Consider the following 224,002-nt stretch of genomic DNA (forward strand, 5'->3'; position numbering starts at 1 on the left):
TTAACACTATGAGCAATTATACATGGTAAACATCCATAGAACACCCCCATGCAAGAAAAGCAGAATACACAGTCAGAGCGGAATACACATTCTTCTCAAGCACACGTGGACTATTTCCTAGGAGAGACTTATGTTAGGCCATAAAACAATCCTTAATAAATTCAAAAAAATTAAAGTCATACAAAGTATGTTCTCCCCACTGGCTTTATACCGTGTTTCCCCAAAAATAAGGAAACTGAATCCAACAATATATAAAAGAAGGATTATTCACCATGACCAAATGGGTTTAATCCAAGGAACACAAGATTATTTAACACCCCCCGAAATCAATCAATATACCACATTAATAAAAGAAAAAAACTACATGATATCTCAAGAAATGAAAAAAGTATTTAACAAAATCCAACATGGTAAAACATTTAAACTAGGAATAGAAGGGAACTTTCTCAACCTGATAAGAGACGTGTTAAAAACAAACAAACAAACCAACAAAAACAAAACAAAAAACAATTAACATTGGACTTTACAGAGAAAGACTGAAAGCTTTCCCCCTAAAGAAAGAAACAAGACAAGGATGCCCCTTCTTACCACCTCTATTCAATATTATACTGGAAGTTTGTGCTAGGGAGATTACGCAAGAAAGTGAAATAAAGGGTATCGTTCGTTTTATAAACTCTCAAATACTTAACAAGGAGGTTGGCATAGCATTGTCTTACTTCATCAGGTAGCTTGGAAGAGGAGTCTGGTGTTATCAAAGCCCGCTTCTGATAAGCCAGCTTGTCTCTCAGCATCTTGTTAAATGCAGAATTGTTGACTAGAGAAAAGGAGAACACATGCTCTGTTTTAGGAACAGATTCCTACTATATGTATGAAAGAAGTAAAATCATCTTAGGTAAGTTCTAAATCAAATGAAAAAATAATTTCAAGTTTTAAATTCATTAAAAGTGGAATAGAAAATGTGTGTTCCTTTTTAAAGACACTTTTTACAAGATATAAAATCACCTATACTCACTAAAGGGAGAGGTGAGACTGCCGAGTCAGTGCTGCTACCTGTATGTGCATCATTATAGCTGGTTTGATTATTAACCTAATCCCTCTACTGTTTCCACATCCAGAATCTTGGAGTTGTGATTTGGTCCTCTGATCAGCACATAGAAAAGTTTGTAGTTTATCATTCTTAAAACAACTATATGTCCCAATGTTTTTCAGTTACCATCTCACTAAGAAAAATGTTTGGACTAATGTAAAATTGGCAAAGGATTTGTGCATACTCAGTATTAAAATGATCCCAGCTATAAACAATTTTAGCATTCCTTTTCAAGGGCTTATAAATTATGACTATGAGAAGTCAGGAATGAGTTAATCTGCCTCATTTTTTGAAGGAAAAAAAAAAAGCCAACACTTACCAGTAGTTGTTCCCTTGTAACATAAATTCTAGGGAGGGAGAAAGCCTTAAAAAAAAAAAAAAAAAAAAGGCACTGTCACAAAGAGAAAAATAAAAAGGTAAGGTTGTAGTATCATTATCACTGATGGCATTATTTACTAAAGGTCTGTCCATCTGTCTGCCTCTCTCTTTTTCTCGCATACATACACTTATACACCCCTCACTGGATGTAGTTTGAAAAGTATATTCCAATGTGAAATTTTCCTTTGAAAAAAGTTGAGATGGCTTAAATTAATCACAGCCACAGATGTTTTAGGTCTAAAAAACGCCTAATGTTTTCAAGGATAGGATATCATAAATAACTGAAAGTGGACATACAGGCACAAATCCCATCATAAAATGAAAATAATTAAACATAACAGTAACCATGAAAAAAATATTGAAACTTCTCCCTAACGGATGTGGAATTTATCTGAATTAGGGATCTTCAGAAAGAAGAATATACCCAGTCTCCCAGGGCTGCATATAGATAGGATATGATGGTTATTAGAAATGAAATTCTGGTCTTCAAACTTGGTTTATAATACCTTTGCTGGAAAAGCAGTGCTTTTCATAGAAATATGTGATCTGCTTGGATTTGTAGTCGGGATTTCCCTTGAAAGAACTACATCCACATGAAGTCTGTTTGATGCAAGTGAATTTTCTAGGAAGTTTCAATGAACAAGGGGAAAAAGTGGTAAATTTTAATGACATTTGCCTCAGGTGATTAGTTTATTTTAATCAATTCAAACTTTCACAACACTTCCTTTACAGATGCGCTCTCTCTCTCTCTCTCTCTCTCTCTCTCTCTCTCTCTCTCTCTCTATATATATATATATATATATATATATATATATATATGTTTTTCCTTGACGAAAACAATGCAAACACATACAAAAAAATCGCAATAACCAATCCCAATATAATCTAGAAGAATAAGTTTAGACAATTTGTAAAGCAAATTACTCCATGTAAGAATACTTATAAAATACTACCATCTGTTGCTAAGCATCTAGGGTTACTCAACATAAATGATGTAAATATCTTGCTAATATTATTTCATGTAAAGCTCCATGTGATTGACAACTGTAGTTGGTAACTATGAACTTTATAGGAATTTTTTTTAAATAAAGTAAATCCCATTTCTTAAATAAGTGATTTAAAAAAAAAAAAAGGATTTTCTCATACCTCCTGAGGCTTTCCTTTGGGTCTGAGAGGCTGGACAAGCAAATGTATTTTTCTTCTGTTCTGAAGTGGCAGCAACAAAGGCCTGTCCACTCTCAATGGTGGCCATTATCTGCCTGTTGCTGAGCCCGAGGGATTCCAGTGGGACTAACTGGTGGCGGGACTGGTCCTCTGAAGGGGCTAATCTCTTTATTGGTTGGAACCTATACAGCATCAGCAAAAAAACAAAGAAAAATTACAGATAAGATTGATAATTTCCTTTCCTTTTGCACAGAGGCACTTTGGAACTGACTGCATTTACAATACAACACATGATCCAATACACATAATTGGAGTATTCCCAGACATAAACTGATATAATAAAATGAAAAGACTATTTAAACGTATAATTTAAGAAAAGTTTCTTGAAATAAGAGAAAAAATTAAATTTCATGTGAAAATGACACTTTGTATGCAAGTAAAAATGTTGGTAAGACAGCTAACAAGACACACCCTACCAAAGTTACTGGAATTTGAAGTTCAAGAACGAATCCCTTAGGTAACCAGACAAAATTATTAGGTGACTCTTAAGGGGAGAAATGGCGAACTAACATCATACTTCTCCACAGCCACATTCATGACAAGAAGAGAATGGAACACATGAAAGAATGTTCAGCTTGACTAGCAATCAAAGAAATGTAATATAAACAAGGAAATAAAATTGCCACCAGATTTACAGATTTTTAAAAAATATAATACCCATTTTTGTAAATGTTTGTGGGAAAGGAACCCTGAAACACTATGTAGCAAATTGTCACAACCCTCTGGACAGCAATATGGCAACATAGTCTTAAAATCTTAAAACTCTTAATAGCTTAAAAATCTATCTTCTTTTGTCCAGTCACTTCCATTTGTGAGAATTTAAGGGGAAAAAATTACGGATTAAACCAACAATTATTTAAATATAAGAATTTAAGGGGGTGGGGAGTTATATAGTGAAAATGAAAACTATAAACATCACACATTTGCAATTAAAGGGAAATAATGTTAGCTTCCAGAAAACTTTCTTCATAAGAGAGAAGGGGAAAGGCACTAGTACCGGTAAGTACCTAAAAATGTGACCCTGCTATAGACTAAATATCTCTATTTCACAGATAAAGAAAATGAAGAGAAATTAAAAAAACAAAAAACAAAACAACAACAACAAACAAACAAGAAACCACAAAACTTGTCCAAGAACATCCAAGTATTCTATTCTGTAAAATCTGGAATTTAGGTTCTAATTTGTGACTTGGAAGTATAAACTCTTTTTATGTCATGCAGAAGATTCTGTTGTTGGTATGTACCAAATACAAATAACAGAGACTGGACTGAGAAAGTTTGTGGTAAATAGCACTTTTTAACATAAAAGTCTTAAAGGAATACTACTTGCTGTAGTGCTTCATCAGTTAATTTACGTTATAAAAAACTTCAACATTGACATAAATTATAAGAGGTTCACATTATTTTGAAAAACTATAGTTAATTTTCCTTATTCACGGTAGTTATGCTCTCTAGTACCCCAAACACTGAATGAGTGAATACTGAACTGCTGCTCCTAGAGCAAATACCAGCTCAGGTTCAGGTGAGTCTCTGGCCACTTTTTCATCGATCAATAACATAACCTTGTTTTATGTACGTTTCTGTTGAAAGACACTTCAGTATATATTGCTGATTCATTAATATTGCATTCACAGTCAACAGCACGATAACTTATACCTGAATGAAGCTTATATAACACACATATTTTCTCTGTAAGGTATACCACAGCCTTCTCCTTCTTAGGAACACTGGACAGCACTACACTTCAGAGCCATTTTAAATAGCGAAATCAACAACAAAACTAAAATGCAAAAATAGTGCACTATATAGACTGAGAAAAGGACAGGAGCGCTGAAACGAGGAGATAGTGTTGCCTGGTTCAGCCTTAGCTGGGAATGTGCATGTCAGGGAATTCAATTTTTTTTTTTTTTGCCACTATCCATGTTTACAAAGGACTACGAAAGCACGAGTCTTGATTTTGAGGTTACAAATTAATTTTAGTGAACAGGTAAATTGGCAAATACAGGATCTGCAAATAATGAGGATTGACCTATTAATTTACAGGTAAAAGGCTATGCAATAACAATACACCTGCTTTCAATGAAAATGTTAGATAATGGGGACCAAATGAAGGCTGTGGAAAATGCTTACAAGTAAGAATCAATTTGCTGATTGCCCCTGGTGGATAACAAGACAATAAGTGCTATTAGGTTGGTGCAAAAGTAATTGTGGTTTTTCCAATTATTAAACTTTTAAACTGCAATTATTGTTGCCCCAACCTAATAGAATATACTTAATGCTAGAAATGGTAAGATATGCACTCTATAAAGTAATGTATGGGGAAAGGGAGTGGGAGTGGGAAAGCGGGGAGAGAGAGAGGGGGGGGGGGAAGAGGAAGGGGGGGAGGGAAAGGGAGATAAAATGACTCACATCAAACTTGGCAGTGTGTGCAATTCTTTTTTGGTCCAGAAATGTTTTGGTAATACAACATATCCAATTCCATTTGCGTTCCTGAAGCCTAGTGGGGGAAAAGATAATTATCCAGTTTCAGCATAGTAAAGGCAAATTTAGCACGTTTCATGGAAAGCCACAGCAATCAAGCTACAAAATACGAGGCAATTTATTAAGAAATAATTCACAAAATAAAATTTAATTTGGATAATTTGACATTCATCTATAAAAGATTCCTCTAAGTTGGGAAATCAAAGAGTTACTGTATGTAATACCATGGCCCCTGGAAACTGTCAAGTCTGCACGACCCTGGCTGGCAATTATCAAGGTTTTTACTTTGTCATTCCAATATATTATTGATCACAAGTATTAGAACATACATATGTGTACTATATAGACATGTTACCCTATATGTTCTACAAAGTTTAGAATGTTTAGAGAATATGTATTTAAGGGAAACTCCCTTATATTTAGGACAAAGATTAGAAAACAGAAAAAGCTGACCAACCTGTTTAGCAATCTCTCCCTTACAAGCTTCACTTTTTGTGACCTCATTGAAAATTCAAAGACATTCCTTCATGGTGTCATCAGAATCAGAAAGAATGTCATTTTCAGTAAGCTCCTTAGCAAAATTAAATTTTGATAAAGAGATTTGGGGTTGGCTTGAGTATCATAAATTGTTTTTATGTGTTTTTTGGTCTTTGGATAACTTTCATTATGCCTTTCAGTCTGTATTTCTTTGTCACTGAGAGATGCACAGACATACTTTCTTCTGAAATAGACATAACTTTTTCTCACCACCAAATCATCCTGTCTTACAGATGAGGTTTTAACACACCATATAAGTTTATATGACTTGTAATACCTAGTGAGGTTTTCATGCGTGATTTTAGTGGTTCTAATTTGTTACTGTCATCATCTATTTGTGTGGTTAGTTAGGTTTTATCTATTTTTTACTCTTCCGTGCCACTAATTTGAAGATTTCTCTCCTCTGGAGGCATAATCTGTATCCTCTCATCTTTACTCTGATATCTGAAGTCTCTAAATGGCTTAGATTTCTTTGAAATAGGCATGGACTGGAGGTGCCTCTATCACAAGGTCATCTTCATCAGGATCTTGAAGATTTATTTTAATTCTTCGTGGTGAAACATAAGGTCTTTGGCTCTCCAGGGATTTGTGGCAATTTTCAGTCACAGATCTTTGCAAGTGGCAGAAGTGCTGTGTGTCAGTCTCACCCTACTTAACATTAGATGCCCCAAGCAGCCCCGCAGATTAAGCAAGGGGTCACATTCAAGGTCAGGTACTGGACAGGGGTGGTCCAGCACATACTTGCTAGGCTGACTTTCTTTGTTCTCTGATGGTTTGTTCAGTTTTCTTTTGGAAACTGGCTATTTTCAGGAAAGTCTTGTCTCACATTTGTGTCACTCGAGACCACTAGGCCTCGGGATAGCTCTTCAAGCACTACAGTAAACTCGGAAAGCCTCTTCTGCGTTTCTTTAACCTCAGTCTTGACTGACTTGATTTCTTCGTTGATGCTTCCCAATTCTTCCATAGCTGTGCCTAGTGTTATCAATGGGAGATGAACTTTGTTGTATCTTTAAAAATCATGGAAGATGAAATGCAGACTCCAGGATATCCTGGACCAGTACTTTCCTATCACAAGTACATTAACACTTCCAAATTCAGCCTTAAACACAGGGAGTTGTTTCCTAACTGATCAGTTCTTAGAAGAAGACTGAGAAGTCAGTCACTTTACGTCTTTCAAACGTCAGGCTCATTCCCACCGACTGATGAAAGTACATTCGTGCCTTATTACTAGAGTGACTATATATCAGTGGGACAGGCCAGGTTTATACATAATTGTTAAACTGTGTCAACTGTTAACACAGTTTAGATATACACTATTCATCCCTTTTTGCCAACCAGTGACAATTTGAAAACAGTTCAAATTGCTGAATTCCACTTGCATGGAACTGTTATTTAAAGCAGTGGTCTTTCCTTAATTTAGTGGGTCTCAATATTCTAGGACTCTAATGTACTACAGAATGCCTCAAACGAAAAATAAAACAACAACACAAATGGCCCCACCAATACCAATAGAAAATCTGAAAAATCAGCAAAACTCCAGAGCACCTGGATCCACATTCAGAGGAAAACTAGGACAGCAACGAGAGATAAGGGTTACAGTGCTAGCTGTTCAACACCACCTGGCAGCTCCTTCCTGACTTTTTACTAAGGAAATCACCACCTCTTCCCTCTTTCCAAGATAACACCTTCCTATATCAATTATGAGATAATTTACACACTTCTCCCTTCTCCCAAACAAGAGATTTCGGATGTGAGATGTGGTTCAATTTATGCTTTTTAAAGCTCTGAATTTATTTTAGATAGCTTATGTGTTTTGATAACACACACATGCTTCCCCTTTACACAATGCGCTTTCTCCTGGCTCAACAGCCTTTCAATTTACCATTCATTTTCTATTAAGAAACTAATTCTATTGAAATCTGAAAAAAGTGTGTGACAAAGGTGTATGGAATTTTGATGGGGGAGGGAGAAGGCAATGTACAGGCACAGGAGGAGGATTATCCCAGGGTCCACACGTAAATGTTTGGCCCCAATTTCTCTTTAAATCAACTTGGAAAGGGGAGTAAACTCTGAAGAACCAGCCGAAATTTCACTTTGGCAAAAGCTGACTTTTATCTGGTTGCCACGATTCAGGGAGGGCTGTTTAAGAAGTGCTTTGGAAGTGTGATTGAAAAAAAAAAAAAAAAGTATACTTTTCCTGTTTCTCACAAATTAAAAAAAAATTTTTTTGTTCCATCAGAAGCTGGATTTGGAGGGCTAATTTTGAAGTCTGAAAGCACACTTAACAATGTTCATTCAGGCTAGAGGTGATTGGGAACATCTCCTCTTGATTTGTAAGTACTCCTTGCCCAACCTGGGACCCACCCCACTACCTTTCACCAGAACACAGGAAACTCCTTATAATAATTCCATGCTGGATGACAAGGAGAGAGGGGAAGACCACACGAGGCCACACACATGCATTGCCATGCAGGGTCTCTGGTCCCGCTCCCTGAACAATAACGCAGGATATGGTGAGGCCAAAAAGGAACACCAACGGAGCCATAGATAGAGGAGTCATACCACTATATTCTCGCTGGCGGCTGGATTGGAGACGCAGGAAGCAGGAGCCACACGATCCGCAACCCGTCGTCCACTTCTCTGCCAACCAACCAACCAACCCCACTTGCTAACAGCAATCCGTGCTTGCTAGCTCAGCCACGGCAGTTATATGGGTCACCAATGGTTAACTGGTTACAGCTGATGGCCAACTAGTCACAGCTGATGACCATCTACTACCCGAGCCAACACCTTTCCATGTGAGGTCGAGAGCCTGGCAACTGCTCTCTGGGACTCTGTCCCCACGTGCATCTTACAACCGACAAAACTGTGCACGCCTTCTAGGCTTCTGCGCTCCCAGTACCTGGCATCTGCTGGTCCTTGCAAGGAGACTGCCACCCTACACCCTCACCCCGCCCCACGCCCCACGCCCCACGCCCCATGCTCCCAGGCCACCCACGTAGAGCAAGGTGGCACGCAGAGCTCTGTTACTACTCAGGGTGGCACCCTCTCCTCCCAACTCTAGAAAGAGCTGCTCTTGGGACAGCCAGCGCACACCAACCATCTTCGCCAACATTATTGGGATGCCCCTCTCCCCAGATTTCAGGAACTGTGTGACCACCCAGAAGGTCCGTGAAAAATGCCCCTAAAACACGACCCCCATCGCACCATCACTGTTCTGCATATCCCAGAACACTTCTTCGGGAGGGACAAAGAAAGAGAATAAGGACTAGCCAGTTAACCTGGGTGTGTGAGGCTGGAAAGATTTCCTCTTGGGGACTGTGGAACAACTTGTTTGCTAATTCTAAGGCAAGTGCTTGTTTTTCTCTTGTCCATAGCAGCCACTCTGTAGGAATTGTCCTTAAGTAGTTCCAGTCGAGGAAAACAGAGTAAAATCCCTCTTTCAGGGCAGGGGAAGAGACAGTTTATGGGCATCAGAGAAAGGGAATACAAGGGTGTTTCAGAATGGGGGAGAGACAGGTTTAAAAGGGTTTTATTATGTCCTTTCAAAGGAAGCAGATTAGAGGCCCAGACAACCTGTTCAGGAAATGCAGGCTTAGTGATGGCGTGGAAGATCAGCAGGGGACAAATGATAAGGCTTCCCTTCCCCCCAACACACACCCAGCCTGGGCTGTATTACCCCGCTGTCTTCTAAACTAGGGAAGGAGGGAGAAGAAATGGGACACCAGTGAGGACTATCTGACAATCTTCATGTCCCTCCCCCACCCCAATACTCTGATTACACTTTACAGTGTTATCTACAGTGGTCTCTGCAAGTTATGCTGTGGGGACAGAGCCCCAGAGAGCAGTTTCCAGGCTCTCGGAATGACACCCAGCGTGACCACCCACACTGCTTGCTGCATCATGTGTCGTGCAGGGTGTCAGGTGGGGTCTCAGCTCCTGTTCCCCACATAAGAATGCAGGATATGGTGAGGCCAAAAAGGAACACCCACGGAGCCATAGATAGGGGAGTCACACCACTACAGTCTCACTGGCGGCTGGGTTGGAGACACAGGAAGCAGGAGCCACACTATCCGCTACCTGCTGTCCATTTCTCTCTGCCAACCAACCTCACTTGCTAGCTGCAATCTGCCTCTCTGCAATCCTCAATCCACATTCTGCCATGCTAACTGTGATCCGCTCTTGCTAGCTCAGCCACCATCTTCTTGCTAGCCCCCATTTTCTGCTAGCGTAGCCGCAGCAGTTATATTAGTGGCCAATGGCTCACTGGTTACAGCTGACGGCCAACTAGCCACAGCTGATGGCCATGCAATCACAGTTGGCCATTTACTACCTGAGCCAGCACCTTTCCACGTGAGGCTGAGAGCCTGGAAACCGCTCTCCTGGCTCTGTCCCCACATATGCCCACTGAGGATGAGAAGCCAATTTTATATATATAAAACGTTATATATATATATATATATATATATATATATATAGTTAATATCTCTTTCAGCCATTTTAGCCATAGTAAAGCCATAATGGTTAACGTTTTTACTCTGTAATACTTTAGTACTACAGACAAGCTATATGATTGGAAAGTGAGTCTTACACCTATTTCCAATAAAACAAATTCTTGGCATTTCCCAAGGTTGGGTGGAGAAACAACGTGAAAATGGTTGGTCGTCAACCCCTCCCCAAGCCCACCTGACATTCTTTCCACAAGCCCTTTCTCACCCACTGAGTCAACATGGCTCCTCTCACCTGGAGCACTTCCAAGCAGCTGCAACCACTTGCCTCACTTAGTTCCCACCGCATTTCTCGGTGCCTGAGCTGGCAGTACAAATGCTGGCACCGACCCCTGGGGCTGTCAAAAGGGCATGGAAAACAACAAAAGTAACCTGCAGAAGGTAGCATGGGCTATTGCTCAAGGCCACCCCCACGGGCACAGAAACAACGGCAATTATTGGCAAGATCAGCGAAGGCAAGTACCTGCCCTAACACCTCTTCACCCTTGAGGGTGCCATCCTATATAGTCCATGGCTACGCGAAGGCGGAGCTTCATTGCTTTCCCAGCCAATGGTGAGGCCGGGGGGTGGAGTCAGGGGAGAAAATGGAGGCAAGGGGGCAGGGGTGAGTGAATGATTCTGAGACTGGATGGTAGGTGAAGAGACACCTGAGTGTAAAATGTGTAGCTGTCCTCCATGGGAAAGAAGACTCATAGAGACCTAAGCTAGAGGTAGGGAAAACAGTTCCCCAGGAGCTGAAAGAATCCCTGAGTTAAGGAACCTCCTGCCTTATGGATGTGGGGCCTACCTTGCTCCTGAACAACCTCCTTTGACTTTTGTTAAAATTTTGACTATTAACTTTTATGGATCACGGAGAGAACCTCAGTTTGGAAACTCATCTTAGTTTTGCCTCTCTCTAACGTGTGATCGTAGGCAAGGTATCTGACTTACCTGAGTTTTCATTTCTTGCTCTGTAAAAGAAACTTGCTTTCATAGGGTAGAAGAATTCAATATGATATGATGTACCCAAGTGCCTAGCATAAAGTAGGTGAGAATTTAGGAGGGCAGTGAAACCTGTTCCAAGTTCTCCCCCTCTTCCCATCCACACATATCCACAAAAGACCTTATACGTGTCCCTAAAATCTTTCCAGTTGAAACTAATTCATAAAAGGGAAAAATAAACCCTTTCCATTGGTCTTCTTTGTAAATTGAAATACTCCTGGGAGTGTTGGCCTCATAAGTCACTAATAACTCGAATTGGTCTTTGAGATGCTTTGCTTTTCTTCCAATGGAGCATAATGAGCCTGGATGCTTAGGGGAAGTGAGAAGGAAGGGCCCGTCAGCTCCAACATCCATGAATCACCCTCTAAGAAATTATGTGCTAGGACCCCTTCTTCCTTTCTCTTTTTCTGGAACACCATGTTATTTCAAATGGTTATGGATACTTTGGAAATTGAAAAAGAAAAACACACACACAAAAAACAACACCTTTTTCCCCCTTATTGTTTATCCTGTGAGAGCAGCCCCGATGACTTTTAAACAATTCAAGAATGCTAGGTGTCTCTAATATTAATTTAGTTTCATCTCTTGACATGGCACAACTGTTTTACCAGTAAAACATGAACAGGGATGTTCTTTTTGCTTTGGTGGTGGGGAGGGGCATAGATTGTGATGATTACCCTGGAAGTCCTCAAAATGCCACCAGGTTAGGTAAATAGATATTTATGTCCTCATTTAAAAATGAACCAGCCTAGAGTGAATACTTTTCATATGTCATTTTCCAGTATTATTTTTACTCGATGAATTCTCCACACCTTAAATTATTTCCTTGTATTTTTTGCATTAAATAATTTTTATAGCTGAGAATTTTATTGAATGTGTCCGTCTTCCTTTTAAGATACCAGAAAATTTAAATCTCAGCAGTTTCCAAATCGTGACATTAATGTGAGTCACAAAGAAAGATACTTTTTTCATGACAAAAATTTAAGTCTCTTCATCAACACCAGCTTCCTCATTCTGAAGTAAGTTTTGCTCGTCATTCAAGCCCATGTCATCATCTGAGGCTGTGGAAATCATGTCCGTCATTCTAGATTTTGACCTTATGTCTGATTTTCTCACTTCTGAAGAAGCGGAGGCCCAAAATGTGCTGCTGTCGGCACTCTTAGAAAAAGATGTGTCTGATATGCCTTCTGATGGTTGAAAGTAAGACAGAGTTGCAAGCTCTGGGTTGATGGAGTATTCACTCTCATCTTTCATTTTATAACTGAAAAAAGAAAACATATATCAAGAGTTGTTTTAAATCAACTCTTTTGAAGCTCAACTCAAAAAAGCATCACAAAAATTAAAAGTGTATGAATTCTGTCCAATATATTGATACTTGATATAACACTATATAAATGAATGAAAAATGTAAGAAAAAATACACATATATGGTCACGGGAGGTGGATTATAGCATAAGGAAGATAGTCAATGGTATTGTAACAGCTGTATAAGATGTCAGAGGGGTAGTAGCTTGCAGGAGGGGGGGTTATCATTTTGTAAATGTCTATTATGTTGATTTGTACACCTGAAACTAATAAAAAAAATGTTAGACCCTAAGCAGATATGCTATTTAGAATAGAGTTCATAGCTCTTTTGTTCCAAGGCTATCAAAAAAGGATGCATAGCTAGATTCTGTATAGCCTTTCCAGTTGACTAGGGTGATTTCTATTTCTAGATGACTATTTAAAATATTGGGGGACATAAATGTTCAAGTAGGATATTCCCTGAGAGACAACCCATGCTTCTTTCTGAATAGGGGAAATGGAGCCAACTGAATACCTTCTGGATAAATGAAGGAGTCATGTTTTCCTAACAATCTATTAGAGAGGAGGGTGAGAGATTCGTATATGTTATAGAGACTCCAGAGGTCTGCAGACTTACTTAGTCTTCAGTTTGTACAGCAAGGAGCTAGATACTGCCAAGAAGATGACAAAAAGGAGGAGGGTCAGCAATGAGATGCCCAGCATTAACTTTAACTTGACATCCTGCAGCTCTGCTTGGTTGTTTTCATTTGTAGCATTCAAATCAGAACCTGAGAGGAAAGAAAGAAAATGCAATGGGAAAGAGTAACTGCATTCAGCATGTTTTTTTGGAGGAGTGAGGATTGCAAAGCATCTGCAGAGAAGCCTTTCACCATTGAGAAAATTTAAGGCTCACGCCCCTACCCTCAGGCAATGCAAAGGAGAAGGCTATAGGCTACTCCCTAAGGCCAAGTGCTCTTAACTTTATCCATTTAACCTTCACAGCAATCCTGGAGCAGCTGTCCCTAGCTCCACTTTACAGGATCACAGAAGTTGATGAATCTGCCCATGGCACAGAGCTAGTAAGTTGCAAAATCTGGTTTCAATCCAGGTTACCAGATATTAAAATGTATATGTAGCAGACTTCCTCTCTGACTAATAAAAACCAGTTCAAAACTCTAAAGAGATTACTATTAAAAAATGTGACGAATTTACACACAAGGGATTCATCCTTCAAAACAGAAAGACACACTTCTGTTAGGACATGCATTGATTTTTCTGTTAAAAAAATGGTGTACCAGGCGCTATTTTATTAGTGAGATCAGACCTACCATACTTGATGTTAAAGAAGGAAATGGGAACTTATTTAACTTTATAAAATAAATTATGTAATAAAAATCATGTCTGGATCCAGAGTCAAAAGTCTTTTTACTAAATTTACAAGGTCTGACAATTAAGTTCGCTAACTCATCCTAGAAAAAGTGCTATATATCTCATTGCTGAATATCACTACGGTCACACCTGAAGTACTCCCCTTACGAAGCTACGTACCGATGCCAGCACCTAGTCCACCCATCAAAGCAATTTTGGAACTCTTTTTCTGGAATGGCTATCAGAGTGTCGTCGTATTACATTTGATATCCTGAATGTCATCAAAATGTCTTCATTTTAATATTTCCTTTATCTTCAGGTAAAGAAAGAAGTCACTGGGGCCAGATCAGGTGAGTAGGGAGGGTGTTCCAATACAGTTATTTGTTTACTGGCTAAAAACTCCCTCACAGACAGTGCTGTGTGAGCTGGTGCATTGTCGTGATGCAAGAGCCATGGATTGTTGGCGAAAAGTTCAGGTCGTCTAACTTTTTCATGCAGACTTTTCAACGCTTCCAAATAGTAAACTTGGTGAACTGTTTGTACAAATTCATAATGAATAATCCCTCTGACATCAAAGAAGTTTAGCAACATCATTGCAGCAAAGCTGGCGAACTTAATTGTCAGAACTCATATTAATGAAAATATATCCTCAGTGCCAAATTTCATATTTTTTCTGAATATATGACTGACACAATACACCTGTATTTAATGGTGACTTTAAATGACCATGTTGATATTTCTTCTGGTCCAAACATCCTCTCCAAAGTTCCACTATTTTCTAGGTAATTAGTGACAAGCTCCCATGTCCATATTCTCTGATTTATAAAATTGTAATTGTCTCAAAGTGCAATCTTAAGCCAAGTGGAGTGAAATGTGTACAATTGTCAAAGACTGATATCTTGACTTTGAGGCAGATTATTTTAGGAATAATGAAACAAATTATGTTAAAATGGGCTGTGCTTCTGAATTGCTTTGCTACTCCCTAAAAGGGTTTTTGTAAAGAGGTGTGCTTATAGTACATTTTGTTTATCAAGGTGATGGTCAAAACTAGAGAAGGGTTTGGAATTCCTAACCACTGGAAATTACAGAAAAGCTAAATTACAAGTTTGGGCAGGATTCCTCTCTAAGCCTCAGTTTTCTCATCTGTAAAATGGAGATAATACCAACTTCATTGAGTTGCTGTGAGGACTAACATAATACTGTATGTTTTAAAGCACCTGACATATTTAATACTACGTTCTCCATACATCATAGAAAATTAGTCATGCTCCATTTCATTACTTGAAAAGAGAAAATATTTCTCAAGTGGCCCAGCATTTGTCATTCCTACATATAGCTCTTCTATATGTAGAAGACTCCATTTTCTTGAAGCACTGCAAGGCAAGTGGCTTTACTTGTCAAATAATACAATGCAGAGCTGATGTGACAGGACCTAGATCCATTACGAGAGTTTCTTTCTTTTTCAACGGTTTATTTGTAGGACAGAGGTTTGGGGGACATTAATATATTACCTTGTCACGAATTTTCCATTCAAACCAGGAGTTCTTGTACTCAGATAAACATAATTAATCCATTAATGAAAACTATTGCATTCAGCAACAGGAATTCTCTCATTCACTATTGGTGAGAATGCAAAATGGTGCAGCCACTTTGGTAGACAATTTGGCGGTTTCTTACAAAGCTAACCATAGTCTTACCACACAATCCAGCAATCACGATCTTTGGTATAGACCCAAATAAGTTGAAAACCTATGTCCACACAAAAACCTACACATGGGTGTTTATTAGCAGCAGCTTTATTCATATTGCCAAAAACTTGGAAGCAACCGGGATGTCCTTCAGTAGGTGGATGGATAAACAAACTGGTGCATCCACACAATGGGATATTATTTGGTGATGGGAAAAAATGAACCATCAAGTCATGAAAATATACGGAGGAATCTTAAGTGCCTATTACTAAGCGAAAGAAGACAGTTTGAAAAGGCTAAATACCATATATTTCCAATTATATGATGTTCTGGAAAAGGCAAAACTATAGCAATAGTGAAAAGATCAGTGGTTTCCAGGAGCTGGGGTGAGAGAGGAATGGACAGATGGAGGACAGGGGATGTTTAAGGCCGTGAAACTATTCTGTATGATACTGCATTCTGTATGATACTGCATTGAAACTATTCTGTATGATACTGTATGATACTGCATTGACGTGGTGGACACGTGACGTTATGCATTTGTCAAAACCCATAGACTGTACAACACAAAGAGTGGACCCTAATGTAAACTGTTGACTTTAGTCAATAATAATGTATCAATATTAGCTCACAAATGATGAAAACTGCACCACACCAATGCAGGTTTTAGTTAGAGAGGAAACTGAGCAGAGAGAATATTTGAGAACTCTCTGTACTTCCTACTCAATTCCCCTGTAAGCCCAAAACTGCTCTACAAATAAAGTCTACCAATTAAAAAAGAATACTGCATTCTATATATTATTCACCTGCCTACTACCCTGTTTGGTTTATCTGTTTCGGGAAGAGAAGTTACAAAACAGGCGAATGGAAATAGTCCCCTGCACTGTGGTAATGAGAACAATGCTTAGGAACCAAGGCTTTCCTAAAACAGTGAATGTCCTCTCTGATGGGATGGTAGCCGCCACGTACACTACACCTTTACTAGGGGAAACAGTACCACCATGCAGACACTAAAACATGGGCAAGTATTTATATATTCATTTAATTGAAGTATTTTGTTCTTACTTGGAATTGGGTGAAATAATTGATCTTTTTCTTCTCCAATATCACCAGTTGGTGTTCCATTTATAGCTGTTAAAATAACAAATTGGTGTTATGGTAAACAAAATTCACTTACTGAAATTGTGTGTGTGTGATTTACAGTTTGTTCTCATTGTTCATGGTAGTTATTTTCTATAAAGTCACACAAACCCTGAATTAGTGAATACTGAGCCGCTGCTCCCAGGGCAAACACAGGGTTTTGTTCCTGTGAGCCTCTGGTCACAGCATTTCCATCAACCAATCACTACAAAAGCTTGTTTTATGTGTTTCTGTTTAAAGACACTCTATTTCAGCGCATCTGGCTGATTCATTACATTGAACTCAGAGTCAACAGCGCTGTAACTCCTGACTAAAAGAAGTTTATCTAACACACACGTTTTCTCCATAAGGTACCCCACAGTCTCGGGCTGTGCAACACTAGCCAGCATTTTAATACTACCCTTGGGGGCCACCAACAGAAAGCACAAAATCCACATGGCACTAACTAGACCATGAAAAGGACACTTATTTACAGTATGAGAACTGAAAAAAGAAGGCAGGCTGTTGCCTTGTTCTACCTTAGCTGGAAATGTGAGCAACTGGCAATTAAAATTTTTTGCTGCTCTGAGCATGTCTGCAAAGGACTGCTAAAGTGCTGCAAGTAGTGATTTTGGAGGGGGAGGGTTACAGATAAATTTTAGATGTCGATAAATTATCAAATACAGAATCTGCAAATAATGAAGATGGACTGAATATGATATGTATTTCACATTTATAATGCATGCATATAGGTGTGTGATATCACATTTATACATGTGTGCATCTTTATATGATATACATATTACATTTATACATGCATACACACAGAAAGGGTGCCAAAAAATGTATACACATTTTAAGAAAGCAAAAAACTGTATTAAAATTGTAATACTCAACATACACCGATAACAAAAGATAAATACAAGTCATGTGTATATATTTTTTGTGGCACCCCTGGTATATGATATGCACATTACATTTAAATGCATGCTTATGCATTTATGGTATGTACATTAATTTTATGCATGCTCATATTTTGATATGTATTTTGCATTTATTCAGGCATCTCCATGTGCTAACATGCATATTGTTTCCGACACAAAGAGGGACTGTATTGGGCAAGAGACTTATTTAAAATTTTTAATCAAAAATAAAATTGAATGATTAGATTGCAACATTCGTAGAAGAATAAAACTTTTGGGAGGAGAATCAGAAAATGTGTGACACTTGATTCACTTTCTGGGTTTGCCTTGCATTTGTTATTACATGTGATGGTGGCAGCAAAAGGTTAACATTAATTCTCAGTATTAGAACTATTTACACCGACCTTGGCTTTCTTACATAAGACTTTAGAAAAACAAAACATTTTCCTGGCTACCTACTATGAGTTTACCTTTAGCTAACATTGTCCAAAATGCAGGCTCATTTGGACCCTGAGTTGATTCTGTTTAAAAAACAAAATAGAACAAGATAACAAAATAAGGTAATTTGGCTTTAGTATATTTGTGGTAGAACATTCATTCAATTGTTTATTAGTTTAATCATTTAGCAGTTAGAGCTTGAGCACCTACCATGTGCCAGACGCTGTGGTTGACACTAAAGTTTCAGAAATGAACAAGACACACGTCTTAATGCTCAAGGAACACATACTTGATTTCGAAAGCAGACAATCACTGTTAATTATGTTGTAGGATAAGGAGGGTTTTATAGGAAATGCACAGGCGGTATGAACAGAGGGACCAAATGCAACTTGCAAAAGCTGGAAACCCTTTGAAAGGGAGATGATGCTTCAGTATAGGCTTGGAGGACTAGAAATTGTTTGCCAGGCAAAGAGGCGAGGGAGTGGTGATTCCACTGTGAGCAAACTGAGAATCGTGAGCAGGTTCCTTAAGCTCTTGGAGCTTCACATCGTCTGGAGTGAAAAATGTGGATGGGGCATGTGGCCAGACATGAGGCTGGAAAGTTCTTCAATGGTCAGATCATTTCAGACTTGAATGCCTGGTTAAGAAGTTAGACTACGACCCCACATTTAAGTAGTGAAACTTAAAATTTTATTCATAAAATGATATACTCCAGGTATGACTATAGAGTTGTAACTGTAATACTTTGAATACTTTGGTCAGAGGGTTCTTTAGTATTTTCTTCTTCACTGACTTGTAGTAAACTAAAACTTTAGTGTCAATTACTAAAGACATAGAAGAAGAAAAATACCACGATGATCAGATTTCTATTTTGAAATAGATCAAAAAAGTGAATAAGGATTTTATTTTTAGTAGTGTTGCAGATGCAAATGAATTCAGAGTAATCATATTAGGAACATACTTGGATTGCATGAACTGGAGAAAATAGGGTTTCATGTAATGACAGGTCCACTGTCTTCAATTAAACCACCCATTCAAGACCTTAGAGGAGAGACATCCTGCATTGTTATGGTTTCACAAATATTTTATAAGGAACAATATTCTTGGCAGGAAAATAAAACGATGATTTCGATTTTGCAACCTTTCACTACCAACCCTCCCCACCCCAAATAATCTTAGGAAACACTAATAATTGACTCTGTGCAGAGGAAAAAGTTTATTCTTCAAGCAGGTAGAAATTTTTATGGACTTATTAAAATGTAGTAAATATTTATGTAAATATAAATTTATATTTATATATATTTACGTATTATAATAAATACAAATATACATTTATATATTTATATAAAGGTAATACATTTTATAAAATAAAATTGCATTTTGAAAAGAGCTCATTTCCTACCCCTTGCCAGATACATCTGAAAGTTGACTTAGATTTTCACCGTTAAAAGATTTTACAGTGACTTTAAATTGTAGCAGTACAAATTCTTTAAGCATGCTATTACTTTTTGAAATACTCAGAGTAGTGAAACAAAATTTTACTCATATAATGATATGCTCCAGGTATGACTACAGTGTAGTAACTTTAATACTTTGTAAAGATTTTTCAGAGGGTTCTTTAGGATATTCTTCACTGGGTTTTCCAGGAGGTGATACAGTTGTTTCATTGATGAGTTTATCTAGGAAAAGGGATAATGCATTATCAGCATTTAAAAATATTGACTCAACATCTGTGATTATGTATATTTTTAAGCTAAAAAACATGGAACAAAGAAAGGGAGAGAGGAAAAAACCAAAGAGAAAAATACTGACAATTTTTTTGAGATAATTTAAAGGAAGGGCAAGAAAGAATAAAGTTTTTGTGATAATGGGTTGCCTCGGGTAGGGTTCATACGCCTGTGCTTTGCAAGACAGAAGAAAAGCTGGGAGCATGGGGCCACAAGCTTCCCTCAGGGGTAAGGAAGATCTATTGGATTAGATACATTGTTTCAGATGGTTCCTGCACAGACCTTGAAGGGATACTATCAGGCCAGCACAGCTTGGATGCTGGTCGGTTTAATGACAAGAAAAGGGAGGCAGCATCAGTGGCCTTGTAAATTGGAAACATATGCACGCTTAATACTCAAAACAGAGTTTTGGATATAAAGATGTGGGGCTACAAATCAAGGATTGGAAGGCCTGATTTAGAACATATCTCACTCTATAATGTGTCCTTCTGGATGTATGTTGGGAAGAGTGTATTTGGGGACAATTATGACTGGAGAACTGTATTTCCCACCACGAAGTCGGCCTGGAATTTCACTTATCATTGCCAAATGCAGGAGCCAGTAACGTTCCACATGCAACCCAGGCAATCCCACCGTAGTGGGGGTCCTCCTGAGAGGCAGAATGAATTCAGCCTGGGCCTACAAACAGCACCACTGCAGGTATCTTGTTGGCAAAAAAGGGTGAAAAAGAGAATCTGTTTCCAGAGTTGACACTGATTCCGGCAGGACTGGAACAATTGGTAAGTAATCCTTAAATTCTGCTGTGAAACTCTCTTACTTACTTAGAAAAGTGGATTGCCTCAGCTACCCACCTTGCCCTCAGAACTTTAGGGACTAACAGAATTTAGTCAAAATTATTCCGGAGATTTTAATCTCCTTCAGAGGCTCGCTCCTTCTTATACAATGTCCCATCCATGTCAGCGTGTCACCCTCTCTCAGAGCCCAATTTAAAATAGCAACCATTTATTCCAATCCAACTTTCTTTGACAATCCTTTGGGGACCTGAATTGTGGTAACAGAAGTTAGGGTTTTGATATCCCTTCCATGGGTCCTCAATAATGGGCCCTCAATAATCTATCTCCTAAGGGAATTTGACGTACCTGCTCTGTTTTCTTAAACAGACTCTGTGTCTTGTCCCAAACAACTCAAGATGTTTTTTGCATGTACAAGCAAAATTCCCATGAGTCATTTGTCTAACAATGTATGTCCTTGAAAAGCCCCTATCTCATTTATGTCCCAAGGGTGGAAATTGCTCAAAATATTCCATTATTATCAAGTAACTTTATTAATAATTTGGTATTACTGAGTCTGGCTTTTACCAATATTGAAATTGCCAAAGTCACAAACATTTTTTCCTATTGACTTTCATCTTCTTTTCCTTGTCTTGTTTTATGCTTGTGTGTTTCATATATATGAGCTGTTGACATGTCAAGGTGAAAGGTGTGTTATATGTACTTTGGAGACTTTTAGTGGCCTCCAAAGTCACACGCTGGCAACACTTTTATCTATGAAATAGTTATGCTTGTTGGAAAGATGCAAAAAAGTAAATAAGAAGCATTTGAAGCTGAAGGTGTAAAGCAGAAAGGAATAAAAATGTGGGTCTAAGAAAGACGTAATTTTTTAGAGTCCTAAATTTAGTTATTTAATTTTTATTTCCATGCAAACCAAAAATATGAGGCTAAGAAATGTGAGACCCTCCTTGCCTTCTGAATTTATCAGTGCAATAGACATAGAGTCTCCTTATGTAGGAACCAAGACTTCTGATAGCTCCACTAAGACCTTTTTCTATCCAATACTCTTTAGCACTGTTTTCAAGTCTTGCTTTAAGGGCGCTTCATATTTGCAACAGTGCTTTTCAGTACTTACAGTTTCTTAGAGCAAAATTCAGATCAGTTGTTGCTCTCACGGATATTTCAGACTGGGTGCCATTTGGATTTTGTGCTGTGAACACATCTAAAAACATAAAATCAAAGTTTTCAGCAGCTAGCTAAGTCACTTCTTGTTCCTTTACATTTTTCTGCATCTGATTTTTTTTTCTTAAAACATATGCACTAATTGCAAAAAAAAAGAATAAAACATTTGAGACATTCTTCATCTACAAAATAAGGAAGTGAGGCAAAATAAGGAATAGGTTCAAAATTCATGGGGAAAAAAGGTAAACTAGTTTCTTTTTGCTAAATTACTCTTTCTGAGAAGAAATTACAGAGGAATTTATAGAAAAAAATATTTAAGTGCATAATAGGTGCTGAAGTAGATTTGTATTATAGATGTGTAATATTATCACTGTTTGTATTGACACTACAAAAGTCAAGTAAGAAGCATTCATTTGCCCTTGAATCTTCTGTTAGACTTTAGAACAGTTCAGCTTAAGAAGCATATGCTTCAACAACAATAAAGGTCTTCCATATACATTCACATTTACATATGCACATAAAGAACTCTGATCTTAAGAGTTGTCAGTGCGGTTGGTTGTAATTCAAAATTAATGGACATATCTACCTAATCAGAATCAAAGTAAATTAGATCAAGATGGCAGAACGAACATACACATGTCTCCTCTTTCCAAAATCTCATGAAATGACAGAAAACTTTATATACACATGAATGTATATGTGTTTAATACGTACGTATACACACACACACACACACACACACACACACACACACAAAACAGTGCTGTTAACATATCATAATTTTTGAAAAATTTCTGAGCTAGATCTATGGAGGACAAGAAAGGAAGTCACAGCCCAACATTTATATGTTATGAAAGTATAAAAATTAAAACACTGGTATTTTTGCAGGGAAAGACAGAAACAACAAAAAGACAGCAATGAACTAAATTTTGAATTAGAATTTAGATTATATTAAATCTGAGTTTCACATCAGTAGGGAATTGTTATTAGACACTTGGTGAGCTTCCTTGAAAAACATAACGTTTTAAGCGTATTTTATGACATATACAACAATAATTGAACTTAAGACCTAAGAGTTAAAAACAAAAAACATGAAACTATTTTTAAAAGCTAGGAAAATAATTTAATATCTTGAATTGGATAAGGCCTATCTAAGAAACACACAAAATGCAGAAATCGTAAAGGAATTACTCAAAAATTGATTTTATAAAATTTTTAAATTTCTCTGTGATTAAGATACCTAAATAGGTTTAAAGATAAGCAACAGCCTGGGAGAAAATACTTGTTACTTTTACCACAGAGAAAATATTAACATACTAAATATTAAAAGAAGCCCCTACAAATAAATGAAAATACCGGTCTAATAGGAAAGTAAGCCAAGGATAAGACCATACAAATCACAGAAGTAGAAATTAAATGCCCAATAAATTCAGAGAAAAATACTCAACTTCACAGTAATCAGAATTAAAATTAAAAGAGTAATGAAAATTTCTCACTTAGGCACAAAATATGATGAATACTATTCATTGTAGGTGAGATTGTGGAGCATTTGTGGGGAATGTAAATTGGTAGATACTTTTTGGAGGGCAATTGATGGTTACTATCAATATTTTTAAAGATTCACCCTTTACTCAACAATTCCAGTATTTGGAATCCATCCAAAGAGAGGAAGACCCAAGGGTACACGAGAAGACCGTACAAAGGAAAACTGCCCATCATCTAATTCTTTAAAAGATAGTGAGAAATTATGGAACATCATTCTAAGCAATATTATGTATCCATTAAAAATAATGAGGTAGATGAGAAAAGAACTCCAGAGTTGTTAAATGAGAAAAATAAGTCATAATACAATTCTTTAGTATGATCCCTTTTTTGTTTTTATATAAATGCCTGTGTGTGTGTGTGTGTGTGTGTGTGTGTGAGTGTGTGTATAAGGAAGATTATTTTTCTTTTAATTAAAGTAATCATCAAGCTTTTGATGTATTTACCCTCTGGGTAATTCAAAATAGAAGTACATCCTGAAAAAGAAATTATTGCCTCATTTCACACACAGTAGAGGCAGCCTGGTGGTGGATAGATTAGACATCACTCCAGATTCTGTTTCTTTTTTTTTTTTTTTTAGTGTCAGGTGTACAAAACAATGCAATAGTTAGACATTTCACCCCTCACAACAGATTCTGTTTCTTGATGGCTATGAAATTTGGCAATTGACCTCTCTGAGCATCAGGGATTTTTTTCCCCTATAAAAAATGGATAACATTTCATCAAAAAAAAAAAAAAAAAAAAAAAGAAATACAATTTATATATTACAGTTTTTTAAATACTTGAGTGTATATGTATATAACTTGATTGTATTTCTATTTTTTCTCTGTTTAATGTTAACAAAGACTCCAGAATTAGATTTAATCTTAATTGAAAAGAATTTTTAACAAAAGTTTCTTATGAACTTTTCACATTTTAGAATGATGGATCTTATATGGACATGGAGAGAAAGCCCATGTGAAGAATGGTGAATAAACTAAAGTTTAATGGACATTTCAAACATCTCAAAGTCATCTTGCTATGGGTTGAATTTTGTCCTGCATGCCCCCAAAAAGATATGTTGAAGTCCAAACCTCCAGAACCTCAACATTCAACCTAATTTGGAAATAGATATAATTAGTTAAGATGAAGTCACACTGGAGTAAGGTGGACTCCTAATCCAATCTGAATGGTGTTCTTTATGAGAAGAGGGAAATTAGGGCACAGAGACCCAGGAAGGATGCCATGAGACGAAGGTGGCAGAGACTAGAGTTCTGCTGCTACAAGCCAATGAATGCCTGGGTCTATCAGAAGCTGGAAGAGGCACAGAAAGATCCTCCCCTAAAGGCTTTGGAGAGAGCATGGCATAGTCAAAACTTTAATTTTGGATTGTTGGCTTCCAGAACTGTGAGAGAACAAATTAGTTTTGCTTTGAGCCACCCACTTTGTGGTACTTTGTTCCAGCAGCCCTAAGAAACTCACACACATCTCCAAATAAATTTTGGTTAACTCACCTGAGAATTAAGTTAATTGTTACTCATGTGCACAAATAACCATAATGCTACAATGCACCCTATGTTGATTATAGGCAATTACCAAGAGAACCTTGTTAAACTTCACAACGTCTCATGAAAAAGTTACAGGAAATAAGTATGTCATTTTACACAATGAAATGTCTATAAGGTGAATTAGGATTTAAGAAGTAGGAAATAAAATGATTTTTTGAAAATAAGAATTTTAAAAAGTTAAATCAAACCAATATAATCAGCTTTTGTATATTTATGTATTGCTATTAACTTTAAATACTTAATACTTGCATTGTTTTATATCTTTATAATAATTCCCATTTTTCTCATTAGCAGGTGTATTATCCTTAATTTCTTCCTGTTTATTTTCTTCAATTGTATCAGACTCTGAAAAAAACCAAAAATATGTTGATTCCTTTTACTACTTTCTTTTTCTAATTGTATTCCCCCCCCCACACACAAAGTATTTGAGGCAGAGATTTATATTCTAAATTATACCATACTTCCAATAATAAACTTTGTATCATTCCATAGAAAATTTCCACATTCCAATTTTCTAGGATAATGGGTCATTTTCTTATCTGTTATTTTTGTGAAAGCTTGAAATGCTTACTCACCTTCATTGTTGGGAGCCACGTCACCAATCTCTGAGGAAAAAACCCCATATAAAAAAACACACAACATAAAATTCATTGGGATGATGTGATTTATCCAGTAATTTACTGTGTCTCCTCAGAGTTTCCTTTCTGTTGGCCAGCGGGTCCTATAACTACTTAGGACATTATGACATCAATGCCAGATGGAGCTCAGAATGCTGGGGAGGAGTTTCCAAAAGCTTTGTGACTCAGTTTGGTGTCTATTTTATCTTCGGTGCTTTGACGGTTTTCGGTTTTTAAAAAATAAACCATTATAAGATTTTCTTTGAAAATTAAAAACTATGTTTTCATGAAATAATGTGAATTATTGGTCCCTGGATTTTATCTTACTTTATTTTTAATTTAAAAAATTCAATTGACTTTCAGTATTATATTAGTTTCAGGTGGACAGTATAGTGTTTAGACATTTATATAACTTACGAAGTGATCCCCTGATAATTCTTCTGGACTTTAGAGAACCATTAATATCATTAATAGTAAAATGAGAACACACTTTGGGTTTTCAAAGCATTACAGCATTGTATGTTCTTTTGGATAACTGAAATCAAAATGTCTGTTTAAAAACTAATCAGAGATATCAAAATTCAACCGACAGGCCCTGAAAGTTCTGGTTCATGGGCTATCTTAACTATAATTCCTTAGGAAAAGTTTTATGAAATTCTCCTTTTGGGAGGTTTTAAGACCTACATTCTTTATGAAATATAATATTTGTTTTGCTTAAAACATTTTTACAGCGAAACCCATCTTTTACCTCACATACAGATGGAGAAAATTATCCAATAGTTAGTCAACAGAGGATTGTGGTATAGATATGATTAACTCTATATTTCTCATAAAATGACTCATATGATCAGCAATAAAGGCAAGAAATCAAATGGACACGATCACTGATATTGCTCTCCATGATATTAAAGCAATATCAACTAACGTTCCCTCTTTCAATTGAAATTATTGTTGAGGTGCTCTTTCTGATGGGATGGACACCTGTTCTTGACATTGGAATCAGACAGGTTCTTTTTCTGTGGGATCTGGCCCCTGCTGAACTCTTCTGCTGAATCTGTGCCACATGCCGCCTCCCTTGTGGGGGCCCCACCACACTGGTACTCTTCCAGCCCCTCAAGGGTGCCATCCATTCTTGCCTAAGGATCTTTCCCACATGCTGTCTCTTTGCTTGGCATGCTTTTCCTTCTGTTTGCTTGGCTAACTCCAGATAAACCTGAAGGTATAAGCCTAACTGTTAACTCCCTCAGGGAAGCCTTTTCAGACCCAATACCAGGTCAGAGTCTCCTGTTTTTATAGTGTCTTGAGCTTATCCTTAGGGGACTCATCATGATCGTAAGGCATTGTTTGGCTGTTTATTTGCTTCCTAACAGTTTGCCCTTGCTAGAATATAAGCTCTGTGAGACTCTGCGTATCTTGTTTACTGCTGGATCACCTGGCCCTCCACATAGTAGGTGCTAAAATGAATGTTGGGAAAAAAATGTGAGAGGCTCATTCACGAATTTTGTAGGACTGTTTCTTAAAACAATCCATCTTACAAGCTGAAGGCCTAAGTAATTTGGGGACTAAATTGGGGTGGGGGGGCAAAAGGCCATCCTAATAAAAACTCATGGAGACATGTGCTGCGGACCTGGTAGGATTGTGCTGTCCTGTCCCTCTTCCACCAATGGAACAAAGAGAGACTGGAAATGGACACTTGGACGTGGCTCTTACAGACCTGCCCACTCTGCTTCTCTGGGTTGTCCTTCCACACGGTGAGGGCATCAGGTAGAAGCGGTGAGGCGACATAAAGCCACACATGTATAGTTTATTCTTTACACTGCTATCACCCTACACAACAGGTCAGTAGAACCCAAGAAGTCCTGAGAATGTCACCTCTTTACTACATAACTACAATTCTTTCTCTTGTGATCTGATCCTTTATCTGTTACACAATCCCTTTCCAAACTCCTCCCTGACAGTTTTGCTCTGCATTGACTTACTGTTTACTTGGTATGTACGTGCTTTTCCACGTGATAACGTCATTGTAAATGTGGGAAGAGGTCCTATTGTCACGGCAACCAAGGGGAGTGCTTGCTCAGTTCAGGCTTTACTGAAACCATAGACTCCTGCTTTGCTCTTGGCTCACCTCACTTGTGTGGTTGCAAGTAGGTCCGTATTCTGCAGCTGTCTGTCTTTTTGCTTCGTGCCCTGATGACAAATACTCATGACTTTGAATTAATTCACTTTATAAATTCCTATAACTCAACCCTATGCATTCCCTTCTTCCAACATAAGAAATGCCCCTCCAAGTTAATACTGCAGAATAGTTGTGCCAGCTCCACCCGGGAAAGCCTAGCTAATCCTTACCCTATCCTGGTTCCATTTCAGCAGCTCAGAATGAGCATCTTATTACACACAAGCTGCCACATCCCTTCCCTGGTACCATGACAGGGCCAATACCAGGAGACACAGTAATGCCCCTTTATCCGCGGTTTTCCTTTCTGCAGTTTCAGTTGCCCGTGGTCAACTGTGGTCTGAAAATATTAAATGGAGAATTCCAGAAATAAACAATTCATCAGTTTTAAATTGCACGCCGTTCTGAGTAGTGGATGAAATATCACCTCATTTTACTCCCACCCTCCGGGGACACGAATCATTCCTTTGTCCAGCATCTCCAAGCTGCATATGTTATCCGCCCATTAGTCACTGAGTGGCTGCCTCACTTGTCAGATTGACTACCATGGTATTGCCGTGCTCGTGTTCAGGTCACCCTTACTTTACTTAATGAGGGCCCTCAAGTTATTCACATAACTTTTATTACAGTCTATTGGTTCACTTGTTCTATTTTATTGTTAGTTATTGTTGTTAATCTCTTCCTGTGCCTAATTTTTAAGTTAAACTTTATCAGGTATTACGTATAAGAAAATTGTAGTGTATATATAGGGTTCTCTACTATCCACAGTTTCAGGCATCCACTGGGGTCTTGGAACATATACCCCACAGAGAAGGGAGGACTACTGTACTTGCTCCTGGAAGACTAAGTCTGGTTAGGAATGGAACTGTTTTATTGGATAAGTGGAAGGAGTGAACCCCTCTGGATCAAAGGGGCACGAGCTCTCCTGCTCCTCTGACTGTTCTTACCTTCCACAGTCAGGTGGTGTTCCCCAGGCAGTGGCCTGGTTACCAACATCTGCAGCAGGAGTAGGGAGCTCACGTTTCCTCCCCTTGGACCCATCAATTTGACGATCTGAACTTTCAGAGGCATTTCCATCAGACTCACCCTTTCTATGCTGTGAAGGAAACATTCATTTCAGCTTGTGTAGCATCCTCATCATTGCCTTCCAAGGTTCTTTTGGGTTTTTCAGGGGCAACTAATTTTATGATAGTCATGGAGAAAGAAGCTTTGTCACCAGGCTAGCAGGTGAACATTCTACAAGGAGGAATAATTTTTTAAATAAATAAAGTGTGTGTATTGGATGTGATAGAGCTGGGGCTCTAGAGACAGGTCGCCTGGGTTCAGATCCCAGCTCCACTACTAACCAGCTACGTAACCTTGAGTAAGAAGGACTCTTGTGACTAAAAAATGGGAATAATGACAATGGTATTTACTTCATACGATTGTGGTGAAGATTAATTCTGATAACCCAAGTAGAACACTTGGCAGGAGGCCTAGCACTAAATGAGAGCAGGGACTGTCCCTGGGTGAGTCACCATTGGTCCCCAGCCTGCGACCGGCACTCAGCCTCCACATCTGCAACACATTACAGAACAGTCACCAACACTTTTCTCAATGAACATTTGTGAGAATGGGATGGGGTGTCCATGTCAAGCACCAAGCACAGTACTTGGCACAAAGTAGATTCTCAGTAAATAGATTCCCAGCCCGTCTTTCCCCTGAAATGCCTTCTCAATTGCCCAAAAGCACTTGGCACACCCATCTGCTCTGCTTCTAGACTTTTCTAATACAGTAACTCGAATCTAGGCACAGCAGAGGATATTAATTTAAAAGTTACTTCATTTATCTTCCCTTCCTCATTAATGGATGAGAAACTTGAGTTGTTTTCATCCATGTTTCTCTATCCAAGTCACCCAGAACTTTCTGTAGTCACTTAAGAGAGATAATGAAAATTCCAATTACACAGAAAGAGCCCAAAGGCAGCATAATCTTTCTTCTGAATGAAAATAGACAACATGACAATGACCAGCTTGCAGCTCCTAGGGGCTTTCTGGACTTGCCATTTTTAATTTCTTTTATTTCAAACCAATAAGCTCACAGGGTTTTGCTGAATCCAATGTCCAGTTAATGCCTTGCCAGTGCTTAATACCAAAGCTACAACTTATGTTTATCTGCACAACCTTAGGAAGCTTGTGCTAGGGTTGGAAATATGTTAAAAAATTATTCCTGGGAGTGTGAAATGGGGCTTACCTTTTGAATGAATTTTCTTTGTCTTCCATGGTTCAATAGTTGCTGAATCTAATGGTTCACTATTAAAAAACAAACAAACAAACAAACAAACAAAAACCCTACCTGCACCTCTTTTAATTAATGCTGCCTCCTTCTATGTTCTGTAATTGAATCATTTTGTGGACAACATACACGAAGCCCTAGCAATTGGAAGGTAAATATCATTCATTCCCTCACAGCATACTTATTTCATCCTGCCTTAAAACATAGACTGGCATTACATCCTGACATATTAAAGATCCCCTGATGCAACCAGGAACCCGAGAACATTTATGGTCTACGTAACTCCTGGCGACCTGAAAGGATGCTGTACAAGTCAGGTGGATGGAATGGATGTTGCTTTAAAATGTAAATGTGATTCCAATTCATTTGTAAATTTAGTTTATGGATTATATGCATTAATAAATTTCACAGCTGCACCTCGCTCTAGCTTCTCAGTTGCATATTTCTAATTGTTCATGTTTCTACATATTTTATACTATAGCTGAAGAATTAAAGCCAGTTAATTTCTTTAGTAGACAAGGAAAAAAGGAAAATTAGCAAAAAGTTAACTGGGATAGTTCTACAAATCTCTTATTGTCAAAGCTAAGATCTTCTGCTTTTGGTATTTCTGCTTATTAATTCTTCAAAGTCTGCTTGTTTCCCTATAAGGATGACTGAAATGCATGCTTTTTCCCCATTTCACAACAAGGAGCAAGATGTAGAAATGTCTTAGGTACACTTTCAGTTGCTCACAGTACACCCTGTTCCCTCCTTGGGTGTCCTGGATTTTCAGATTGTCTTCCTGTCTCCTGCCCACGCAGGGACCCTCACACCACTCAACACTAGTCATGCTCATGTTATTGGTGCCCCCGTTAGATCCACTGTCCCACTAATCTCTGGTCCAGGGTCCACTGGGTACTTATGAATGCACATCTTGTGAATAATTTAGGATCTCACGTGGACTAATCAGAGGAGCACTAATGCAACCATGTGAACAAATAACCAGGAAAGAAACTGAAAGCTGGATTGCTATGCCACATGGAGCCCATTGTTCATAGAAAGGGAAACGACTGGAAAGAGAGCCCGATGCCTAGTGGGTGAAGGTGATCCTCACGGTTAAGGGTGTGGGCTCTGAGGCCCACTTGTGTGGCGTTAAATCCCAGGTCCATCACTTCCTTGCTTGTGACTTTGGGCAAACTCTACAATGGGGATAAACATAGATAACCAAGCTCATGGGATTGTCATGAGCAGTAGATGAGATTATCCATGTCAAATGCTTTTTTTTTTTTTTTTTTAGATTTTATTGGGGAAGGGGAACAGGACTTTATTGGGGAACAGTGTGCACTTCCAGGAGTTTTCTCCAAGTCATGTTGTTGTCCTTTCAATCTTAGTTGTGGAGGGCTCTGTTCAGCTTCAAGTTGTTGTTCTTTCAGTTTTAGTTGTGGAGGGCGCAGCTCAGCTCCAGGTCCAGTTGCCATTGCTAGTTGCAGGGGGCACAGCCCACCATCCCTTGCGGGAGTCGAACCGGCAACCTTGTGGTTGAGAGGACACGCTCCAACCAACTGAGCCATCCGGGAGCTCAGCGGCCGCTCAGCTCAAGGTGACGTGTTCAATCTTAGTTGCAGGGGGCACAGCCCACCATCCCTTGCGGGACTCGAGGGATTGAACTGGCAACCTTGTGGTTGAGAGCCCACTGGCCCATGTGGGAATCGAACCGGCAGCCTTCGGAGTTAGGAGCACGGAGCTCTAACCGCCTGAGCCACCGGGACGGCCCTGTCAAATGCTTTAAGTGTACTTAATCTGTATGTAGTAGGTACTCAATAAACGTGTGCTTTCAGTGTATCATCAAATCGATATTATCATTATTATACATTGCTTTTAACCTCTCTGAGAGTAGACCTTAATTAGGCACCTATCAGCCATGTGAATTCATTCATTCATTCATTCATCGAAGGTTTATTGAGCACTCTGCCATGTGCCAGACACTCTCTTCTAAATGCTTGGGATACATCCATAAACAAAATAGAGATCCCCGATGTCATGGAGTTTATATTTTAGAGACAGACAATAAACACTAAGCTTAATAAATAAATAAATTATACAATATAAATGCTAGGGGGAGAAGAACATTTGAGCAGAGGAAGGAGGATCGTGAGTCCTTGTGGGCAGCTGCCATCAGCAGAGATCTCACTGAGAGGTGACATTCGAGCAAAGACTTCAAGGGGGAGGAGTTAGCCGGGAGGCTATGGGGGCGGTGGGGGAAGGTCCTCCAGGCAAGGAAGGGCACAGCCACTGGGAATGCTGGAAACATGACTGTGCTTAGTGTGTGTGAGGTCAGCAAGGGGGCTGGAATGGAGGGATGAAGGTGGAGCTCAGGCTCCGAATCTGCAGGGTTTTGAGCAGAGAAGGGACTGTGTTCTCATCCAAGGATAGGGCAGGCCTGCACAGCCCAGTTCCTCGTTTCCGGCCAATATTAAAAAGCCTCAGCATCTTTCCCGAGGTTTGCCTTAACCACAGACTCAGGTGGGGCACACGTCCCTTTTGTACGTCCGTGTGATTATACGTCTAATTAAGACAAGCCCTAAGTGAAATAATTAGCCTTTAGACAAATATTAAGTCACAATTTATGAGTTTTCTAAAAGCTGCTGCCTCTCGTGGAAATCAGCCTGTAGTTTTTAGCAATCCCATATATGTACACCCTTATAGAGACATATATAGTATGCACAGTCCCAGAGAATAGTTTTCCAAAATACTGTTTCTGAGTTAATAAACAAAAGATTTTTTTGATATCTTTTCCCTCCATATTCTATATATGTTTTGAAAATGCTTATTTTTGCCCATTGCTGATTTGATAATATGTGAGATCATGTGTCAATCGTATGACATAATTCATTCTGGAGCAGATATTGAACTTAACCTAGTATGCAGCAATACAATTATAAACTCAATCAAAGTTTAGCTAGATTAAATAGGATTTCCTCATTTAGTTATTAATTTATTAAGTACTGAGAATTTTTGCTTGGTTTTGTTATCATGAAAACTCAGCTGATGAGTACTGCATTAAAATAACGAGAAATTTCAGTTAAAATAATGTATTCCGCTAAAATCTACTTCATGATGAAGAAGAAAATTCAGATAAAATATATTATTGTTATAGTAAATGACACTACCATTGATTTTCAATGACATGTCTTTATCATTTTGGTCGATGTGGCAATGAAGTTTGCTTGGAAGCAGAGCTGAGATTTTAGGATAACAGAAAGAGTGGCTAGGTTTAACGATCAGCTTAACTTCCATGGGAATGAAGTTTCTCATGGTAGCATCAATTTTGCTGTTCCAGGACTACTGCAAGATGAAGAACATATTTGTTAAAGAAATAAATTGAGCACACACAAAAAAGAGAATAAATGATGGTTATGTGTCCTTTATTTGTGACATTTGAATTCTTAAATTCACATAGAACTGATTTCATAAATATCCTTTAGTTTTATCTTGCTTTTCTAATTGATTTAATTGTGTTAGTCTGTCCTTATAGTCAAATCACAAACAGAACTAAAAATACAGTAATCATGTTTTTCTGATGCAATTAGAAAAGGTACTGGAAAACTTTGAAATTAGAACACTAAAAGCTAATACAACAGCTTCATTGTCAGATTAGAACTGGACTCTTCTCGCTAAAAGTTACAAAAATTCTTATTCATTCATTAAAATCGTCTTACCCAGAATAAGTCCCCAGAGGGAAACAGCCTGTTATAAAAGTTTTTTTGATATGTTTTTTAAAGCAGGAGAAAAAAAAAAACCCCACAAAACTATTATTTCCAAGACACACTTTGTTTGGCCAATTCTAAGAGAGAATCACCTATTTCATTAAGGACCAAAAATGACCCCAAACCAGATGACAACAGTATTATCCAAGTGACACATCTGACTCCTTTTAGAGATTTTTGCCTTTGTACGTATTCCTGTAAGACATAGACACACTTTTCCTACGATATACATATATATGTATTTTTAAATATATATATATATGCATATATATACACATATATGTGTGTGTATATACATATACATATACATATACATATATATTTTATCACAGTGTGATGCCCAAGGAGTATGGATGTGATGTAAGGTTAGAGACCACAGAAAGTCATGTGCTTCTGTCAATGACCAGAATGATGAATTGGCATAAATCACCACAAAAAGATGAGCAGACTCTATCCAAGTGCTTTACCAATTAAAGAGGTGTTTAAAAAACAATAAAACAGTGTAGTCTTATGAGAAATATTAAAGATAGGAAGGAAACTCAACATGATAGATCAAAATGGTTAAATATAATATAGATAAGAATTTAGTGTGAGCAAATAGAAAGTTTATAAATGTATGAACATAAAGTCAGAACTTAGCAAAGACATGGTGTAGTTTGGACAAAACATGCAATAATTTCTTACATGTTCACTGTTGGTTACATCCATAATGCACAGTGACATGGAGAGCTTTGGGAAGATTACAAGTTGGGTTGCACAAGTTAACAATGGGGCAACAGGACTCCCCAGAGAACTTTGCCAATGGGAGAATGCTACAGGAAAAAAGGTTGAGGGACAATTGGTAAGGGCCTTCAAATATTGAATGGGTGTCGAATAAAGCTCTCGTGTTTTTACTTATTCCATAGTCTGTAGATCTTTCTTAATGTGGGACTCTAAGAAAGGTGAGCTGAAAGTCAAAGAGGATACTTTGGCTGCAGTTGAATGGAAGGATTTGAGATGTTGTAAAATGGGTTACACCAAAGGACACTACAGAATTTCTATGCATGAAGATCTTTGAGAGGAGACACAGTTCTTCCCCTGCAATGTTACTGATGTGTTTTGGGAGGGTAGAAGGAATGGATTAAGGAATCTCTCAAAGTTGCTTCCATTCATCCTGGCCCTCAGAAATGAGAAAATACCCTAGGAAGAGAGAATTAACAACCTTGGAAGCAGAAACTGACTCTACATGAGTATTTCTCAACCTATTTTCTTATCATTGTCATCCTCCTAAAGAGACTTTTTAGACATTTTATTCCTAATCATCACCCTATCCTCGTGAAATTTTAATACCACACATATTCTTCACATCTGTGTATGTACTGTGTCCCTTTAGAGGGCCATGACTCCTTGCAATATCTAAGGTCCCCCCCTCTCCTGCAATCAATTTTTGTGCTCTTAGGCAACCAGCTTCAATGAAAATGCATGCTTTCTAAAATAAACCATGGGTCTGAATGGGAGGTAACTAAGGGTGGGAGAGAAAACATAGTTATGTATATTCCAACTTTGGCTACATGGACCATGCAAATTCCCATTAGCCAGCATACTCATGCATTGCCTGCACAGGGAACCTTTTGGCTTCCCCTTCCCTCTGTTCAACTGAAAGAGATGAATTCTTTGTCACTGCTGTATCTTCTAACTGCCATGGTTGTAATCTTTGGAGATCCTGGACCTCTTTGAGAATATTAAGAGAGGAATGCACATATGCACAGCCTCACACTCTATATGGAATGTATGTGTACTGAGTTTCAGAGCTTCAAAATGAAATACGGAACATTACAATGACTAGATCAGGCAGATAACACGTGAACCCACTGATCAAGCTTAATATCATAAAAAGAGACAACTAGACATTATAGGCTTCCTGATGTGATGCAGTAAGAAAGAAACAACATCACTTATGTAGTATTCTTGCTAAAAAAAATGATTAACCTAAATATAATAATGAGGGAAGAATCAGAAAAACATTCCAGATTGTGGGACATTCTACAAACAAAGCAGCCTGAACTTTTTAATGAGTGTCATAAAAGATGCACAACAGAGAGAGAGAGAGAGAGAAAGCGCGCGCGAGAGAGAGAGAGAGAGAGAGAGAGAGAGAGAGAGAAAGCGCGCGCGAGAGAACTCTAATCCATTAACTAAAGGGAATGACAACTAAATGCCATGTGATTCTTAATTGGATCCTGGATTTATAAAAGCTATAAAATGTTTTAAAGTATTTATAGCTTTATGCTATTTTAAAGTTTTTAAGTTTTATGATGTCTGCAACATATTTTGAAATGGTTCAGCAATAAGAATGCATATTTACAGAGAGAAAAAGAAACTATGAAAAGGTTAACAAAAGAATGTTAACAATTGATACAGGTAAGTGAAGGGTGTATAGATGTTCATTGTAACTTTTCCTTTTCGAAGTTTCCATTTTGAAATTTCTCAAAAGGAAATAACAGCAGATATATGTATAACTCAACTAAAAAAAGAAAAGAAAATGGAAAATGAAGGAGAGCTGGCCAAGTTCCGAGGAAGAAGTGTGGTGTCAGTCTCAGACCACAGAGTTGAGATGCCTGCGGGGCCGCCGGAGTCAGATCCTCCATTTACAATGAGATGTACTTATGATGTAGTCAGGCCAAAGAGATAAAAAACTCCTGTCATGCTTTTCTTTAGAATTTGCCAAACAAAGTTCTGTGGGAATAGAAATACACTGCAATTAAAAAATAAGAGTAGTGTGCCAGAATTTATTTTAGAAGAGTTGATTAGTGCAATTAGCAATATAACCAGGAGTAAATTATTCCAAGAAGTTTAAAAATATTTGGATTTTTAAAACTGAGTGGAAATGTCATATGCACAAACAGTTAATACAAAATAACCTTAAAAAGAATCAATAACAAACGTCTTTCAAGTCCAGCATCCTACTTGATTAGGCATTATTTAAATGCAGAAACATAGTCAATTTTTTTATGCAAAACTCCTGTGGTTTTCCATGGTGCAGCGCTTCCAAGCCCGCGCCCCCCCCCCCCCCCCCAGGCTCGGGCTCCATGTGGTCATTCTGTGTCCCACGGCTCAGCATTCCATGTGGTACTTACTGCGTATTGCAGGGGCTCTTATTTCTCTGTTCTCAGGATCCTTAGGACAGTCAGATATTCTTTCAGCCAAAAGAGATGCTGAGAAAAATCTTTGCCTATCTTGTCCTCTCAAAAAAAGGAGGGGGGAGAGGTGTTGGTTGTTGACTAAAGCGCAACAATATGGAGAGAGGTAGCAGCATTTGGATTCCATGAGACAACTTTGACGAGATACGAAGCAAGGGTTGGCGTGCTGGGTTAGGTCAACTGTGCCCAGACAGTCAGCCCTTTCTAAGTTTGGACAAAGAATGATTTCATGCTTTCGAGGCTCTTGTGGCAGCCACACATGGCTTTAATACATTACGTATAATGAAACAAAATCAGAGTTGTGTATTCTTTAATCAGTATTACATTAAAATGAGATAATACATTCTTATCTACTTCCCTCCACCATCTGCTATTTTGTCAAATTCAAATGATCACCTGAAGTAGTATTGCTACCTAGTCACAGGCCTTTGGGGCCACCACAGTTTCAAGAATGAATCAGAGAAGGCAACATTTCATCAACAAAAACTCACTTAGGTTTTAAAAGGCAAGATGTAGCACAGAATCGTTCTTCTGTCTACTGAAATAGAAAGCTCGGGAAGGATGGAAGAAGGACGTTAGCTCCAGCTCCACGGTTACCTTGGCAACTGTGGCACAGTCATTGGGGCAGAAATTAATTTCATGCCACAATATAATCCGGCAGACGAGGGGAGAGTGTGGAGGAAGAGGAAGAAAACATTGACTGCATTTAGAAGCTCAGAGGGCCAGCTGGAGAAGTTACAAGTCAATACGCTGGGAGTCTGAGTTAGATGCACTAATAACCAATTGTAGTGTGTGTTTTTTTCTTTTTTACTGAAATTTTAATATTAATATTATGCAGAGACAGCCATGACTCCCTGCCCCTTAAGAAAGAACAAACACTGCACTAATCTGGCTCAGGGCATCTGCTGGTCATCCTTGGTCATTTACAATTTCATTTTATTTCTCTCTTCTGGGAAAGAGGAAAAAATATCTTGAGTGGAAGAGATAAGGAATGGTGTGGTTATAAAAAACACATTCAGTTCAGGGTGAACTGGCAACAACTAGTCTGTTCCCTGTAGATAAATTGTGCAGACCCAGTTGGGGACAGAGATGAGCCACCCTGTGGAGGGTCCCTGATAAAAATGCCTATTAGGGAAATGGTGTTGATGCTGCAGGGTGGGGACTCAGGTCTCTCCCAGCTCCACAGCCCTGCACAAAGTTAGGCCACAGGATCAGGCTGGAAGCTTTCAGGGACCTGAAAGGAAGGCATGTTGTAGAAAAACTTTCTGCGCATCCAGAGTTCCAAAATGCATTGGGTTCTTAGAAAACATTACAGAAAAGTTGGCCAGCTGATAAGACAGATAAATGGAAAAGTACAAATACTATCTCAGTCTCAAAACCTGAATTCCAGTAAAGCTTGGGTTGCAGGTCCCAGGCAGAACTGCGACACACTTAGGAGGCTTCCTCCAAAGCCAGGAGGGTCGAGGGGTGGTCCTTCTCTCACGCTGTGGTCGGCCAGGTCCACAGGTCGTGGCTAGCAGCACTCAGGGTTAAGAGCATACGAAGTGAGTGGGGACTATCTCTCGGGAGTCACGGCTTGTCTCCATCTTGCTGTTCCTGGAAGTAGGTGCGCCATTTCAGCCAGGGAGGTCTCCCTCCTGCCCATCTGGGACTCCAGGAGCAATCAGCTTTCCTCTTTCTTCCGAAGGGTAAGACGGGGCGGGGCGTTAGTGACACATCCTGCTCGTCATCTCTTTCTGGAAAGCAGGGGGAGAAAGATGGTTAGGAGAAACTAAGGCAGAGGAATGACTTGTTGAAGGATTTTGACAAAACCCTCCGTATCTCTGCAACATTTAAAAAAGAGGTTGCAAGCATGGCCCACGAATAAGGTTTAGCATGTAGATGTCTTCTGTTCAGTTTCTGGGTTTTTTCTTTTTTAAAACAAAGCAATGTTTAAAAACGTGGCTAACTTGCCAAAAATCCAGATTGTTCACTTTATCTGAATATATTGTAAGATCTGGAGCCACGGGGCAACTGGAGTTGAAGAATGGCTATTCGCTTCAGATAGAGACTATGCCCTCAAGTTTGCCCCAGTCCCCACCATTCCCAGTTGTCTCTCCTACAGGAATCAAGTATCACTTACAGGTTGATAGGATCATTGGATTTAGACTGCTGTTTTTCTTAGAGAACAATTCCTTTTTACCTAAGTTTCCATCAAAGATAGAAAAATGAAGGATAGCATAAGTGGGGGTAAATTAAGAAAAGCAGGAGGGAAGACATCTCTTAATGGAAGGCTATACCAGGGGGTCTGACACGCAATCACCTTGCTTTTCACCCATCCATCACTTGCCTGGTTCTTGTGTGCATTCGCAGATCCTAAATGCGCCATCTGTTCTCTTTCTCTGGGTCTCTGCACAGGCTGAGACTCTTGCTCCTGGCCTGCTCCTATCACATCCTGCCTTCTTTCCTTGGCTAATTGCCATTAATTTTCCCAACTCAGGCAAGAAGACTTTCACCTGCATGGCAGACCTTCCGCCCCACTCACTGTGGAGTTAGCGACACCCTCCCCTTGTGTCCACCTGGAGTCTTGCATGCAGTGAGCTGGCATGTACATCTGTGGTTGTGCATGGACTGTGGGCATGTCTGTTAGCCCTACTCCACTGTGGGCTGCTAAGTGTCAGGAAAAAGAGACATACGTTCGGTCACCACATGTGCTTTCATCTTGTGTCCCCCACCCTCAGCACAATGCCTGGCACAGTGGTTCCTGGCACAGAATGGCCTGGATACCAGGCTGGAATGAGCCCTGTGTCGTGCAGCATTTGGGAGGACATGTTTAATGTCATAATTAGATGAATGAGATGCATCTAAGTTGAGGATGGGAGTGCCCGGGTGCTCACAAACTCTTAGAAAACACACCAATGTGTTCGCTAAAGAAACAACAGAACATACATGGCAGAAATTAGGCACTTTTGCACCCCTGTAATATTATTAAATACAGGCAAGTACAAAGAGATACATCTACTGAAAATTTAAGTGAACGTCTACTTAGGCTTATTACTTGTACTATGTACCAGGTGCCTGGGAGAAGAGGTTGTTGTTTGCAAGGAACCACAATCTCTCTGGGAGAAAGAGATGTAGATCATAAGCTAAATGCAATGACATAAATGCAGGTATTCAGAGGAGGGGAGGCCATGAGCCATGGCAGAACCAAATTCATTCCACTTCTGCCCTCACTACTCCTGTATGACCTCTCTGTGCCTTCAGCTCTTGGATGAAACGCCCCCTTCTTAGGGATGCCTTCCCTAACCTCCGAGATAGGGCATATCCCCATCTTCTACTTTTGCATAGCTTCATGGCTGGAATAGTCTATTATTTGTTTCATTCCTGACTCCTGAATTCATCCCAGGTCAGATCCGGAAAGAGCCACGAAAGATGGGGCTGTGTCTCCTATTTGCTGCTGTATTCCCAGTTCCTGGCAGTTGACAATATTTGTTTAATCAAGCAAGGAATCAGCTCTCAGTCTCCTCATCTGTAAAGTGGAACAATAATACCTACCTGAAAAGGTGATTGGGAAGGGCAAAAGTATTAATATATGCACGGACTCACTCCACATGAATCCCTTTTCCATGGCAGCAGTCACTTTGTGCTGGGGGTTAGAGGCTTGACAGCACTTCTCTGATAAGGTACCCACGGAGAAGAACTCCAAAATTAGAGAAGAGTCTGACGGGTGAGGGTGGGAGAAGGGGGACTGAAAAATAGGGGCTACAGCTGGAGGAAAGAGTGGTTGAGGTGGAGCCAGCCAGGGAGGCGGTGTTGCTGTGACTGGAGCAGAGGGGCCGGGTGGGAAGGGGACAGTGGGGTGGGGAAACAGGCACATGCACAACTATTAAAATAAAGGCTCATGTCCTGGTGTGAGGAATGAAAATAAATGAAGGCAATCTTAAAATAAATGTGCTGTTCCTTTGTGAAGCTTCAAAAGGTTCTTGTGTGTTTGGTTAACTTTTGATGACAGAGGTGGCAAAAATAAGATGGGAATGCAAAGTGTGTGTGTGTGTGTGTGTGTGTGTGTGTTTGAGAGAGCAAGAAACAGAAAAAGAGTGAGGGAGAGATGGGATGAACACAATTTTGGCTTTATAACTAATTCTGTAATTATTTGCAATGGGTCAATACTTTTAAAAAGAAAGGAACTAGCATTTGTTAAGCACCTCTGAGATGCCAGGTACTTGGGGGAGCAGGCGCTGGTCTGTCATTGCATCTGTAAAACTCTGAGAGAAGGAAATAAGACCCGATTTGAAAGAGGTATCCAGGCCTCCGGACAGAAGTGGTTGGCTCCAGGTGAATAGGTAGCTGCAGAGCCTAAACATTAACAGTGGCTTCCGTCAAACAAAAGTCTGCTATCCCTCAGTCTCAGCGTTCTCTGGGGCTGCTCTACAGATACTACATCACTACCGCTTACCCTAATCCAGTGAAGTAACATTCGCCCTTCCCCACTAGGCTGATGAGGAAATAGGCTCAGAGATGGAGAGTAACTTATCAAAGTCACACAGGCAGTGACAGGGGTGGGATGTAAACTCAGGTCTATTGGAATGCAAAGGCCAGGTCTTTCCTCTACACCATGTGATTGTGGTTTAAAGTGTCTGAGACATTCTTATGAATATGCATTCAGATGATATTGACTTATGTATTAATTGACTTATATATTAATTAGAGATGGTTGTAGTCATTCCTGAATTTTCAAAATGCAAAGAGATATTATTCCATTACCCAGACTGATGCCACTTTGAATTACAGGTGCAATGGGTAAATACTAAAGCAAATATGCCATTGCAAGACTATTAGACAATAGAAGAATCGACAAGTTAAAAAAGAAAAAAAAGCAGAAGAGGGAACAGTTTGAGAAAGAATATGGTTTATCCAAAGCCAACGAGTTACTCTGTGAAAAGCCAGGACCAGTGCTTTCCTCACCACACCATCCAGGCTCAAATTCAGGAGAAAAACTGTTCATTGTCTCCTAACATTCTTACAGGGAAAGAATGGTTGAAATAGCCGATCAGAAACTTGAGGAAGGCTATCTCACTTGGATCCACCATCAAAAGCCTTCAAAGCTGTATTCTAGCACTTTCCCATTGGGTGGCGCAAACGAGCTAGTTAAGAAACAACTGGTTCTGTGGAAAAAAACCGCCTACAATACCGGGTTCCACCGCTTTTCTCCCCATTAAAGCCCTTCCTTCGCGGCCCTCACTTTCTCTCCGATGGAGGAGAGTGGCTTAAACAACTTCTACCCAGGATGCTCTTTGAGGATGAGTTTGCCATTGAAGGAGTCATATGAATGCAGTATGTACGCTACTGAAGAACTCCAAAAGGTGCTTAAAAGGCCTCTGCAGAAGTGATGAGAATTTTCTGAGAAGTGCTTGTAAGGACTGTATGTGGCTTGTACGTAAAGATTATTTTAAGCACCAGATTTTTAAAAATCTGTCCTTAAGAAGAGTAAAGCCGGGTTTGATTGTCCTCCTTTGGCAACATTTGCTTTCATGTAAGGCAGTAATTGATTCTATAAAGTCCTTGGTTCCCCACTATCAACCAAAGAAATTCCATACTCCACAGCTTGGCAAACAAAGCTGTTCAGAATTGGGGCCGCCTCCTACCCTTCATCTCCTGTTGAATCCCAAACCACTCACCACACCCACCAGGCTAGACTCAACTAGACTCCTTTCTGGTCTCCAATAGGTCATGGCCGATCCAGATATCTAGTACTTTCTTCTATCTGGGAAATCCTTTCTGCTCCTCCACGCCTGGAAAATTTTGACATTCTTCAAGATTCAACTGTCAGCTCCCAGAAAGGGTTGATTAGCTACCGTCTTGGGTTACCCATCACTGCACAGGCTCACATCACATCACTTTCTACTAGCACTGGACTTCACCATTTCCTTTTTGCCTGGATCTGAGAAGACCCTTAGAACTTTGTTGTATATTAATGTATGATGAGGAATATTTTGGTCAAGTCACATAACAGTATATATGGCTTGATCCAATTATTTTGGGAAATAGTATAAACAAAAATATGAGTGCAACATGATGAATTTATCTCTGGTGAATGAAATATATTTTCAGTTTCTGATTTTTTGCCTTTTACATAGTCTTTGGATTTTTAGATATTTTTAATACATGTGTATTTTTTTCCAAAGAAAATAAGTTCCACTGATTTAAAAAAAGAGAAAGCGAGAAATAGACCAAATCTCCAAATTAAAATCATATGTAGTTTTAAAAATGAAGTTAAAATGACTTTTGCCTAGTTTTTGTGGGGAACGGTGGTGGTAGATGAAACCAGCATATCTTTTGCATAAGCTACGCAACCTCTTCTGTTCTGATCTAAACACTGTTAAACTGAAATAGAGATATTTACTAGTCATCCCAAGAAGTACAACAAACTTGCGTGAATGCTAAGAATCAAATCTTACTCTAATCTCTCAGTTCACCCATTTTTAGAACTGGCAGTGGAGGGCAGAGGGAACAAGTGGTCCAGAGAAGTAAAATTCTAAGTCACACAAATAATTTTTGACCCAGCCAAGATTACAAAGAAACCAACTGACTCTTAGTTTACCATTATGCTATTCCATCACACATTTTAGTGACTTGATGATTTTTACACGAACTAGATAAAGAAGAAAAAAATGGATGTCTACTAGGTGTTAGTTATCATGCTAGCACATTCTATTAGCACAACAATTTTAATAAGTTAACATTGGGAATTATAAAACAATCTCCAAAAAATAAAGACAAAATCAGGGCATCATAGACTACTACTAAAGATGGGAGGACACTTGGGTGTTATCTAGTCCAGCACCTTCATTTCAGAGATGTGAAAACTCAGACCATGAGAGAGTAACTTGCCCAAGGCGGCACAACTAATTATGGCGGAGATAAGACTCCTGGTCTGTGAACTCTCTACACTTCATGTGGATGTGAAAGAGGCAATTTGTACAAACAAGTATTCCTTAGAGTGGGCTCAGTATGCTTCAGGTAAAATCCTTCTCGCGTTAATAGTTTTCCTTAATCTAATTAACGGCTTTCCACAGCTTTCAAACTTGTAAGTCACAACCTTAGCATTCCATGCCTTTCTGGATCTGGACTCTTCTCAATTCGTAGCTTGATATCCCAATAGTCCCCAACTCTCCTTCTCTCCTGTTGAACACACAGCAATTTCCATCTATGTATATGCTTGCATTTGTTCCTCTGGGAACACCTTTCTCCCAACTCCAACATCCTTCAAGGCTCTTGATCGGTATTACCTCTTCCGGGACACTTTCTCCTTCCTTCCCACCCTGTCCCCAGGAAGTCTTAGGTGCTCCTCTTCTGGTTTTCCTGTGCAAGGTGCACCTCTCACACTGCTCTGTGTTAGCTCATTACTTCCTGCTTCCAGCATACAAGCTTGCTCTCAAAGAGATGAGCCATATCTTGTTCCCGTTTGGACCCTAGTGCAAAAGATCTTGCACATACCAAGTGCTTAAAACATACTTGTTAATTAGACTAAAATCCAATGAAGAACAATTATTAGGTCTATAGACCTAATAGAATGAGAGGGGGAGGGAAATATGCATTGAGTACCTACTATGGGTGGAGGCACTTATATTTATTTGATTACTTCTTTTTCAAAACTTGGTGAACTAGGCATTGCTTTTTAATTTACAGACGGAAACACAGAGAGGCTCAGAGAATTAAAGTTAATTGCCCACTTTCACATAGCTAGCAAGTGAAAGAAAGGACATGCACTCATATTTGGTTGAGGCAAGAACAAAAACAAGTGAAAAACCAAAAAACATACTGTTTCCACTACTCCTCTGGGGGGAGGAATGAAAGAAAAGGAGTGAGGCCCTTTGTTTTTCTAACGTTTTACATAAATTAGGACTAGAGGTGCTACACCAGGATTTAAAGCCTATTTCTATTCTTTTTTTTAATTCACTAACTTCCTGCTAATTCTGAGAAAAAAGGAGAACAGGAGAGGAAGAAATATTGGAAATAAAGAAATGGTTCAGGAAAAATGGGACACAAAGAGATAAAAGGAAGGCGCGTGGTAAAGAGAATGAGCATATTGTGATGAAAACTGTGAAAATGAACTTTATGTAAATGGTACCCTCCTCCCATTAACCACCATTAAAAACCCAATGGCTTAAAACTGGGTAGTTTGAAGCACACAACATGTTAGATTTGGCCCGAAGACGGACATAAAGTGACTCTCAGCTAACACAGCATACACATATGTGCGCGCACACACACACACTTGTTTTCTCTAATAACAGAGCTTTGTCAATACATTTTAAAGGTGGGTTTTAATACACAAAACAGTGATTCTACAGAAAAGGCAGTCAGGGGGTGGTGCTCTTTGTAAAGTGCTTCCCGGCCCACCACCCATCAGCACAGCATCAGCTCCCACCTTACCACCCCCACCTCGTTCCCCTCCCCTGCCCAGAACTGGAGCATGGCCACGCCTCGCCTTCCAATAGCCCCCAGGCTCTACTCAGATAGAGACAGACTTGGGTACATGGGTTTGAACTGCAGACCCAAACACAGGAACATTTCTGGCTGGGCTGGGGAGAGGGGTGCAGGTAGCACCAAAGCCCTACAATAGGGAAGGCTTTCATTCCCAGAGCAAGGTTAGGCCCTCTGGGGGTGGTGGCCAAAGACGGCTTTCTGATGTACCTTTCATCCTACAAATTACATTTCTTAGAGACTTTAAAACCACCAAGTTGTATCCGGGTTCTCTGTTTGTTTCTTTTGTTATTGGCTATTTTTTTTTCCCCCCTAAAATTGTGGATTGAAAATGCTGACCATCTTGAAAATTCCATTTCTTTCATGGGTCTTTCTCCCTTCCCACCTCCATTCCAAACAACTGTGCTGGTGATGTCTCTGCCAAGATTTCACCAGAACCACCCCCAATCCACCCACCCCTCCAGGGTCCGCAGCCGCTGCCAACACCCATTTCCCTGAGGTCAAGTTTCCACACCAGAGGTCAAGCAGATATTTTGCTATTTCCTTATCTCAAGAGCTAACCCACAGGCAGCAAAAACACGCCCCTTCCCAGCCAGCAGTTTTGCTGGAGGAGCCTGGAGGATGATGTGGGGGTTCAGAATGAGTCAACAGAGAGATGTGTTCTCTGGATTGTTTTGAGCTAAAGGCAACTTTAGCCTCAGGCTCAAGAGAAATGTCTGCCTCTCCCTTAACTACCTAGAAGAACTTGAGTTAGGGGCCTTGCCCATGGTAAGAGATTAGGGGAGGGAACCTGTTTTGACCTACCTATAGGACAGAGCAAACATCTACTAACCAAACATCAGCTCTTATCACTAGCAAAGACCTCCTGAAGCCCCAAGGCACCTTACCTCATCCCTAGCTCAGCATGTGGTATATACTCATTTTCCCTTTCTGTCTCTGAACCTCTCATGCATGGGGGAGGGGTCCTCTGACTCTCTCACATATGTGGGGTTCCCATACATATGTACGTAATTAAATTTGGTCATTTTCTCTTGCTAATCTGTCTCATGTCTATTTGATTACTAGACCAGCTGAAAGAACCTTAAGGGTAAAGGAAAGTTTCTTCCTCCCTCACAAAGAGAACCAAAAGAAATGTGACATGGCCTCAGCAAGGGATGGTGTGATAGTTACCCAAACTGTGTGGGTCAGCTGGAGGGAATTTCTGCCTACAGACAGGGACAAAGATTCAATGAGCTTTCTTCTGACATCATGACACTATGAGGAGCATGGCCATGCTGGTGTCAAAGGAATTTCAGGAATGGGCAGGTGTGGGTGTAGGGGCTGTCGATTAAGACGAGGTATTGTGCTAAGGCATTTGATGATAAGAATCAAACTCAGCTGTTGTCTGGGAATCCTTCAGTTTGAAGGACTCAGCATTTCCTGTGACACCATGCTGCCTTGTGACACCAAAGTAGAGCAAGAGCGAAGCTCTACACTCTCTAATTCCTGCTGGTACCTTCAATAGCACAGGCTGGAACAGTGCTGCTGAACATCCAAAGAGACAAAACCTGTTTCCACTCATCTCCATCTCCCACCAGATAAAGTCTCAGCAAGTTAAAGTGACTGCAAGGATTTTAGATCTGTCTGTCTCTGTCTCTCCAGCCTTGGACACACCTCACTTCTGTTTGTTTCTGTATCTTCAACACTTGTTTCTCCTACGTGGAGAGTCCCATTCCCTTTACCTGCCCAGAACACTCTGTTCATTCTTTCATGCCCTGCTTACGTGTCTGCTGCTGTGATGAGAGACAAAGTGATTCAGAGAAAGGGACTAAGGCTCCTGGTCCCTGTGGCCCCAGGGCTGGCTGCTAAGAATGTGGCCTGGTGGCTAGTTCTCCCTGGACAGGGGTGCAAGTCTGCTCTGAAGGCCAGTGTGTCACTTCGAGAGGGAGCCTAGGGGAAACAGCAGGCTGCTTACTGCAGGGAAATCCCCAGAGAAGAAAGAAAAAACAAATAAGCAAATACAAAACATCCCCAGCCACTTCCCAGCCCATTCCCTGTGGGAAAGCTGGAACTGCTATAGGCAGAGGGGCTGTCATCTTCCCTGGAGCACAAGGAGGCCCCATATATCAGGACCACAGCTATTCACATGAGGTCAGCTTTCCCTTCACTGTGGTGTTTCTCCTCTGACTTTCTAGAATCAAAACAGCTATACGTATCAGAGGAAGTAACATTGGTCTTTTCTCAAATGCCTTGAAAATTTCAGGGGAAGGGCCTCTCCCACCTCAGCTCCCATGGTAATTCCATGGATGGGGTCTCCTGTGGCAATACTTTCTGAGGAGTCCTTACTTCTGCCCACAGTGCAGAGACCAAGGAGAAGGATGGTTCTGCCTCCGCCTGTAGCAGGGCCACTCAGTCCATTTTCTAGGACCATGAACCCTGTTCAATCTCCTCCAATGAACTGGACCTTTCTGAGCCAGTTCTTGGATCCTGTGGAAGGCTGGGAACTCCTCGTTGGAGAATCTCTGTGTCTGGCTTGCCCCCAAGACTCGGATCACGTCATTCCTCAGAGCCTTTGAAGTCAGGAGGATGTGGCTCCTCCCCAGGGGTCCTGTGGCTGGGGCTTCTGGGCTGGAGGCTTCTGATCATGAGGGCAAAATAACCAGGGGGTAAAGAGCAGGTGCCTTGGGCAGGGATCAAGCATGGGGCCTAAATATATGACATCTGACAATTAAGTTCACGAACTCATCCTAGAAAAAGTGCTACATACCTCATTGCTGAATATCACTATGGTCACCTTTGGGTCACCTTCCCCTTGGGAAGCTATGCACCGATGCCAGTGCCTAGTCCACGCTTCAAAGCAATTTGAGAACTCTTTTTCTAGGATGGCCATCAGAGCTGTCGTCGTATTACCCTTGATGGCCTGAATGTCATCAAAATGTCTTCCTTTCAATATTTCCTTTATCTTCGGGTCAATGGGGGCCAGATCAGGTGAGTAGGGAGGGTGCTCCAATACAGTTATTTGTTTATTGGCTAAAGATTCCCTCACAGACAGTGCCGTGTGAGCTGGTGCACTATCATGATGCAAGAGTGATGAATTGTTGGCAAAATGTTCAGGTCATTTTCGTCTAAGTTTTTCATGCAGCCTTTTCAGCACTTCCAAATAGTAAATTTGATTAACTGTCCAGTTGGCACAAATTCATAATAATCTCTCTGATATCAAAAAAGGTTAACACCATCGTTTTGACTCTTGATTTTGACTGACGGAAATTTTTTTGGTCATGGAGAACTGGCTGACTTCCATTGTGTACTTTGACGCTTTATTTCAGGGTCGTATTGGTACACCCATGTTTCATCACCAGTGATAACATGGCCCAAAACAGTCTCGCCTCTCCAAAAGGACTTGGAAAACTTCGACTCTCCTTTGCTTTCGTTCATTGGGGAGCTCCTTCAGGACCATTTTTGCACACACCTTTCTCATGCCAAGATTTTCAGTTAAGAGTTTCCTGACTGTTTCTCTATCAATGTTTACTTGGTCTGCTGTGCTTCTCATACAGTCAGGTGATGATTTTGATGCACAACTGGATGAATTTTTGCACTGTTTTCATCAGTTCTGCTCGTTACTGGCCGCTCTGACCTCTCCTCATCAGTGAAGCGTTCTCTCCCCTCAGAAAAACATTTAATCCATTTGCACACTGCCATTTCTTCATGGCATTATCCCCATAAACTTGGACTAACATGTCCCTGATTTCACTTCCACTCTTGCCAAGTTTAACAAGAAACTTACTGTTTGTTCATTGCTCTAATTCAAGCTGAGACAGTCTTGCGGTGGCACACAAAAACATGCAAGAACAATAATGAACGCCGCTCAGCAAGACACTGCCACACGTCGACACGAACACAGCTGTGAGACACTGATATACCAAGGTTATGAAACCTTACTGAGCTGTGTGTACAGTGTTGCTAATGTAAGCGCACAGAGGTAAGTTCGCGAACTTAAATGTCAGATTAAAATGAATTTTCTTAATGTAGTTGCATCTGTTTAATGGGAATTGGGAGAAAGAATTCCAGCAAGAGACTGACACTAGCCACCTTAAATGATTTTTGGAACAAGGCTTTATACATATAAATAACTTGATGAATGAATGAATGACTGTCAGGTCACAACAGATGGAATCAACAAGATGGGGCAGTTGTGTAAAAGCCTTAATTAATCAACAAAAGTGTACTATGTAATATCTATCACTTCTTGCACTTTTCCCATATGCCAGGCACTGTGCTCAATGCTTTATATACATTATTTTATTCAGTCCTTCCAGCAATCTTATGTAGTGAGCGGTATTATCCTCATTTTACAGATGAGAGAACTAAGGTTAAGTACCTTGGTCAAAGTCACATACACAGAGCTAGTAATTAGGGTCGCCAATGTTGAAACTTGTAAACCTGTCTTCCGAACTAGCCCACTATATCCCAAGGCATCATGCCGAATGCTCTTCAGTCATATCTGTACATGTTGGCAGCTGAGTCTCTTTGAGCCAATGGCCATACAAACCAGCCCTACTCATGGGAACAGGGACTTGGCTGGTGGAACCATTCATGGGCAGCCCACAGCCAGGGCTGCTGTCTTTCCTTTTCAGCATCCCAAGGTCTGAATTCTTGTTAAGGCAGGCAGGGCCGCCAAGCTACAAAAAAAAAAATCCTCCCAACTTAACACATTTATGGGAGCCACCCAGCACACAGGAATTAAAAATTCTTTCTGCTTTCTTTTGGGAATGTGGGTGGCAAATAAGCCCAAAGGAATAAAAATAGAAACATGGCAGGCCAGACCTCCCTCCACAGGAAAGAACAATATTTATTTGATTAATTCTGTTCCTAAACAGCAGCCCACATTACTGACACGGAGGGCGTTTCCCAACAGAAGGGTGTGTGTGTGTGAACATGTGCACATATTTGCACGCCCAAGTACATGTATACATATGTATGGATAGATAAATACACAGACCTGCCACCCACGGAGAATATTTATTCATACAATATACGAATCGCACTGCTCTTCTTTTCCCAAATCCTGCAAACATTAAAAGTAAGTCACTTTATGTAAACATATTCAGTCTCTTGATTTACACTGGTTCTTATAAGGCAGACCTACACATTTTTTAAGCTCTCATTTAACCACAGGAGATGGGTTATGGACATGTGGCCGGCTGCCTCACCACGCATCAGGAAAGAGCTTGAATCAAAATGTTTCATCATCATCACTGCATTTCTCAGGATCTCCTTTTCAAAGCCCTTCAGTCCCCCGTAGTGCCACTCTGTGCTTTTTAACATCTTGACTTACTCTGCAGGTCTACCTACCACATCCTCCCCCATCCCATCAGTCTCGCTGGCGCACTGTTAGCTCATGACCATGACAATGCGTGAATCCAACCTGAGTCCTGCTCAAAGTGGTGTATGTATAACGCAGGGAGGCACAGTCTCAGCCCTCTCTGGCTATCAGTGCCTCCTCGCTCCTCCTTCGTATCTCTGCCTTCCCATCTCCTCTACAGCCTGGCTTGAGGTCCACACGGCTACTGGGGTCTCTCTCCTTCCCACACCGTGCATTTGTCAGCACAACTGGATTGGTTTCTGCATTTGCTCCTTATACTTCTTGTTTGGGGATGAGCAAAAGGTGACTGAATGCACCCACTCCCTTGGAGGGATGTAACAAATTTCAACATGGCCCACTGCCCACCTGTCAGGTTGCCCAGCTCTTTGCTGACTGGATGTGGGAGGGCAGGGTAAGAAATCCTCCCATTTTCTTTTGTCACTGGGCCTTTTCATGGGGGCACTGGCTGGTGAAGCAGAGTTCCACTCTAGGTGAGGCTGCAGACATAGACTTTTATTTATTTGGAGAGAAGCTTAATGGGTCCAACTCTTAATGTCATTCAAGAAACCCTGAAGAAACATGATTTGTTATTCTGGGTGTGCACTGAACTTTCAGGGCATGGGTCCCTGGAGGAAGAATTTGCCTCCCCCGGGAAAACAAAGAATTCCATAGAAACTGTTCAGCCTAGCTGAATTCACCACAGGACAGAGCTTGCCATCACTTAATAAGACCTCTATTGTGTATCTGATGAAAACATATAGAGATTTTTCTTCCTCAGGGAGCCTGTAATTTAGGAAGTTTGTAGTTTCTTGGCAGTCTCATTCCTTTGATGGGAACAATGTATTATGTTGATGGAGTAAATAGACATGAAACAATTTTCATTTTAATAAAATAAGATGCATTGCTAGGAGTTTGACTACCACTAATTGAAACATGTTTTCAGGCTCCCATAGAGAGAAATTTAGCCTCCTCAGAGCTTTAGGGGCTGATTACCATTTAGTGTCCCACTTTGTCACTGACTCTCATCTCTGTGGGGTGGCCATTATGCTTCCCCTACAGAGAAACTGAAATGGAAGAGGATAGCGACTTGCCCAGGGTTACATGGTTAATACTTGGCAGAGAGAGAATTTGAACCAAGATCTGTCATTCAGATCTTGTCAACAGGCGCCGGAATCCTGTTTTTCCTCTACATCAAGGGACCTCAAAATTATAGCCCGAGGGCCAAAATCAGAGTCCACACCTGTTTTGTATGGCCCATCAACTGAGAATGATTTTCACGTTTTTTAAATAGTTGGAAAAAAAATCAAAAGAAAACTATTTCATGACACATAAACATTATAAGACGTTCAAATGTCAAGCTCCACGACTAAAGTGGTATTGGAACATCATCACACCTTCTTGTTGATATCTGCCGCTGCTTTCCCACTTCAACGGCCAAGTGGAGTCATTGTGACCGAGACTGTCAATGGCCCACAAGTCAAAATATTTAGTACCTGGTTCTTTTCAGAAAATGTTTGCTAACCCCACTCTGCACCCCGGGGGTACCATGAGCAGTGTAACTGTACAGTTTTAAAACCCACGTGGTTATCAATGGGTCCCCAAGCTGCCTTTCCAAAATCGACCTTGGCCATATATAGTCCAAAACTCCTTCTTTCTTGGGAGAGCAGTGATGCTACATCAGTAAGAAAACACAGGTAAAAACAAGAGGGGAGGAGACTCTGCCTGCATCCTTTAAAACTAAACTTCGATGGCCTTCAGGGTATGGGAGGGGGCGAGCCCTTTCTTCTTATTCTCAGATTCCTCATTAATGAACCATGGAAACAATATGAATTTTACATAAAGGGAATGGGTTTCATAGAGCTCAAGCAATTTTTACCTGTGAAGGCTCCTTCCTCACTTGTTCTCTGATATTTTGTTTTGAAGTTGCAACTTTCGACTTTTTAGCAATTGAGGTCATTATGTGCTATTGTTATCACAAACTGTTCGGCTCTCAATATAAGAGGAAAATTGTCCAGTGTATTGAAAGTTGGTAGCAGCACTGCTTTAGTTGAAGAGAAATAAGAGCAGCTATCCTTTGCTTTATATACTTTTTGTTTCCCGCTCTGGCCTCAATCGTACATACTAAAAATCTGGTTCACACATGAAAAAAAAATTTTAAACATAAAATCAATACTTATCAAGATGAAGAGTTCTGGAGATGAATGATGGTGAACAGTTGCACAACAACGTGAGTGTACTTAATGTCACTGAGCTATACACTTAAAGATAGTTAAGATGGTGGGGGCGGCCAGATGGCTCAGTTGGTTAGAGTGCAAGCTCTTAACAAGTTGCTAGGTCGATTCCCACATGGGCTAGTGAGCTGCGCCCTCCACAACTAGATTGAAAAACAATGACTTGACATCCTGGAAAAACACACTGTTCCCCAATATATATATATATAAAAGATATTTAAGACAGTAAGTGTTATGTCATATGTATTTTACCACAATTTAAAATAAAACTAAAGAAAACAAACAAACGAGGCCCCATAAGTATCAATTTTGGAAAACACAATTTCAAAAGCTTCAAACAAGAAGATTTTTATGTACAAATCCATTAACAAAATTAAAATAAAATAACCCCTCTGAGAAAGAGTTTTGAAAGGTTTGAAGGTTTATCAGGAAAAAAGGAGCATTAGTGTGTGTGTTTTGGCACATGTGTGCATGTGTGTGCTTATGCATGTGCTTTCAAGAAAACACTCACGTCCACTTAATTAAATTCCCCCTGTCATTGCTATCAATATTGGAAAAACAATGTTTACAAGAATTCTTCCATTGAAAATAATCTCTCTATTAATGCAAAATACCAAGCACGCTTGCACCAGCAACAGAAACCAAAATAAAGAGTAACTATTCTCTGAGAACCTCTTATAACTCTAACATCTTATACCAGTGACACAAAGGACACAACTGTACCCAGTGACCAACTATTAAGATTCCTCTCTCGTGTACATTCAAAGGCTACTGTCACCACCAGGGTTAAGAGTGAGTTCCCCAAAGAGAGAAAACCACAATAGAAACCGTATATTAAAAAAGGAATTTAGAGATGAGTGCTAACCTTAGTGAAGAGTCTTCCTCTTCAATCACTAGCTTGAAAAATTAAAACCAGCATAGGCTGCGTGTGGGCAAACATCTTATTTGACTCCTGTCCCTTTGCCAGTGGTTTTCAAAGATTCCTAAGAGACAATCTCATGAGTGTGTGCTGTGAGTATTCTGCTACTTTCTGCCAGTTCCCCAGAGCCGAGGTGGTGTATGGCAGGCTTCCTGAAGGCTCTACTGTTTGGAGTCAGCCTACATGATAACAACAGCTGCTTATGGCCCAGGCCTGGCAGCGACAGGGTCAACAATCTAAATGCCAACTGGTGATGACACTGCTCGTGTTGAGTGAAACCAGTGACAAAAGAACAGATGTGCTCCGTGTCTCCTGGTGCTTGCAGCATGGGGATGAGCACAGAGCAGCATGGGGTGAAGTTGACACCAACTCAATCAAATGGCCACTGTCTTGTCTGTTTCATACAAACCATGTACACCCCCGACACACACACACACACACACACACACACACACACACACACACACACTCTCTCAGCATACACCGATGCTTCCCTTCCTATGCTTAGATGTTCTGGGTTTTCAAAATAAGGAAAAACTCTACAAATCACACTAAGCACAGACACTGTAGATGTGTTGCCAGCTTGTAATGGGCCGGACCCTCTCCCGCCCACCACTGGCTCTACATAAGGCAGAAGGACAGAAATGATGGCCCTTAGGCAAACTGCACTCCTAGAAAGAGTTTGTTAGACGCGTAGATTTAAAACTAAAATAATAAAATAACATCAAATATAAAAACTGTTCTGATCCATTGCCAGCATTTAAAATTCTGGAGAGTTCACTTGCAATGTCAGAGCTCTAATTTCTTTTGATTTGGAAACCCCAGGCCTCTACTTCCCCACTGAAACCATTAGCTGATGTTGCATCATGGCTGCTCCCAGCTTCCTCTTTCTCACCACCTGCTTGTTAACTCATATTTGCTACCTTCCTGGTCTCTGTAGGCTTTGAGTTTGGGTCTTTTGATCTGTAGATATTAAACTTCTTTAGGTAAGGGTCATATCTTTTTAGTTGCCCCAGCACTTAGCATGAGCTTTACACAATGTCAACTCAATTGAGTCATCCAACAATGTACATTCATTCCATGGGCTCAGATAGCTGATGTGACTGGACCATGGCCTCTCAGCCAGATGCTATTGGGAGAGGGACAGAATCTTGGGGATCATCTAGCGGCTGTAGATCATTGGGACTCATTTGAATTAGTGTGGCCCTGAGCAAAAGTCCTCCTTAGATGAATTTCCTCAGGGAGTCTAAGTCAGACTGGGTTTTGGGGTCAGACTGCATGTGTTCAATTCCTGCTCCCACAGATCTGTGTGATATTGGACAAGTTACTTCACTTCCTCATCTGACCTTCCTCCTCTCTAAAATGAAGATAAAAACAGGATTTATCTCATAGGATTGTGTGTAGATTAAATGAGTCCATGGTCCAGCGACAGTCCATAGTTTTACTCAAAAAAATTTCCCTATTATATCCTCAGAAGCTGGATGTATAAAATTTAAAAAGTAAATAGTTATTACAGACCATTTAAAGTTCTTCTACGCTGAAATACTTGAACACGACACAGACACAAATGCCTACCGTAATCTCTGTTCTAAAATAGTTACACTATTAGAAATAAATGCAGTAAAAGTAAAGTCGGTGACATCTCTGTCATTCTGGATCCACAATGAGCCAGAAGTGAAGAGAAATCTAAACCTTCCCAATCCAGTGGATTTAGAACTTACTTTAGGGGCAGAAACCATTTCTTCTAACTTAATCTTACACAGAAGCCATCAATGGAAGAAACGTGGCAGCTCTGGTTGGAGAGGAGGTGAGGTCCCAGAGCTGGGCTCTGGCTTCCCCCAGCACGTTCACAGAACCTGTTGCTAAGAACCACTCATCTTGGCTATGGCCTCTCATTACCAGTGGGAGAATGAAGACCCTTCCTCTCTACATTGGTAAGAAGCCTCGTGCCAAGACCAAGAATGGCGGGTCACTGGATCCCACCCAAGTGCCTGGAGCACTGGGCCCCAGCAGTGCTCAGGCTGGCATGATGGGAGCTCTCACACAGGTGAGGGAGGAATTAGGCTGAAGAAGACGTCTGGGGAGATGGGATTCTAGAGTGTAGTGGTGATTGCTGCCAGAAGGGAGTGACGAAAACACCATTAAGGTCTAGACAGGACACTGGGTGTAGGGTTGACTTGTGGCGAAGGGTTGGGGTAGGAGAAGTAAGCTTGGGTTTAAGCAAACAAAAGTAGTGGGGCCAGATCCCATCAAAAAAATCAGGGTAAAAGGGTCACCCTTCGATCCAGGCATCTTGTTGACTCCAATTCTTAGAAATTTGGGAAGAGCTGATATTAGTTTCAAAGTGTGATGCCTGGGCCACCTGCATCAGAGGTACCTGAGAGCTTATTAAAAATGCAGATTCACGAGCCCCATTCCAGACCTACTGAAGCAGAATTTCCAGTAGTAGAACCCATGCATTTACATCCTTCACAAGTTCCCCGGATGGTCTTGTACAGGAACAAGTTTGAGAAGCACCCTACTCAGCCTCACTGGGGCTCTCCCATGGTGTCACACAAGAGCTTTACTTTGCTGGGACCCCACCCTTGCACATTCTGATTTAAGAGGTCTGGGATGAGGTCTGAGAACTGAGATAGTTTCTGAAATCTCCCCAGGTGATGTGCTGCAGAATGATTTACGACTATTCATAACTGACTGCCAGAGGGGAGGGAGAGTCACCTGTTTCTGTGGCATGAATTACTTGTGTTATTATAACCTACTAAAAATAAAGATATTCTAATCGGCCCTTAGAGATAAGTTGCTACTTTTCAGTTTGTCTCCTTCACCACCCAGGCAGCAGGAAGACCCAAGTTTTCCACAAAGACCCGTCAAATCAATATTTGTGCAACTACTGAGGTTGTTTGTAAAATACGTTGGATGCATTTACCAGGCATATTTTAAAAATAAAGTTTATCAAGGTATAGTTTGTCTCAAATATACAGTTGGATGAGTTTTGACAACTATATGCTCCCATGAAACCACCACAATTAATAAATGGAAAATTCCTATCATGGCTGAAAATTCCCTCTTACCCCTCAGCAGTCAATCCCCTACTGCCCCCCCTGGACACAGGCAGCCACTGACCTGCTTTCTGACTGTGAATTAGACTGCTCTAGAACTTGATATAAATGGAATCAAACAGTATGTCCTTCTGGTATCTGGTTTCTTTTGCTCAGCTCAATGTTTTTAAGATAATACCATGAAGTATCAGTGAATTATATTATTGTTTCTTCTCTGTTTCAAAAGTTAAGTGCCCAGGGCTGTAGGGTACTACTTTAGAAAGGGCAGGTTTCCAGAGTGACCTGAAGGCAGATTACTGTGAATTGAGAGGGAAGTGAGAAAGTGGAGACAATTGGCTAGTTTGCCTCCCACAGCAGTTTGGCCAGGAACGGGAGGAAGCAGTGACCACACTGAGGTAACGGGAGTTTTCACCGAGGCAGGCGACTTCTGGAGCAATGACCACTTTGGAGAGATGACTGACCTGAGCTGTAGGATGTGGGGGGTGACAGAAGCAAGGAAGTGCAGGGGCCACAGACAAAGATCACTGGGGAAAGCACTTTTGTCTGTGTGGTGGTTTAAAAACATGTCCAAAAATTATTTGACATTCCTCCCTTCAAGAGACAGAGCTTGGGGTGTCCACTTAGCTCAGTTCGTTAGAGCACAGTGCTCTTAATAACAAGGTTGTGGGTTCGATCCCCACATGGGCCAGTGTGAGCCACGCCCTCCACAACTAGATTGAAACAACTACTTGACTTGGAGCTGATGGGTCCTGGAAAAACACACTGTTCCCTTATAATCCCCAATAAAAAATTAAAAAAAAAAAAAAAAGAGAGAGAGAGACAGAGCTAAATCCCCCGCCCCTTAAGTGTGGGCTGGATTTAGTGACTCACTTTGAATGAATGGAAAATGGAGAAAGTGATGGCTTATCACTTGTGACATTATTCCTTAAAGATATTGTGGCTTCCATTTTGGCTATCCCCTTTGGGGTCAGGGAACTCTGGGAACAGTCAGCAGGCACCTAGCAGGAACCTCATGGTGTAGAGTGAAGGGAAGTCATCTCTGAGGAAGGGACGAGTAATCAGAGACTTTGAGGACAAGCAGGACTTAGGAGGGCGTGGAGGCAGAGGGACTGGCGTGCTATGGCCTGGAAGTGAGAGGACATGGCCCATTTAAGGAACTCTATGAAGTTCCCTTTGGAGGAGTCTGAATTTCACCTTCTTCATCCAGACAGACCTGCATGTATTTCTTTTTATTTGTTGGTCCAGTTACCCTCAGATTCACAAGATAATAGGAATCTATTAGCACGAATGTCCTGGAATGAATATTGATTAATACAAGCTTCTAGTACAACATTATGGCTTAAGTGGCTTTGTTGATGGCTAGTATGTCTGACTTTTATGTCTAAAATTATTTAATGGGAAGACCACATAAGTGACCACACAAATGCCTAGGGTAGGGACTGCCTATAATCTTACCCTCACGCTTTTATTGTGGTGGGACAGGTGGGTGGTGAGAGAAGATAGACTGTTATATTTCAATAAGTAAAACCTTCCCACATTCAAGTCCCAAGTGAATACTCATTTGACAGCTTTTGGAGCCAAAGAATCTATTCTGATCTGGCCGGGAAATTTGAACTAGTCTAGACCACACATAGCAGCAAGATTTGGCAGGCGTATTTATATATGGGCATTATGCCATGCTGACTATTCATATTTTCATGTAAATGCTCGCAAAGATGAATTAATTCCCGCTGTGATTGACATTCTGTAGCAATTTCCAACACTCCAGACACAGTAAGCATAATTACGATTCAGTGCCCCAGAGATCAACAGCATGCCAGAGATATCTGAGCTCCTCCCTGAAATGAGGATTCTGACATGAGACCTAGCGAGAAACACTGAACAGATGGTCTGTGTCTCTCTGTTCTACATCTGTAAACTGGGAGAGAAGTGGCTTAGCAAAGAGAAACAGATCATCCTAGTAGCTTACAGAACTAAATGGCAATGCTGTCTTGAGGCAGCATGGGGACAATTTGGAACACAGCTGGCAGGCATTCATGGTGGAAGAAGGTCTTGATAGTATATTTTAGGAAGTAACTCTTGAGGATAGAGCCTCTAATTCGGTGGTGTCCAAGAGAAAGGTTCACGGTGATGGAAATGTTCTATCCAATACAATGCTCTATCCAATACAATGGCCACTAGATTCATGTGGCTTCTGGGTACTTGAAATGTGGCTAGTGAGATTAAGAAACTAGTTTTTATTTTTATTTAATTGGAATGAATTTAAATTTAAGTAGTGACAAGGGGCTAATATTGGACAGTGCAGCTCCAAGCAGTGGGTTGAAGGGCATGATACTTTAAAACTGGGAGTTTCTTAAAGAATGGAGATATATCTTATTTGACTGTCACTTCAGCACTAAGCACAATGTCTGACATGTTGTAGTTTTACAGTAAATGCTTGACAGACACCCCCCCCCCCATAGCCAGAATAGGACTGACTTTATAATACAGAAGGTAGACTGTATAACACTGTGTTGTCAATATTTCCCAAAGGGTATTTCAAAGCCTTAGACCCACAAAATGCTCTGGAGAGAAAGGATTCCCTGAGCAAATACATCTGCAAGTTCTATGCCTTAGAATTATGATGCCCACCAGGGTATTAAAGAGCCTGGAATACCTTTATGAACTCACTGTTTCCCATAGGTATTTGACCGTGGAACCCCTTTTCACATAATACCTTGTGACATCCCTTAGAACTAGTCAATTCTGGGAAAAATACTCTGGAAGATGCCATAGTAACGACAGGGTAGGAGGAAAACTTCCAATGGATTCCTTGAAAGTAAGGACCTGACTTTCAGCACATGGTCAGCAAGTAATAAATATTTACTGAATGATCTAGAAATGACTCACTTCCAGTCAAAATCAGAGGCAGCCTATAAACCATTCCCACTCGGCAGAGGTAAAGAGAGAGGCAGTGTGTGACTTGTAAGTCTAGGCATTCTTAGGCTGCCTTATGGGCATACCTGCAGAACTAGTAGATAATCTGACAGGTAAGAATTAGACAGAGGTATGCAATGCCCAACTGGAACAGAAATAATAAGAGTTATGGAAATACATTAATAGTTTTATAAGACTCTGTATTTTAAAATTTAAACCAAGCAGCTAAACACTGAGAAGTCACTATAATTAGACCATTCCTTTGTATTAGAACCCTCATACAAAGGAATCACCAGTCCAGAGATGTGGGATGGTTTAAACCAGGAGGGAACATGGGTCTCTGGGGACAGGAGAAGAGACAGGTCCTCTTTGAGAAGAAAACTGATAAAACAAGAATATGATTGAGACCAGGGCAGAGACATATTCCTTACCCATTTCTGGTCTTGGTTTTTGCTCATATCTTAATAAGCAGGGATTGAAATTAATGTTAGATTCACAGTAGAGTTTCAGCTAAAAATTATTTGTTGTTATTGTACATACACTTATGATTAAGTGTAAGAAAACTATATATAGATTATTCAATGGTATGAATTAATCTCTTTTCAACAAATCCCTTTTGTTCTCTTTTAAAACTTGAATTTAGAAAAACAAAACGAAACAAGAAAACTCCTCTTCAGCTCCAATGAGGGAGAGGAATCTGGATGAGAAAAACCCCGACCAAAAACCTTCGGTCACGATCATGGTACCTTTGCAGGGCTGTCCCTGCAACGCCTGTCCCTGCAGGGTGGGACATGCGACATATGGATGACCTGCAGACCTTATCATGTGCTTTAAATCACTGAGATCTGCCCACTTAAAATAGGGGCTTCAAAACTAACTTTGTGTACATGTTATAAAGATAACATCACCTCAATGTTTACCAAGATGCTTACCTCCCCTCTCTAGGAGCCCCCCGCCCCATATTCAGGGAGAGCTTAATTGTTTGGTCCAAACGGACTGTGGACATCCAGCTCCAAGGACAGTCACAGAGGGGTCTGCACCATCACTGGCTTGCCCCTTTGGGCATCACTGCTTTTGAAGGGAGAGCAGAGGACATGGCCTGAGATAGGAGAGAGCACACTCGGAGCCCCTGGTCCTGGGCATATAGGCTGCTTGTCATGTGCAGCTTCGGTGATACACGTTTGTAACAGAAAACCTGAAAATCCCAACTAGGTATACGGGGGGAAAAAACATTACCCATAATTCCACCAACAGAGAACCATTCCTGACACTTTTTGCCGTATTTCCTTTTGTCAGTTTTTGCCATATTTCCTTTATATGATTAGATGATTCTAACAGATAGATATATGATTAGGGTGATTTTCCAATATAGTTTTGTATATTGTTTTATTACTTAATATTATGTGCTGACAATTTCCTCGGGGGCATTGTCTTCAACTCTAATTAATCATATTTTAGGCCCTGAGATGAACCAGACCACATCTCACCCTAACCCAATAAAAAACAAACACACAAACCAAAAACCAACTACCTATCATCCTAGAAACCAGCAGCAAAAGCTCTCTGGATATCAGCAAAGGATAAATAAACAGAACTGACAAAGGCATGTGGCTGATTTTGCCACATTCCCAATAACCCAGCATAATCAGTTCATTGAAAAGAATCCCACATTTCTCTGCTATTTTTCAAATTGACACTTCAGACTATGTCTGCCAAGGCTCCTAAAACGGTCTCTGGCAGTCTCTCCCACTCATCTCCGGGCATTCGGGTTACCCTGAACTACCTACCACCAGCTGATGGCATGCTGAACACACACACACTCCATCCTCTACACGGACAAAGTCCCACGAATACAATCCCGAGCTACTCTCTGTGTGGTACACCCCCTCTGCTAGTGTGCTGGGCTTTAATTCATGAAGGCCTCTCTAAGCAAAGAGAGAGGGTCACCTTGAATGAAAGGTGACAAGGCAGGCAAAACATCATGTCAAAGATCAGAATCTTGTAAGACGAGCTGGAGGGACTCTAGATATGATCTTTCACAGATGGGGAAACTGAGGCCCTGAGCTATTACATGCCTTGCTCAGGGTTAGACAACTTAAGTGATAACGGATTAGTGGAAACGTCATTGTAAATTACAGGCCAAACTGCCAGGTCCGCGGCTGCAGCTCTTTCTTCTTCAATGCCTGTGTCCATGTCTGACCCATTTGGCTGGACGTCAGGGAACCCGCCTGACAAGCAGCAGCTTGGAGGCCTTTGCACAGATGATGTTTCAAAAGAAAAGCTCCTTTCAAAAGCCGCACAATGGCCCTTCATTGCTGGCTATTTTGGTGAGCAGCTCTGGCTCATGTAAGAGGCTCTGCTTCTTTTCATAGTCCTGACCTGATCATGCATTTACAGGCCAATCGAAGCATCTTCAAGGGAAGTGTGGATGTGACCTGGGCCACCTCTTAGAGGAACACAAGGTCGGAATATGCTTGGACCTAGATGGGCTGTGCTGGGCCATTAGGAGACAAGACTGTCCAAATCTTTGGCTTTCAAACTGTTTTTCTTCCATCTGGTCCTAAAGTACCCATTTTTAAAGCAGTGGTTTTGGTGCTAAAGCCTAAAATCATTTGGTGCATGAACCTCAATCATAAGTCAAGAGGCACTGCCTGCAAACTAGAGGAGGAAGGGAAGCTTTGGTGTGACCAAACGGCGGTAATGAGAGTCATGAGGGATGGAGAGGAACGTGGTTTGGATGTTGAGAAACTGCCCACTACACCTGTTTGAAGCAAAGGTAACAAGTGAGGAAGAGATGAAATATGAGGTCAGACAATGAAGGCTGCAAACTCATCCTAGAAAAAGTGCTACATTCCTCATTGCTGAATGTCACTATGGTCACCTTCGAAGTACTCCCCTTAGGAAGCTATGCACCGATGCCAGCACCTAGTCCATTCTTCAAAGCAATTTTGGAACTTTTTTTCTGGAATGGCCATCAGAGCTGTCGTCGTATTACCCTTGATGTCCTGAATGTCATCAAAATGTCTTCCTTTAAATATTTCCTTTATCTTCGGGTAAAGAAAGAAGTCATTGGGGGCCAGATCAGGTGAATAGGGAGGGTGTTCCAATGCAGTTATTTGTTTACTGGCTAAAAACTCCCTCACAGACAGTGCCGTGTGAGCTGGTGCATTGTCGTGATACAAGAGCCATGAAAAGTTGGTGAAAAGTTCAGGTCGTCTAACTTTTTTATGCAGCCTTTTCAGCACTTCCAAATAATAAACCCGGTTAATTGTTTGTCCAGTTGGTACAAATTCATAATGAATAATCCCTCTGCAATCAAAAATGGTTAGCAACATCATTGCAAAAAGTTTGCGAACTTAATTGTCACACCTCATATATGTAAAGAACTTAACAGAACATCTGAAACTCAAGAAATGGAGCCAGTGTTTATTTCTTGGAAATGCTTGCACCTTGCACATGGTAAGAACTGTGTCATATGAGGGAGAGTCATACTGAGGAGTGAGAATGAGCAGGGCTTGGTTTCTTTTTCTCTGTGCAGCCTTCCTATCTGAGGAGTTTCACTTTCATCCCATCACTCTCTCTTGGTTTTCTCTCTTCCACATTCTGTGCAGCAGTAGTGGGTGTGTGGTTGGGGCCAGGGGGGAGGCAGGGAGGCCTCAAAATCTAGAGACACATCCCAGAGATACACAGTGTTGCCCTAACTGTGGATCATGTCCACAAATCATGATCTTTATGTGACGGTAATGAGTGATAACAATAGAAAATAAGATTAGTGGAGCCAAATGTTATTAAATTGGGTGGGCTACACAAAATCAAACCAGTTTCTTCACTGGATGACTTCTCAAGGCGTTCATCTGTGATTGTACATTGTGAGTCTTTGAGGGCAGAGATGACGTAGCCTTATGGTAAACTCATTTGACCAAGGAAAAGAAGCCTGTTTTCACTGAGCATTACCCAGGACCGGCATTTTGAGGGATAGCCTTAGCCAACACAGCTTGAGATTTTTCTTCTTTGCTTTATTTGTCTAGTTCACTGAGCTAACAACCTCACATTTTAGAAAGGGAGATGACATGCTAAAAGTAGTAATTCCCAAATGAGTAAATGTCACCTATAGTCTTGCCTCTCGGATGTGGTGTGGAAACCAGCAGCCTTCACATCATCTAGTAACAAAATGTCCATGCTCAGGTCCCACCCCAGGCCCAGGTGCAGCGCAGCAGAACCCACACTGTGGCAAGATGCCCAGGTGAGTCATGGGCATGTTCAAGTTTGAGAGGCAGACTGAGGACACTAACCGCAATAATTCTGATTTCAGCATATCTGTGGTGAGGTCCATATCTGTGCACATTTTAAAATACCACTTCCAGAGGATTCGGATACAGCTGGTGTGAGAACCCCTATTGAGAAACTGTGACTGAAAGCACTGCTATGCCCAAGCGCCCTGCTAACGTTAACAGAACAGCCCTGTGGTGACATTTGGTCTCACAGAGCACCTCTACCAGGTATGTGATGGTATAATCACCTTCATTGTTAGATATAAGGAGAGGAAGCCCTGGAAAGAGAAGGTGAAGGCCCTAGACCACGGTCACCCAGGGTTCAGCAGGTGCATGAAAGTGAACAAGCACCTTCCTTTCTTTCCTCCCCACCTCTCCAACCTCTCTCCTCCTTTTCCCTAATCAGCTCTTTTTTTTAAAAAAAATAAAGTTTACTGGGGTGCTAATGGTTAGGAAAGTTACATAGGTTTCAAGTGTACAATTCTGTAATACATCATCTGTATATCACATTGTGCGTTCACCACCCAGAGTCAGTTCACCTTCCATCACCATATATTTGATCCCTGTTTACCCTCATGTACCATTCCCCTCCCTCCTTAACCTCCGGTAACCACTAAACTATGGTCTGTGTCTGAGTTTTTGTTTCTTTGTTTGTGTTGTTCTTTTGTTGCTTTCAGTTTTATATCCCACATATCAGTGAAATCATATGCTTCTTGACTTTTTCTGCCTGACTTATTTTGCTTAGCATAATAATCTCACGATCCATCCATGTTGTCGCAAATGGCACTACCGTGTGTGGGGACAGAGCCAGGAGTGCAGTTTCCAGGTTCTCGCCCTCATGTGGAAAGGTGCTCACTCAGGTAGTAAATAGGCATCAACTGTGATTGGATGGCCATCAGCTGTGGCTAGTTGGCCGTCAGCTGTGACCAGTGAGCCATTGGCCACTAATATAACTACTGTGGCTACGCTAGCAGAAAATGGGAGCTAGCAAGAAGATGGTGGCTGAGCTAGCAAGAGTGGATTGCAGTTAGCACGGCGGATTGCAGCTAGCAAATGAGCAGAGAGAAGTGGATGGCAGGTTGCGGATTGTATGGCTCCTGCTTCCTGTGTCTCCAACCCAGCCGCCATCGAGACTATAGTGGTATGACTCCCCTATCTATGGCTCCATGGGTGTTCCTTTTTGGCCTCACCATATCCTGTGTTCTTATGTGGGGAGCGGGACCTGAGACCTCGCATGACACCTGCATGACACCGTGTTTCCCCAAAAATAAGAGCTAGCCAGACAATCATCTCTAATGCGTCTTTTAGAGCAAAAATTAATATAAGACCCAGCCTTATTTTACTATAAGACCGGGTCTTATATAAGACTGGGTTTTACATAATGCTATATTAATTTTTGCTCCAAAAGACACATTAGAGCTGATGGTCCGGTTAGGTCTTATTTTCAGGGAAACACGGTATTTCATCTTTTCCTAGCTACTGCACTGCTAACAGCCCTCTCTGAGTCTGCCTTTGCTTTTAGTGAAAGGTCAACAAAGCACTGCTGGTTTCTTCTGCTTGCTAATGATAATTCTGATTGGCTCAGTTCCGTCAGCTGACTCATAGGGCTGCCAAGAGCTGACAGCAGCCTGCTTATTCAATCAGGGCCTGGCCGATTTTCGAATTACCATCCTCATTTGGACTCCTTTTCTCCAACTGTGAACTTGCTTGAGTTCAAGTTATCTTCAGCTGTTGACTTAAATGAGAAATGGATCCTTTGTCACATCTGTGTGTCAGTCCTCCAGCCTCCCTCCCTGTTGGAGAACGAATGAAAGGCCATGTGTTTCCCTGGGTTCCCAGGCTGCTGCTGACCAGCAGGTCCCAATGGGAGTGAGGAGGCAGGACCTGTGGGCGGGTGGCCGTGCTGGCCTCAGTGCGCTGGCCAGGGCGACCTCTTCCCAGCTTCTCAATTCCAAATTGTATTCCCACTCACAGGCCTGATAGGGTGATCAACCATCCCCATTTGACAGGGACTGAGAGTTTTCCAAGAGCACGAGATGTTTAGTGCTAACTCTTGGGAGGGTTGGTCACCTTATGCCTGGCACACCAGGACATACAGGCAGTGCAAGAGCATTTAACATCCCCGAGTGCTCTCGTTGGAATCTGGAACCGAGAATTGACTGACAGTTGGGGTCCCATCTTTCTCTGTCAGGCCTAAGACTGATGCTGCATCTCTCCACTGCTCTGCACCTTATTTTGCTTTTAATCTGCATTGTTCATCCAATAGGATGGAGCATTGCTTCCAACAATGGATAAATGGAGATTTCTCGGTGTGTTCTGAGGTGAGGGAGGTGCCAAGGAAGGAACATTTGGTATGCCATCCCTTTGAATGGAGGTGCGTCATCCACAAAGTACTCTTCTCAATTCAAAAATACAGCTGGCATTTATTATGTATTAGGCAACACGGGCAACGCAAGCTCGTGTCTTGTACACTCCCAGCCCTCCAAGAGTGAGACATTGATACAGTGAACTAGATCTGCTACAGGGTTACCTGGGGGATCACTAAGATGGCAAAAGGCCATGGGATCTACTGAAGGGAGTATTAGGGTACCTCTGCTTACTTATTATATGCCAGCTACTTTACATTCATACCTGACTTAACTAACATTTCTTAAGCACTTACCATGTGACGAACCCATTTAATTTTTACAGAAATTCTATTTTTGTATACCTAGTCTATGAATGAGGTAAATGAGGCTTTGGACAGCCAACTATCTTGTTCAAGATTGCAGGTTAGTAAAGGAAGGGACCAGGGTTTGAACCCAGAGAGCTGAGTCTTGTCTCCAGCACGGTCTGAGACCCAATCACTCCCCTTGCTGGGGGCCGGACCCTCAACGCAACCAGTGTGCTGGACACTCAGTCAACATGACACAAAAGCAGCAGGGTGGGCTCTGGGGGCAGAGGAACGTGCAAGCGTGGCGGAGGAAAACATGAGGTGGGGTCTCTGATTCTACACTGTGGAATCCCAAGGCATGACACCAGGAATGTCCTACTGGAGGTGTGGGAACTCTGGGAATGCTGACGTTCTAAGGGAAACTGGCTGGACAAATGCTGCCCTCTGACCCCTTTCTGCATTAGAGTCTAAAGAATGTACAACTAGAATGTGAAGCCAAATGCCTGACTCCTTTATCATCGTTCAAGGGCTGAAGATGAACAGCAGTTATTATTTTACATTTTTTAGTGTGTATTTGTAAATTCTCAAAAGCATATCTTTCTTTACGCACTTAGAGCTTGCTTTGCATATGTATATAGGGTACTTAATATGTGGAAACACAAATGAAAATGTGCGGATTTGATATGCTATGACTGATTTTCATATGTGCATTGCAACAGCACACTTAGAAGTTAGGTATTCTAGCACTATCATCTACTGGAAGTGTTCATTTTAGTCGTAACAATCCACAGGTACAGCTTTCTTAGTGGACACTGGACTAAATATCCTGAGCCTGACATTATATGATTCTTGTCCTCAGAAACATTCTCAGTATCTTTTTCTGTTACTTGATAGGTTTTGGTTTGTGTAAAATGAATATATAATTTCAGAAATTAAGCATTACTAATGCTTGTTATTAATATGTAAACAGCATTAAAATTAATCTTCCTGTAATGATAATTAACAAAGCATAAAGGTACGAAGGATACTGTTTCGAGCAAGATTTAAAGAAATACAAGCTTCTGAAAAACAAAAACAAAAACAACGGATACCCTTCTTGTTCATTTCTACTGTTAATAATTCCAATTGTAGTCTTTTCCCAAAGAGGCTCTTATCTGGAACACAGGGTGTTGGCGGTCCTGCCTGTGACTCTGAGATGCCAGTCAGCTCCTGGCACTGCCAGGTGTTAGAATCCCTGTGGCCCTTCTTCAGAAAATAACAGTTGTCTTATGACAAAGAAAGGCTTTCTCTGCGTGCTGACTTACACCCAGCTTAGTCCTACAATGGCCTTTATGTGTTTGTATGTTAAGAAGAAACTGGCTTCCAGATCTATCCATCTGATGTTTCTGCTTCTTTAGGTCAGCGAAACCAAAACTATGCGTGCTTAGGAGAGCCTCTGCCTTCTGGTCGACCTTTGGGGAAGGTGTTTCCCTTCCACCTGAACATGTCAATGGAAGAGAACGGAACTAACCTCCCAGAAGCAGAACCATGTGCTCTATGAGATCACAGTGGTCTTTCCTCTCTTCATTCACATGGCCCCTAGCCACTCTTCCCTTTGTCCTTGATATTTTCTGAAATCCGCTTTATCACTCTTTCCAGTATTTTAACTCTCTTGAGGTGTTTGCACAACCTTTTCTTCAAGTGGCTATTCCCCCACAACAGCCTTGAGGCTGGTATACAGGACAAACTAGCAAAACTCAATCATGGGGTACAGCATTTCAGTTTCTTTCCACACTAGCTGTCCAACCAAACTCAGAGACAATTCAGTTTCTGTCCCCAAAAGCTTTCAGAAAGCTGTCGTGAAAGAAAATGAAGAAAATCAGCTCTTCTCTAGGCAACGATGTATATCCCAGTGGTACCCAGAAAGTCTTGCTTTATTCCAGAACTCTTGAGTGGTGCAAAGAAGAATTTTTTTGCCAGGTACTCTCAGAGCACAAGAACAGAGTTCAAGATCAGAAACGCTAAAGGTGATACGTAAAATTCACCAACATTTTGCCAAACACAGATCCTGTACTATATTAAACGTGTCTTTTATTTTTTTGGATTTTGGTTCTTTCATCTCTGAGGCCTTGCTGACTCTGGAGGGATGCTCTTCCAGGGCTAGTCAATTTCTAGAGATAACGAACAACTCACTCGCAAGCTGTTTAGTCACCAACCAATACAAACCAGCAAATCCAGAGCCCACACCCCTTCTCCTCTATTGGCTCTCACAGTTGGGGCCACCATTCCTCTGCCCTACTCACCCCACGGCCAGATACCAGACAGCCTGGGCAGCCCCTCGGCCCCAGAGCCCACTGAAGTTATTCAAATTAGTCAGTCTTAAACCCGCTTGCCTGCCTCGCCCATTCCTTCCCAGGGAAACCACAATAAAGGCTCTTGTCCACATTTTCCCTGTTCCCTCGGCCTCTGCCCAACCCGGCTGCTGCCCTGTGTGGCCCTGTGACATGGTGTACCCCTTTTCTTGGGATCTGTATTACAAAGTATCTTTTCCATGGCAATCATCTCCTGATCTGTTGGCCGCACCATACACAAATAATAATAAAACCTGTATTTGAAAGACATGTACATAAAGAGACAGAAAGATAGGGTAGCAAAAGATGACAGCCTGGCCCCTGCATTCTGGACATTATTCAGATGGACTCGAATGAAATTTAGTTGCTCTGTCAGTCACATGTAGCAAAACTGCTACTTGAACTGTTTCAAGAGAAAAGCATGATTTTACTATAAAGCACTGTACTATATTGGCTAAGAAAGTACTCAATAGATCTAATTAGAAATAGCTGTGACGGGGCATCCCATTAAGATACCACATATGACAAAAGATGATGGGGTTTTTCAGGGTCTTTGACTTCTAAATGCAGAGATTGAGTTCAATTGTAAAAATAATTTATGAAGAAAATGAATATAGTCCCTATTCACCTAAACGATAATAGTAAAGTTTTACATCAAATGTTCTGGATTCTAATATATTCTATTAAAATGGTGTCACAGGAGATTGAGTATGCAGAGCAAGGCTTACTTCTGTCTTTATTTCTGGAGGGAAAGCTACTCAAAAGCAGTTGTATTTGACCTTGCCTGCCTAGCAGCTGTCACACAGTAGGTGCTAAATATTTATTTACTGACTGAAGAAATGTTTCTGATCGTCTTTCCGCTAACAGTGTAAGAGATGACAGAAGAGATCAAAGATGTCCATTTAAAGGATTAAATAAGTAGGTGACTGGTGTGGGCACTGAGAATTAAAGCTAATCCCTTTGGCCAAACAATTACAACCCCATTACATCTTGCTAACTCTCGGAGAGAAATTTAAGACTCTTATTTGTAGCTGAGGACATCTTGGCATCTCCTAATCTTTAAGTGACCTCTAAGGCCGTCTGATTCTGCAATCCTTTGGCTAGCAACTAGCCATTAGTGAGCATTTATGCATGGGCCTCAAAGTGTGCTGTGACAAATGGCTGATGAGCTCCTCGGGGTGTCCTGGGTGCCATCACCGCACGGTGACACTTACCAAGGGCTCCAGCTCCTTGCGGTCTATGAGGTTCATCTCTGTGACGAAGTAATAGAAGTGTTTGTAGCAGGTGTTGACGTGGGCCTCTGCACCCATCACGATCACCCGGTCGAAATGGTGGATGTATACGTGGACAAAGACCCGGAAGAGGCGGCACAGGATCTTCTTGCAGATCTGAAGGAAGTTCTTTGGGAAGGGAACACCTAGAGAAGGCAAAAGAAACAAAGAACAAAACCGTGATGAGACAGCTTCAGCAGGGCACACGCAGGAGGCTGGTGCCGGCCCTGGGCTCCCAGGCCAGCCTCGGATGCCGCGCTCACGCTGGGCAGCTGCGTCTGCCACTGCCTGGAAAAGTGGCTCAAACAGTGTGAAATTCAAATGCCAACAACAACCAGGAAGAGACCCCCAAAACGAGGGAGGAGGGCCAGGTTTGTTTCTTTGGTTATGTATGTATTTTTTGGTGCAGATGGACATGCAGAAATATTTATGTTTAAATAGAAACATGCTCTTTGCCTTCTTGCCTTTTAATTAGTTCCCCACTTTACAGAGGACAAGAAAGTTCACTCTCCTCCTACTTCTTATCTAAGAAAACTGGTAGGAGGAGGGTGATGCTACATGGAGACTGGCACCCACTGTCCCAGAGTAACAGGGAGTGGTGGGGACTGTGACAGCTTGAAATGTCCCTTCTGGTCGAAGGCAGCAGCCACTGCACAACGCCAGCCAACGGTGGCCATAAGGGAATGGAGGCCAAGGGCTGTGAGAACGTTTGATGTTTCGAGATAATTTAGAAATCTGGAGTTCTGTGAATTTGCTGCATTTCTTTAAACGTTAGCAATTAGTCTGAAGTTTTCAAAAATACCACGGGTCAAAACGAAACATCTTTCTAGGTTAGATTCAGCCTGCAGGTTACCGGTATGCAAATTCTGATCCAAATTTCTCCTGAGATACACTGTTTCTGAGGTGGATAAGGGCAACAGATGTCATGGACGGTTCGCATCAGGCTCATTACTGGGTCAAGTGGAGGAAGATAAGAGCTGGGGGCTCATTTTTCATAATACAGGCAGGGTGAGTGGTCAACGAGACACCCAGATTTCCCATCTGACCACCGCTACTCCCAGTTTGGTCGAGCAGCAAATAACAGCATCACACGCCTACTTCCTTTCTCCCTCTCAGACACTGCTTCAGCTCTTGTTATTTAAACTGTCCTTAAGTGGTGACATGTTATGGATTCCTAAATTAAACAGACTTTAAATTCCGACTCTGCTCCTTTTCTGGCTGTATGACCAAGGGCAAATTATTTAACTTCTCTGAGTTTCAGTTTTTCCATCTGTAGGATGCAGATAAAAATACCAATGGTTGTGAGGAGTTAGAAGTAGTACCTGTGCATTTTGGTTTCTCGTCTATAAAAGACGTGTCATGATAAGGTCTTCCTTGCATGGCTAGGAGAGTGTGAACATGAGCAAAATCCTCCTATAGTGCCTAAAACAAAGTAAGAGCTCACTAAATGGGTATGACCCACCCTTCTGTCTGCAAGGTAAGGTCTGGAGCATCTAGCTGTTTTTATAAGGAAAATAACCACCCTTATCAAGAAAGGTAGACATGACCACCGGCCTTTCAACAGAATTGTAGAGCCGTGTTCAGGGCAAGCCGCTGGTCCCAGAAAGTCTGGAGTTTTGCTGTCTGTGCCTCCACAAGGTCCCAGTGGCAGCTGTGTGGTAAGAGACACTGTAATGGGAACACCTGGGAGTCCCAGGGCCAGATGAGAGAGACAGTACATGGCTGGCAGTTGGCAGAGGCAGGACCTGCCACCCCAGCGCCCGGCAATGATACCGGCTTTTCTTTAAAAACAAAGTGGCAGCATATCAAATGAACCCAGGGAGAAAAGAGACTCGGGCATAGCTTGGCAGCTGACTGTCTGGGCAACAGATGCTGGGATTTAGGGGGAGGGGGAAGGTAAAGCTGGGAGAAGGTGGAGGGCAGCCCTTCAAAGAACTTAGGGGCTGTTTCCTCTGCTGAAGGGGGTGGGGGGGGGTTGGCGGGGAGGGCAGTGAAAACCCCTGCTGCCAGGCTGGAAGATGGTCTGGAGTCTTAGAAGCTCGAGTACCAGAGGTGATGGAATCCCCTCTCAGACAAGTGTGTTCCCGTCAGAAGGGGATTCCTGTAAGTGCCAGCGGCTTGACATATGTTACCTATCTGTGAAGTATGCTTTCGTATTCCTATGTCACAGATGCAAAGCACTGAGGCTCTGAAGTAAGGATTTACTTGCTCCAGGCCACTTAGCTAAACAGTGGCAGGGCTGGGATTTGGACCAAGTCAGCCTGACTCTAAAGTCCAAAAGATGTGGTTGTGTTTGGAGTGCGACTCTCTCTCTGCCAAGGATAGAGGCCCAGCTCGATAGCTAAGCACAGTGAGGCATCTAAAGGTTATTCTTCAGTGACACAGAAATATAATTTTAAAAAAGAAAAGGGAGAGAAGATTGAAAAAGTCCACACCCTGAGGAGCCACAGATCCGAGGTGATAGAAGTCAGCTAATACACTGCTGCCTTTAAGGAGAAATGTGTTTTCTCTGTCCACGCCTTATGACCATGGGCCTGGGGCTAAAAGTAAAAGCTAACATTTACTGAGCACTTAGTATGTTCTCAGCACTGTGCCAAGTGCTTTACATGGATTAGCTGACTGAGTCCTTAAACAACCCTTGAAGACAGACACTATTATTGTTTCCATTTCACAGATGAGGAAACAGACTCGCGTCCCTACCTCGGATCAGCTTTGAGCTCTTGGCTCTGTCCTCCTCTCCATACCTGGTCTTTGGCCTTGCTTTGGCCATGACCTTGGTTTGCTCTTGCCCCTCCCCTTTGGGCTAGAGCTGGGAAGTCTATTTAGAGTAGATGAGAGGAGCTGGTTTTGGAGTCTGGAAGACCTAGTGTAAAATCCTAGCCACTAGCTGTCTAGGCAAACTACTTCGTCACTCTACTTCATTATAAAATCGAGAAAAACATTTACTCTAAAGTATTATTATAATAGTATCTGTACTGTGCCTGGCACTTAGTGGGAACTTTGGTACCAGGCTATACTTTTGTTATTTCCCTCCTCGAATAGATAGGACCTTGGGCTCAGAATCTCTTGGCTCTGGCTGCTAAGTTGGGCCTGATTTTCCACCATTCCCTCCCTCATATGTAGTTCATTCTTCAAAAGTGAACATTGCAAATGGTTCAAGTTGGGACATGCTCAGCATGTACCCTAGTCACCCCAGGTCAGTTCTGGAAGCTGAGAACTCCTATACTGGCAGTCTGAGGGAGTCCAGCATTCTCTGCTAAGCCAGAGGTAAAATCCCAGCACACAGAGCATGGGGTTAAGAATAAGAAAGCTACATGACATTTGGGTAACACATTCAATATTATCGATGGTGTAGGGGCCAATTACATAGTTTGTGTACTATCTTAACCCTCTTCTTACTTTCTCTTCTGCCTTCTGGGTATTCAGTTTTGTGTGTAGGCATGTGTACACATATGCGTGTGCATATGTGTTTTCAATAAACTTTCTTCAGAAGATGGGAAGTTGAAGAGATTACCCCTCTAGATGAAGAGAACTGGATGTTCCCCCTCCCCCTTTTGGTAGACTCTGGAACTCTCACCCTGTGTAACTGGCCTCACGGCAGCAAGACAGAACAAGAGTCAGCCCTGCAAGGGCTGACCCGATGGCTCAGGTGGTGGTTGCCAGTTCGATTCCTTGACTCCTGCAAGGGGTGGTGGGCAGCGCCCCCTGCAACTAAAGATTGAACATGGCACCTTGAGCTGAGCTGCCACTGAGCTCCCGGATGGCTCAGTTGGTTGGAGAGTGGGCTCTCAACCACAGGGTTGCTAGTTCGATTCCTCGAGTCCCGCAAGGGATGGTGGGCAGCGCCCCTTGCAACTAAGATTGAACATGGCACTTTGAGCTGAGCTGCCACTGAGCTCCCGGATGGCTCAGTTGTTTGGAGCGTATCCTCTCAACCACAAGGTTGCTGGTTCGACTCCCGCAAGGGATGGTGGGCTGTGCCCCCTGCAACTAGCAATGGCAACTGGACCTGGAGCTGAGCTGCGCCCTCCACAACTAAGACTGAAAGGACAACTTGACTTGGAAAAAAGTCCTGGAAGTACACACTGTTCCCCAATAAAGTCCTGTTCCCCTTCCCCCCCCCAAAAAAAAATAAATAAAATAAAAGATTTTTTAAAAAAAGCTGACAAATATTAAAAAAAAAAAAAAAAAAGTCAGCCCTACGGACCCACTCCCTTTCCTGACAGGATCCAGAGCAGCCAGATCATGAAAATTGATTGACATGAGGGGTTTTTGTCTTTATGGTGCCACTAAAAAGCATCCAATGCCCATTAAATAGCCACAGAAGTGTGAGCCCTGAGTGAAGCCTGGTATGTCCATGTACGATGTCATTTAGTCCCAGTGACACCGTGTGCAGTGGCATTATTATTTCAGTTTAAAAAAGAATATGCAACTGAGGTTTAGCTCAGATAAAGTATTAGCCCTTGGCCCCACAGTAAAAGAAGGTGGAGCCGAGATTTGGCTCTAAAACTCAGGCATTACTACAGACTCCGTGGTGGCAGGGAACCTCACTGCTGAGATGGCCATCCTTTGGCTGCACTTACATCAGTATGTGGCTTATGGAAGAAGCTCAAGCAATGCGTTTGTTTGTTTGTTTTGAATGAATACAGTCTAGCAGTAGGAAGAAGGAAAGGCAAGTGGATCGTCTTGAATGGACACTGACTGGGCCAGTTACCATGGCAGGCTGAACCTGAGGGGCTGGTACTGGCGGGGCCTGGGCAAAGGGCAGTCTGTTGGTACACATGGCACCAGTGGCCCACTTCGGGACAATGTGCAACCCCACCTTCTGTCTCTTCTGCTTCTCTCAAGTACATAAGATACTGTGGACTCTCCACTTTAATGTTTCCCAGGGTATGTTTTTAAAAAAATCATTAATCCTGGGAGATCCTTGGCTTAAAAAATGCAGGTCCTGAGGTCAAATACATTTGCAACAATGCTGCTTTCATAGAGGTTTACAACATACCCAAGCATAGTAAAGGACCTGAGAATTTCTGTAGCAAAAAGTCCTGTTTAACTCCGGGACCTCCTTTCCCCCATAATATTTACCAGTTTCAAACACAGAATCTGTAATCAGACTTCTCAGGTTTCAATTTTGGCTCTACTACCTATGAACAATGAAGCCACATGCAAATGGCTTAATGTCTCTAAACCTCAGTTTCCCCCATCTGGAAGGAAATGGATGTTCATGTTATCTGTGACTCAGGAGGTGGTGAGGATTAAGTACACACATATAAAAGGCTTTGCTAACACCTTGCAGATAGTAACCACCCCTTGTGAACTGTTAGTTTTAGTACCCCAATGACCAAGTGCTCTTTGTAATGTATTTGGAATTAAATTCCTCCTGTATTTTATACTCAGGAGGGCAGTCCTCGTATTAGTACCTAACCTCTGAGCTTGCAAAGAACTTAAAGTGGCAGGTACTCAGGTAAGCCCTGAGTTACATTCTGCCTTGTATTGTTTTCTACCAGTTTCTCATACTTATGTCTTGTATTACTTTAAGTTCCCTGAACAAAGGGGCTGTTTATACTTTGATTCTACCTTTAAAAGCACCTGGCACAGGGCTTGGTAGGGAATACTCATCAATCAAAATTGAATCACAAGAGCGGTGATCTTATTTAGTCAAGATGTAAATCCATCATCTCTTATTTGGGGGAGGAAAAAAGGCTATAGCAGAACTGATAGCTTTTTGCCAGAGTCTTGATAGGGTCCTGGCAGGGAACACTGCACACTGCTTTTGGGGAGAGGGGAGGAGAGCTCTGTGATAAGAACATTTTGATCTAGCTTGGGGTGTGGGAAGAAAGAATCTGAAACGCTTCTCTTTTTATCGTTAAAATCCCCCTTCTTTGCTTTTCAATGTCGTTTTTCCAATGGTGATAGTTAATTTTCAGTCACTGTACTCAATTAGAAAGTTAATGCCAGACCATATTAACCAGCGGTCTTAACTTAATAGATTGCATGTTTAAAGGATTTGGAGTTAAACTTTGACAAGTCATATAATAACGCAGACAAACCATCCAAAAATAATCCCAGACAGATATGTACTGATGATACAGATAACAACCTTTGATCAGAAGGTCTCTGAGCGATGTACAGGCAGGGACTGATCTCAGAGCACCTCCTTTTGTCCCACCCTGAGCCACAGCCCTACGACTCTCAGATTCAAGCAAGGAAAGTTCATACTCCAAAAGTTGGCTAAAAATGAGAATGATGTGTTCAGATGCATGCTGCCCAAAGAGGTGATAGACATCTAGGTAACAGACATCAAAGATAACCTTGCACTTGGATGGCCGTGGGTCATGTGGTGGGGCTTGGTCTCCGCAAATGGGTCAGTACTGAAATGGAGTTAGTGAACCTCATAGACTGAGCTCAGATTCCAGAGTGAGATGAGGCAAGATGCCTGGGCGGAAGTCAGAATCCCAAACCAATCAGTCAATGCAGTTCCGGCAAGAATTTCCTCCACAATGGGACTCCAGGCTGGCCTAGAATTTGCTGGGTGACCAGGCCAAGAAAGAGGCAGAACAGACAGTTGCGGAGAAGCTGGCAGGTGAGGTGAATCTGCACGGCCTGGAGCCTGTCTTGAAGGCCAGACCAGGCAGCCCCACAGCTGTCTCTCTGCTGCTCAGGGAAGATTTGATGCTCAGCCGGGAACCAGCATCTGACAGCCCGCAGAGTTTATGAATGTTTCTAACCACAGCTTTCTGATCTGCAAGCCATGTTCAGTGGGAGAGCTAAATCGAGCATGGAATACAATAATTTTTCCGGGGCCCCACGCCGATTTGCCTTTCATCTCTGACTTAGTAAATCTCCTTTCTCCCAAACAAAACTTAATAAAAATTCCAGTAATTTCTGAGCTTCAATCCATTTTCCTTCTTCCTCTTTCTCCCCTCTCCCCTCCCTTCCCTGAATCCCTCAGATGCCCCATTCAATCCTTCCTTTTGGGGCACCCCTGAAAGAAAGTAAGTCATCTAAATGGCTTGTATGTTTTCTTTTATCCTGTCAGGGAGGCTGCAAAGGGACAGCCCCTCAGAGAATGCAGAAATGCTTTGCTGAGAGGGCCACAGATAGGACACTAAGGTCCCAAGTCAAACAAGACCGAGGTGGCAGTTTCTGAGGTAGCTGGTGCTCATTCTGTTTTCCTTGTTTTCTCTCTTATCTTTTGAAGAGAAAGCCCCATGCTTGGGGATGAGACTTTGGTCTGTGATCGTGCTGGGCTGAACCTGGCTGTGGAGATGTGGAGAGTGAGGGCTAAAAGGTTGTCTGCAGGAACACCAAAGAATTGCCCTCAAACACCCCACGTTCCACGAGCAGCTAGCATTTACTTGACCCCGTCATTTACCTAGTTAATGCCTCCTTGTCCTTAAGAGCTCAGCTCAAAGGCTCCCCTTGTCCCCAGACTCAGTTTCTCTGGTGTCTGCTATCTGCTCCCGAAATGTTCGTGAGCACAGATCCCAGATGGTACCTCTACCCTTATCTGTGGAACTGAAGTCTGCCACTCCCTCAGGACTAGACATTCCCGGAAGGCAGGGCGTCGGTCCATCCAGGTTTCTCACAGATGGAGCCTTAGTGCTTAGCATGGAGGCTGCAGCAGGGTGGGTGTGTAACAAATACTTGCGGATGGCTGGACGATTGTTGAGCTCTTATGCCATCTACTTACCCTGAAGTCAGAGCTCAGAAAGTTGAAGGGGCTGAGTGGACCGGGATTTACAGGGTTACCGTGCTTTGTGGTGGAAAGGGATCTGAATTCAAGTCTGTCTAATTCCAGAGACTTTGTTCTTTCCATTCTTCCAGGGAACCTGACAGGGCGCTCATAGCTCCTTTCATCTCACTCCATTCCAATTGGGGAAACAAAATTTGTTAAAAGACAGAAAAATTTGTTAAAATTTGTTATAAGGTGGAAAAAGGTGCTTTGATTCCTTCCCCAAACATATGTGCCATCGGGGTTGAAGACAGTCGTTAAGCATCTGGCTTTGGAGCCAGACATACTTGGGTTCTCATTCCAGCTGTGGAACTTCCATGCCACCTGTCCTTGAGGAAGTTTGCTCACTTGTAAAAGGCTCAGTTTCCTGATCTGAGAAATGGGAATAATGCTATCCAGTTTTTTGGGACACTGTGAGGATTAAACAGGAAACACAGTGCCAGCAGGCAGTCAGAAGGTCTTCAGTAACAGGCAGCCAATGTTACTATTATTCTAAAAGTAGCTCTTCCTCAGAGCCAAGGGTGGGGATGGGGGGTAAATGAAACAGGGCAGGCCAAGCTGCCTTTTCTCCAAAGGGCAAACTCTTCCCTGGAGAGTAGATTTGGAGCCAGTGTGATATACGGGAACATCCTGTGAGCTGCCCAAGAAATTTCCACATGACACAGATGAAACCTAAGGCCCTGGCCAATCCTTTGGGGTCCCCTGATGGCATGTCAGTTACAACAACCAGAAATGCCCACATAGCTCCTTAAAGCTGTTACTCATGTTAGATAGCATTTGTGCTGTCCCTTTGGTCTTTGGAGTCCAGAAATAGGATCGCACGTGTGAAAATCCTTCTACAAGTCACAAAAATCACTCATCCTCAAAAACTCATGAATAAAAACAACATCCCACCCACGTGGGAAAAGAAAACAGACCTCTTCTGGCAGCGTGGCTGAGAACATACCATTTCCAAAATACTTGCAAAACAAAATGCAACTGGATCACAAGGAGAAAAAAACAACTAATGACACATATCTGTTTCTTAAAAATACACATCCTCCTCCTCTTAGTTACTGTCCTGCCTGTTTCATCCACATTCTCCCGCCTCCTGCAAAATGTGTATATGTTTATCTAAAGAAGCTTCAAGCTCTTGCTGATTCCTCTAAGCAGATGTTTTTTGTTACCTCAGAGCGCTCAAGAAAGTGTCTGTTCATCATGCCAAGAAAAACAATCCTGTGTAGCAAGACTTTGTTCCTTTGCCTAAAACAAAACAAACAAAAAAAAACAACCCAAAAAAACCAAACAAAAAAAAAATCCCAAACAAACTGACAGCTGCAAATGGTTAGAAATAAACTGGCTACTACTCTATTCTCTAACTCCCTCTGCCCTTCCCTAGTGCCCCCTGCGTCACCCTCCAACCTATTATCACAGTGGTTGCACCAAAGAAAGGAAAATAGACTAGTATGTAATGATATGTTCTAAACAGATTGTTAATTCTTTCAGACCTGCCATTTGCTGGGCAGAGGAAGTACTGTTTCAGCTTCCCAAATGAGTGACTGTAAATACAGTCTGCCTGCTTGTCGCACTTCCCTCTTCTTCCCCAGTGCCACTTTTCTGCTACCTGAGGCTGTTCCTTATCTGCATCCCTGTCTCCAGGACATCTGCTTTTACCCTCTGCTGTCACAGCACAGAGTGGGAAGTTGATCAAGAAATACCCAAGAAAACCGGAGAAAGGTATTCATTCACTATGGATTAACAATAAAAGCCATATAAACAAACTCTAGCTAATTCATACTTGCCAAGGTTGCTGAAAATCAAATGGGCAAATGAGATGGAGTGAGCTGAGAACATGATGCTGGCGAACTTCATTACTGGAAAGTTAGGCAGAAGAACCAGTACTTTGATCATAAACCCCAGTTCAGGATTTGAAAATGACTCACCTCCTTGTTATAGATGATATATTCGTATTAATCTTCACAAATAGAACTTTTCTTTATTCACCAGCAGAATCCCTCTTCCATTATCTGAAGGGCAATTAATACCAAGCCTTGTCTGAGTCGTGTCTAATCTATAAACTTCTCTCCAACCCCACTGCTGTTTCCCTTGTTCAAGCTACCATCACCGCCTACCTGGTTTGCTGCAGCTCCCCCTCAGCTGAGCCCTTTCTCTACTCTTGGATGTCTCCAATCTCCACCTGGCAGGTGGAGAATCTTCCTAATATGCAAATCTAACCAGGATTATCTGTCTTGCATAAAACTCTAAAGCAGCTTTCTACTGGTTCAAGGTAAAACCAGAGCTATTTAACATGGCAGGCAAGACCCTTTATGGTTTCATACATGTGTCACTCCATCATCACCTCTGGATTCTCCTGACATGCACAGAATACTCCAGCCCTCCAGAGCTAAGATCCTTCGCTGGCTCACTTCTGGGTCAAAGTACAGCTAAGTTCTCAGACTTAGCTGTGTAAAGTAGCCCCCCCCTTATCCACTAGGATATGTTTCAAGACTCCTAGTGGATGCCTGAAACTGTGGATATTACTGAAACTGTGGATATTACTGCACCCTACATATATTATGTTTTTTCCTATACATACACACCTATGATAAAATTTAATTTATAAACAATGCACAGTAAGAGATTAACAACAACAATAATAAAATAGAACAATTAGAATATACTGTAATAAAAGTTATGTAAATGTGATCTCTCTCTCTCTCTCTCTCTCTCTCTCTCTCTCTCTCTCTCTCTCTGACAACTGATCTGATCAGTGAGATGGCTACTAAGTGACTAACTGGTGGGAGCATCTACAGCGTGAATTTGCTGGACGAAAGGATGATCCATGTCCCAGGCAGACAGAACGGACATGAGATTTCATCACGCCACTCAGAACGGTGCACAATTTAATACTTATGAATTGTTTATTTCTGGGATTTTCCATTGAATATTTTCATACCTCAGTTGAATGCAGGTAACTGAAACTGCGGAAACAGAAACCACCAATAAGGGGGGACCACTGTATCTGTAAATTACCTACTTGAATATGGTCTGAATCAGGAATCACATATTCGAATGCCTTTGAGGGGCAGAAAGGAACATAACAGAGTAGAGTAAGCCAGGCATAATACAATAGGGAGTGGTGTGGATTGTGACAACCTGGTGAGTGCTTTATGCAGGAAAGGAAGAGAGCCCCTCAGCCTTTGCTTTTTTGAGCAGGAATATGGTTTCAGGATTGCCAGACCTTCTGGTCTTCCAAGAGAGTCCAGAAGTCTAGATTCTAATCTGAAATCTCTTCATAGTTAAATATAGGTAACTCAAAAATATTAAGAAAAATGTTTTAAATGTTTTATCAACACTATTTATTTTTATACACAGTTAACTCAGCCTGGAAACATTGACTCTCCGTATGATGACAACTTAGTTTTTAAAATTTACATTACAAAAGTTAAAAATTAAAAAAAAAAATTTAGAAAAACACAAAACACTCTGGTAGCAATGAGCACATACATGCAACACCCAGATCTTAGCTTCTAATACTATTCTTCAATAAAAGGAATCAGGACTCCTTGGAGAAATGGCTGATCTAGGGCTGGGGCAGGAAATACACAAGATGGCACGGAACACTTAGCAGTGCCAGAAAGAAAGGAAGTCCTCACTAAAAACACAATGTTGGTGGTCTGCCCAAGGGACGCTGGAACCAACCTGAAAGAGCTCCTGAATGGCCAAAACTGGAATCTGAGCCATAAACTAAAAGGAGTAGTTAGGGATTATAACCCAAATCATAACCCAAATAAACATCCATGAATTCAGACTGATATAAATAAGTGATGGAATAAATAAAAGGAGAATAGACAAATCTTCTATGCAGTAAAATTCCAAATTACTTATGTGGATATTTTCCCCTGAACAAGGTGGAGCTCCCTTCTGCACCCGTGACCGTGGGGTATGATAGCTGACTTGCTTGCAAAGCATACAGCATGGAAAGGGAGGTAGGAAGAATAAATTTATGGGTTAAGAACATCAATGTTAAGTCCTGCTCATGGCATATGCCTTTGATATAAAGGGATGCAAATGTTATTTCATTTCTGTGGTCTTCCTCCTATTCAAACCATGAGAAAAACAGACAAATCCAAATTGAGGGACATCCTACAAAATATCGGACAAGTACTCCTCAAAATTGTCAAAGTCATCAAAAAACAAAGAAAGTTTGAGAAAACACCATAGCCCAGAGGAGGCTAAGGAGATAATGATGAGTAAATGTACTGTGGTATCCTGGATGGAATCCCGGAACAGAAAAAGGGCATTAGGGAAAATCTGGTAACATTTGAATACTGTGTGGAGTTCAGTTAGTAGTAACGTACTGATGTTAGTTCCTCAGTTATGACAAATGTATTACAAATGTAAATGTAAATGCAATGTACGATATCACCAACATGGGAAACTTGGTGAGGGAAATATGGGAACTCTCTGTGTTATCTTTTCAGCTTTTGAGTAAATCTCAAACTATTCTAAATAGAAAGTTTATTTACATTAAAAATAGCCACTCTGTGGGACAAAAATATTTGATCAGGTCCAGGGGCCATGAGTCTGTACTCTTTGGTTTATGCACCGTCATTTCTATGTTTACTGATGAAACTCTCTGATCAGGACTGGCTACATAATTTGCAGAGCCTCTTGTTCAAAAACTATTAAGAATTTCAATATGGCGACAGGAGAATATTAAAGCAGCACAGGGCTCTTCTGAGGGCAGGTGGGTGTGACCCTACAACGTTCCATACCTAATAGGTTCCATTCTCTGATACGTAACACAGTCTGATCAGAGCTGTCAAGCCAGGAGTTATCCTTGCTACATAAAACTCCCACCACACACTCCACTCTTTATTTGTTCATTAAAATTTAAATCACTAACAAACATTTATCTATTTGGGGATGTGCTAGATACTACAGATTCAGCAATAAACAAAAATGTTAAATTGGAGAGATAAATCATGAGGTCACCTAATATGTAGTTGACCCTAGGATCTCCCTCCAGGTACAGACACCCATGAGGTTCAATTCCTCACTCTCTATTTTCCCCTTTCTTCCTGTCTCACCTCTAACACTACTTATGGCAATGACTTCTGAAGAAAGTGGATTTTTAAAATTCTAATATTAAATGTGTAAAAGCTTTATGAGACTCATTTTACAACACGGTCAAATAAGTTTCAATTACATTGGCTCCTAGGAGAAATAGTTCCTGAGCACCTAATTGCACCTAATATTAACATACATTAATATCATTCATTATCCTAAACCAACAAACGCAGGAGTTGTTCCCCCCACTTTGCAGATGAGAAAATGGGAAGCCAAGAGAGGTTGAGTCACTTGCTCAGATGACACAGTAGGTGAAGGTGGTGAGCTGGAACTTCACCCCAGATCCACCCCACTCCAAAGCATCCATTTCTCAAATAATACCCCACAAAACCTAGGCAGTTCCTTTAAAATTATTTTAAAAATTAACCTCATCTTCAAGAAAGTACCTCTCAGTACAGACACACCTCAGAGATACTGCAGGTTTGGTTCCAGACCACCTTAATAAAGTGAGTATTGCAATAAAGCGGGTCATAATCTTTTTTGCTGGTGGAAGGTCTTGCCTTGAGTTTGTGAAAAAAAAATAAAAATTTAAATACGCAACTCCTGTGAAGTGCAATAAAATGAGGTGCAATAAAAAGAGGCACGCTTGTAGTTAGTTTTTAAAATTCTCAAATGAAATAAATTACCGTGAGGCTATCAGCCAATTTTAAGGTCCAATTTTAAGGTGACTTTTGAGAAGAGAATTTAGGAAATTTGTCTTTTGCAATTTGGTGGAGGTGGGTGGGAAGCGGAGTGAGGAGACATGTGACTAAAGCAATTGTCTCTCTAGGACGTGAGATTCTAAAGCACAGGTGAAAAACTGAAGACTGTAGGCCAACATCAGCCAGCAGGTATGTTTTCTTTGGACAACAAAGTATGTTTGAAATGAGGCCAACATTTAGAAATCGGGAACTATAATTCAAAGATCAAGAATTCTGCCTTCTCTCGGAAAAACTCAGAAGACCTGGCCCAACTGGACTGAAATTCCCTCATGGCAACAGCTAAGGGATGTCTGCTCCCTATAAATGAGAGATGCTGTACTCACCTGGCCAGCCCCATTTCTTTCATTCATTTATTTTGCCAGCCTGAACTCTTTAAAGAAAATGTTGCATGTGTTTGCAAATTTGATTGCAGTAAATGGTAGGCACTCTGGCTAGGTGCCCTTCCTTGGGACAGGGCTTCTGCCCTTCAGGGAGAAGAAGCCAACCCAGAAGTGTGCCCACTGGCCTGCCATCTGCTCCTCTAGACTAGGCCATCTGTCCCAGCTGTTGTGGAAGCAGGTGGTTTTGTTTTATAAGACCAGGAGAAGCTTGGTTGGATAGAAAATATCTGTTGGCTATGTTGGAAAACCATTACCCTAGTAACGCTGTCCCTGAGTATGTAATACTTGCAGATTCCTTCTTTTTCCAAGCCTCTCTGAGCACTGTAGTGGGATGGTCCTCTTTCTAGTGCTCTATTTGACACAAATGTGCAGAAGGCACCATTTGCTTGTTTTCTGAAGGCACCCACAGGGAGGAGCATTGACAAACAGATTCCAGGGGGTGATGAAGGCAAATGGGCTTGGTGTTTTGCAACACAGGCGTTTTCCCCCTATGACTTTTCTTTGTTAACATGCATAGGTGGTCCTCGAGTTCACATGCATATTTGCAAAGTACCTAAGGACATTGCCAAACCCCCTTCTGTATGGCACATTTACTCTAGTCTACGTTAACTAACTCTATTGGATGAGAGAACAAAAGACCCGCCCCCACCCCACCTCATGCATCGTGAGAGGCCCCTAGGAACTTTAGGGGGACCACCTTGCAGAGCAAGAGTCCCCTTGCTCTACACACCACCTTTTCTAGTTTCCTACAAAGGTTTTCACATTTCCTGGGCTAACGGCATTAGCACACTTTGGGATGGTAATGAGCAATTTTTAAATGTTTTCCAGTTCTCTTGAAAAACCTCATAAACCTATGGTTTGTATTTCAGACAGGTATTTGGGAACATATATTTATAAAAGTAGGTGACTGCCTAAATTCTTTTGGTCTAATCATAAAAGTAATATTGTTAAACAATTAGAAAATGCTGTTAAGTATAAATATCATTATCACCCATAATCCCACCAGAAATAATCACTGATACTATTATGGTGTTACTTTCCAGCTTTTTACATGGCGTGTTACTTTCCAGTCTTTTTACTTTGCACATATATATTGTATTATTGTATTAATATATAAGTGGGTTTTTTTACGATTAGATCATATACAATTTGGTTTGTATCCTCCTCTTTACACTTAACATATCATGGGCATTAAATATTCTTTGAATAAACTGTCATATACCCATTACACAGATGTGAAAATTAAAAAAATAACATTTGGAGGACTTTCCTTGAGCCTATCTTTGGCAATTAGTCTCACAAGTTTCCTCGCTTAGATTCTTAGGAGTGGGTTGAATCCCACAGATTAATAGTTGTGCACATTTTGTATTTTATTCCATAGTAGACTTATTTGTTTCACTGAGAATATTTTCCCTAAATCTTGAAATAAAATGAATACTCTCCATTTATACCGCAGTGTTGTTATCCAACTGAGTTCCCCAGCCGTGAATGCCTCAGTTGGAGAAGCACTGACATTGGACTCAAGAACTAACGCTACAAACAGTAGTTACCGTGTTTCCCCGAAAATAAGCCCTAACCGGAAAATAAGGCCTAGCATGATTTTTCAGGATGACATCCCCTGAACATAAGCCCTAATGTGTCTTTTGGAGCAAACATTAATATAAGACCTGGTCTTATTCTCGGGGAAACATGGTAGTAGTCTTCCTTTGAGTATAGCAGTGGTTCTCAACCGTGGCTACACATGAGAATTATCAGGGGAGCGTTAAAAAAAAAAAAGAATAGCAGTGTCCCACATGACAGCAATTGAATCTAAAATTCTCCCAAGGACTCCAGTGTGCAGCCCTGGCTGAGAAACACTGGCCTAGCTCAGTGCTTTTTACAGTGTGGTCTCTGGACCAGCTGCACCAACAGTATCTGGGAACTCATTAGAAATGTGAATTCCCAGACCCCTACCCAGAGGCACACACTCCTGACTCTCTGGGATTAGTGCCACATGGGCTGTGCTTTAAGATGCCCTCCAGATAATCCTGATCCGTGCTAAAGTTCAAAGACCATTGGCCTAGAATATCCTTTTTGCATATTCCTGGCTCAAGGCTTAGCCTGCTCAACCAAGCAGGGAGGCTTATTGGAGGGTCACAGAACCTGGTGTCAGACAGACTTGAGGTCACGTTTCTCACCTGCCACTTACTGGCCAGGTGATCCTGGGCGAGTGAATTAGCCTCCCTGAGGCTCAGTTCCACCAGCAGGGCAAGGGGATGACATTAATAGTACCTTCCTCATCGGGTTGTTATGAGGATGAAATGGAAAAAAGTAATGAAAGGTATTTCCCAACATAGGCAGAGCTTGGTAAATTTTTGCTATTATCGTGACCCATCAGAGATACCATTATGAGTGTTCAGAAGATGAGGAAAGAAGCTTCAGAGGTGGAGGAAGCCAACTGATCTGGTGGTCTGAACACCTGAAACGGATGTTTGTTCCCTGACTCCTCCCTAGTACAGGCTTGGATGTCGAGTCTACCCGCTGTTGGCACGACCAGGTGAGTCTTCCAGGATGAGACAATAAATCATTCTCCCAGGAACTATCTTCAAACTGTGGAAGTGCTGAAAATACACGACTAGAGACAGGAGCTTGATCGTCTGGACCTGAAAATTGCCAGGGGTGGGAGGTGGGCGAGTAGGGAGGGAGACCCCACCAACACCTCGACCAGTGTTCTCAAACAGGAGCCATAAGAAGCACCTGAGGGCTTGTTAAAACACACACTGCTGGGCTGCACCCCAGAGTTTCAGCATGTCTGGGGTGGGGTCCGAGGTTCTGCAGGTTTGACAAGTTCCCAGGTGGGGCTCATGCAGCTGGTCGGACCACACTCTCTATGCTAAACTGAAAGAAACTTCACGAAACGGAAAGGCAACAATGAACTGTGACCTATAAAAGTTTAAGAAAGGAAGTCATGTTCTTCAAGACTTTCACATTTCCTCTGTAAAATTCAAATTCCACATTTGCCTTAGAACAGGACTGGCCAGCTTTACAGATGTGCTGACGTCCCGTTTTCCATCGAACCCCAGGTCCTGCCTGCGGGACTGGAGAGGTGGGCAATGGGCAGCTGCAGCCTTCCCCGTCTGCTCTCCCCGGTGGCGGTGGTGGCGGTGGCGGGGTGAGACTAATCACTCCCAGTTGCAGCTTCTCCTCCCTAGAAGCCGGCGCATATCAATCACTTTGTATATACTGTTTGTATGTACTATGTCATCTCATCCTTCCTGAAATCTTATGAGGTAGGTATTACAGTTGAATCTTCACTTAATGTTATCGACAGGTTCTTGGAAATGGCGACTTTAAGTGAAACAACATAGAAGGAAACCAATTTTACCATAGGCTAATTGACACACAGAAATATGCCGTAAGAACTTAACTGTTGTTTATATCAATTAGCCTATGGTAAAGTGGGTTCCACATGCAGTTTCCAAGAATCTATCGACCACACTATGAGGACTTATTGTACTTCTATCTCAATTTCACACATGAAGGAACTGAAGCTCAGAGAGGTTCAGTTTTCTGGAGACACATGGTAATAAGGATCTTTAGAAATCAGATCTCGAAACCTTTACTTTTCTCTTTCTGACCCGTGTTAACAGGTGGAAGAGTCCTTGGTTCTAGCCTAAGGTACACGGTTGGGTGTGAACCAGGCATTGTTGGTATCAGGACACCCTGAGTCTGACCTGGGGTGCAGCTGAGGTAATGGGGAAGGGCTGAGCATCTGGGTGTGGATAACAGGGGCACAGTCCATATTGCTGCTCACCTGCCCTCCAGCAAACTCTGGTCTCAGCATCTGGACAAACTGAACAGGGGGAGAGATGGCCCTGCCCCCATCCAGTTCTTTGCTCACTTCCCTGAAGGCTGTGGCTCAGATGATGACATCTACCCCCAGTCCCAGGTCCAAAGGGACACAGTCACGGTTTCATCCCAGAAGCATCAGAACTAGAGGTCAGCTTAGCTGAATGACCAGGGAAGTGAGGACTAGGGATTTGGTGTCAGAGTCTGTTCGCCTCTCACCCTGCTGGATCCCTCTTTGGCTTTCTGGTCCACTCTCCCAGCCCTTGCCAGCCCTGATTCCTCTCGTGACCCAGAACCTCACCTGGGAAGCCATATGTATCTTTGTATTGCATGACTGGGCCGGGGAAGAGCCTGGACACGTGACTAAAGTGATAAGGGAAATTGAGGTCTTATTATGTAGGGAGGCTAGGAGAAGACTGGAAAAATAGGGTTAAATACTGAAAGACTATCACTTGAAAGATGAAAGGGAGAAAGAAAACTAGGAAGCCACTTGCCCAGGGCCAAAATCTAATAAGCACTGCAAGGGAATTCAAGCCCATTTCTTTCTGACTTAAGTTTGTTCTCTTTCCTATATTCTATTCTGACTCCTTATGGCTAGAGGCAGTCCCTTCCTTCTTTAGGTCAATGTGAGGACAATTTTATATTGCCAGAAGTGTCCAAAAGTGGGATGCATTGCCTCACGTGGTGGTGAGCTCTTCACACAAGGAGGTGTTTAAACAGAGGCCACTTGCTAGTGTTGGAGAAGGTATCCAGGCAAGAGAAGGGGGTTTCCATCACTGGTTGCACATTACAATCACTTGAGTTGTTTGTTAACGGGACAGATTCCAGCCCCGTTCTGATTCTCCAGGTCTCAAGTGCAGCTCGGGAACAGTTAATTTTTAAAAGCACCGTCTGGGATTCTAATGAAACCTTTGGGAATCACAGGGGTTTCGTTCAAGTCTGTGGTTCTCTGACCATAGAGACTCTTGTGAAAGAGAGGGCCAGCTGTGGGGTGTCAGTGCTGCTGTTCACAGTGACAACAATACCAGGTAACTGTGGAGTGTTTACTCTGGGCCAGGACCACCGACCAGTGCATTACCTAAGTTCTCCCCACAATCTCACAAGGCAGGCGGATGATCTGTCATCCCCATTTCTCAGATCAAGCAGATAAGACTAAGTCCTCTGCCCCATGTCACACCACAGGGAGTTAGAGGAGCCGAGCTATGAGCCCACGCAGGAGTGAGAAGGCACCAAATGAACCTGATCCAAGGCAGGTTCTGAATAAAATCCACCAGCAGTTAATCTCCCAAATAACAAACACTGCGGAGTACAGGAAGTACCAAGACAGTGAGAGACGTTTAGGCCTGAACTGAAACGTTGCAAAGCTCTCCAGGAATAAAGTCTAGACATTTCATTGGTCCAAATGTAATACATTTGGTTTTTAAAATTTAAACTTTTCAACACAGCACAAGGTGCAGCCAGGTAGTTCCTCCTGCCATTCCTTCATTTAAAAACAAAACTGGCTCATTAAAAATAGTTTCCTGCTGCATGGAATGTTCAAACAAAACGACACTGAGTTTATTGACAAAACGGTTAAAACATTAACCCCAGTGAAACTCCTGATATGCTAATTCAACAGAACCCACCCACACCTTTCTGGGAAAAGCTAGGTCACCCCTGTACCGTGCAAGGTGGGTCCAAACTTTCACCCACCATGTGGTTGGAGGCTACCACCAGGCATGCGACGTTAGCACAGAGCCTTTCTCAACCAAATATGTTCTCATTTCCTCTCTCTGGGCTGACCTCAAAGTCTTAGGAGGACCACGTGCAGAAAAAGAGATCTCCACTGTGAGTGCTGAAATCACTGGGGACTTTCCACGGTAAACTAACCGTCTCTCTAAAGTTTGCTCTGGGCAAAATGGTGGAAGGGACAGAGGTGGTCGTCTTCTGACTGCCACGCCCCCTCCCCCAAGCAGTGCAAATCACCCTTGCTCTTGCTTCCAGCCCAGGGTTCTTAAGCTATTCTTGCTATTTAATGGTCCCTTCTCTCAAATTTGCTAACCCTTTGTGAAATTTGTTAAAACAGGAAAGAGCCAGAACAGTCTGAATGAGATCAACCCGTCAGAGATGTCTGGCGTTTTTCATGCTGCCTAAGGAAGCTCAATTTAACCTGTGGGAAGGAAGAGGCCGAGTCAATATCACCTTTTCAGACCAGAAATCACTTGGAGAATGCCAGTTCACAACCTCTCACCAGGTTAACAAACCAGGTGAACTCTGGAGGAACTTGATTAACCTTTCCAGATTTCAGGGCCCTTAGCTGACTAGTAAGAGGCTTGGCTGAGACGGGTGTGTCTCAAACCCTTTACTGAGGTGCTGCCAAGCTGGCAGGAGGGACAGGGATCTTTTCTTCCACTTATCTCTCCATGTCGATATTCGAGTTCTAAGTAGGATTTCACTTAACAAAGTTAAAGTTTGAAAGCTCCTGGCCGAAGTGATTTCTAGCGTCCCTTCAACACCTAACATTCGATGGTTTTGAGACTCTATTTCCCACAGAAGTAGACGGCTATCACCTATTGGCACTGCCTCCCCAACCCATGCCGACTTGAGGACTGCTAGAGGGTTAGCGTCCTTGGTGTTACACGTCTGTCTCTGCCAAATGACTGAGGAGCAGCCTCCATTTTCTGCACATCTGGGATCCGGCAGGACCCTCAGTGTACCTGGAATTCTGCCACGTGCCTATATAAACCAAGACAGATGCAGATAGCAGGGGTCTGGGTGGAATGGCACCTTCAGGTGTCACACCCAAGGGCCCCCCCTTGGCACTGCCTGATTTATGATGGAACTAATGTCCTTCTCCTTTCAGGCATTGCCCCAGAATTCCTAAGTCTGTGCAAAAGTAATATGAAATTGGTGAGGGGTGGTCATACCTGATATGAGTGGGTGTTCTCTAGTCTGAAGCCATGGGGTCAGAAAGCCCTGGGTTCATAATTCGGACTCCCCCCCATTCTAGCTATGTGGCCTTGAGCATCTTATGCCATCTTTTTGAGCCTGTTTTTTCACAGGTCAAATGGGTGATCAAGTGACATTGTGTCTGTTGACAACTTAGCACAGTGTGCAGCACTGTATTTGCTATTATTTGTTATTATTGCTGCCACTTCACATTAGGTTGACACCTGCACTGCTCTCAAATGTGATGAGTAATACAAGTTAAGGGGCTCAAAGTTACCCACCTGTGGAGATACCCATTGCTTCAGACATTCAAATCAATTCTCTTTCTATAAGGACCTCTCTGTCTAAAGTCCCAGGTCCCCCAAGACACATTGAGCGGATTCACATGTTCTCAGTGATTCCCCTGCCTTGACTCACTCCTTGTACCCAGAAGCTGCACTGTTCAGTGCACTGTTCAGAAGACCAAGGTCAACCAACCTCTAAGTCCCCCACGCTCACTCACATGCCTTAGGGGAGAGAAAACCACCTAATAAATCAAGGTACGTTATGAGTTCCTTCATGCTGACTCATACGGATAGCTCGCTGGCTCCTACCTGGGCTGAGAAAAGGCAAGACTGAGAATTCCCTGGACCTTGCCCTCCCAATACATAATACAAACCTGGAAAATGTGAACTTGTGGTGATGATAGCTGGTTTTCCAGTGTGCCACGAGAGACGCGTGGACCCATCACAGTGCTATTCACTGCAGAGCAGAGCGGGCAGAACAGGGTGCTTCCTGCAGTTCCCTCAGGGATGTGAAATTACCAGTGGGCCCGACTCCCCCCATTGCTATTCAAAGCCCCACGACCATGTCATGAACTTTCAGGACTTGGTATTATGGGGTCTTTATGTGTTAAACACACAAACAATTAAACAAAATCTTATTAAGCAAGAGGGTACTGGGGGAGGAGAGAATACACTGATACTAAGATAATCGCAGATAATACTTGAACAGAGGGGACAGATGAAGAAGGCGAAGAAAATGTTCATCAATATACACCTACTATGTGCCAGGCACTATTCAGATACTTTATAGGAAAGGCGAGACGGTGAAATGGTAACAGCATGGATCTGGCACCCAGCCTACCTGCGTTCACATCCTGACACAGTCACTTGGATAAGTTACAGAAGCTCCAGGCATCTCCATGGTCACCATAGGACCTCACCCACAGGACTTCATGAGGATGAAATAAATTGGTATCTGATGGTGCTCATATTACAGCAAAGCTTGGTGCCTAGGGAGTGCTGCGTAAGAACTTGTTTTTATTCATAAGTTTTCTCATTTAATCTCTCCATCCCATTTTTATCTTTATGAGGCGGGTAGTGTCCAAGTTTTATTTCCCCCCGAAAATAAGACCTAGCTGGACAATTAGTTCTAATGCATCTCTTGGAGCAAAAATTAATATAAGACCCGGTTATATTATATTATATAAGACCCATTCTTATCTTACAGTAAAATAAGACTGGGTCTTATATTAATTTTTGCTCCAAAAGACACATCAGAGCTAATTGTCTGGCTATTTTCAGTGAAACACGGTAGTTGGAGAAACCGGGACACAAATAATGCATCTAAGGTCACAGGATTGTAACTGGACATTCGGGAATTCAAACTCAGGCTCAAATGACTGCAAGTCAAGTAGACAAGTAACATAGACTTATGAAGGTTCCATGAGAAACAGTTGAGTCAAGTCTAGAAGGGTGAGTAAGTTATTTATATGTGGATGTGGTTATAGAAGGAGACCTATCCATGGAACAGGTTATTTTCCTTTTAAATCAGGACAGAGCCAACTCTGTAAACTTAGTAAGCCACTACCTTTAAAGAGTGTCTAGGAAATATGGACATATATAGAGTTCTTGCTCAGGTACTAGCTGATTACATTCTTCACTTGTTATTTATACTATGCTCTACCCAAAACACAGAGGGCATCTAATAAATGGCTGTGGTTCCACTTATTCACTGCTGTACGTTGGCATAAGGTTAAAATTATATGTATTGTCTAGCATTTCCCAAAGTTTGCTCTCATATGGCTAGATGTTCCTTTAAAAAAAAGGGGGGGGGCGGGGGTATCAGAGTTAAATAAAATGATACAATGCTGTTTATTCTAGCCCTTTCCAGGAAATTTCCTAGAATGTATAACATCACAAAGGCTCTGAGAAATTCTGCAGTAAAAAAACCCTGCTGACTTTTAACGCAGATGTTCTCTAACCCTAACTGGCCACAGAGCCCTCTTCTGTATACACGCATACTTCAGAGATATTGTGGGTTGGGTTCCAGAACGCCACAATAAAACGAGTCTTTTTTTGCTGGTGGAGGGTCTTGCCTTCAGTTTGTAAAAAACACAACACCCATGAAACACAATAAAGCGAGGTGTACCTGTAATAGAAACTTTGGGGAATGTTGAAATTCTCTGATTAAATTTTTATTTTCCTGCAAGTGAGAAATAATTGTTCCCACTTTCCAGGTGAGAAAACAGAAACTCATTCAGCAGGGAGTGAAGTTACTGCTAGATGCCTAAGTCTCTGCGTCCAAAATAAGAATACTTACATTTTCAAAACACTGTGCTATAAAAGCCACCATCTCAGGAATTACGTCTTTTGCTTTTCATTTTTAAAATTTACAGGTGAAACTAAATGTTAGTATAATTAAGTGACTTGGCCAAAATCAGAGCTGGTTAGGAGTGGAAAGGGATCAGTCCTGACTAAGTTCACTAACTTTTCAAAATCTACAAACATAGAAACATGGTATCATCATTCTTCATGAATGGTTTGAGTGTACACGGGCCGAAAGCTGACCTCTGATGGCATTTAGGGTTGTTCCATTCATCTTGACAACTAGCTGGCACACACCTCATTGGACTAATGAAAAAAGATCTGGTCATTTGGCAAGTAAAATCACTCGCATGAAAACCATTGTTTTGCAGCAGCCTGACTTTTGCAGAGATAACAGGAGTGGAGGCGACCTGCGTTAGGATTGGAACACACCCACAGCAATGCTCTCTCCATCAACACCTCCCTCCAGCATTTCCCTGGCACATAGGCGTGTCAGACAGAAGCATCCTGAGGCCTGCCAAGTGCCTCCTGGTACAGCATTCCCTCACTGCCCACTCCCCACCTGTTCTGCCAGTACGCAGAGGGGTCCTTCAGGTCGTATTGTACCAGCCTGTACCCAGGAAGGGGAGCGTGGGTGAGGGACAGGTCAGCCTGGTCATGTCCTCGGCCAGCAGACCCTAGCCACCAGATCACGTCTCGCGAGATGCATAGGTGGGTTAGACAGTCCTTGTCATGGGAAGCGGGCAGCGTCTGGACACCACTAAGGCATGGAGATAAGGCATCTTGCCCTAGAAATTAGCGTCAAGTCAAAAGCGTTTGTTGCTGCACAGTCTGCCACAGGGCAGGGGCAGGAGCAAGAGGGGAGAAGGGAGAAAAAGGAGGGTCTGTAGAATGTTTCTGAAGGTGTTTTGCAGCTGAGTTTCCTCCGTGGGGTTGATATACTCAACTGAATTCCTAAAACAATGTATTTAAAGGCAAAGCACGGAATGCAAAAGAACAGTGACTATTTTTTCCCCATTTATGTCAACTCAATTAAAAAGGTATTCAGCACTGCCAGAATGCCAGGTTCTGTGCTAGGCTCTGTGAGACAGAGCCAACATAATAAAGAAGGGGGGACAGGACCGAGCAATGGTTTTGAAACTGTACATGGCAGGTGTTCCAAGGTGCCTAAGAGCCGTGATGAGGTTGAGGGGGGTGAGAGGCTGAGAGCTGGAGGTGCTCTCTTCTCACCTGCCCTCTCTCTCTCTCTCACCCTCTCCCCACCAGCTTAAGCAGCTATACTTTGTCTATTCTATGTTTCTTTGCAGTGAGAGCTGTTGGGAGGCTTACTTTCTTGCTGTTTATAAATCCCTTGGGAATATTTGAAGGTACTTTCTGCAGGACTGGTCCAGGAACACGAAGCTTATGAAGCATGCAAAGACAGATGCCAATATTGATTGCCCTAATGGGTTCTGGCAGAGGAGACACACTTACAGTTAATTGTTTGCTGAGAGCTTTTGAGTGCGCCCAAGTGCTGGCCAGGCCTGGCACAGTCCCAAGCCTCTACGTGCTCCCTTTGACAGTTTGCTGTGGCAGCTGCTGGGAAGAGCCCTGGGGCACCCCGAGGATTGGATGCTTCTGGTGCCAACCATTATGGTGACGGGTGCCTCTGGGCCTTGTACACAAGAATCAAGAAGGTTCTCAGACATTTCCCCGCAGCCATGTCTAGGGAGGTTTTCAACCTTGCAAGCTCTGGACACCTGGATTGCTGTATAGACATGCTCAAGAAGCACAGGGAGAGTCCCTCTGCTGCTGTTTCCCCTTAGGCGTGTAGTGTTCACAGGTGGGAGGTAGCATGTAGAAGACACTGGGTGCCCAGGATGTATGAGAAGTCCAAGTCCTGACCTTACTTCTACTGCACTTGTGACCTGGGGCAGGCGACTCCTCCCGTTAAGCCTGTATTTTCTCATCTGTAAATCAGGGGGGAGTAATTGTTCCTACCTCATGGTGAAGGGTTTAAATCATCTACATAAAGTGATAAACATATTACGTAAGTGCCCGACATAGCTGAGCCATTTTTAGTATTATTATCATTATCACTGACATATCTGAGAGGAACAACTCAACAAAGCCGAACGAAATGTCCCATCATGGGAATAGCCCATTTGATAGTCTGGATCTGGAAGTAAGGCTCGTTAAAATGAAAAGCAAAAGGAGACTGAAGGAACTGCTGTGTTGGTGGCAATTTCCTACCTTCTCAATAACAACATGAAGAATGTTTTTTAGAGTGCTAGAATGCATCAATGCAAGAAACCTCTCCTTAGAGAGATTCACCAGATGGAAGCTCTTTTCAAAGGAATTTCAAAATCTACGAATGTGGCGCAAACAGAATCAGGTGCAGCCCTCTATCAGCTGTCATCACAATCCTGATGGCCCTTAAGGCCCAGTCGGCCTGAGTGCCACTCATATTTTATTAGCTATAGGAACTGCATTTCAGAACATGTTTTGAGATGTCATGAGCTTATCTTTCCAGGGGCCAAGGCAGCAATCAAAGAATCAGATCGTGACTTGTGTTATATCCCTCATTCAAACACATTTCCCGCTGCAATCTACTTGCCCCTGCAGGGCTTTTGGGAGAAAGTGTGGAGTGTTCATCTCGACTAAATCACAGAAATGCAGCACACCTGTAGTGTCACAGCTGCCCGAGTTGCTACAGTCACGTAAATGTTTGTACTGCCTTCTCCACGCCATCTGGAAATGGCAGCAAAATGTAGCAGAGTTGCCTCTGGGTACCAAAAATAAAGTTACAAGCCTGTGAAAACGAATTCCTGTGACTTAATGATAAACTCTATGACTTAAATATTTATTTGCTAAAAGAAGTGAAGTTTAAACAGAAGGAAACACAGTGAAGTTATGAGGATGGTCTAGGGTGTGGGGAGAAGATTGTCTGGGTCTGAACCCAGCTGTTACTTAACTATATGTGTGATCTTGGGTAAATCTCAGTTTCCTCATCTGTAAAATGGGGATGATAGTACCAACATCATAGTATTGCTGTAAGGATTAAATGAGTTAATATTTTGGAAATATTTAGATCCGTGTATGGTACATTTCTATATAAATGTTCACAGCTGTTGTTATTATTATTATCATTGTTATCATGATTGTCATCAGATTCTCCAATCCTCCTTCCTACAGGAGGAACCTAAAGTTCCCTACATCAGCAATAATTAAAGGGAACATTTCAAGGGGAGAGATGTCCTCTCCAGAAGATCATTATAGCATAGCCTTCACCAATGACCTGTATTAACATTTCAGACTGAAAGTCACCTGGAAAGACAGGGAGTTCTGAGAGGCTGGAATTAAAAACAGGTATATTAAATGGGAAATGCAGTTTGTGGCAAGGGGTACCACAAGGGGATTAACATGTAGGGCAGTGCTTCTCAACTGGAGGTGATTTTGCTTCCGGGGGGACATTTGGCCATCTTGGGAGACATTTTCGGTTGTCACGATTCAAAGGGAGAGGTGTTACCAGCATCTGGTAGGGAGAGGACAGAGAAGGTGCTAAACATTTACACTGCTCAGCACAGCCTCCCTCCCAGCACTCCCCCAGCACAGACTTATCAAACTCAAATGCCAATAGTGCCAAAGTTTAGAAGCCCTGTGTCAGGGTACAACGTGGGCAGAAAATTCACCCTGGCCCCACAGGAGCTTTCACTAGTGTTAACCTCCAGTTAGTTACCCAGGAGCTAATCTAGTTTCCAAAGGTGCCTGACCTACTCTAAAATGATTTACACTGGATGCTGCTCCTGTAATGCATAGTGATTTAATACTGAGCACTCCTGGTTCTCGGAAAGAGAAGACTGAGATGCTGGCTTGGTCCCCAAGCACCCATCCAGGTTCCATGTTAGCACGGCCCAGGAGGCTACTGCCTTCAATATTTTTAGTTCACGCATTGACGCATCTGTACATGCGAGGTTCTGAGCCTTCGGAGATGGCTCTACATTTAACAGGTCTAAAACACGTTCAGTTAACTCCTTTGCACTCCTTCCCAAACACGTCCTGCCTCAGTCTTCCCCCTCTCGGTAAATGCCTTGACCATCTTCCCTGTTTCTCAAGCCAGAAGCCCAGGCGACACCCCCCACTTCTCTCTCCCTCACCCATCACATATGCTCCTTAGGCAGACCCTGTTCCTGCCACCTCCTAAATACATCCTGAATGCTTCTTTTCCTCTCTGTTGCCACTGCCCTTACCTGACCACTGTGGATAACTTCCTAAATGGCCATCCCATTTTTATTCTTGACAATTTCTACTTAATTCTCTACACAATGCTCTGAGTCGTTACGAAAATAATAATTGAAGGCTATGGCTCCTGACATCATTTGATGGCTTTCCACTAATGCCTCCAATAAAATTCAAACTCCTTACCAAGGCCTGAAAAAGCCTTATAGCAGAGGTGATCAAAAAGAGTGGTCTCCAGACCAGCAGAATCAGCTGGAACCTCTATAGAAATGCAAATTCCCAGGCCCCACCCCAGAACTACTGGATCAGAAACTCTGGGGTGAGGTCCAGCAAACTGGGTTTTAACAAGCCCTCCCGTTGACCGTGATGCATGCTGGAGTTTGAAAACCACTGATTTAGATGAGCCGGCTCCTGCCTTCCTCTCCCACCTCATCTTGCTATACTCTCCTTTCCGATCACACTCCAGCCAAAGGGGCTTCTTTTAAATTCCTTAAATGCTGAGGTCTTCTCTGCTTCAGGTCCTTACATAGACGCTCTGGCTGCTGGGGACACATTTTGCATATTTGTTCCCATACTCAGGTCAGGTTGGCTCACATCCTCTGACCACTCTTTCTACTGCAGACTTCTCTCTCCACCTTTAATTCTCCGTCTGCAATCTGATGGTTGTATTCACAGCACTCCCCATCTCTAGTTGCTTTCTATCTTTATTTTCTGGCTCACTTATTACTATCTGGCTCCTCCATTAGTCTGTAACAAGGCCAGGATCACATCTGGTTTTTTTTGTTAATGTATATACCATGGATACTATAGTGCTTGGTACATAAATGAGCAATACATTAAACACATAAATGTATTAATACCCTTGAGGTACAGTGGTACCTCGGTTTTCAAACGTAATCTATTCCAGAAGACCGTTCGAGTTCTGAGACGTTTGAAAACAGCCGACAACTAGGCCTCAGGATCTTGCACTCAGAGGAAGCCGTGTGAAATGTTCGACTTCTGAGGCATGTTTGAAAACCGAAGTACTTACTTCCGGGTTTACGGCTTTCATAAACCGAAATGTTCGTCAACGGAGACGTTCGAAAACCAAGGTACTACTGTACTTCCAGTAAAGTACAGGAAGAGAAAATATGTGGGGTACTACTCCCCACTTCACCATTTGAATGAGGCAGATATAGCTACTTAATCTCTAGTTTTCCCCCCTTATGCCTAGATCTGGCCTCAGAATTTTTCATGATACTTCACTCTAAGCATCCACTAAAAAATGAAAACTTGTTACTTGCAATAGAAGTGGAAGAGACAAGTGCATTAATTTTCTAAATAATGCTTTATTAATAATTTCATTGCTAATATTATCTTTTAATAATTTTTTCTTTTTCAATTATAGTTGACATACAATGTTATGTTAGTTTCAGGTATACAACGTGATTAGACATTTATATAACTTACAAACTGATCACCCCAGTACAAAGTCTACCAATTAAGTATGTGAATTCATCCTAGAAAAAGTGTTATGTACCTCATTACTGAATATCACTACAGTCACCTTCAAAGTACTCCCCTTGGGAAGCTATGCACCAACGCCAGCGTCTAGTCCACCCTTCAAAAAATTTTAGAACTCTTTTTCTGGAATGGCCATCAGAGTTGTCGTCGTATTACATTTGATGTCCTGAATATCATCCAAATGTCTTCCTTTCAATATTTCCTTTATCTTCGGGTAAAGAAAGAAGTCATTGGGGGCTAGATCAGGTGAGTAGGGAGGGTGTTCCAATACAGTTATTTGTTTACTGGCTAAAAACTCCCTCACAGACAGTGCCATGTGAGCTGGTGTATAGTCGTGATGCAAGAGCCATGAATTGTTGGCAAAAAGTTCAGCTCGTTTTTGTCTCACTTTTTCATGCAGGCTTTTCAGCACTTCCAAATAGTAAACCTGGTTAACTGTTTGTCCAGTTGGTACAAACTCATAATGAATAATCCCTCTGATACCCAAAAAAGGTTAGCAACATCATTTTGACTCTTGATTTGGACTGACAGAAGTTTTTTGGTCATGGAGAATTGGCTGACTTCCATTGTGTACTTTGATGCTTTGTTTCAGGGCGTATTGGTACACCCACGTTTCATCACCAGTGATAACATGGCCTAAAACATCATCTTGCCTCTCCAAAAGATCTTGGCAAACTTCGACTCTCCTGTTGTTCATCAGTGAGCTCCTTCAGGACCATTTTTGCACACACCTTTCTCATGCCAAGATTTTCAGTTAAGAGTTTCCTAACTGTTTCTCTATCGATGTTTACTTGGTCTGCTATGCTTCTCAGTCAGCTGATGATTTTGACAGACAATTGGATGAATTTTTGCACTGTTTTCGTCAGTTCTGCTCGTTACTGGCTGCCCTGACTTCTCTTCATTAGTGACACATTCTCTCCCCTCAGAATAACATTTAACCCATTTGTACACTGCCATTTTCTTCACGGCATTAGCCCCATAAACTTGGACTAACATGTCCCTGATTTCACTTCCACTCTTGTCAAGTTTAACAATAAATTTAATGTTTGCTTATTGCTCTAATTCAAGCTCAGACATTCTCAAGACGACACACAAACACGCAACTACAATAATGAACGCCACTCGGCAAGACACCGCCACACGTCGACACGAACACAGCTGTGTGACACTGATATACGGAGATTATGAAACCTTACTGAGTTGTTTGTACAGTGCTGCCAATGTAAGTGCATGGTGGCAAGTTCAGGAACTTAATTGTCGGATCTTGTAAATCTAGTATCCATCAGGCACCATACATAGTTGTGACAATATTATTGACTATATTTCTTATGCTATGTCCTACATCCCCATGACTATTTTGTAACTACTAATTTGTACTTCTTAATCTCTTCCCCTTTTTCATCCTGCTCCCAACCTCCTCCCATCTGGCAACCCTCAAAATGTTCTCTGTATCTATGAATCTGTTTCTGTTTTCTTTATTCATTTAGTTTGTTCTTTAGATTCCATATATAAGTGAAATCATATGGCATTTGTCTTTCTGTACGACTTACTTGACTCTGCACAATACCTTCTAGATTGATTCATGTTGTTGCAGATGCCAAGATTTCATTCTTTTTAACAACTCAGTTATATTCCATTGTATGTATGTACCACCTCTTCTTTATCCAGTCATCCACTGATGAACACCCAGGCTGCCTCCACATCTTGGCCACTGTAAACAATGCTGCAATGAACAAATGGATGCACATGTCCCTTCAAAGCACTGTTTTGCGTTTCTTCGGATAAATACCCAGAAGTGGGATTACTCGGTCCTCCTCTGTCTCTTGTTATAGCCTTTGTTGTAAAGTCTATTTTGTCTGGTATAATAAGTATTGATACTCCAACTTGTGGGGTTTTTTTTCCATTTTCAAGAAATATCTTTTACCATTCCTTTACTTTCAGTCTGTGTGTGTCTTTCAATCTGAAGTGAGTCTATTGTAGGCAACATACGTAAGGGTCTTGTTCTCTTATCCATTCAGCCACCCTATGTCTTTTGATTGGAGTATTTAACCCATTTACACTGAACGTAATTGTTGACGGATATGTAGTTATTGCCATTTTATTATTCATATTTTTTATCTTTTCTTCTCCTTCTCCTTCTTAAAGAAGGAGAAGTCCCTCTAACAGTCTTTGTAATATTGGTTTAGTGGTGATGAACTCCTTTAGCTTTTTCTTGTCTGGGAATCTCTTTATCTGTCCTTCAATTCTAAATGACAGCTTTGCTGTGTAGTATAATCTTGGTTGTAGGTCTTTGCTTTCTATCTCTTTGAATATTTCTTGCCAGTCCCTTCTGGCCTGCAAAGTTTCTGTTGAGAAATCAGCTGACGGCCTTAAGGAAGCTCCATTGTAGATAACTAACTTCTTTTCTCTTGCTGCTTTTAAGATTCTCTCTTTAACCTTTGGCATTTTAATTATGATGTGTCTTGGTGTTAGCCTCTGTGAGTTCATCTTGTTTGGGACTCTCTGAGCTTCCTGGGTTTGTATGTCTATTTCTTTCCCCAGGTTAGGGAAGTTTTCTGTCATTACTTCTTCAAATAGATTTTCAATTCCTTGCTCTCTCTTCTCTCCTTCTGGTTCCCCTGTGATGCAAATATTGGTATGCTTAATGTTGTCTCAGAGGCCCCTTAAACTATACACATTTTTCTGGATTTAGTTTTTTTGTGTTGCTGTTCTGATTGGGTGTTTTCTGCTACCTTGTCTTCCAAATTGCTGATTCAGACTTCTGCTTCCTCTCATCCACTATTGATTCCCTCTAATGTCTTCTTTTTTTTTCCATCCCCCCTCACCCCCAACTCCAATTCAAGCTGTTCTTCTCAGTCTAGTTGTGGAGGATGCAGGTTCCTGAACCATGTTGGTAATACGAGCATTGCCATGTTGGTATTATGAGCATTGCGCTCCACCAGGCTGAGGCAGCTCTCACCGGCTGCCAGCCAGTCACACTAGCCACCGGCCATCATGGCATCCCAGCTTCAGGTAGAACCGTGTTCACATCTTAGCTATAGAGGGCACAGCTCACTGACCGGCAACCCTGGCATTAGGAGCACAGCGCTCCAACCACTGGAGCCACCCGGCCGCCCCCTCTAATGTAGTCTTCATTTCAGTTATTGTATTCTTCATTTCTGACTCGTTCTTTTTTCATGTTTTCCATCTTCATTTTTATGTTTCCTGTCTCTCTCAAGGTTCTCCCTGAGATCACTGAGCAGCCTTATAATCAATGTTTTGAACTCTGCATCTGGTAGATTACTTGTCTCCATTTTGTTTAGTTCTTTTTCTGGAGCTTTGCTTTGATGTTTCATTTGGGACGTGTTTCTTTGTCTCCCCATTTTGGCTGCCTCCCTGTGTTTGCTTCTATGTACTAGGCAGAGTTGCTATGTCTTCTGGTCTTAGTAGAGTGGCCTTATGTAGTAGGCGTCTTGTGGGGCTCAATCGCGCAGTCACCCTGGTCACCTGAGCCAGGTTCTCCAGGTGTGTCCCTTGTGTGGGTTGTTTGTGTACTCCTGTTGTAGTTGAGGCTTGGTTGCTTTTTTTACATCAGTAGGAGATATTGACCCTCAGGCTGATTCGAAGTGCTTTCTCTGCCCAAACCAGATCCCATGCCCATGCAGTCTCATCCCTGGGTCCTGGTCCTGGGTCAGGGTGACCTCTGGGGAATCAGGCCTTTGGGGTGGGCACCCTCAGGCTCTGCCTCTGGCTCCTCTTTGAAGCTCCCTGGGTCAGACCCACAGAGCTCTTGGGCCTTCCTTCGGTACTGATGAGACCTGATTATTGTAAAAATGGGGACAAGTGAGACTAGAGACGGACAGCCGTGTTGGGTGTCTGGCCTTTGGGGCTCCTGAAACATCCAGGGCAGCTTCCAGGATGCTGGCTCCTTTGTTGCTCCTGGAATAGGGCTGGGGCTCAGGTGCCTGTTTTCCGGGTGGCAAGACTGAACCTCACATAGGCTTAGGGACCAGATTTGAATTTCCTCTTTCCACATCCTGGCATGTGACCTGAGGCTTGTCACTTGGAACTGCTGAGCCTCGGTTTCCTTGTCTGTAGAATAGTACACCAATGGTACCCAGCTCATGGGGGTGTTTGGGAGTACAAGACGAGCCATCCCACTGACATCTAGGGTCTCTGGCCCCTCCCCTGGAGCCCTGCCCTAGTCCCCTGCCCCCCACTCCCAGCCTCCCCTGCTCCTGGGCCCTGGTGGTTCTGAGCCTGCCATTAGTTGCCTCATTGTTAGGGTAATTGACAATCCCCAGGAAACCAAGTCTTAAGTGGCCCCTTGCTCAAGACCTTCCAGCTGGTCAAGGGCAGACTCAGGATGTGGGTCTAGGTCTGTGGAAATCCAGAGCCTAAACTCCAGACCACTTTGCTAAACTGTTACTCCTCCAAGAAGAAAAAAAAACAAGCAAACAAAACAAAAAAACGGAGAACAGAGATTTTGTTTCACATTTATAATATAAACTTGAAAGAAGGACTGTTTTCTATTGTTTCCTTCTTCTTAAAAGGCAGTTGACCAGCTTTGTGTTTACCTTTGTGAAGGTAGAAAAGAAGAGCTTTTCGGAATAACTCTCACCCTCTCTAGAGCAACAATGTCTGTCTTCCTGAGGCAAGGGACTCTCATCTCTGAGGCTCTCTCCGAGTAAGCCGGTCATCGTATTTCCTAAAGGGATGACCTCCCTTTCTTCCAGAAGAAATCACTCATGCCCTGCTGAACTGGACAGAAAGCGGTGGCCACGTATCCTATCATCGAGCCTCCTTCAAGGCAATGCTGGGGAGTGGTTACGTTGGAAGTGGCTCTAATTTGTCACGTTCGGCAGCTTTGCTAAGACTCACTTTATTAGCTACCAACAAGAGCTAATAAAACATGTCAGGAAGTCTCTGTAAGCTGTAAAAACATTTCCAAAGGTCACTGCCGACACTCCGGACTTCAATGACTTTTCAAAGGAAAAGAAAAACAGAGGCAGAGGCCCAGAGTCCCAAAAGCAGTGGCCCCAAATGGGCTGCATAGGCCAACAATTCCAGCCAATGAATTAGCTCTGCCCAGAGAGTGTATTGAAGAAAAAGTCGAAAAGCCACAAAAGGGCGGTGGGGATTGGGGCAAGGAAGGAAAGCAGGACATCTCAGGCTTGATCTCATATGAGGATACTTTCTTTCTCTTGGTTATTTAGATTTGATGTGTGGGGTAGTTAGCAGTCACAGTTGCAATAGACTCCTTTATAAACAATGGTGTAGATGACAGAGAAGTGATTAACTTTAGATGAACCATAGCATATCACATTTTTCTCAATAGGTGACTTTTTTTCTATTATGAAAGTAAGCATACTTTAAAATAAATAGTAGTAAAACATTATTTTTTAAAAAAGGAGAAATAATCACGTCACCTTAAAAGCTGGGAAAACAGTTTCACATTTCTTATTTTGGGAGCCATGCTTTGACATTTGGGATGTCTTAAGACAAGTGACTGAGAGCCAGTGGTGCTACTAGATTGGAAATGTTAATAATCATTGAGATTTCCACTGACTGCTGATAGATGGGTCCAGTCCCAGAAGAGACTATACATGCTTATCCTGGCTTAGGATAAAAATTTTAGACTTAAAAGCTGAACTTTGGGGGCAAAAAGTTCACCCGTGGAGTCAGTAAGTCAGAATGCCATCTTGTAGAAGCTCAGAGTGAAAAGACCATTAAGTTGGTATGTCCCAGACTGAGAGAGGCAAGTTCTGTCTTGCTTCAGAGCGGTTGATGGCCTGTTCTAGTGCACAGACTGTATGTGCCTGTCCTTAATAATTTACTGCAGGCTTCCACAGGGAGTGGATACAATTCCCTACACATTACAATGCTCGGTGAAGGTGACTCATCAATAACCGAACATACCCCTGGGCTGAGCTGCTCCTTCCCTTTTGTCTTACTCTGTTTTCTTTCTCCTCTTCTTTTTGCTAAGAGAGGCAACATATTTAGAGGTCAGACAATTAAGTTCACAAACTCATCCTAGAAAAAGTGCCACATACCTCATTGCTGAATATCACTACAGTCACCTTTGAAGTATTCCCCTTGGGAAGCTATGCACCGACACCAGCACCTAGTCTACCCTTCAAAGCAATTTTGGAACTCTTTCTGGAATGCCCATCAGAGCTGTCGTTATATTACACTTGATGTCCTGAATGTCATCCAAATGTCTTCCTTTCAATATTTCCTTTATCTTCGGGTAAAGAAAGAAGTCACTGGGGGTCAGATCAGGTGAGTAGGGAGGGTGTTCCAATACAGTTATTTGTTTACTGGTTAAAAACTCCCTCACAGACAGTGCTGTGTGAGCTGGTGCATTGTTGTGATGCAAGAGCCATGAACTGTTGGCGAAAAGTTCAGGTCGTTTTAACTTTCCTACGCAGCCTTTTCAGCACTTCCAAATAGTAAACTTGGTTAACTGTTTGTCCAGTTGGTACAAATTCATAATGAATAATCCCGCTGATAGCAAAAAAAAGATTAGCAACCTGGCTGCAACAAGTTCGCGAACTTAATTGGCAGACCTCATAGAGCAGTTAGTTACAAGAGCCTAGACCAGGGGTGTCCAAATTTTTTTCAACGTTTTTCACCAAGGGCCATACTTGTTAAAATACACAAACAGCTGGGACACTCACTCGAGGTGAAGTACGTATTGCCTCACCTGGTTTATTTAAGTAAACTAAATATATTTTTGGAATTTGCTGTGGGCCAATAAAAAAAAGGATCGCGGGCCGCAGTTTGGACACCCCGGCCTAGAACTTGGAGCCAAACTGGCAGGCTGAGCCCCTGCTGTGCCTTGCCTGCCTCCTAACTTTGGCTTCTCTTGCTCCTCTCAGTGGCATCTGCACAATGGAGGTAACAACGGACTCGCCCCAGAGGACACTGGCAGGATTAAATAAGATGCTTTTAGAGCTCTCAGTAAGAAGCTTGGCACCTGGTGGGCATTCAGTACATGAGGAATTCACAACACTATGTGGCTGGACTGGGAGCTCTTTTTGTGTGTGTGTGTGGGGGTGTCATGTCTCCTTTTTCAGATCCCCAGAACAAAGTGCCTGGGCACCTAAGGGGGATGGGGGCTCCACATATGATCAAGAATACATTAATTTGGTTTGATTCATTTCAACTCTCCTTTCTTGGTACATTCTCCCTATTTCTATTTTTCCTTTTCCAAAATAGTAAACCACATTTTCTCTTGCTTCAAACAGATGTATCATCAACAGCAGGTTGAGGCTGTCCAATTCTCTTATTTTTTTCACCCGTGCTAGATATGTTTATCTTTCTTGTATTATTTTTGATATTCAGCATTCCTTTCTACTTCCTCTTTTCAAAGATTTCTGCCCTGGGAGAATAGCTTTTCCCTCCGTTATTGGGGTTCTGGTGAGTTTAGCAATCTGTTATCCTCCCCCCCCCACGCCATCCCTATCCACCCCAATTCACATATATCCAGAATCATCATTTGACTCTGAGGTTACCTACTTTCTAATAAATCCTTTTTCCCACTCAGGTTAGTCAGCGTCAGTTTCTGCTGCATGCAATCCCAGGGCCCTACTTGATACCTGTGTTGTTTTTTCTTCCTCTCCAGCCATGTTTCCTTTCTAGTAAATGCATGGTTTCCCAAATGTTTCCTTGACCATCTACCACCACATTTAATCTCCTTCCTCACTGAACGTGGGAGAACTTATTCCATTCTGTGAATAAGGATGACATCACCTCTCTTCTAATAAGTTCATCTCTCCTCTTAACCAGCTCAGTGGCTCCATAACATTCAGTTACTGTCAAGGCAACCTAATTTTTTTGCTGAGTAAAATGTTAACGTTAGCATCCTAAGTGCCCTAAGACTTAGCTATCACAATCTTAAAACGGTAATACATGAGGGGAAGTAGCTGCCATCTGCTTTAACTCTATTCATTTTACAGTGCAGAATAAGGAGGAGAGATTTCTAATAACTTGTGCAAGGCCAAACTCCCAGATAGAGAACAGATTAGAATGTAGTCTCCTGATACTTGGTCAGGTGTTGTCGTCATCTTATTGAGCAACATGTGAGGAAATACTACTTTGGACCCAAACCAAGAACATTTTCTTTGGGAAGTCAAAAAAGTCTTTGTCATAAAACAGTAACATCTACAACAGTCTCATAATAAAGGCATCTAACAATTTTTCAAATTAAAATTGTACAGGGATAATTATTTACTACAAGGGCATCCACTTAAAGATGGGGTATTATAGAATCGTCTACTTAAAACCCATATAATTTTACTAACCATTGTCACCACAATAAATTTAGCTAAAATAAATAAATAAATAAATAAAGGAAGTTAGAGAAGAAAGAAATAAAGGAGGGGGGAGAGAGAGAGAGAGAGAGAGAGAGAGAGAGAGAGAGAGAGAGAGAGAGAGGTTAAGGAAAAATGCCTGCTATTATTTCTCTACAGGAGGTGCAGGGATCCTCCAAATCATTTGCCAGCCAGCCTATATTGAACTCTTATGTGCAGTCAGCTGGTTTAAATTTGAGGGTTCACCCTCACCCAAAATAAGGAATTGGATAATTCACCCAAAGCAGTGAACCAACAAAAGAGTTATTTAAAATTCATATTTAAAAATATCTAATTTTCTTTTATCCCCAAGGATTGAAAAAAATCATAGTCTCCTAAAACTCCCTGAGTGACTGAGTGAAGGAAACGGAAGGGAGATCCACAGGCATTAGAAACGCACTGCATAATGCATGCGTAGTTCTCCCAAGTTTTTGTTAGACAGCACTATAGACATGCTGTGATCCCCAAGTACGAACACCAAAGACACATGAAATGATATGTACCTTCAAATTTCTCTAATGTAAAAACCCGCTTTTTTGCAGCTATTTTCTAGACAGAAGTGTTGGTTGACATAGCAACTAGCATATTATATCAGCCTTAAAAATGAATGAAATTAGATCTGCACACTTGACTTAACCCACAAAATTAAAATTAAAAGGCAGTTGCAGTTGACAAAAGGTAGGGTAGATATAGCTTTCTGATTTTCTTTTCTTTTTTATTATAGGATCTAACTCAGAGAACTTTAAGTGAAGGGCCTAGATAGTCCCTAACTGTTAAACATATAAACCAAGGTTGTCAAATATATGCCTGACATGTCACCAGGCTCCCCACCACACTTTCAAAACATATATCACTAATTGACTACAGCATTCTTTTCTCTTAGGCCAAATGGTCTCAGAATCTTCTCAACACAGTACAACAAACAGCAAATAGCCACCAGGTAAACACACAAAAAATGCCTCTATTTCTATTAAACTACCCTGGTACTCACACCTGCTTATTCAATAGCTAGAATGTCCACAGTTTTGCTATTTAGTGAGGTCAGTAATTATGAACTTACTAAATTCATAATGAAGAACCGCATGGATCAGTAACCAATGGTTCTAAAATGTGCAGAACATCTGGGCTACGAATTTCCCCGGTTCTCGAGAATATATAGCTGGTCCCTGAGAATCTCCACACATTCAATCATCTACCCTAGCACTTTCCATGACATTTCACTCAACTCCGCTTCTATAATTGAAGTAAAACATCATCATAAGAGAGGGGAGGGCGTATTTTTTCAGTATATATTTCAACTCAAAACTGGATTTCTTTTCCTCTCTTAAAGACATAGGCCCTGATCTCTTCAATTTCATATCCTCCCCAAAGTGGAAATAAAGCCCATAAGGCAGGCCTAGGATGAGACACTATGACTATGAGACTTACAGAAGTGCCCCCCAAAAGGTCACGATTTATGTATTTATAATGTCATATTTAATTCAAGGCTTTTCTTCCATTGAATCACAGCATATTAAGAATTAACACATTAGAAAGCAATAACCAAATGAATGCATATCAAAAGGGTCTGCTTTGATTATTATGCACAACAATATCTTATAAGGGAATAAACTAATAATGCCTCAATATTTTGAAATTTTCACTAATTCTGAGTGATTACCTCCTCCCTTTACTCTGATGAGTATAAGTCTGTGAATTTTGACTACATGTCTTTCCTTATCGAAATATACTTTTTAAAAAGTTCATAGAGGGGGCAGCCGGTTGACTCAGTTGGTTAGAGCACAGTGCTCATAACACCAAGGTCACTGGTTCGATTCCCACATGGGCCAGTGAGCTGCGACCTCCACAACTAGATTGAAAACAATGACTTCACTTGGAGCTGATGGGTCCTGGAAAAACACACTGTTCCCCAATATTCCCCAATTTAAAAAAATTATTAAAACACACACACACACACATACATATAGTTAAAATGCCAATACTACCCAAAACCATTTATAGACTCAATGCAATCCCCATTAAAATTACAATGGCATTTTAAATAAATAGTCCATAGAACCCACAGAAGAAACACATATTAATAATAATAATAATAATAGTAATAGAAGCTCCCTCCTGAGAATTGCTTTCATGACTAGATATTTGTAATTCCTAATTATAGTAATTCTTTTTGTTCAAATAAGTGCTTCCAAAATACTTGATAGTTCATGCAATTAACCTGCTGCTCTAGAGCAGCTGACCTATTTTCCCAGAAAGTGCACATTAGCGCAGTTTGTCAAGTTCAGCACCATTCACATTTGGGGCGGGATAATTGTAGTAAGAGGCTGTCCTGTGCATTGCAAGGTGTTTAGTAGTATCTACCCAATAGATGCCAGGAGCACCCTCCCAGATATGACAACCAAAAATCTCACTAGAGATTGCCAAATGTCTCCTGGGGTGCAGAATCACTCCCAGTTGAAAACACTTGCTTTAGGCCATTCATCAATTCCTCACTAATCTCTCCTTTCTGATAGATGAACTAAGACAAACTGTATGGTATACCTTCTCCCTTTTCAAAAGATCACCCTTCTGGGTTATCTGAGTAGAAATTAAAGCGATTTTACCTTTAATCACACAGCACCCCTGGGAGGAGTTCATGTGTTATCCTCAATTCATTGTTGAGAAATAGAATCCAATGTTACACAGTGAGACAGGCACACGATGTATCTCCTGAAATGCATCCCCTCTTCGGTCCCCCTCCCAATCAGGGTAGAGAGATTATCACCTCACTTATTGCCTTCTTCCCTTGGGGAGATAAACTGCACTGGAGACTTTCATAGCTCAGAGCAAGAACTAGCCATGTCCTAAGCAATTTGGGGCAAGTTATCTAATCTCTTAGAGCCTCAGTTTTCAAATTCATAAAAAGAAAGCTAATAATTCCTACCTTAAGAGGCCATTGCTTAAAATTGAAGAAAACTGTGTGTATAAAGCACTTAGCACAGTCTAGTGTGTAGTAGTATGTGTAACCAATATAAGGCTTGTTGTTACCTCTTCACAGGGAATCTCAAACCTGGGTCACCACATGGTCTAATCTGGAAGCCACAATGGAGACCAGCAGAGCTGTGTGTGTCCCACCTACCACAGAGTCGGATGAATGGGGAAGCTCAACATGTCAGAGGGGCAGAAAACATTTTAGAAGCAGAAATATCACTGTGTAATCCTTCTATGTCTTCCTTCAAATAAATAATTACATATAATTAAATACTGTGATACCTTTTTAAAGTCATGTATGATCTGAATTAACAAAAAGAGGCATCTGTGACTGTTGTGACAAAGTACTTGAAGGTACACAAAATTTTATCTCACCATCCCCATCTTTTGCTGCCAGTAAGTTGAACCACATGAAATTGCTGCAATTCGACAATTTTTTATCTGTGAAATGGCACTGTCTTAGGGGTCAATCCATGGTTCTTGGGGAGGGGGAGACTCTTTCAAATATCTAAAATGTTGGGTTCTCAAGTGGAGGTCAAGTAAATGATTCTTAGCTATACGTGGAAAATTCTGGGGAAGCCACACCCACATGAGATATACTATTATTATGGGTGAAAATTCTATTCACCCCCATCTTTCTTTCATAAGCCCAAGATGCTAATTTACAGAGCTCTCAAAAGACCCTCCAGCAAAAGAGACAGGTGCTGGACCCCAAATCCCAGCAGGGTTCTGAATTAATAATCACAGGGAGAAGGGATAAGACATCTGAAACTGCTACTAGATTCTTCAATAAAAGAGGTGACATATGTAAACCACACGGGCCAGACACGGGAGGAGGCCACACTGCGCAAAATGGCAGATGGAAACGCAGTTCAGGCCATTATGGATGTCTGGTTCGTAAGTATCCAGGCTCCCAGCTCACTCCCACCTAGTTTCTCTGCAAAAGGGAGCAGAAAGCCTTGGGAGTAGGAGGGAGAGCTCCAGGGACCTGGCTGAGAAAGGCAAGTCATTGCATGGTTGTTTTTGAGTATATTATACACCAACTAAACCTTGACTAATGTGGCCTGGACACCCTTCCATTATTACAAATCTTGAAAACTGTCTTTATACCTCTCTGAACCCTTCCACTAATCAGAAGGACAGAGTGATCAAAACTCCCAAATCTATATATTTAATCCGAACCCCTTTCCCAAGTCTCCGACTCTCTCATCTGATGGCCAACAGATCTCCACCTTGATCTCTTATTAGGATCTCAAATTTAATATGTCCCTCAATGAAATCATATCCTCCTGCCCACTCCTGTTCCTGTAGCATCTATCTCAGTGAGCACTATCACTGTCAATTCCACCTCTAAAAAGCAACTCCTTCAAAGCTGGCTTAAGATTATTTTCCATGCTTTGCACACATTCAAATAATTTTGCCTCAGTAGCATGTCTCATGCCCACCAATTGTTTTGACTCCACAGTCAGTACCTTGGATCAGGTACCTATTTCTCACTTGGACAATTATAGCTGCCTGTCCTCCTCCCCTCTCTTCATCTTCTCTCATACCAGTCTCTCCTTCAAATTGCCCCCAAGGTCCTCATTCCCCAAAAGTAGCTTTAAAACTTTGACTTTGGTTGGACATTGCCTACAACACATTCCCATGGCATTTAACTAAAGGAGAAAAACGCATATAAATGACTGACTTTGTCTCTGGTAGAATAATGAATAATACTTACTGTAATTATTAATTGCATTGTTAATTGTACATATTGTTCTTCAAAATCTGGCCCAACCTAACCTTATTCTCCGCTCATCCAAAACACCCACTTTTCCAACCGCACTACCTTGCTCCTAGTTCATGAACTCAATAGGTCATTTTACAACTTCTGGCCTTTGCACATTCTGTTCCCTTTGCCTGGAGTACCTGCTTTGCTTCTTCCTTCCTGAACTGCCAGGCAAATAGTTACTTACCTTTCAAGACTCAGCTCAAATATCACCTCCTAGGTGAAACCTTCTCCAAAATCCTCGGGTAAAATGAGCCATTCCCCTTCTCAAAGAAACGTTTTTATACCTCTGCTATAGCTGTCCCCATATTTATGGTAATTTATTTGTTTGCTGGTCTGTGCACGTTCCACTGTGACCAGCTTAAGAACAGATGCTACATTGCTCATTTTCATCTACCCACTGTTTAGCATGGTTAGAGTTAAAGAAGGTCTGTGTATTGGGAGGTAAAAGGGATGGCTAGCGTTCTGAGTGTAATGATGGTTCTTCTAGTATTACATTAAACATAAAAAGATAATTACTTAAAGGGGGCAGTTTTTCTTATAAACTTTCTATTCCTTCTTTTAGTGTTGCTTTAAGGAGAGAATAACATGAAATATTTCGCTTAGCCTTCCATGGGGAGGGCGGAAGTATCTGAGACCTAGAAGTAGGGCCTCTTGGGATTCCTCTGTTTCCTTTAGTTGTGGTACAAGTTATTTCACCTCTTCACCTCCTTTGAGAACTTGTGTTTTGATCTACCCATTATAAGGAACAGAAACCTAGTCAAGCTCTTTAGGCAAGTGAGGGATTTATTGCGTTATGGCACCCAAGGAGTGGCAACGAAGCAAGTAACAGAACTGGGCCAGGGAACCGAAGGGTGGGGACTGGATGCTCTTTTTCTCTCACGAGCCACGTGGTTTCAGTTCTCTGCCTCACTCTAGTCCCTAAGGCCTTTCTTTTCTTTTTAGTCTCCTGTGAGACTTTACTCTCTCTTCATTTGACATGCACAGGAGCTCCAAATGGCAACCTCAGCTTGGCTCCCATGACTTTTCAACTTAAGGGCTCTAACAACTTGCATCTGGGCCTAAGTACTTTTAAATTAATTTAAAAAGGAGGCCATTAGACTGAGGTGGCTTTAATGCCTGAGTAGCCTATGTAAACAAACCAAAACCTACATCTAAAACGCCTTGAGGTTAAGAAATCAAAACCTAAAGAACAACCAATCACAAACAGCCAACCGGGCTCTCTCAAATGAGGTGACCATTCCAGCTACAGCCAATCAAATCATTTCTTTTCTTCCACCTCTTTTCCATAAGTCTTTCCCCTGGATCCTGTCAGCTTAGTGCTTCTAACCACTTCCAGTTTGGTGCTGCCAGATTGGAATACATTTTTGCTCAAATATACTCTTACAATTGTTAACATACCTCAGTTTATCTTTTAACACTAAAAGGGAGTGAGAGAGGAGCTCTAGTTAGCCTAATTCTCCTTTTGGGGGGCACATAAATCACATGGCACAGACCAACCTATCGGTGGGCCTGGCTCAGGTCTGCTGTCCACCCTGGTCCACGCACCTGTGTCAAGAAGGGGTGGGATCACAGAGGATCTCATATGGGGCTGTGAGCAAGGATCGATGATCTGAGAAGGGTATAGCCACCTCCAAAGGTATATTTCCCTACAGCCCCCCACAAAACTTGCCCTACCCTTTCTGTCTCATACCTCATCACCGGCAGCTTTGCCAGGCTGCTGAGCTACTAGCACCACCCATGTTGGACAAAACACATCTAGATGCCAAAAGTTAAATCTTCTTTATATAGTAATAAAGGATTAAAACCATTAAAGAAAGGAACATCAAAGCAAGGAAAGCAAAAGAAAAACATACAGGTAAGCCAGAACTTAGAAACATACAGTGAATTTAGCAATCGTTCTCCTATCTGATCGCAGATTTTTGAAACATGGCAACCACAACAAATCTGGGAGCCAAATTTCATTTCATCCATTATTCCACATAACAGGTGGCTATTATGCTCTCCCAATTTCCTCTGCGCCCCTCCAATGGGGACTGGCACACAACGTGAAGATATTTTTGTACCATAGAGAATGTAGCACAGAAGCTGGAATTAGACAAACTGAGTTTTGCCACTTTGCACTTGGGACCAAAAGAATTTCATCTAACCTCTTTATGTCAGTTTCCTCAAGTATAAAACGGAAATCATAAACTCTCCTTGGCAGGGTTCTTACGAATGTTTAATCATGATACATATAAGGCACATATTCCTATGCTTGGCATATAGGGAACATTTAGTAAATAGTTTTAGGTTGAATCATATGAACTCGACACTTTGGTAGGTCAAACTAATATTATGTGCTTTCCTTATCACAGGACTCAACGCTTTTTACTATTATTGTGTACTTGTATGTTTTCACAATTAAATTATGAGCTCCATGAGAGTATAGACTCTGCCTGTCTTGCTTCCCACACAAGGTCTGGCACAGGACTTGGCAGGCAGTAGGAGTTTCACCCATATTTTTCAAATGAATGAATGTCGATAATGATGGTGATGATGATGAAAACACCACTTCTGGACTGCCTATACCAGGGACAATTATAAACAATACAGTACTTTATTCCATTGCCTGGCATATGGTAGGGACAGAATAAATGTCTATTAAAGGAATGAATGAGTGAAAAAGTAAATGAATTCCAAGTTTATATAAAGTCCAAAGAGACTACCACGTCAATAAAAACTGCTTTGAAGCTGGGTATTGGTCACTGTCATCACAAAACACTGAGTGGCTTGCCTTCATTTTCACATTTCCAGCAGGCTCTCTGGTGCTATGTGGACACATCAGCATTCACTTGATCCCGTGGGAGTCCTGGGCAAATGAGAGAGAGAGGCAGAGTGCTGACCTCCAGACTGACAAGCCAGGAAAGTTTAGGCTTGTTGTGTATAGCTTCCAGAAGCTTGCTGGCTTTAGTTGCCCAGAGATAACCAACAGCTTGCAATCCTGCGATAAGCCTTTGGCTAGAGGAAGACCATCCCTAGGCACTGTGTGTGGCTCAGGCTACTTAATGCAGTTTTTGTCCAAAGAGCCTGCTTAATTGATACCCTGCATCTCTCATCAAACATTCAATCTTCCCTAGAGGAAAATAGGTTAGAAGGGAGAATAGTCCTGCCAAAAAAGAGAGGAAAGATCTGGTCTCCGGCCTGGGTGACTACCAGGGGAGCAGGAGTAGGTCTGGAGTAATCAAGAAGATAGAAAAAGAAAGCTACAGGGACAAAGAAAGACTTCTCCAGCCATACATATGTCTTTACAATGTCAAGTAATGGCTGGTTTCTGTATGACGCCACTTTTAGAGGAGGGAAATGTTCTTTCTGCTTTTGACAACAAGTAAAGGAGGAACAAAGTACGAAAGGTAAATTGTTTCATTTAGAAGAAAATCAGTCACTTTCAATTATTTAACCTTCAGGAAACCACAAACATGTGCAGGGAGAAGGGAAGAAGGGGAGAATGGCCGACCAACACCGTGATGCCTTCTCCAAGGATCTCTACCACTGCTTACCGCCGGCCCCTGCTGTCTGTTATCCGGCAGGTCTGGGACAGGCTGAAGTGCCCTGCATTTCACCATCTGAGTTTAGAAAAAAAGCTTCGAGTAGAACATTAGGGAACCAACCATTCCCAGAGGAGTCTGAGGACTGCTGCCATTTCTCACGACTCAGAGCCGGTCTTTTCAACTCAAGCTACTGTTTACAGAAGCGTTACCACAGGATTATAATTATGGGTTTTGTTTAGTTCTAGAGAGGGTCTGAATCCTCCATCAAAGGAGGAGGAAACAAGTCACTTAGAGGTGTGGAGTGACTCTCTCACACTCACTGCCTGCTGGGATTCCAGTGGTCTGCACGGGTTCAGGCCAGCACATGAGCCCTGGAGGCATGCAGGGCTCTGGGCTCAGGGTGGGCAGGAGGGCCCAAGGTTCTGCCTGCCTTGCCCTCTTCTCGGAGATACCCCGGAGATGGAGGAGACGAGGAAGTCCTGTGCTCCCACCCAGCCAGCTCTACCACCTATAGCACCCTCCTTCTGCACTAGGGAGACTGGTCATTCTCATCTCTCCTACAGAGAACGAAAACCGGAAGTGCCCAGATGCTCGGAGTGGAGGCTGCTTTGACAATGGGGACGTGGGGAAAGGCCTCAGGGGCTGTCTCTGGCAAGACAGACATTGTTTGAGTACCTGTATGCTACCAATAGTGCTTCCTCTTAAATTCTTTCCTCGGCTTTTCTCCCATTTTTGGCTCTGATCCTGAAACTTGGGTTGCACATTCTTTGAGAATGCATCACACCACTGGCTCTAGGAAGCCGAGCCCTGGTCCTGCCTGTCCCCGTGGGTAGCATAGCAGAGTCCTCACAGGACTCTCTGTCTTGAGAGGCTGTTTCAGGGCCCTGAGTGTGGTGCCTAGAACACCAGCAGTTCACCAGTGCCTCGGTGCGCCCTGCTGAGCTCTGGTCAGGGTTTACACAGCTCGCTCGAGTCTGTAGGATGTGGTAGGCACTGAATAGAATCTTTGACCGTCTACGCCCTGAAAGCTGCACAGATGAATATACAGGTGACTCAGCCACTGGAGCAATGCATGGACCACTTCTGAAATGTCCCGACAGGCTCTGTTGAGTTGATAAGACAGACAAACCACACTGCAGGGGGGTAGGCGGGGAGAGGAGCCGTGAAAGTAAAAATTATCCGCCCAAGACCAATCTGCTTGACACTATCCAGAATCCATTCCCTGGCCTGTAACAGCCCAAACTAAGACTTAGTCTTCAGCCTGCCTGAATTCCCAAGAATCCCTACATTTCTGCACACAGATGGGAGATGCATTTTCTATCAACACCTGAGCAAAGTGGGAAATCCCCAGCTTTCCCTTCCTTTAATCTACTTCCTCCTGGACCTGGGACATTAGCATTCCATGAACATTTGGTTACAAGACGCTACATTTCCCCAGTGCATGATTACGCATCTTGACAGAATATGGTAGCTGTACCTACAAGACCCACTATCAATCACTGGCCATTAATCCCTACTGAGAGTTCTTCCTGCTCTAACCGCACTGTCCCAGTTTTCTGGCTTAAGGTCCTGCTGGCTGGGTGCACTGAGACCACTCCTCCTGGTTCTCCTCCCTCTGCCTCCGGCCCCCCCGGCATTAGTGTTGGGGGGTGAGTTTGCTCTGGAGAGCTCTGGGCTTAATGGATTTTGCAGCACTTCCCATTCCTTCCTGCTATAAAGCTCTGGCTTAGCATGGAACCCGCCCAGATCCCTGATCTCATGGCACCCTGCCTGACTCTGGAAACTCATCACTGTGCTGCAGACCAGGGCTCAGCACTGGCCTATGGGAGAAGCCCCCTGCTTAGGCATAACAAGCACACCCACTACCGTTTACAGACTGCTCATGCTCTTATGAGCAAGGACTCTGCGGGCATTGTGGCCCTTAATCCTCACACAACCCTGGCACGGGGCACTGTCTTTCTTCCTATGTGATGCTTGAGGAAACAGAGGCTTAGGTTATTAACCCAAGTCAGGTCACATTGCTAGTCAGGGACAGAGCTAGAATTCATCCATTCAACAGATATTATTAAGCTCGTATTACGTGCCGGTCTCTATTCTAGGGGTTGGGGATACATTAGTGAACAACACAGCCCCAATCCTTCCCTCGTGGAGCTGATTTCCTCCTGGGGTTTAAACTCAAAGCTCTTTGACCCCAGAGCTGGAGTCAAACAATGGTTAAATTACACATCTCTATGTAGTTCATAAGTGGTCACAACCAGAGAGAAATATTTACTTTAAAATGTTTGATCACAACCGCAATGAGATACTGTGTGGTATCCATAGGATGGCTATTATCAAAAAACTGGAAAATAAGTATAAGTGAGGCTGTGGAGAAATTAGAAGCCTTGTACACAGCTGGTGGAAATGTAAAACGGCATAGCCGCTGTGCAATACCGTTTGGTAGTTCCTCAAAGAGTTAAATATAGAATTAGCATATGATTCAACAATTCTACTTCTAGGTATATACCCAGAAGAATTGAAAGCAGGGTCTTGAACAGATACTTGGACACAAATGTTCATAGTTTATTTCCAGTAGCCAAAAGGTGGAAATAACTAACCGAAATGTCCATCAGCAGATGAATGGATAAACAAACTGTGGTACATATGTACAATGGAATATTATTCAGCCTGAAAAAATGAAATTCTGATTCACACTACAACATTGATGAACGTTAAAAGCATTTTGCTAAGGCAAATAAGCTAGACACAAAGGAACAAATGTTATATGATTCCATGAATATGGGGTACCTAGAATAGGCAAATTCATAGAGACAAAATAGAATACAAATTACTAGGGGCTGGGAGGGAGCGGGGAATAGGGAATTAGTGTTTAAACAGGTACAGTTTTTATACCACACTTGAAAAGAGTAAAAATGGTGAATTTTATGTTATGTATATTTTACCACAATAAAAGGAAATCTTTCTCTATATTATATACACTTTTTTGTTTAACCATAAAGGAAATCAGCCCAACAACAAGAAGTCAGCAGCCAATCACTGAGGGCCCTCAGGGTGGGAAAGCACATGGCTATCACCCTGTCATTTGATTTCAAAGTGAACAAACATTTCTGCCCCAAGACACTGAGGGAAGAAAAGATGCCAGCTTTCTAGAAGGCCTCACTCAGCTCATCCTTCACCCAAGGGGGTCATACATCCCTAATGTACAGCCAGTATAGTCAAATGAAATGAATACTGTTTGATGAAGACGATGGCAAGGGAATATTGGAAACTGGCAAATTTCAGTGATCCAGTTTAAGAGATTTTAGATGCTCCTGCCTAGGAAATTGCTTAGAAAAGAAGCGCTTTTTGCCTTGAGTTTCTGGAAATCCTTTCTGTTTTAAGAGTACAGTTGCTCTTGTAATGAATGCATAGTTTGCATCTTTGCATCTTTCTGGAGTTAAGCTGACCACTCAAGGGTGAATGCCCTGACCACCACGGCTTTGAATCACCATTACTCCTAGTAAGACTTGCTCATAAAAACAAGGCTGCCTGGTTGGTCTTCAGGCTAGGCACACATCCTAGAAACAGACCAGTACTACTTTCTTTAAAAATAAAGTTATTAAGGATTCTTTTTCCTAATTGTAAATTAATAATGCTCACTGTAGAAAATTTGGAAGATGCAGAAGCATAAAACAGAAAATTGCTCATAATCACATTAGCAAGAGATAACCACTGCTAAATCAACTTGATGATATAATTTTCTCTTTCCCTCTCATCTATATACCTGTATGTGTGTATATTGTATATATTCATATATATACATATATGAATTATACTACCTATATAGAAATTATACTACATATAAGCTTGTTTCCCATTTTTAACATTATACTGTGTATTTTTTGAAAATACGATTTTTAATGGCTGTCTAAAATCACAGCATATGAATATTATGAACAAGAATGCAGAAGTTTGATAGGAATTTGGTTTTGCTCTGAGTCTGTGAGCAAATGATCCTCTTGCTCCTATATAGACGGAATTCTTAAATATGAATGCTATATTTGTCACAGGGTTTGATACGGTCATTATCTAGGGTTTGTATTAGACATAGAGCCTAGGATCTAGCAGGTGGGGTCTTCCCTAACTAGTAGTGGCTTCTGTCCTGGTCGATACATCTCTTTTAGAGAAAAGGCACATTGCTCTCTCAGTCTGAAATCTGTACCCGGGAAAGAAAGTCCTGGGGTTGGAGGGAAGGGTACTAATGCATTGGAGAAATCCAGCTCTTTTGATACTATAGAAGGTTCAATTTCTAGGAAGGAACATGTAGGTGGTGCGTTAGTGCCCTCTATTTTTTTCCAGCAAAGTGCTTGCAGATTTTGTACCAACCTATGGGATTACAGGTCAGAAGCCACCTTGAGGCCTTGAATGGGCAAGGCAGGAGCAGGGCCGCATACGGAGAGCCCAATTTTAGACTTTTAAATTGTGTGTATTTCCTTGTTGATCACCCTCAGGATTTGGCAGAGTCTTTTGAAAATCTGAAGCAGTGCCAGATGTAGTAAATGAACCAACAAGAAAGGGTCTTGCTTCCACTTGAGGCATGACAAATATCAACAAACAAGGAAGTAAGAGAGATAAAAAGGCAGCACATAAGGGAGTTGTAGGGCAGTGAAACTATTCTGTATGAGACTGTAACGGTGGATACATGACATTATGCATTTGTCCAAACCCATCGATTGTGCAACACAAAGAGGAACCCTAATGTAAACTACGGACTTTCGCTAATAATAATGAATCAATTTTGGTTCTTCCGTTTTAACAAATGAATCACAGTAATGCAAGATGTAAACACTAGCAGAAATTGTGAGGGGGAAGGGGCATAATGGAACTCTGTATTATCTGCTTAATTTCCTGTAAACCTAAAACTGCTCTAAAGAAACAAAGTCTATCAATTAAGAAGAAGAAAAAGGATGCTTGTTAGCCCTAAGCCATTTGTTATGGGTGTGTTTTATGCACTCAAACAAAGTGAAAGGAAACAATTCAGATAGTGTGTGGGACAAGAGAACATGGGGTAACAGATATTTAAAGAAAAAAGTCAGGTTTGTCTTACAATCTGCCCTTATGAGAAAACAAAATAAAATAATAAAACAAAACTATACTAAACTAAAATCAAGGACGAGCAGCACATGTATCCCTGCCCAGTGCAGTGGTTATAAGGCAAACTTGAAATTCTAGGAGACAGCTGCTTGGCCAAGTTTCTTTCCTCACCTGGAGATTCTTTTCCAGAGCAGTATCTTAAAACTCCTGTTTGACTTCTAATAAGGGCGGGGGTGGGGTTCCATGAAAAAGCCCCCATTTTTCCAGATTCAAAAGCTTTATTGTCACTTAACAACCCATTCTTGACATTTATTCTTTACCTATACTTCAGTGTCATGGGGAAACATTCGGCACTGATAGTCAATTTTCTTTTTGTTTCTGTAGTTTTTAGGGTGTTTTTTTTTTTCTTTTCCTTGCCCTTTTCCCCCTTCCCTTTCCTTCCTTCCTTTGTTCTAGATTAAAGTACTGAGTTCCACTTTCCCCAAAGCAAGTCTTCTGGATTTACAGCATTACATCAAAACAGAAGCCAACATGCTTATTTCTATCACTGGGAGAGAATGATGGCAACCAGTAATGAAGATTTCTGCAGCATTGTCTCAGGATGAAGGTGAGGGCTACGGCCATCCTGCTCTAAACAGAAACGGTGACCCTGACCGGTTACCTTAGCTTATTACAGCTGGTCACTAATCATTACCCTATAGCTGTCCACTGCTCAATTCAATTCTGATGATGTATATCCCAGTGGTGTATATACCCCATGGCAGCCCTACCTATTAAGACATCACCCTTACATGGCTATAGCTGATTGGATCATAAGTGGACCAAGCTGGACCATCCATTTAGATGGATTCTCTTTGGAGGGGTTCCCTTTAAAATGTGAGCCTTTAGCCATGTGTTGGGCCAGACAGCCCAAAGAGACCTAACCCAGTAACGAGAGTACGAAACCACTAACTCTGGTAGTCCAGAATAGCAGTCCATAGTGGGAGAAGAAGGAAATCATGGAACAGGAGTGGCATCTTGTCCTATTTCCATGGCTCAATTCCCCTGAGGCAAACCGCCCGAGTATAAATCTCAGCACAGCAGAGAGGTTGGGGGCAGATGTAGGGGGAGGAGTCTTATCTCTGAAATGCTATTATTATCTTGGATTGAACTCATTCTCACTACTGAAATCGGACTTTTTTTGTGTGTGATTTAAAATGCTGTAAGATTGTTATTACCTAAAAGTGACTAAGAATAGCCATGGCCTGTAAGAATTTTGTCTGACGACAAGGGGAGGACTGCCACCCTGAATGCATGTTTTAAAGAAACAGTTGAAGACAAAGAATAAAGTTATATTTTGGTTGCAACACCAGTTAGCCCCAATAATGGACCCAGTTATGTACATGGCTATATGTGTTTTATAAGCTTCCTCTTGGCTATTTTGAAGAGAATGGATTGGAGAGGAGGCAAGAGTGTAGTTGGGAGACTTAAAAGTGGAGGGTACTGTAGTATTCCAGTTGGGAGATAATTGTAGAAATGGTAATGAAGAGAAATGGGGAAATTCAACATGCATTAGAAGGTACAAGCGATAGGATTTGAGGATAGATTGAAAGTAGGGGCGAGAGTGAGAGAGGTATCAAGGGTTTCTCTAAGTTTCTGGCTTGAGCAACTGGGTAGAAGATCTTGGCAGAACTGTGAGCTGGAGAACCCTGCAGCAGAAGCAGGTTTGGCATGGGGTGGGGGTGGAGGTGGGGGGATAATAAATGCGAGTCTTAGCAAGTTGCTGAGGCTGTTTTAAAACAGCCTTCCAAAGAACTTTGGTTTCTTTGAGGTGTGTCAATGAACAGAAGGCAAATGCTGGAATCTGAAATGTGTTTTAAAAACTGACAAATGTGTTGGCTGGAGTCAAGCTTTCGGTTAGCTTGGGAGCAACAAAGTATCCTGTGACATCTCTGCACCATGCCTAGCTCTATAAATCTAGAGTGGGTTCTGCTGGAGAAATACATGCAATCTCTCTGGCTGCTGCTCCCCAAAGGAAGGCCTTGCTCGTCAAAGCACTAAATCTTGCCTTATCTTGTCAACAGATGCCAATGTGTTCAGGTACCACTGAATGGCTTCAGAGGACCTCAGAGCATGAGTGTGAGTAACCATCATTCCTGGCAACAGGGAGTGAGACTGCACATTCATTTCCCAGTGTTCAGCACAGCAACATCTGTCTAAAGCCACAAGGCTTGGGTGGATCCAAGCAGCTGGGAACCCGTGGGGCTCATTCATCTTGACACCAGATTGCTACAGATGTTTGCAGCTGCTGGGAGCCATTCGGAAACTCATGGCCTCTGTTCAACTAGAACTGGGCAATGGAATGACCCTGAGGATTCCCCACATGAGGCAAGACCCACCTCCTGCTTCAGCAAAGCTAATACGGGGATTAGGTTTATAATGTCAGAGTCTTGAACGAAAAGGGCAGTTTTTCTTGGCGCCTGCTACTGAGGTTATACTCCCCATGGCCCTGGATCTGGTGATAAAGAACCAGTTACACATGGTGTAATTTTCAAAGTGCTGCCTCACTACTTAAATCAACAACATAAACATGGGATGACTCGGTCACAAGGTTTTTCCTCCCCAGTAAGTCAAATGCATGTAGGCCTTTTCCAAGCAGCTGTTTGTAGGAACTGCCGGTCAGATCTTCAGAATTCTTAACCAAAATAAGGAAGTAATCCTGCGAGAGAGCTGGGCTGAACTGCACTCTTTCAACACAAAATCCCAATTTTCATTTTTCTCAAACACAAGGTAAAAGTGAAATTTTACTATTTGTTTTCAGAAAATTATGGAAAATTATAACTTAATGTCAATTTCCAGGGCTTGAAAATTGCTCTAAGGTTATGTATCATGTTAACATGAGGCGAAGCCTGGTGAATGGTATGTGGGAACTCAATGTAGTATTTTGGTAACTTATCTGTAAGTCTAAAATTATATCAAATTATAAAATAAAAATTTTAAAATTATGACTTGGAATTTTGGTCTCTGCATTTTCCCATCCACGACCCATGACTTCTCTCTCCAAAAGTGCTCTTTGCCACTGATTTTATATATATATATATATATATATATATATATATATATATATATTTATATTTATAAGTATTTTATGTAATTAAATATATAAATATATATTTATATTTGTAAGTATTTTATGTAATTTATAAGTATTTTATGTAACTTAAATATTTATAAGTATTTCATGTAATTAAACATATAAATATATAAAAATTTATATAAATATATAATCATACACATATATACATATATATACATATATACATATATATACATATATATACACATATATATATACACACACACATACAGTCGTATATGATCCATTTTGGATGAGATCATTAAAAAATAAATGAGGTGGGCACTTATATCACTCCAAACTTTGCAGTCATTGACAGACCCTACATGCTAGCAGAGCACCATCAGCTAACTGTGAGAAAATCCTGATTTCTCACTTTCAAATGGAAAAAGTCCTGGGGGATTCAAATGTATTTGGCTTTAGGTCTGAAAACCACTACAGCATGTGGCGAACAACCAAACAGATGTGTATCTACTTTATTGAAGTGCTGCCTTGTGGAGGAAAACACAATTTCATCACATTTGGTTCTAAATTGCATGACGAGTAGATTCTATCACTCATATAAGTTTTAAGGCGGGATTTTATACACTTATTTATTTAGCTAACTCATGCAGACATAGGATTGACTATATTTGTTCTTCATATGCTGTCATCTCTGAGTTCTATAGTATTTAAACTCTGTCAATATTTGGACGTAATATGTTTTATCCTCTTGCAATACGTATTTATCCTCATGATATGAGAAAATGTATTTTGGGTTAATACCCTATTCTGATTGATAAAACTATTAATACTTATAAATATAAATACTTAAAAATATAAATCCTTGTAGCATATACAAGTATTATTGAATTATGAATAATCAGAATTTAATAAACTACTGTCATGGAAAAAATCCTAAGTATTTCTATTAAGCGTTAAGATTTCTGTTCAAGACCTTGAAGGACCTCAAGACTTATAATTATTATAGGTGCACTTAAGGATAAGTTCATCAGAGAAAACCAGTAAGTGGCATATCAGAGAAAACAAGCTTTTCTTGGATTTGAAATGAGCAACTTTGGTGAAATGGAAATGATAGAGGAACCTCAGAGAACATCTGTCCTAATCCCCACGTTTTCGGATTTTAGGAAACTTAAAATGACTAGTAAGTACTTAATTCGGGGTTGGGGTGAGAAGCTAGACTCCTTTAACAATCTGATAAAGCTATAGATATTCTACGTATAAAATGCATTCTTAACTGTTTTATATACAATTTGGAGGGTTGTGTGGAACCCCCAGAGTCTTTTTTCTTTATTTTTGTAAAACAAAACAAAAGACAAGCACCACCATAAATCTGTAAATGTGTTTATGACTGTTTGAATAAGCAAAGGCAAACTAAAAAAAGATACACATTAACTTTTATCTTTAATTATCTCTGGAGTTTGAAATTGGGGTGGGTTGAGGGGTAAAAGAAAACTTAATTTTATTGAGACTTGAGACTCTTGATATTGCTTAAATTATCAGTAACAGGATGTCATGCTTTGGAAACACAAAAGCCTGAAATGAATGAGAAACGGAGGGATGGAGGGAGAGAAGGAGAGAGAGAGAGAAACTGACCATGTCCTTTAACTGAAATGATCAAGTTAGGTTTAAGCTAACTCTGCTCTTGGCTCCAGAACTCTAGTTCTCTTCCCTGAGATTTTACAAAACACCCTCTAAGCCTTTAAATTCCTGCTCAGTGTCCTCAGGGATAAAGAAAACAAGCCAGGTTTTGGACTCCAATAGTAAAGGGATGGTGAAGGAGCCAGTGTTTACTGAGCTCCTGCCAGGCACTTTACACAGGATGTGATCTTTACACCAGCCCTCTGGGGTGAAAAAATAGGAAGGTCGACAACATCTGCATACAGTATTGACCTAGAGTTAGACAATAATAATCTTATCTGTAGTATGAGGCCTTCTTCACCTTACAGGAGGGGTAAACTTGCACCCAACTTCCCTTCACAGGGAACCGGAAGTATTTTCACCTCCATATTTTACGGATGAGGAGTTGAGGCTTGCAGTCAAAGAGCTACTGAGGGTCGCAGAATCCATGCACACAAACCTTTTTACTCACACCCGGTGCACCTCTCAAACCATGCTACTCGCTACCCAGCAGCCAGAGTGGTTCTTTTAAAAACCGAGGAAGATCACTTCCTATCTCTGCCCGAAACCCTCCATTGGCTCCCCATCTCCCTCAGAATAAAATCCACAAACCTTTAAAGTGACTTTTCATAATTGACTTCATTTCCCCACTCAGAACATTCCAAAGAAGGCCCCACCTCAGGGCCTTGGCACTCGCTCCTCCCCCGGCCTGGAGTGTGTTTTCTCCAGACGCCCGAAGGCTCTGTGCCTCATATCACCCAGGTGTTGCTCCAATAACACTTCCTCAGAGTGGCTCTGCTGCCCTCACCATATAAAGCAGCATTCCTTACTTTCTAGTCCCTTTGCTTCATAGCACTTCTCACCAGTTGGCATATTCTATATTGGATCATAGTCTGCCTCTCCACTCCACTCAGATATAAGCTCAATGAGAGTGAGGATTTAGTCTTTATTATTCTCTGCTGTGTCCCCTGTAAAAGTCACAAACGTGCCTGGAATCTGGTAGGGGCTCCATATATTTTTGCTGAGTGAGTGAATGAATAAGTGAATGAATGCTACCTCTCCTCAGAGCAATACATTACAAGTGGAAAGTGGTGAAGACTAAATATTCAGGTCAGCTTATAAATCTAGGGCCCATCCTGCTTTCTAAATAGATGGCTGGCTGAGCAATTTACACTTGAGCTTCTATTTCCCAATATTTCCCGAGTTCGTTCATTTCATCTTCTCTGCATTAAAATAAATCAAGTACTTCCCCCCACCATTTCATGCATAAATTGAGTCCAATTTTGCTACTTACTTTCAGAGGAGACGTTTCAACAGAGGCATTTGGTGAACATGAAATATGCTGAACACCTATTTTGATGCCATTTCTCTAATTCTGCTAATGTAGTTTGACCTAGGTTAAAATTAGGCACTGTGTAGAAATTAAGGATCTGGGTGAAAGGTAACTGAGACATCGTTTTTAATCAAGACAGCTGAAGAGAGATTTTACCTTTCTGCATTCACACCTTTGCAATATGTAGCTCTCTATCTTGCCAAAATTGGTGATGCATTTAGTAAGTTTTTTGTATGACAATCCTTGAGATCAGCCTCTGATGAATATTAACGGCTTTGAAAAGATTGTATCTGGAAGAGATAATCCTAGGCTAGTTGGAGCATGTATATGACTCATTCTTCTTTGCCTATAAATTGCAGTTACAGAAACGATTTGTCAGGAAACAGTGTATTGTGATTTTTAAAAATTATTAAATGTACTTATAAAATTTTAAAAAATGTACCTTGAAAATTAGTTTTCTATGTCCTGAATCTATAGACAGAAAAATACGGGAGTATATAGCTGTTGGGTCTCGACAGGGTCAGGAAAAAAGTGCTATTCAATTGTGATCTGTAAAGAAGTGGTATCAATCATCCTAACAATACTAAATAAGCATGACTCCAAAACTACTGCAGAGTGGCGGTTTTGCTTGTGTTTTCTCTAGAGAAGCAGAAAGAACACTCCACGGGGAGTCAGGATGCTTGGTGCCATTTAATCCAGCAAACGCTACTACTGGTGCTGCTTCTGTGTCAGGCACTCACCCTGACTATGACTTGGGGTCAGTTCTTTTACCACTTTGGGCTTTGGTTTCTGTGTCTGCAAATTGGGCATAAACTCTCCCTGCTGACTTTACATCATCGTTTATGACAATCAAGGGTAAAGAATGAACCACTAAGCATTTCAAGTCTCTGGTTATTGTTGTTGTTGTTGTTGTTATTATTATTGCAAGTAAATACAGTTTCACCTGTTCTGTACATATCTTTGCCCTCCACACATAAGCTAGGACAATAACTTTTTTTTAACTTATCCAAGATTTAAATCATTCCTTGTCCCAAGCAAACAATTATTGATATTATTGTTGTTCTAAGACATCCTCACCTCTACTTTCACCCTGATCCTCGAAGAATGTATGGAATACTTAAAGAGAAAAGACAATAAACTTGGATAATTTTATGATCTGTTTTCTGTTAATTTCTTTAGAAAGCACAATGCTTGTATAGTACTCATCACATGTGTAATAACTTGTTTAATATCTGCCTTCCCCACAAGACTAGAAGATACATAAATTGTGCTCCCATTCACAGTGCCTTCAGGTAACAGATACAGAATACACCAAATAAATATTTGTTTCATGAATGTATCAAATATTTACCCAGGACTTATTATGTCAGGTACTTTCTAGCAGGCCCATGTTACAGGTGAGGAAATCCATGAATAACAACGTGTTCGCCTCACAGAAAGTCAAATAACTTTTCGAAGCTTATGTAGCTAGAAAGTGGCAGAATTAAGACAGGCGTCCAGAAGGCTGGCTCCAGAGTCTGTATCCTTCCATCACTACACTAGTACCAGGTGAATGTCTCTGCATACTGTCTGTGCTCGTGACTCAAATCCCCAGCTTCCTGGATTATCACCCAAATTGATTTAGCGTCTTGACATCCTATGCCTACGTATGATACTGTTAGAAACGAGACAAAAAATGGAAAAAGGACATTTAGAGGGATTTCTGTGGCTTCTTAAAGACATGAAGACTAAAGATAATGTACTTAGAAGAAAAATGATTAGGCTGATTTAGACGTTCATCTCAAACATCCCAAATGGTGACAACCAAGGAAGCCAGGTCCCCGGGCCTGCTCGGCTGGCAAAGACAGCGAATGTGGGTGGGGCTCAAACTGGAGGTCCAAAGAAATACTGAGGAACAGGGTAGGTCGCCTTGTTTCAAATCAATTGCCATTTGCCATCTTTCTCCTATTTTCCGTCATTTCTCATCTATTCTTATGTGGCCCAAACCCCATAATTGTGAGGAAGCTCACCTCTGAGTGACTCCTGCTATTGCCAAACCCAATAAAGGAATCACTTGGGGGGCCACTCACAAACTGCACAGGGACCCATGACTGCTCAGCTAACAGGGCTGCAGCCCAGAAGCCTGGGAGCTCAGCAGAGCCCCGAGAAGACCACCATAAAGAGTCTCTACAAAGGCCAAATCTGATGCTGGGCTTAACAGGAACGTGCAATTTGTGTCAGCCATCAGGCAAGGAACAGAGTTGATGGGAAAGCCAATCATTTATTGCAAATTATCTGTCAATTGTCAATTGATTGTATATATTAGGTCCCTACCACGTGCTATCGATTAGGCCTTCAGAGCTACAACTGTTCATCAATGGCATAGACTCATGGCCCTAAGAACAAGAACTCTAGCCAGGGTGTCCTAGGTCTCCCAGGCCTGCTTCCATCCCTTCTCAAGGCAGCTGCATTTCTGCCCTGGGATTCTGTGAGCTATGCCTGTAATCCTTAAAGTATATTTCTCCCCACCACCTCCAGTTTAGTTAGTGTTTGTTTGCTTAAACTATTTCGAGTTAGTTTTTGTTCCAGAAAAACCCTAGTCAAAGTCACTGGGGACAGAACCAAAGTCATTTGGTTCTAGAATTTGGGATTTTTCCGAAATAAGAATGGTGATATGGTACATATACTGTCTATTACATAACACGCCCCCCCCCACGCCCCGCAGGGCCAGTGAGAGCATCCTGGAATTGAATACATTGATATCTTTGTAGCAAAACATAACAACAGTCATATAAGTTAAATAAAGAAAGAGTATAAATAGCCTCATGTCAAAGGAAAACACCTGTGGTTTCCAGACCTTCTCTGGACTCCAGAATGGCTGATGATGGATTGTAGACTCCTACTTATACCCTGAAGCCCAGGACAGCGGGCTTTACATATCTGGACGTGGTCAGGGTGCGGTGGAAGGCAGAGGTCAGCGTGTCCATCAGAAAGCCTGAGGCCCTTTCATCAGCCCTCACTTCATTTCTATTTCCCCAGCACCCCCTCCGCAAGGGATTTCCAAACTTAATGTATTTCAAGCATACGTTTTACCATCTGTTCATCAATCAGACCACAGAGAGCTCAAAATGTGGGATGAGAAAAGGCACAGAAGTAAGGAAGTCTGACTGGAAACTGACCTGTCCATTAGACAACACAGTGCTGATTCATGGAGCAGAAGCAGGAGGACGTTCTGCTTCTCTATGAAAAGAATTTAAAAAAAAAAAATTGTCCAATGTTTACTCAGTGCTTACATAGTGTCAGGCTGTGCTAAGCCTTTAAATATAAGGTCTCAGTAAATTTCAGGGAGTAGACACTATGATTATCCCCACTTCATCTGAAGACACAGAGACACAAGAAGGTTAAGTAACAGGCAGTAAGTGGCAAGATTGGGATTCTAAACTAGACGGTGGTGATACCAGAGCCTACACTCAATCGTGATGTACATAAAGTCGTCTCCACTGAGTGGTACTCAACTCCAAGTGTCTCAATTATTAGTACAGGAAGGAATAAAGGGCCGTAGGTTTTATTGTGGTCATTTTTGTTTTTCTGCTTGACATCAAGAGGACAGGAGGTGTTGTTTGTGTGTGTGTGTGTGTGTGTGTGTGTGTGTGTGTGTGTGTGTGTGTGTGTGTTGAGAGGTGGGGAGGAGTCTTGGGGAGAATTAAGAGTTTTTCAAGCCCTTACCGGTTGAGATACCACATATATTGTACACACAGAAGTCCAGGCAGGTGACTAGGCTGCTGTGAAGCGAATCTCTCATTTGGGCAAATAATTCCACTCCTGCAGGGATTTGCGAAACTGACTTGAGAACATCAATGTCATGCCTGTCACGGAGCTCTAGTTCACGTCTAGGAAGCAGCTGCTGCTTCTTCAAAAGAAGTCCAGGCTCAGCTGAATTCTAATCTCAGAATAATACATGACACGTCCCCCTTCCCAACTCAGAAATCAAGGAGAAAATGAGCTGCCCCAGGTTCCCCAGGACTCATTTTCCCAGCCTGCTCTACTTCCTTTCCTGCAGCCTGCTACTGCCCAGACAGGGAGGCCTGGCTTCAATCAGAATGAACTCCCCTCCCCCATGAGCGCTTGCACAGTTACAAGCACAGAGAGGTGGAAGGGAATGGAATGGGCAAAGACACGTGATTTTTCTTGCAGAACCCCACACTTGTGTAGGCAAGATGGAATTTGCAAGCACACACGGGATTATCCCAGATGCCAACTTCAGCAGAGGGCATCCAAATTTGCCACAAGCAAAGGCAGAGTGAGTGCTACATGCTCTCCTAAAATCAGAGCAGGGAATTCCAGCGCAGGGAGTGCAGAAAGCCTCCGAGGCTTGACTCCATGCCCATCTTCAGTGGAGTTCAGGGCCCCTGGATGTAGCCGTAACACAGTGTTCCTTCAATTTCTTTCCCCACCCTCAATCCAGTGCTAAACACTCCATAGAGTTTATGTTCTACAAAAGGAGAAATTTCAATAAGTGATATGGCACCAATGTGCAAGCATCCCAAAAGAGTATCTGGTAATCTCTTAGGAAAAAGGAAATGCTAGTAAGAGCGGACCACTTCACCTGCCAGACAATTCCCGTGTGGGTGAGGTCAAACACTCCTCCAGTGTGACCAGTTTGAAGAGAAGTGTCTGCAGAGATAAGCACAACCTTTTCCTAGCAATGTCAATCCAGGTGGCCATATCTTTGTGATAAGTAGGTGTATAAAAGCTGCTGCTAAAATCTCAGATTTCTTAGCTAACTTGAAAGATGGATTTAATCCAGTTTTTGGCTCTTCTCTCCCCACCTTCAAGTTCAAATGCATAAAAGGAATGCACAAAACAATAAAGATTCTGTTCATATTTTTGGTCTTGTCTTTGATCTAGATGTAATTTGTGTTTCAATATTGGGTAGGAAATGAATGCCGCTGGAATTTCAGTCTGCCCATCCAAATTTATTTTCCATCAAGCCCTTCAGGTACCCTTACAGAGGTGGCCTTAGCCACTCTTCCATTTCTTTGGTTCGGTCTTTTCTCCCCTCCCTCCTGTGTCAGACTCTCCAGTAGGTTCTCCAACCACCATGGCTATGTCCACCTAGCCCCACCATGCCTATCAAGTTAGCTACTGCACCTGTGGGCCTGGCTACCTAACCTGAGCCCAGCCGTCCATTTCTGGCTCCACCGAGTGATGTCTCCACCCACCCCCATCTCCAGCTTTGTCCAGTTTCTTTAGCTCCCAGGTCACACTTTGGGCATAATCCCTCCTCTAACAACAGCCACTGCAAACTGAATGTTTGGTCGACGTCCTTATTACAGGCTATCAGGTATTCAGCCGCTATTTACTGAGGGGCTCCCCCGAGAAAGGGGAAGTGGTGGCAATGTCCTCGTGACCAAGGGGCTCCTGATGTGACAGGTCTGTGCTTCTCACACTTTGACACGCATATGGGCCCCTGAGGGATATTATTAAAATGAAGATTCTACCCCATTCATCTGACCGCCATTGGGGCCTGGGATTCTGCATTTTTAACAACTGTAACTCATACTCGGAGTACAAGGTACTGGGAAACTGGATGGGCAGGTGGAGGGGGTGTCCACATGAGTATCTCTAACTTGGTCAGTGATCTTGCAGCTGAGACCAGAGGATGATCAAGAATTGGGCAGAAACAGAGTGGTAGGTCTGTGTAGGGAAATGGGGGGGGGGGCAGGGAGAGGGGCAGAAGCAAAAGGTAAAATAAAATTAAAATGTTGACTTTCCATTCACTAAACTCCAAAAGCCTAACTAGAAGGAAGTATTTCATTTATTGATGACTTATTGCCAGGGGAGATGGCAACTTATCAAAGGTGGTGGCTTCAGGGTGTCTCTAAAACGGCTGGATGGCAGGCGCCAGGCTCCCAGCTCTGCCAAAGACTCCTGTACCCCCAGACTGGCACAAGAACAGCACACAAGAGGACCACGTGGGCTGGGACAATGGGTATCTCAGTGGTGACCAGTGTAGATAAAGGACTCGCTGGGCTGGCTTTGGCACCGAGTCAGGTCCTGGAGGCTTTGCCAAACCCTGAGGAAGGATAGAAAACCTCAGCAATGTCTCAGGCTGGGTTTCCTACCACCTGGTGGAAAGGGGACTGCTATAAGTTAACTCAAGATGCAAGTTAAAAAATTAAGAAAAATAAACATGATATTCCTTTCACACTCAAGTTTGTGTTCTTGATTCATACACACTTTAGGAGCTTAAAGCATTCAAAATGGTTTAATCTGTAAGTGACGTAAGGAGACGCCGTGGCTTTAGATCCACACTATGGGTGCCAGGGTACAAAGGGAAAGGCCCAGAGTAACACTCTGAGTATGTCTCACCCACCCTAGGAACGCTTTTGTCACGCTCGCTTCCGCTGATTGGTTTGGGTTGAGTTTACAACTTCAGAATAATGTAAGATGAACCACGTTGACGGCCCGGGTACTTCCAGCAGGTAGCATACCAGAGAATGGCACAGCCCTGCAATGACATGTGTGATGTTTGGAAATAGCCCCACGGGAGGAGAAGGTACATGCAGAATAAGTAGGAAAGGATGATAAGGGGAAAGGCTCTCCTAAAAGTATTCTAATCCCACTCAGAGCAACTTCTCAGAGAATGGGAAATAGTTCAGAGAAAAATGTATCGTAAAACCATTAAAATTAAACAGGAAATTAACTTGGGAGCTAGAACATGATTTGTTTTCTTATTTGCTGTGGCAGTTTGGTAATGGCAGGAGGAGGGAGAGGGGCTGAGCACTGGAGAGTTAGGAGTCTTGGGAAAGCAGATGGGTGCTGGGGCTGACATGTGGATGGGAAGCTTGCGCCAGCCCACCAATGGTGGACGGTTACCCAGTCTCAAGGTTACCATTCAAGGTCATGAGTCTGAAGTTTCATATCCACAAGTTTCAAGGTTACCATTTAAAGAATAAGCACCATTGCCAGATAAAAGCACAAATGGTATCTCTCATGGTTACAATGAAACCAGGAGAAGGGTACATTGAGGATTAGAGGACCTAAGATGGCATCTGGGGCAGCAAGATCAATGCTTGTAGCCTCAGAGGTTAATGCAAAAAAGCTCTCTGGAGCCCCTTTGCTCAGAGTTCCCTAATGGGTGGGCCCGGAGGGCATTAATTGTTGTAGGAGCTTCCCAGAGTGGTTCTTTAAACTACCCTGCCTGATCAACCTTTCTGGATTTAAGGAGACATTGCTGGTCCCTGACCAGCTGCTTTCACCATCCACACCTCTGGTCCGGCTCACCTTCTCAGGGCAGATGGGGAAGCTTGGAGGGATTGCTGAGACCACAGGGACGAGCACCGGAGCCCCCAGCCTCTCTCTCGGTCTGTGCCTCCTTCCTGACCTCCAGCAACAAGAAGAAAAGCAAGCCCCCAAAGGAAATTATAAGTGACAAATGCTTACCAAGCAATGGTTTTAAAACTGTGTTCCTTGAAGCTTTAGGGTTCCACTTCATGAGTGAGGGAAATATTTCACCGTAGAGGAGTGAAGGTGGGATAAGACTTCTGAGTCTTTCACTCACCACTGCAGCCAACACAGATCCAATTTTACTAATTTTATTTGAGGTTCTATGCCTTTGTTTGTTTGAAAAATATAAAAAGGTTTAAAACCAGTAAAATGGCGTGGCTGTATCAATAACACCACACCATATTTTTTTATAGTTAAAACCACTGAAGGGTTGAAGCCAAGATAAAAGCAGAGTGTGTCCAGGTGGAATTCAAAGGAGATGGAAAATTCCTAAAAGAGGTCACCATGAAACACAAAAGCTCAGTGGGTCAATTTTTTTGCCTATTAGGTGAGGGTTTTTGTGGTAGGCGTTTTTTAAGCGTATTTTCTGTGAAAGTAGGCACAGCTCCTTACCACGTGGTTCTGACCAAGATAATGTTAACCTTCTGAACTCTCCCCTTCAGAACATTAACCACACAGATTGTGTTCCAGTTTGTTAAGCTGTTATCCTGCTTACCAAAAAAAAAAAAAAAAAAAAATTCCCAGTCAAGGATCAGATTTCACCGGAGACTCTTAAGCCCCAAGAATTTGACCCCTGCTAATTTAGCCATTCTTTAAACAGGTTCCTCCACTTATAAATTACTGGGAGTTTGTGCATAGATAAAAAAAAACAAAAACAAAAAAAACCTGACTTCCGTGATTAGGGGAAAGTGCAACATTTTTTTTTTTTTAAGAAAGAAATTTTCATTTTTTAAAATGATTTTTCCACCCTGGAAAGGACATTTTCTATATTCCCCAAGGAGGAGATGCTAGATCACCCTACAGTTAAAAGATAAACAAACAAATCCCATGAATCACATCCAAAGAATCAAAAGTTAAACAAACAACATCATTTTCCTCACTCAACTAGAAATGTGTGGTTTTATTTTAGATGTTAAGTCTAACTCCTGATCTCCTTGAGCTCTAAGTGATTTAATAACCATATCTGAAAGGAGATCCAAGGAATTAAATGGAGACAGAGAAGGGGATAGATTAATCTTCTTGGCTGTTCCTTCCCCCATCTTCACGGAATTCAGAGGGAGTCCAACCCCACAAAGAAGAGAGCCTCAAGTACCTTCTAGAAAGACACACTTCCCTTGGGAAGGAGAGCTTGACCTCAAGTGGCAACAGGAGCTAACTACTGTGCAGAGAACATGAGGACTATTGATGTAAATCTTCCTTGCAAACCAAAGTACAACACAGGTGACTGACAGCCACACAGCTCCTGCAGACCCACTCCCCACCCTCACCTTCCTTCAGGGCCCTTTCCATTCTGCTTTTAAAGTTGTGGAGTCAGGGTGATTGCAGAGGCATGAAGTAGGGAACATAGTGATTTTGAAATGGAAAACTCTTGAGATGGCCCCAGAGGAAGAAGAGAAAGAACATTCTCTTCCAAATGACACCAAGCAGGCTTAAGTCAATTTACTCGTTCAGAAAAGGTCAGTAAAGTCGTGCTTTTCCCATTAAAAACTGTACACAACCGATCAACATTAGGGATAAACACAGCTCCATGTACCAAGAGACCCAAAACATGCAAAAAATTCCCCCAAACTCTCTAGGGTACCAGGCTGATGTATCACACAGAATAGAGGAGCTGAGTTTTCGGGCATCCCAGGGCAGAGCAGTTTAGAGCCCAGCTAAATAAACTTTTTAGGGCTGAAATAAATAAGCACCAGCCCGGAAAAAAAAAAAAAAAAAGAAAAGGTAACATTAGAAACAGTCCAACATCCATTAGGCAATGCTGCACAAAAGCGTCAGACATCAGGCAATCAGCGACCATTTTCAGAAAAATAATGTGCAGACTTGCACAGCTAAGAGAGAAATTAATTACAGGGAGGGAGGCAACCTGTTATTAAAATGGTCACACAGAAAAACCATGGATCCAAGGTTTTACTCCAGCCTTTTCTATAAAATTTATTTCTGCAGTGTACACCTGAAGCTGAAGCTGAATAATAATGAATGTCAACTATAATTTAATATATATATAGTCACAGGATGTGGAGTACAGCATAAGGAACAGAGTCAGTGGAACTGTAACAGCTGTATACGATGTCAGAGGGGTAGTAGATTGGGGGTGGGGGATTATCACTTTGTGAGGGGGGTAAATGTCTAACTATTCCATTGTTTTGTACACCTGAAACTAATAATAATAAAAATAATAATAATAATAATAAAAACTTATTTTGATCACACAGCCAGATGGGAGCTCTCCTTTTGCAATTTTGTTAAGATTTCTTTCTTTCTGTGAACTAAATTTTTTCCCCTGCAAAGCAGACAATAATAACTCCATCACACAATGATTGCCACCTGATGTGTTAGAATAATCTGTATACTCAAAAGCTCTACTTAGTTTTGTCATCTTGGTAAAGCTTTTATTTTTACTGGTCTATTGTCATCTTGAGATGGCAAACTCAAGGACAGAGAGCACTTTTTGTCATTCTTTCTGTGCCCTGCAATGCCTTACCCCATGCCCAGCACACGGTAGGCATGCGATAAATGTCTTTTGAACTGAACTGAATCCCAGCCAGCGTCGAATACCCCTGACCCTGTCACAGCCTCAGAGCAGCTACAGTCGTTCCTTGGTAACCACACAGGATTAGTTCCAGGAGTCCCCTCAGATACCCCAAGCCAAGGATGCTCAAGTCCCTTACACAAAATGCCATCGTACTTGCTTATAACCTATGCACATCCTACCGTATACTTGAAATCATCTCTAGATTACTTATAATATCTCATACAATGCAAATGCTATGGAAATAGTTGTTATACTATATTGTTTAGGGAATAATGACAAGAAAAAAAAATCTGTGCATGTTCTGTGCAGACACAACCTTCATAGATCTAACTACATGGTGCACAGCAACCATGTAACTTTTTTTTTCAAATATTTTTGATCCACAGTTGGTGGACTGTATGGAACCTGTGCATACCGAGAGCCAACTGTAGTGTCATTGACAGTCCTTTTCATTAACAGAATATTAGAACCTGAGAGGACCCTGGAAGTCTTCTAATTTCATCCCCTCCTATCCAAAAACAGTATTGGAAATGAACTGCAGAGTTCCCCTCTCTGTTAAATAAGGGTGGGGCTCAGTTCTAAACTATGCATTAACCAGTGTCTCTGGAGGCTATTCTTCCTCTGCCCTCTCAATTCCATACCTGCTAGTGCAGGAAAAGGGGTTATCAAAGTAAGGGGTCAGGGTGAGGTGTAGGAGGAAGAGCAGAAGGAAGCTGTTTTCCAACCTTTGCTAAAAACACAAATCTTTCCCAATTACACTGAATTCTCAGTTCATATGGGAGAAAGAAAATGATGCTAGAGTGTTGGTTCAGGGACATCCTTTTTCTTTTCTCTGAGACTATTATCTCGCCTTTAATGAAAAATCAACATTTTCCTTTTAGGAAATATTTTTCTAAAGCAGATTTGCTGATTTTCAACCAGGCGTCCCCCAAATTTTAAATCAGAAATTGTTCCTCACCTCAAATTATTGTATCTCACCTCTTCTCTAGCTCCAAACGCATTTTCCACCCATGTCTGTCCCATGCCAGAGCTGTTACCTTCACCCATCTTGACCAGCAAGATGATTCTAACCTGAGAGGCAGCCATGAGTTAAGCCAAAGAGGGATGAAATCGCTGTCAGATGGTCAGTGAAAATGAAGGTGCAAACTTCATTTACTGTCACAGAAATCAGAGATGCAAAAAGTCTCTGCGATGGACCAATCTCATGCCTGCTGCCTTAAAAAGAGAAGTATTTCTCTCACTTCATCCAGCCAAAGATACCAAAAATGAGACTGCAAAGCCCCATCTCCACCCTTCCAGTTAATCAAGTCTGAATAAATTCCTGGAAGCAGAACAACTAAGGGAGGTTGTGCCATGCATTGTCAAGGCCTTTAGAATTCCCGTGATTTATAGATGAGAAGGAAGGCTCTCTGTGCACGGGATTCTTAATTTATGGTTTAGGAGTTGGAGGCGACAGCAGTAAACCTGCTAAGCTACTGAATCATTGCCAAGGGTGACCTTTAATGGAGCCTGCAGAGGTCAAGCAACTGTTTCTCTGCCAGTCAAAGAGTTCTTGGCTTACCCAAGGCACTTTGGGTTGAACAAAAGAGAAAACCACTTGAGTGAGCATAAGCTAATGCGGGCAATTATGTGGAAGGAAATAAGAGCAGGAAATGCAGTCCACCATCATGAGGGAATGGAAATGGAACTGAAAAGTCAAGACCCATAACACTCATTCACTTGCCTGGTCCATATTCCTACTTGGATGTCTCAGAGACACCTCAAAATCAACTCATCCAAACTTCCAGCTCCCAAAAATCCTCCTCCAAGACTCTCAACCCCAGTAAATGGCTCTAACTCAGTTGCTTAAGTCTGAAACCTAGAATTGTCCTTTACTTCTGTTGCCCACTCTACCCCCGCATATTCCATCACTGATTCTCCTTCCTAAGAATCTCTGATCCACCTAATTATCTCCACACTTGAGTTTAAATTCTCAGTGTCTCCTATCTGGACCACTGCAATGGGCTCCTAGCCAGTCTCTACGCAGCCATCCTCGCTCCTCCCCAAACTGTGGCCAGAGCAATCCCTCTAGCATTCAAGTCTTACTATATCACTCATTTGCCTTCACAGCTTCCTATGACCACAGAACAAGGTCCAGAGTACTCAGGGCCTCTCTGTTCCCTGCCATGGTCTCCAAGGCCCTGCTACCTCTGTGAACTCGTGCCACTCCTGCCTCACTCACTCTGCTGCATTCTTTTAGTCCTTCACAGACACTACACTTCTCTCACCTCAGAGCCTTTGCACAAGTTGCTCTCTCTTCTCCAGACCACCTCCCTACCCTACCCTTCTCACCTTGCTGAATCCCTCCCACCCTTCTGGTCTCACCTTAAATATCACTTCTGAGCTCCACCTGTTAGAGACGTGTGCGCGCGTGTATTTTGTATATTTACACACTGCATTTCCTCTGCTAAACATTTCACATTTATAATGATTTATGTCACTTCATTCATCAGCTTATACAGAGCAACTGCTTGTGCCAGGCACTGCTTTAGGCACTGGGGTTGAAGCATCAAATGGGAGAGATTCCTACAGTCAGGCAGTTTCCATCCTTTGTAATGTCACACTCCACTGTTTGATTTTAAGTCCCATGAGTCGAAGGTCACACTTGTTTTGTTTACCAATGTAGCCCAGTGTTTTGCACACTAGCACACTGTCTGGCACATGTGAAATATTCAGTAAATATTTGCTGACTGTCTGATTGGCTTCCCGAAGTTACCACCGTACTGGGCACACAGTAAGTGAGCATGTATTGAATTAGACAATTTTTTCCAGCAATCATATCCATTGGAAAAGGTGTTATTTCTGATTTATTATGATAGTTTTCATTTTATTGTTTGATTTTTAGTTAGGAATGAATGGTGCTCTTATCCCTGTTAACTAATGTAAATGAATAAATGAATAAGACAAATAACTTCAGGATGAAAATAGTCTTAAGAAAATTGGACAGGATGGTCTAATAGAGATAAACTGAAGGGCTGGATCTATGTCACATTATATTGGATGGTTAGAAAAGTCCTCTCCGAGGAGGGGAAATTTGAGCTGTGACCTGAGTAACAAGAAGGAGCCAGCTACGCAAACATCCAGGATGGAGGCTTCCAGACGTAAGGAACAGGACGTGCAAAGGCTTGGCGGTGGAGAATGAGAGGAAGAAGTAGGGGGCGGCTTGTTTGAGAAGAAAGAAGGCAAGGATGGCTGGAATCCAGTGGGCAGGGGAAACGGTGCGCGAGGAGGTCGCAGAAGCAGCTCATGAAGGGGACCGCAGGCCAAGGGAAGGACTTAGGACATTTTTCTGGTTGTAGTGGGAAGATATTGGGTCTTCACGGAGAGAATGAACATGATCTGATTAATAATTTTTAAGAAAATGACTATCTGCCCTGTGAAGAATGGGTGAGGCTTGAGCCCCGCCTGGCACTGAAACCTCTTAGAATGTCAAAGACTACTGTAGGAAAATATAAAATTGTTTCTATGTTCAAAAATCTGATTTCATTTGGGGCTATTACGTAATTCTAAAGGTATTTGCTGACTTTATTCCTTTTTGATGAGTTTTTGAGTCCTCACTACAGCAATGGGACAAATATCCCCATTTTATTGGCTATTAATCAGTTAAGGGGCCATGTCTCTGTTATCAAATTTGTTTATTTATTTATAGGAGATCTATTTATTTACTGATTATTGATAAATAGGACCCATTTTGATGGACATTAAAAAAAGTCATTTCTGATAAACATATCACTTCGACTGCAGCACAGAGCGTCCCACTGTCACCAGAGACCTTCCTTTTGAAATTCCCTGGTGCATCTCACATGTGTCACACTCATTACTTATGAGCAGGGATCTATGCAATAGAAGTGAGAGTCATCCTTATGGATACAGCTGCCCGTCTTGTGTCTGAAAGTGCTTATTTCCAAAGGAAAAAAAAAGACTTCAGTTTTTCGTTGTGTCATTTTAAGACACGTATTGAGGTATTTTTAGTCTGGAGCCTCCTTCTGAAAGCATGGGATAACAACTTTGCTAAATCCTACTGAAAGCAAAACCATAGCTTGAAGCTTTGGAAGAACAGAAGCTATGTTGCATTGCTGTTTCTTAAATTAAGGAGCCGATCTGCTGGAATAGATGAACAGCGGCCTCTCCATCAGGCCCGCCTATAGAATATGCCAGATGCCTTTTTTCTGTTCTGATTTACTCGCGACATCATTAAGACTTCGTGATGCAAGCCAGTTTCCCTTTTAGAAGGTAAACATTCACTGACAGCAGTTGCAGTAACTGTGTAGCTAAGAGCACCGAGAAGTCTTTCTTTTTTTTTTTTTAATTTATTGGGGTGACAATTGTTAGTAGAGAAGTCTTTTAAGGAAGGGGTTGTACCACACTCAGGCACTCAGCCTTTACCATCACTTTAGCGTGGACAAAGGAGCAGAGCATTAACTTTAGAAAAAGCCTGAGCCGTACATTCAGGGCTTTAGCAGCTAAAAGGGCACTTGAGTCAGAGCGCCATTCCTGCTCGAGTGTGGGAGCCCTTACTTGCTGCCCACTGAAAGCATTGTGCCTACCCTGAAGTTGCGACTATGTTAGAACCGCTGCTGATGAGCTGGTGGCAGGAGGCCCTCCCTCTTGGTGACAGCAGGTTAGGACCCCTGATAGACCCATGAGGATGACACAGGTGCTGAGGCAAACTCCGCAGGAGAGCCCTGGCAGAGGGAGCCTTGGTAGATGGCACAGTGCTGGGCAAGAGGACAGGGGATGGCAGAGGAGTGAGGGGCTGGCCAGGGGTCAGCATGGAAGGGGCTGGCATCAAGTAGTGGGCACCCTGTCATTGGTCTGGACACCAGAAGTAAACCTCCAACATGGCACAATGGGCCGGCAAGGTGGGATGCCCGTCTTACGTGACTGAGGTACAACGAAGAATCCCAGACAAGAATCTACTTCTTGGTCTTGGATTTGGGGTATGAGATTGGCCTGATAATTAATACTAGGAGGTCCATCCTGCTACTGAAGCATGGGAAGGAGGTCAGAAGCTCTGGTGGGTCTGAGCTTATGGACAGGGTTACAGAGGGCTCTCAGGGAGTAGAGGAGCGCCAAGGGGCAGGCACAAGGGCCAGGCAGACCAGTCTTTGTATTCTACTGCCTAATACAGTCCTTGGAATATGTAGGTGCTTAAAAAATACTTGTTGCATGAATAACCCTGAACTTAGTTCTGAAACTCAGCTTCCTCAAGAAATCGATCCTTATGGATCTATTTATTGGGTCATTTAAACAGTTCCCTTTGATCATATACCCCTTTCAAACTTCACACTAATCACACTAATTTTACCTGAAAAACTTGAGCCCCACTTTCGGTTGTATTTCTTGTGAGCTGACAGAGGGCGTCACGGACCGTCCCCAAAGCCCAGCTGCTATACAGCACTGCGGGAGGCCAGGGGGCTGCAGGACGTGAAATGTGTACCTGTGGCACCTGAAATAACATTGCGTCCTCAGCCCCGTGGTGAGTTATTGTGATAAGGGCAGCCAGAGTCCAGGGCTATTTTAAGAGTCAACATGTTTTAGGACTAAAAAAATTCCACGGAGCCCCAAACTGTCAACTGTCTGAGGATTGACTGAGAAACCCTAGCTGAAAAGTCCACCTCCGCAGGAAGTCCAGAAACCTGCCTCTGACCCTGCCTGTCAAGGGGCTTAGGGTCTCCAGGGTCTTTATTTCTGGGATCCTCAATCAGTTAGGTATGTGCAGCTTCTCTATGGGAGAAAACATAGCAACCACTTTGCAGCAATACAGTATCGATGACATTACCGGTAATACAGTTAGCTGATGTTTACTGAACATTTGATACATATCAAGCCCAGTGTATTACCTTGTAAGATCTCATAACAACCTTATGACTCAGGTTTCCAGGAAAATTTCATGGACTCCAATGTTAGCAGACCACGGAGTAAGAAGGGAAAGTCAATAGTTATAGGGGCTGCACACACTTGGACTCAATGTTACAAGTGGAAAGTGAATTACAGAGATTTCCTCATTTGTTCAGTGTTAAACCACAGGTCACTGTAAGTAGCTATATGCATACCCTCATATTCTTTTGTTTATTTTTCCCCCTCTTCTAACCAGTGAGATTTTTATCTTTATAAGACACACACACACACACACACACACACACACACGCACCAGCCCTCCCCACACACATGAGAATTATATTGAGCCTTCTGTCTCACCTTATTAATGTGAGGTTTGTCCCACTGGCATCAGTCTTCCTGGTTTCAGCCCACCATGTGTTAAAAATCTAAGTACTGTATTGAAGGCACAACAAGAAAGTAACAAACTCATGACTTGAAATATCTTATTTCATCCAGGCAGGATTTCTTCTGCAAAGGCCTCATGCTTTGGTGTCAGAGAGAAGCCAAATTTTCTGCTTCTTCAAATTCTCCTTTGGATTTTTCCTCTCTTATTTAGTCTTTGAACCTTTGTGTCTGTGTGTTTATGCCAAGCTTTGCATGCACATGCCTAGAATATGTGTATCACAGAGGTCCCCGGCACAGTGAAAAAACACAGTGGTGTCAGAAAGATAAAGGCCTTTACAAGCTGAGTGACCTGTGCCTCTTTGTGACTCAGTTTCCTCATTTTTTTTTTCTAAAAAAGTTGTGAAAAGTAAGTGAGCTTTGTTAAGGCACCTAAACTATTGTAGACACTCAATAAACAGTAAACATCATTTTTACATCAACTGCATATAATGAAAAACTAGATATGACATAATCCACTTAGAAAGGTAGGTGTGAGATTTGCCTCTGAAACCCACAGTAAAAACACATTTCATTTGGTATTAGATGTTTTATAAAGCTCATTGAAAAACTAGTCTGTGTACAGAGGGTAATTCATATCTTCCCATTTACAGGTTGAAGTACCGTGTCCATGTCCATCTAAAGCTGACCAATCGTCATTTCCTCACAGCGTGCCTTGCCATGGAGCTCAGCTCATGCTGAACTCAATTATCTATGCTGATGTAAAGAGTAGGGTCACGGATGATCTAAAAGAGCAAATATTTTCTAAATCATTCATTCAATTTCTTTGCCCTAATAGCAGCCTTACAAGATGACTTAGGTCTTGGCTATGGCCTCCTAAAAGAATGTGTATCAGCTGATGGTGAGAAGAAACTCACAACCTTTCTGACCCAGATCGAAAGCTATCCTGAACTTGAATACCGTTGCAAAACATTTGCAAGGTGGATAACTGCTGGTGGTCTATCACTCTATTTTATGGAATAATAATTACATCACAGCGATTCCACTCAAATTTTAAAATACTTCCTATGTACCCCTCAAGTCCCACCAGTTAATTGTCTAGTCTGAATTAGCCCTTAGGTTATCGTGAACATAGTGCGAAGGCAATCAGAGGGTGCATTTTTTTCAGAGCCTGACTGGCATCTTCCTTTCAGTGGTCCCACAAGTGTCTGTGATAGGGAAACGGCATGACAGTGAACACTGAGCTGAAAAGCCACCAGTTCTGCTGGGTAAAGGCCACCAAGCATGCGTCCAACTGATCAATGGGGCCTAAGAACAGTATTGTCTAACTGGTTTATACTACTACAATGTCACCAATGTCACCATTTATCACCAGGGACACTGAAACACTCAAAGCAATCTTAATTTGGGTTCATTCAACTAAAATTGTCAAGTGCCTACTAGGTGCAAAGGACTGACCCTCCATTGCTTTATCTACAGCAGCGGTTCTCAAAGTATTGTAGGGATTCCGGGGAGTCCTTTCAGGGGTACACAAAATGCTCCCCTTTCCAAAGACGTATCTGTATGAACCCGGACTTGAACTTAAAATACATGTCACAATCGATTGAAATACAGAAGCAGATAAGAGTCCAGTTGTTTTCTATTAAACCAGACATTAGAAACATTCACAAAAACTAAAATAATGCCACTCTTCTTACTCAATTTTTTTGTTTTGGGAAATATAGTTACTTTTCATAAAATTTATATTTATGTTACTTTGTGATGGGATTATTATGATTTTTTTCAACGAATTAATTAATAAATATTTAAAAAATATTTCTAGTTTCAATTTCTAATATGGTAACTCTTGATAGATATAACTCACATAAACAAAACAGCACTGAGATTTTCAATAATTTTTAAGAGTATGAAGTTTTGAGACCAAAACAAAAAAAATTGAGAGCCACTGTTCTACATCGATCTCATTTATATCTTACAGCATCCCAATTCCCTTTCCCAATTTTGTCTTCATAGAACTTACCATTACCTAAAATTATATACTATATAGGTAATTATAAAATTATCTATTTTTATTGACCTGTTTTCTTCGTATGTTTTTGTCTATCTGTTCTCAGATCCATTCCCTGTCCTTTCTCTGCAACATACATTTCCCAGGATCCTTTGCCAAAGGCAATGGAAAGCACTGTCAGGAAACCAAAGGAAACAGAGCCCAGTTGTTTCTCCTCCTCTCTCTCCTTTGGACTCCAGCAGTACTGCGTCTTCTCCTTCGTTCCAGTTCCTGTTGACCAGCTTTTCCTCAGCCCTGGCCCCCAGGCTCTGTCCTCCTTTTGTTTGTCTAATCCTAGGGTGCAGTGGTTTAAGTCTCTTGTTATTACTACCTGGTTGCCTCACCATCCCAGTTTGACTTGTCAGTTCTCCCCACACTTTGGGGGAAGAAACTTATCTCAGCTTCCTCACTTGAAAACAGGGATAATAATGATGATCAACCAGGACTGCTGTGAGGATTAGAAAGAAAAAGACAGAAAGGATCAAGCACACTGCTTGACTCAGAAAAGGTAAAAAATGGTAGTTAATATTATTATTAGTGTAGCTTTAACTTTGGAACTACTGCTTTACATAAAAAAGGGGAATCTACTGCTTTCAGCTGGTGTTAAAGTTTTGATTATTAACTGAGATTCGAATGGATGTGGAAATTATTTTTTCCAAGATAACTACTGTAATTATGATACAATCAACAGCTTTTCTCAATTTTTACTTCAGTTGGAGAAGAAATGTGCAGGGAATACTACAGGAGAAATTCTTCTATGTAATGAAGCATTACAAACCACAATAAATCAGAGGTCTTCCCTTTTCATATCACTGTGAAAAAGAAATAAAGCTCAAATGTATTCAGTACTTAATTCTCTACCGGGAACTCGCTAAGAGTTTTATATGCATTATGACACTTAATTCTCAGAACCTTACAAAGTGGGTATTATTGTCGTTACTTTCACTTTCCAGCTGAGGAGACAGCCTCAGAGGTTCAGGGTTTGCCAAGATCACACAGCCCATAAGGAGAGGAACAGATTCGAACCTGGACTGAAGATGAGCCCTTACCTGTAACCTATTTTTGGAAAACAAAAATAAAGCTATCAAAACACATCCCATATGTTTTGATAGTTACAGATTGTCTCCTAGGGAACTTGGTACCTATAATTAACGTACTTACTCATATTTCTTTCAATGGCACAGAAAGACAGATGCCCTCAGCTGCAGGCTTTTTCTTCCCCACTTTGGGATGGCCAAATATGAATGGTTTCTTTGAGAGCCATAGCAGGCAAATCCTCAATATTCAGTAACTTTCTTCCCTTTGCTCTTGGTGGCCAGGGGAGGATTCTCTGGCTGGGATAGGCAATCAAGGTGATGCTGAAGGCAGTCATGCACAGGTAATTAATTCTTGGTGGTTCCTAGAAGCTCAAGTCCCATGCACTGCCACACAAGGCAGTCGGGCTCCCTCTCTGCAGCTGTACTGGAAGCCAGGCAGGAGTCTGCCATTGTTGGCAGATTCCCAGAGAGTGTTGACACAGGGGGTGGGCAACAAAACGAATGCCTCCCGATTGGCTGAAGTTTCTCCCTTCCATCATCACTGCTTTCCAGTCCTGGGACCATGAGCTGGATGCTATAGAAACCCTGCAAACCTATTGCTTCCTTTGAAGAAAGATTTTTCGTTTTCCTGAGAGAGAACTAACAACTTCAGTACATACTCCACAAAGACAGACATTTTCACTTCCAAAGGCATGCACTAAGCACTAGTTAGACACATCACGAAGGAGGTATTTGTATATGTAAAGATTCTGTGCCAACCTCTCTTTAAATATTGAACTCAATCTGAGAAATGAAAATAAGAGCCAGGTGACAAAAAATTCAACTGCCTCACAATTTTCAGGAATATATCTGTTCTGCAATATGAACTATATGGCATCAGTCAGCCCATTTACACATGCATGGTAGTGATTTGTTCACCATGTATCCAGTTATTGGAGAATGTTATGCTGAGTGCTACATCCTGTGGCAGAAAAAAGAAGGGGGCATTGGCTTCGTGCAGGCCTCATGGGCTATGCATGTGAAACATCTCTGAAGTTCTGTTGTGGACCTATTCCTGGTTCTGGCAGTCTGGGCCATGCAGTTAATCTCCGCTGGTTCCACAAGATACAGCAAAAGATGAAGGGAACATGGATTATCAACTGCACAGCCAAATGTTTAATATAATTATAGATTTTCATCCGAGGTTCTTTCCTTTCTCACTTCAGTTCACCTGACAAGACTATTTCTTCATGCTGGTACTGTGTGATATTGAAGGAACTAACGTTTAAAGCATACCCTACACTGTGCTAAGTGTTTAAAATGTAGCACGTTATTTTATACTCTCATCCATCCTATGAAGTAAGTGCTTTTACATGCACTTTATAGACAAGGAATTAGGTTTAGAAAGACTGAAAATTCGCTAGTAAAAGTTGATAACTGGGATTCAAACTCAGCTCTGACAGATTGTCGTTTCTGTTCCTTTTTACCACGCCTCCTTCCCAAACTGGCTCATCTTCCCAGAGCATCCCTTTACTAGAAGAAGACTTAAGGGGAAAAATGATCATGTGAAGGAAAACATGGATAGACTTGTCATTTAGAATAGGAATTTAATATGAATTTTTAAAGATAAAACACCAGAAAGGTCCTGTCTGCACAGGCCTTTACAGACAATCCATGTCCCGAGACCTACTAAGGTATTTTAAAGGAAAAGCTTGTGAAAGACTCTCCACAGATCTAGGGCAGGCTAATTGGCCTCCCTTCAAAATGATGTTATTTAAGTATCTCTATACCCTCTATCTAGAGGGAAAGCAGGGCACTGGTGGGGAGGGCAGAGGGAGAAGGTTCTGGTGTCAGTGCCCTGCTGATACGCCCTGCTCAGATACACAAAAACCTGTGCTCTCTTTAGAAGCCAGTGGGGAACTCAGTGACAATTACGGTGTGCTCTTGGGGAGCTCATCCGCACTGCAAGTGGCTTATACAATTGTTCCTTCCACTCCACATTGTGGTCTGGACAACTGTTCTGGTTAAGACATTTTTCTTCATCCAATTGCACTTCCAGATACATTTCCACATCCCTTTCAGCTCAGCCTGAGCTGGCCTGCCTCTCCACTCAGCCCTGACCCTCACATTGCAGCCTCCATTGGCTAAGGAAGGGTGCCAGGTCTACAACCACCAACCCAGTCAAAGCAGCAAATGCCCCCACCCCCACCCCATTACAGCCTTTGTTTTCATCTCTGCTTTCCACTGAATATCACATATCCCATTTCCCTGCCCAGCTGATGCTGAGATGTTACAACTTGTCATCTGAGATATGGCCCATTAAAATTACATAGCACAGGTAAGGGAGAACTCAGTGCATGTCGGGACAGCAGGTAATTAGCCTTAACTTACAGGGCAGCCTTGAGGCTCTCTCGGCTCCCAGTCTGCACTCCCTTCCTCTTTGCTTCTTAGTGCATGGAGGCCCTCGCCATTTCTCAGAGGTATCTCTTGGGATTTGTTGAGTAGGGGTGGTTATTTAACACTGTCCTCATTAACTCAGCCACCGAGTCACTGCAGTATTGGGTTCACCAGGTGGGGGCGGGGAATTGTGACCATCAAAATAGACTATCAATTCTCCAGGGGCTAGTGGGGGTGGGGAAGAGGGGATTCAGCTGCCTCTGTACGTTTTCTATGAATAGGCAACTGGACAAACTTGAATAGTGCCAGAATCTCAAGGAGGCAAGATATGAAAGGGCAGGACCTTGGAGTTCCCATCAGTAATGACACAGTACAATGTGCATCAGATGGTAGGCCTGTCTGTTTCCAAGTCCTTCGCTGTGACTGTTGGGTTTGTCTTAGGACATTCCCTAAAGTGGACTTAACAATGGATGCAACAGGCAGGGTTAAATCAAGGGTAAGAATTCTGTTGATTCTAGGGTAAGAACTCATAGACACAAGATGCTGGAGGAGTGGAGAGCATGGGCGGTGGAGTTGGACCGCCTGGGGTCTGAATACTGGCTCTGCCTGTGCGACCTTGGGCAAGTTCCTTAACCTTTTTCATCTGTGAAATGGAAATCATACTACCCGCCTTTACGGGTGTTGTTTTACAGATTAATTGACATAATGCAGGTAAAGCATTTAGGGAGCACTTGTTCAGGAAATGGCAACTTTATTATTATGCCCTCCCAACTGGTAAATTCTTAGGGAGCCAAACAGTTTATCATATCCCAAAGGCAAATCACGTTTCCAGAGCCTTGGGAAAATTCGCCAGCTCAGAGGACTATCTTGAGAGCTCCATTCCTGGCACTGAGTTGTCTGAGAAACCTTTTCCCATCCTCTTGAGAGATCAAATGCAGGTAACTTTGACCAACTCTGATTTTAGACTATAGTCAAATGATGTTTCCATGCCGCTGATTGCGGTGTTCGACTTTACCCCATGAGCTCAGTGTTCCAGAAAGGATGTACATATTTCTATACTTCTGTGTTTTTCAATATTGTGTTTAACAATAGAAAATTTTTATACTTTAAAGTATTCATTTATTTTAATAAAATGTAGCACCTTAACTGCATTTACTTAAAAATATAAATACTGTAATTCTTTTTTGTCGATTTTTGACACATTTTGGAGAACAAACTTGAAATCAATTAATGCAGTGAAAAGGTTAATTAGTGGCTTGTCCCAGCTGTGACTTATAGTATATCTCCCCACTTCCCCAGCTAACCCTCTGGTTTGACACCAGACATGGGTGGGTTTAATACTCAGTCTTCTGAAAACCAAGTAAAAAGACTCAGTCTACTGGCTTCCTCTCTGAAGAGTTAGGTGCTCAACCCTGAAACCAGGAGCTGGTCTAGCTCCTAAGGCAACACTGAAATTTCCCCAAGTCTTTGACAGATGACAACCTGAAGCATTCATAATCCCCGTCACACAGTGATTCAGCAGTGAAGATTGATAATTTCTAAAAATCTTGTTGAGTCTTTTACAATGCGTTTCGTTTTTCTGGGGATATAGTTCATAAATTATCTAGTGCTCTCCATGAATTTTGGTTGATAGTCATGTAGAAACGTATACAGAGAGGTGACTAACACATTTGTTTTCCAGCACCTATTCTGGGTGCTTATGTCTCTGGGCCGGGTGTTTTTACTCACACTGACTCATTTAATCCTGACAACAGCCCTGTGAGATCAGAATTAAAATCTTTAGTTTACAAAGAAAGAAATGTTGGCTCAGAGGTTATGTTTACCAACGTCACAGAGTGTCTAGTAATGGCAGAGCTAGTTGGCTAACTTCAAGTCTCTGTGTGCAGGCCCAGTGCTGATTCTACCACACTGTAAATATATTTTGTTAATGTACATCCTGTCTTACCAGTGTTATACAAATTTATATTTAAAAATGAGGGAAATATATAATAAAAAATAAAAAGTTAAAATTTAAAGGCTAATTATAAACTCAGTTCTCCGACACCCGATGACTGAAAAGCTCATCCCTATGGACATAGTTTTTTATAGTCTCATGTTTCCTGTCCCCATATTTTGAGAGAGGATGAAACTCAGCTGAAGTCTCATGAGAAAGGTTACCAAAGTGATGCAGCTATTTCCACAACGCACTTGACCATTGAACAAACTACTCCTTTTAGAAAAACGTGCAATTCAGAGCAACTAGACAGACATTCGGGACATGATGGAAACTACCCAAGGACATGAACTGTCCATTTTGCTTTCTCAGTGCCTACAATAGAGCCTGCTTCTAAGCAGGTATTGACAGTTATTGAATGAATGAATGACTGAATGGCAGTAGTAGGTAGTCGTGGGCTCCCAGAGCATTTTTATGAGGCTAAGTCATCCTCTGCCCAATCTTGGAATGGAACATGGGAACAGGTATATTACAGTACCAGGTCACTCCTCAAGCAGTCCAGAGAAATTATTTAAACAGGAGTAAACAAAAAGCATTGCTTTACATACATATTTACATACTTTTTTTTTTTACATACAAATTATAGCAAAAACCAGGTTTTCTGAAATATTCTCTATCCTAGACAACCTCCTAAAGCCGTTATTTGAGAAGTCTTTAGCCAGGTGAAGGAAAATTTGCAAAATAATGATACATGCTATGAATGGTAGTGGTGACAAAGGCATAGATTTTTGGCTGGACACTCTTGAGCTAACTCCCTGACTTACAAATGACTCACTAGCTGTATAACCTTGGGAAAGCCCCTTAGCTTGTTTAAATGCCAGCCTCCTCACTGGTAAAATGGAATATTTAATTCATTGAGTTATTGTAAGACTTAAGAAAGATTAATAGTGCTTGGCACTTAGCAGGCTCAATAAATCTTGAGTTCCCTCCCTCGCTTCTCTCCTTTCCTTTCCCTGCTCTTTCCTTCCCCGACACCCTTTTATCCTAAATCCATAGAGGTAGGTGAGATCATGTAATTATTTTTTTTAATGTTCTTATTCTTCTCGTTCAAAGACTTTTTAAAAACACGAGTTGGAGGAGCTCTAAGTTTTCTACTCATTTTTTTTTCTTGAGTGTCAGATCTAAGATATTAAATCCTATTATATAACAGAAAAACAGGGAAGCTGAGGGCTAGAACATAAAAATTATTGTAATTAGACAGGCGATAGAAAAAACGGCTGTGACTTCCTAGGCTTCCTACTTTTCTGCAGTTATCTCTTAAAGTGGATATGTAGAGATAGAATTGAAGAGGAGGGGCCCTTGCTTCTGAAGTTACTGCTGTCTTAGGAGCATTCACAGGGACATCTGTTGGCTTTTTAACAAAGGAAACTGGAGAGGATCAAGGGAAAGTGCAGGAGACTCTAGTTCACAAGGGAGCCACATCTGTTTGGTATTCTCCCAACTGAGAAAGCTCCACGTCTGAAATAGCAGGCGTATACTAGTTAAACTAGAATCTAGGAACAGATGAAAGCTTTTCTGTCCTCCGTGTTTCAATGGTAGAGATCAACAGCTGTTTATATCCTTTAATACCTAACTGAGGGTGAAGCCTTCACATCTGTCAGTATTTTCCGGTTCTATTTCCTTGGATCACAGTGGGGAGGAGGTGCAATTTGAACCCCTCCCAATTCCCAGGCAAGAACACAGAAATGCGCCTATGATTCAAAGCCATAATGCTAAGCAGAAGTCCCCGTTTCTCATGGATCCAGGGTCTGCTGTTTACTGAGAAGTCTTCCTTTACTTTATCTTGATCATTTTCACGATAATGACTCTTGGCAGCACAAAGATCAAAAAGAACCAAAGTAGGCTGGATTTAGCGGGAGGCAGAGGAGAAATGAATTCTAACAAAGAAAGTGGCTCCTGATGATAAGTTATTTCAAAAGATAGCAACCGTGTTGTCCAAAGGCAAATAACAGGTGAGCAGGATGCTGATGGAGACCCTCAGGGTGGTGGTGGGTGGTGGTGATTTTTACTGACCCCTAACATTTCACCTTGGAAAAGTTAAACACAGAAAATTAAATTCTGTGGTGGCAGGTACAGAAAATACTCAGGATGGTGATAAAGGGATTCAGAGATATTTTAACTTCACTTTGATCACCAGCACCATACACACCATGTCGGGACTTTATAAAGATCATTTTTCCATTCATCCATCTATTTATCCTTCCTTGCATCCATCCATCCATCCAACCAACAACTTATAAGGCATAAAGACTGGGCTTAGTGCTGGGATATTCAAATGAATAAGGCATATCCCATAATTTTAAAGGGCTTATATTCTAATGAGTGAAAGAGAACATGATATAAAGAATGCATGAGAATTCACTAAATAGAGAAAATGGTGATTCCAGAAGGAAAGAACACCATGAATAAAACCAGAGAGGTAATAAAGAGCCTGTTTCTGGGGAATGAAAAGCATTCTGAGCGGTTACAATAGACAAAGGAGTGAGTGGTGGGTGCTTGCTAAAAGTGAAATTCTGTGTCTTACCCAAGAGATTCTGATTTAGTTGTTGAGGGGGAGGACCAAACAATTTGCATTTTAAACAGATGGCCAAAGTAATTGTGATACAAACAAAAGTTTGACAATTCTAACATATATAGATTCACATTTCCCCAAAGATTCTAATGGTGGTCCATTAAAAAAAGAAAGCTAGCAGGTTCAAATTAGGAAACATCACATACTAAATATCATTCCTTTTTGAGAGATTTATAATTAACATTAGCATATTAAAATACAGTAAAGAAATCAATTTTACTCAGCATTTCCCAAACTTATTTTTCCATGGGGGAAAAAACATAGTGGTACATGTATTAAAATCTGAGAACACTGGTGTATTACAGAACATAGATTGGGAAGAGCTGAAACAGAGGTATCTGATTAGATGACTATGTTCCTCAAATCCATTGAATGACGAAAGAAATGTCTAGAAAATGACAGCAAAGTCAATTACTTTGGGGGACATGGCGGCATCTACTGATTTCCTCCAAGCAAAGTCTAAAACCACTTATGATGTCCTGTTTTCCAAGGTGACCACTAGAAGCTTCCTCATTCCCAAATAACACACCATGGCTCTGTGATGTTATTTCTGGTCACAAACTCTACATGGTAACCACGGTTGCCAGAGAGAGCAGAAACGTCCAAAGCTCAAAGCATCAAGAAGCACCAAAACAGAGGGGAAGGACAAAGAATTGTCTCCCTGCCCACATTTATTTATTTTTATTGCTACCGTGTTTCCCCGTAAATAAGACCTAGCCAGACCATCACCTCTAATGCGTCTTTTGGAGCAAAAATTAACATAAGACCTTATTTTACTATAATATAAGACCAGGTCTTTATAATGTAATGTAATGTAATGCAACGCCATATAATATAATATAATATAATATAATATAATATAATATAATATAATATAATATAATATAATATAATATAATACCAGGTCTTATTTTACTATAAGATCCGGTCTAATTAATATAATATGATATGATACGATATATGATATAACATTATATAATACCGGGTCTTCTATTAATTTTTGCTCCAAAAGACACATTAGAGCTGACGGTCCAGCTAGGTCTTATTTTCGGGGAAACAGGGTATCATATGTTCTGCACAAAGCATTGGCAGTTGCTGGTAATGCTTTTGGAAAAGAAAAATTCCTCCCAATGACAAAAGAATCCTCTGACAGTCAAAGAAGGCGCAAAAAAACATGAACCTAAGAAATTCCCACCCCATGGAGGTGTCTATGATGTGGCTGGGGTCAGCGGTAAGGGGTGAGTTGAAACCTGTCTTCTTCCTCCTACGCCGGTGAGTCAAGCATTAACCCCACCTTCTTCCTCAGCAAGGGACAGCAGAAAGAAAGAGCATGAGGGAACTGAACAAGTCAAGGCAGCACCAGAACTCTGAGCAAATTGGTTTGTGTGCTGAATAGTTCAAGATGTACATACTGCCCTAATCAATTTACACACTCTTTTTTTCTGGTATTAACTTAATTACTTCCATACGCCCCCACCTCAACTTTCCATATGCCACTTGGGGACACACACATCCCAACTAGAGGTGATTTCCACAATGTGTTTCAAATACTTTTTTTAGACCCTGACCATCTCAGAGCTTTTTAATAATACTTTCCAATGGCACAAGTATTTTTTCAGTCATTCCACAAATATTTCCTGAGTGCCTACCAGGGTTCCAGGGCTGGAGATACAACAGGAGACGTAAGGAGATTGCTTTCCCATTGCACCTAGAGCCCAAGAAAACTGAATTTTAAATCCAGCCTGTCAGTGCATGGACCGTCCAATGATCACCAGCATAAAGAAATACAAGAGATAGAAAAGGTTTGCTCCTTCCCCTTGAATAGTTTTATGACTTAGAAATTAAGGAAAACAAAAGCATTTGCATTTCAAGTGTCCTGGTGGGTCTCAGAGCTACACAAGTGCGCAAGTTAACAGTACAGCCTGGAATTAAGAACCTACGATCAGGAGAGGGAAGAACAGAAGAAGGGCAGGATCTCTATTTTCCCAGAATGCCAACCCCAAACAAATCCATGGAGTCTCACATTGGGATTTCTTAACCTGAGAGATAAATACCAATAACCGTGCCAGAGTGAATGCGTGTTTAACTAGTTAATTAGGCAAATAATAAGAACCTTACCAGAACACCTGGGTGGCTTTGGAGTCTAGTCCTAAGAATGCCAGCAAGATCAAATCTAACATTTCACCAAGTCAACGTTCCCAGCATGTGGGATGTGTCATTTCATGGCTGAGGTCCATGAAATTATTGTAAACGGTCAACAAACAATAGGTTTCAAAATTTCAATGAGTTCCTACATATGGAAAAAGAAACTGCAGGTTTGTGAATGATGATGGAATTGGGGAAACATTGATAATGGGTGCCATTCAGCATTCCAAGGCAGTCCCGAAAGAAGCCTCTGCAAACTCTCTGAGCATGGGTGGGAGGGGACAAAGTAACCAGGAAACTGCTCATGGACTTACCCACGCAGGTTGGAAATATGTCCTCATTGTTGATCTGAACCTCGATCCAATCCATAAGAAGGTTCATGTACTGCGGAGCTGGCAGTGCAGTCGGCTTCTTGTACTTGAGGTCGTCCTGCCACCGATACTCATACTTGGGGCCCCCTGACATCACCGGGCAGGTCCGCTCGGTGCAGAACTCGCAGATGGTGCCGTAGATGAGGTTGATCCGATTGAAGAAGTCCACCACGTGCACGGCCACCCAGTCATTCTGGTCCTCCCCGCTGGGCAGCTGCACAGCCGCCTTCAGGTCCACGCCCGAGTTGAGGGACGCCTGAGCTCGTTTGTGGAGCTCAAACCTCTGTGTGCCAGGTTCAAATTTCCTCTTGGGCCGAAAGGTCTTGTCTTTGTTGAACACCTGTTTCAAGGCTATGGACATGGTCTTCTTTTCTTCCTTTGTTTTGCAGGAAGCAAAAAGGCACCTGGAACTTTTCAGTGAGAGATCACAACCCAGCAGGGTTTTCCACTGCCAGCCCTCTGGCCCCAGTCTTGCGGCCGGTCGCTTTAAATCTATTTTAAACAGCCCCTTCCATCTTCCTCTTGAGTGATTTCCGGGGGAACCTCATGTTTCTTCCTGAAGGCAGGAGAGAAAAGGGTCTCATAAGTACCCAGTTTGTATTTAAGAAATGACAAAGGTTTAGACCGATTTCCACCTGCCTTTGGCTGTGCCTACTTCCATCCAGGTATGTGGATGCAGCGGTCAAGCCAAACCCCTGGGAATCTATACGGGCAATTCAAACCACACAAATGACCAAGTAAGAAAAGGTATCCCACTCCTTTTCTTCATGGCCTTGGTCAAACCTCTGGTGACTCTTCCATGCGTGACCACAGGCTCCGTGGACCTCTCCAAGGTGTGAAGGATGAGTATAGTAGTCAATGACCCATCCTCATCCCACATGCGCTCCTCCTGTGAGCATCTGCCCCCCTCCCCCCACCATTGCCCCTATTGAGTAAGAATGGGGCTAGTGCCCCCATCCTACTGGATAAAGCTGATGGGAGCAAGGCTGATGATCACACCTAGCTAGCTAACAAGAATCCTGGGAATTTGGAATCAGGACCTAGCCTTTGTTAGGAATTATCCCTGAGAAGATACGAGAACTGGGTCTCATTGAGCCCTATTTGGACCATATACAGTGAAGTTGAGAAAGCTGGTCTGCGGGGGGATGGGGGGTAAGGGGAGGAGAGAAGGAGGAAGAGAGAAGCAGCAGGAAGAGGAGATGGGAGAGGTCACGAACATACAGAGGTAAGAGCACCAGTGGCCACAGGGAGAAGAAGAAAGATAAAGAGAGAGACAGTGAGAAGGAGAGAGTGGCGTCCTTACTTCTAGAAACGGGTTCAAATTCCTTTTAAAGCCTAGCTGTGATTCCAGCTCTTGGACCATATGTTTTTCCTGAATTAATCAAATTAATTCCTTGTTTTACTTCAGCTAATTTGCGTGGCTTCTGTTTTTCCCCAGGAATCCTTAACTAGGACCGCATCTCTCATCCCTGCAGTGGTTCATCCTTCACATCCTTAATACCGTACCCTACACAGCAGTTCCAGGCAGAGCATCTGATAAGACTTTCTGCGATAATGCAAATTTCCCATAGCTTTGCTGTCCAATATGGTACCCACAAGCCACATGTGGCTCTTAAGCACTTGAAATATGGCTATTGTGAATGAGGAACTGAATTTTTCCTTCTATTTAATTTTAAGTGATTTACATTCAAATAGCTACTTGTGGCTAGTAGCTATCATATTGGACAGTACAGCTCTGATGTCTTCAATGCTCTCTTCTCCACTATCTCATTTGACCCTTATACAATTCTGGTTAGGTTTATAGAATTATAGTTGGTATAGTAGATTTGTAGCAGGTATCATCCCTGAGTCTCCAAAAGATAAAATTACTTGGCTAACAAGGTCCCATAGCTAGCAGGGTGTATGGTTAGTATTGAAACCCAGTTTCTTGTCTTGTCAAAAAACCCAGCTCTTTGCACGTGGCCTTATACTCCAAAACGTGATGCCCTTCAAGCTGTCTTTCCTGCTGGATGATGACGCCCTTTTACCCAGTGGTTCCATCTACAAACTCCCCAAAGATCACAAGTATAGATTGGCTGGAGGTAAAGACTGTGTCCTGTGTCCTAGAAACGAGAGGAGATAAACTGATGCACTCCTGGGTCAATCCCTAGCAAAGTGAGCCAAGAGCTGCGGCCAGATTCAGAAGGACCCATTATGGGAGCTGGACTTGGAGTTCAACAAGCTAAATCTTTCCCTACCTAGAAGGGCTTCTGCTGTCATTCCACACTCAAACATGGCTTGATGATGTTTCAAACTTTAGTTATTCAGGCCAAATAAAACAAAACCAAAGAAGAAAACAAACAAACAAAAACCCACACTGGAGACTCCAATTCCCTCTCACAGACTCTACTCTTTGCTCAGAACTGCTGGCCATTCCGCTAACTGCCTTCTCTGGCTACTCCCTACAGCCTCTGTGTGCTCATTTCCTCCCTCTTAGTCTTACCCTCTTATTAGGTTTTCACTGAAATTCCCCATGATGAGGAGGTGTGTTTTTGTTTTGTTTTGTTTGTCCTCCTCATATGGCATTGAGCATACACACCCCCGACACAGAGACCCATGTGGATAAGCACGTCACGTGACACTCTCTGCCTAAGACTGGAATCACACTCCTGGTTACTTTGGTATCACCAGGAAGGATACCACCACATAACTGCTATAACTCTAGAAAAAAAAAAAAAAAGGGCTCTCTCTCCTTCAAAACTGTATCTTCCCAAAGGCTTAGCCTGCCTGAAAAGAGGCTTAAGAAAACTAAGAGCCTTAAAAGGGCATTTCAAAAATAAAAATATTAGTTAGAGGTTGGGAAGATAGAGAGAGGATGGTGAGTACTTGTTTTCATTTTTATCTTTTTCTTTTAAAAGAGACAATAGTCTCTCTGTATCACAAATGCTTAATTACTGACAGTAAAGCAGCAATAATCCAACAGCCGCCCCCTCAGGTCTCCAGCAAATAAGACTTGTTGTTCTGTTATTCTGATAATGGGGTACCATCAATTCCCAGTGTCCTCAGAGCAATCCTCTCCTTGCCTAGATGACCCTTGATATCACTAATTGTGCTGTTTGCCCTTGGCCTGGAGTGTCTGCTTGCATGGATACTAATGTGGAAACCTCCCTCTACACGAGAGCCAGGCTCTCAGCAAGTCCTTCCGGCATTCGAATGAGACATACAAAAAGAGACAAACAAAAAATTGCCCTTTCTTTTTCTAGAGTAACAGTGGTTGTTTGGTGATATTCTTCCTGGTGATATCCTGAACCATCCAGGAGTATAGTGTGATTTCAGTCTCAGGCAGAGAGTGTCACAAGACCTGCTTTTCCACATGGGTCTCTTTTTGCATGCTCAGGCACTTGAATGAGACAAAACAATCATAGCAAGCCCTCCTCACCGCAAAGCCCCGCAGTGGCCGGTACTCACAAATATTTAAATAAATAGTAAAACCTTCATTGAGGTTTGGGGATGTTTCTTCTGGATATACTTAGATAATCAACTTCAAGATATCAGTCTCTTGAACTGGATGGGGTTTCATCCAAAACCAGCTTTCCAAGTCATTTAACCAGCTTCCAAGCCATTCTCTTTTTGCTCCAACACAACAGCATTTACCTGAGGGGAAAGTCATCTTTGGAAGATTATTTCTCAACCAAGTCCTCTAATGCACTGCTCTTGACTACCATTTATTAAACTCTGCTATGTACCTGATTCTTTACACATATTAGTAACATTTTAATCCTACCTACAACCTTGCCAGGTGGATGTTTTCATGACCATTTTACATAAGAAGAAGTTGAGGCTCACCTAGATGAAATAATTTGGCAGAAATCACAAAATTAGTACACGGGAAGGCCAAATTTTAAAGCCAGACCTCTCTGGCCCTGAAATCTCTGTGATTTTTTTTTTCTTCTCACTAAAGCTGTTTTAAAATCTCATGAACATCTTTATGTTTTCAAATCTCCTTCACATGTAGATTTCCAAGCTCCTCACAAGACTAGATAGGAAGCTAGAACAGGTGGTACGTATTAGTATCTCCATTTTACAGATAAGGAAATAGAAACTGTGATCTCCCAGTGCTCGTGCCACATGTTTTCTCCTTCTGACATGCTCAGACATGAACGTGTCAAATTCTTTGTCTAGAATAAAGTTCCCTGGAAAGGGGATGGGATGGTTGGTGGGCCAATGGCAATCCAGGATGGATAATAACAAATTCATCATACTCCTGAATGACTAAACAGAGGCATCTGTTTGTGTCTTTATCTGTGTGTCAGATGCTGTACTGGGGCAGGTACCCTAAAGAGTTTTGATGAAAAAGGGAACAGGAAATCTACCCGGCCTTACTTTCCAATCCAGAGCCCCACTGGGATCCATGCCCATAATTTATACTGTAGGCTTCTTAAACAGTTAGAACAGTGCATCTCAGATGTTAGTATGGGGATCTCGGTGTTTTATTTTTTATTTTTCAATTACAGTTGACATATAATATTGTATTAGTTTCAGGTGTACAACATAGTGATCAGACATTTACATAACTTATGAAGTGATCATCCCTTTAAGTTTAGTACCCATCTGACACATTACTATTGAGTACATTCCCTATGGTGCACTTCACAATGTAGGATCTTGATAAAATCCAGGTTCTGATCCAGTAGGTTTGGGGTGGCACCTAAGAGTCTGCATTTCTAACAAGCTCCCTGGTGGTGCCAAATCCACCAGTCCCTGGATGACACTTTAAGTATCAAAGCCTGATCTAACTAAGAAATCTTATTAGAAATGCACACTCTTAGGCCTCCTCCCAGACCTAGTAAATCTAAGTCTGCATTTTAACAAAATCTCGGGAGAAATATGTGCTTTCAGGATCACTGGCTTGGAGGGCTGCCTGACTGGCTGGGTAAAGGGATGATTAAATAAATTTGCATTTGTTCTTTTGTCAGATATTTGGCATCATACACATATTCTTCAGTTGAGTGTGCATGTGTTTGAGAAAGAGAATGATGACAGACTCACTGTTTTGAATACAATGGCCTTGACAGATGGTGACAATGACCGGGTCCTTTGATCTGGATTGATTTGGATAGCACAGTACGCAGAACTTAGGAGGTTCCCAGAGAATACCTTTTCATAAATGCCAGATGATGTGGCTGCTTTCACTGCTGCTGAGGCCACAGGCAGAAAAAACTTCTTTGGCTACATAAAATGTAACATTAGCAACAACAGTCATTATGCTCTGTCCTCATCCAGTCTCCAGAACAAAAAGAATAAGTCATAAGTTCTATCCCCTGGGTAGAAACTATAGGCAAATTCTATGTTATGAATAGCACCTACCTCAATGCTGGTCCTCAATAAATAATTTGAAACCAATTGCTCATTTAGCCAATAAGCATTTACTAGAGGCCTTTTACGTGTCTGACACGGGGCTAGGCACCAAGGGTGCAGAGCTACTGAAAACTTGGTCCCTGACTTTGAAAAGTCCACGATTTGCTGTCTAGTTTTGAGGTTACTTTATTGGCTTTTGCTTTTCAAGCTACAAAGTTAATTGTACCAATATAAATAGTGATGTGATTCCTTCCCAGTTTTATTCAATTCAGGATGATAAAAAGTGAGGCCCTGTGGAAAGAGAAAAATGGAAATCCAAATAAACATCATGAAATTGACAGGGGCTCCATGTGTGCTCTATAGTTTCTGCTTAATAGATCAATTATAGCAATAAAATACAGTGAGCACTATGAAAATATGCAGAGAGAATTCTACTGGGCTGCAAGGGAATGTTGACAAGGTAGCTAAGCAATGCTGGCAAGGAAAGTTCTTATTTTTCTTTTCCTATTGATGTCTTCTGCCTACTTAAAAAAGTCAAACAGTTCTTGCCAAGGAAAAGAAGGAAATAAAACAAATGTCCCATTCACTCCTGAGATGTTCACCTTCTCCAACTGTGACCACCTCTAAAGAGACCTTGGTGGTACAGAAGGGTGGGTCGGACAGAAAGGAGAGGGACTAAAGCTGATATTAATTGGAGGGGAATAAGTTCAATATCTCATCTTTGGGATGGAGGACTCCTCCTGGCAGGTCCAGCTGTCAGAACAATGCATTACAGGAAGGCCATAAGAGAAATGCCCCAGAAGTACCCCACATGAGGAAGGTCTGTCACTATCAATGCTGGGGCCCCAGGAACTAGGACGGCTCCCGGCACAGGGCCAACTTCACAGAAGGCTTGCTGAATGAATAAATGGGGTGAACAAGAAGCCTCTGCATCAAAGTGAAACCGAATGGGACCTCTTGGGTTTAGTTCTTTGGGGACTCTATCTCAACCTGTAAACTTACTGCCGACTCACTGAGGTCAGATATTACCAGCTGCTGGGATGCTCTGAAGCATCCCCATCTGAAAGTTCTAGACATCTCTCCATCTTCTCTCTCAAAATACGCTGTTCCTGTCCCTGGTTATCTAAAATTCCAGCTGTTCAGAATTGAAGAATGACTAGCCTGATTTCCATCTTCCTACTATATTTTTCTCTTTATGGCTGGAATAGTCCATGGAACCCTCCTCTCACATCCTAAATGTTGGATAAAAGTAGATTAGGTTTTTATTTTAAAGGTGTGTGTGTGTGTGTGTGTGTGTGTGCGCGCGCGCGTGTGCGAGCACGTGTGTATGTGAATGAAACGAACATCATCTGACCTTTCAGACTCCAATAAAGGATATACTTCAAGATGTGATTTATCAACCTTTATGTACTGCTTTATTCTTGCCTACTCATTAGCTGTTATCTCGGCTCACAAGACAATCCCCAAACTGGAGTGACCCTGACTGAGAAGTAGCGTTTCTTTTTCCCCCCTAATCTACCTCAACTCTGGGCCGCCATACTGTTGCAGTTTAGCATTTTAGATTAGTCAGGAGAAAGACTGCGTCCTATTTTAGGCTTTAAAGACATACATGATTGCAGAGTTTTAAAATGCGCGTGTTATTTCTGAACACAAATGAAGTCGGTACAGCCTACAGAAGCTTGTCACATGACTGTCACTCCCCATCATTTTCTAGCTCTTCAATGTTCATTCAAGTTGCATTCTCACTTTTTCATTTGCATATTTTTTAGGAGGATATTCTAGCATTAAAAATAGGAGTAAATATTCCAAAGATGAAGCCATCACATGTAACCTTAGGCACTGCAGCAGCGGGAACAGGAATGATTGATCAATACACAGGAGTTTACAGCAGAGACCCGTAACGATTCCCCGTTTCACAGACTCAGAAACATTGCCATTCAGAAGAGGACACTCAGTGGTGAGAAAAAGCAGAGTGACAGAAAAGGATGGGATTTATTTGGTGTTATTTAATTCACTACATACTCATGTTCTACTGAAGAAAACACAGACTTAAAAAAATAAATGTTTTCTTAAAGAACATAAAGTTTTCTTAAATAAAGACCTCCCTGAAGTCACTAGAGACAGGCTTGGATTCCCAGTAATGAGGAAGATGACAAATCTTTGGTTCAACCTTGGAGATGGTTGATTCCTCTCTTAGCAGTTTTTAAAACAGTGAAGATAAAATTATTATAAGATAAAAGCTGTTGAACCACTTATAATTTATGAAAGACATACGAATTATTTTAATAATTTTTTTAAAGAAAAAGAAAAACTCCAAATAAGTGACCGTTTGCTCTATTATTTCCAGATCTTTGGACTAGCTAGAAAATACTTTTGTGGTTTTAAAAAAAAGACATATGATTTGAGAACACAATACCTAAGGCAGGTGAGGGTAGGAGCATGGAGGATGAGGAGGGAACTCCAAATAGAACTAATATAACAGCTACAATAAAAAAGAAAAAATTAAGGCAGGTAAAAAATGTAGTTTTGCTTTTTAAAGACAGGTGTATACCAGCTAATGTGATGTTACTCAGAACCTCCACTGGATACAGGGATAAAGGTCACTGTCAATTCCCATTTCCTTCTTTCCCTTTGAGACAGGGTATGCCAGTTCTTTCTTGGAAAAGTCTTGCTTTAAAGGAAAAATGTTCAAATTCAAGGAAGTTGGTTCCTGCAACTGTCAACAGACTTATTTAATCTTAGCCACCCTATGTGAATTTGAGTCTCAGGGTCTGGAAAATTTTTATCCCTGGCACTATGGGAATTTATGCATGACATCTGGAACCACTGCAAGAGATCGTTGAAGGGGGTCGGGTTAGAGAGCACAAAATGGGCCAGAAGACTGGAAATTAGAAAATAGCATTCTACTTTTCAAAAGGGTACTGCTTTAAGCTTGGGGGGATGGGTAAAATTGACACCAATTGCTGGCAAGATTTAGAGGCAATATGGCCAAGCAGCTAAGAGCGCAGTCTGCAGGGTTGCTGTGAAAATTCTAGAGGGTATGTGTAAAATGTTCAGAACATCGCAGGCACTGCATAGTGTGGCTGCTGCTATCATCCTCGTCATCATCACAATCACATTATGATGCAAGTTTTAATAGTCAGATTATTAAGAGACCAAACAGCCACCTAGAACCTCTAAGACTGTTTAAAATTCTGTTCGACTTAATGATTATATAACAGTAACAATAACTCGCATTTATTTTGTTGTTGTTTTTAATTTTCACAAGAACCCTATGAATTAGGTATTATTATTTTCCCCATTTTACACTTAGGGAAACTTGAGACACAGCAAGATTAAAACTTTATTCCAGGTCACAGAACCAGTAAGTAGCCAAGCTGACTCCAAAACTCTTAACCCCAATTCAAACTGCCTCTTTAGACAGCTGGGTAGTTCACAAAAACAAGCAACAACAGGGGAACTTCTAGAGCATATCTCAGGGAGTGGAGAGGGGATGGGAGAAGCATAGACCTAGCCCTATGTGTGCAGCCATGTGCCACTCCCAAAGACATCCATTTCTTGAACCTTTGTGGTCTAGAAGATGACCTGGAATCAGATCCTAGCAATGACTAACTGTCTGTCTTTGGATGAGAAACCCTTTATGAACCTCAGTTTTGATTTTTTTAAAGATAATGATATTTACTTCTCAAGGTTATTGTGAAAATTAAAACAGATATTGCCTGTGAAAGCACTTCATAAAGGGAAAACCATCATACAGTTATTGCCATGGTGATAGGTAAGAAAGGGAACTACAACTTTTGACATAACACCAAGATATGAGTAATAAGAAATAATTCAGTTTGATGCAAGTGTGTGTTTATAACCAAGAGCTGGGGCAGGGGCAAGGGGTGACAATAGAGTCCTGCACAGGAGGAAAGAAAAAAAATCAAATGCTTCTTTCTTGCTTCAATTGGATGGACTTCTAATTCTCATGCAAAAGCAAACAATATTAATCTAAGTAATCTCATAATGAGTCAATATTCCCAAACATTGATAACCCACTAAGCTTAATATTGTGAAGGAGTTCCAGTATTTTTGCATGTCATAAAATCTACTGCAATATTATTTCATGAATTTTGATATACCAGGACAAATGACATCCCCAATAACCTCCCATTTACCCCTAAAACACTTTTTTAGAAAAAAGTATGAAAGTCTTTTATTTTAAATTTTAAAATACTTTACATTTAATACGGTGCATTAGGTTCTAACTCAGCTATGATCTCTGTGTTCTGATAACAGGAATAATTTTCTGATTAGTTATCTGGCTGATGGATTAAGGCTGCATTCCCAGAAAATCTCAAGAGAGAAAAGACAAACCATCTACCTGGGAGCCTTTCAATTTGCTGAGGTGAAAACAGATGGACAGAGAGGATAACATGGAGATAAAATTAAGACAAATAATTAATGATGCTATCCTCGCTACACGCCTGAACATGTCCACACTAACTAAAAGAAAAGTCTGAACCAAAATAGAATCAAACAGTGATTGTAAATGATGAGCCACCTGGAGGATTGTAGCGAGCCCCACCTTTAGAATCAGAAAGACAAGAGCTTGAGTCCAGCCTCTACCCATTAATTCATTAAATCGTTACCCTCCTGGGCTAAACCTATCTCCTTGTGCTGCAGTTTCTGCTTTGGTTAAAGGAGGGTGCTACCACCCATATCACAGTGTGTTTGGGCGTAAAGTGAGATAATATAAGTAAATATGGGCAAGTATCAAGAGCTATATTTATTAATCCAGATTTCTCATATTATCAGATTATTGCTCATAGTATTCACTGGCTCCATGATCAATAGAGATTCCAAACATAACCTGGTCTGTTCTTTAACTTCTTTCCCACAACACCTGAGTACCTGACCCTGAAAATGTATAAAATCTTGGAAAATTTTAGAGCAGAGCTCCATTTCCTCACTCCTGGTTTTTATGAGGAAAAACTGTTCCTAAGTTACACAACTGGCCTTTCTCTGTTCTTTGACTAATGTTGTCCAGGGGACGTGCAGGGACTAACTCATTTAATTGGTAAATTTGAGAAGAACCAACTGGGCATGCTTAGCTTGCTCAGCCTTACGTCCTGGGAGGTGCCTGCTCTCAGGGAGTGTGCTATTTGCTGCTTCCCCAACTTTTTGAAGGGAGGAAGCCTGCTCCCTCCAGCACTACGTGGGAAAAGGTGGGTAAATCTAGGGTTCATATTTAGCAAACTCATTTGGCTAACAGACCTAGAGCCACGTCCTCCAGCTTGGCTTCTATAAGTAATAAGGCTTATGTGTTTCTGTTGTTTCAATCAATTTCCTCAGAAATCACGTGGAGCAGAGTGGTATGATTTGTTTATTGGAGGCCCTCTTAGAGCCCCCAGTGCAGACTGGCTTGCCTGTGCAAAGTGAGGTATTTTTTAGAAGAGCTTCATTATGACATCCGTTCAAGACATAACTGCCTTACAATCTGCAGAAGGGCTCTGCCTATCTACCAGGCATGCGTAGTCTTCTCGAGAGTTTTCTCAGACAAGAGAGACAACCCAGGTCCTGCCTGGTGGGAGGCACACAGTGACAATGCTCAGAACAGAGCACCCCGTCATCTGTGAGGTGTTCCTAAACATTCTGAGCATTAGGTTTGACAGTCCCACGCTCTGCAGGTGGCTACTGGCCAGGGCCAGTGTCCTCCATGGGGAATCTAAACACTTCCACTCAGACAAGGCCTCTCCCTTGCCCAGTCTCATTTCCTCAAACTCCTCTCTGGTCGAACTTCAAAATTCAGGTTAAAAAAAGGGGGCTGGGGGTGAGGAGAGAGGTAGAGGAAGAAGAGAGGAAGGAGGAGAGGTTGGCAGTCATCCCTTCCGGTGATATTTACATCTCACACGCACCTCAGTCACACTCACACCGTGACCACTCACCCTGCTGCATTTCTGCGCTCTCATGTCTGGCCCCTCCATCAGTCTGTGAGGGCGGGATCGCACCCTGGATTTCACTGCAGCACTAATACCTACCCGAGGGCCCAGCACAAAGAGGAACTCATAAATTTTGTGGTTGAACTGTGTATCTAACTTACTGCTAATCAAATACCGCACAGATAAACGGTTCCTTCTCCCGCTGAGAGGGCCATGCTCCAGGAATCATGATGAGGCATACTCGACAAAAGAAACCTCAGAAAACAGAGATACTTCATGCAAAGATCAACAGCAGCCACTGACATGTGCTTCCCTAGGCCAATCTAAACAGCTCACACAGTTTCATTTTCCAGTATTCACTGAAAAGTCATCTCCTTTAGAAGCATGCCTCGCTTTAAAAGAATGTTGAAAAATTCGTGGTAGAGCTTTGAAACATCTTTGCACGGTGCAGCAAAGGCCTCTACCTACGTGCTTTTTTAAAGAATATGTTTTAAAAATATACCTCAAAGGAAAAATGATGGGAGAGAAAGAAGGTCAATCGGTTTGGGGAATTGTTTTTTCTCCAGTATGAGAAGAAAATGTATCCTATCAGTTCACTTAGTGCAAACTCGACTTCTGTAATTTGGTACCCATCCATCAGCTTCTGCCTCTGCTGCGTCTACCCCATTCTCTCTGTACCCCTTTACACCAGGACGAGGCAGCAGGCGTCTTGGCCCCTAACCTGTGTCCCCCACTCATCCTGTACAAAACCGTGAAACTCATTCTCCACAAGCCATGATCCTGGATGTGAGGGGAGCCTAGAGTGAGAGCATGGCTGATAGCATTTTATAGCAGGAAGAACCCTTGAAAGTCATATTATTCAATTCAGCCTCTTAATGTACTAAATACAAAACCAGAAACAGCCACAGCAAATGCCCCGGGAAATGAGGTGAGGCCCATAGGACAGATGGGAGCTCGTAGCAAAACCTCAGCCTTAGCGCCAGTGTTTCTTCCACGAAGCCGCGAATCTCTTACGTGCTTCAGCAAACCTGACACCCAAATGCCCTTCAGAACTGCCCCCAGCTTGACCACTGATATCTCTTTCAATACTTCAACACAAGCCATATATAGTTTTGTTAATCCCATAGGTGGTTCTTAAGCCTTAAAAACAAAACAAAACACACACACAAAAAAACACATAGCTTTTTTTCCCAAATGAAGTCTTATGCAGGACCCAATTTTATAAAAACAGATAACAATTCTCTCCTCTGTGATTAAAGCAGGGAGAAAGACCGTCATTCATAGTCTACCCTTTGCCAACACCCACTGAGACTCCTCTGTGGACCTTCAGGTTTGGCTCCATCAATCAGACAGCTCCCTGGATTCCCAATGCCCATTGCCTGTCAGTGACTAAATCTCTGCCTCGGCCCTTTCTTTTCCTTGGCCCACCTGCCTGCAATCATCTTTCAGCCTTCAGATCCTGGGCAGTTGTCACCACCTCCAAGCAGCCTCTCCTGACCTCACTGCTAGGAAGAGACTCTTGTTTCTCCTTTGTTCCAGATCTCGGAATCTGTAACCCTTCCGCTGTACCCAAACAGTCTGAATCATGCTATTCTCACGCCTCTCCCCTACCTTCTAGCCCTTCTATAATGAAGGCCCACCCACCCATCTGGCCACCCCTGCAGGTCCATCAAAGCAGGCTTCACACATGAACCGCCACTCAGGAGAGGGGTCAGCCCACCCCTTTGCCTTCTTTCCTGACTCTGCCCTAATCTGGCTTTGGTTTTGCTCTTTCCTGTGCTCGTGTTGAACCCTTGCTTCTTACCAAACACATGAAGAGGGTCTGACTTGCTTTTCTTGAGTTCTTCACTCTTCCCCCAGCACTGTCTTCCATTTGCACTTTTTCATTTTTCACCTTTTGAGCTCTGGGGACTGTGCTAGAGGTGAGAGGCTGCTGAAGAAAGAAACACAACCCCTCCTCATTCTGAACCATGCGTTGGCTGACTGACCATCAAGCTCCCCCTGGACCTGCCTCAGAAATGACAGGAAAACCAAGATTGCCTGGCGGCTTGTTTAACATGCTAACCCTAAGGGTCCCACCCCTCACCTTTGGAGGTAGGTGATTGACTGACACATTCCAACATTTAAGAACTCCCTGAGCTGGGGAGCTTCACACACCAGGCCTGGCATATGCAGAGCTCCATGGCCAATAGTCATTTATAGAGGAGAATGGGCAGATGGAAACGTGGTCATCTGAAGAGCTGAATTTCCAGCAGGAAGAATGACAGAAAAGTCGTTAGGGAGGAGGAGGGCTGGTCTACCAGCCGCACCACAGGCAGGCAGCCCAGTTCTACAAACCACTGCTGCCTTCTGTGTCTGTTGGCCCCTGTATTGTTCAGACTGGTGGTGAGGTAAGAGAGTCTGAAATCGGGCTACCTGGGTTTGACTCCCAGCTCTATCATTTTCAGAGCTGCAGTCTCTTGAGCTTATTCTGCAACACTGCTAGACTTTAGTTTCCTCTTCTCTAAAGTGGAGATAATAAAATAATCTCTCTCGTTGTGAGAATTAAATGACATTATCCAAATAAAGCATTTGACACAGCACCAGGCACAAGGTAAGTTTGTAATAAACATTAGCTTTTGTTATAGTCAGTAATATTGTAATAACTATGTATGGTGTCAGATGGGTATTAGACTTACCAGGGTACTCACTTCGTAAGTTATAGAAATGTCTAATCACTATGTTGAACCCCTGAAACTAAGATAATATGGCACGTCAACTGTCATTGGAAAATTAATTAATTTAAATATTGGCAGCAGGTAAAAAGAGGTCAGGAGTGGGTCTGGCGCACTGTAGGTACTCAGCACCGAGCAATGCTAATCAATCCAAGAGACTGGCTTTGACCACACCCAGGCTCTAGGAACTGCACGGACTTTCCCTCAGCAGGTCTGATGTGCTGCCACCTCCCCCCAGCCAGGAGGCAAAGGAGACTGAAGGGACAGGACTCCAGTTGAGGAGGCTTCTTCAGGGACCACACGGAGCAGATGGCCAAAAAGCCTGTGCCAACTGGACATTTATACCTGTTATTTTATGATGGGAATTTGAGCATTCTCAGGGCAGTGCCAGAAAAACTCATCCTGAGTCAAGGGGTATTTTTTAAATACCACATGTCTTCGTTCTGATTTTCTTATGTAACCACAACGGGTAGACTTGCCAAAAATGTTAAAAATAGAAGACAATATAAAAAAGAAAAATCAAAGAGAAAAATCTTCTCATAGTTTCTAAACCAACTTGCATGGAAACAGTTACCCCACAAAAGCATGATGGGTGTCAATGTTTTTATTCATTTAGGGGAGTGGTTTTTGTTTTTCCTGTTTTATTTTTTGGGTAGTTTTACTTACTTTTCCCGTACTATTCTTTAATGACAAGTGAGGGTGACACTACTCTTCTTAAAAACAATAAAAGCTACAAGAGGGGGAAAAAAGCCCTTACAAGCCTCCAAAGGCCTGCGGAATTTTGCCCAAAGAAGTGTGCTGCTCAAGCAAAGTGTGGAAAACAAATGCCTGGGCTGGCGCTGGGCTGAGCCAAACCCCTGTGGCGAGGAGTCGCTTTATTTCTGGTCCAAGCACAGAGTCCAGGAAGCCACATCTACTGACTTCTTTTTCATTTAAGATTCTACATTCATCAATATGCCTTGTTGAGAAAGCCTCCATTAGAGATTTCCTCTATTTGTTCTGAGAAAGAAGGGGGAAAACAGAAACAGTCTCATCATTCCTACCATGTTTCCCCAAAAATAAGACCTAACTGGAAAATAAGCCCTAGCATGATTTTTCAGGATGACATCCCCTGAACATAAGCTTTAATGCGCCTTTTGGAGCAAAAATTAATGTAAGACCCGGTCTTATTTTCAGGGAAACACGGTAGGAAAACAGCAATCGCCCAGCAAGAGACCAAAATAGGTGTTTGCTATCTCCTACTCTTCTCCTTAAACTGCATTTTATTAAAATAAATAAATAAATAAAAGCAGCTCCCCAAATTTAGACAGTGTTTGATTTTTATGTAAGTGCCAGATGACTCAAACTTCTTTTAGAATAAGGAAGTAGAGGAACCTATAAAAACACTGATAAGTATATAACCACAAACATTTCTTCCACCAACTTTAGTTCATTAAAAAAAGTTCAAAGGCTAAATATAGTTAAAGATGAAAAAACAGTTCCACAAAGACAAGTAAGACTGTCATATTAAAAGAAAAAAACAAAAATCCTGACCACTTTAGCACATCTCAAATGCAGACCTTTACATAACTGATCAAGACACAAACCTTTGCAAATATTTATATTCTAATCACAAGATGGCTGTTCCCAGACTGTAAAGTGATTATACAATGAGCTGGTCCTAAATTGGTCTCGTCTAATTTGCCCTAACCCAGCATGGCTTCTAGAAAAAGACAAAACCTGACAGACCAGGGCAGTACGGCCAAGGAGCCCTGATTTATTTCAGCTTTGAAAATCCACTACGCTAGGATCCTCATTTCTGCAGGGAATGCAATCCACCCGGCTGGGCTTGCTGTCCTGAATCAAGCACACGTTTTTCTCATCTTGCAGAGCAATCTTGTGAACTCTAAACACAACCTGCGTAGGCCTCTGGGAGAGAAAAGAGGGGTGGGTGGGGTCGTGCTGGGACAAGAAGCACAGCTCACAGGAGGGCCCAGACAGGAAGGAGGCAGGGCCTTGGCCTTCAAGATGTCCAGTAAGAGAAGCTTTCCAAGCTGGCATCACAAGCAGAGATGGGTCTGCTGCCCAGAGAGCTAGGTCCCTAAACTGGTCCAAATCAAGGAGCGACTCGTGGTTTCTGGGGGGTGACACAGGGGACCTGAAACTGGAAAGTGGGGGCAGAGTGCGGTGGAATTCCAGTCCCTTCACCCAGAGGGCTAGCCACAAACAGGGGAAGTAGATGATGGAACTGTCGTGCAGGGAGGCCTGCGGGGTCTCTGCTCCCCCTCCCCACATAAGAACGCAGGACATGGTGAGGCCAAAAAGGAACACCCACGGAGCCATAGATGGGGGAGTCATACCACTATATTCTCACTGGCGGCATCCGCCTCTCTGCAATCCGCTCTTGCTAGCTCAGCCACCATCTTCTTGCTAGCCCCCATTTTTTTCTCTCTCTGCTAGCGTAGCCACAGCAGTTATATTAGGGGCCAATGGCTCACTGGTTACAGCTGACAGCCAACTAGCCACAGCTGATGGCCATGCAATCACAGTTGATGGCCATTTACTACCTGAGCCAGCATCTGTCTATGTGAGGCCGAGAGCCTGGAAACTGCTTTTTGGGGTTCTGTCCCCACAGGACCCCATCAAGATGTTCCCTCAAGGTCATCAGAGATCATGCATCCTCCTCAGTTCTGCACTCCACCTCACCTTGCTCACAGGAGTAAGGGAAGAGAGCACCTTGGCATTCATTTGGGAAGCTGCCCAGGTAGTCTAAGATTTCACCTGGGGCACCTGACCTGAGAGCAGCCATAGACATGAAGCACCAATTGTGTCATTTTTTAATAATAGTCTAGGTTTAGAGTGTATTTCATTAGCCACCACAGATTGTGTGGGAAGGAGATAAAGTAATTCTGAATTTGCATTGCCTCCAACCATATCCTAGTAAACATAAGGAGGACCTTTAAGTACAGGTGCTTTCTGACTAATGATAAAATAAATGTACACGTCATTATTCCACAGCCTACCAGAAACTCCTGAGGATTTAGAAAAAATGATTCAAGTGGAGTTTCCCTAGTCCTCATTGGCCCAACCTACCTCTCCCGCCCTGGCTACTACTTTTTCATTTCTCTCATGAAGGCTGGCTGAATAAACCTCACCCAAGCCAGCAAACAAGTGAAGGCAATGACAGTTTTCATGGCACAGCCCAGGTCAGCATACCCTAGACTATTAAACTAGTTGCCATGCTGACAGGTATGACGTGTTAACCTGCTGGTTAGAACCTCCCAATCATGTCTGTTATGAGACACACAGCTATTTCCTGTTCTGGGAAACGCTGGAGAGGCAAGGGAAAGGATGAAAGAAGAGATTCATAACAAAACCTGGCAAAGGCTCTTTGAGGATCTGCAGCTCTTTCTCTCAGGCAATAGCCAACAGTCCCTTCAAAATGAACTTTGAAATCTGGAGCAAATTTTGAAAAGAAGTCTAGTGTTACACTTTAAATTTTAAAATATGTATGGCTTTTCTCTCAGCAAACCCACCTTTAACTATCTCTCAAAAGACAATGATAGTGGACTACTGCGTCTGGCTGATTTCTAAGATGGCACCCAATGACCTCTGCCTCCTGGTATTTGTGGACCTTGAATAATCCTCTCCACCTGCGTGAGGGCTGGACCTAGTGACTTACTTCTAGTGAACAGAGTACAGCAAACAGGATTAGGTTATAAAAGACTGTGATTTCTGTCTTGATCACATACTGTTTCACTCGGATATAACCGGCTGCCATGTGTGAGCTCTCCCACAGAGAGGCTCATGTAGCAAGGGACTGAAGGGGGCTTCCAGTCAACAGCCAGTGAGGAATAAAGGGACTTAGACCAACAGGTCACTAGGAACTGAACACGCCAACACCCACTGAGTAAGCTCAGAGCCTTCCCCAGTTGATCCTTGAGATGACTGCAGCCCCAGCCTGTATCTCTCTGACAGCCTTGTGTAGGAGGACCCTGAACTGGAGAACCCAGCTAAGCTCTGATTCCTGACCCAGAGAAACGGTGACATAATACATGTTGTTATTTTTAAGTCACTAAGCTCTAGGGTACTTAGTTATGAAGCGAGACATAAATAATATCGGCTTTCAAGTATCATTTTTTATAATCACACACAAAAAAAGGAAAAACCAAAAATCCATTGGGAGGGGCTTAGTTCAATCAAGTGTGGCACATCCACACAAGAAATACTGGGCAGCCCTCAAAATTGGTGTATTGGTGAGGTTGGTGTATCTGGACTGACATAGAAAGAAATCCATGAAAATTAAAAAGTTGCGAAACAATGTGAGATTTTTAAAACATTGCAGATATCTAGATTTCCATTTCTGTAACTTTCAGATATTATGTTCCCATAACAGAAAATAACAACTGTAGTTGTCTAGTTGCTATAGGTAAACAAACAAACAAACAAAAAACAAAGTAGAAAGAAGAGAGAGATCATTCTTGACTCTCCTCTTTCCGTCAAACTGCTCACCCAATCCATCAGTAAACTATATACTTTACCTTCAAATTGCCAACATATCCCACACTTCTCACCACCTCAACAGATACTCCTTTCGTCCAAGCCGCTGTCCTGTGTTTTTTGGGCAGCTGCAATGGACCTCACTCATTGCCCTGCTTCCATCTCTACAATCTATTTCCAGACAATAGCCAGACTGGTAGGTACTTCAGGTCAGTCCCTTCTCTAAACCCTGTAAGGCTTCCCATTACCGACAGAATACAAACCAAAGTTGCTATGTTGATTCACAAAGCCATGATCTATAGATCTAGCCCCTGGATACCTCTTTCTCTACAATTTTCCCTCTCACTAATCTCTAGCCACATTGGCCTCCTTGATGTTTCTCTAACACACCAAGTTCACTATCATTTGAGGGGTCTATTACTTTGCTAGGGCTGCCATAACAAAGTACCACAAGTTGGGTGCCTTAAATAACAGAGATTTATTGTGTCATAGTTTTGAAGGTTAGAAGACAGACATCAAGGTGTTGGTGGGGCAGTTGGCCCTAGAGAAGGATCTGTCCCATGCCTCTCTCTTTATTTGGTGTTTTGCCAGCAATCTTCAGTGTCCCTTGGCTTCCAGACACATCATCCCAAAGATTGTGTTCTTGCCATGTATGTCTGTGTCCAAACTTCCTCTTTTTATGTGGATACCAGTCTGCATGGATTAGTGTGACCTCAACTAATTATAACTGCAATGACTCTATTTCCAAATTAAGTCCCATTCTGAGGTACTGGTGCTTAGGACTTCTATATATGAATTTTGGGCGGATATACTTCCATCCATAACAAGAGCCTTTGCAATCACTCTTCCTTCTTCCTGGAAAGCTCTCTACCAAGTATGGTTGCTATCAAAATATACCTTGAAGCCTTCCAAGGTAGCAGGTAGCATAATTGACCAGGAGTCATATCTGCTATGCTCTGAAATCCATCTCTGCATTTATGCTGAAGCCATGCCATCTCAAACCTACTCTAGTCAGTGACTAAGAATGACAGAGATACCAAGGCAAGCCTGTTCCTGGGAGATAAAAATTTTCCCTGACAGATGTCTTTGGTTCAAAGACTCTCCAACAGCCTTGTCAAATTCTCTTAGAACAGTACAGTGCTCTAGGATGCTTCCAGTCAACCTTCCTTCCTCCCCCACTTCTTCACCTGGGGTCAGACTCATGTCACAATCTGATGATTCTCCCAGGCTCCCACCAGCTCCCTCCCCATTTTCCCCAGGAGTCAGACCAGAGCACGCAAAAGGGCCCTGTATTTGGTTGAATGCTCTCCTGTGTCCATCTTGACCAAAGGGACTCACATTTTCATTTTGTACTGGACACCAGTATTGCTTACAGGGGTTGCCTTAAGACATCTCTTACATTGCTAATCCTGTCTCAGTGTCTGCTTCTTGGAGGACCCAGACTAACCCTGGATACCAACATGACTCTTCACCACATCATGTAAGCCTCTGGTCACCTCCTCAGAGAAGCTTCCTTTGCCATCCAAAATAAGACAGACAGACAGACAGACAGACAGACAGACACACACACACACACACACACACACACACACACCCCAGTCTCTTTCTCTCTCTCTCCCATTATCCTGCTTTAATGTTCTTCATAGCTCCATCTGATTTTACTGTATATTTTTATTTATTATTTGTATTGTCTTCCCCTTGAGAATATAAACTATATAGAAATGAAGACTTTGTCTATTGTTAAACCCCAGTACCTATAACAAAGCCAGGTACACAACAGGTAGCCAATAAATACTTTGAGAACAAATTATTTTTTAAAAAATGTATATTTTTTATACAAAAAAATGTGTGTGTATATATATATATATTAAACTCACCCAGCTCCTCCTTCAGTTCCAAACACATATAAAACATAATTCAGTGTGACCATCTTGAGAATGTACTTCACAGACCTATAAAATACAATCTTTGAAAAGTACAGGCCAGAAATGAATAGAGAATCCAAAGCCAAAGTAGTAGGCATGAGAAAATGCTGCATCACCAGAGGTGGTTGCATCGGAGGACAGCTGCTTAGGAGCCTAAGGCTGGGATCTTAATGACCAGGTGAGGACAGGTGACGTGGCCCTGGGCCCATGCAAGGAAGGAGACTGGAAATGAGATAACTACACACAATTAGAATTCTTGAAAACCTCCCTCTACATGAAAATACAGCAGAAAAACTACCACTATTCCCCAGTAGCTCAGGGAGGAGGCAAGTAAGTCTGTATTCTGCCCCAGTTTCAGGGTGAAAAAAATTCATATAGTGAAAAAAACAAAACACCAAGCCTGTGCTATGCACAAGTATGTTGCCCAAATTCTCATTGTTTAGATTGTGAAAGAATCCTGAACTAATAAATCACCATAAAAAATCTTCCTAGGATCAGAGAAATCTCTGTAGAAGCAAACTCAAATTGCTCTGTAAAAATATTTTCATAACTCAGGACTCACAAGGCTCCCTCAGAATAAACAATTTCTGCTGAACAAATCAGACCTTTATCAAATCAGACCAGTCAGAAGGGAATGGCTATATATACACAACAAGCTGGATTAGCACCCCAAGAACTAATGGTAATAGAATATTCTGATAGCTCTAAAAACTATGCTTAAAAGTATTTTAAAAATGAAATAACCAGCTTGTAAGAAAAAAAAAAGGTCAGATTTGAAAAAAAGAAGTAAATAGAATTCTAAAAAGTAAAAATACAATGTTAAGTTGTATTTTAGATACAGCTGAAAAGACAATTAGTATCATGAAAGATGGATCTGAAGAAATTACTCATACTTTAGCAGAGAGAAAGAAAAAAAACAGATAGAAAAATGGGAAAGAGAGGTTTTAAGATGTAGAGAGTAGATTGAGAAAATAAAATATATACTTAATTGGAGTTGCAGGAGTAGCAGATTGTGAAAGAGGCGATATTGAAATGATCATGGCTGAGAATTTAATAGAATTATAGTAATACCTGTGTTCTTCATTTGAAACATCACAAATCCCAAGCAAAAGAAACACATACATACACACTCACACACACACACACACACACACACACGGACACATTGTGGTAAACTGCAGACCATCAGAGCCAAAGAGAAAGTTGTGAAACCAACTAGAGAGAAAAAGATAGGTTACCCACCTAATAATGGCAATCAGATTAGCAGCAGACTTTTTTATCAATGACATGGAGGCCAGAAGACAATGGGATAACATGTTCAAAGGGGTAAAATAAAAGAACTATCAAACTAATATTCTATACCTAACTAAGTTACTGCTCAGAAAATGAATGTGAAATAAAGACACATTCATACAAAGAAAGAAGAGAATATCCAATTCATAAACACTCTTAGAAAAAAAATTTAGAAAAAAATAGTAAACAGTAATCATACATTTCAATATGAAGTAAATTAAACTAAGAAAAAAGTAAGATAAACAATGATGAGCAAAGAAGGTAATAAACATGATAGCAAATTTATAAACACCCTACGGTTTAAAAAATTTTTTAAGACTAATGGTGGGAGGAGTTATAAACAACTTGGAACTAAACTATTAGAAATAACATAGAATGGCAATTAGCTTATAATATTCTAAGGTCCTTGTATTGTTTGGTAGAAGAATAGCAATTGTGAATATAAAACAAAATTTTAAAGCTAAGCATCCATATTGTAATTTTAGGAGAAATGAGGAAGAAATGGAATGTATAACTTCCAAAGTAGTAGTAGAAGAGGAAAAGGGAAAAAAGAACAATCAAAGGAGACATGCACAGACAAATAAATCCAGAAAGAACTTGTCACTAGCAGATTCTCACTAAAGGAGGACATACTAAAAGGAAATGGATCACAGATGTAAGATGTATAAGAGGAGATATAAGAAGGAATGCAAGGATAAAAGAAGACATGAGATTCTGAAATACAGGAAAGAATTAAGAGGACAGAAAATGGTACATATTATATATATAGGTAAATCAATGCAGGCATTGACTCTATAAAACAAAGGAACAATGCCTTGTGGGATTTTAAAAAGAAAGGAATACATAGACTTAAAATACACAAAAACACTAGATTTGGGGGGACATAAGTGGGAAGGGTGTTCAGAGGAAGATGAAGATATTGATTACTTTAGAATTGGATAAGTTAAAGATACATGCTGTGATTACTAGGTTAACCACTAAAAGAATAAAACCAGACAGTATAATTTTTGGAGCAGTACAGAAGAAAACGTGGAGTGAGACAAAACAAAACAAACAAACAAAAATACCATAAAGCAATCAATCCAAAAGAATACAGGACAAGAGAGAAGAAACACAGAAATTGTGGGACAAGAGGAAGCACAAAAGATTCTGGCAGACAAGAATTAATATCCAACAGTAATGATGACAAGTAAATCCACTGAATGCTCCAGCTATTAATAAAAGATGGTAACAAATTCAATGCCTCCTGGGCAGGCTAGGTCACATAAATGAGTAAACATCAAGTATACGAAAGCAACAGCTCAAATGAAATGGTAACTGATGTTTCCTCAGGGTCAGGGAGACCAAAGAGAGGAGTGGGGCCTGGAGTGGGGTAAGGTATGTCAACAAAGCTGGAAATTCAGTGCTTTGTGGGAAATCTGATTTTTAAACATAGGCTACTAAATTTTTAAAGCACAAACACTGAAAAACCGAGGGGAAAAAATGCTATCAATCCAGTAGAGAGGAGGGAAAAGAGAAAATGAAACAAAGAAGCAAAGAGCATGGTAAATAAAAGAAAAAAAGAACATCCCTTGCAAAGCCTTGCCACATGAATGGAAGAGATGGCTTATACTAAAACACCACTGTGATCCATACCCTGTAATTTCCACCCTGTTCAAACCTTATCATTTGGCTGAAGAGACCTACCATTAAAGGATGGGGAAAACACTGAATAATCCAGACATAAAGTACATGGAACACCAGTGGTCACTCAAAACTCCAAATAATGTTTGGATGTTTGTTCCATCAGTTCTGCTTACATCAAGCTCTGGGGCTCATCGGACACCTGGGTTTATCTAGCTGTTAATAAAAATAGTGATGTTACAAATGCCTGAAAGGAAGGAGCAGAGAAGGCAAGAAGAATCAATGTCTATTCACCTTCTGTTACTCTGAGTCTGTCATTTGAGCCAGTCTTGAATATCTTCCCCATGGCCTATGAGGTAAGGTCCCACATGTGCATCGTGGCTTCTACGGTCTTTCAGACCTGGCCAAGCCCAGCCCCTGCCTCCACACCTCTGCCCAGGCTCGTGCCCCTGCCAGAATGCCTGCATCTTCCTTTCCACACTTCAAACCAAATCCATTCCCCAGTGAAGCATTCTCTAAAGGTTGCTTGAGGTTCCTGATGAAACCCCTGTATACGGAATGCACCAGATGGCTATTTTAGAACTCAGCCGGGCTCTGCAAAAATATATGTAATGAGACAAAGAAAATTGTGTGTATCATAATCCCAGAAGGCACAAGGAGTAAATTGTAGGCCTGATGGGGTCGCTCCTGGCTAGGAATGCAGCCATGATGGGACTGACCCTTCCTACAAGGTCTTGCCTGCGGACAGGCCTCCTGTCGAAGCTGTCTCATCTACTGGAAAGCACAGCTACCATGCCTACGGTCAAATCTCTTTATGGGCTGCACATAAATCTTTGAAGGCTTATGATAGATAGTTGTTTCCAGAATACAAAAAGAAAAACAACAACAAAAAAAACACCAAATGTTTAAGTACATGTCTACAAATACACGATGTTTCCTTCTTAATTGTTAAATCTAATATTCAACAATGTTATTCTATAGGAACACAATTGGTAGGTTAAATTTTCTCACTTTATAAGAACACACAGCTATATAACTCCTTAGAAATCTGAGCCAATCAAAACTGAATGAGTTACTTATAGTCAATTTCAAAGGCCAAACTATAGAAATGCTTTTAATTTCCTGCAGCAAAACTTAGATTTAATGTGGGGTGTGGGTGCACGTTGATAGGTTCGGTATAAGTGTGGGCAGAAGACTCGGGGCCTCAAAGTCACGAAGACAGGTCCCGTGTGCAGCTGGAGGAAAGAGATTGCTGGTAGAACATAAAGCAGGAGTGTCCAAACTTTTTTCAACGGTTTTCACCAAGGGCCATATGCGGTAAAATACACAAACAGCCGGGCCACTCACTCGAGGTGAAGTACGTATTGCCTCACCTGGTTTATTTAAGTAAACTAAATATATTTTTGGAACTTGCTGCGGGCCAATTAACAATGGATCTCGGGCCGCAGTTGGCCCGCAGGCCGCAGTTTGGGCACCCCTGACACAAAGCAATACAGGCGGATATGGCAGAGCTCAGTCATGGCTGATATGGTCCCTCCACTGCTCCCACCTCTCATGAAATCATTAATGAAACTACAGACCCAGGAAAATGCTGATTTCCACGGAATTTCTTGTAGAAATAGAAAAAGGATAAGGCTAGGAGTCCAGATTGGATTCTGAGTAGAAATAAATAAGGAGGGTGCACAATTCAGGAGCAGGGACAGAAAAGCAAAAGAGGGGGTTGGGGAAAGCAGGGGTGAGGGGGACAGAGAGCAAAAGAAGGGTCAGAGAAGCGGTGAGGGGCCATGTTGAATTCATAGTACCAGGAATTAGGGTTCAGACCAAGTTCTGCTTAAGTTTTTTGGGGGAAAGGCTGTCCCAAGTAAGAGATGTTACCTGCATTTCATAATGAATACTCTTCTGAAAACAAACAACCCATCAAGATTGTCTGGGTCTAACGACAGGCTGCAAAGAGAAGTGATGGGGGGTCCTTCATAAGGGCTCCCTTCAGAGAGCCCCACTCATTGGGAGAGGAGGGGGAAGGAAGGGCTAGTCAAAGCCTACACAGACTCCTTGATCCAAAAAGGTCTCCCAGGGTTGCAACGGCCGTCTTCCACCTACCAGGTGGGGGCTGAGAAGGTAGTCTCTGTACTTCCGGTTATAGTGGACCACTATTAAAAACAAAATGAAGCAAAACAAAAACGCGGGTGGGGCAGGAAACCATAGGAAGTGCACATTTCTCCCTGAGTGAAGCTCATGGGTGGGGAGCAGTAGGCAGAGCACACACTGACGTCCATTATTTTGAGCTTATTTCTATTTTAAATAAAAACCGTAAAGAACTTGACAAATATTTGCTGTTGGCCTCAACTTTGGAGTCACTTCATCCATGTTAAAGGGCCACCATAAAAGCTCCAATGGGCAGCGGTGCCAGGACGATTCCCTTCTGTTTGTTCCAGACATTGTTCCTGCTGCATTTCAGGTCGGCTCACCTGGTTCACCTCCGGAGCCACGCACCTGCCCTGCATAAATCAACCCCTCAGCTGGCTCTCACTCTCTCTCTCTCTTTCTTCCTCCCTCCTTCCCTCCCTCTCCCTCTCTCTCTGATCTAAGGATCCCATGCGTCCTGGGCTTTTTCTGCAGGCACTCATATCAAGGCATCAGGGTCACCAGGGTACCAGCCAGTAAACTACATCCACACAGCCAGGTCCAGGTACCCACCTTGGATGGGCTAGCCTAGGACCCTGAGACATAGAGTGACAGTGACCATGACACCTCAGTTAGTGGAAACTTGACTCCTGGCCTTTAACTCTGACGATACATAAACCACCCTGGAAAACTGAACTTGCCACTACTATTTTTAAACATACCACTCACCCAAGCTCTAGACCAGTAGGTGGACAGTTTCAGCAGATATATTTTTGGCATCCAGTCCACATGTTGATAAAACATTAATAACAATAAGAGTCATGGCAAATACTTCTACACACATTTATCACTTGCTTATTACTATTAACTATTGCTAACCATATAAGTGCGAATGCTCTGAGGTGATATTCAAGCCGCTACAATTAAAGCATCAAAACCTACATTTAATTTGTCCGATATACAGTAACAAATTGTGCTGTGTGCTAAGAATGAAAAGAACACTGCTACAAGAGAAGACAATGGGGCAAGAGCTAGTTTAGATGGTGGCCCAGGAATGCTTCTTTGAGGAAGATACCTGTGCACAGAGACTAGAGGGACAGGGACGCAGCACAGCTTGCCAGAGCGGGAGGAGTTTCCAATGCATAAGGACTGGCAAGTGAGAACTGGCAAGTGAGAAGGCCTGAGCAGGGCACACCAAATACATCTGTGACCCCTCACAACACTGCTGAAGCTTGCAGTTCCTAGGTCTTCCTTTCACCATCACTCTAGCTTTTTCAGATCCTTTTTTACATCAGCTCAGGTCCCAGGAAGTATGCCATATTTATCCACAGAACTATCTGCTGTCTCTGAGTCTCACACCTGCCCTCCTAGGCTCAGCTCTGTATTGTCCCTGAGACTGGAAGTCTGCAAAGGATTTTCCCAAGCTCCCTTACCAACGGGTTTCCTATTATGCTATAACCGTGAGAAGCACAGGAGGGAGAGCAAGAGGCAGAATAAACACAAAATCTCCCTGCATTTAGCTCTTTCAGTGTGACAGCTGCTGTAGTAGCAGCAAGAGTACGTGACTCAGAACTTACCATACTACCTAACTCAGCTGGATATTCAGCCCAGCGAATATCATAGTGAACTAACTGTAAAAACATTTTCTTTACACAGAGATTCAGGATTGGCATCACATCTACGGAGGGTTCATGACACAACATTGAGTAGCACTGACTCAGTCACAGGGGAGATTCCTTTGCGTAGCCAGCAGCACACAGCGACACCGGTCCACACTGGGGGTAAGTGAGGCTTATTTACCAAATGTACATTTCCAGGCTGTCTGTGCCCACTTATCTCATGCCAGGGCTGAGAGAAGGACTGGTATAAGGTTATAACCATCCCATGGCAGGGGCTCAGAATTGTTCCTACTTATTCTAGAAAGACTGGTGACTTACACAGACTGAAAAAGCCAGACGTGATGTTTCAAACGATGCCGTCTGGTTGGCGGGGGGAGTGGGGTTAGACAACTATGGTTCTCAGTCTCGGTTTGGAAAATTTCTATGTTGCCACCAGGTTTTCTATCCAGCCATTTTAGGCTTGTTTTCCAGCTTTTCACCAGTGTTTCATGTTCATACATACTCTTTGCCACAGCACAGCTTTCTGTTAAGAGTATCCCCTTTTACTTCTCCTGGTTCATCCTCCCCTTTCACTTTTGGTTTTCTTCCCTTGTCATTTAAGCTTTCAAGGCTAGAAATCCAACAGAAGCCTTTTGTGTGGGGGATTCCCTCACTCCCAGGCAGTTCTGAAAGCAGCAGGTGCCTCTGCAAAGGCTTCGGTTGGACCTTAGACCTATACCCAGCAGCTGCTAATCCTGGGCGCTCACTCTTAAAAGCAGTAAAATGGACTTAAATCAAAAACAAGTGCAGTGGGGATTAACTCCCTCATCTTTAACTCAAGCCACTCTTGCCTTGACAGTTTTCAAAACCACTAAGCTCATTTCTCTCGGCATGGGAAGAGAGAACGACAGTGTTGCTGGTGTCGAGTGTGGTTTAAACTGGAGGTGGGGAGGCATGGATTTCCCTAAGCGGGAGATGAATGCAAACTGTGGGTGGGAGCGAGATGGGGATGAGGGTTGGAGGGTAGCTTGCAGGGTGCCAGAGCTGCAAGGAAAAGCACACATAGGCCGCCAGGGAGTGAACCATCACATCAGATAAGAAAAGAATCTATTTCCTTTTTTGGGAACTGAGGAGTGAGTAACAGGGATAGAAAACCTACTTTGCGTCAGGCAATTTCTATGCCCTGGGGGGGACAAAGATGAATGAGACACCAGTCACTGCCACCAAGGTGCTCACGGTTTAGTGAGGGAGGTTTATAGACACACACACACACACACACACACACACACACACAAAACCACAATAATACATTAATATTATCTTGAGTGTTAGCAGAATTATGAGTCTGCTTAAAGAGGAAGAAGTAACTAATAATATTTAAGAGAGAGACTCCAGAAAAGCTTCCCATAGGAGATGAGATTTGAACGTGGTCATTTAAAGATGAGTAGGAGGTTGTCTGGTGGGAGACACGAAAAGGCAGAAAGCACTTTATCTGTTGGGGAAGAAGCTGCTGTGGCTCAGGAATGAGAGGGAGGGGTGGGAAAGGAAGTCTACAGAGCTTACCTGACTTGCACTAAGGTTCCCAAGTGAAATAGCTCCAAGGCCACCTAACCAGGTTTCTTGAGTGTCCTTCCAGCGCTCTTTGCACTGGACCACGATGCCTTTATTTCCAATGAAATAGAGCCATGTGAAACTAGAATCACTTTAAATAAATGCCATCAGATGCTGTGGGCACAATGGGAAGCTCGAGGGGATGCCAGATGGAAGCACAGAAAAGTGAAGGAGAAGGTAGATTATAACAACAATGACAACAACCGGAACAAAAAGATTGTTTATCAAAGCCCCAAATAATACACCGTAGAGCCTTTTTTTTTCAATTTCGAAAAAAAAGTATATCAAGGCAAAGGAAGACAATAATAATAGTGATAATAATTGCAACAAACGTTCCTAGTACTTTACACTTTTAAACTCCTCATATATATACATATAATTTCATCACATGAATAAGATAATTCTATAGTATGGACAAAATTAACATGCAGTCCGTAACTAAAAAGTATGAGATATATTATTTATACCTGTTCATTTGAGGCTATCTCTGCTGTCAAAATACAAAACTGACGCCTTCATGCTGAGGGATTTGGTGCCGATTCCACGTAAAGCAGAAGGTTAGAAAATGAGAAAACAGAAGTGTATTCATGCTGTTTATTACGAAAGAAAATGTTTTGCTTTCAAATAATGGGATGGTTTTGAAATTACGCAAGAGAGTACAGCAACACCCACGGAGAAAAGAGTGCAGCAAACTTTTAGGATATTTTAGGCCCCACGACAATTTTGCCAGAATGAGGCTTATTTTCTTCCCCAAAATAGTTGCTGTCAATCAGCTGCTTAGTTTTGGAGAGCGGGGGAAAAAAAGATATATCAGAATCAACCATTCTTTTTCTATGTTCCAGATTTGATAGATGATTCCTTAAAGGTCAATATACACATTTTAATATTTTATGAGCACCTTTTACTTGGCATCCCCACCTTTATAAGTACATCTCAAGCTCCAGTCTGAGATACCTACATGGAAAACAGTCTTCTCATTCCCTCCCACAAGTCAAATTGAGAACCCTTTTAGTGAAGAAAAAAGAATTCTGTAAATGAGATTTGAGAGTGGAGGGAGGCATGTTCGTGGCACATTAAAAGCAAATTGCAGAGTATTTTTTGTAAAACTGAAAACCCTGTATATGCACGTATCTATTTGTGTGCGTTTGCATGAGGAAGGAGAAAGGTGTGGAACAATAGAAGCCAGTCTGTGGAGGAAGTGGGAGGAAGGAAATGAGAAGGAAAATGAGGGCAGAGATTAACTTTTTCTCATATATCTTCATAATGTTCACACTTGTTACAATAATCATAAAATGTCATAGTTTTCCCTTAATTGAACAGAAAAAAACTGAAAAGAAAAACAGATCCCATGAGTTAAAAAAAAAACCACACACAAAAAAAATACTTTAAAAAACTGATTCAAAAAGCATTCCCTGAGTAAAATATATCCAATAGCAAAGAAATGGTCTCTTAAGGCGCAGCAGGTATCTGGCACATAGTCTGCCAGCCAAACGCTGCCTAAATGACCCCTAAGGTGGAGATACCTGGACGATTTTCAGAAAAGTAATTCATCTCATATCTAGCACTACAAATAAGCAGACCAATGGCATTCAACCACTAACCAAACCGGTATCTGGAACTGACAGCTCCCAGGCATCATGCTAGCAAGTTTAGAGCAATCATTAATTTTCTCTGGGGCAGAAGAGAACTAACTCCAGTTCTAGACTATTTGGGTTTCGTGTACTCAATTTCTAATACAAAATTGACACACAAAGGGAACTAAGTATAAAGCGAGCTCTGAGGATGTGTCCCAGGGCTGGGAGTCGGTGTGAATGCTGCAGTGGAAAGAGCACGGCTTTGGAAAGGAGCAGTCCTGGGCTTACATTCTGGCTCAGCTATCACTTTGCTACATAGCCTTGGACGGATCCGTCAGTCTCTGTGAGCTTCTGCTTTCTAATGCGCAAAATGGGGATAAGTGTTCCTTTCTTGCAGGTTGTAGAGAGACATGAGTACGATCATATATTTAAGTCACTTAGCAGCCACACTGGCAGGCAACAGACACCCACGAAAGGGAGCTATTATTACTAAATTCGTCCAACGCCCGTTGATCAAGAGGGGGCCCTCTCTGCTCATTCTCAAAGAACAGGCACTTGTAGTGGTGCCCCTCCCCCACCCACATCTGAGGAGTTTGGATCACAAAAGTTGGATCCTATGAAAATGCAAGTTATGATTCACCAGGCAGGTATGGATGGGGTCTGAGATGCTGCATTTCTAACAAACTGCTAGCGATGCAGAGTCTGCTGTCCTTCGTGCCTTAATAGGAGTAGCAAGGCCCTAGGGCAAAACAGTCATAAATTCAAATAAAATAAAGGAAGCTGCGGGAGATGGGATAGACTCTGAGGCAGCCTTACCGACTCCATCCCCATGCCTGAACACAGGCGGTGCGCTTCCACTGTAGCTCTCACCACACTCCCAGAAGTCTCCTGTCTGCTCCACTGGGCTGCGGGCTCCCTGAGGGAAGGAGCCCATCGTCAGGGCCCCAAGACGATGCTTCACGCAATTCAGTTATGAGTCAATAAGTGGATCCTTCAATTCAACTATGAATGTGGTGAACGAATGACATTCAGGGAAATTGCTATTGGTTTATGTGTCAAAGTCCAAACGGGTCTGAACTTCGTATTTCTTAACGACTAGGTGAACTTCACATATTATGAGTGTTGTTGGGATTGAGTAGGTTATTGAGCTTGATATTCAGGCAAAAGAACCATCAAGAAAGATCAATCTTGGACATTCACTCTAGAAATATAAAGTTTCAAGAGTTCCCTTTACTCTAACATGAAAAAGAAAGATCCAGAACTCCCTTCTCTCAAGTGAAGACTTCTGTCCTCGGGAATAGTAAGTATAGTTCCCAATATCTCAAAGGGACAACGTCTCTTACAAAACAATCATGTTGGCAATATATTATTATAACTAGCATAGATTCTCTTCTAAGGCCTGCAACAGCTTTAATCCTCAATGCTACTCCAGTTTATAGGTTTTCTGAGTAATTAAGAGTTGAAAAACAAACAAACGAAAAAACAAAAAACACATTCATTGCTTTCATGACAAAACAGAGCAAGTTTTCCAGCTGGGCCTTCATATTAGCATCAGCTCGTACCATTAAGTCATGTAGTCTTTACATGGTTCAACTTACCCATGGACAAGTGGAGATTATGTTTGCCAGGTAAAGTACAATAGCAAAATCTGCTTTTATTGCTAGGAGTTAGAAATCTTGTTCAACTCAGGACCACTGAAAAGTTAACACCAGGAAGCCCTTGCTCAAATTAGACAACACCAGGAAGCCCTTGCTCAAATTTGATCTATTTATAACATGATTCCTTTCATCACAACCTCAACTTCTCTTTCAGTTGGTCAGTGCAGGGCCAGTCTTTGTGGATCCTTTGTTGCAAACTGGCACACTGTGTACATGGACAGTACAGTATCTATTTCTAAACCTTTCCAGATACGTTTAAAATGTTAGTTCTGCTGCCTAAATGTTCAAAACATGGGTGTGGTTGGTTGTAGTTCATCTTCTCGGTGGAATAATAGGACTCTGATAAATATGGTGCATTACATTTATAATAGGGGACACTGTAATGAGGTGTTTTAAAACTCAGCTCTGATTTAATCAAGTCACCCCAGGTAATCACACATACTAACCTCTGTCAGCAAAGGAATCCACCTTTCTGAACTGAATACTTCTCCTGAATAGCACAGACTCTCCCTTGGCTTCTGACGACTTTTAAAACCATTCTTTAATTAATGCTTTCAGCACCCCTGTGGCCTCATTATGCTGCAGTTATTAAGCATTTTATTTCCTTAGTCCCAAAGGTTCTCAAAGCCAATACATGTTCCCCAGCAGACATTTATGTTTTCTTACAGAGGGATTGGTTTTCCATTCATGATATAAAACAAATGTAAATTAGAATGATGGTTAAGATGGCCCAGACTTTTTTCCAAACATTTTCATAGTTGGCAGCACTCCACTTTCTTCTCCCTTTAAGCCAAGAAACTTAAATGGTTAGTCTTCCTCATGGGGTAAAAATATCTAGGCAAAAGCAGTCGAAGAATATTCAGAGCAGTTTCCCACAAAGACATTCTTTAAAAGGCTCCCTATTTGGGGTTCTCCTAAACATGTCATTGGGGGGGTCAATTCCTACAACCTTTCTGAAAGTCACCATGAAGCTCAACTATACCTTCTGACTCACAGGTCACTTCTGGGAATTTTCCCAAATGAAAAATCATAGATGTGCACAAAGCTTAGATGTGCTAGCTTATGAATGTCTGTAGTACCACACTGTTTCTTGTTCAAAAAGATAGGAAAAACCTCTTTCCAAAAATATATCAATAATGGAGTATCCATGTAATGTAATTCTATACAGACCTTTGAAAAGCTTTAATACAATATTTAAAGATATGAAAATCTTTATGATTTATTATTGCACATTGTGGGGACAAAGCCCCAGAGAGCAGTTTCCAGGCTCTCGGCCTCATGTGGAAAGGTGCTGGCTTGGGTAGTAGATGGCCGTCGGCAGAGGCTAGTTGACCGTCAGCTGTAACCAGAGGCCATTGGGCACTAGTATAACTGCCGCGGCTGCACTGGGGAGTAGGAGTCGGTCGGTTGGCAGAAAAGAGGACAGCAGGTCTCAGGTCGTGTGAATCTAGCCTCCAGTGAGACTATAGTGGTGTGACTCCCCTACCTATGGCTCCGTGGTTGTTCCTTTTTGGCGTCATCATATCCTGTGTTCTTGTGTGGGGAGCGGGAGCTGAGACCCCGCAGGCCGCCCCGCACGACACACATAAACAAGTAAATAATGAAATAGCATGTCTAGAATTATGTCACTTTCCTAAAAAAAAAAGAAAATTGACTGAAAAGAATTAAACTCAAAAGTGAACCATAATTATCTCTAGATGGTAGGATAGAGTGATTTTAAATGTCTTCTTTTGTACTTTCCTGAATTTTTATATAATAGTTTTATATTTTGTATGCTAAATACGTTATTACTTTTGTAATCAGAATATGAAATGTTTTCCTCATGTTTTCTCTTACCAGCATGAATATAGTCTTCATATATGTAGAACTAACTAATCACTTGATTAGTAGGAAATAAAAAACAAGACTAGTGAACACAAAGTTAATTTACTATATAGATTCAGCATTAACTTCTTTAAACAAATTCCTCCTCCTAGTAGGAATTTCTCTACCAACTAGCACCGATTTCTACTAGCAGATCTTTTTTTCTGAAGCAGTTCAATGATTCTTAGAAAATCCACCTGAAAATCCAAGGAAGGCAAGGAAATACAATGTGCAAAAGAAGCTGGCCTTGGCGGTACACAGAGAGGTGGAAACTATGAATATGAATGGATAGAGCTTCTGGACCACAGGATCAGGGAAGAGGGAAATGCTATTCAAAAGACAGCTGCCAGCCCCATCCCCCAGGCTGTCACTCCCTGCGGCCCCTCCTCTTTCCTGGCCTTGACTGGCGGCCACAGGAACGCTGTGGTGCACGCATGTGGCCTTCGTGGAGTTCTCACACTCGAAAAGCACTGAGGATAAAAGGCCACTGTGTGGAAAGTGTGTGACTCAGAATAACCACAGGGCTCGGAGTGCTTAGGACTATGTTGCTCCTTTTCATATCAATCATGGCGTTTGCCAAGCTACTCCCCCATCTACTGGGAGGTACAAGGGTGAACACTGTTTAATTGGCTTTGGGAATCTTAAGAGCTGTGCGAGACCATTAATTAGAGGAGTTGTTGGAGTTAAGTGTGTGATGTGTGTGTTGGGGAGGGGAAGGCTGGTTATGCCATGGTCTTGGTAAACCATTCACAAATGCCCCTTTGCACAAGCGTAAGAGAGAGTAGAAGCAAGTGAGGAGAACTCACTTCTGATTAAAAGAGAGTTCAAGGCAGCATTAGCCTAAGTTTTTGTTCAGGCACCTAATTAATCCCTTTGAATACAAATACTACTTACAAATAACGCTGAAATTATTTATTCTCAATGCCAGAATTTTCTCATCTAGACCAACAGAGAAAACCCTGATTGGTAGTATCAGTGTCTCATACTCAAATGCTTTTAGCTGTGAGGCAGGTAGGGAGGACAAACAGTGCTGGGTAGTGCACCATTTAAAGGGGGCAGCTCCTCAGCCCTAACAGCAGTTACTAATGTGGAGACAAAAACCCAGAATTGCTGGATCTTCTGACTTTTCTAGAGTAATTGGTAGTCCAGATTTTTATGTAAAATCTCTGTGTTTTTACAGGTGGACAATAAAAAGGGAAATCAATGCTTTCTATGAACAAACAAAACGTCTCTGAGGGTCAGAATGGACTGCCGGTTTGCAACTCCCAATTCAAAACAGGATCTTAACATAGGATTTTCAACGTGCACATTACTCAATTTACTTGTATAAGTATATATTACCATCCAATATATGGACTAGAAAAGAAACATAAATTTAAATTCTAAACTGCTTCACCCATTTATCCTAATCAAGTTCCGAAATTCATTTCAGTTCTCCTTTTATTGAAATAGGAATCATATACTAGGGTTTTACAATTTAAATATTTCTCTAAGGACTTAAAAGAGCAACTGCATTTATTAGGTTGGTGCAAAAGTAATGACGGTTTTGAAGGTTAAAAACAACAGCAAAAACCACCATTACTTTGCACCAACCTAATATTTATTCCACGTCAGAGCTATTGCTGATGACTTATTCCTTTAATGTATGAAAATACCGAGGAACAAAGAAAAATCACATAGAAGCCAGAGGAGGAGGCTGGAAGCCAAGAATCCTGTCTCCTTCTGACTCAACAATCAAATAAGAACCTTCTCTAAAAACTAAGAAAACAAGCCTATTATCTCTTTAGACTCATGAAGCAAGTTATCATGTAAACAAATTACTATTGTAAAAGTCCCAGCAAGACAACTAGGGTCCTCATTTTAAAACACATGGAAATGAAATGTGTCAGGTTGAGACATCTGTTTTTAATGACTGGAATATTAATCACATCTAATCTAATGTACATTTTAAAATGAGTAACTCAAATATTCAACAGGGCTGTCCAATTTAATAAACATTCTCAGTCTCCGAGGACACTTTATTTATTATTTACCAATTTGCTCTCCACACATGCCATTTCTCCTTAGAATGGCTACATTGGTCTGTGAGGGAAATGAGTCATACTATGCCACACTATCCCACCTTCTTAGGGACAGGTTAAAGTAGGAAATGTGTGTTTGGCTGTCCTTTTGTGTGCGTGCGTGCGTGCGTGCGTGCGTGCGTGAATACAGGAAAACAGTGTATTCTAATACTGAAGGATCTCAACTTTGGGGCATCATTTTTTTCTAAATATCGTTTGTAACTTTCAGAACATCTTATATTGGGTAGAATTATAATTTTGCCATTAAGTTTTATGTTGAAATGATTTATAATCTATGGCTATCACTCAATGTTTATGAATTTTTCATTTAAAATCAACCTTTCAATTATGGTAGTCTTATACAAAGACACTCTCCAGTTCAATTACACCTAACTTAACTGCATCTTGTTCTTAAATGCTGTGGCATACTTGAGAACTTCTAAAAATGGTTGAAAAATCACCATTAAAGGGAGTATACCAGAACCCAGAAACCTAGAACTGAGGCATCCCATTTCCTTTGAGTTTGATTCACTTTCTTTAGTTTCCTTCTTTCTATGTCTCAAATTCCCTGTACTGGAACAAAACTGCAACTTTCTATCTATAAGGTATCTTGTGAGGAATGCAAAGTTCCTTTGCAAAGCTGTCTTATTATGCAATCCAAATTACAGAAAGTTGAAACAGGTGTTCTTACTTAAGAGATGAAAAAAGTCCTCACTTAAAACTCCAGTTACAGCAATACACCTTTATTTTTGAGGTGAGGAAATGTTTGCAGCAAAGTAATACACTTCCAGCAAGAGAAAGTGTCAGAGAATTGATAGGGCAGCCTTCTGGTTTTGGGCCTGACAAAAAGAAGTTGCCAGACAAAGGTAATTTAAAAATTACAGTTTTACCTGTGGTCCTTGAAGCTCGTTCACAGAAAGCATACCCTTAACAGAAAGGTCAGAGACGGGAGTGGGACCCTGTCCTTCACTCTTCTGCCACTGGTTCAACTTTTTTATTTCTTCCAAACACACACCACCCCTCTTCCTACCGATCTGGTAAATCTCCAGTTTCCAATCATGATTTGCTAGTCATGGTGCTGCACCTTCTACCTCCGTGCTTCACTGCCTGCTATCAGATCAAATGAGATAATGAGAGAATTCTCCATTTCAAACCCAAAACAACCTTTAAATCCGCAGGTCCAGCCACATACTGTAGGACCTAGAACTCTCTTGGTGGCGTCACTGATTTGTGTCTCCTACACAATATTAAAATCAAATAATACTTATCCTAATTCCACTCTCTCTTCCCCATGCAAATGCTCATTTGGGAATTGCATTACCCTTCACCTTTTCTCTCAAGTCTAGGGACCAGCAATTATCTTTTTAACTTATCCTACATTCAGCATTTTACCGAAGAGTAACACAAAAACTACACTATATCCCACACTGGATTAAGAGTAAGTATTGGATATCATTTTTAAAAACAAACAAAACCACCCTTCAGCCAACTGGGGACTGTTGGTGAAAAACTCTAGCCCAGAAAGAGCCAAAGACACAGCAGTTGTCGCCGGCAGGGCAGCCATCAGCCAACCAGAGGCTCTTCCTGCCTTCAGAATCCTTCTTAACTCAGCCTCTCCAGGGAGGCACTCCTAGTGGGTCAGACTTGGTTCTCCAGACAAAAACTTTTGTCAGGTGGCCTCCAAACCCTGAGCTCACCAGAATGCTAAAACTAACTTCTAACAGGCAGGAGTACCTTCAGTCTTTTGAAAGAGAGTATCACAGAGAAGTAGGCAGGACCTAAACCTTGAGATCAGCAATTCTAAAGCATGCTGTCAGCCCTTTGTGACAAAGTGCCCTATTATCTTGTTTAGCTCCCTGATGATTTCTTAGCAACCTCGCTCAGGGATCTGCTGACCTCCACCCCCTTTTTTGGAGAGGTAGGGGAAGGTTCTCAAAGCCGTAAATGTGAGCTGATCAGTCACTTCAGAGAATGGAAGGTGCTGCCTCCATCGTTTCCCAATTCAGGGAAGTGAAAGCAAGACTCCAGCCATCTAATTCTTTATCAAAAAAGAGCTGGGGGTGTATGTGGTGAGGGACAGTGACAGCCAGCTAGCACAGTTGGTTAGAGTGCGGTGCTCTTAACCACAAGGTCCCCGGTTCGATCCCCACATGAGCCACTGTGAGCTGCGCCCTCCACAACTAGATTGAAACAACTACTTGATTTGGAGCTGATGGGTCCTGGAAAAACACACTTAAAATAAATAAAAGTTTAAAAAATAACTAAAGAGCGTGGGGTGACTAAACTGCAGAGGGAACCTGACGCGTGGAGTCTAAGAACCAAAAGGCAAAAAGGAGGGCAGGGGAGAGCAGGGTGTTGAAAAATTCAATACTTTCTTTACAAGATGCCTATAATTTACTGGAGGAAAAATCGACCACAAATGCCAAACCTCGTAACTTTTTATCTCAAGTTTTTGTCATTTTTATCCAGCTGTTCCAATTCAGAGCCCAAGTGCCCTACAAGGCCAAGACAAGACAAGTAACAAGACCTTCAACTTCTCTCAAATTAACAAGTTATCGGGAGTGAAAATGAAAGTGGAGGCGAGCCAGGCCCAGCAGGCAGCTGTTCTTTATTCCGGGCAGGGGGGTTGACCTATAAAGTCCCCCAGCCTTCTCCCTCAGGTAGCTCAGCCACCTGTCAGCTCTCCTGCACTCTCTGGCTCTGCCTGCTTACTTGGCCAAGTAAGCCATTCATAACCTTGAACCTTGCTAGAAATTGTGACCAAGCTCCTCTGCAGCTTGCTGTCCAGTGGCACTAGAAAAATAGGACCATCGGGATACTGGGCCCTGTAATGCACTGCCCAGATCCCTTTAGGACTGGAGTATTTATTCCCCCAGTTGCTGGGAGTGTTGGAGGCTTCCATGTCACCGCTGAGTGCCTCTCCAAGAATCACACTGAGTTAGAGAGAGACCTGGCTGGCAGGCATTATCTGTCAGGGTTTGGAGAGCTCACATCCATTGACTGGCTGATGGAGGAACATGAAGGGCCAGCCCCCATCCCTTAGTTTCATCCCAGTTCCAGAGCCCACCCCCCCCTTCCCCAACCCCCAAGCATCACAGTCAATTTCTCCTGCTGCCCAGTTCTACTGCTCTCATTTCCCTGCCAGGCATTGTTGTCTTCAGCAGTCCCCAATAAACCTTCTACATGCAAATCTCAGCATCTCCGAATCTGTTTCCTGGAGGACTGGCCTGCGATCAGCAGCAACAAGGTACAAATAGTGCTTCACTCTCCTTTGCTGCACTTTAAATTCACACATTGTTTTCTTACATCCGTAGCCCTTGCATCAGCCACATTCAGATTTTGGGACCCAGTGGATTGATGCATGAAGGCCTGGACAGGCTGCCCACCAGTCCAGTTACAACTACACTACACGATTTGTGCCACAATTTTAATACATGCAATTCTCCCTCACTTTTGCACAGTTCTAATATGCATGCATTTCACTGACCATGGTTTAGTTAAATAACACCAGTCCTGCAACAGCCTGGTTTAGATTTCAGTTACCATAGTATATTATATTAGTAACTGCATCAAGTGCAATCTCGGCAGGTAGCTCTTCGGTTCACAAATCACTATGTAGATAACAAGTGTGCATCACAACCATTAACCTATCACATTGCTTCTTTCAAACCTGTCAGTGGTCAGTTACTGCACTTCTCAGCAGTACAAGCAAGAGCTGGAATGATCTTTGGGGCGTGGGGGTTGGGGAGGTTGAGGAAAGACAGCTGGAAAGCAGGACGCATGTGGCTAGATAGTGGTTACCGGCAGGCCTCCCTCTCAGGTGTCAGTGTATTAGAAGGGTTCTAGGTATGATAACCAATCCACTTTCAGGCACAGGAAAGGTGGGGCACATAGCAAACCCCTGTATTAGTTTCCTAGGGTTATTGTAGCGAATTACCATAAACTTAGTGGCTTAAAACAACACATTTATATTCTTACAGTTTGCATGTCAGAAGTCTAAACTGGGTGGCAGTGTTCCTTCCGGAGGCTCCAGGCGAGAGTCCCATTCCCTGACTCATGGCCCCACATCACTCTGACCTCTGCTTCTGTCCTTGAATCTGCTCAGGCTCTCACCCACTTGCCCCCTTCTTATAAAGCCCCGTGATCACACTGGGCCCACCCTGATAATCCGGGATAATCACCCATCTCAATATCTTTCACTTAATCACACAGGCAGTCTCTGTTGATATGTAAGGCAACATATTCACAGGTTGTAGGGATCAGAATGTGGAACTCTTTGAGGGCCCATTATTTTGCCTGCCACACCCCATCAGGTTTTTCCAAATGACAGTGCTCTCCTGGACAGTGACCCCCAATTTGGTAGCTGGAAACGCAAAGCTGCCTGAAAACACCTGTGTCTGTATCTGAACCCTCTGGAAGAGAACAAGAACGAAGAAGTGATTTCAACTGGTGCTCCTGACCCTGAGTCAGCTTTGCCCAAATGGCTGCTCAAGCCTCTCACTCCAAGATACATTCCATATCCAAAAGGACCCCTTTCTAGTAAGTTCGGGAAGTACACTCATCGTTTCCCTCACCAGACACTCACAGTTCATACTAGCATATCCGGGGTCTTGACAAGTCCTGCAATAAAGAAACCTCTTTAACTTCTTTAACCCTGAGTTTCAGCAATTTACTTTTCACATAACATTTCACGGGACACTGTGGGAGCGCCACACTAAGCTGTCCTCCAGCTCTGGTCAGTACCATGGAAACAGTTCTGCAGGAAGTCCACACACATCTAGGGCTCCCTCTAAGAGCCTAACAGGTGAACTGAGGTGCTCCTGCCACGAGGGAGTGGTTCCTCTCCTGGACCCACTCACAGGTGCACTTGGGCAAACCCAAAACCTGCCTATTGACTCACACGCACAAAGTACATGAAGTGACATACTCTTCAGGTGTCTCCGTCCTACCTGGAGACTCATTTCCTGAAGAGCTGGGGTTTTTCTCTTTCCCTGCGCCTTGACTCTGGCTTTCAAACTAAAGGGGAAAAATAAAAAAAATGACCAGGAAAGAATGTGTCACCAAGTAAACTCATGGGCTTTGCTTTTCTCTCTTACCTGTCAAATCAAATACTTGGGCACATTGCCCCATGAAAACTAAAATATTTTCTTCTTTCAGGAAATGGGTTGCTATTATCAAAACAGAGAAGACTGCACTCATTGCCTCATTGCTGGTGTGTTCCCTGCATAGCCTGGAAGCTCGCTCTCTATTGCGTGGAATATTTAATGCACTGTGGTCTTCCTCAGGAATCACTAACAGTTTTGGAGGAACCACAGAATCTCAGAGTCAGAAAGAAACCTAGAGATCACTCATTCGCTTTTCTTCAGGAATCCTGGAATCTCCCATCAATATCCCTAATTAAGAGGCTCTTCATGTATGTTTCACACATTTTACAACCACCATCTACCTTTCAATTACTACTCAACTGAACAAACCCTGTGTCCAAGAGGCCTGGGGAACTCGCCAAGCCCAGGGCAGGCTTTGTGCCTCCTCTCTGTGTTTGAGATCCCTTCTTTCATCTACTGCATTTCTCATAATAACAATAGCAAATACTACAGCATGCCTACTATATGGGACACACCATGCCAGGCCTTTTAATTATGTCATCTTATTTCATCTTGACCACAGCCCTGTGATGGAATATTGCTACCTGACAGACAAACACACAAAAGTATTTACTGCATGCTTTACTGTATTTAGTGATATTATTTACTGAGTGTTTTCCCCATTCCAGTGCTAAGCACTTTACATTTTTATCATCACGTCTATGGGTAGATGCTCTGGTTCCTTTTGCAGATGAAGAAATGGAGAATTCCACGTGGTAAGAAATGTACCCAGTCACACAGCTAGTAAGAGGCAGGGCTGGGATCCAAAGCAACGAGTATCTTCTACGCATCCTTCACTCCTTCCTTCTCCCTGTTGTCTTTCCAGCCAGAGGGGTCCTCAGTGTATCTCTGAATTCACAGAGCATTTATTCATCATCCCACTCTTGTTACTTGTCATATTCTGCATAGGCCTTAATTCCTCCTCACTGAGCATCTCTTATACTACTTTGCATATCTTAGTGTGCTGCTCATAACACACGTGCTGTAAACATAAAATGGTTTAGAATAAATCTTGTAGCAACCAGGACTGGCAAGAAAACCTGCTGTTGAGGAAGGGTTGCCTGTTATCAGTTGATTTCTTGCTTGTTTCAGGAAGCAGCTACACAATGTCATTTAGTACAGGGGATTAAACTGAATAGTTTGTCCTTGGTGGTTGTTTTGGTGGCTACCACGGGAGCGAGTGACAGACTGAATCCCCTCAGACCTACTAGAGAGGCCAAGGTTGAAAGAATCTCTGAGTCGGAGTTGACTCTCCAACATCTAGCCAAGTGCCTGGCACATAGTAGTTGCTGGACAAATATAAATAATGACTAATTATTTAAAAACAAAGTCATGTTCTACAGATTCAGCATTTAGAAACTATAATCTCTTTTACCTCTGAAGTAATTTTTACAAACAATCCATCTAGGAGTAGTGTCAAGTTCTTCTAGTACTCATAGTTGATAATGCAAATAATGGTACTTTTTCTTTGGGATGGATTTGGGAAGCTTACAAGTTTTGCTCTTTTTTTTTTTTTTTTTTTTTTAAATAATTCCAAGTTACCTGTTAGGAGGTTAAGAAGACAGTACCAATAGAGAATTATGAAGCAGCTCCAACCAAGAGCCCTGCACCATTTTTGGGGAACAAAGGAATACATTTGGGAAATATAACTCTTTATAATATGTGTCTGGACCATTCGAATCCTGTGAACCATTTCTGAAGAAACTATTTCACCTATATCATAATAAATACCTTTCAGCTAAAGCATACTGTCTCTGGAATGAATCTCTTGAGCTCTCAGTACCAAATGTTGATGTTCTACAAACAACCAATCATAGCAAGATCAGAACTGAAAATATTTTTTTAAAGTATCACATTAAAAAACACAAGGCTCATTTACAGTACTTTCATCCATTAAGCTCCCAAGGGCTGAGAAACGCATGTGTAGGGACTGCCCAAGGAGCCCCGACTGGCAAGATGGTGGGGTGGGGTGCGGTGGAGAATGATGGGTTCCCTGGGAACATGGCCTAGGTACATCTAGAAAAATTAACTCTCGGACAAATAAACTGCTTTCGTATGCTGCATCACCAAGCGTACGAAAGTAAAACTTTTATTCTTTCATCTGAAGGCCGTTTTTCTAAACATAAATAAATAAAATACATAAAGGCATATTAAAATATCAACCCATAGAGAAAACAGTGGGAGAGTGATAAGGCATCAGATGCTCCAAGTAAATCCAAAGAGAAAACCAAATGAAGTCTCAGCTCGACAGTCTGAAAACTGTGCTGAGTTTAATTAAATTTGCCACCAAGGCAGTTCTTTGTAGACAGAGGAACAACATTCATGTGGATGCTTAAAATAATATAGTACATCACCTGGTCTAAATCAATGAAGAAAATGAAAAGGGGGCCCACCAAGGCTATTTTCAAAGGTTAAACAACTCATTGAAGAACAGAACCAAGGTCTCCTAAAACTCGAATCCTTCCACCACTGCAGGGAAAGCAAATGGCTGCAGTTCCAGTTGCTCGTAGTGGCTGCCTGTCTATTACGTGGAGAAAATCGGGTCTGGGCTGAGCAGTCAGTCATGAGTGCTCTGATCAGCCAGAGACGTCTGCTACGGCATTATGATAAGAGTGCTGGTACACACGCTACTCATCAGCGGCTCTTCAGTCTACCATGCCATAGCCTCCAAGTCTACACAATCGAAATTGCCGAGTGACTGATACAAAGGTTTTCCGTTGTCTTAATGTTCATTATTCACATAACATAAATTTATTCATCCAGTAAACACATACAAATATACATACACTTTAAGAGAGATTGAGTTTTGTAGTTCTAATGCCAAGCCTTAGTATCAACATATATGAGGTGTGATCAAAAAATACAGTGAATGTTTAAATTTTAAAAATTAATTACAATGAAAGACATATTGCCACTAATTCCAATGAAACACTAAACTTCTTGCTATCATCAAATCACTTGAAATCATTGAAGGGAAAATAAAGGTATTAGTAAAATACATATTGTCATTTAAAGGTGTTACGTAAACTTACTGAGTTGATAATTTTATTTGATGTTTCTTTAAATTTGGACAACTTCCTTCCCTCCCCCCCGCCCGCCCTCCCGCCCTCCCTCCTTCCCTCCCTCTCTCCTTGTCCTATGGCAAATACAACGTGTGATCAAAAACCATGATGAATGTTTAAATTTAAAAAATTATTACAGTAAAAGACACATTGCCATTAATCCCCCTCAAAATACTCCCCCTCGCTTCGAACACACTTATCGCATCATTCTTGACACTTTCTGAAGCAGTTCTGGAAGTCCTCTTTTATGAGTGTCTTTACAAGCATTTTAAAAAAAGATGTGCATAGAAAACGGCCTGAGAAATGGGCAAATGGTTTCATCCTCCATCATGACAATGCTGTGTGTCACATATCACTTCTGGTACGGCAATTTCTGTCAAATGAAAACATTACAGTGTGCCCTCATCCACCTTAGTCACCACATCTGGCACCTTGCAAGTTCTGGCTCTTTCCCCAAAGTCAAAATGACCCTGAAAGGTAAACATTTCGAATCCAGTCAGGACATCGAGGCAGCGCAACTAAAGACACTCATGAAAGAGGACTTCCAGAACTGCTTCAGAAAGTGGCAAGAGTGATTGGATAAGTGTGTTTGAAGCGGGGGGGGGGGGGGGGGGGGGGGTATTTTGAGGGGGATTAATGGCAATGTGTCTTTTACTGTAATAATTTTTTTAATTTAAACATTCATCATGGTTTTTGATCACACGTTGTATTTGCCATAGGACAAGGAGAGAGGGAGGGAAGGAGGGAGGGAGGGAGGGAGAGAGGGAAGGAGGGAGGGAGGGAGGGAGGGAGGGAGGGAGGGAGGGAAGTTGTCCAAATTTAAAGAAACATCAAATAAAATTATCAACTCAGTAAATTTACGTAACACCTTTAAATGACAATATGTATTTTACTAATACCTTTATTTTCCCTTCAATGGGATTTTATTTTAAGTGATTTGATGATAGCAAGAAGTTTAGTGTTTCATTGGAATCAACTTTGGCGAAACTGATCTGAGTAGTTCTGCACCTGAAGATGCTGCGCTGAAATAGCTCTATCCCCTCTTCTTACTGCACAATGCTCTGATCCTGCCCACAGGCTGCCTCTGCGGCACACTGCCCCAAATCGACAGGAACTAGGAGCCAAGCCCACTTGTGCAGCCCCTGGGATGCTCACAGTCCCCTGCTGGGTGGAGACCTTGGCAGGCCTGGCTCTCAGCCCTTCTCACAGGGGCAGCTGTGCTGTTTCCTCCCTCTGCCACAGAGGCCAGAAATGAATTCCAGCCACACCCTGGAATTCTCTGTGCCTCGTCCCCTGGTCACACTGCAGGGACTCATAAAAAAGCTTGCAGCATCTAACCTGACTGCATGGAGAGGGAAAGGGTCTTGCTTTCCACAGGCAGAATTTAAAAAAAAGACCTGAGTGTGTTTAACTTATTTTGTTAGAAGCCAGTGTCTTCAAAAGCCTTCTCGAGAAAGCTATTTTTGTGAGGTTATTGTTGTAACGTTCTTAGGTAACAAATTTTCTTCTCCATTAAAAAAAAACATGACATACTCAAGACACTTATTTTGTGCTTCAATAAGAGTATTAACAGAAAATCACACAGACCTTCGTTTTGTGTGGCCTTTGCCAAATTACTCAACTTTTTGTAGCTTTAGTTCCTCAAAACTGTAAAATGGGATCTTGCAGGATTCTTCCGGTGATAAAGTGAAATAATGTATGCAAACTTAGTAACACTGTGCTTGATGCACGGTTAATGCCCAGAGCCCAGAGCCCAGAGCCGTATTAGCTCTGGATGATACTGAAGGATCTTCTTTTACAGGCTTCTACAGGCTTCTACAGATAAATTCCATGGGCTCCATTTTATAAAGAAAGCAAATGACAGCATCATTCTACCAAAATAGATTTCTTGAAAGGAAAGCATGTTTGTTTGTTTGTTTGTTTGTTTGTTTCAAAGACACCAAATTAATTACTTCCCTTATTTGTATAGCCTTGAAAAGGAAATTGAAAATCTTTTATTTCAACAGTATCTCTTCTCCTCTTCAGAAGGAAGGAAAGAAGGACCAGACCTAGGAAGGGAAGGAAGGAGGGAGGGAGGGAGGGAGGGAGGGAGGGAAAGGAAAGGAAGGGAGGAAGGAAAAAAGGAAATAACCTCACTGGAAAGCTGACTATGGTAGATAACTCCAATTCTCTTCAAATGGATTTTTAACAATCTTTATTGGGTATTTACACTGTATCCCATCATGCCAGCCCAAAGCCCAAGCCAACTCATACCAGTGCCAACACGTTTTGATTGCTATACTTTTTCCAAATGGGCCAGGACCATGGCAGAGATGGGCTAGCTGTTCATCAGTCTCTTCTCTCTTCTTCTTGGGCACATGGCTGCACTAAATTTCCTGGCATCCCTTGCACTTAGCTATGACTATATGACAACGTTTCTGTCAGTGGGATGTGATTGGAAGTGACGTGTGCACCTCCAAGCCCAGCCCAGATACCACTCGCACGTGTTCTCCTCCGGCTCTTGCCATTTTGCCCCAGCTTGATGAAGATAAAAACCTGAAACCTTGGAAGCCACATGCAAGATGGCAGAGCCACGAGATGGAAGGCATCTGTGTCCCCAATCACTGCTTGGAAGAAAGCCAACAGCATCTCAAGTCCCTTTGTTCCAAACTTTACATGCTTTCATCATGTTTGAGCCATTCTAATTGTTTGGATGTGTTTGTTCCAGTAGCTGGTACCTGAAGCATCTGGAAGTCCTGGGATTTTTGCAAAATTATGAAGTACTGATTATTAGTAAAATAATGAATCTTAATCATTGTGTGCCTAATCAGACACTGGCTCATAAAATAACCAAATAATCTAGAACTAAGAAGATATCTTCTACACTAGGTAAACTATCAGAGGTGCCAAAAGTTTAAGAAAAATATTGTTGAAAACCTTGAAATATAGAATCTTTTCATTTATTGAATTGTTCTACGACACAAGAAAAGTTTGCTATTGCTTGACTTTAGCGACAAAATATCTTGATTCAGTCTTTTAAACACCAGTGTTTCATGGGAGTATAATCTGTGTCAGAGCATTAGTACAGATAGACATTTCTGACAACAGGACATTTCTGAGATTTTTTTTTTTAGAAGATCAAATTGGAGAGAATTGGAGTTGTTAGCTCTAGGCGCTCATCTATATTTAGTAAATAACAGATTAGCATCACTTTCTTAGGGTCACTTATGAGATGACTACAGATGGTAATCCATGTTTTAAATTGATCCTAAAACACATTACTTTATTTAATTGTTTCAATGTGCAGAGATACGCATTGTTCTGTATACACACAGGAAACATATCAGCGAACATTCTCAGAAATTTAATTCTCAGGTTAACCCTGGGAAATTCAAGCCTCAAACCCAACTTACATCCAATTAAGTAAATTATTTATTTTGTATAAAAATAAAAAAAAGTCCAAAGTATAAGAGACCTCACTTAGTTTAAGGCCATATAGTTTAAGATGTAATGCCAAATGAGATTACTTACTGGTTATCAAAAAAAAAAAAAAAAAAAAAAAAAAAAAAAAAAATCAAGTTAATACAGTAAAGACCTTATAATCAAATGGATTACAATGGCACTTTTGGAAAACTGCCTTTGGTCATCACAGATGTGAGCCTGAACACAAATGCATCACAAGTAACTTACTAGAACATCTCTCAAATCAGTCTGTTCTCTTCATCTCTACCACTCCTACCTTTACGTAGGCCACCACAACTCACCTGGCCTACTCTCGACCTGGGCTCCTTGCTTCCACTCTTGCCCCTTCTCCAAACTGTTCCCATGCAAGGGGTCCCCAGAGTGATCTCTTTGAAGCACATGCCATCTCACACCACTCTCCTGCTTAAAACTCCTTCAGGTGTCTTCATTGGTGTTAGAATGGAATTGGAACTCCATCATGACCTGGCATGCCCTAACCAATCCCAACCTATCCTAGTACTAAACTCCCGTTCCCTTCACTCCAACCCAGCTAATCTCCTTTATGTTCCCTGACTATCCCAAGCTCTTCTCCATCAGGGCTTTTGGACTTCCAGTATTCTCTGCCTGAAATGCTCTCCCTCTAGCTCTTTACACTGACTTTTCTTTATCCTTCAGGTAAACCTCAATTCAGCCATATTTTAAGCTATCCAACTTATGAAGAAGCTCTTTAAGGAAATAAAAAAAGAAAACAGATATCTCAATGTACAGTAAAACTACATGCTGCTTCCTTGGGTTTCCATATGTAGGACTGCGATCCTTGGAGAAGGACAGCAAATCAAACCTACGACTGCATGAAAGTCTAGCACACATTTCACATTTGTTTATGGCACTGGGTCAATCTGACAGAATAGTTAGTTTTCCCAAAAAGTTCCTCTGACCAAATGGAGGAAGGTGGTGCCTACAGATAGTTTTCCCAAAAGTTCCTCTGTACAAATCCTAGGAATTGCAGGATTGGATCTGGGCAGGAGCTCTGGAAATGTCAGGGCAGTCTCTCCACACTGAACACCCCTGAGAATGTTAACATGTCTGACCACACTTTCCCTCACGTTGAGCCATGACGAAGAAATGCTGTCCCCGTTCAGCTGAACTGATGAACTCCATTCTGTAGATCAACATGAGAAAACTCAACAAGCCCCTGCAGAATGCCTGCCAAGGATCTGCATGTTGGCAGTGTGACATCTGCCTACTTGGAGGGAGGTTACAAGAGGCAGCCCAGTCGCACATGTGGTGGTGGTTGTAGGGTTACCTCTGTATGGAAGTTGCTGCAGTCTTCGCCCAGGAAATACCACAGCACTCTCTTCCTGAAGGCCCACACGAGAAATTCCTTCCAGGACTTGGCACCAAGAAAAGCTTTGCTTCTACTGAGAACTTAGCTTTGGTGTCGGTTTGGTTTATCTTCTGGATACTAAGGTTACTTTAACAGATCATATTTTCTCTTTGTTTCTAGAAAGACCAGGGAGAGATTTGCACCCCTTTGCCTTAAGGACACTGGACATTATGACACACATTCTTAGGTTCTAACTGTATCCCTGACTCATCTTGTTTTTTGGGACTTGTATTCCTTCAGCTCTGATTGAACTACTTTTTACTATCTTGTGTTGTATATATTTTACAAGCTGCTTCAAATCCTTTTGGAAATAAAATAGGCTATTACTGCATAGATACACACAGTGGATTTGAAAACAAACCTTTTACAACTCTAGATCCTGTAAAAATACAATGTGGCCTCCGACAGACCTGGGTTTGCATCCTGATTCTGTGGAATTCTGGCTATGTGATCTTGGGCAAGTCACTTAATATTTCCAAGCTTCCATTTCCTTCTTTTATAAATTGAGGATAATGACATTTACATTGTATACTGGCTGTGAGAATTAAAGATAATTTATATAAAGAGTTGGTACTTGTAACTACTAAATAGTACCCTCTGTTATTATGAATAACTGTGCAGGTTGTTCCCAAAGAGTACCTGAAGGCAATGTCTGGAAGTGCAGGTTCACAGGCACGTGGAGAACATCACAAGACTACGGAGACAGAGATTGGAGGGAAGCACTGACAACGGAAGGAACATCAAGCACTGCCGCTGACCACCAGAAGCAAGAAGAGGCAAGGACTCTTCCCTGATGACTTTGATTTCAGACTTCTAGACTCTAGAACTATGGGAAAATACGTTTCTTTTGTTTTCAGCCACTTGGTTTGTGGGAATTTGTTACAGCAGTTCTAGGAAACTAATACATCCCCCAACTCCTTTTCCTGGACACCACCCCCAAAATCAGGCATTGCTCAAACACTGAAAAAAAAAAAATCCTAAAATTTGGGGAATATGAGTCTTCTATCAGTCTAAAAACAGCTCGCTTAAACTTTTCCATAATAATGCCTTTCTTTGTTCTTCGTAAATGCCAGGAAACCTTATGAACACATATAAGCTGATAATAATTAGAAGAAGACGCTGTCCTCATCTGTGGAATGGCAACTCTTTTTAAAATATTTATCCTAAACAAGAGGACGTCTTTGTCCGTCACCCACTCCACTCTTGTCATTTCTTCCTAAACTATGGGCACTCTCAGATGTGGTCTGGGAAGAAAGCCTCAGCTACGCAGTGGGTAAAGGGGAGGATTATTCTGGTAGGTGACATCTTGCATTGCCACCATCTGAAACACTGTCATCTCAGAAGTGAAAGCCGCATTAGGGTTCGAACAGACCAAGAGAAACAACAAGGATAGGAATGGAAGCTGTTCTGGGAATCCCAAAACTGAGGGTAGGTTTTACTAACCATGCATATTTATTTTTTTATATACTTATTCCACCATGTTAAATTTCTTTTTATCAGGGATCATTTTCTAAGAGCTCGAATTATTCCTGTGCAGGAAGTTACTATGTGTATAACCTGAAGCTGGGCTTTAAAAGAGACCAACGGTAAATTTGTAAAAATACCTCCCTAAGGGTGGTGTGATCAAATGACAGCTACTAGGAGCAACTCATACAAAGAAGTGGCAATGTTGGGGTCAGGGGGGAAGGATGGTCTTGGAACCTCTCAGCAGTTTTGCTTCACAGGTTAATACCCAAATTTTAAAATCATAAGAAATCACATGTAGTTTTTTATTCAATGAGCAACTAGTGTCTTTATGTAGGAGATGCCATGGAAACAAAACTGAGTAAGACATGCATTTCTTGTCTGGAGGGAAAGATATATGTCAACCCCAAAATACAAACTATGTGCTACCAATATAGTAGAGGTATGACAGTGCTCATGACATAACCAACCTCAGGGAATCCCAAAGAAAAGCAATGGAAGTAGGATTGGACACTGAACGGACACTTGAGCTGCCATCTACAATTCTGTGAACTCCTCAACTATCTCCAACACCTGACTTTGTCCTCCTCATATCCCCACAGCAAAATAACTAAACCATGAAATGTTGGCACCTGGCTTCCCTATCTTCTTTCAGTCATCCAACCAATAATTACTGAGTACCTACTATGTGCCAGGTGCTGAGATAGGTCCGCGGATCCTTCTGATCCAGATCTGCTGACCCATTTATCCTGGGGCTCATATTCATGAAGGGTTTATAACGCAGATTTTTTATATTATCTCCAAATGATATCATATATACAGTCACAGAGAGATGCTTATAGGAGTAAACTTCAAAGCATGTCACAATTTTTATAATCCTGCTTGAGCAATTTAAAAAATATGTATGCATACAGTAAGTCTCCCAACCCCCAAGCCACGTGTCACCCATGGTGTGATCCAGGCCTCTTCTGATCTCTTTGGGTTCTGCTGGGCACTCAAGAGGGAGCAGCAAAGAAGCCAGTTGTTGCACTTGCACTCATGGAATTTAGTGTTTAATGTGGAGACAGATATCAAATAAGAACACATACCAAACTGATAACTAGTCACTGCACGGCAGGACCGTGGCATGACGTGAGGCTGAGCTGGCAAGAAAAGCTTTCATTTTATCTGCAGTGTTTGAATTTTTACAATATGGACTTATCCATGTATTATTTGTGTAGTCATTACACATTTCTATATCAGATACAGCATCGAGAGAAGAAGAGCCAAGAAGGGGACTAGAGGACCATGGGACAGGTTGATCCCAATATGGGAGCCACTGAGAATGAGTAAAAAGCCAAGCTGATGGAGCTTCAGGGTCGGCCTGGAGCTAATATACAAGTAGCTGCACACCACTTTGTGGTGACTGACGTCCCAGGTCCTGTGGGAAGCACTGCCACACACGGACACAAGGCTTCCCCTCTGAGCTCTCTACGGGTTCACCCACCTTCTGACCCCACAAATGGAATGACTTACTTTCAGGCACTGAGTAACGTGGATGATCAGCATGTTATTTTCAAATGCTGGCTGGAAACTTGCCTTCCCATGGAGAGTAATAAATCTTACCAGAAGATGCCAAATGCCCCGAGCTGAATCATAGCTATCTTGTCTAGACCAAAATGTCTCATCTCTAGTTTGTTAAACAAATTGTGTCGTGCCCATTTCTGCTAACCTTGGAATCCACACGGAATTCCCAGTTTCATCGACAACAGGGCAGTCCCTGCGCATCAGCTTTCCCTCTGTGGAAAGCCTGACCACATGGAAGTGGTCCCAAGACATGCGAGAGGAATAAGAACGGATATCATGGCAACACTAGCCATGGCCACACACAACCCACTAATGACAGACTGAGCAGTTGTGACAGGCAAATTTTGGCACAAAAACATTGCCTTACACTGTCATTCGTTTCAATTTTCTGATTATATTTTGAAATGTATTCAGATGGTATGGCTTTTACAGAACAGAGGCACGACCAATGACTGGTCATTCAGTAATGCTTCTGGTCAGAACAATTATGTGTGAGTGAGTGTGTGTGTGTGTATGTACTATTTTGTTTTAATATGGCAGGGGCCCTGTTTGGAGTGTGTGCATGGTTGTCAGGGATATGTGCACAAGTAAAGCCAATGCAGAGAAATGTAACTGAATGCACCTCTGCACGTGGTGGACAGCTAATAGAGGAAAAAGCTTCCTGTACGGAGCTCCATGTCTGAGCTCTGCTCTAAGAGGTCAATGGGAGCTTGCACGGTGGACAGGGTTGCCAGATAAAATATGGGACACCCAATTAAATCTGAATTTCGAATAAACAATGAATGATTTTTATAGGTACATCCCATAGATTGCATTGGTGTTCTGTATTTTTATTTACTGAATCAGGCAATTCTAACCTAAATGGTGGAAGGGAGGAAGACATACATGTCAATCATCTTCCCTGCTTTGTTGAATAGTGTCAACATCAGCATCAATTAACGTTTATTTATAGGACATGGGGAATGAGGTCCATGCTGTAGGGAAGACCTATGGATTATTCCTGCTATCTGCAACACTCAGAACATGTCTGCTTCTCTAATCATAGACTCCTCGAGATCCTGGCCTGTACCTTATTCCTCCTTCTTCAAGACCTAGCCCAGCAATTGGTATGTGCTAGATGCTAAAAATACTGTTTTGAATAAATGAGAATATGATGTGGAATGACTATAAAAGAAGGAAGTTTGGGGTGAGGGAAATTTCTGTACATGGCAGAAAACATAGGGAACTTCAAGATGGTTGCAAGCGCCAAATCTCCAACCATCTCCATCACTTACGAGCAGAACCGCTTAGCACAGGAGTTCAACTGAACAATCTCTTAGCTTGGTTAGTGTGGTTGAACTGTCTCAAGTGCAAAGTATGCTAAGCACCCTGAGTGGGTGGGGGAGGGAGAGTAGACAAAATTGAGAGACCAACACTTACACAATTATCTACTTCTTAAAGCGATAATTAAAGAGGATAAAATATTGTCAAAGCCCAAAAGAGGGACGAGAAGTTATGACTGGGACAATTCACTATGTTTTATGGAAAAGAAGTTATGTGAGGTACATGAGAAGGGATGGCCCTCAGAGGTGCTTTGCACTTTATAGACTCTGTGTGTGTGTAATCATAAATATACATGTATATTTCTATAAACACATACATTTTTAAATGAAATGTTGCAAGAATACTACAGTGAACTTCCCACATAGTCTATGTTATTCTTATCAACTGTATTGGAACTGAATCTTAGAGAAAATTCACATTTCCTTTGGAAGTACTTAGAATGCAACTGTTTAAATAAATAAAGTAGTACTGGTCCCACTGAAGACGTGTAATAATTTTTCTTTTTAAATGTATCTTATTTTTAAAATAGTTTTGTCTTATTAAATAAGAAATGTTTGCTGATTACAGAAAAATTTAAAAACCTAGGTAAATAAAAATACAAAAATAAAAATCACCTATTATTTTTCCAGTCAGAGATAAAGACTCAATATTTGTAGCATATATACTTCTCGATTTTTCTGCATATATATGCATATTTGTTAATATGTAACAATATATAACATTTACTATCAAATATATAATAAATATGGTATTAGACCCTATATACTACCACGAAAACTTGTTTTTAAGCTACAAAGTGATTCTATTCAAGTGGCCAAATATATTCCCACAACATAATTTTTAATGCTTGTACAGAAATTTTAACTGATGAATTACTTAACCAAGCACCTATTGCTAAACATTTAAATTGATTTCAGTTTTTTGCTGTGATAAACTTCCTAACAGGTAAGTCTTTAAAGACATTCATCATTATTTCTTGAGCACAAATTCCTAGAGGGAGAATTACTGAGTCAAAGAGTATGTACCTTTTTTAAGGATTTTGACACATATTACCATTTTGCTCCCTAGGAAGGTTGTGTCAACTTATATTAAAGTTCCTTTTTTGCCAATTATTTTCCCAAGTTAGTCTCCCCACAAAATCTGTGAAATCAGAATATAGGTAGAGAGAGCCTATAGAGTAATATATGTAATACGTTTTCTTTTCATGGGAAATAAGTCCAAAAAGCAGGATTTTAAGAAATCTCACTTGCCCACAATTAGCCTTTGGTGCAGCCAACTGATTTAGATAAGAACATTTTAAGCCAAATTTCCAATCAAAATTTGCCATATTTGTGGAACGGTGGTTGCTTACCATTTTAAAATAATTTTATGGAAAATTAATATATTTCTTTTTTTAAGGTTAATTAAGCTTGTCCTCCTAAATGATCCCACTTCACGCTTCTGGAGACAGGAATCCATTTGCCTTGACTATACCCAGAAGAAGGTATTTGGTCAAACAAAGTGGAAACCGTAAATGGTGGATAGCCATCATCACCACAGGTGTAAAGTAGTTTGGCTAAAATGGGCAATCACCTACTCATACACCTCCTCAATGAAAAACAAACAGGAACAAACAAAAACTTTTACAGTGTCCAGAACCTCCAAAGAAGGGAAGATAACCAAGCAAAAGTTTCAAAGTGCTAAACCATATCTAAAAGTAAAGAAAATGCATCATACTACAAGACAGGGGTTAATGAAGCAGAAAAATATTCCAGAATATACAGCCCTCCAGAGGACTTCTATGAAAGATATGTATGAGAGGCCCACAAAATGCTAGGCAGATATGGGAAGCACTGATTCAGTTTTAACCAAAAGAAAGGATGGCTGGAGAGTATCAACATTTTCTAATGGCAGCAGGAAACCTAGCTGGCTTAGACTTCCAGTTGATAAGCGTCACGTTCAATTGACCAACTCTGTTTTTCATCTTTTATGAGACCCAGAAAAATCAAATACAAAGAGATAATAGACAAACTCGAGAAGCTTAATGTAACAAGGTTAGCCTTACAATCAAAATAAGCATAGTCATTTGATCAATGGCTATGATTAACTCACTGAGATAAGATGCCTGGCTATAGAGCCAGGTACCAAAAAAAATTGTTCTTGGATGATTGCTTTCTCTTATAAAATAGTGTTGGGTGAGTGAGCGTATGGAGTCACACACCTTTCAGTTTCTTCTGACATACTCTGCGTCAGTCTTGTTATGACGATTCTAACGTACTGGGATCGATCATCCAGGCATCTAAGGCAATGCAATAGTAATGCTTTGCTCACTTCCTTCAAACAAACAAATAAATAAATAAATAGTATTTCCAAACTCAGTGTAGTCACCCAAAGGGGGAAAAAAAAAAGCCTCAGAGACAAAGGAAAGGGGCTGAAACCTTGAGAACCAAATGAGAAAACTCCTCCCCATGAAGATATAGTCAGGTGTATAAAAGACAAGCGAAGGCATACTTAAGACCTAGCACATCTCTGTCAACCTTGAGTGTTGTGGATTTTTTAGCTCAGAAAAAAAATGAGTGCCAAGGCTGGCGTGATTCAGAAATGTTTGTGGTTTGCGTGCCTTGTGGGTCTGTTCATCCCTCACATCCTCTCTCTGGACTGTAACTTGCTGGATTTTCACCTGCGTAGACTCACTTGGCGAAACCTGAGATTTCTGAACAGTATGAGCGATTCATTTCCTGTGGAGTGTCTAAGAGAAACCAAAGCTTTTGAGTTGCCCAGAGAGATCCTGTCACACACCCAGCCTTTGAAGAGAAACATCAGGGAGACCTTCTATGAAATTTCCAAACAGGCCTTCAACATCTTCAGTCAATATGCCTTCCAATCCATTTGGGAAGAGAAGCACCTGAGACAAATCCAAATCGGACTTGATCAGCAATTGCAGTACCTGGAACAATGCTTGAAAGAGGAGAAGGAAAATGAAAACATGAAAGAGATGGAAAAGGATGAGGGGGAACATCCAGGAGCTATGGTCTCCCAGCTCAGCAACCTAAATGTAAAGAGATACTTCCGCAGGATAAGCAGTTTCCTGAAAGACAAGAAATTCAGTCACTGTGCTGGGGAGATCGTCCGATTGGAAATCATAAGATGTTTGTACTACTTTCTGAGATACACAGCACCCCCCAGGAGAAAATAAGGTATATTTCTAAAACCAAAATTCCATTTCTCTCCAAAATCTCGTTCTCCTCTATCTTCTCTTTAAGAATTACTGTGATATCCTTTAAGCCTGCTCTCAGCTGGATTGGTGGTGGCTTATGTAATGTTTACTGTCTCTAAAGTTTGGCCTTGTAATATCAGCCACATTCACCTTTCTCAGTGAGATAATGCCAACCATCCCCTGGGTGACCAAGAGTCTTGAAAGACAGTCCTGAAGACAGTTTTAAAGGAATAAGATTTTCTCTCCATCTTCTACCCTCTGTTCCTCTTTCCTTTTGTTACTTCGTACTTTCTTTGCTATGTCACCTTTGAACTTCACCAAGCCAACGGCTAGAAAATATGGATCAGAGAATGTTGAAAAATGTAACACCTCAATGACTTAATGCTCTTGCTGCCAAAGTTGTTAATTCTATGAAAGTTTAGCACCTTAAAAGAGCTTATACAAACTTCCATAGAATTAATGACCTCCCTTTCTCCCTGAGCTCTCCAAAAAGTGTGTGTGGAGGGGGGGCGGGGGGCATCTGTTTCTCAGCTTGGTTTGTTTGAAATGATACAAAGTTTGTAGGATGGTATTTTATTGTTTTAAGAGAGTGAAGGTTCCCTCTCTGATATTAGATGGTTTAGTTAGATGGCCATTAAACTTTTGTTCAACCTTTGAGAACCTATGACTCTAATGCAGAGAGCACTGTTCATTCCTAATGCATGTTATTTGATTTCTAACGGCATGGAAAATGTTGGAGAAAAGAATCATAGCTGCCTTCACTGTTTTGTGTGCATGGAATGAAATGCCTACAATCATACTATGGAAAAATTTCATATTGGATTTTCCCAATTAGAAGACCACTTTCTGTCTGTTAAGTAAATTAGTCGCTCTAATGCCACTTTTCTATATTTTATGTTTTTAAACATTAGGTTGTACCCAGATTACCTAGATTATTTACTTAAATTTTCTCATGTGGTCCCTCGTTATTCATCATCTGGCTGAAATGAGTTTTCTCTTCTTTTTTCACCTCCACCCCATTTCAGAATCATCTACCTCCAATCAAGAACTATCATAGAGGGCCGGCCTGGTGGCTCAGGTGGTTCGATTCCCACATGGGCCAGTGAGCTCTGCACCCTCTACAGCTAAGATTGTGAACAAAGGCTCCAGACCATGGGCTGCTGTGTGCTGCTATCAGCTACCACGTGCTGCCATGAGCAGCCGGCTCATAATACCTCCAGCAAGGGCCAGGGAGCTGTACCCTACACAACTAGACTGAGAAACAACACAGACACTGTGGCTACTCAAATGCACAAAAGAAAGACTGTGAAATGTACCTGGATCAGTCCTTGGGAGACCTCTCCTGCTATTGTTTGAACAGTGTGCTGCTAAACTGTTTAGATTCAAGAGTACAGGGCTCAAATGGTATAGCCAAAAAGAGAAAGACTGAGGCAAATTTCAGACCAAAGGTTAGAAGAAATATTTAAAGAACAAGAGCAAGTTGTGGATCATGGTGTGCTGGTGATCAGTGAAAGGATTAGACCACAAAATGAGTTAGTATCATCCATTTAGTAAAAATAACTCATCAACAGAGTTGCTCTAAAAGGAAACAAATGAACACAAAACAAGCAAAAAGAAAAAAACAGTATTACAAGCTGTAAGGGAGTTGGGGCATGCAAGCCACTAAGCAGAAAGTATACACTTGGTATTTTCCATGAATTTCTCTAACAGTGCCTTTGCATGGCCTTCCTAATAACTCTACCGGGATCTTGTCAGTTACTTTAGCAATTTATGGTTGTAGTCTTGCCAAATGTTTGCTATACAAAAGGGAAGAGAATTGGCACTTTAAGTCAATAAAGACTGATTATAAGGGCAGGGGCGGAAGTTAGAACAGCATGCTTTTACAAATAGCACCTCGAGGCAGAGAAAAGGAGAACGTGACCACTGAAAAATAGATAAGGGCACAAACTGGCATCATCCCTAAGGAAGAAATACTGACAGACAATATGCGTTTCATCTCATTTATCATTAAAGAAATGCAAAAGAAGACAATAAGATACTCCCCATCAGTCTGGCAGAGATGAAAAAGAATGACAATATAGAGTGTGAGTAGAATATAGGGGGAAAAAATCCTCTTGTCAAGTGTTGGGGAAACTGGCACACGTTTCCTACAGGACAACATGGCAATCTTAAATATCCTATAAAGGGCATCAACACCTTTGACCGAGCTAGCCTACCTCCAGAAATTTATTCCAAGGAAATAACTGGATAAGACGTTCACGGCAGCCTTGTTTGTAATATTCCTCCTCTCTTCATTTTCATGTTCACCTCTGTGTATTTTCTGTTTTCTACAATAATTGGGGGTGGGTGAGTTTTGTTTTTATTTTTTTTTAAATAAAATTAAAGAAACTGTAGGAGCTTATTATCTCCCACGGTTTTCCTTCCTGGGGTAGCTTGGACAGAACATGGCTCTTTCACTTTCTTAGATAAGGGCACAAACTGGCATCATCCCCAAGGAAGAAATACTGACAGACAATATTCGAGCTGCTACTAAATTTCAAAGGAATCCTTCTGTGGGGGTCATTTTCACAATGAAATGTATCTAAAGTGGCTTCAGGGGCTTCAAAGATTTCACTCTTTTTTTTTTTTTTTTTTTTTTGGTTGTTGGTCCCTCTGGTCATATTCAAAAATCACTGGAAAAAATGCTCCATATGTCCACCTTCCTGACTTAGCAGTGCCTCGTTTTTCTTCTTCATTAAATGGAAGAGCAAAAGTTCTGTTAAGTCAGGTAAAGGGAAAACTCCTAGGGCTGTACAGAGCCAGGTGCACAGTTTCCACTTAAAATGCCTGTGTGGGTACATAGGTCACAAGTGTTCAGATGGAACCTTCCTCCCTACTCAGGCTTGGGGGGGGGGGGCGATCAAAAAGTGGGAGATAAAAAGAGTACAACTGAGTCTTCTTGGAAGAGGGGCTGACTGGGCGTCCTGCAGAAAAAGCTGGCGACACCAGGTATGTAAGGTTAAGTACAGGTATAGGTTCCAGCAGGTGCATAGTCTTGGCCTTCCCTCACAGGCAAAGCAACTCTCCAGGGGTACCATCTGGGGATTGCCTTCTCAGAGTGGCTACTTTGCTTTTGTTCCTTGATAAACAATCCACATTTACTAAGAACAAGTACGATTTGTAAGCATCTAGCTTGTGAAGGAAGGCAGGACAGTAGGGCCACCTGTAATCTCACAGGCGCACCCACAGGGGAACTCGGGGCCAGTCCCAAGCCACCGGTTCGCAGGGACTTGGAAGCAAGAACACTCTTGGCAGCGTCTGCGCTGTGTCCTTCGGGTCTGTCTTTCCTAAATACCGAGACGGGGCCTGGGATTTAAACTTGGAGCCCTAAGCGAAGTTAGAACTCCACGTTCATTCTGGAGGGAGCCACTTCACCATTATTTTAGCCAAAGGTTTGAGGCTTCCTAGGTTATTTCCGTCATCATTCTCTTTAAGGCGACTCGCCTGCCATCCAACCCTTAGAAACTCGCCGACCTCAGAACCTCGGCTTTCTGCCGGCCAGAAGTGCCCTGATCCTATCCCGCTGTCTGGCAGCAGCCCAGCCACAGCCGAGACTGAAGTCCGCTGGAACCCACCAACAGACACCCTGGAATAGGGTGGAACCGCGCTTCCACTCTCTCGAAATTAGCGCCCCTTTCGGATCTGCGCCTTTTGCGGTGCGTGTGGCATATGATCTGAGAAATGCGCCCTGGGCCACAGGCAGCCGAGGAGGCGGGGAAGAAACAACATTCCCTCCTCCCTCTAACCGCAAGGCCCGGGTGGGGCGGCCTCGCTGGGGTCGAGATCCCGGGCCGGAGCTGGTCGGTGGCTGGCGTGGGGGGCTGGGGAGGAAGACGCTAGGGTCTTCCTTCTCTCTCTGAGCCCCGCCAGATGTTGGAAAGGCACACAATAGGGGAGAAAGACGAAGAAACAAAAAGCTATTCGCCAGGATCTTAATAGGCTCTGTCGCGTGGTCTCTACCGGGAGGACGTCGGGGAGGGGGTCAGGAAGGTGGGTGAAGACGGACCCTGGGGAGTTTGGGGTATCTGATACTTAATTGCCAGGGGCCAGGGGTCAGCCCTTTACCCTTACGAGAGGGGTCCAAAGGCAGGGAGGAGCAATCAAAGGAAAGTTAAAGGGTTTTCACCATCTTCCTCAGTAGAGGGAAGGGAGGGGCTGGGATGTTTGACAGTTGTTGGCCCGGGGTTCAGCAGAATTTGTGCGTCCTTTGCACACCCTATCCCTCCACGAAGCATCGACAGTTCAGGGGGCGACTTGGCCGACGTAGCGTAGGGGACGTCACAATCCCAAACCGAACTTTCTCCTTCAAGATCAATACGCCCTAAACGTTGTCCCCCTGCCCAGGCGCACTTTTGTAAAAGTTTGTTTTCCCGCCACCCACAGCCCAACACGCACCCTGCAGTCATCTGCGATTCGGGATGGGTTCGGGGACAGGCTTGTGCCCCGAAGGAAGACGGATTTTATTGATATATATATTTTAAAATCAGGGCCCAGCAGCCGGGAGGCGGCCGGTGGGGGGGCGGGGGAGACCGGACTCTCGTTCCTGCCCGGGAAGGTTGCGCGGTGAGCCGGCCAGAAGCCAAGCCGCGGGCAGGGGTCTGAAGCCGATTCCAGCCCCGGAAGCACGTGGAGGGCGGGCGGGGAAGCGGGGTCCGCCACCCCAGTCCCTCTGTGCATCTGCCCCAGGTGCCTCCAGCACCTCTGCCCGCCTGGGCACGACCCGGAGCGAGCAGCTGCCAGGCTGCGCCACCTCCCTCGCTTGGAGCGGGATCTCACTCACCGTGGGGTTTTACCTTCAGCCTGGGGCCCTGTCGGCTTCCTGCGCCGGGTCAGCTGCAGCGAGCGCGAGAGGAAGAGGGTGAGCTCGGGTAGGAGGGGCGACTCTTATGGATCCACGCGAGGGGCTCCGGCTCCAACGAGCGCGCGGGCGAGCGAGCGAGCGCGGGGCTCCAGCTGCAGCCGCCGTGGCTCCAAAGTAGCCCCCACAAGCACTCAACGCGCGGCAGCTGCGCGGGGGTTCGGAGCCGGGACCTCCTGGCGGCCGCTTACGGAATGGCAGTTCCGTGGAGAATAGAAGTCAGGTCGGCTTTGGGTCATCTTTCCTTGGGAAAGAGATGTAGAAAGGACAATCTACTGGGGCTCCCAACCATAAGGAAAAGACCTTGACCCTCTGGCCAGGGCGGCAAGGAAGATATCGGATCAGAAAGGGTGCGTTCTGGGTCCACAAGCAGCCACATCCAAGGGACCTAGAGAGGGGGGCATCCAGTATCTTCTCCAAGATTTTCTGACGTTGAAAAATGCCATGGACTGCCTGATGGAGGAACAACATTAATCACTAGAAAATAACTTTGAGATTCTGCCAGGTTTATTATAATGAGCTAGGAGTAATGAAATGAGCACGGACTTTGAAGCCCAACCTACAGCCTGCCACTTTCTACCTCTGTGTTCTTGGTCTATACGCCTCAGTATTCGCCTCTTAAATTTGAGAGAAGAATATCTACCTTGCAGGGTGGTTGTAAGGGATAAACTAAACATAGAAAGTGTCCATAGTTCACAGTAGAAGTTATTAAATATTAAGCTTCCTGAAGAAAAGAACGAGTCTTCCATATCTTTTTATTCCCCATCTGATTGCATCTTAATGTATATTGATTGAGGAGTACCAAATAACTAAGGATTTCATTTTATAATTCTTCTTACACATTTTAAAGAGGTATGGAAGTATGTTAAGTAGAAATTAGGATATATGGAGAAAACATGCTCCCCCAAAAGTAGTTTCCACAGCTCGTAGAAGAGAACCTCTAAAACCACATATATCTTTTGCAATATCAAGGTATTTCTGATATTGCAAGAAATATTCAATAAACAGTCATGGTCTAATGCTGTCAACCCTGGAGTAAATGATTCGATTTAATTCTGTATCACTTAGGCAACACAAAGATATTGGAGATTGTGAATATGAAATTCAAACATGAGGGGAAAAAGCAAATACAAAAATGCAGCCACGAAGCAAGGTCTCTGCTCATCACTGAGTAATGCAATCGCATTTCCAAATTGCCTAAAGTCCCAGTCGCTGCTTTTAAAGCTCCTTGTGATCTTTTGGCCTCGTGGCAACCAGACAGCTCTTCATCATCCAGAACAATTAGGATGGCAGGGTCTCTCTCTCTTTTTTTTTTTTTAACAAGGCATTTACTGCATTTATTATTTCTTTTGGCTAGAGCTATAATAAATAGAATAAAATTTATTTATGAAGCTTTTATCTACTACAAATGCATTTGCCAGGTCTTAAATTTTCTTCAAGCCTTCATATTCATATTCTATTGCTGTTGTGTTTTCCTAATTCTGAGATACAAGTTTTGTCTATCCCAGGTAGCTTCATCTGTAACAATACTTATCTTACAAGACCGTTTTAGATTAAAGGAGATAATACATGGGAAGTTGATGCAAATACATACAAGAATTTAGCAATGGGGAAAAAGAAATGATTTAACAGATGGTGTTGAAACAATTGTATAGTATTCTGGAAAAAATTAAATATAATCTTAAACTTACATAAATTTCAGATGGTTTAAATATTTAATTATATATGTATACATATGTGTGTGTGTGTATACATATATATATAAAATAAAACCATGAAATACTAGAAGAAAACATGGGTGCCATCTTGCAAAGGAAGTGTCTCTAAATCGCTCTAGCTTAATAGTACGTCTCTCTCCCTTACTGGTCCCTAATTGTGAGGAGGCTGTTTGTTGCCTGCCCAAGAATTCTCATTACATGATCTTTTTGGTCCTGTCAAGAAGAGAGGGAAAAAAATAAGGTTTCTTGTCTCAAAAACTAAGGCAGAGCATTGAGATCTAACTTCTGTCTTGGAGACAGGGCACACCCCGCAGGGTGCACATGAGCAGGGCTTGCACAGGGTGAAGAGGGCAGTTGATTCTAATCAAGAAACATTAATGGAACTGTCACAGCCTCTCTACTCGGTTTCAGCCTTGCTTGTAGGGAAAGGGGACTTTCAACACACTGCCATGCCCGTAGCAGCTTCTTCCCTGGGGAGGAATGGTAAATCTGGCAATTGGGAGGGATTTCACTGTTTCCAGAATAACTTTCACCCGTCAATGAGTGGGGTACAAGATTAAAGCTACCCCAGCTCTCACCCAGCTTTTCTCCCTGTCACTGGTGGCTGAGGAGGATGGCTCAACTTTCAGAATCTGCTAGGAAGAGCCAGCATTCAAGAATCAAGCTCTCCGTTGTTCTCCTGTGTCATAGCCTGCTCACACTACTATAACAAAATGCCATAGATTGAGTGGCTTATAAACAGAAATTTATTTCTCACAGTTCTGGAGGCTGAGAAGTCCAAGATCAAGGCACCAGCAGATTCAGTGTTTGGCGAGGGCCCATTTCCTCATAGACCTCTTTTTGCTGTGTTCTCACACAGCAGAAGGGGGCACGGAAGCTTTCTCAGCCTCATTTATACAGGCCCTCATCCCATTTATAAGGGCTCTACCCTCATGACCTCTGAATACCACCACCCTGGGAGTTAGGATTCAACAAATGAATTTTGGGAGGACACAGACATTCTACCTGTAGCATCCTGGGCTACATCTCCTTCTGAAACGCAGCTTTTATCAGAGCCCTGCAAGGGTATTGTACGGCAAACTGACTTCATCATGGATTGAATAAGATACTGTTTCCCACTGGCTATTACGCCTTATGTGTATGCTTTTTTGCTTCTGTGGGAAAACAATCTGAAGGGAAAGAATGGGAGGAAGGGGAGGATTCAGGTACCCAAGTTCACCCAAACTGACCTGATCTCCCACCTCAGATGTGTGCCAGCTGCTGTCTTCCCCCTCTCCAACCTTTCAGTTATTTAAGGCCCCAAATCATGGAATCATTTTTTACTTTTCTCCTTTTCTACTCCACCTCTTATCTATCAGCAAATCTTGTTGTTTTTGCCTTCAAAAGATATCCAAGAGCAGACCTCTTTCCACCACCTCCACAGTTGCATCCTGGTCCAAGCCACAAATTCCTGCAGCCTGGGTTATGGCAATAGCCTCCTAACTGGTCCCTCTGCTTCCCCGCCCCCTGTATGCTCTAGTCTCAATACAGTAGCCAGGGCAATTCCGTTGAAATGTATGCCACATTATATCACTCGGCTACTCAAAATCCTCCTTGGGCTTCCTCAGAGTAAAACCAACACAAACAGCACCTCTTTTATCTCCGACCTTGTCTCCTACTACTTTCGTCATCATGAATTCCACTGCATCCACACTGCCCTCTGTGGTTTCCAGAAATGCCAGTTAAGCTCCTACTGCTGGACCTTCATACTTTTTGTGCCTTCTGCCAGGAACACTCTTTCCTCAGATACTTTATAACTTTCTAGCTCACCTCCTTCAGTTCTTTGCTCAAAAGTCACCAGAGGCCTCCCCTTTCAACTCTATTTAAAATAGAGTTGCACCCTGTGCAATCACCACCCCCTTCCAACACTCCCTATCCACATTCCCTGCTCCAATTTTCTCCATAGAATGTACTGCCATCTGATATCCGATATATATATACTGCCTTTCTATGGCTGCTGTAACACATTACCACAAACTTAGTGGCTTAAAACAATTCAAATTTATTATTTTATAATTCTGAAGGTTAAAAGTCTCAGGTCTTGGGCGGCTGGATGGCTCAGTTGGTTAGAGCGCGAGCTCTCAACAAGGTGCTAGTTCGATTCCCACATGGGATGGTGGGCTGCGCCCCCTGCAACTAAGATTGAAAACAGCAACTGGACTTGGAGCTGAGCTGCGCCCTCCACAACTAGATTGAAGGACAACGACTGGAGCTGATGGGTCCTGGAAAAACACACTGTTCCCCAATATTCCCCAATAAAATAAAATAAAAAAGTTTCAGGTCTCATTAGGCTAAAATCAAGGTGTCCCCAGGATTGAATTCCTTTTGAAGTCTATAGGAGAGAATCAGTTTCCTTGTTTTTAATCAGCGTCTAGAGGCCACCTGCATTCCTTAGTTCATGGTCCCCTTTCTCCATCTTCAAAACCAGCAACAGCAGGTTGAGTCTTTCTCATATTGCATCACTCTGGCCTTTCTACTTCCTTTTGTACTAATAAGGGCCCTTGTGATTATATTGAGGCCATCAAAATAATCCAGGATCATCTCCCTATGTTAAGGTTAGCTGATTAGCAACCTTAAATTCCACCTACAACCTAATCCCCCTTGCCACATAACATTCACAGGTCATGGGGATAAGACACGGACATCTTTGGGGGGGCATTATTCTGTCTACCACACTCCCTCACTCTTTCCATTAGAATATAAATTCCATGAGACAGGGATTTTTGTCTGTTTGGCTTATTACTTTATCCCTAGACTATCTCAATAAATGTACAGGCATGTGCTATGGCCCGAAGTGTGTCCCCCCTCCTCCAAATTCATATGATGAAGCCCTAACCCTCAATGTGATGGTATTTGGAGATGGGGCCTTGGGGAGGTGATTTGAGTTAGATGGGCTGATTGGGGGGGGGGCCCTCATGATAAGATTAGTGGGTTTACAAGAGGAAAACAGAAAACAGAGAACTCTCTCTTTGCTTCCATGTGCGGACATAGCAAGAAGGTGGCCATCTACAAGCCAAGAACAGAATCCTCAAAAGGAACCAAACTGACAGCCACGGTGATCTTAGACTTCTCAGCCTCCAGAACTGTGAGACGTAAATGTTATTGATTAAGCCACCCATTCTATGTTGTTTTTTTTTAATAACAGCCTGTGCAGACTAATATAGCACTCAATAAATATTTATTGATTAATTAATGCAGAGACCTCACCATAGATATTGTAAATACTGAACATCTATTGTGTACCTACAATGTGCTTCCTAAGCACTTTACAGGGAATATCTCATTGCATTCTCACAAGACCTTTCTGTGGTTGGTACAGGTGAGAAAATCATAGACTAGAAAGTTGAAGTAACTTGCTCACAGTCATACACCTGACACACTGTGTAAGCAGGTTTGAGACTTGTCAGAGTGATGGAAGCTCGTGGCTGTATCCCTCACCCTCCCCTGCCACTAGCATGTGGCAATGGGCAACCCTGGATTTTGCCCTCAAGATGCTTACAATCTAACAAGAATGACAAATACACAAATAACAATAATATAAACAAGACTATGGGAGGCAGTGTAGAAAAGGCCAACACATTGCTGTGGAGCATAGATATGGGCAAGGTTAAGTTTGGATGAAGTCGATTATGGGGAGCTTCAGGAAGACTGTGGCATTTGAGCTGGAGTGAAAGATGGTGGACATTGGTGGAGTTCAAAAGATTGTTTCAGATAGAACCACAGGAGTAAAGATACAGGACGGTAGAAAAGTGTGAGATGTATCCTGGGAATCAAGATTAATAGAGCTGGTATGAAGACTTGTCATGCAGTTAGACGGCTGGGATCCCAAATGCTAGGCTAGAGAGCAGAGGAAATTTAATGATTTTTGTTAACAGTTATTAATGGAGGAAAATTACCTGAGGGGGTTGTCAAAGTAATGTCTGACGCTGTAACTCAAAAGGCAGCAAGTAGTAGAGAAACACGAACTTCTTGCCAGATAAACTGTTTTCCAAGACTGCTGTTTGCCACATTATACACGGGCAATCATGGACCTGTAATTCTGGTCCAGGGCACAGTCTCAAATATCTTAGGCTCAAAAGGTCTAAAAGAGAGCAAAAGTGGATAATGAGACAACTGGGCCACTTCCGACCTTTGGACAAGTACGGTTTTGACCACCTTCATTTCACAGATGAAGTAACTAAAACTGGAAGGATTAAGTGACTCTCTCAAGATTACACAACTGCTGAGATTGGGACACTGATTCTGGATCTCATGACCATCAGTGCTCTGTGTGCCCTGATATGCAAGTGGAAAAGGCCACCAGGGTGCATTTGTCCAAAGGGAAGTTGTCAGCTCTTAGGCTGCTTCAGATAATCCGCTCCAGATTGCTATGGAATAAGTCAGAGGACTTTCGATGGGAGCACTCATCGATCTCCCTTCCGAACTCTTCTAGGGAAAAGAGAGGAGCCAGAATCACCTGCAAGGTGCATGCCAGGGAGACAAGGTGCGTGGTGATGAAGAGAATGGGCTTCAGAGTCTCTCTGGGTCTCAGCTACCTCATCTTATGAAACAGGGATAATAAGATAGGTAGCTGTATGGATTCGATGAAGGTATGCACGCAGGGCGCTTAGCACAGTGCCTGTCACGTGGTGAGTGCTCAGGAAACACCACCTCTTTTCTCTTTGCTGCTCATCGTTCTCACACCACCCTCATATCACCACATCCCCATGTACGTAAGAAACCCCAGCACTCAGCACGTGTTAATTTGCACACTGAATCCAGAAGCCTCAATGTCCCTTAGGATGTCATTTCCTGGAATTGGGAACAAGGAGAGTAGATCTCTTGGGTAGTTTGATATAGAATGAATAACATTCACATTCTTTGCCCCAGTCAGTGCAAATTACTTTTCATCAATTTCAATTCATGCTTTATACATTTCCTGTACGAGGAAAGCCGTGTTACTCTTCTGGTATAGAAGAAAAATCCCAGAAAGTGTCTATTGCTAAACCACCTCATTATAGCTTCCTCTGAGAGGGTATCAAAGAGCAAAGGGATATCACAAGGGTGTCACCATGGCAACATCATAACAGATTACAAATACAGTAAAGGTGGAAAAGAATGTTTGCATAGTCATTGACAAACAGACCCACAATTATATTGCTCTGGAGAGCGGTGCTCAGAGTTCAAGGATGACTCAAATTAGATTTGGTAAGAG

The 224,002-nt window shown here is 42.0% G+C and overlaps 3 protein-coding genes across 4 annotated transcripts; 1 reads left to right on the forward strand and 2 right to left on the reverse strand.

The window, feature by feature from the left end:
• Positions 1–12,177: 12,177 nt before the first annotated feature.
• Positions 12,178–25,365, reverse strand: EQTN (equatorin). The gene is given in 7 exon segments (XM_088793419.1): positions 12,178–12,457; positions 13,097–13,268; positions 16,602–16,667; positions 18,049–18,099; positions 21,649–21,735; positions 25,034–25,157; positions 25,360–25,365. Coding segments are annotated over 7 exon segments (786 nt in total).
• Positions 25,366–33,235: 7,870 nt separating this feature from the next.
• MOB3B (MOB kinase activator 3B) lies at positions 33,236–217,237 on the reverse strand. 2 transcript variants are annotated; one of them, XM_019736287.3, is made up of 4 exons: positions 216,987–217,237; positions 155,732–156,344; positions 70,171–70,373; positions 33,236–38,506 (listed from the first exon to the last, which is right to left on the reverse strand). In XM_019736287.3, the coding sequence occupies exons 2-4, from the start codon at positions 156,147–156,149 to the stop codon at positions 38,477–38,479; spliced, it is 651 nt and encodes a 216-aa protein (XP_019591846.1). In that variant the 5' UTR covers positions 156,150–156,344; positions 216,987–217,237; the 3' UTR covers positions 33,236–38,476. The 2 variants fall into 2 exon arrangements, with proteins under 2 accessions (XP_019591846.1, XP_019591844.1); XM_019736285.3 differs by having other exon boundaries at positions 216,974–217,235.
• IFNK (interferon kappa) lies at positions 211,131–212,133 on the forward strand. The gene has a single exon (XM_088793225.1). The coding sequence runs from the start codon at positions 211,510–211,512 to the stop codon at positions 212,131–212,133; it is 624 nt and encodes a 207-aa protein (XP_088649351.1). The 5' UTR covers positions 211,131–211,509.
• Positions 217,238–224,002: the final 6,765 nt, after the last annotated feature.

Source organism: Rhinolophus sinicus, chromosome 16 (genome assembly GCF_057876585.1).
Source record: "Rhinolophus sinicus isolate RSI-liver-muscle chromosome 16, RSI-T2T, whole genome shotgun sequence".
Taxonomy (NCBI): Eukaryota; Metazoa; Chordata; class Mammalia; order Chiroptera; family Rhinolophidae; genus Rhinolophus; species Rhinolophus sinicus.

Coding starts and splice junctions, on each gene's coding strand:
- MOB3B (XM_019736287.3), bottom strand. CDS start 156,149: ATGTCCATAGCCTTGAAACAGGTGTTCAACAAAGACAAGACCTTTCGG. Junction 70,374..155,731: donor CATATTTCCAACCTGCGTGG/GTAAGTCCATGA, acceptor TGCCTTCTCTAG/GTGTTCCCTTCCCAAAGAAC. Junction 38,507..70,170: donor GCAAGGAGCTGGAGCCCTTG/GTAAGTGTCACC, acceptor CCTGCTTTCCAG/AAAGAGATGACGAGCAGGAT.
- IFNK (XM_088793225.1), top strand. CDS start 211,510: ATGAGTGCCAAGGCTGGCGTGATTCAGAAATGTTTGTGGTTTGCGTGC.